This window comes from Heterocephalus glaber, unplaced genomic scaffold, assembly GCF_053883595.1.
Source record: "Heterocephalus glaber isolate CG9 unplaced genomic scaffold, H.glaber_assembly_v1.0 deba00000901, whole genome shotgun sequence".
Lineage (NCBI taxonomy): Eukaryota > Metazoa > Chordata > Mammalia > Rodentia > Bathyergidae > Heterocephalus > Heterocephalus glaber.
The window spans coordinates 2,017,251-2,305,608 of NW_028258171.1; the positions used below are offsets into that span (position 1 = coordinate 2,017,251).

Here is a 288,358-nt window from a genome sequence, read left to right on the forward strand (position 1 = left end):
AGGAAAAAAAAAAAAAGCAACTAGGGGTGCATAAGTTAACCCGCAGTTTAAAGAGAGTTCTAAAGCCTTAGAAGAGAGGCTACAAGAACCACTTCAGGTAGGAATTCAACTCACAGTGTGTGTTGCACCACCAGAGCCTTAACTTCGCTAAAAGCAGCGTTTGTTTGCTCATGCGCAGTTACGCCTCCTTAACCGGCCGCCGGCTCAGCTCCGCGCCAAACGCGCTTACTTGTGCGCCTGCGCCCTGACCAAGCCTCCGCGCTTGCGTTCTTCGAGGCTGGCGGGATCGGAAACCATGGCGTGGGTGCCTAAGGAGTCTGCAGTGGAAGAGTTGATGCCACGGCTCTTGCCGGTAGAGCCCTGCGACTTGACGGAAGGTTTCGATCCCTCGGTACCCCCGAGGACGCCTCAGGAATACCTGAGGCGGGTCCAGTGAGTGATTTGGCCTCTTGTGGGTGGGCTTTTCGTCCACTCTGCCCTTGGGCACTGCGCCTGGTTCCTGGCTGGAGCCCTGTGGGAGATAAAGCCCCGCCTCGGTGTCAGTCCCAGCCTCTCGCGAGGTCGGATCTGCTCTGGATCCACGGCTGACATCCTGACGAGGGCGTGTTTCTTTAGCGCTTGATTGCATACATCAAAACCTTTCGAGATGTGTGCTCTTAGCTGCTTTCCTTGCTTTCAGTCGAAATCATTTTAGCCATTCAATGATTAGTACCTCAATTTGAAATCTGAATTATTTTTCTGATTTTAAAAATGAGCTGAAATGGATCATTTGCGTCTGTACACATGAGTAAAGCATAACTGTAATTAAGTTTCTTGCATTTATTACTTGTAGGATCGAAGCAGCTCGGTGTCCAGATGTTGTGGTAGCTCAAATTGACCCAAAGAAGTTGAAAAGGAAGCAAAGTGTGAATGTTTCTGTGAGTTTTATTAACAATCTGGGAATTTCCCACCCGCGTGCACACAAATTAAAAACAAAGTACCCAACAGCGTCTTCTTGTTGACCCAAATAATATTAATTATGGTGTAGGTAAGATTTGGTTACACCCTACAAAGTTAGATAAACATACTTTTGTACATTTCCTTGTGTTTTTTGCTTTCCGAAGATAGTTGACGTGTACTGCCTTCAGTGGCCATATTTTTAGGCACTTGTCCATCTTTTTTTAGGGATATATATTTAAAGGAGCCTTCTTTGGGGGGGCATTCTTTTTGTCTTGATTATTATTGGACTAGTGTTTAATCTTAATGCAGTTTCCACGTTCTGAATTTTCCTTGGAAACCTAAATGTCTTACACCTTTTTGGCTACTTGCACACTGGACATTTTTATTCATTTATTTATCCAGCACACTTTTTCTTAAGCAACCAGGTTGTACCAGGCACTAAGAATACCACAGAGGATAAGTTAGAAAAGATCCTTTGTAGAGTTTGCTCTCTACAAAGGGGGAAAAACAAGTACTTTAGATAGAGTTGTCAAAGAAGATCCCTCTGAGGAGGTTGTATTTAAGGTCAAAGGAAAGTGGCATTTAAAAAATGTTGCTAATCATTTTTTTATGACTAAGTAATTCCATTATCTGATATTTATAATCAGGAAATTTTAAAATTTTATAATATTTTATAATTTCTCTTCAGACTTTTTTTTCGTATTTCAAGACAGGGTCTCACTCTATAATTCACACTGGCCTTGAACTCACTATGTAGCCCTGGCTGGCCTAGAACTCATAGTGATCCTCCTGCCTCAGCCTCCCAAGTGCTGGGATTACAGGTGTGCACCACCATGCACACCCCAGACATTTTTTGTTTGTTTTTGTTTTTGGTACCAGGGATTGAACTCGGGTCCTTGCACTTGCGCAGCAGGTGGCAAAACCACTGAGCTAAATCCCCGGCCCTACTGTGCTGTTTTAGAAAACAAAGGTAGACCTTTTCAAGTCAAGTGTCTTTAAATTATTTGAGCGTATTTTACCCTACACAAAATTCTTTATGTGGGGCATGCTTCTCTTTTTGTTTCTGTTTTATAATTATAGAAAGATAGAACTAGATTATATCTTCAAGGTTCATGTTATTCAGATTCTTAAAAATTCCAGCGGTAAGACATCTGAGAATCCTCTTACTGAAGTGATTATCTTTTTTTTTTTTTTTTGGTACTGGGGATCAAACTCAAGGGACCTTGTGCTTTCGAGGCAGGTAGCGGAACCACTGACTGAGCTAAATCCCTGGCCCTGAAGTGATTATCATTTCCTACCATTTTTAATTGGGACATAAGTAGTAAAGTAAAATGCCTACTTTTTGCACCTATAAAAATACCTTTTTTCTTAAATAGTTTTCCACTCTTACCAGTTACTCTTCATCTTAGTTTTTCTTTGCAGAGGCATGAGATTCCAATTAGAACACTAAACATCGATCCTAACATTTATGAGTTGATTTCTAGCTTTCAGGATGCCAACCTGCCCCTGAAGGTTATTCCCCAACACTTCAGTGGCAACAGCAACAAGTGGCCCAGTTTTCAGCTGTTCGACAGGTAAATATCACATTTAATCAAATTAAATCCCCTTTCACATTCGTTTCTGTTATAATTTTAAAGTAACAGTTGAATTGTTACCCTATTATCATTGTAATCACTAGATATATTACTGTTTGTCACATATTGTCCAAGTTTTAGTATAGCTAAAATTTTGTGCAGAAGCTCATTTTTTTTTCTTTTATTACTCATCTGAAGATCACTAACTTTTCTTCCTTTAGAATGTGAACAAACATAGAAGTCACTGGAAATCACAGCAGTTGGATAGTAATGTGACTATGGTATGTAAGCTTCTCAATTTGAGTTACACAGTGTATACTTGTTTGAAATAGTTCATATTAACTTTTGGTCCTTAAACATTTACTTTCTTAGTCCGTATTATTTTCATTCACTTTCCACATACCATTATGTAATAGTAACAATTCCATTATATGAGTAGCCCAAAAAGGTATAGAATCAGTAGTACAAGTTATTTTCATGACTGTTTTAATTCATCGTATTGGGATACTTTGGATATGTGTCCTATTTTGGAAATATGTAAGGTGTCAGAATCAAAATGGAGTCGCTCATGTCAGCTCTAACCAATAAAGTAAATAAAACTGGAAAGTTATGATGGATAGGCTGTGTTATGCACAGTTGCCTAATATTTACATCACAAAAGATTCTACCAAACTTAACCCTGCACTAAGGCCATTGCAACCTTATACAAAAGTATTTCTACTAGGACATCTGCCTAGCAACTCTCTGGTCAACCTCAGACTGACTTCATTCTTGTTCTTAATCCTTACTGCCAAGGATTATTGTTTCAAAGTATCTGATGCAATTGTCATTTCTCTCTTCAAAAACTTCCACTTGCTTCACCCTCTTTGAAAATGCCCATATTTTACTATGGTACATGTACACCATTGCAGTGCTCTGTTATTCCCAAATAAATGTCCTTGTTCTGTGCAGAATCTCTTGATTTATTTAGGTTGACAAATAGGTGATTGGCCTCTATAAGCTTTTAAGGATTCTTCTTTACTTTTTATGAAATAAATACAGTTTCAAAATTTAAAAGGCCTTAATAAAGGCTTAATTGGGCTTTCCTGTTGTGATAATGATGCCATGCAGTAAGCTACATGTTTACGAAGTGTCTTCTCTCCTTCACAGTAATAGTGACAGAATAGTGAAGCCTGTCGTGCTAGTACAAAGTGGTATTTCCTACTTTCATCAACTTAGACACAATATTAAGCTTTTCAGAAGCTATATGAGCTCTCTAAATGAAAGTAGGAGTTGGTGAAGAGATAAGATACATTGTTGTAGGAAATTGTTTTTAACCTTTTAGAGAAGAACATATCATTTCTGAGAATCTAATGAAAGTTATATGTCTTCACAAGGGAAAAAAATAATGTATTTTTGTTGTATCCAAATTTCCCCTTATAAGGATGCCAGTCAGATTAGATTAGAGCTCTTCTGGAGTGGTCTCGTTTAATCACCAGATACACTCACAGCCTAAGATGTAAGATGCTCTGGAGGTTAGGGCTTCAACACACAATTTTTTGTTTTGTTTTGTTTTTTACTGTTCAGTATAAAACAAAATACATAGAAATGAGTAATTTTTTTTTCTTTCAGCCAAAATCTGAGGATGAAGAAGGTTGGAAAAAATTCTGTCTAGGAGAAAGGTTATGTGCTGAAGGGGCTGTTGAGCCAACTATAGATGAAAGTCCTGGAATTGATTATGTACAAGTAGGTGATATGTGGAAAAAGAAAGACTATTCTAATTTTGGTACATCATGTAGTTTAAGCAAACTGCCACATGGGCCAAATGCACAACACAATCTGGTTTTGAACACTCATGGGCTAAGAATGGTTTTTACATTTTTAAAGGTTATGTAAGAAACAAAATATGAGCTGGGGATGGTGGCTCATGCCTGTAATCCCAGCACTTGGGAGGCTGAGGCAGGAGGATCACCATGAGTTCTAGGCCAGCCTGGGCTACATAGTGAATTCAAGGCCACCCTGAACTACATAGTGAGATCCTGTCTCAAAAAACTAAAAAAAAAAGAAGAAACAAAATGTGACTGATTTGCAAAGACTAAAATATTTATTGTTTGGCTCTCTAGAAAAAATATTTGCCAACCCCTGACTTCTTTTTTTTTTTTTTTGGTCCCGATCAAACTCAGATCCTTGTGCTAGCAAAGCAGGCAGTGGAACCACAGAGCTAAATGCCCAGCCCAACCCCTGACTTCTTTGATTAGCTGTTTAACTTACAAACTGGCAGCCCAGGCTAGCCTCAAACTTGTGGTGATCCTCCTGCCTCAGCCTCCCAAGTGCTGAGATTACAGGCATATGCCACCATGCCTGGCTCAAAGTATACTTTTTTTGTTGGGGTGGGGGGGTACCGGGGATCAAACTCAGGACCTGGCGCTTTCGAGGCAGGCGGCAGAACCACTGAGCTAAATCTCTAGCCCTCAAAGTATACTTTTTTAAGTCATTAGTTTTAAAACATATTCTAATTGGTGCCCTTAATTTTTGTGTGTGTGTGTGGTACTGGGGATTGAACTCAGGACCTTGACCTTGCCAGGCAGGCACAGCACCTCTAAGCTACATCCCTGGCCTAATTCCTGAAAAGATTAGCTTTCACTGAAGATTTTTTAAATGATGTATATAACATATTAATAGTATCAATATGTCATAATTTTATTGAAAATAATCGATAAATTAATTTTCAAGTAGTATTTTTTATTTCATACTTAGATGTTTTAGTTACTAAAATCATATTTTATTTTTAAATTTATATATCCAAATTTCAAGATATATTTTGTTGAGCCTTGCCAACATAGTAGTTCCAGGAATGTCTCATTATACTGGACTATAAAGGAATTTTCTTTTATCTCTTCTTTATTTCTAAACGGCAGTGTGACAAGGAAATGTACCAGTTTGAAAAAAAAAATGAAGCCTCTCCTTATCATATCGTTTAGTAAATATATGTCATTGTTTCTTTCAGATTGGATTTCCTCCCTTCCTTAGTATTGTTAGCAGAATGAATCAGGTAAAATCCATCAAATATTAAGGATGTATGCATTATTTGTTTGCCATGTGTGTGAGGTATTAGAATACATTTCCTTCCATAGTTACAGTACAGTGCAAGACCATGTACTACTACTTCAGAATTTTTACAGATATTTTTGGTTGGATTTGGGGTCTTCTCAAGTTGCCTGTGAGGGCCTGGAACTTGTGGTCCTTCTACTCTACTGTACCTGGCTGTTCTAAACTTTTTTTTTTTAATAGTAGTAGGCATTGAACCCAAGGCCTTCACACTGAGCTTGATCTCCAGCCTTTTCTATAATTTTTTTATTTTGAGACAAGGTCTTGCCAAGTCACTGAGTTGCTTGGGCTGGGCTCAAAATTTCAGTCTTCCTGTCTTGGTTTCCCTGGGCTGGGATTACAGATGTGTCCCACCACGCATGGCTAATAACCATTTTTTATAAATGAGGACACAAAATTTGAATTTAAGCAACTTTCAGGTAGTTTTTTAGCAAGTAAATAATAGCACTTGGATTTGATAGCAAGTGGATTTGACTCCAGAGCTCATGCTCTTAATGTGGTGGTAAAGTACTTGTTTGTGTCAGTTATAATTCTTGGAATCTGAGGTTTCAATTAAATATTAAGGTCAGAGTGCCATTTCTCGTTCGTAGATGTCCTGCTCATTACCTTAAGATTAAAATCCTGGGTGTGATTTTGCATGCCTGTAATCCCAGCACTCTGGGAGGCTGGGGCAGAAGGATCACAAGTTCAAGCCCAGCCTGGGCAAATTAGTGAGCTCTTGTCTCAACATAAAAAATTTAAATAATGTACTGAGGATGTAGCTCAGTGCCAAGGCCATAGATTCAGTCTTGGGGAGTTTGGGGGGAGGATTGAAACACATAATTTCAAGGACCAAAAGGGAAGAAATACAGAATTTGGTTCCTGTGGCTTTTAGGAGTAGGGACTGTGTTATCCACTTTAAAAAGCAAAAAACTTTGATTCTTGTTCTTATGTAGCATTAAGTACTCATAGAAGATTTTTTTTGAAGGTCATGTTGGAAATCTTATATAGGATGATAGTTTCACTTTATCATTTGTGCTGATATTGTGACAAGTCACGTTAAATTGTCAGTGTGGTTTTTTGTTTTGTTTTTAGTAAGGACCCAAGTGTAGTTGAATAAGCCAGAATATATTTTCGAGATTTTGATAATTTTGTCTGGAAAAGTTTGGGGGTTTTCTTTTGGTTTTGTTTTGCTTTGTTTTGCTTTGTTCAGTGGCTTGCAGGCTAAGCAAGTGTTTGTACCACCAAGCTGTATCCCCAGCCCTGTGTAATTTTAAAACTAGTCTTTCTCTAGTTTTTTCTTAAGATTCGTACTTTCATTTAATTGAATTAGGAAATAAACTAAAGATATTTAGGGCTGAGGATTTAGCTCAGTGGTTCCACCGCCTGCCTCGCAAGTGCAAGGTCCCAAGTTCGATCCCTGATGCCAAAAAAACCCACCAAAAAACTAAAGATATTTATACAAAGATTCTCTTTTTGAGAGCATGTGGTTTTTCAAGTAGTTACAAACTAGTAGTTATCAATTAAATCCTAGGATCCACACCAAAGCTTTAGTTGATACTTCAGATTTTTTTTTTTTTGATACTTGAGATCTTAAGAATATTTATCCTTGGGCCAGGGATTTAGCTCAGTGGTTCCAGCGGCTGCCTCACAAGCGCAAGGTCCCGAGTTTGATCCCCGGTACAAAAAAAAAAGAATATTTATCCTAAAAGCCTCTTCTTCATATGAGCTATCTTGTCAAATTACTAGAATCCTAGTTTCCTTTGGAAGTCTAAAGAATTTGGCCGTTTTAAACATCAGAATGATTCATGGAACTCATATTCAACTTGTCAGTATTTTATTACTAATATTACCTTTCTCCACTCCATCTTTTCTTTTTTTTCCCTAGGCAACAGTAACTAGTGTCTTGGAATATTTGAGTAATTGGTTTGGAGAAAAAGACTTTACTCCAGAATTGGTAGTATTGCATTTTTTATCTTCATAACGCAAAAGAAATTATATATACAGTATTTGAGATGCGACTATATATTGTATTTATGTATGTATTCTTGTTTCAACCTTTTAGTGTAGGTTATGGCCATTTAAATTTTGGTATTTTTATTATTATCACAATGTGCTACTGAGTTTAAGAAAAGGAATCTTTTAGTATAAAATTTTAGACAATCAGTAGAGGCTCGAGCAACTTAGAAGGTCTTTGAATACTTGAATGGTGGCTTTACATAGTAAATACAGTGGTACTTCGGTTTTCAAACTTAATTTGTTTTATGATTTTGGAGAAGATGGTTGCATTTGTGTTTGTGTGGGGGAGATGGCTGTGGTTGTGTTTGTTACCCACTAAGGAGTTTGTGAACGGAAGTAAAATTTTGCTGAACACTTTTGTTTGTGAACCAAATTATTTGCAAACTGAAGCATTTGTGAACCAAGGTATTACTATATATCCCAGAAAATTTGAGTCAGATTTTTAATGGGTAATCTTTTAATGTAGAAAATTCTATTTGTAAAAGAAACCTAGACATGAAGCTGTTTTAAAAAACAGTCACTATTGATTCAGGGTTGCCTGAGGAACTAACTTAGTATGCTGCATAAGTTGCTGTTTAAAATTTGCTCTAATATTCTTTAGGTTTCCCCAAAGTGATAGGTTGCTCAGAATTAAACTAAATTTTAGCTACTGTAGCTTTCCACAATAGCCCATGCTGTTTCCTAGAGATAGTGTGTATTTTATCTTTGCTCTTACTGTTTTTCTATATACTTGGCCCAAGCTTGCTCTGCAGTACCAGTTTCTCTCCCACTCTTCACTTTTTACTTTCTCAAATAAATTTTGCCACTGCTTTAAAACAGTAAAAAAAAAAAAAAAACCTAAATTTTGTACTGCTGGTGGAACTATAATTTGGTATTACTTTCCTGGGTACAATCCGGTGATTATGCCTCAGAAACTTAAAGAACATAAATATCCTTTGACACCATCATTTTTCTTGTAATATATAATAAAATTTTCCTTGTTGCATGAAATTAACAGGGGAATGTTACAGCTATTTAGTAACATCTCCTTGATAATCCTATGGAGTGATGTGGAAGGGGTTTATTATTATATTACAAATAAAAATGGCTACAAAATGATACTATAAGAATGACCCTTGAAAAATTGGTACATATACATAGAAAAACATTAAAACAATTAGTAGAAATTTTATCTGGATGATGAAGGTGCTAGCTTTATATCACTGTGACCAGATACCTGAGAAAAACAACTTAAAAGAGGAAAGATTTATTTTGGCTCACAGTTTTTGAGGTTTCAGTCCATGGTTGTCTGGTTCCATTCCCATGGACCCAAGGTGAGGCAGGTCATCTGTGGGAAGGGTGTGATGGAGCAGAGCTGCTCACCTTATGGTAGCCTTGAAGCAGAGACAAAAGGACTGGGACCAGATTTAGTCCCCAGTGTCATGCCCCATGGTTCACTCCCTCCAACCTGACCCTACCTCCTGTTCCATGACCTCTCAGTAATGCCATCAAGTTGTTATCTCATTGATGGATGAGATGGTGAAGTTAGTACCCTCATGATTCCATCACCTTCTAAAGCCCCAGCCCCTTGGGCCAGGGATGTAGCTCAGTGGCGCCAGGCCTGCCTTGCAAGCTCAGGGTTCTGAGTTCAATCCCCGATACCAGAAAAAACAAATAAAATAAAACCCCATCCTCTGAACACATGAGACTTTTGGGGGATATTTTAGATCTAACCATAACAATGAGACTGCAAGTTTGGTTTTTCCTATGTGCTTTTGGTATTTTTTACATTTTTTTCTACATAGAGTGAATATTGTTTTATAATTTAAAAGAAAAACCCATTTAAAAAGGGAGTGGAGATAAGTTTAGCTTCTATTTATAGAAGTGTCAAAACTATTTTGCTTACAGTATAGTTCCTTCATAATGGACCTGGGTACAAATTACAGAATTACAAAATGACTTGCATATCTGTCCGTAGGGGAAAAGTATCTTGATTTTTATAAGGCTATATATATAAATAAATGGAAACTTCAGTTGTGATAAGAATCTCTGAAATAAAAGGTATGGGGGTTCATGCCTACAATCCCAGCACTTGGGAAACTGAGGCAGGGGGATCTCAGGTTCAGGGCCAACGTGGACAACATAGCAGGACCGTTTCAACAAGAATTTCTGAAATGAACTCTTTGGGAATCCGGGAATATTTTGACCTGTCTAATACCCTATGTATATAGTTTTATAGTGTATAAAAATATAAGAGAGCCGGGTGTTGTGGTGCACACTATAATCCCAGCACTCAGGAGGCTGAGGCAGGAGGATCACTGCAAGTTCCTGTCTCAGAAGGGGGGGGGGTACTACCCAGCTCCATAGATGATCCTTTGTCCATACGCAAACATTTTATAATTAAATGGTCTATAAATTTATGCATAGCAAGTAGCCAGGCACAACATTGGACATTTAGAAAAGTAAGTTTATGGTTCATTTTTCTGTCTCCTAACTACTTTTTAAAATTCTTTTTAGGGAAGATGGTTCTATGCTTTATTGGCTTGCCTTGAGAAGCCCTTACTCCCCGAAGCTCACTCCCTGATTCGGCAGCTTGCAAGAAGGTGCTCTGAAGTGAGGCTCTCAGTGGTGAGTTATAACTTACTGTTGCTGATTGAAAGCACCCACGTGTTCCTATGGTAATAGGAGGATTCCAATAAATAGGGAAATCTGAAATATATCATGAGTTGGGCTTGGGTTAGGCCACAGAATGGAAAAGCCCAAAATAATAACAGTTTAAATAAAATGAAGATGTTTTTCTCAGATAAAGGAAGCAGGATAGTTGGGAGAAGATGTAAACCTAACCCTTGGGCTCTGCCACTTGTGGCTTCCATCCTTACCTTACTCCATTTGTGTTGCTGTGACAAAGTACCTGAGGCTGGCTACCTTATAAAGAAGAGAAGTTTGTTTACTCAGTTTTGGATACCGAATATCCTTGAATCAGGTGGCCTCATCTATTCAGCCTTCTGACTATTGGCAGGAGCACATGTGGTGCATGTGGAAGAGGGGACATGCCCGGCACACATTAAAATAACTCCCTGTCCTGTGAGAATTAGAACCTCAGCTAGACAGCATTAATCATTAATCCTTCTGAACAAGTATCTTTCTTTGAAAGATGATCTTAAAAGCCAGGCATGGTGGTGCATACCTGTAATCCTAGCTACTTGGAAGGCTGAGGCAGGAGGATTGCAAGTTCAAGGCCAGCCTGGACAATTTAGTGAGAGACTGTCTCAAAATTAGAAAAAGAAATTTAAACAGGGCTGGGGTGTAGCTAAAGTGTTTGGCTAGCATGTGCAAGGTCTGGGTTTAATCCTCAGTACCAACAAAAACAAAAAGTGATTTCACGTGTTTCTTAAGAAATCATTAACTCTAAAATGTTCTCCTATTTTCATGTTTTCTGAAAAAGAAACTTATTTCAAAAATATTAGAGAAGAACAAACTATATTTAAAGTTTTGTCTCTTCTTTTCTTTAGGACACCAAAGATGATGAGAGGGTTCCTGCTTTGAATTTATTAATCTGCTTGGTTAGCAGGTATAGTTAAGTAATTATTGACTTCTTGCTTATATGTGAGGTAAAGCATAGTTTTGTTGCATTTGTATTTTATTAACTGCCTGGATGCCTTGTTCTTTTTCAGTTCAGGCATATTTTTATTTAGTGTATATTTGGTTTAATTTTTTTTTGGTATGGGGATCGAACTCAGCACCTTGCGCTTGCAAGGCAGGCATGACACCACTAAGCGAAATCCTTGCCCACTGGTTTAATTTTTTATAGCACTGTTCTAGCTGGAATTTATTTGAAAAATTTTATATATTCTAAATTCTATAAATACTGGTAAAACATAACACCTATTTATGTTAGGTCTCTTCCTGGACTTTTTTGTTGTTGTTGTTGTTTTTGGTACCGGGGATCGAACTCAGGTCCTTGCACTTGCAGGGCAGGCGGCGGCACCACTGAGCTAAATCCCTGGCTCCCTGGACATATTTTTGTTCCATTGATCAGTGCTCTTATTCCAATGCCAGTACCTTTTTGAAGCTATATATTTAATTATCAGGAAGGTAAATAATCCTACATCCATTCTTCCCTCTTCCAAACAAGACACTCTTGCAGAATACATACAAATTCTACATCTCGCTTTTTGATCTGAAATAATTCTGCTGTTTATAATAATTCACATTTGCTGGGTGCTTGTGCCAAGCATTTTTCTTAGCCTATTGTACTAGCAACATTTACTAACAATTCATTTGTACTAGCAACTCATTTACTGGTTCCTCATAATGTATAAGTACATTATCAGTACAAATGAGGAAACTATGGAGAAAGAGATTAAATAGCTTTCTTACTGACACAAATCCAGCAAATCATAGAACTAGGATCCGTACCCCAGCAGCTTTACTCCAGCAAGCAGGTCCAACCTGCAGCCTGTCTTTTCTTTGCCCTGTTTTGTTTTGTTTTGTTTTTGGTACCAGGGATTGAACTCAGGACCTTGCGCTTGCAAGGCAGGCAGCAGTACCACTGAGCTAAGTCCCCTGCCCTTGTTTTGTTTTTGAACAGGATCTCACTGTGTAGTCCAGGCTGGCCTTGAATTCACTATATAGCCCAGGCTGGCCTTAAACTTGAGGCAGTCGTCCTGGCTCGGCCTTCCAAGTGCTGGGATTACAGGTGTGTGCCACCACGGCTGACTCATTTTTAAAAAATAATAAATTTTTACTTGAGGAATTCTACATGTAATTCCTGCAGTGTCCATCAAGGTCACCTTAATGAGATTCTTTGTCTTCAAGATAGCCCTGGGATCCTGGCCCCAGATTTCTTCTAATAATTTACTTTAAGTAGGGTAGATAGATCCGCCTTGTTCTGACACACTAAGGTATCACACTGAGAAATAGTATAGATCTCTGAACTATGCCAGTATCTAGGGTTAAAAGAAAAATTAGGTCTTTCATACTTTTTGCCATCATTTTAAAAAATATTATAATAAAAAGTATTTTTTCAAAAGGAAGGTTTAGGGGCCGGAGATTTAGCTCAGTGGTTCCACTGCCTGCCTTGCAAGCACAAGGTCCCGAGTTTGATCCCCCATACCAAAAATAAAAATAAAAATAAAAAATAAATAAAAAGGCAGGTTTGGCCAAGCATAGTGGCACATGCTTAAAACCCCAGCACTGTGTAAGGCCGACCTAAACTACGTGGGAAGACCCTGTCTCAAAACAAAACCAGAAAAGGGAATATTTGTTATTTATATAAATAAAGCATTCTTTTGTTTTGTTTTTTGAGACAGAGTCTCGCTGTGTAGTTCAGGCTGACCTTGAACTCACTATGTAGCGAGGTTGGCCTCAAACTCTCTGCGTGTGTGTGCTGCTGAGCCTCAAACTCAGGACCTGGAGCCTGCCAGGCAAACACCCTACCACCAAGCCCTCCCTAAGACCTTCTATCTCCATTTAACCAATCCTTAGCAGTCTTTTATAGATTTCTAACTTTCTGGTGTGTTGAGATGATTCAGGGCTTGTCTGTCTGTCCCTCTCTTCCTCCCTCCTTCTCTCCTCTCCTCCCTCTTCTCTTTTCCTGACTCCCTCTCTCTTGTGGAGAGAGGGGTTTGGATTTTTGAGATAGGATCTTGCTATATACTGTATATAGTCCAGGCTGGGCTCAAACTCCCTGTGATCCTCTTGCCCCACCCTCCACAGTGCCAGGATTTACAGGTGTGCACCACTATGACTGGCTCTGAAATCTGTTTTTTATATGGGAGTGCTGGTTCCTTTTTTTAAAGTAGGAAAAGATTCTTAAAGACCATAATTTGGAAACTAAAGAAACTAGTTATTGCCAGGTGTGGTGCTTCATACCTGTAATCTCAGCACTCAGAAGGCTGAGGTAGGAGGACTGCCACAAGTTCAAGGCCAGCTTGACTACATAGCTCAAAGCCAGCCTGAACCAGTGAGATCCTATAGCAAAGGAAGGGAGGGAGGGAGGGAAGGCGGGCGAAACCAAAACTAGTTAAGTTGCTCATCATCTTTAGGTCTTTTGAATTAACAGAGCTAAAAAGCATGTACTGTTCATTTGTGGTGCTAAGGATTGAACTCAGGGTCAGTAGATGCTAGCCGAGGACTCGACCACTGAGCTACACTTCCAGCCCAGGGGTGTACTTTTTAGAAAGAAAAAGAAAATCCTGAGTTCAAATTGGTATTTCAGTTGTAATTTAATGCTACTTGTCTTTAATATTTGGATGTGTAGTACTGGGGATTGAATCCAGGGCATTTTTAAAATTTTGAGACAGGATCACACTGAAGTTTCTAAATTTCCCAGAATGGGCTCAAATTTATGATCCTTGGGCCTCAGCCTCCCACAGTGTTGAGATCACAGGTGTGTGTCACCACATCCAACTGATTTTGTCTTTAATATTATATGTATGTATGGTATAAGTTCCTCCTTATCTTGAAAGGAACACATTCCAAGGGCCTGGGATTTAGCTCAGTGGTGCGGCGCCTGCCTTGCAAGTGGAAGGTCCTGAGTTTGAACCCTGGTACCAAAAAAAAAAGGAATACATTTCAAGACACACAGTGAGTTCCTGAAACCATGCAACCATGCATAATACCAAGCCTGAGAATTTACTGCTTTCTCCATCTTTTTTTTTCTTTCAGTAACAGGGAATCAAACTCTGGTCCTTGTGCTTGCGAGGCAGGTGGTGGCACCACTGAGCTAAATCCCTAGCCCTCTTAATCTTAAGAATGTATGCACTGTGACTGTAACTTTTGTAGTTTAAATTGCCATAGCAAAACTAGCAGATTTCTTTTTGCTTCATTCCATGGATTGAAAACTCATTCTTACTGTGGATCCTAGCAACCTCAAAGCATGATTTTTTTCTTCTCTTCTTAAAAAAGTTGAGAGCTTTTACCTTTTCACTTGAAGGAAGTCCTGTATAGCTTATTTTTGGCATACTCAAACTGCCAGCATCATACCCTTCCACTTTTCAGCCATTATTCAGTGAAGTAAGGGTTACTTGAACAGAAGCACTACAATACAACACCACAGCCAATTGATAACTGAGATAGCTGCTGGGTGGCTAACAGGCAGGTGGTATATACAGCAGGAATGCCCTGGACAAAGGGATCAGTCATATGCTGGGTGGAACAGAGTGGGCTAGCACAAGATTTTATCACACAGCTAAGAAGAACAATTTTCTTTTGAGACAGTCTTGCTGTGCAGTCCAGGCTGGCAGTCCTCCTGCCTCAGCCTCCCTCCCAAGTGCCAGGATTACAGGCATGCGCCACCGTGCCCAGTGCGGAGTACACAATTTAAAACATGAATTGTTCACTTCTGGGATTTTCCATTTAATATTTTTGGTTGATCTTGTGAATTGAAATTGCAAAAAACAAAACTACAAACAGGAGACTACTACATATTTTTCTCCTAGTAAGGTTTGAGAGGTTAAGAATCAGCCAAAAATTCTGATTTCTAAAAACTAATTATTGGCTTCATCCTACAGTATGCATCTAACAGTTTCAGAATAATAACTCAATGTTACTGGTGGTATAGCTATTGAAATGAGTCTACGAATTGCTTGCCGTTCTTTTTGTCTAATACATCTCACCAGTGACATAATCAGAGCAGTGTTGAAGGCTACCTGAAATTAACTCCTTATGTGGTTATGCCACCAGCTTGATAAATAGTAAGATTAGGTAGACTTTGTTTAGGGATTTTTTTTCTTTTTTCTTTTTGTGTGGTACTGAGGATTGAACTTTGGGCCTTCATGCTAAGCTACACCCTTAGTCCTTGTTTTGGTTTTGAGACAGGATCTAAGTTGCCCGGGCACAGCTTGAACTTGTGATCCTCCTGCCTCAGCCTCCCAAAGTGCTGGGATTATAGGCATGTACCACTTCATGCAGCTCTTTTATATTTAATCTTATTTTAATTACAAAAAATATTTACATTGTTTCAAACTTAATATTGTAATTCAAGGGCTAAGATTCAGCTCAGTGGTGCTGCCACCTGCCTCACAAGTGCAAGGTCCAGAGTTCGATCCCTGGTACCAAAAAAAAAATAATTCAAGATACATCTGAGTATTTCAGCATCTGCCTTTTTCCTCATTCTTTTCTGACCTCCTATAGTTAACCGTTTTATTACTGATTCTCATTTATTCTTTCATTCCTTTTTAAAGTACAAGTTGATAGGTGTATTTGCATTCTTACACATGTAGAAGGAAGCTTACTGAACAGTCTGTTCTGTATTTGCTTTTTTCACCTAGTAAATCTTGGAGAGTACAGTGTAGCAGTGTAGGTATTTTTCCCTTGTTTTATAGCTTCATAAGTTCCACTGTGTAGATGTACTGTGGTTTATTAGTTTCCTTATTGATGGACATAATGGATTGTTTGTGCCTTTGTGCTGTTACAGGTAGTGCTGTAATTAACATATTCAGGCAAACATTATGTTTTTTACTAGGTATTTTGACCAGCGTGACCTAGCTGATGAGCCGTCGTGATGCAGCTGATCTCAGAGATGGAAGGTGTTTCTGCTGAAGGCAGCCTGAGTCTGCGGACACACAGTGCAGTTCACATACAGACTCCATTGTTTGCTTCAACACTATGTGAATGACTCAAGTTTTTGTTCAGAATATAGATCCAATTTATTTTAGTGTCTGAAATATCTGTGGAAAAATACCACCTGGTATTTGATGAACAGTCTGAATAGTTTGCAGCAGTCACAAGCATTTGAAATAAATTGAGTCCCATTTATTGATGAAGCAGCCTGCACAGAAGCTGTATGATGAAAATTTATAGCAGTCCCTGGTGCTGTTTGTTTATATTATACACAAAAATTTTGTTGAAAATGTGTTTTGGATACTAAACTTTTATTTGGCTCTTGGACAAAATAAAAGGCAAATTAATGTCCTTAGAATTTTAAAAATCTAGACTTTTTTTCCCCCTTGGAGTACTACAGATTGAGCCCAAGGAACACTTAGTTATGTCCAGTGTTTCAGAATTTTGAGACAAGGTCTCCTAAGTCATCCAGGCTGGCCTCAAAACTGTGATCTTGCCTCAGCCTCTCAAGTGGGTGGGATTACGCATGCACCACACTTGGCAAAATAATTTAGATTAAATGGGAAAGGTCCAGTAACAGTGAAAGTAATCAGGTATTTTCATTTTCAGCAATATTTTCATTTTCTATATTATATAAACCTTTTTTTTTTCTTTTTTCTGTTTTTTGGTACCAGGGATCAAACTTGGGTCCTTGCACTTGTGAGACAGGAGGCAGAACCACTGAGCTAAATCCCAGCCCTGTACAAACCTTTTTTAACAAGTCATTTTCAATAACACCCTCATAGGTCAAGTGTTTTTTTCTGCCCTATCTTTTGTTTCCATCACTAGTTTTTATATCAAGAAGCAATGCCTTCTACTCTTAAGTAACAGAAGACCCAAGAAGCAATGGTTTCAAGCACTGGTGCCTCACGGATATCAGTTTCTGAGATTCCTTTAGCCCTTCCCTCATGGTGCCAAGCTGCTGCAATTTCACATCTCTCTTCAGGACAGGAAAAGGGGAGGAGACAGAGCCTTCCACATCCTCTTCTCATAAAACCAAAATCTCAGAAATCCACATCGGGTTTGTGTTCACCTCCTGCCCCCAAGTGTGTATAACAGTCACCTCAAGGTAGAACAGGGAAGCTGTGAACCTAGTGCGTCTACCCTGAGGGGTCTGGGCTGTTTCACTGTGTGCAGGTTTAAGGAATTTGGCTCAAGATCAGGGCTACTGTCGGTGTTGGGCCAACAACCTCAGTGTCTTTATCAGTACCTGGGAATGCTGCAGGCCCCAGCTTGGGTTCAAGCCTGCTGCTTGCTGGTTCACAAAGCTGAGGAACCACCCTGCTGTGTTTCTCCATCAGGACAGAAGTAAGGTTCCGGGGTCATATGGTCCTTCTGTTTCTTGGGAGCCCCTCTACTGCTTTCCATAGCAGCTGTACCAATTCATATCTGCACTAAGTCCCCACAAGGGTTCTAATTTCTGTACATCCTCAATTGTTTTGACAGTGGCCATCTGGAGTTTTGATTTACATTTTCCTGACTAGGAATGTTGAGTATCTTTTTAGATAGCACTGGTCATTTATTTGTATGCTTTCTTTGGAGAAATTATCTTTTCAGTCTACTTTTTAGCCAGGTGGTTTTCTGCTATTGAGTTGTAAGCATTTCATATATATTGAATATTACTGGTAATTCAATAAATGATTTGCAAATATTTTCTTCCATGTTTTCTTTTCCTTCCATTTTTTTTTTCCCTTTTGCTGCACAGCCTTTCAGTTTGATGTAGACCTATTTGTCTCTGCTTTTGTTGCATGTGGTTAGTGTGATATCCAAATTATTGTCAAGACCAGTGTTACAAAGCTTTCCTGTTTTCTTTTGGAAATTTTTAGATTTTACTTTTTTTTGTTCCTGGTACTAGAGCTTGAATCCAGGACATTTATACTGAGCTATATGTCTCCGGTCCTTTTATCTGAGACAGGGTCTTGCTAGAATGTGAAACTGCCTAGGCTGGATAAAGCATAAATTTGAGTTATTTGGGGCTGGGAATTTAGCTCAGTGGTTCCGTCGCCTGCCTCACAAGTGCAAGGTTCCAAGTTCGATCCCCAGTACCAAAAAAAGATTTTTGAGTCATTTGTAGAAAATGGATGCACCTTGAGACCAGAATATTAAATGAAATAAATCAGACACATGAGCTTAAGTATTACATGATTCCTCTTATATGAAAAACTCAAAGTACAAATAAAGAGAAAATTAAGATAATGTGAAGTAGGAAGAGCTAGAGCTGGAGGGAAGGGGAGGGAATTGAGGGCAAAGGGAAGAAAAAAGAATTAGTGTTTTATGTAGCCATACCTAACCAATATGTAGCACAAACAAGTGCTAATTAACATAAAAAAATAAAAACAAACTACCCAGTTTGGGCCTCCTGCCTTGCCTCTCAGAGTGCTGAGGTGTACAGACCTGCCCCACCATGCCAAGCTCAAGCTGATTTCAGTGTTATAGTCATCCACTTTCGCATCTGTATATTCAGTTTCCTCAACACTTGTTGAAGACATTTTAGCTATTCTTGTTTTTTGCTGTTTTCCTTTGCTTTTCTACTTTTGTACGGTGGAAAGGCCTTCTTCACCACAAGATCAGATAATAAATCATTTTCTTTAGTACTTTAGGATTTTATTTTATTTATTTTTTAAAGACAAAGTCTCACTATATATCCCAGCCTGGCCTGAAACTTCCAATACTCTTATCTCAGCCTCTTAAAGTGCTGAAATTTTAGACGAACACTACCACACCTGCAGTACTCTATGATTTTACTGTTTTGTATGTAATCCTTTAAGTTTGTCTCCCTCCTTAGAAAAAGAATATTCAGTTGTCCTATGCCATTTCGTGGAAAACTTGATTTCCCCCTTATTTCTACTAAGAGGTTTCTTGTGGCTGTGAGTAACAAAATACATAACCCAAAGTGGATTGAACAGAATAGTTACCTTAGTGTTGCTTGCTGACACCACAGCTTGAAGCAGAAGTTTATTTACTAACAGTTTCAGGGATTTCAGACCAGGTCAGCTGGCTCCAAGGCAGAAACATCATGAAGGAAGGATATAGTATAGGAAAGCTGCCCAAGTATGACACCCAGGAAGCAAAAAGAGAAAAGAACCCAAGAGGAAGGAGGTAGGGGGTATGTAATTCCCAAGGTCATGCAAACAACCTTCCCAGGTAACACCAAGAGGGCTTTACTGATCTGGCCAGCTCAAGCCAATCAAGTTGACAATTAAGATTGCCCATAAGGAATATAATATCTAACATTTTTTAAAAGTTCATCGGTAGAGCAGTTCCAAGTCTGGCTATGAAGAAGCACAACTGAGGCGCTTTCTGTCTGCTATTCTCAGTGTGATGGCTTTCATCTTCATGCTCATCAGAAGTCTGGTGCAGATTAGCTCCAGGCATCCATTATCATATACCTTCACTTAGGGAGAAGGGGACAAATCCCTATCTTGTGGGCCAGGGATTTAGCTCAGTGGTTCTGCCACCGCCTCGAAAGTACAAGGTCCTGAGTTTGATCCCCAGTACCAAAAAACAAATCCCTATCTTGTATCTTTTTCTTTTTTCCTCAGGATCAGGATAATCAAACCCAAGGCATGGTACATGCCAGGCAAGTGCTTTACCACTGAGCCACACTCCCAGCTCTTACACTGTCCTACTCCAATTCTGGGAACTGAAGCCAGGCCTCATCCATCCTATGAAAGTGATCTAACACATAGCTATATGCTGAGCACTTTCTAAAACTTTATTTTGAGGTAGGGTCACTTTTCGCTGGGCTGGCCTCAAACTGTGATCCTCCTGCCTCAGCCCTCCAGAATAGGTAGACAGCTGGGATTACAGGCATATAACCTGTCTGGCTATTTTACCTATTTTAAAAGCAACTAAAATTTTCCAAGTTGGAAACTGGATAAAGAAGATGTGGTTTTTTAATAAAATCGAGTACTACTCAGCCATAAAGAACGAGAAACTAGAGACATTTATAGCTAAATGGATGCATATCGAGGCCATACTCTTAAGTGAAATAAATAGGACTCACGTGTAAATACCCAAATAGTTTCTCTAGTGTGAGAAACTGAAAGTGTAAATAAGGATTAAAATGAATAATTGATAATTTGAAATAGGAAGAAAAGGTCCAAAGGGGGAGGGGAAGTGGGAGGGGGAAGGGGAAAGGGAAAGGAAAGAAGGAAAAGGAAAATTTATGAGAAAAGAAAAAAATGGAAACACAGTCTATGTAAATAGGGAAGGGTACACAGGGAATGGGGAAAAAATAAGAACCAAGATACATCATTACAGGTACAAGCACCCAATGATGAATGTAAACATACTGTATACCAAAAATGTACCAATAAAAGAATTTAAGCAAAAAAAAAAATGAAATTTTTGCAAGTTGGACATGGTAATGCATGCCTGCAATCCTAACTACGTGGGAGGCTGAGGCAGGAGGATTACAAGTTTAAGGCCATCCTGGGCAATTTAGCAAGACCCTGTCTCAAAATAAAACACAAAAAGGGCTGGGGACATAATTCAGTGGTAGAGCATTAACCTAGCACCTGGAAGCCCCTACATTCAATCCCTACTACTGAAGGGAAAAAACCCCAAATCCCTGACCCCCTCCCCTTCCTGTCTTTCCTCCTCCCCTTTTCTCCCCCTGGCTTTTTTCAGTGGTACTGGGAACTGAACCCAGGGCCTTCACACTGAACTATACCCCAGTCCTTTTTATTTTTCTTAATTTTGAGAAAAAGTCTTGCTAAGTCACTGAATGTCCAAGCTGGACCCAAACCTGAGCTCCTCCTGCCTCAGGCTCCAAGGCAGCCTAGATTATAGACATGTGCCACCATACCCAGACATGATGTTTATTGCACTTTATTTTTTTTTGTACCAGGGACCAAACTCGGGACCTTGCGCTTTCGAGGCAGGTGGCAGAACCACCAAGCTAAATCCCCGGCCCCATCATGATCTTTTTTAACTGCTACATTTTACATACTTTTATATTTGGTAGGGTTGTTCCTGAATTTTTCAAAATCTGAAAAAAATATGTTCTAAGTCATCTGAGAATTAAGAATACTTTAATAAATTGAAAAAACTTTTTTATAATGCTGCCCCTTTGTAAGAAAGAAAAATGATATACAGAAAGTCCCCAACTTAAGAACATTCAAGGTGCGAACTTTTACAAATACAAACATGCCTCGCCTTACAAACATTCATGAAGTAGCTCATGTGTCTGCAAGACGCTGTCCCAGTTGTGCTGCACGTGTGTGCTGTGCAGTGCAACAGGTACTGACTGGAAGAAGGAGGGTGGGGGAGATGGGGAGCTGAAGGATCATCAGCAACAGGAGATGGAGGGCAGAGGAATCGCACTCACACCTGATGTTGATGACAGGTTTCTTGATGGATTCAATTCTTTTTACCTTCTTAAAAAATGATCAGTGATGTCTGAGTGGTAGCTCTTCTTTTCTCATCATAGGCACCTACCTCTGCCCTGCCTTCCCTCCTCCAGTTAGTAACTCTCTTGTCAGCTCACTCCATGCAATCTCCTACATGCCAGTTGTTGTGCTGGACTATACCACCATTTTAAGGTAACTAGGAAAGTAAAAATAGATTGTTTACAGTATTTGTGTTATGCTTTACACTGTATATATGTGTTAAGTCTGTGAGACTCACTTTGCTGGACTTATAAGCATTCTCCTGGAATGGAACTCATTCATGATAAGTTGGGGATTTACGGTACCTCTAACTCAACATAATTTAATTTTTTCTTATGTGCTAAAATAAATTTTTTGTTTTGTTTATTTTTTTTTTTTTTGGTACTGGGGATCGAACTCAGGTCCTTGTGCTTTCGAGGCAGGCAGCGGAACCACTGAGCTAAATCCCCAGCCCCTTGTTTATTGAGTTTTTAAAACAAGGTCTTGCTATGCAGTTTAGGCTGGCCTCAAAATTGCAGTGCTGTGCTAGGATTACAGGAATGTGGCACCATGCTCAGCTCTTAAAAAAATTCTTAGTTTTTACTTCATGTTTTCAGTAAAATGTTTTGCAAGCCAGGCATGGTGGCACACACCTGTAATCCCAGTGCTTAGGAGGCTGAGGCAGGAGGATTGCTATGAGTCTGAGGTCAGCCTGAACTGCATAGCAAAATCTTGTCTCAAAAAAAAGTTTTAGTTCATTTTTTTAGAAATCGCCATTATTTAATTTCCCATTTTCATCCAGTTTTTTTGGTGTGTCAATCACTCCATTCTCCAGTACTCCCTGTCAAACAAATATATACGCAAGGGTAATCATTAAATTGGAAATACTACAGTTTCAATAGTCAAAGTACAGATACCCTAAAATGCAGAGTTCTCACAAAATCTTAAGAGATACCTGCTTAAGCCAAATAACTAAGATAAAGTAATGGAAAAGGTACTGAGACAGGTACTAGATAAGTACTGACCCCAGCCCACAGAAGGTATGATGTAATGAATATTGGTCTAATTATCTACCCTCTACCTCTGTGAAAGAGTAAAACAGGGCATAAAGATCTTAGAACTTTCACCAGGACTTCCATGCATGGGGAGAACTTGAAAGTCAAGAATAAATAATAAGCCAAGTGTAGTGTAGTGTGCACACCTGCAGTGCCAGCACTCTAAAAGTCTGAAGCTGAAAGATCACAAGTTTGAACCCAGCCTGGTAACCCAGAAACTTAGCAAGACTCTGTCAAAAAATAAAAAAGGGCCAGGGCTGGGGATTTAGCTCAGTGGTTCTGCCCCCTGCCTCACAAGCACAAGGTCCCAAGTTCGATCCCCAGTATCAAAAACTTAATTAATTAATTAAATAAAAAGGGCCAGGGATGTGGCTCACTGCTAAGGCCCTGGGTTCAATCCCCAGTACTTAAAAAAACAAACAAAAAAACAATAAGGAATATGGGCTCAGTGGTAGAGCACTCTCCTAACATGCACAAAGCACTGGGTTCAATCTCCAGCACTGCAAAAAAAAAAAAGAAGAAAGAATGTAAGAATTCCTCTCAACATATCTAATATGTTTTGGCCCTAGAATCACTGAGTTCACATTTAAAATAATCTGTATTTCACTTTTATTACATCTACGGCGCTCTCAACTATGAAAACGTATTAAAATGAAATTAAGTTTTCAAGCAATTTAAGGTCATTTTGTATTTATATCTGTATTCACACATGTACACGAAATGTATATAGCAAATCCTTATACAGTCATAAAAATAAATTACAAGCAACAAAATAAAAAGTTAAACTTAATTTAGTGTACTGTTTGCTTTTTAAAAATAACTAAAATAGATTCACACTTTATCTAACATCAGTCATCCTTAACACAAATGATCCTGACTGGGGCATACTTTTCTTTATGCCACTTCAACAGAACCTAAGTTCCATCTGTGGTTATCACTCTAAGTAAATAAAAATATTTAGAATGCATTTTGGTGTCCAGTTATTTGAAATCAAGTTTCCATTTTGAATAGTTTCATTAAAGTTTATGCCATGGTAGAATGACCTTTTATCTGCTTTAACTTAGTCTGCATTAAATTGATAAAATACACCCTTACTCCTGTACAAACATCCAGCAATGTAGTTACATCATTATTTAAAATGCTTACATGGGAATAATTTGTCTTTACACTGTAGAAGTCTTGCATTTCAGTATGTTTACAGCTTCTGTATCATCACCTGAAATTTGCCTAAAAAAGAAAACATAAAAATCATTTTTTAAATTTTAGGTACAAAGAAAGCCTATATATCAATTTTTTGTTCCATTTAGGAAGCGATTTCAGTCAAGAAACTTGTCAGGTCAAACATCTTTCCACACTCCTTACAATATGAAATAGTCAACTCCATTTTTGTTAGATGATTTCCTGGAATATAAACTTGTGCCTTTGTTTCATTTTGTGATTCCTACTTCTGAGTGTTTCACTAATAATCACTGAAGCTCAAGCAGATGTTATTTTTTCGTTTGTTTGTTTTTTGGATTTTTTGGTGCCAGGGATCGAGCTCAGGACCTTGCGCTTGCAAAGCAGACAGGGGAACCACTGAGCTAAATCCCTGGCCCTAGCAAATATTATTTTTGAGGGGATCTTTGGGAAGGAGTTTAATAATAAAAAACTAGCTGGTTTTATTTAGCATCATATAATAGATATATTCTAAGCAACTGCTCAACAATAAAAGACATTTCAGGGCTGGGGATTTAGCTCAGTGGCACCGCACCTGCCTCGAAAGCACAAGGTCCTGAGTTCGATCCCCGGTACCAAAAAACAAAAACAAAACAAAACAAAACAAGACATTTCAGTGCTGTAGCAAAAGCTGCTATCCTAAAAGCATACTGCAGGGGTGGGGGTTGAAGCTCAGTGATATATCCTTTGCCTAGTATGTGTGAGGCCCTGGGTTTGACCTCCACCACTTCAAAATCCAAAAACAAAAAAATTGCAGAAAATTTCCCCTTAAAAGTTAAGAACTTTCCCTTAAATTGTCTTATAATTTTGGATTTCTTTAGTGGATTTTCTTAAATTACTCTTATTAATTCAAAACTTCCTGACTATGGTATTGTATACTATGTATTATTCACTGCATGTTGACACAAAAATGAAAAGGTTTCAACATTTTTTTAAATTACTTTTTATTGAAAACTGCACTGAATGCTAAATGTCCACCTTTACAATAAACAAATACAGTAATGATAACTCACACTAAAACAAAACATACTTCTGGATAGCCATTATTTTTCTGTTTGGGACAGTTTAAAGTTTTTGTCACAAAAATAGGAATGTACCTATACAAAGGCTCAAAATAGGCCATCTTTTTAAATAAAAAGGCAATGATTCACAAAAGACTATGAATAGAACATGTAACTAGTTGATACAAATCTAATAGGATTTATTAAAATCAGTCACATCTAATAACACATCTGAAGTGTTCTTGTATAAAATATCACAGGCTTCAACATTTTTAATGTCTCCTGTGTTTTAAATAACTTTTAAAAATCCACATGTGAAAAATATTTGTCAGAAATGTGAACTCAACTTACAAGCAGGCATTGAAGACACTTCGGCAGTTACAATACTTTTTATCCCCAAGTTTGATAAACCACCTCTGATTAAGCCACATGTAAAGGCTAGATACTAAAAGGAAAAAAATTATTAAAAATACAGAAAAACCACCAATAAATACAGCATTTTAGTTAAACCATGGTATCAATAAGTCACTGCTGCTTTTTTTTTTGGTTTTGGTTTTGGTCTTGGTTTTTTGAGACAAAGTCTTGCTATGTAAATCAGGCTGGCTTTGAACTCACTAGAAGCCCAGAATTTGTGGCACTCTTCCTGCCTCAGCCTTCTGAGTGCTGGGACTGCGAGTGCTGGGACTACAGGCATGCACCACCACGCCCGGCTAGTCATTGCTGTTTAAAAACCAGAAAGTTACAAAAAGCTTGGAGTGATAATACATACATCCCTTTAGTCCTTCCCCTGTAAGGTAAGGCAGATCACTTGAGCCAAAGAGTTCAAAGACAGCCTGGGCAACATAGCTAGATCTCAAAAAAACAAACAAACAAAAGGAGGGGGGAAGGAGAGGAGTGAGAGAAGAAAGGGTGGGAAGATGATGACTGTGAAGAGCTTTTCTTACTGATGACCAAAGTATACGCACACATAACTGAAGTGAGACCAGTCAGGTGCTCCAATCCAGTGAGTCGATTTAGTTCTGGAGATAGGAAAGGCAGCTTGTGTCTACTGTCCATGCTAACTACAGGATTCTAACTAGACCCTCCCTGTAACAGTGGTTTGGATTTTTTCTGGTTGCTTAAAACTCCTGTGTTTCTTGCCTGTTTTCTGAGCCTTCTTATCAGTTTCGTAGCCTATTAATATTCCATTCAACCACAGTTGGTTTTCACTATCTACCACTAAGAATCTCTACTTGTAGGGCTGGGGATTTAGCTCAGTGGTACCGCGCCTGCCTTGAAAGTGCAAGGTCCTGAGTCTGATCCCCGGTACAAAAAAAAAAAAAAAAAAAAAAAAAACACCTCTACTTGTTTAACACTTATTGCCTGCCACAACACAGAATTACTGTTCAAATATGAACAGCAGCCAGTGTTGGGGTGCAGCGCTACAATCCCCAGACCTTGGGAGGCCAAGACCGGAGTGCAAGCTCAAGGCCAGCCTGTACTACATACACAGTGAGACTCCCGAGACTCCACCTCAAAACAACAAAAAAACCCACAATGAATGTAACCATTATGTACTGCAAACATGTACGAACAATTATTCTTAAAAATAGTCAAATGAGATGTTAACAAAAAAAAGAAACATAAAAATATAATAAGAGCCTAGATACCCCCAAAATATAGAAAATAAGCAATCAATCATGAACCAATGAAATAAAATTATGAAAAGAAAGTTTCATGTCCACTCCTTGCCCCTCTAGGTACAAAGCACCATGTTAACTTTTTTGGGGCTTTTTTTTGGTACTGGGATCGAATTCAGAACCTTGTGCTTGAGAGGCAGGTGGCGGAACCACTGAGCTAAATCCCTAGCTGAACCTTTTTTGGTTTCTTTGAGATCATGTCTTGCTGTATTGCCCAGCCTGGCCTCAGGCTCCTTGGCAAAAGCAAAACCCTTGCCTCAAGCAACCTCCCGAGGAGCTAAGCAGTGCTGTGCTGGCCTCCTGTAGCTTCGTACTTATTTATTTTCAGTACTGGGGATTGAACCAGGGAGCACTGAGCTATACCCACAACTCTACCTTTTTGCTGTTTTTTTTGTTTATGGGGTTGGGGGACCCTAAAATTTTGAGACAGGGATGTCTTAATAAACTGCCCAAGCTGGCCCTGAACTTGTGATCCTCTGCCTCAATCTCCCAAGTAGCTGTGATTACAAGCATCTGCCACCACGCTCAGCATGTTAAGTACTTTAAATACATGTAAATCTCAAGACAATGATATATAACTGTGATAAAACTCATTTTATTAATAAGGAAACTAGTTTCAGAGGAGTTATGTAACTTACTCAGTTTCACAAATCTCTAAATTGTAGCGCTTAGGCTTAAGACCTAATTTATTTACTCCCATGACTATATTTACACTATAACTATATTGCTTTTCTGTGAGATCTTGTCTTTGTTTTGAGACAGCATCTCACCAAGCTGCTCAGGCTAACCTCAAACTAGCAATCCTCCTGCCTCAGCTTCTCAAGTAGCTAGGTTTACAAACAAAAATCACCTTTCCCAGCACTGCCTTTTGGCCAGATAATTGAGATAGGGACAATTTTTTACAGACAAGTAGCAACTCATACTACCTTAAATATTTAAATCACTTCAAAGAAACCCTTATATTAAAACTACTTAAATTATCATTATTTGCAGATGACATGACTCTACATAGAAGACCCCAAAAACTCCACCAAAAGATTTCTAGATTTGATAACCAAATTCAGCAGTGTATCTGGATACAAAGTCAACACACAAAAATCAACAGCATTCCTATACACGAATAACAAACTCACTGAGTCAGAAATCAGGGAAACACCTTTCACAATAGCACACAAAAAAATGTAATACCTAGGAATCAATGTAACAAAGGAAGTAAAAGACCTCTACATTGAAAACTACAGGGCCGGGGATTTAGCTCAGTGGTTTCACCGCCTGCTGCGCAAGCGCAAGGACCCGAGTTCGATCCCTGGTACCAAAAAAAAAAAAAAAAAGGAAAACTACAGCACTCTGAAAAAGGAGATCAAAGACGATATCAGAAAATGGAAAGCTAACCCTTGTTCTTGGATAGGAAAAACCAAATAGTGAAAATGGCCATACTTCCAAAATTCTTATACATATTTAATGCAATCTTGATCAAAATACCAATAGCATATCTCACAGAGTTAGAGAAAACAATCTTAAAATTCATTTGGAACCAGCAGAGACCTAGAATAGCAAAGGCAATTCTGAACAACAAAGACAAGGCAGAGGGCACCATAATCCTTGACCTGAAATTATACTACAAAGCTACTGTGATAGAAACAGCATGGTACTTGAACAGGCCTGGGGATCAATGCAACAGATTAGAAGATGCAGAAAGAACAAGGCCAGACATACTCAGCCACCTTATGTTTGACAAAGGAGCCATATACCTTCCCTGGAAGAGAGACAGCCTCCTTAATAAATGATGCTGGAAAAACTGGCTTTCCACATATTGAAGATTTAACCTAGACCTATATCTTTCACCAGGTACTAATCTAAAATTGAAATGGATCAAAGATCTAAATATTAAAACAGAAACACTAACTCTGCTGGAAGAGAGAATAGGTAAAATACATGAGGACATAGGAATAGGCAAAGACTTTATGCACAATACCCAGACTGTACAGGAAATACTACAAAGGATCAACAACGAGGGCCTCATCTTATTAAAAAGTTTTTGCATGGCAAGAAAAACCAACATAGTGCAGAGACAATCCACAATGTGGGGAAAAACTTTTGCCAGCTATTCCTCAGACAATGGACTAATACCTAGAACATATAAAGAACTCAAAAAAATCAGATCCCCCCCAAAGAGCCAATGCAAAAATGGGTATCTGAAATGAATAGATACTTCTCAGATGAAGTAGAAACTGCAAATAAATATACAAAAAAAACACTGAACATCACTGGTCATTGGAGAGATGCAAATTACAACAATGCTGAGGGGCCGGGGATGTAACTCAGTGGTGTCACACCTGCCCGGCAAGTGCAAAGTCTTGAGTTCAATCTCCAGTACCAAAAAAAAAAAAAAAAAAAAAACCAAACCACTGAGATTCCTTCTCACCCAGAAAGAATGGCTGTTATCAAGAAATCAACTAGTAACAAATGCTGGCAGGGCTGTGGGGAAAAGGAACCCTTCTCCACTGTTGGTGGGAGTGTAGACTGGTGCAACGACTATGGAAATCAGTGTGGAGCTTCCTCAAAAAACTAAAACTAGAGGTTCCATTTGACCCAGCTATTCCCCTTCTTGGTATCTTCCAAAGCTTCCTACCACAGTGATATATGCATACCCATGTTTACAGAGGCAAAGTTTGAAATAGCTAAATCTTCAAAATAGCCCAAATGCCCATTAACTGACAAATGGATAGATGATGGAGTACTACTCTGCTATAAAGAAGGATGAGCTTCAGACATTTATAGCTAAATGGATGCACCTTGAGACCATATTCTTAGGTGAAATAAATTGAATGCACATGTTTAAATACTGCATTGTTTCTCTGGTGTGAGAAACTGAAAGTGGAAATGAGGACTAAAATATATAATAGATGTTGGGAAATGGGAAGAAAATGTTCAAATGGGAAGGAGAATAAGAGAGGGGGGAGGGAGAAAGGAAGGAAGGGACAAGAAAAAAAGTGAAAAGCGAAAAAATGGAAACAAAACTAAAAACAAAAATTATACAAGGGCTGGGGATTTAGCTCAGTGGTTCTGCTGCCTGCCTCACAAGCGCAAGAACCTGAGTTCAATCCCTGGTACCAAAAAAAAAAAATTAAACAAAACCCAGAAACTCAGATATATACTTAAGATGAAACATATATTCTTAGAATCAAATACTTTATTTTAAATGTTTTAGTCTACTAAAAGACATCATAAACTCAGAGATGAATAACTGTGCACAGCAAACATCAGTTTTATACCTTTACTGATATATCTATGCTATATTAAAGGATATAAGAAATCTGCATTCATTGGCATTTAGTAGTAGTTTCTGTTACCGTTTAGTATATATAACTCATCGTGAACATGATGAACACATCCTATTTAATAGAAAATGGCCCTACAAACAAGTACAACTGTAAAACTTTTTTTTTTTTTTAGTACTGGGGATCAAACTTGGGACCTTCCACTTTCGAGGCAGGCAGCGGCACCACTGAGCTAAATCCTGGCCCTTTAAAACTATTTTAAATTCAAGAGTCTGTTGTGATCGGCATTGATCCCTGTAATTCTACTTGTTTCTTAGTAGAAAACCCAGTCTTCTTTTAAGTACCTTAGATGCATGTTCTAAATACTGTTTTCCTGCAGACATCTGAGTAAGCAGACGAAATTTGTTGTCCTGAAGTACATAGATGCCCTATTTCAAAAATACACAAAACATCCAAGTCAGTAATCCTTAAAAATATCTTCTTCCTATAAAACAATTTAAGAGTTTTATAAAGTTATTAACATTCTCCATTTCCCTGGTCTTTTTTTTTGAGACAGGGTCTTGCTCTGTAATTCAGGCTGGCCTCAGCCCCGAGAGTGCTAGGATTACAGGTGTGCACCACCACTCCCAGCTCAGTTTTTCTTTAAGTGAAGGAATTTTGCAATGTTCAAGCTTAAGAGCTGTGAGTTCAGTATTCCACAGCACTATTTCCTAAATATAACTATGCACTGAAGATAAGAACTCAAGAGTTGGGCTAAGGATGTGGCTCAGTGTAGAGCTCCTGCCTAGCATGTGTGAGGCCCTGCGTTTGATCATCAGTACTACATTAAAAAAAAAGGGCTGGGGATTTAGCTCAATAGTTCCACCGCCTGCCTCGCAAGCACAGGGTCCCAAGTTTGATCTCCGGTACAAAAAAAAAAGGCCAGACATTTTGGCACATGTTTGTAATCCCAGCACTCTGGAGGCTAAGGCAGGAGAATCACAAATTTAAGCCCAGCCTAGGCAACTTAGCTTAGTGAGACCCTATCTCAAAAAAACAGGGGCAGAGGTTAGGAGGGATAAGTAGTCATATAGCCCAGTGTGAATGCCCTGGGTTCAATCTATAGTACCACAAAAATTTTTTTAAAAACCAAAAAAACACCTCAGTCTTATACTAATACATATTCACATGAAATTGTTATATATTATTAGAACAAGTCTAAAAAGCAATTCAATTTCAAACAATTCCAGTTAAGGATGGTATTATATGAAAAAATGAATTCTACTGGTAGTACTAGATACATTATTTTCATTTTAAAAACTTACTCAAAATGCCAAATCCACCCAAAAGTAGTCCCTGGGGGTTTATAAAAGAAAATCAATCTGTAGGGCCAGGGATTTAGCTCAGTGGTTTCGCCACCTGCTGCGCAAGTGCAAGGACCCGAGTTCGATCCCCAGCACCAAAAAAAAAAAAGAAAATCAATCTGTTCAAATGCAGTTTTCTAGGTAATCTAATTTTGTAGTAACAAAATCTTAAGGAAAGAAATTACAGCAGTAATAAACAACACAAGAGTTATTCATTTTCCAGGAGTGTGCATGGTGGCACTCCTCGAATCCTAACACTCTAGAACTGAGGCAAAAGAAGTGCAAGTCTGAGCCCAGTCCGGGTAACTTAGCAAAACTGTGTTTCAAAATGAAAAAATAAAAAAGGGCTGGGAATGTAGCTCAGTGCTAAGGTCCTTGCCGTGGTTCAATCTTAAGCACTGCAAAAAAATTTAAATTTAAATTAAAAATAAAAGATTTAAGAGTTAAATGTGGCTTTAAATTAGACTTCAGAAGTCAGGCATGGTGGCACATGCCTATAATCCCAGCACTCATGAGGCTGAGGCAGGAGGATCATCATGAGTTCAAGATCAACCTGGGCTACACAGTGATACCTTATTTCAAAAAAACAAACAAAAAATTAGACTTTAGAAGCTATTCTAAAAGGATAAAAATGTGATATATCTCTGGTTCTGCATATTATCACCACTTAGTAATAAGTAAGGAACTAAATTCTAAAATCAATAGTTCTGACATTTGCTACATGTAAAATTTTTACATAACGTGTAATTGAAGCAAATAACCATAGATATACTGATAAGTATCAATTTGCCTTTATTCACTTTACCCTATTAAAGAAAAAAACCTAATGACATGAATAATGTAAGAGAAACATTCCCAGGTTGATCAGAAATTATTTTAAATTTTAAATAAATTGCTAAACTAGAACATTCATACTAAGATACAGGACTTAAAAATTAGCCTTAATTTATCTAAATACCTGATGATTTGTCCTTAGATTGTCGATTTGTTTCTTGAATACTGTAGTCCAAAAATCTTTACAAATGAACTTCATGATGTCTAACTCATCCTTGAACCTTGCAGTATCTTTTGTAAACCTAAAAAGATCAACTAGAAGTAATACAATATTTTTTTCAAAGAAAGCAAACGAGGCAAATGTTTTTTCTCATTCTCCCCAAGAGGGACAACCCATTAAATAACTTCCAAATGCCACATCAGCATTGGACATTTACTTAGTCATAAAATGATAAGCACCGAGCAAAGCAGATCCCATCTCAATGGATTAACACTGCTTCTCTTATACAATTATTGGACCTACGAGTTTATTTTTATTAGTCTAACAGTTTAGTCAAAATTTCAGGTACACTCAAATGGAGCACTTAAAAAACAGAGCTAAGCAAGATAATAGTATTGTTATATAAAATATACTCAGAATTTAACTATTCAGATATTGATAAAAGAATACTAAAAAACCCCGATCCATAGCTAGGCACAGTAATCATAGCTTCTCAGTTGTCTGAGGCAGGAAGATTACAAACTCAAGGCCATCAGGGCCAATTTAATGTGACCCTGACTCCAGCTCAAACCAAAAATAAAAAGGACTGGGGACATAGGTCAGTGGTAGAAAGTTCGCCTAGCATGCACAAGATCTTGGGTTCAATCCACAGTACTACGAAAAATAAAAATAAAAACCAAGTGGGATGGCATATGCTTGTGATCCCTGCACTCTAGGAGGCTGAGGTAGAGCCTGGGTAATTTAGTGACTTACCCAGGCCCCCTCTCAAAATAAAAAGCCAGGCATGGCACTCCCCTATAATCACTCAGAAGCTGAGGCAGGAGAATCACCAGGAGTTCAAAGCCAGCCTGGGCTACCTAGGCCAGCCTAAACTACATAGCAAGACCCTATCTCAAAAAAAAGAAAAAAAAAAAAAGAGCTGGAGATATAGCTCAGTGCAAAGGCCTTGGGCTCAACACATACAAGGAAGGACACACACAAAATTAAAAATAAATAAAAAACTGATCTATGAACTGGAAGATTACATGTATAAACATGGACTTTAAGGCATTTTTACCCTTGACTTTTTTCTTTTGAGACAAGGTCTCACTATGCCGTTCAGGCTGGCCTCAAACACAGTCATCTTCCTGCTTTGGCCTCCTGAATGCTGGGATTACAGGCATGTGCCATGCAGCATCATGTCCAGCTCCCCCTGACTTTTTTAGACAAAATTCCATTCAGGTTAAAGAACCTACTAGATCAGTGGTGGTGAACCTATGGCACATGTGCCACAGCGGGCCATTTGTATCACTGAAAGCTCTAAAAGATTTGCCATCACTGTACTAGTCCTTAAGTAGAAAATATAAGGGCCAGGGATTTAGCTCAGTGGTGCCCGCCGCCTGCCTTGAAAGCACAAGGTCCCCAGTTCGATCCCTGGTACCAAAAAGCAAACAAACAAACAAACAAAAAGAAAATGTAAGCTAAGCATAATGGCACACACCTGTAAGCCCAGCACTCAGGAGGCTGAGGCAGAAGGACTGCCATGAGTTTGAGGCCAGCCTGGGCTACACAGCAAGTTCAAGGCCAGCCTGAATTACAGAGTTGAGACCCTGTCTCCAAAAAAAGTGGAAAATGTAATGAGATTTTAAATAGTTATTTCAATAGACCAATATTTTCAGGGGAAAAAAAAACCTTAAGTGTATAAAACGTTTCCTTCAAGTGATAAAACATAAAATTTGAATACTGAGTTAAACTAATATCAGACCTAAAATGAAATCTCTCTTTATTTTGGTACTGAGGACAGAACCCAAGGCCTTGTGTGTACTAACCAAGCACTGTAACACTGAGCTACAACCCCAACCCCACAAAAAGAAATTTCAATCTGTAATTAAAGAACAGAGAATTAAAGCTTGGAAATTAAAATAAAAATCTCAAGTTTTATGCAATCTTCTGAAACAGATCATCTTTATTTATAACCTACCTGGAAGAAAATTTTCAAATCCATACTGCTCACCTTTCTATCAATCCTTGTCCCACTCGAAACCCCATGTTTTCCAGCTTAGTAATACATCGCCCATTTTCCTATTTAAAAAAAAAAAAGTTTTGAATACTTCTAGAATGCTAGGATGTTAGTATTAAAAAATGACTGTAAAATTTTTGCTAAAAACATGACAATATACAGTGGATGGAAATTCTGAGAAAAGTAAGGGTTTTCAGGGTCGGGGATTTAGCTCAGTGGTTTCGCCACCTGCTGCGCAAGCGCAAGGACATGAGTCCGATCCCCGGTACCAAAAACAAACAAACAAAACAAAACAAACAAAAAACAGTAAGTTTTCAACTTTAATAAATACAATCATCTAGGCATGGTGGCGCACACCTGTAATCCTAGCACCCAGGAGGTTGAGGCAGAGTTTGAGGTCAACCTGGGCTACACAGTGGGCTACACAGCCTGAACAAAATATAGCAAGACCCTGCCTCAAAAAACAAAAATAAACTCAAAATATATGAAAACTCCCACCAGAGTAAATAATATAAACATGCAAGTAAATGGGAAAACCCAATGAAAAGTAAGATAGTATAGTGTTGCACAAATTCAACAACGTGAAAAAAAATTACCAAAGTATGGATTTACTTATTTATTTTGGGGCCAGGGATTTAGCTCAGTGGTTTCGCCGCGTGCTGCGCAAGCGCAAAGACCCGAGTTCTGTCCCTGGTACCAAAAAAAAAAATTGTACTTATTTATTTTGTATTTTGGTACCGGGGATCGAACTCAGCACCTTGTGCTTGCAAGCCAGGTGCCAGCACCACTGAGCTAAATATCCAGCCCAAAAATACGTATTTACTGCCAGTTTCATTTTTCCTAAAGTGCATTTCTGGACTAGAGGTTTCCACTTGCTTCTTTTGCCAAGAAACACTGAGGTGAAGCAAGTACACTGTAAGTACGCTTGAAGGAGTAGTTCATACGTTTAATGTGTTTTTGTGGTTGCTGTTAAACCTGCTAGTAAAATGTTTCCATTTTGAGGCTCTCTGGATCCAAGTGTGAAGTGAAGGTGCCATGATTTGGTTATGGCTTTAATTTGTCCTCAAGGGCGCCGGTGCTGAGATTAAATTCCCTTTGTGAGGCGTTACAGTGAGGGTTGGGGTGTGGCTCAGTAGTAGAGAGCTTGCCTAGTGTATGGGTTTGACCCCAGTACTGGGGAAAAGGTACTCTCAAAGCCACCCCCAACCACAGTGAGCTACCTTCCCAGCCCTTTACTGTTAATTTTGAGACAGGGTCTTGCTAAATCATTGAGTTGCCCAGGGGGCTTGAACTTTCTATCCTCCTTCCTCAGCCTCTCAGAGTGCTAGGATTTACGGTTTTCATTAACCATTTTTAAACCCATTCTCCACAGACCGGGAAATGTCCAATTATTCAATTTTTAGAGATTTAATTCCTCTTCAAGGATAGTTTGAAAATCATTGATTCTTTATACTAAGCATGGTGGCACACACCTGTAATCCCAGCACTCAGGAGGCTGAGGCAGGAAGATTGCAGTGAGTTTGGGGCCAGCCTGGGCTACACAGTGAATTAAAGGCCAACCTGAACTCCACAGTGAGACCCTGTCTCAAAAAAACAACACAAAACAAAAATACTGATTAACTCCACAACTTATGAAAGTTTACTTCAAAAAAAAAGTTTACTTCATTTACTCAAAGATTATAAATGTTTATTTCTTTTACTCTTTCCATAGTAAAAAATGTAAAAGACACATAACCTATTATCCAGAAATTATTTCAGTCTGAAAAGATTTATAAAAAACCATTTCTGGATGTTTAAAGCATTTTTTATTATGAAAAATTTTAAGCACATTGAAAGTAGAGACATTAATACAATGATCTTCATACACCCAGATTCCAATGTCGATTCTGATTATCAAAATTGCCACATACCTGTTTTGTAAAACCATTTTTGCTATAGGACAGAATAAGAACAGGAAAGTATTTTTTATTTATTTGTTTGTTTGTTGTTGTTTTTTTCCAGTACCAGGGATTGAACTCAGGACTTTGTGCTTAGGAGCCAGGCGCAGCGTCACTGAGCTAAATCCTGGGCCCTGGAAAATTATTTCACTGAGCTAAATCCTGGGCCCTGGAAAATTATTTTTAGTCTGATTTCAAAACTTATGGATAGCACATCTCTTACAATCATCAGTCAGGAGAACTTTTATTCTGAGTTAACCCACTGAAAAAAGACAAGGCTTTAAGGAAAAAGGCTGTCGAGCAGGACTTCCAAATGGGAAAGTAAGTATGGAGAGAATGATAGGACTGAAAAGACTGTGCTGCTAACTGGTCTCTGGGAAGAACAGGAAACAAGGGCAGCTTTGCACAAACGGCAAATACTGATGATGATGACAGTGAAAAATTTACGACATAAAATATCTATGAATTTGCAGCCAGATGTGGTGGCACATGCCTGTAGTCCCAGAAATGAGGGAGGGAGGCTATGGCAGGAGGATCACAAGCTCAAGTCCCAGCTGAGCAGGTTAGCAAAACAGTCTTAAAATGAAAAAGGGCTGTGCATGTAGCTCAGCGGTCCAGAGCCTCTGGGTTTGATCCCCAGTACCACAAAAAGGAAGGAAGGAAGGAAGGAAAGGGAGAGAAAGAATGAATGTGCTTCATTTCCAATAGTATTCTTCTTCATGTGTCTTCCAAATAATATGTTTAAATATATCATACAGCCAGGTGAGGTCGTGCACACCTGTAATCCCAGCATTTAGGAAGCTGAGGCAGAAGAATCCCTGCAAGTCTGAGGCCAGCCTGGGCTACATAGTGAACTCAAGGCCAGCCTGCACTACTAAGCAAGACCCTATCTTTAAAAAAAAAAAAAAAAAGGATCATACCCAGATGTGTGTGGCGGTGCACACCTGTAATCTCCACACTCAGGAGGAAGAGGCAGGAGGATCATGAGTTTGAGGCCAGCATGGCCTAGACAGTGAGTTTGAAGCAAGCTTGAACTTCTGTAGCAAAACTCCATCTCAAAAAAAAAAAATTACCAACCAATAATTACTCATTAACTGCAGCTTCTCCAAAGACTGTGAGGCAGGGGTTTCATCTCATTTATCCTGCATAATGTCTATCCCACAAAGCCTCCATGCCCCTGTACCTGGAATTGAACTCAGGGCCCTAGCACTGAGCTACATTACTAGAGCTTTTTATTTTCAGACATTGGTCTGGCTAAGTTGCCCAAACTTGTGATCCTCTTGCCTTGGCCTCACTGAGCACGCCACCACGCCTGGCTAGAGCACACATAATACAAATTTTCTTTAAGATAAGAATAAGGGCTGGGGATGTAGCTCAATGGTAGAACACTTGCCTAACATGCTCAAGGCCCCGGTTTCAATCCGCAGCACCAATAAATAAGTAAATGAATCAATGAATGAATGAGAATTAGAATTTCTACTTATTAGAATGGGACCCTTGTTTCATTCACTTTCAAATCCTCAGTTCCTAAAGCCAGCTGATATAATAAGCACTAAATGGCTTCTCAATTAATTTAAATTGTTTTATAATTATCGTTAACACCTGCAAAGTTTGCTTTGCCTTCAAACCTTAGTAGGTCCCGTCCTCAAATTGTGGCAAGTGATACTGAGGATTAGGATGGGGAAAAAGGAAGCATAGTCTAAAAGTAGTACAGGTCTGTCCAGTGGACTGGACCGCCAGCAAGATTAAATAGTGTCAAACTCAGATCTACAGTTAACCTTGCTGTAAATCACGGTACGTACGACGCGGAAAGAAATACGTGACCTGCTCGACAAAGGTTAAACACTCATAAAATAAACAAATTCAGTACTAAAAGAGAAGCAAGAGAAAAGGGTGAAAGACTAAGAAAGAAGCCAGACTAGGAGTTCTATAGTCTGGGATACCCAGAAGTGAACCAGTCTCGTCTGGACCTTCGGGGACCTTGGGTGGCGATGGGACAGGGATGAAGGAAAGCACTGAGGGGAAACCAGAGGTGTCACAGCCAAAGGACCCCGAGGCGTGGGCCAGCACTCACCACCTCCCCCTGCTCCGCGGATTTGTACACTCCGGCCACCATCTCGTTATGGAGCAGCAAAAACAACGCCTCGTCCGCCATTTCCGCCTATTCCGCGCTCCGGGTTTCAGCTCTCGTTTGGGCCGGGCCGGTGATTCCGGCCAGCGCCGCAGCTGCGAGGCTGGCACCGCACTCCCCTAGACTGCGGCTCCGTCACCCGTTGCTAGGAGACTGAAAATTGCCCTAGGCCTCCCCCTCCCCCCCCCGCCAAGGCCCAGTACGAGGAGGACACCACACCGGGGGAACCGAGCCGGAGGACCAAAGGAAGGTCTGACAGCCGCGCGGACCTAACCCACACTGCAGAGACCCAATCCGGCCTTTGGGCGGGGGCGAAGAATCACTTCCGGTCCCTCTACACCGGCATTCCGCCACCTCTATGGTCGCGGAGTTCCGCTCCGAGGATTTGGGAGCCCCGCTGCTCCGGGAGGAGGAAGGCCACTTCCAGTAAGGCGCGGACGGTCGGTAAGGCTGAAGGAGTGCCGGCTGCCGTCTCCCTGTCAACTGGCTGTAAGACTTGGAGAATTTGACAAGAAGGCCGCCCGTCGAGCCTGCCCGCGGGCTCCCCCACTTCCCTGCGAGGCTCGCGGGGCGCAAGCGCCTGGCCCCTGTCACCGTCGCTTCCTGGCCTTTCCCTCGGTCCTGCCGTTTTCCCCCAACCGCAGCTCCGTGACCGGCCCGAGAGAGTCCGAAGCCACGGGGAAAATGGTGGAAAAGTCACCGTCGCCGTTGCCAGAAAGGGCGATTTATGGCTTTGTACTTTTCCTAAGTTCTCAGTTTGGCTTCATACTCTATCTTGTGTGGGCTTTCATTCCTGAATCTTGGCTACACTCCTTCGGCTTAAGCTATTGGCCTCAAAAATACTGGGCTATTGCGTTGCCTGTCTATCTCCTTATTACTGTAATCATCGTTTATGTGCTCTTGTTTGGAATTAACATGATGAGCACCTCTCCACTCAGCTCCATACAGATAGTCACGGATAACTATGCTAAAAATCAACAGCAGAAGAAATACCAAGAAGAGTCCATCCCAGCATTAAGGGATATTCCTATTAGTGAAGTAAACCAAATGTTTTTTCTTGCAGACAACTTTACACCAAAAACTGAACTGAACTGTTTGTAAACATACTAACACCAAGCGTTTATGTATTTGACAATAAGTTTGACCATAATTATATTGACTATTGCTCTTATCAATACCCAGTATTGAGGTTTAAAAAAAAAAATGAAAGTTGATCTCTTAAAGTTCAATTAAATACTGTTTTAAAAAAAGGTGCAGTCAATTTTGGAAAATGTTATTCTAGTTTACTTTATTGAGTTGCCATTGTGCAGAAATTAACAGCCATATTGGTCTAGAAACGTTAAACTTAATTGTGATTTCATTTGTTCAGAGATAACGTGTTGAATGTGTAAGGTCTTACCCACGTGGGTTTGATTACAGAAACCAATAAAGTATTCTCTAATGAAAAAAAAATTCTACTGACTTCATAAAATCTTCCATTTTCTGCCATGTGTTCTTCAGTATGTGTTACAAAGAAGCAGGTGGTGCATGCCTGTACTCCCAGTACTCTGGGAGCCTGAGGTAGGAGGATTGCAAGTTTGAGCCCAGCCTGGGCAATTTAGTGATTTAGAGATAACCTGTCTCAAAAGAAATAAAAATTTTAAAAGGGCTGAGGTTGTAGCTAAATGGACAAGCCCTGGGTTCAATCCCCATCACTGCCTCCCCAAAAATAGTTTACAAAGACTGAATAAATCTTCATTTTTAGGCTGTAAATTTTAGATATATTGAGAAATTATCCCAACCTATAATGGATTAAGCCCAGGAAGGCAAAAAATTAGTGCCATTCGGGTCACTAGGAAGTCTTCTGGGAGTAGGGTGAAAAAGAGTGGATAGATTGAAAAAAACCAAGCTATAGTACATAAACAAAAAAGGAAATTAATCAAAGGATTAAATAAATTGAAAAATGCTAAAGAATTTAGAAGTGTGGCCTGGCCTGGTAGGGCACAAATCTGTAATTCCAGCACTATAGGAGGCTGAGTCAGGAAGACTATAAATTCAAGCCTAGCCTAGGCAATTTAGCAATTTAGAGAGATCTTGTCTCTAAAACTTAAAAGTATCAATCACTGTGAGAATTTTTTTTTCTTGGTCTTTTTGAGACAGGATCTTGTTATGTAGTCCAAGCTGGCCTCAAACTCACTTTGTAGCCCAGGCTGGGCTCAAACTCCCAGCAATATTCCTGTCTCAGCCTACCAAGTGGTGGGATTACAGGCACGCACCACCATGCCCTGCTCATTGTGAGAATTTCTAAGAATCTATGACAGGCATGAGAATTAACTCTTACAGAAGGGCAAATATATGTAATCAAAATATACAGTAAATGTTTAATTTCTTTTAAATGTATTACAATTAAAAGATATTGCCATTAATCCTCTAAATATTCCCCTCACTTGGAACACAATTGTCCCATTGTTCTTGGCCCCCTCCCCGCTACTTTTTTTTTTTTTTTTTTTTTGGTACTGGGGATCCGAGGTAGGAGGTGGAAACACTGAGCTAAATCCCCGGCCCCCTCCCTTTTTTTTTTCCTTTTTGAGACAGTCTGGGTTTGTAGTTCAGGCTAGCACTGAACTCACTATGTAGCCCAGGCTGGCACTGAACTCTTGGAGATCCTCCTGCCTCAGCCTCCTGAGTGCTGGGACTACAGGTGTGGGTCACCACATTCAGCTAAGTTTCTTGTCTTGAACAAAGAATTGGACAGAAAAAAACACAAAAGGTAGCAAGGTTTTACATTTACTGAAAGAAGGAAAAAAGCAGGCTCTAAAGAGTGAGTTTGGGCCTAGGAAAAGAATTACACCCTAAGGGCCAGGGATTTAGCTCAGTGGTTCTGGCGCCTGCCTCGAAAGCGCAAGGTCCCGAGTTTGATCCTGGGTACCAAAAAAACAAAAAATTACACCCTACATCAGGAGAGTGGACTATTGTACTGTGAAAGAGAGAACACAGTACACCAGAGCTCCTGGGTAACTGTCCTTTTGTGTCTCCCACTCCTCAGGCTGTCAGCTTGAGGCCAGCCTATCAAAAACCATCTAATTTCTCACTAGAGGAACTGAAGATGGCACTCCCTGATGGGGTCCACAATAGGGCTTTGAGAAGTGTTCTGCACACTAGCCTGGGATTTTGTAATTGGCAGGTCATGCCTTCTTCCCCAGCCAGCATTGCCATGTTCTAATCTCCTGCCTCAATCCCAGCAGGAGGATTCACAGCAGGGGGATTCCGTCCACCAGGAGACTGCAGCAGAAGGATCACAAGTTTGAACCCAAGCTGGACAATTTAACCACTTAGGGAGTCCCTGTCTCTAAATTAAAAAAACAAACATACCAGCCCGGGTAGTGCTCTAGTGCTTTCCTGTAATCCGAGCAATCAGGAGGCTGAGGCAAGAGGATCACTGTGAGTTCAAGGCCAGTCTAGACTACACAGCAAGATCATTTAAAAAAAAATTTTTTAATTTTAAAATTTTGTAAAGAGGGCCGGGGATTTAGCTCAGTGGTTCCGCCGCCTGCCTCACAAGCATAAGGACCAGAGTTCGATCCCCGGTACCAAAAAAACCCAACAACAAAATTTTGTAAAGAGTTGAGGTTATAGCTCAATGGGAAGCCCTGGATTCATTCTCCAAAATCAAAAGAAAAAATGGTAAAAGCTGAAGAACAGGGTCGGGGATTTAGCTCAGTGGTTTTCCTGCCTGCTGCGAAAGCGCAAGGACCCGAGTCCTAAATTCCCCGGTACGGGGGACCCGGGGGGGGGGGGGGACGGGGACGGGGGGGGCTGAAGAACACACACACACCACATATAGGGCTGCTCTCCCAGACTTTATATTAAACCAACAAACTAGACCAAATGAAGAAGGAAAAGCATACATTGCTGCCTTTTTTTCCTAATACAGCCTGGCACAGGGTCTGATCACAGTACTCAAATTCTACCTGCATAACCCACGGGCAGTTACATTACGTCCAGGCTCAATTTTGTCAGGTAGTAACAAGCATTTTACGCAAGCTTTCAGTTTGAAGAATAAGCCGTGTAAAGTGTTTCACACACCAGCCACAACAAAACCCGCTCAAGTATCAGCCGTTATTGACAGAATTTTCCTACGCGCCCTAGCCGCCCTCTGCTCAACCTAATCCACTGCCGTGCGCACCCACCCCTCTGGGCATGCGCATCAACATAATGGCCGCGCCCCTTCCTAAGGAAATCAGAGGGGAGGGCGAAGGAAGGGTGTAGACTCGCTTCTGCCCCATCCTGTGTGATTCTGTGGTTAAAATAATATAAGGCGTTTCACATCATAGGTTTAAAAAGCTAGAAAGCTCCGCGATCTCCTTTGCAGAACTGCAAAGCTGCGCGATCACAGCTCAAAAGAGCAGGGATTCTCCAAGCCCTCCCCGTTCCTGCGCCAGAAGCCGGGCCCAGCCACCCGCAGCTAATTGGGGAGGGAGCTGGCCAACTGGCCAACTTTTCATTGGCCCACAGTCACAAGGCCTCGCCTTTTCACCCTCTTCCGGTAGCCGAGTGGTTGAGGCCGGAAAATAACGTCTACCGTGATTGGGTGAGCCCAGCTGTCAGTCTTTTGCGTCTCGCGGCGCGGTACAGCTCGGTGAGGCCTATAGAGCCGTCTCGGAGCCTGCTGCGGGTGGAAGATGGCGGTCGCAGTGAGAACTTTGCAGGAGCAGTTAGAAAAGGCCAAAGAAAGCCTAAAAAACGTGGATGAGAATATTCGCAAGCTCACCGGGCGAGATCCGAATGACGTGAGGTAAGGACTGGACGGGAACCACGAGCTCTGGAGAAGCAGCCCTCAAGCCGGACTGGCTCGGGGACGCGGAGGGCGGCCGGCCCGCCCGGAGAAGATTGGAGCATCGAGGCCTGCCCCCCGCCCCCCGACCCCAGCAGCGGTGGAAACCCGGGCTGGGCGAGGTTGGGGAAGGCTGCAGGGTGCTGGGCTCTATGAGGAAGGAGCCGAAGCCTGGCCGCGCGTTTCTGACAAGGCCCGGGCTGCCGCTTCCCGCCTCGGCCCTGCGGGCCCGGAACTGCAGCACAAAGCCCCTTCCCGCCCGACCCGAGCTCTCCCTGGCGGGCGCTCGCCTGGGTACTTCCTCCGCGGGGACGGCGGGAGGGACCCTGCGGGACTGGTGAATCAGCAGCGGCACCGGCCTCGAGGGGAGTATGGTGTCTGTGATAACTGGTTCTGGAAAAATAGGAAGTGAGATCTCAGTCCTGTTCAGTTCCAAACACGTGCGAGAGAAACCGTCATTTTAGAATTACTGTTCCTTTTTTCTTTACGAAGAAGTATACCTGTGAAAGTAGAATTTGGTGCCCTTAAATAGGGTTTCTAAGACTTCTAGATGATTTCACGTATGTGATCTCTGTTAATTATAAATCTTTTATAGGCCCATCCAAGCCAGATTGCTGGCCCTTTCTGGTCCTGGTGGAGGTAGAGGACGTGGTAGTTTATTGCTGAGGTAAGATTTTCATAGGAATTAATTCCTGTTAAAACTGTTGGTACTGTTTGTATTAATCTGCTGGTTTAAAGAAGAAACCTGTTGGGTTTGAACGAAATTTATAATAAAGCTAAAAATGTTAGAATAACAAATGTGTATGTTATCTTTGTTTCATGCTGTCATTTATCTGCTAGTTATCAATATAAATATAATTACTTTGAAACTTTGTGTAAAACGAGAGATGGAAAAAAAAATTTTTTTTCTGTTTTTGTACCAGGAATCAAACCCAGGGCCTTGGGCTTACTGGGCAAGCACTGCACCGCTGAGCTACATCCCCAGATTTATGAAGAAAATATATATATGTGGTTTTTTGTTTTGTTTTGTTTGTACCAGGAATCAATATGAAGAATATACTAACTGTAGTGCTTTGTATAAACCTGTTTTTAAAAATACCATAAAAGCTCTTTTGAGGTATAGAGATGAAGCTTGGTAGTAGAGTGCTGGATACACACTAGGCTGAGAGTTAATTCTCTGGTGCCACAAAAATAAATAAAAAAGGAACTAGGCTTTTTTTTTTTTTTTTTTTGTACTGGGGATTGAACTCTGGACTTGTGCTTTTGAGGAAGATGCTGGAACCACTGATCTAAATCCCCGGTCCAGGAACTAGCCTTTTTGAAGTGAATTCCCATATAAGATTACTTCACTTGGAAGATTTTAAAGTCAACTAAGTTCTTTTGCAAAGTGGAAATAACTTTATCTTATTTTAAATGCTTTCTAATGGACATTTTTAATTGCAGGCGTGGATTCTCAGATAGTGGAGGAGGACCCCCAGCCAAACAGAGAGACCTTGAAGGGGCAGTCAGTAGGTATGTTTTGCAGGGAAAGAAGGTTCTTGAAAGCATCCTTGTATTTTCTCTCTCTTTCTGAGACAAGGTCTCACTGTGTAGTTTAGGCTGGCCTTGAACTTACTGCAATCCTCCTGCCTCAGCCTCCTGAATAATAGGATTGCTGGGATTACAGGTGTATGCCACCATGCCTAGCATCTTTGTATTTTCTGAGGTAGTACACAAATACAAACTATTGTTGGGTTGAGGTGGGGTTTTTTGTGGGGAGGGTTTTAAGACAAGATCTCACTCTGCAATTCAGGCTGGCCTTGAACCCACTATGTAGCCCAGGCTGGCCTCAAACTCAAAGTGATCCTCACCTTTCTGTGCTGAGACTACAGGCCTGCACTACCACACCTGACAGATTGAGTTATATTAGAATTTAGTAAGTACCGTTTCCTCTTGGACATCCCTTGATATTTGACTAAACTGAGACCGCCTCTTCCATAACTCACTTATTTTGATAACCAAAATTTTATCAATAGAAGAAAGAATTGTCAATTTGTATCACTTATTCTGTTTTAAAGTACTTTGAAAATTTAACCAGCCTGAGAAATATTTAGACTTATAGGAGTACAAAGTATGGTTTGGGATACTTTATCCTTTTGCTGCCATAGAAAAGAGTAAAATGAACACTGGTGGTACACATCTGTAATCTCAGCATTAATCTCAACATTGAGGCCAGCATGCGCTACATAGTGAGTTCAAGGCCAGCCTGAACTACATAGCAAGACCCTGTCTCAAAAAAACAACAACAAAGTAAAATAAGATGGATACTGATAAAATGAGGCTTCTGGAGGGAGTCTTAGAGAAAGTAGGCATTTGCCTTTGGTATGCACTTAACCTCACATTCTGCATCGGTTATTTAAATTATTTTTTCTGTGACAGGCTGGGCGGAGAGCGTCGGACAAGAAGAGAATCACGCCAAGAAAGTGACCCAGAGGATGATGATGTTAAAAAGGTATAAGGATTAAAAGAACTTAGGAGATATCAGCACCATATTTTAACCTTACTACATTAAAAAACCTGCTATCTATATGCTAGTTAAGTTACTGAAATTTTCTCCTTTCTTGTAGCCAGCGTTGCAGTCTTCAGTTGTAGCTACCTCCAAAGAGCGCACACGTAGAGACCTTATCCAGGATCAAAATATGGATGAAAAGGGAAAGCAAAGGTATCTGTGGACACTTCACCATGGAAAAATCTATCAAACAATGCAGTTTTAAGAAAAATTACAGTATTTATAAATGCCTGTCTATTTTTTAGAAAATGGTAGGTGTAATGAAATGCATTTTATTAAAATTGTTTTTTATTTTTCTCTTTTAGGAACCGGCGAATATTTGGCTTGTTGATGGGTACTCTTCAAAAATTTAAACAAGAATCCACTGTTGCTACTGAAAGGGTATTTATGTAATTTTATTTACGTGTGTATGTATCTGTTTATTTCATGGTACTGGAAATAGACCCCAGGACCTCTGTCATGCTGCATAAGCAGCTTTATCGCTAAGTTATGCTGCCAGGTCCAATTTTAAAGATTTTTAAAGCTCTCCTAAGACTTAATTGCAAAGTTAAAATAAAACAAGGTGAAATTTTACATAGAAACTTTGAGATTGTTACATTTTAACTCTTTTCTGAGTTGTGTATTGAGCGAGCTCCTGTATGTGACATAAAGAACTCTGATCTGTACATCTTGAGAATGTAGTTCTTGATCTAAGCTGTTTAACAACATCACTGTGTACACATGGACAAGTCTATTTCTTTAGGTCTGAGTGTTTCTTTTAAACAGAGAACTTTGATCCTGCAATTAGTTCGGTGATTCTAATTTTTAAGACTTTAGTACACACTCTAAGGAAGTACTTAGCACTCTGGAAATAAAAGTTTGTGTATTCCCTGCTCTTCACAGTGTTAATTTCTCTTTCTAGAAGTTTTTCTTTTGATGAAGCTATAAAATTCCATGTGGAATTCAACCCCAGGTTGTTGCTTCTTGAGAGATAATAATTTGATTATAGCAGACTGATGAAATATTTCAGCACTTAAATGTTAACTCACAATATTAAAAGTATGTTGATGTTTAAAGAATTGATGGTGTGAGGTTTTTTAAAAGGAAAGTATGACTACTAGTTAGGACTTTTGATTTGGAAAAAATAACTGAAAATAACCTGAGACACCACCCTTTTTTAGGTTAACTTTTGTGAAAACTTATTTAAATTTAATGATGGAATGGTTGTTTTATGACTAATGGCCTTGAAGTTTAGATAATTACGTGAAAAAGCCAAGTTCCTTGCCACTATATTCTCTCTTGCATGATGGTCCACCCTCACACTGTAGGGTGTACTAGTTTTCCTACTCTTATTTGGTCTGAACTTGCTCTGCAGAACCTTTTTCCTACCTTTAATAAAACATAACATTAAAAAAGAAAAAAGTATCAGTCCCTATTGAAAGTTTGTGATCAGTCCCAAATGCTAGAAGCTAAATTCTGTTAATAGGTACCCTGAATAGAAAATGAAACGTATTTGCAGATAACTTTACATAGTACAATTGTAATGTTTCACATAATCAGGTTGTACAATAAGTTTTTTCTAGAACTGCAACCAAGTAAAACCTATTACCTATTATAATACATAAGCATTACATTTGTTTACTTATTTTTAGCAAAAGCGGCGCCAGGAAATTGAACAAAAACTTGAAGTTCAGGCAGAAGAAGAGAGAAAGCAGGTTGAAAATGAGAGGAGAGAACTATTTGAAGAGAGGCGCGCTAAACAGACAGAACTGCGGCTTTTGGAGCAGAAGGTTGAGCTTGCACAGCTGGTGAGTATTTTGGACTTCTAAGATTGGTAACTCTTTGTGTTTACAAAAGCACTGACCTTATGTCTTTTTCTTTAGCAAGAAGAGTGGAATGAGCATAATGCCAAGATAATTAAATATATAAGAACTAAGACAAAGCCCCATTTGTTCTATATTCCTGGAAGAATGTGTCCAGCTACCCAAAAACTAATAGAAGAGTCACAGAGAAAAATGAATGGTAAGTACTTAAAGAAGGATTTCTTAATGAGTAACATAATATACTTGTAAGTATCTATTTGTATTTGTGTAAGATTTCTTCACACTTGATAGTAGCCACATAAAAATTCTAGTTAGACAAAGGTAACATTTATATAGTTCACAGAGGGTGCCCCCATGGAGAGATAGACATTGCTATGGTGATTTTATTTTCTTTATTTTTCTTGGGATTAGAAAAATTAATGATACCAGAAACTGATTTCTGCTTTTAAAGCTTTGTTAATTTTTTTCTAGCATTAAGTAACAAAAGATTGACCTTTTTATCAATTAGAAGTGCTCCAATTTTGCCTTTTGCTAATTTCTTAGTCTATAGGTTTCTAGTGGTGCTTTGTTATCTTGTATCACTTTGCACTTACTTGTTACAGTCAGTGTATTATAATCCTCTCTTTACAAAGACATTTAGATGAAACTAATGGCAACTTGTGACCTGGTGCAAAATTGTGACAGTTTTCTTGATTACACATGTACATTTTTATTCTTTAGCTTTATTTGAAGGTAGACGCATCGAATTTGCAGAACAAATAAATAAAATGGAGGCTAGGCCTAGAAGACAATCAATGAAGGAAAGAGAGCATCAGGTGGTGCGTAACGAAGAACAGAAGGCGGAACAAGAAGAGGGTAAGGTGGCTCAGCGAGAGGAAGAGTTGGAGGAGACAGGTAATCAGCACAATGATGTAGAAATAGAGGAAGCAGGAGAGGAAGAGGAAAAGGAAGTAGGTATAGTTCATAGTGATGGAGAGAAAGAACAGGAAGAGGAGGAACAAAAACAGGAAATGGAGGTTAAGATGGAGGAGGAAACTGAGGTAAGAGAGAGTGAGAAGCAGCAAGATAGTCAGGCTGAAGAAATTATGGATGTGCTAGAGATGGTTGAGAATGTCAAAAATGTAATTGCAGAGCAGGAGGTAATGGAAACTAATCAAGTTGAAAGTATGGAGCCTTCAGAAAATGAAACTAGCAAAGAATTGGAGCCAGAGATGGAATTTGAAGTTGAGCCAGATAAAGAATGTAAATCTGTTTCTCCTGGAAAAGAGAATGTTAGTGCTCTCGAAGTAGAAAAGGATTCTGAGGAAAAAGAAGGAAAAGAACCTGAGCCTCAACTTGAGCCTGTGGCTCAGCCTCAGCCCCTGCCTCAACCCCAGCCCCTGCCCCTACCCCAACCCCACCCCCAACCCCAGCCCCAGCCCCAGCCCCAGCCCCAGCCCCAGCTCCAGCCCCAGCTCCAGCTCCAGCTGCAGTCCCAGCCAGTACTCCAGCCCCAGCCTATCTCTCAGCCTGAGACTTTGCCATTAGCTGCTTTACAGCCATCATCTCAGGTTTTTCAGGATCAAGGAAACTTAATACCAGAGCGGAAGGAGTTTCCTCTAGAATCTGTGAAACTCACGGAGGTGCCAGTAGAGCCAGTCTTGACCATACTTGTAGAAAGTAAAAGCAAAACCAAAACTAGGAGCAGAAGTAGAGGTCGTGCTAGAAATAAAACAAGCAAGAGTAGAAGTCGGAGCAGTAGCAGCAGTAGTTCTAGTAGCAGTTCAACTAGTAGCAGCAGTGGAAGCAGTTCCAGTAGTGGCAGTAGTAGTAGTCGAAGCAGTTCCAGCAGTAGCTCTAGTACCAGTGGTAGCAGCAGCAGAGACAGTAGCAGCAGCACTAGTAGTAGTAGTGAGAGTAGAAGTCGGAGTAGAGGCCGGGGACATAATAGAGATAGAAAGCACAGAAGGAGCGTGGATCGGAAGCGAAGGGATACTTCAGGACTAGAAAGAAGTCACAAATCTTCAAAAGGTGGTAGTAGTAGAGATGCAAAAGGATCAAAGGATAAGAATTCTCGGTCCGACAGGAAGAGGTCTATATCAGAGAGTAGTCGATCAGGCAAAAGATCTTCAAGAAGTGAAAGAGACCGAAAATCAGACAGGAAAGACAAAAGGCGTTAATGGAAGAAGCCAGGCTTTCTTAGCCTATTCTTTGCAGCAGAAGATTTCTTGATGAGTAAAAGGATTACCTTTCCTTGTAAGGAGGATGCTGCCTTAAGAAATGCATGTTGTAAAAAATCTTTTTGGAAAATACAGACTGTTTGTTTACCAGACATTCTTGTACTTTTTTGCATAATTTTGTAAGAGTTATTTATCAAAATTATGTGAGGTTCCAAACTATGTAAAAATAATAATAATAAAAAAGATTAACATCCCTTGTCATCTTTTTTAAATATCATACACTCTTCAGTAAGAATCTGTACATTTTAATAGGTAAACCTTTAAGTCTTTTCCCTTCTGCCATAATTCTATATCATACATTGCTTTTGTAGAAATAAGTGTGCATTTTCTTTCGTTATTTTGGGAATGTCCTTATTGACACTTGTGTAATAAACTCTTGATAACGTTTTCAGCTTTTATCACTAGATGCTAAACATGATTAGAATGTTACTGAGGTTTCCTCACTTTTATTTGCCTTAGACAATTATATTTTTGAGTTATCAGAATCAGGTCTTTGTGGCTGTGAGGGAGTAGTTTAGAAATCATTCACTATTTCCTAATTTCCCTTGTTTTAATCTAAGCATTTTCCTGTTTTCTTAAACCGTATCTTTGGTAGATAAAACATGATTTGGTTGTCATTTTTTTCCCAATTATGGGAGCTTCATTCTTTTGTCTTCATGGTTACTTGTGTGATAACAGCATGTATAAACTGTTAAAATAATCACTTCCTAGGGGAAGAAGGTAGAAGTACAATATCTTTTAAACTTTCGGTTTTTGAGTTTGTGGTCTTGTCTTAACCTTTGTGTTGGCTTTAACTGAAACATGCCAATCTGTGGTTTTAAGAATTTTTTGTTTAAGGAAGTATTGTAAAAGTTTACAAAATGAAGGAAGTTCATCTATACTTGAATATGTAAGCAAGATTACACACAAGTGTACCAAATGGTTATTAACTTTGTTGTTTTACCAATTTGTATGAACTTGGAGTGTCTGTTGCCCATTACTATACATGTGTAAATAAATGTGGCTTAGACTTCTGTGACTGCTTAAGACTAGTACTTGTATTAACTTTTTGATGCTTTGTATGAGAGAGCACTTAAATTGTAAATGGCCTTTGTGTTCATAATTAAATGTAGCTTTAGGCTTGATTTTCAGTGTTCAGTATGCCTTCTCTTGACAAGTACATGGATGCAGTGAAAATGTGAACAACCACTTCCAGTTAGTTTTTTGTGTCTATACAACTTACTTGTAGGGGCTGGGGGTATAGCTCAGTAAGTAGTAGAATGCATAACATAACACGTGCAGACCCTGGGCTTGATCACCAACACCACAAGAAAAAGTTGTATACGGCTCCCTTGTGTAACTAGGCAAACATGTTAACAGAATGCTTTGAAAATCCTTTTCTTGGCCAGGCATGGTAGTGCACGTCTAATCCCAGCACTGGGAGGCTGAGGCAGGAGGGTTGCTATGAGTTTGAGCCCAGCCTGGGCTATATAGCAAAACCCTTTCTCATGGAATAATTTTTTTTTTTTTTGGTACCAGGGATTGAACTTGGGTCCTTGCACTTGCACAACAGGCGAGGAAACCACTGAGCTAAATCCCCAGCCCCTCATGGAATAATTATTAAAGGGGTTTAGCTCAGTGGTTCCACCACCTGCCTGGAAAGCGCAAGGTCCTGAGTTCAATCCCTGGTACCAAAAAAAACTGAACAGAAAAACTGCAGAGCCCACTACATCCCCAAACTACAGATAGTAATTTTTGCACAGCTTATAGTACTCTACAGCAAAATGTTTCTTCCCTGTGTGCCATGACAGGGAGCAAGTTTAAGAGAATGACCATAGGATGATGCCTCAGGCCTAAAATCCTGGCACTGGGAGACTAAGGCAAAAGTTTGCATGCCCCATCCCAGCCTGTGCGCCTTAGTAGTAAGACCTTATCTTCAGAAGTGCTGGGGACGTACTCCATGTTAAGGCTCTGGGTCCAATCCCCACTATCAAAGGGGAAATTTAACCTGGTTGAAAAAATCTTGACTATTTTCTGGCACTAAAAGATACTTTGTACAGGAGGGGTGTGGCTCACTGGTAAAGTATTTGCTTAGCATGCTGGAGGCTCTGGGTTCAATCCTCAACAACATGTAAAACTCAAGTTTTCTTTTTGTGGTGGGGATCAATTCCAGGGCCTTGCATGTCTCAAAAAACAATTTACAGAAAATTCAGGAGCCGAAGAGGGATAAGGGCTGTTTACTGAGTTTGGAGCTTTGTTAATCAGTAAGCTATATTTCCTGTCTAGGGTCTTGCATACTCTGGACTCTGGTAACTTCACCTGATTGGTAATCAGGGTTTAGTAAAACCCACCAGAGGAGTGTCTTAACATTTAAAGGAAAGTGCTATTAAAGCCTGGGGAAATGGCTTGGTGGAACAGTTGTCTAGCATGCTGAAGCTATGGGCAGGATCTGTACTACCACCATAGGAAAAAGGCTATAAAAGAATTAGTGACATGGGTCAGTGCTATTAGAATAAATCATGTTTTCAGGCTTCAAAGTATTTAACTGGGAGGATTTTTTAAATTTTATGAAGTTAGATAGTCTTACCCATTTTCTCTTTTTGAGATAATGCTTTTTTTGTTTTGTTTTGTTTTTTGGTGCTGGGGATAGAACTTAGGTCCTTGCACTTGCACAGCAGGTGGCAAAACCACTGAGCTAAATCACCAGCCCCTGTTTTGTTTTTTTGAGACAGGGTAGTCCACGCTGGCGTTGAACTCACAGTGATCCTGGGATTACAGGCATGCACCATCATACCTGGCTGAGATAATGCTATTAAACAGCAGAAACATGTCAGCTATCTACATGTTTGGGGGACCCCACCCCAAAAATCAGGGAGACTGCAGCTTGGTAGAAATAAACCTAAGGTAGCTGAGTATTTTTCCTATACTTTGTCTCACCCAGCAGTCTTTTCAAAGAAAGTATATAGTGATACTGAAATGGCTGCAACCCTACTTCTTGCCACTTGATCCTGTAAGTTTGTGATGGCTGCCACTCCTTGCCTTCACTGTTCCACATTTCTGCTTTATTTTCTTTCTTTTTTTGGTACCAGGGATGGAACTTTGGCGCTTGCGCTTTCGAGGCAGGTGGCAGAACCACTGAGCTAAATCCCCGGCCCATCCTGCTTTATTTTCAAAACATTTACAACTATCTTGGGCAGTTACACTTTTGTTGTCTGCTTCCCAGTAAAATGCAAGCTCCATAGTAGCAAGAACTTTCTCTTTCCTTCATTGCCCTAGAAGGAATAGGAACTTGTGCATAACAGGTGTTATGAATTATTATTCATTCATGATAACACCATGGCTTATGTGATTTACTCTCTAGTTGCCTTCCTAACGACAACTCAAATTTGTCCTCATTTTATTCCAAATTACAGAGACCGTGTCATGACTTCATTTTTGTAAATCTGTTCATATAATCCAAGCACACGCAGTGAAGTATATCTGAAAAGGAATGTGGAGGGATCAAGATCAGGGGCTCTTCTTAAAATGCTAGGCCTTTCTGGAGATTAGAGGTACAGAATACTTCCCTTTATGAATTCCTGTTGGCACCTGGGCATAGTGGCACATACCTGTAATCCTAGCACCCTGGGAGTTTGAGGCCAGAGAATTGCAAGTTTGAGCCCAGCCTGGGCGTTCAGCGACTTAAAAAAATTAAAGGGCAAGGATTTTCCACAACTGAAACAACAAACCCATAGGTTACAGGATAAATAAAAGCACCCTTTGGCACATCATGGTAAAACTTGAAAACCAAATACAAATCTCAAGTGGTGTCTTTTGTTTGATTTTTTGGGGCCGAGCATTGAAACCAGAGCCTTGCACATCATATATGGATGCTCTACTGCTGAGCTACATCCAGAATCCCCCAAATGTTTTGATTTTTTAAAAAAATTATTTGGAGAGCTTGTTGATTTATTTATGATACTTGGCACTGAACCGAGGGCCTTTGCACTGAGCTACATTTCCATTCCTTTTTTATTTAGAGAAAAGGTCTCATTGAGTTGCCCAGCCTGGGCCCAAACTTGTGATCCTCCTGCCTGTCTCTCCAGTATTGGGATCACAGGCCTGAGCCACCACACCTGGCTCTGAATTTCACGTAAATATCTAAATCCATCCTACACCTTTTTGATTACATAATGGTTAATTTTATGTGCCAACTTGGTTGGGCCGTAGAATACCCAGATATTTTGGTCTAACAATATTCTGAGTGACTGTACCCACCTTCCCTAACCCCCACAGCATCTTGCTTGCTAAATTGTCCAGGCTAGACTCAAATTTGCAATCCTGCCTGAGCCTCCCAGTGTGCTGGGATTACAGATAATGTGCCACCATGTCTGGCTGTGAAAATGAGATTAACATTTGAGTCGAGCAGACATTGAATACATTGAGTAAAGCAGATCCCCACCCCCACCCCCTGTACTGGGGATTGAACTCAGGACATACACACTGAGCTATTAGTAGCTAAATCCTATTTTGCCATTTTTATTTTTTCAGTTTGTGACAAGTTCTCGATAAATCCTTAAGTTGCCCATGCTGGGTTTGAACTTGGGATCCTCTTGTCTCAGCTTCCCAGAGTGCTGGGATTATAGCAATGTGCCACTACACCCAGCTCAGATGACCCTCTCCAAAGTGGGTGATTCTCATATAATAGTTGAAGGCCTGCTAGAACCAAAAGGTTGACCCTCTAATGAAGTGAACTCCTATCTCAGTGCTTGCACTGAGACCTTAGATTTGTCTGACGTTCAAACAGGCTAAAACATCAGATCTTTTAACATGCTGCCTTTGGGACTGGAACTGCACCCTGGGTTATGCTGGTTCTTAGGCCTTCCAACTCCAGCTAGAACTACATGTCAGCTCTCCTTGGCCTTCAGCTTGCCACCTGCAAATCTTGGAGCTTCTCAGCATTCCTGACTGCGTAAACTGATTTGATCTCAATCCTATTGGTTTTGTTTTTCTGGAGAAACCTGGCTAATACAGATCAACTTTGTTATCCCTTCACTAGTTAAGCAGCTAAGGAAACAGTGTTGTGTCTATCACTAATCTTTATGAATTCAGGTGGTTTCCCTTAGTATTTTCCTTGTTTTCATAGGTTTGAATGTATTTTAAGCCCTGATCCATATCGCTATTAAAAATAATGAAAATTTAAACATTAGAAAGATAATCAGAATGATTATGAATGGGGGCCAGGTTTGTGAAAAATGCCCCACTGAAAATGTTAAAGATAGTTGCAGCCTGTTAGGCTTCATACTCTAAAGATAACACCCAGGGGTCCAAGTTCCTGTGTGTCAGAAACAAAGCTGTGTGATGATTCCTCCCCACACAGGAACACAAAACTCCCCCCCCCACCCCCGTCTCCTCCCACTTGCAATTAGATGGAGGCATGTACTTATTTCTGGTCAATAGAAGATGAACAGGAGTGAACCACTTCCAGACCTGGTATTTAACAGCAGCAAGTGTAGTTCTCCAGCTTTCTTCTGCTGGGGTGACCTTGCATGCCTTATCTTAACCTGGATAGTTTAGGCAAGAGTTAGAAACCTTAAGCACAGTTCACACAGGATGTAGCGTGAACACAAAGTAAACTTTCATGTTACACTGTTAAAATTTATGGGTTTCTTGCAACCTTAGCCAATGATTCACTATGGTAAGTACACACAGGATAATGCTGTATTAACTCCTGCTTTATTTAACCTTTATAAATATTCATACTCTTCACCATAAGGAGAGTGTTTTTAAAAGACATTCAGCATCATGATGAAACTATTCCATTTAGCAATCAACAACATGGGTGCAAAAAAAGAGTCTACATCAAAAGCCTTTGTTGGAATGCTGTACACTTTCCACAGAACAGAAACTAAACCCCTATACAATTAGTCTCAGTCCTTGCATTTTTTTGCCCACACACCTGAGTATCATCTAAAACATGTCTTCTTTGTGGCAGTGAGACCCTGCACCACTATGCTTGGCTGAGTTCACGAGTCTGTTGTACCCTGTAGCTTCCGTGTCACTTCTCTGGCTCTCCTGTCCCGCTGAGCTGTGTTTGCTGGCAGTGTTAAAACCTTCTGCCGCTGCCATCACAACTGCTGCTGCTGGAACAACCAGAGCCACCTTGATCTCATGGTCTGGAAAAGTGCTGGCCTCCATCACCACAGGGCCTGGAGCTTCTGCCTGCAAAGTTTCCTCCCTTCATGATCTAAAATTGGAAGGTTGATTGTTGTAATTTTGAAAAGCATTGTAGCTTCCATGAACTTGAAAATCAGTTGCATCATTACCAAATCCACCTTAGCCATCCCCACCACCACTATGTCCACCAGCACCATGGCTGCCACCAAAGCCACCTGGCACACTGAAGTTTCCTCCATGACCAAAACTGTCATAGCCACCAAAACCACCTCCACCACCAAGATTTCCAGAAGCACTAGCCATCTCCTGCCTGCACAGGGCTTTCCTCACTGCACAGCTGTGGCCGTTCACAGTGTGGGATTTCTGAATGACAGCCTGATCCACAGAAGCATGGTCATCAAAGGTTACAAAAGCAAAACCTCTCTTCTTTCCACAGCTTTGGTCAGTCATGATTTCAGTCACTTCAGTTTTCCACACAGTTCAAAATAACCTCGTAGGTGATGTTCCTCACTCAGTATCTTCTTTGGTGCCACCAGCAAAGATCTTCACAGTTAGGTGGGCACCTGGTCTTTGAGACTCTAATGTGGAGACAGCTCTCTGTTTCCACAACCCTTCCATCCACCTTGTGTGGGCTCACATTCATGGCTGCATCCACCTCCTCCAAGGTGGCATCAGTGACACAGCCAAAGCCCCTGGCGCGCTTGGTGTTTGGCTCTCTCCTGGCCACACAGCCCATGAGTGTCCCCACTGCTCAAAGTGGCCTCGCAGACTCATCAGTGGTGTCAAAGCTCAGCCCTCCGATGAAGCTTGCACAACCGCTCGGGCTCCTTAGGAGACGCTGACTTGGCCATGATGGCAGTCAGAAGAGAGACTTTGACGCTGCTTCCTGGGTGGTGTCCACCAAGGAGTTGTATATCTTTAACGGTTGGGGGTCTCCGAGGATGGCATCACCGCTCTTCAGGGTCAGCCTTTTCCAAAGCAAAATGTATAATGCAGCGTTAGTATTGCTAGTTGACCAGATGCATCGGAAGCTACAGTTTGTTTGTCTTGTAATAAAAATAGAGAAAGTCTGGCCTATAACATGGCCACTCCCTTTGCAGAAGTCTCACTGTGTGCACAGCTGTGGAGTGTTCCAGCTCATTCCCCACAGCATTGTGGCTTTAGCCCAATCGTCACCCTCCCCTGCCCTTCACGCTCCTCACTACAAATGATGCACTAACCTCCCTGGGGAGCCCACTACCATAAAAGGATCAACTTTTCCCTGCCATCACTGCAGATAAAAAATTGCTGCTCTTTGATATTTTAGAATAGAATATTAAGATTTTGCTTATCAATTGTGAGATTTTTTAAAAATCCCCAAATCATAAAGCGACAGCCAAGAGAACACATTGCATTTCCATTTTTCCTCAGATTTATGGCAGTCCTCCTGCCTTAGCCTCTCCAGTGCTGGGATTACAGACATGCACTACCATGCCCAGATTTCCTTTCCAGTTTTAAGGATTTTTGTGATTACACTGGGCCAATCCAGATAACCCAGGACATTATTTCTTTTAAGTCAGTACTTTTTTTTTTTTTTACTTCCACGGAGATTATGTAATTAAAAATCAAGCATTGGGCGATATTAGTAAAATTTAACTGAACTAGATAAGGCAAAAGTAAGAAAAGCAAAGCAATCGGATCTCTGGATGGCCCTTTACTGTAATTCAGGAGTCAGTAACTCTTCTTTTTGTCTTATATTGTGCAGCTAAGTAACACCTGAGGATGCCAACATTTCCTTTGGGACTGTCCTCAGTCACTTCCATCTCTGAATCACAGTTTTTCCAGTCTTAACATGTGCCATTTTGTTCCTGTCATCTTTTGCATTCTGTACTTGTACTTTCCCAAAAGACAATCAATCCTCCTGGTGTTGCAGTTAGTTTCAAAGGCAAGGTCAGATGCGGCAGCCTCTTGCAGAATCTGAGCGCTGTCCCAAGTGCTGGGAGTCTAGTGTGATAAAGACTGCTGCACCTTCTTCACAGTTCCCGCTTCAGTAGGTCTGAGGAGGGACATTTCTCCTGAGTCCCCAGGAGGTGTGGTTGCTGCTGGTTGGAGCCCACATTTGGAAAACCTCCGCCTTAAATGATCTCTACAGGACTCCAACTCAGGAAGCTGTGAGCTGTTATTCCCTAGGCATATCTACCCCTCCATTGGCCTCCTCTAGCAACCAACAGCAACTGAGTCCCAACAGAAGGGCCCAACACGGTTGTCAGGGAGGCAGAGCACATGGTGGGCCAAGGCTTTGTAGTTTTTTTTAAGGTCAGTAGATTTTACAACTTTAATTCCATCTGCAGTCTTCATTGCCCTTTGCCATTTAACACACGTAACATACAAGTTCTCAGGATCGGGATGTGGAGATCCTTTGTGGCAGCGTACCGCCATGACAGTGTAAACATGATTAGTAAGCTACTTTTATAATCTTTGAAATCTACTATGTATTTTATATACATACAGCACATGTCAGTTCCGTCTAGCCACATTTCAAGCATCTGATGTCACATCACACATGGTTACATAATGGTACAGAATACTAATAATTATGAGCATTTTGTGAAGAGTGCTGCCTAGAATTTGATTTTAATTATTAAAGTGCTCTATATTTGTGTTTTCCACTGGGTTATTTAGATCCAAGTCATTTTAATTTAATTAAAGCTATGTTAGCTAAAGCTTGGAAACAGCCCAAGTGCCCATCAACTGGAAACTGAATAAAGATGTTTTTTGTTTTGTTTTGTTTTGTTTTGTTTTGGTACCGGGGATCAAACTCGGATGCTTCCGCCGCTTGCAAGGCAGGCGGCGGAACCACTGAGCTAAATCCCCGGCCCGTAGTTTTTTTTTATAAAATGGAGTACTATTTGTTAGGTATTTCAGAGGCCCCACAGAGCAAGCCCCCTCCTCTCCTTTCCCTTTACCCCACTCCAGCCACAAGGAACAGGAAACTTCCGCATAGCTAAGGCATGACCCCCCTTTGTTAGTGACTTTCTGCCTAGTTAAGGTCTTTCTGCCCCACTGGTTTCTTAGTCAGATATTCCAGTGAGACAGGGGCTTCCCGAAAGCGGTGACTCCATCCCCCGACCGAAACCTGTTGCTACACACCCCAGCCCCAATCACCCACCCCCACCAGTGGCCTAGTGCTCTCCCTCCTGCAAGATCCCTATGTAAGCCTCCAGCTCAGCCCATACAGTTGCTGGTCTCCATTCTGTGAGTCAGCCCGGCAGGCTGCAGACTGCTGCCCCAATAAAGCTTGCTTGAATGTCCGTGTGTGCCCCCCCTTCTTAGGCAACCTTTCACTACTGAGCCATAAAGAACGAGAAACTAAGGACATTTATAGCTAAATGGATGCATATTGAGGCCATACTCATAAGTGAAATAAATAGGACACACATGTGTAAATACCGAATAGTTTCTCTAGTGTGAGAAACTGAAAGTGTAAATAAGGATTAAAATGATTAAAATGAATAATTGATAATTTGAAATCGGAAAAGGTACAGAGGTATAGGGGTGGTGGGAGGGGAAGGGGAAAGGGAAGAAGGGAAAAGAAAAATTGAGAAAAAAAAAAGGAAAGGAAATCTATGTAAATAGGGAAAGGTGGAGGGGGTGAAGGGGTACACAGGTAATGGGGAAAAAAATAAGAACAAAGATACATCATGTACAGGTACAAGCACCCAATGATAAATGTAAACATTGTATACCTAAAATGTACCAATAAAAGAATTAAAAAAAATAAAGTTATGTCCTTCATCAAACTGGTAAAGACTCATTAGCCACAGGTGGCAAGTGGCCACGAGATTCAACAGCACATACATGGCAGCAACATGTTAGGTCTCAAAAATGTGTTAACCAAATGCTTATCTCAACCGTTATATTTTTTCTTTTATATAAATATAAAATGTTGGGAGCAGTGTTACATAATTCTAGGGACAACTTTGGTCTTGAACATCCAGTAGAAAAATATAACTGTATAAGACAATAGTTATTTGAGTTCAACAAAAGTTTTAAGTTTTTTTTGCCAACATTGTTTAAAAAATAAATAAATAAATAAATTTATTATTTAATTTTTCATCCTTTTACAGCTCCAATTAATAGAAATTATGCTTATTATATATATATATATTTTGGTACTGAGGATCGAACCCGAGTCCTTAAACTTGCGCAGCAGGCGGCAAAACCACTGAGCTAAATCCCCAGCCCTGAAATTATGCTTATTATAGGCAACTAAACCAGTCAAACACACTATAGATCCTCACAATGTATAGGGTCAAGCTATTGTTGGGTGTGCTCACTTTTCCTAAAAACACCTTCATATAAAACAAAAAGGGAGATATGTTGGGAGCAATGCTACATAATTCTAGGGAAAAATCGTTTGAGTAGGCCTAGTTCTCCTGCCTACAGGCCAGCTATGACATTCCAGACATAATTGCATTTTGGCCTCGGGTCACAACTGAGACCTCTGTGATCCCTGGATGCTGTAATGCTCCAGGACAAGACCACACCTGCAGGAGATGCCTGGGAGGAACCAGATCTTCATCTGCATAGTTCCTCATTGTTCTTAGATTTCCACTGCCCTCCAGTCTCTTTACACCTTGTTTATCCCAATGTAAAGTACTGAACTCTGCATTTTCACTTGTTACATCTGTTCCCCCCATACTGAATAAAAAGTGCTGCAAGCTAGGGGGTTTTTGTCTTTGCTGTTCAGAGCAGCACTGATCAGACGCAAAGCTCAGCTTCTTCAGTCTCATTTGTCTACCTTTTCTGTAACTCGCCATGTGCTGCTGTGGCTCACAGGAGACTAGGACTTACTGCAGAGGTTCCGGTAATGTCCCCTTCCCCTGTTCCCTACAATAAAAGCACTCAGAGAGCATCTAATTTGAGCAACATGACCTAGTAAAATTGTCAAGATGAAAAGATTGAAAACATGCACTTAAGTAATTTAATTGACGTTCTGTATAAATTTAATTGTGAACTCATAAGTGGGGACTAGTGTTAATAATAAGCTTTACAGTTTACAAAACATTTCACAGAGGTGCGTGTTTTCTCAAGAAGAACAGGAAACTATAAGAACATACAAACTGATGCACACTGATTTATTTTGCCCATTTCTAGAATGACAGGTCATACTGAGTTGCCCCACTCAGATGAGGACAGCCATTCAAGGGGGTCCAGTGGTAAAACAAACCATTCTTTCATCTTTCCAAGTGTCAGTGACTCTTCTAAAACTTAGCTGTGCTTCTATTTCTTTCTTTCCTCTTCCTCTTCTTTTTCTTCTTCCCCTCTTCCTCTTCCTCCTCTTTTTCCTCCTCTTCTTCTCCTTCTTTTTCTCCTTCTCCTTCTACTGAGGATTGGACCCTGGGCCTCACACATGATAGGCAAGTGCTCTACCACTAAGCTACTTCCTTAGGCCTAGCTGTGCTTGTAAAGAGGAGTATGCCAACACAAGGGAAGGAGTGGAATTAAAGTTTCAGTTTTGGGTGGTGTGGTGGTGCACATCTATAATCTCAGCACTCGGGAAGCTGAGGCAGGAGGATCGCCCTACATTCTAGGCCAGTCTGAGGTACATACTGAGTTCAAGGCCAGCCTAAATTACCCAGTGAGACCCTGTTTTAAAAAAAAATTCAAAAGGGAGATGTGACTACAGAAAAAAGTAAGTTGAATCCCAATGTGGTGCCACTCCCCTATAATCACAGAACTTGGGAGGCTGAGACAGGAGGACGGCAAATTCTAGTCCCACTTTGTATCATTCAGTGCTTACTAGAGAAACAGACTTAACGCAAGATATGTACATATATAAGAACTTACAAGATTGGTTTACCATGGGGATGGGGATTTAGCTCAGTGGTTCCAGCGCCTGCCTGGAAAGCACAAGGTCCTGAGTTCGATTCCCGGTACAAAAAAAAAAAAAAAAAAAAAAGATTGGCTTACCATGGCCAGCGCAGAGTCAGGTGTGGAAGAGTGCAAGAGGCCTGTCTGGATATAATTACTAATACAGTGGGACCTTGTTCTATGAACTTAATTTGTTTTATGATTTGGGAGAAGATGGCTATGTTTGTGTTTGTGTGGAAAATTGGGCGTGGTCATGTTTGTCACCCAATGTGGAGTTTGCCAATGGAAGCAAAGTTTTGACGAGCACTTTTTTGGGGGAGTACCAGGGATCAAACTCAGGACCTTGTGCTTGCAAGGTAGGCCTGGCACCACTGAGCTAAATCCCTGGCCCTTGCTGAACACTTTTGTTTGTCAACCAAATTGTTTGCAAACAGAAGTATTCATGATTTGTGAACCAAGCCAGTACTGTATGTTGGATATATTGGTTTAAGTAATAAGCCTCTTATTTTTTTTATTTATTTCAACTCTTTTTTCTTATTGGTACATTTTAGATGGACATAATGACAATTTCATGATAAGGAATTTGTACTTGTATATGATATATCTTGCTGCTTTCCCCCCATGCAACCCCTTTTCCTTTACTTATTTACAAAAGCTTTGTTTTCTTTTTTCCTTCTGTTTTCTTTTTTTTATTGTCTATTGTTGAAGTGGATTTCACCTCTTTCTTTTTACTTTTTTTTTTATTTTTGAAGACAAGAACATTTACTCCTCTCAGTCTGTGTAATCTTTTTACTATTTAAAATGCAGCTTCTAGAAAATTACAGCCAGGTATGGTGGCACACTCTGGTAATCCTAGCACTCGGGAGGCTGAGGCAGCACTCAGGAGGCTGTAAATGTCCATTTACCGAATTCATGATTATTACTGAAACTCAGGCAGACAAGTGCTGCAAGTCTTTCTGTGGGGCTAGTTTAGAATCAGCAGTAGATCTTTTCACAAAGCTGTACCCTAGAGGTTTTGTGGTAGGAGCTCACTAGATGGACATCGAGTGTTCCTTCTTCCTGTGCACACACACCTTAGCCTTCCGTGCAGCAAGGGTGCAGCTGTGTTTTGGGGTCGGTTCCCTGTCACAGGCTGTGACATCCAGGCCTGACCATAAGTCCATGTGTGATCATACTCTTTTGCTCCTGGGCTGAGCTCAGAGGTCACATGTTCAAGATGGCGAAGTCACAGCATAGAAGGGTTGTGGATCTTTGAGTCACAACGGACTGACTTTATGAGTAAGAAATAAACTGTTGTTGTGAGTCACAGCTTTTGAGGGTTTGTTACCATGCCACACCTTAGCACCCTAAGCAATATAGTTCTACTTAATAATGGCTTTTTAGGACTTGTTTCTGTGTTTTGTCACCCAACAGAAATGAGGAACAACATTTGGTGCAGAATCCTAGATTCATGTCCAGGCCACAAAGACAAAGTTCTGCTTTTCAAAGGGGGAGGTAGGAAAGGCAGTGGAGGAGGAACAAAGTCATGAAGAGTGATAATGAAACAGAATTCATCTGCAATATAATTCATTACTCTCATGACTTTAGTGGAATATCTCTGTACTTAGCCTTACTGAGCTAAGTCACAGAATACACCTCACAGGCATATATCATCACTCAGTGCATCTTTCTCACCCCTACTGGGTATTGGAGCCAGGCCATCTACATGCTAGGCAAGCACTATACCACTGAGCTACATCCACAGTCTCTTATTTTTCATTTTCTTATTTTTTTAATTAAAATAATTTTGGGGGACAAGGTCTTACTATGTAGTCTAGGCTGACCTTGAACTCCCTCTGTAGCTCAGGCTGTCCTTGAATTTACAGCAATCCTCTTGCCTCAGCCTTCTGAGTGCTGGGATTACAGGCATGCGACACCACACTCAGCTTATTTTTTGTTTTCAGACAAGGTCGTGCCAAGTTGACCAGGCTCCTTCAAACTTGCAATTGTCCTCCTGCCTTAGCCTTCCGATTAGCTGGGATTTCAGCCATATACTGCCATGCCTGGCTTTGTACTATTTTAAATAGTGCACATACTTAAAGTTTAAGAGTACTAGTCACAAGGTTTTGGTTTTTTTTTCGGTACCAGGAATCGAACTCAGGTCCTTGCGCTTACACGGCAGGAGGCGAAACCACTGAGCTAAATCTCAGGCTCTAAAAGTAGAAAATTTTTGAACTGTGACTTTTGGGAATGAGATATTTGAGATGGAATACGTACAAGTACTTGGAAAGATAGTTAGAAGTTATAATGGAGCTGGGTGTGGTAGTGCATTCGTGTAATCCCAGCCCTCATGAGGCTGAGGCAGGAGGATTCCCACAAGTTCAAGGCCAGTTTGGGCTACATAGTGAATTCGAGGCCAGCCTGAACTGTATAATGAGACCCTATCTCAAAAAAAAAAAGTTATAATGGAGTTAAATTTAGGCATAGTACCTAATACTTGTACTATGAATTTTGACTTCTGTGGCTATTTACAGAAAAATTAAAATCCCAGCCAATTTTCCCTGATCTCAAGAATGCCTTCAAACTAGTTCTTCCTGCCATCAGTTTAGATATGAAGAGGAAAAAAAAATTTTTTTTGAGAAAAGAGTCCTACTGTGTAGTTCAGACTGGCCTTAAACTCTCTGACAATCCTCCTTCCTCAGCTTCCCAAAGTACTGGGATTGCAGACATGTTCCACCACACTCAGTTTGAGAAATAATTCATTTTAAAGCTGTACATGGTAGCACACACCTGTAATCTCAACACTTTGGAAGACTGAGGCAGGAGGATGGCAAGTTCAAGCCCAGCCTGGGCAACTTTTTAACTGAGAGCCTGTCTCAAAATAAAAAAGGACTAGAGATGTTCCTCAGTGTGCTAGGTTCAATCCCTAGTACCACAAAAAAGGGGCAGTGAGGGGTGAGGATATTGCTCAGTCCTGGGTTTAATCCCTACTGTGTAAAAATTCATTTGAATATGGACTTAACTTAAAAATTACTACAAAAGTAATGACAGCTATTCCCCAGGATCTCATAATATGTTCCAAATCCAAATATCCATTAATTAGTCACATTGTTAATAAGATTAACTGGAATTAATTATAGGTGCTCCTCCTACTAGAGAAGACTGCTTAGTTTAGAAGGAAAACACATGTTGAATGAAAAAATTATCAGGAATAGTAGAGTTGGTGTGATAGTGGTGACCCTGCTGGGTGTGGGGGTGCTGGGCGTGGGGTAGTTCCAGCACTTTGGAGGCTGAGGCAGGAGTATCACTGAGAGTTCAAGGGCAGCTGGGGCTACATAGTGAGTTGAAGGCCAGCCTGAACTGTATAATGAGACCCTGTTGAAAGAAAGAAAGAGAGAGAGAGAGAGAGAGAAAGAAAGAAAGAAAGAAAGAAAGAAAGAAAGAAAAGAAAAGAAAGACAAGTACAAAAGGTAATGAGGTTTTACATTCATCAAAGATAGGAAAAGAATTGTAAGACCGAGGGCCTTATCAAACGCTCCGAGGAGCTGACTATAGTGAAGCACACCCAGGGATCCCAGTGGTGCCTCCAGAATGTAAGGCCAAGGGCCTTACCAAATGCTCCAAGGAGCTGAAGTGGAGCACACCCAGGAATCCTAGCGGTGCCTTCAGAATGTAAGACCAAGGCCTTACCAAACGCTCCAAGGAGCTGGCCACAGCGAAGAACACCCCGGGAAGGAACACACCAGCCAAGTTGGGAAACAGACCTTTATTAGTCTGGCCAGATGGCACTCTCAAAGCAAAATAGCTTAGAGAGGCAACTGGCTCAGAATCTGAGGCTGTTTTTATAGGGGGTTGAGGGGGAAGTTAACATATCAAAGAAAAGGGGACAAAGGTTAGTGGTGGACTGTCACATATTGATGGTTAGCAGACATCTGCAGCTTGTTCTAACAATTGTGGTGCCTGGAATATCAGTTCTGGATAAACAAAGAGTTGAGTAGTTTACTCTGGGACCCTAGGTCGGTTACAGATCCCTATCTAGCATCTCTAGACTAACAAGCATCTCCATCTATTAACTCACATTTTAATCACAATGGGGCTGGAGAAAAAGGGGCAAAGGTTATGCAGTCCCACAGAATCATGCTCTACAGAGCTTGGGCCAAATAAAAGTGGGAAAACAAGCACCTTCTACCGGGTGCAGGGAGCCCACTGCAGTAGAGAACACAGTGGCAGAGAGCTCAATGGCTGTCCTTTCTGTGTCTCCTGCTCCTCAGGCTGACCTCAGGTCTAGGCTATCCTCTCCCAAACTTGCTGAGTCCTCTCCAGGAGAATTGAAGGCGGCGCTCTCTGATTGGGTCCAGGTGCAGGACTGCTTCTGTGTCCTGGGATTTCATAATTGGTGGTCACACCTACCTCCCCAGCCAGCTTTGCTTGCCCTAGTCTCCTGCCTCAATACACTTACTGTTGAAGTTAGAATTTACTTTTACTTTTTTCCTTCCTTCCTCCCTCCTTTCCCTACCTTTCTCTCTTTCTGTTTTTGCAGTCCTGGGGATTGAACCCAAGGTCTCACAGGTGGTAAGCCAGAGTTCTACCAGTGAGCTACATCTTCAGTCCTTTTTATTTTACTTTGAGACAGGCAGGGAGTCACTAAGCTGCCCAGGGTGCCCTCCAACTTGCAGTCCTCCTGACTCAGCCTCCCAAGTAGCTGGGATTTCACACAAGTGGCACCACACTAAATACAGTGACTTAGGAAGAAAACTGTTTCTGAATATATAATAAATAAATTAAATAAAGGGCTGGAGCTGCAGCTCAGTACAGAAGCCTTGGTTGCAATCCCCAGTACTACCACCGCATCCCACATAAGAAAAAAGAAGCTTTTGTGAGGAGGTATCTAGGGGTATGGACACAAAAACAGGCTGGGGGAGGAAAGGGCACATAAATGGGGAAGGGACGATAGCAGGGAATAGGGCATGGCTTGGGGGAAGATGGTTTCAGAATGTATTGATCTGGCCCACATGGATCATTCACAGTCCTGTAGGCTATTGATTATTGGAATCAGCAGAAACAGCAGATATTTCTGGCCACTCATTAATCTATATCCCCGGCAGTATTTGGGAACCCAAAGGTTCTTGCTTTCTGGATATTTACTTAGACATTTTCTGGTGCTAATATCAACCCAACAACAAATATATATGAAAAACTGTATCCTATTCTTTCTGGGCAAATATTTTACAGAAAAGAAAACTTAATCAAAAGGAGTGCTTGAATTTCTCTTTGAAATGAGAGTTGGTCTCCCCAGCTGAGTATAGAATTTCAATGTAGCCATGAGGCATAACCTACTCTTCTTTTTCTTTTTCTTCTGGTTTTGTTTTGTTTTTCTGAGATAGAGTCTTCTTATATATTCCAGGATAACCTTGAACTCACTATGTAGCCAAAGCTGGCCTCAAACTCTCAGCAGTCCTCCTGCCTTGACCTCCTGAGTACCGGAATTATAGACCTGCACCACCACCCCTGATAGCTAACTCTTGAAATCAGTTAATTTACTCATTCATGCCTGCATTGTTTCATTCATTTGGTAAAGCTTTTTTTTTTTTGGCACTGGGGATCGAACTCGGGACCTTGTGCTTGCGAGGCAGGTGGTGGCGCCGCTGAGCTAAATCCCCAGCCTTTAGTAAAACATTTTTGGGTGACATCTTTATTAAGTGATTTAACCTGAGTCTTGAAGACTAAATAGTAGTTACCAAAGCAAAATAATGGAGTCATATGATAAAAACACAAATCATGTCACTCCCTTCCTTAAAACTTTCTATTGCTTTCCACTGTGCTTAGAATAAAACTCATGCTACACACTGCTACAGCCAAAAGTTCCCCCGTGGTTGGATTTCTGACTGTGTATCCTACTTTCTTTTCCATCACTCTTCACCTGTCTTTATGTTTCCTAAATTGATAGTCATCCCTCAATAGTTGCGGGGTCTTGGTTCCCAGACCCCTTTCAGGGTATATTTTATACTTAAGTCCTTATATAAAATGATATAATATTTGCATATGACCTACATGCACACTCCCATGTACTCTAAATCATGTCTATATCACTTATGATACCTAGGACACTAAATGCTGTGTAAATAGTTGCTCTACAGAATTATTTAGGGATTAATGACAAGAAAAAGTACAGACACAATTTTTTCCCCAAATGGTTTTGGTCCATGGTTGGTTGAATGCACGGATGCGAACCCCACAGGTACAGATGGCCAACTGTGCCAAGTTAGTTTCTCTCTTAAGGCCTTATTTCTGACATTCTGGGATGCATCTATATGCTTTGTCTTTTATTTTTATGTTTATTATTTTTAGTTATTATTAATTTATAGTTTGTTATATTTATATTATATTTAGCACTACATTTATATATTTATTATATTATTATGTTTATAGTTTCTATTTTTATTTATTATTATTTATTATTTTTATGTTTATTATTATTACCATTACTAGTATTATTTTGCGGTACAAGGGATTGAACCCAGAGACTTTGCACTGAGCTACATCCCCAGGCCTCATTTTAATTTTTTATATTTTGAGACAGAGTCTTACTAAGTTGCTATGTTGCTAGGTTCAAAGTTGTAGTCCTCCTGCCTCAGCTTCCCAGAGTGCTGGAATTATAGGTGGGTTTTACCATGCCTGGTGTTTCCTTTAGTTTTTATTTAAATCTGTAGGAGCCAGACATGATGGTACACTGCTTTAATCCCAGGACTGGCAGGAGTATAGCAAGTTCAAGTACTGCCTGGACCATTTAGTGAAACCTTGTCTCAAAATATGAAATGAAAAGGGCTAGGGATGCAGTTCGGTGGTTGAATGCCCCTGAGTTTGATCTCTAGTAACACACACACACACACACACACACACACACACACTATCTGTAGTAATGAAGTTTCACACAATGAAGGGTGGCTTCCTACTCCTCCTCATTAATTCCTCCCTTTGCACAGTATGTTTTGTCCCCTACTCCTCATCCTAAGTGTTGAAGACCTCTCTGGAGATGCCTTCCTGATGGCCTTATCTGAGTGGACAGTTTCCCCAGAAGCACTCAGCATTCCCTGAAGTCATCTTGCTCACTTGTTTGCCAGATCTTGTATGTCTGGCCTCTTTAGCATGTGAGGTCCACGGGAGCAGGAACTTTGTCCTGTTTGCTCCATTATCAGTTCCTAGAGGAGCACCTGACACAGGACGGGCGCCCAGTGTGCCCTATTCCAGAGTGGGAGGTTTCCAGGAGGAATGCTTAGCTCACTGCCTCGAAGTTGGTGCTCAGAAAACATCAATTCCTCTCCTAACTACATATTAATGAGACAAAGTAATTTGCTTGCCTAATCCAAAAATATCAAACACATACCATTTTGGATGTAGAAGATATTACATGCTGCTATTCTACAACACATAGTATGGCTCGGGGTGTAGCTCAGTGTAGGTCACTTGCCTAGCACGTTTGAGGCCTCGGGTTCAATCCTCAATATTAAGTAAAAAATAAGAATAAAAGCCAGGCTGGGGTTGTTGCTCAGTGGCACAACACCTGTCTGGCAAGCATGAGGCCTTGAGTTTGACTCCTGGTACCAAAAAAAAAAAAAAAAAAAAAATGCCGAGTATGATGGCACATGCCTATAATCCCAGAACTTGGGAGGCTGGGGCAGGAGGATTGCCATGAGTTTGAGGCCAGCCTGGGCTGCATAGTGAGTTCAAGACCAGTCTGAACTACATAGCAAGACCCTGTCTCCACCAAAAAAAAAAAAAAAGAAAAGGAAAGAAATAAAAACACAGGGGCCAGGGATTTAGCTCAGTGGTTCTGGCACCTGCCTCGCAAGCACAAGGTCCCGAGTTTGATCCCCAGTACCCCCCCAAAAAAGAAAGAAAGAAATAAAAACACATGGAACAATATGTAGAATATTTTCTCTCTTTTTTTTTTTTTTTTTTTTTTTAACCACCGGGTAAAAAATGTAGTTCAGGCTGGCCTTGAACTCACTGTTTAGCCCAGACTGGCCTCAAAGCCTCAGTGATCCTCCTGCATGAGCCTCTGAGTACCTGGCACATTTTCATGTCTTCCACACCAGTTTGACTCTCAATCTCCTGAGACTCTTTTTTTGCATGTGTAATTATGCAAAGTCTCCTGGTCCTCATCTATCACGGCTCACACATGGAGACTATTTACAAGGCCATGTTCTCATACCCCATCCCTAGTAAAGTGACTCCCTCAGTTTAATTAGCTCTGCTGAGCCCAAGCACCCTCTAATTAAACTTTTCTATCATATAAATTGCCAGAGTAACAGGCAGATGGTTGAGGGAAGTATGTTTCCACTTGAGGATCTGAGCTACTAAGAGAGAAGAGAATACTATACAGTATCAGAAATAACATCACCAAGAAGTAGAAGTGAAGCACTCATGATTACAGATGACCCAGCTCCATTCCTACGACTAGGTCGTTAAATGAGGAGTTGTATATAGTACAATATTCAGTAGTTACAATATTCAGAGCAAAGAAATGGCCAAAGGAAACTCCCAGTTGATGACTTCACTTTTATTTGCATAACTCTTACATGCAGTACTGTAATGTATAACAGAGCATAAAACTACAGTGCTATACAGAACGGTCAGCAAAAATTACAGTACTGTACTATAGAAAAAGAACCATAGGGCTTTACTGCCACCCACGTTCTTGCGTAATAAGAGCCAACATGGGTGGCAAATCTGAGCCGTGGTCCTAAGTCCAAATAGTGTTAAACATGTAAGTCAGAAAACTAGGAATGAGTGTACATGTTTATTCTCAAGGAAAAGATTGCTCTGTGATGATTTGTGTGTGTGTGTGTGTGTGTGTGTGTGTGTGTGTGGTGCTGAGAATTGAACCCAGGGCCTCACATGCACATACCACGCAAGCATTGTACCACTGAGGTATATCTCAGGCCTATTGATTTATTTATTTTCTTTTGAGAGAGGGTCTCACTGAGTTGCTCAGGATGGCCTTGAACTTGTGATCCTCCTGTATCAGTAGCTGGGATTACAGGTGTGTGCCACTACCTAGCACTGTGGTTCCCCTCTTCCTCCTCCTCTTTCTTGTTTTCCTGCTCCTTCTTTCTTCTTCATTTCTAAGATACTGCTAAGAGTGGCTTTGATAACTCATTCTCTAGCTTTATGCAGTGGGTGTCTTCCCTCTGATTTGGGTAGAATGCTATATATCTCCCAATCTTCTTGGCTGAGTTGTGTTACCATGGCACCTCCTCAGTGTTTGCTTTAAATCTGAATATTGGTATATTTAATCTACAAAATACATCAGTGATTAGGTACTATCTGGCTAAAATGACATGACCTTTTAATTGTGAAATAGTCTTCTTTGATTTCTTTAAACTGAATGCTCTTATCTTCTTCATGTACAAACTCTTTACTTGGTTCTGTTAGAGGAAGATAATCAATATTATCCTACCACCTTTTCAGATCTCTTGTGCACTTATGCTTAAATAATGCTCTGAATACAAAATACAATCATTGAGTGCACTAAATAATGAGAGTTTGGGAGCATTTCTGTTAGGAGCAAATCTCTCCAGGCTCAAATCATAGGACAGAATTTTTCTCTATTCAAATCTCATTTAGGCCAATCAGTAAATGAATCTAAATTTTAATGGGCTCATGTTGCTCTTAATTTAGAACATGATTAAATTAATTAGTTCTGATTTTAGCTATAAAGTCTTTAATACTGAATATAAAACAAGGATAGTTAAACTACATTAATTACTAAAAGTGCTTTATTTATTGTTAGATTTTATAATGTAAATTGTGGAAATAACCTTGTGCCAATTTGAAGCCTAGGGTCTGATTGATCATTCTTTAAATGTCTGACAATATAGCATGTGAATTTGTGAAGATAGTCAAGAAACTAACCTACTCCCTGTGTATGTGTGTGTGTGTGTCTACAATAATCCAATACCCTTTAGAAAGTCAAGTACTTTCATATTCATGCTCTATTTAGATTCTTTATTTTTTTAATTAAAAAATTTTTATTCATCAAGTTTATTGGTATATTTTAGGTTTACAATATGATGACATTCATCGTTGGGAATTTGTACCTTTACATGATGTATCTTGGATCTTATTTTTTTCTCCATTCCCCTGCCCTCCCTTCAACCCTCCTTCTCTCCCTATTTACAAAGACTTTGTTTCTGTTTTTTCCTTTTCTCATATTTATTTCTTACCCTTCTTTTGAGGACATAGCATCTAAGCTGTGAGAGAGCAGGCTTCCTACTGGTCACTGGTTTTGAAAAACAGGTTAGCAAATGTTCGAACTCAGGACCTTGCCCTTGCAAGGCAGGCACCAGAACCACTGAGCTAAATCCCCGTCACTCTTTTAGGATTTTGAAAGCAGAGGTCCTTCACATCAGCTTTACAAGGTGCTGGGTGTTTGTCTTATTTGTGTCAGGCACTAGAGGTTAGTGTGATGTCATAAAAATTTAAGGTTCTGACCTGAGAACCTGTAGGTCTATGCAATTCCCAGCATAGGACTTTGATCCTTTTTGAGGAACAGCAATATTCAAACAACTTGATTTGCATAACTTTATTGTTATTTAATTGTTCACTGGTTGTCCCAGCCAATTCTTTTTTTTTTTTTTTTTTTGGTATGGGGGATCGAACTTGGGTCCTTGTGCTTGCACAGCAGGCGGCAAAACCACTGAGCTAATCCCCGGCCCTTTATTTTTATTTTAAATGGTATATGCTCACCAAATTTAGAAAAAGAAAGCTATGAAATATGGAAAACAGCAAAGACTACCACTTACAATCATGCTGTGTACTCCTGCTGTTGGGGGTGCCTTTTCAGTCTCTCATTCTCCCTTGACTTACAGAAAAATACATATAATTTAAAATGGTACATGGAACAATACTCTACTTGCTGTTTCTAGAATAGTATTGTTACAGGCTGAGCAGAAATCTTGCCCCTTGATGGTAAAAATGGTGCTTACGAGTACGAGCATCCTAGTTTCTAAAACCGAACTTCTCCATTCACTACATGATTTTGGGTAAGAGACTTAATCGGCTCTATGTGCCTCAGTTTCTTCATATGCAATATGGGGATGATAACATTACCTGCCCCAAAGAGTTGGTATAATGTTATATCAGATCATAGATCTGCATACCTAAGATAATACATGGGGCATAGTAACTAGGTGCTACACACATGAAAAAAAAATTAAATATTAAAGTGGAATATTTCTTCATATAGTTTTTATCATATTTCATAACCATAGTTTTAACATAAATTATTACTGTTTCTGTATATAACTATGTATATACTTTCTCTGAACCTGGAATTTGCATGTAGCAAATACTTTGCGCTTGTTGAGTGATGTATCTGAAGACTGCAACAGAGATTAGCTACCTTTCTGTGAAGGCCTGTTAAGTACTGTCCTGTGAGCTGGATGATTCACACCTGTAATCGCAGCATTCTGGGAGGCTGAGGCAACCCTGTGAGACCCTGTCTTAAAATTTAAAACATTTAAACAGGGCTGGGGACGTAGCTCAGTGCAAAGGCTCTGAGTTCAATTCTTGGTACCACCAAAATAAAAATAAAAAAGAACTACCCTGTGAACACAAGATGCCTTTAAGTGAGACAGTTTTACACAGGATACCTTTATAAGACATTAGTCCAACTACAACTGTTTGTTAATTATTAAACCTTAGTGCACTCTCTGTATACCTGACACTGCAGATTGGGAGCAGTGTGTTTTCTTCTCAAGTTAAGCCTGCAAATTGCTAAAGAAATGTAGTTATCAAGGAATTAAAATACGCCACACCATTTCTCTTGTATTTAGTGACAAGAGTAGAATGTCTGCTGTTTTGGCTGGGATGTCTACAGTCTAAACAATTGATTTCAATCTCATTTGGGCTTTCTAGCTGCTTGTTTTAGCATGGCGGAGATCGGCATTCACAGACTCCTTCTTTTTGTTATTTCTCTGACAGAGTATCTGGAGGGTACAAAACTGCTGGCAGACCTTAAAAAATGTGGTGACCTGGAATGTGAAAGTAAGTTTGCTTTTGTTCTCCTTTTTCTCCTCTTAAATAGAACCTCTGAAATCACCTAAAATGTTATTATGGACATGCGTGATAAAAAGGAAGATTCATATTATTGAGAAATATTTGAATTGTAAAGTATACTCTATAAAAAAGAAATTCTGGAAGCAGAACATCTCGTGGTATTTGATGTAAATATACAAAGATCAGATTGATATAGAAATATATTAGAAGTTATAATGATATTAATCCATACCTCACAAGTTAATTGGCCCTCCTATTATTTTTTTTTTTTACCGGGGATCGAACTTGGGACCTTGCGCTTTCGAGGCAGGCACCGGGACCACTGAGCTAAATCCCTGGCCCTCTTCTACTATTTTTTAAGAATAAATATAATTAATATGTATAAGAAAGATAACAGGCCATATGACAGTCCTTTATCTTGTACTTTTAATTTCTATTTCATAATCAAGACTTCTGATTGTTACTTTTTGGAAATGTTTTTATTTTTATTTATTTATTTATTATTATTATTATTATTTTTTGGTACCAGGGATCGAACTCGGGTCCTTGCGCTTGCGCAGCAGGCTGTGAAACCACTGAGCTAAATCCCCGGCCCTGGAAATGTTTTTATTTCAAAACATGACATATTCTGTAAATTTTACCAAATGTTAATATTTCTGTGTTCCTTTATTATTATAATGAGAAATTAATTTCTATTTTATTATTTAAGAACATAATTATTTTGTTATTAGCATTATGGTATAAAATAATTGCATCTCTTTATACTGGAGTAGCTGTACATAAATTTGGTCTTTCCAATATGTGTATTATTTCTAATTTGTAACATATAACTTTAAAGTGCAAAATATCATCAGTATAGACATAAATAATTTATGAATAACATTTTATGTGTAAATATTTTTCTGAAACTTTTGAGTATGTAATTTACTACATAGAGAAGTTTACTAGAAAGTGTTTTATAAGAATAACCCTTCTTTATGTCTGTACATTTTAACCACATTTTAGTATCCTTTAGGGACTGACAACATGAAAAGAGAACATTTTGAGTTATAGCAATTTATAAAGCTATTGTAACTGTAATTTATGACTTAATCATAATATTTTAAAAACCGTACATGTTAGCATCATTATGGTGCTTAATGGATATGCCTCTCACTTCGTATGTCGAAGGGCTAACTCTAGCCTATGTGGTTAGGGTTCATCCATAGTTCCTGAGGGCCTACTGTGTGCTGGGTCTGAGGAGTGGGTGGATGCTGTATATCTGAGAGCAATAAACTAGAATGTAAGATAGGTTTTTTTACCCTTCAGGGATATTCATTCTACTTAATGGTGACAAGATATCAAATGGAACAATATGTAATGATACAGGATAGTAAGTGTACACAGTAAGACAAAAGTTCAGAGAAGAGGTGGTTAGAGTAGGATGGAATGTTGCAGATGCCTCTGGGAGGACAGGGGGTTCAAGTTAAACATGAGGAAAGATAGAAGGGTTTCTAGGCTGAGAAAAGAGCCAAAATAGAAGCCTGGAATAACGAAGTGATGTTGGGGTAAAAAAAAAATCGGCTGCACCAGTGCTGTGTGACCAACCAGTCTCTAAACCTTAGTGAAAACTTAGTTGTTAGACTGAGATGAGATCAGTTACTTTAACGATCTGTTTTGAGGATTTAATAAACTAAAAATATGCAAATGCTTAACAAATTAGTTTTCCCTTTCCTATAGACTAGAGGATGATAATGACACACTGCAGGGTCAATAATTCTATGAGTTTCACCACAGCCCTGGCTATGTGTAAAGAAATAGAGGGAGATTCTTTTCTTTTTTTCTTTTAAGACAGGGTTTTGCTCTGCATTCACTATGTAGCTCAAGTTGACTTTGAACTCGCAGAGATCCTCCTGCCTCAGCCTCCCGAGTGCTGGGTTTACAGGTGTGCACTACCATGCTCAGCAGTGAGGAGATCCTTTTAAATAGGGAACTGAGGAGTAGGTGACGGACATCCTTGAATCTCAGTATCAAACCAAAAAAGCCTGGGCTTGATTCTGTGTGCAGTGGAAAGCTTTTTGAGACCATAAATGATATTAAGAAATTAGGGCCGGGGATTTAGCTCAGTGGTTCCGGCACCTGCTGTGCAAGGTCCTGAGTTCGATCCCCAGTACCAAAAAAACAACAACAACAAAAAAAATTACCGTTTAAAATATATAAGATGGAACAGAGAAGGGCAAAATGGACACAAGAAATAATATTCTAATTTGAAATGTGTGTGTGTTTTTCCTTGTATGTTTACATAGCATTAATTAGCAGAGTCTTAGCTGTGAGAGATTACACAGGACCTGACTGCCTATACCTGAACTTCACTAAGGGAGAAGAGATATCTGTTTATGTTAAACTTGCAGGAGAAAGAGAAGATTTGTGGGCAGGAAGTGTAAGTATCTAGTCTTCAAAATTGAATGCAGAATAAATGACCAACTACAAGAGGGTGCCTGCTTGCCTTCCTTCCTTCCTCTTTGTTTTGTTTTGTTTGTTTTGTTCTGTCTTGAGATAGAGTTTCCCTATGTAGCCCAGGCTGACCTGAACTCACAGCAATCCTCCTGCCTCAGCCTGCCCAGTGCTGGGATTACAGGCTCACACCACCACACCCTTTCTTCCTCCCTCCCTCCCCTCTTCCCTTCCTCCTCTCTTCCCCTTTTTTTCTCTTTCTTACGGTGGTACTGGGGATCAAACCCCTGGGTACTCTTACACTGAGCTATATCCCCAGCCCTTTTTATTATTTTGAGAGAGGCTTTGCTAAGTGGACGAGGTTGGGCTTGAACTTGCAATCCTCCTGCTTCAGCCTCCCAAAGTGCTGGGATTTCCGATGTGACACTGTACCCAGCTCCGCTTTTCATCTTTAAAAGAACCCTAAGGATTTGAAAACACTGTATAATTTTATGTATGTGTGTGCATGGACAGATTTATTATGCTAGGACTTTACACCTTAAGTGACAAAAAGCATAACCCTGCCATGCTCTGGCAAGACATCAGTCATACCAGCACGCTATACTTTTTGATATGATGAGTGAAAAAATTACAATCTAAACACAAGTTATAAGACTATAAACACAAAAAGTAAAATTTCCATGGGGACTGAATCTTCTATAGTTATAAGCAAGTGATATTTTTCAACAGCAATTGAAAAATGCAAAATACTAAATAGTAAAAGCCCTTAACATATTTAAACAAACAAAAATTATCATATTAATTGGTGGCTCCAAAATTTTTGTTAAAAAACTTCTTGGAAGAAGATCTGGTTGAGGCAGAGGGCTAAAGGAATGCCTTGAAAATATTTTTTACATATCATGCACAGTTTGTGAATTTAAGATTTTCTATTTGTTTGGAGAGAATTTAGGGGTACTAGCGTAGGTTATGGAATGGTTCAACAACTCCCTAGCCATCTCTTGGTGTTGCCGTGGTCAGGTTTGGGAGAGAATAAGATGTTTTAATTAATCATATTAAAAAAACATGTCTGGGGCCAGGGATTTAGCTCAGTGGCGCTCCACCTGCCATGCAAGTGCAAGGTCCTGAGTTCAATTCCCAGTAAGGGGGAAAGGTGAGAATCAAAAAGTATGTCTTTCTGAACAAAGGAAGAGCTGAGAGTTTTTATTGAAGAGATGGTTAGAAAGGTTAGTAGCTGAGGAAAGTTCGATGTATACGTTTTTCATGAAAAACAAAATACTGTACAGTCATACCTTGGTTCTTGTCAGAACAGTAGTTATCAATCAGGCGAGAATCTCACATATTCATCATTGCTGTTTTGTACTTTTGTTCATTTTAAGTGGCAATCATGAGTCATAAAAAGGTTAAGAAAGATACCACTAAAATAAAATACTAATATTACCCCAGTGAACAGTGTAAGTTCTAGAGAATTTACATTGTTTCTTTTTTTCTTTTTTCTTTTTTGGTACCGGGGATCAAACTCGGGACCTTGCACTTGCAAGGCAGGTGTTGGATCCACTGAGCTAAATTCCTGGCCTTATTGTTTCCTTTTTTAAGTTTTATTTTTATCAACCCATGTTTGCAGTACATAATGAATACATTCCTCATGGGGAGTTGGGACATGTACACATCTTAACTCTTTTTAAGAATACCTTTCTTTTCTCTTCCCTCCATCTCCTGGTTCCCTTCCTGTTTGCAAAAGATCTAGCCACTATTTTCCTATTATCTATCTTTTCTTTTGCCCTTTATTTATACTTTGAGTTTTTCATATAAGAGAAACCAAGTGATATTTAAGCGTGTGTGCTGATTTATTTTACTTAACAATATGGTCTCAAGGTGCATCCATTTTCCTATGAGTGACTCAATTTGTCCTGCTTTATGACAGAGCAGTACTCTTTTGTGTATAAATATCACATTTGCTTTCTCCATTCATCTGTGGATGGTCTTATAGGTTACTTCCAAGATTTAGGTACTATGAGTTGTGCTGCTATAAACATGGCTACGCATGGATCATTGTAATATGATATCTTTAACTCTTTTGCGAAGATACCTAAAAGAGGAATTATCGGTGGAATTTCAAAATTTCAAAAGAGGAATATCAAATGGACTTTCTAGTTTTAGTATTTTGATGACTCTCCACACTGATTTCCATAGTGATTGTAGTAGTTTACATTTCCATCAACAGGGTAGAAGCTTCCTTTTCTCCCACAGCATTGCCAGCATTTGTTATTATTTGATTTCTCGATGATAGCCATTCTTTCTGGGGTAAGATGGAATCTCAGTTTTGTTTTAAATTTCATTTCTCTAATGGCTAGAAATGTTGAACATTTTTCATGTATTTATCGATCATTTGTACTTCTTATGAGAAGTGTCTATTCATTTCACTTGCCCATTTTTAGATTAGGTCTTTTTATTTAGGGGAGCCTATTTTTTTGAGTTCTTTATATATTCTAGATATTATTCCTCTGTCTGAGGAATGACTGGCAAATATTTTTTCCCATTCTGTAGGTTGTTTCTTCACTCTGTTTGTTGTTTCTCTTCTTCCTTCCTTCCTTCCTTCCTTTCTTCCTTCCTTTCTTTGTGGAACCTGGGATCGAATTCAGGACCTTGTGGTTTCCAGGCAGGCACTATGCCACTGAGCTAAATCTCTGGCCCTGTTGGTTGTTCCTTTTGCTGTGCAGAAGCTTTTTAGTTTGATATAATCCCATCTGTTGATTCTTGGCATTATATCTTGTGCAATTGGAGCTCTGTTTAGAAAGTCCTTGCCTGTGCCTATATCATTGTTTTACCTATTTTATCTTCCATCAGATTGTTTCTGTTTTAATATTTGGATCTTTGATCTGTTTTGATTTTAATTTAGTATGTGATGAGATATATGGGTCTAGAGTCAATCTTTTGCATGTGGACAGCCAATTTTCCCTGTACCATTTGTTAAAGAGGCTATCTTTCCTCCAATGTATGTTTTTGGCCCCTTTGTAAAAGATCAGATAGCTGAATGTGTCTGGAGTCATTTTTACATTCTGTTTCATTGATCCCCATGTCTGGTTTTGTGCCAATACCATGGTGTTTTTATCATTGCAGTTTTGGAGAATAACTTCATATCTGGCATTGTGATGCCTTCTGCTTTGCTCTTGTTGCCCTTGATTACTTTTGCTATTCTGGCTCTCTTCTGTTTACTATGAATTGTATGATTATTTTCTCTAGTCCCGTGAAGAATATTATTGGTATTTTTATTGGGATCGCATATCTGTATATCAGTTTCGGAAGTATGGCAATTTTGACAGTATTGGTTCTGTGTATACAGGAATGAGATATCTTTCCATCTTCTGCTGTCCTCTTTGACCTCATTTTTCAGGGTATTATAGCTTTCATTGTAGAGGTCTTTCACATTTTTGGTTAGGTTAATTCCTAAGTATTTAAGTTTTCTTGTTGCTATTGTCAATGGTACTATTTTCCTGATTTCTCTCTCAGTGAGTTCATTATTGGTGTACAGGAATGATATTAAGTTTTGTGTGTTGATTTTATATTCTCCTACATTGGTAAACTTGGTTATTAATTCTAGGAGTCTTTTGGTTGAGTTTTTTTGGGCCTTGTAAGTAGAGGATTGTGTCATCTTTAAATAATGATAATATGACTTCTTTCTTTCCTAAAGGTATTTCTTTTATTTCTTTCTCTTGCCTGATCGTTCTGGCTAATGTTTTGTGGAGTATATTAAACAAGAGTGGTGATAGTGGACATCTTTGTGTTGTTCCTGATTTTAGAGAAAAATGTTCAGCATTTCTCCATTTAATATGTTGATGGCCTACATGGCAAAAGGGTTCACCGAGTGAGAAATGATGGTGAGAGATTAAGAAAGACAGAGTTATAATAAGGTATAGGTGGGGCCAGGTGGGGCTTTAACTCCTGATGGAAGGAAAAACCCACCAAGCAAATGGCCACGCATTTATTTATAGTGGTAGAAGTAAGGGAAGTGCAGGGGAAGGTAAAAGGGGCTGGATGATTGGAACTGGGAGAGCGGCTAGGGTTTGCAGGAGATGATGCTTGATGTTTCTCTGGTGAATGGGCAGAAAGAAAAATAGTGCTCCTCTCAGCCAGGCCTTGCTCCACCACGCCCTCTTGTGGCCTGTTCTCCCGAGGGGCCCTGCCTCATCCTCAGGAGGAAATCAGTTAGGCCTGGTCATAGTGATCTACAGTGCAGTGCTCCCAGCAAGGTTTGTCATAAATAGGTTTATCAGATTGAGATAAGCTCCTTCTATACCTATTTTTGTCAGGGTTTTTATGATGAATGGATATTGAATTTTTCAAAGGCTTTTTCTGCATCTATTTAGATGATCATGTGATTTTTGTCCTTGCTTCTGTTTATGTGATATATTACATTTAGTGATTTGCATAGATTGAACCATCCTTGTATCCCTGGGATGAAGCCTACTTGGTCATGATGCATGATCTTTTTGATGATTTGTTGCATTGTTTGCCAGTATCTTGTTAAGGATTTTTGCAACTATGTTTATTAAAGAGATTGGGCCATAGCTCTTTTTTGATTGGATCTTTGTCTGGTTTTGGAATCAGGGTAATGCTAGCTTTCAGGAATGACTTTGGGAGTACTCCTTCTCATTTGATTTCATTAAAGAGTCTGAGAAGCATTGGCTTTAGATTTTCCCAGAAGTTCTTATAAATTTGATAGTGATAGTGATAATGAATCCTTTAGGACCTTGGCTTTCTTTAGTTGGTAGATTTTTAATTACTGCTTTAATTTAATTGCCTGTCATTGGATTATTTAGTTTTTTTATATTCTTGGTTGGTGTTAATAATTTATTTGCATCTAGGAACCAATCCATTTCTTTCAGATTCTTCAGTTTGTTAGAGTACAGGTTCAAAGTAGTTGCAAATACTTTTCTGGATTTTGATGGTGTCCATTGTGATTTAACTTTTGCATGGCATTGATTTGGATCTTGTCTTTCCTTTCCTCTTCCTCTTCCTTTTCCTGCTCCCTTCTTCTTCTTTGTCCTCCTTCTTCTTTTGTAAGATTGGCTAAGAGTTTGTCCATTTTGCTTATTCTTTCCAACAACCAGCTCTTTCATTCATTGATTTCTTTTGTTGTGTTTTAGTCTCAATTTCAAAAATTTCTGTTCTGATCTTTATAATTTCCTTCCTTGTACTAGCTTTGAATTTAAATTAGTCTTGTTTTTCTAGGTGCTTGAGGTGCATCATTAGGTTATTTATTTGGGCTTGTTCTGTTTTTCTGATGTGGGCATTCACAGCTCTAAACTTCCCTCTTAGGACTACTTTCATTGTATCTCATAAGTTCTGGTATACTACACTGGCATTATTGTTGGAGTCCAGGAACTCAAATTTCTTTGTTGATTTTCCTGTGACTAATTGATTATTCAGGAGTATATTGTTTAATTTCCATGTATTTGCACTATTTCTGTGGGGTTTTTTGGTCATTGATTTCTAGTTTCATTGCGTTATGATCTAATAATGTGCCTGGTATAGTTTCAATTCTTTTACATTTATTTAAGCATGCTTTATTGACTATTACATGGTCTATTTTGGAGAAAATCCCACGTGCTTCTGATAGAAATGTGTGTTTTGTTGTTGTTGTGTGGAATATGCTGTAGATATCTACTAAAATCATTTTTGAAGGTTTTTTTCAACTCTAATTTTTTGGTTAATTTTTTTCTAGTTAATCTATTTGTGACAGTGGGGTATTGAGGTCCTTCACTCTAATTGTATTTATATTTATCTGACCTTTTATGTCTAGTAGTGTTTCTTTTTTTTTGGTACTGGGGATTGAACTCGGGACCTTGCACTTGTGAGGCAGGCACCAGAACCACTGAGCTAAATCCCCAGCCCAGTAGTGTTTCTTTTATGAAGTTGGGTTCACTGTTGTTCAGTGAATATATGTTTATAATTATCTCTTCCTTTTGAATTGTTCATTAACCAATATATAGTGAACATTGTGTCTTCTGATCAGGTTTGGCTTGAAGTCCACTTTGTCTCAAAATAGCATAGTTACTCTTGATTGTTTTTGGGTCCTTGTTGCATGGAATATTGTTTGTTTTTTAAAATCTGCTAATTTCTTTTTGGGTTAAATGTCTTTTTTGCATATAGCATGTCATTGAGCTTTATTTTTGATCCATTTTGCCAATGTGTGTCTTTAGATTGGGGAACTGAGACCATTCTCAATGACAGTTATTATTGAAAGCTATTGACTTATTTCTGTCATTGCATTATTTTCCTGTTGCTGATTTCCTTTTTTTTCCCATTTGCAAAAGTGTTTATCCTGCCATATGTATTCATTCTAGGACTGTTTGGCATTGTTGATTTAATTGTCTCTACAATACTCTTGAGAATATTTTGGAGTGCTGGTTTGGTGTCCATGAATTTCTTTTTTTTCCTTTCTTTTTTTTTTTTTTTTTTTGGTACTGGGGATCAAACTCGGGGCTTTGTGCTTCCAAGGCAGGCGCCGGAATCACTGAGCTAAATCCCCAGCCCCCCATGAATTTCTTAAAATGCTTTTTGTCATAGGAACACCTCATTTCTTCATCTTTTTTTTTTCCTCCATCAATTTTGAAACATTGTTTTGCAGTATATATTGGTCTGGGTTGCAAATTGTTTTCTTCTTCTTCTTCTTCTTCTTCTTCTTCTTCTTCTTCTTCTTCTTCTTCTTCTTCTTCTTCTTCTTCTTCCTCTTCTTCTTCTTCCTCTTCCTCCTCCTCCCCCCCCTCCTCCCCCTCCTCCTCCTTCTCCTTCTCCTTCTTCTTCTTTCTTCTTCCTTCTTCTTCTCCTCTGTCTCCTTCTCCTCCTTCTTCACAGGCCTTGAACTCACTATGCAGCCCTCTAACTCATGGCAGTCCTGCATCAGCCTCCCAAGTGCTAAGGTTACAAGCACGCGCCATCACACCCAGCTCAGAATGAGTGGTCTCTTTCCAAGAGCTGCAGTTCTGGAATTTACCAAGTCTTGGTTTTCTCCTTCTAGCTTTATGGCCTGTGGGTTGTGAGGTGCTCCATCTCCCCCTGCACACACCCCCCCCCCCCCATTTCAGAGAGTCCTCTATCCAGTTCACTGCAGGCTGTGGCAATTGAAATGTGTCCTTGCTCATGTTGATAGACAGGGAAAGCAATCAAACCTCTGATCTGTGTTGGATGTAGGCAGCAGTGAGAGGGTTCAAGCACCCACTCTGCTTAATGCCAGCACTTTCAGACCCAACTGCCTCTGAAACCCACACATACTAGGTGTGATTTCTCACCACAGAGGGTAAGGCCTTGTGTTCTTCCTGGGCTGACTTAGGTATCTATGTATAGCCTACCCCTTTTCCACAACTGTCTCCCATAGCTGTCTCTTCCCCAGTCACTGTGGAAGGGTAACACTGGGAACCCTGAAGTGAAGTTGTTTTGTAGTTTTTCTGTGGTTTAGTCTTAAATAATCAACCCCTTTCTGAAAATCCTTTCTGAAATTAAACACTCCATTGCAATATGGTAGGTGCTGCACCAGATTTATTTTCTAATTCTAGCTTGCTGTGTGGAAGGAGTCACTTTTGGAGTAAAACCCCATGCTGTTTATGGTTTACAGTATCTGTGGACTTTTCTTGGCACTAGTGCTGCTGGCCAAATCCATTGTTTCTCCCTGGAACTGGGGTGCTTACCCTGTGTCTATAGAGACAGGTACCCTTCTCCAGGAGCCAGGGTGAGCTTTCCAGACTGTTTTACCCTATTCTCTGCATTGTGCTTCATGTCTCCAGCTTCTCTGTAGTTTCTAATATTCCTGACAGTTCTTGCTCAACTCCCAGAGATTTAATTGTTTTTTTCTTCCCCAAGTTGTTATATTTGAGGTGTCTTGATTTCACATCCCAGGGAGGCTGTATTTTGCTGCTGATTGCTATTCTGTCATTTTGTTCTCTCTAATTACATGAATTCTTATGGGAAAATTCATTTGTTACTCATCAGTTTAGGCACTCAATAGAATTTCTGGAATGAATTAATGATGAAGAACAAGGTGTAACTGTTACAAGTGAGAAACTTTTTTATTTCATATGAACCTAAGAGATTTATAAATGTCTGAGTCATCTCTCTGAAGATATGATATAGGAAATTTATGATTAATGTTTTCAGCTAAAATAGGTTTGTGTCTTCGATTGTATCATTATGCTTTTAATGAGAACTTGGTATGATAGGTGACCAACCTGATAAATACATCTCCTGCATATTATATATACATCAAATTTCTACCTCTTTAATTTTTGTTAGTACACATTTGCTGTATATAATGATTGCATCCATCATGAGGAGTTGGTACATAGTGATAATACATCTTAATATTTTTACTACTTCTCCCCTCCCTCACCCTCCCTTTATCTCTTGGTTCCTTTCTGGTTTACAAAGATTGCTCTCCTTGTTTCTTTTTATCTTTTATTTTGCTCTTTAAATTATTCATATTTTGAGTTTCTCAAATGAGAGAACCCATGTGATATTTAAACTTGTATGTCTGATTTATTTCATTTAACATTATTGTCTCAAGGTGTGTCCATTTTCCTACAGATAAATCAAATTTATCTCTCTTTATGTCAGAATAGTACTCTGTTGTGTATAAATACCAGGTTTTCTTTATCCATTCATCTGTTGATACCCTTTAGGTTGCTTTCAAGATTTAGCTATTATGAGTTGTACTGCTGCTATAAACATAGGTATGCATGTACCACTGTAAAATGATGTCTTCAACTCTTGGAAAATTTCTTCTTTGTATAACCCTTCATATCACTGTTGGAAAGAGCAGATTCTATTAAAAATGATTGAACCTCTGGCTGTCATGGTCAAAATAATTTTCCTGCTCTCCAGTCCAAGATTCCTTACTGCTTAGTGTGTCTTTAAAATGCCAGTCTGTCTTGAATACATTAGAGGCATCCATCACATGTATAGGAAAAATGACACAGTAGGTGTCATAAGAGGCAGAGAAAGCATTCTGTCTTGTCTACTAACTGTGAAAATAATAGTTCCACACAAAAGTGCATACAGCCAGGGTGAAGTTTCACTTTAGTTTGGCAATTTAGGTGTTTAGTCCATGTAGCTGCCTAAAGAACCATACAGTGGACCCACTGGCTATCAGTTTCCAAAAAGTTGTAACAACTGGAAATCTGGGAGAATTACAATCAATGCATAGTGGTGTTGGATCACAGGACCAAAAGAAATACTTTAAAAAATTTTTAGACAGAGTCTTGTTATGTAATTCAGGCTGGCCTTAAACTCACTATTGTAGTCTAAGTTGGCCTTGAACTCCTAGTGATCCTCCTGCCTCAGCCTTCCGAGTGCTAGGATGACAGGCATGCACCACCACACCTGGCTTAAGAAATACATTCTTTAAACTTTAATGGGAATAAGAAATGGGCTGAAAGTGGTTTGTGAAGCCCTCTCTCTTGGAGGACATCCTACATGTGCTTGAGATGGCTTAAAAGAATTTCTATTACTAGGGTAGCCCCAGAAAAGTTGAGTGGAACCAAATCCTCCACAGAGGACCTGTGGGCCTTTACTATTTTGATGAATCCTATGGTGGCTCCTCAACGGTTAAATCTCTTACCTGAGCATGACATTTTGAAAACATGGAGTATGTCTATGTTGGCTGTTGTCACCATTGCTTTGCCTTTTTTTTTTTGCTTTGCCTTTTGATATCCTAGGTGTACTAGTGCAAATCTGCAGTCTGCCTGGGCAAAGGAGGTCATTAGAGAACAGAAGTGGGCTGGGGATGTACCTCAGTTGGAGGAGTGCTTGCCCTCGCCTCAATACCCAACATAGCAAAAAAGAAAAAAAAAAAAGAGAGAGAGACAGAGAGAGAGGCAGAGAGACACAGAGACACACACAGAGAGAGAGAGAGACAGAGAGACAGGAGAAAAGAGACAGAAGAGGAGAGAGAGAGAGAGAAATTAGTATGTGGTGGTAGGATAGTTTTCATTTTGAAGTTTGACACTGTGGCATTTACAGTTTGGTGCATTGTGCCCATGAATTAATCTTATTCTTTTTGAATAGTAAAAGAATATGTTTTCACTCATTTTCTTTTAGCTAGCAATTGATAGACAATGATTTTGTGATTTGACTTAGATGAAAGTGAGTGACAAAGGGCAAAATTAGGCTCAATAGTTATTATTACTTTGATTACTCTTCCCTATAATCTTTGTCCTTCATTTTGATAGAAAGGAAAGGAGTTTGGATTTTTTCCCAGAGATGCAGTCCAGATTGAAGAGGTGTTCATATCTGAAGAAGTTCAAATATCAACTAAAGTGAGTAAACTCATACCTGGCTCTTAATTGAATTAAAATTTCTTTGCTCAAACAGTTTTCAAGAAGTGTCCATTGTTCACTCTTTCATAGAGTGACCAAAAATTAGTTGGTCTGAGAACTTGCTTAGGAATAGTTTGACTATGTAAATAGACCTAGGCAAAACAGAGACAGTTATCTGGATTCAGTATTTTTCTACACTTAATCTTAGCCAAAAGGCCGAGAAGTGATAAGGATTCAGTATTTTTTTTTTTCTGTTTGAGAAAGGCCTCGCTGCATTACCCAGCTAGCCTTGAACTCCCTTAGCCTCCAGAGTAACTGAAGAGCTGGGATTATGAGCATGTGACATCACAGTCAGTTTACCCCAGATTCTTAGGACAAATTCCTGGAAAACAGACACTGAGATAAATTGTCATGTCAAGAAATTTTCTGAGGAGTACTCTTGGGACTAGGACCTGTGAAGGAACAAAAGAAAATGCAACAGAGCAGTTGAAGTGGCATGCAGTTAAAATAAATGTTATCAGTTCCACAAGGAGCCCTGAAGCTGGGATGGTCCTTCAGAGTTATCTGAAGAGAAGCAAGGAGGTTAGACCATCTACCTTGAATTACTGGGGTAGAAGTAATGTTGTCTGGGCTAGTATAACTTTTTTGTTTGTTTTTTGTTTTTTGGTACCAGGGACTGAACTCAGGACCTTGTGCCTGCAAAACAGGCATGGATAGCAACTGAGCTAAATCCCCGGCTCTGGGGTAGTAATAACTTTGATCTAGGCTAGGCTAGTGTTTTCTAGAGCCAGTTACTGTTATTATTATTATTTTTTTTTTTTTTTGAGACAGTGTCTCACTATTTACTTCAGGCTGGTCTTGAACTGACTATAAAGCCCAGGCTGGCCTGGAATTTGTGGCAATCCTCCTGCTTCAGCTTCCTGAATGCTGGAATTACAGGCATGCATCATCACACCTGGCTCAACAGTTACTATTCTAAGCACTTGACTCATTTTTTTACTTATAATACTCCTATAAGGTAGAGACTGTCAACATCTGCATCTTATAGACATGGAGAAAGAGGCATAAAAAAGTCATATAAATCATCCAAAGTCGCAGAGCTAGTAGATAGCACTGTTAAGAGTTAAATTCAAAAGGTTAGGGCGGGGGATTTAGCTCAGTGGTTTCACTGCCTGCTGCGCAAACTCAAGGACCTGAGTTCAATTCCCGGTACCAAAAAAAAAAGGTTTGACTTTAGTGTCTGTTTCTTTTTTTCCACATAGGGTCTTGCTATGTAGTTCAGGTTGGCCTTGAACTCACTATGTAGTCCAGGCTGCCCTCAAATTTGTAGCGATCCTCCTGAGCCCTGGGATTTAAGGTGTGCACTACTGCAGCTGGCTTAGTGTCTGTTCTTAATTACTCACTATATTGTATTGCCAAAAATATAGTATAAAATATATTATGTTACAATATATAAGATATATTATAAATATATTTTCAATGTATAGAATACATTACAAAATTGTAGTTCTGAAGCTTATTCTTTAAAAGTCTCAACTTTATTCTCATTTTATAATGGTAATAGCCAAGGAAGAAAACATATCACTCTTTCTAAATTTCAGGTTTTTAAAAGTGTTTTCTTAAGGTTTTTTTTTAGGATTTTGTTGCTCTGTGAAATGAGCAAAATAGATCCCTACTTCCATTGGCTATATTCAATAGCCGAATAAAGGAAGCCTAAATAATTTAGTGCAACTTTTGTTTTTTGCTTTTTTGGTACTGGGGATCGAACTTGGGAGCTTGCGCTTGCAAGGCAGGTGCTGGAACCACTGAACTAAATCCCCAGCCCTTTAGGGCAACTTTTAACTAAGCCTTCATGTGCTAGCATCTCTGGTATATCCATGCTGTGACCATGTACAAGGGTGAAACTGACTAAACCACTGTCTCAGTCTGTTTTGTGTTGCTTTAACAGAATGCCAGACACTGGGAATCTTAAATAACAAATGTATTTCTTACAGTTCCAAATGCTAGGATGTTCCACATCAAGGTGCTGGCATCTGACAAGAGCTTTCTTGTTGCATCATCCCAGGGTGGAAGGTGGGAGGGGGAGAGAGGGCGAGAGGTCAGAGAAGACTGAGGTTATCTTTTGACAAGGAAGCAACTTTTGCATAATGTACTCACTCCCACGATAACCGCACTGATCCTTTCACTGAGCTTCTGGCCTCCTCACTTCTCCTTAGGCCCCATCTCATAATGCTGTTGCATTGAGGACTGAGTCGCTAATACAGGCTTTTGGGGAATACATTGAAACCACAGCACCTTCCCCTAATCACTGCACAGATGCCTCTGCCCACGGCCTCTTAGGAGATGCAAGATTTTGTGAATACGCATGCTTTATCACCAGAGCTTGTCTGCAGAATATGCTCAGAGCACTGATTCCCTCTGCCTGTCAACTATTTAATAACAAATGAACCATAATATAAAAGGATTTTCATTGAGTTGATATCATTAGCCCCTAGAAGTAAGTTGCGATACAAATATTTGAGAGTAGATCTGACGTGAATTTTTGTTCTGCTGTCAAACTCATTGTGTGTTCTTGGGAAGATCATAGTCTTCCCTTTTAATGGTTCAGGGAGAAACAAGGAGCTTTAGTACACTGATGCCAACGATGATTTTGTTTTTCTTTTAGGAATCTGATTTTCTTTGTCTCCTTGGAGTAAGCTACATGTTTGAAAATGAACATAGTGATTTAAACAATGACAATAGTGAAAATATATATCCATATGAAGAAGATAGAGACCTAACATATAGTATATATGAAAGTGATTTCCAGATAAAACCTGTATTTTATGCAACTCCTCCAAGTACTTGGTTTGAAGACCAGTTTCCAGCATCAGAGGCTCCTGAAGATATCAGAAGTGCCAGTGAATCAAATGGCTGGGAAGAGGCAGAAGCTAGCAGTGTGGAACAGGATCACATTCCAGAGGTGAATTATGTTTCGTCACCCTTACCTGTGCGGGAAGTACAAGGACGATTCGGATTAGGGACAGAACAAGCTCAAGAGAAGGCTATTGAATCAGTTACTGAACCTGTACAAGAAAGCTCATTTCGAAGTAGAAAAATAGCAGTGGAAGATGAGAATGACCTGGAGGAATTAAACAATGGTGAGCCTCAAACAGATCATAAGCGCGAACCTGAGTCAGAATTTGAATCAGTGCCCGAGGAACAGCCCGAACAAGCTCATGACTTAGAGCACATTCTCAAGCCTGAAGCCACTGGCTGGTTTGGTAGTGGATTCATAAGTTATTTAGGTTTTGGTGAGGAGGATACAGGGTTTGAATTATTATCGGAAGAGAGCAATCTACCACTACAAGATTTTCCCTATTCTATATCATCTGATGAAGAAGCCACAGTTCCATGTACAGAAATGTTAACAGAAAAAGAAGACACAATTACTAATGATAGCTCAATTCTCAAGCCAAGTTGGTTTGATTTTGGTTTTGGTATGCTAAGCTTTGCATATGCCAATGAAGATAAAATTATTTCAGGTGATGGAAAAAATGAAGAAGACAGTGGGGTAAATAAACATGAACACCCTCATGCAAGTGAATTTAATTCTGATAAGGAAGAGGAAATAAAAATGATAAAAATTATAGAAACAGAAGACCAAACAGAAAAGGAAAAAGTCTTTGAGAAAACAGATGATTCCGATACCATGCCATATTTGAAAAAGTTCTTGTATAGTTTTGATAGCCCTTGGAGCTTCGAGAATATTCCAAAGGAAACAGAATTGCCAATTCCTGAACAGATACTGGATCAAAATTATGTAGTTGAACGTGAAGAAACAGAAGAATTTTCACTTGAAAATTATCCCACAGATAATGTGAAAGATCTTGTGATGTTGGACAACAGATACAGTCAGTCAGGTTAGTATGAAAGTATTTATAATATAATTTATTTGTCAACATAATTTATTTTTATAGTGCAAATTAAATGAAAAAGTCCATGAATCCCAAAATAGTCAATAGTCAACAGCCATCATCCTCTTATCAATTTCTGGTTTACTTAGGAACTTAGATTGGAAATGCGGTTTTTTTGGTACTGAGGATTGAACTCGGGACCCTGCGCTTGTGAGGAAGGCGCCGGAACCACTGAGCTAAATCCCCTGTCCCGAAAATGTCTTGATGTTCTAAGAAGATCTTGTGGTATTTTACAGTAACTTCTGTTATCAAAGTATTGTATGTAAATGTAAATAGGTTTAAATTTTTAAATAGTGCTAAGAATTTTTTAAAACAAAAGCAATTTCTGTTCCCTTTGTTATCTTTACTCTCACATCTGTCCCAGAGACAATAATTTCTGTTTTTTGTTTTAAAGTAAAATTCTTTTTAGTGTTTTTCTCTAGATTTCTAAATAAAACACTTGCTTTGTTCTTTTTTTATTTATCTATTTTGGACAATGTCTATTGTCTTCCCATTCTTTCTCTTCTGGTAGATGAAATTTTTCACTCATTTATACTCCACTTTTTGGATCTTCCCACAAACAACCATATTTGAATGGTTTTCTTAGGAACTTAAGCTAAGGGAAATGCAGTAATTCAAAATAGCCGTGATCCTTCAATTATATTGTATTATAGGTCTGTAGTTATCCTTTGTTCTGTTTTCCCTGAGGAACAGTATAACTCTCTTCTCTAAGTGTACATGACAATAACAAATTTCGAGCAAAAATAAGGTGAAGAGTTTTGGACACTCTTCCTCAAGTCTCTCAATTCTGGGAGGATAATAGAAGAAAGTATTAGGAAACTTCTAGATATAGTTGCCCAGGTATCTAGCAACTCCTAGGATTAAAAACGTGTGGATTGTATTTTAAGTGAAGATTTTATTACATGACTTCCCATATCTTCATTCTGATGTCTCTTTGATGAACACATTAGAAACTCAGGAAATATTGACCAATAAAGCAGAAATAATTGAACTCTAGAATGACAGAAAACCTTTCTGAAAAGGCCAAAAATGTTGCAAATTCATAAGGAAATGTATTTCCACTAGAATTAGTTGATTCTCCTGAATTTCCAGAACAATATGTTATGCCTCAGTATTCTCCAAAATGTGGGTTCTCTACTTGATCAACATCCTCAATCAGCATGTGGATATTTAGAGTCTAATCTTTTTCAAAGCCAGAAAAGTACATGATTAAAAACACTAGAGCCCTAGACTGTCTAAGACAAATTGAAAAAGAAAATTTCTTGTTCTAAACTTGTTCTATTATATTCTACTCTATTTATTTATTTATTTAGTGGTGCTCGGGATTGAACCTAGGGCCTGGCACGTGCTAGGCAAGCACTCTGCTACTGTGCTACATTCCCAGACCTCAACTTGTTTATTCTAGAGGAGAAAGGAGAGATTACAACCAAACAAATCCAGAAGTACAGAAGATTCAAGGTTGATATAGAAGAAAATATATTTATTTTTTGGTACTAGGGATTGAACTCAGGACCTTGTGCTTGCAAGGCAGGTGCTGGCGCCACTGAGCTAAATCCCTGGCTATAAAAATATTTTAGAACATAGTTTTATGATTTCATGGCATGATGAAAATATTTTCATAAATATTATTTATCATTTTATGGAATGATGTTGGAAGGATTTGTAAACATGAAAAGTATGATGAATAGTCAAATAAGAATAGGATATGCATGCAATTTTTACTAGCCCTCCCATGCCCCGCCTTACTAGGTACCTTCACACTGAACTACATCCCCAGTTCTTTTTTTTATCTTTTATTTTGAAACAGGGTCTTGCTAAGTTGTTAAGTCACTATATTGCCTAGGCTGGGCTTGAACCTGCGATCCTCCTGCCTCAACCTCCCAGAGTGCTTCAGGATTACAATTATGTGCCACCATACCTGGTTTACATCTAATTTTGAAGGATTTATTTAAAAATACTCAGTTTGGGCTGGGGATTTAGCTTAGTGGCACTGCATCTGCCTGGCAAGTGCAAAGTCCTGAGTTTGATCCTCAGTACCAGAAAAGAACCAAGATAAAAATACTCAATTCTTTTACTTTTCAGAAAGAACAGATGTCATATATAAACAAAGCAGGTTATTCCAAAACATTAAAATTAAATGAAAGGCAACCAGAGACCATGGAAACACTGGTTTTGAAAAAAACAATCCTGACAGAGGGGTTTAGATAAAACCCCAGGCCTTATTTGGGGATGATGGCACACACCTGTAATCCCAGAACTATGGAGACTGAGGCAAGAGGAGCCAGGCGAGTTTGCCCAACGTGGGCTACATAGTGAGTTCAAGGCCAGCTTGAACTACATAGCTAGAACGTCTCTCAAAACACTAAAAACAGGGCCAGGGATCTAGCTCAGTGGTGCCGCTGCCTGCCTCGAAAGCATAAGGTCCCAAGTTCGATCCCCGGTACCAAAAAAAAAATCAAAAAGCACAAAAAACCCCACTAAAAACAACAAAAATAAAAACAAAAAATCACTGATCCTAAATCAATGTTTATGAAAGGCTGGGACTTGAGATGACTATATTTATAGAAAAACTAGCAGGCAGATGTAGGAATTTGTCAAACATATAAATTAGAGAGCAGTTATTTATTTTGCAATATTAATTATTTCACAAGCTCCAACTGAGCTTATTTGAATGAGCTTGCAAAGTAGTTAAATATTAAAATTATTTTATTTGACTTAAAATTATGTTAATGATTATAAACACATGTGTATATCTAATGTAGATCTTAAAGCTTAAGTTTAAATCATGTGAAAAAGCCCTTAAAACTATAATTAAATATGAAAATACTATGGGGAATATCCACTTATTTAAACATACATATTTATTTTTAAGGCAGTATTTTGATAACCAATATAGCCACATAAAAATTTGAGCGTAATGATTGAATAAGCCCCATTTCCCTAAGGTCATTAAACATCATAGATCACTGGTTGATTCCTGTACAACCATCTCAGTGTATTCAGACTCCTGACTTGAGCCTGGCGTGGAAGGAATGCACCTGTAGTTCCAGCATTTGGGAGGCTAAGGTGGGGGACCCTTTGAATGTAGGAATTTGAGACCAGCCTGGGAACACATCAAGACCCCCATCTCAAATGAACAAAAAATCCCTGGGATTTCTATCCTCAGTACCCCCAAAACAGTTTCCTACCTTAATTACTCCTTTTTACATCTACAAGTTCTTTGGTGGCTCATGTCTGTAATTCTAGCTCTCTGGGAGGCTGAGATAGGAGGATCGAAAATTCAAGCCCAACCTGGGCAATTTAGCAACTTAGTGAGTCCCTGTCTCAAAAATTAAAAAATGAAAAATGGCTGGGAATGGAATGCAGTGCGAAGGTCCTGGGTTCATTCCCCAGTACCCCAGTAATGAAAAAATAATTTCTGATATGTATTTGCTCACCTGGAACTTTTATCTGTTGGATAATGCTAAATAAGGATAGCATCAAAGTACTGTTTTAAAAATCATTACACAAGGACAAGGGTTGTAGGTTAGTGGCAGAGCACTTGCCTAGCAGGTAGGAGGCCCTGAGTTCCATCTCCTTGCTGGGGGTGGAGGGGATCTTTAACTCAAAGAGCAAATCCAGGCTTTTAACAATTCACTTACTGCTTAATATGGCTTTTTGGGACCACATTGATTCTTTGTTTGTTTTTTCCCCTTGTCTTAAAAAGTAACTGAGAATTAGATTCCAAAATTCATTTGAATATTGTACTTCAGGATAGGATTAATTAGAACTTTTTCTAAGCGTGGTCACACATGCCTGTAATCCTTGCACTTGGGAGTCTGAGGCAGGAGGATCGTCAGGAGTTAGAGGCCAGCCTGGGCTACATAGTGAGAGTTAAAGGAGAGCCTTGAATATATAGTGAGACTTAGCTCAAAAATAAAAAAGCCAAAAACCAAAAACCAAAAAAACTGTATTTGACTAGTCAATTTAATCAAATGATCAGATTAAATGGTGTTTGACAATTGATTTTCCTTTTTTAAATTTATTGCCTGATTTTTAAAATAGGAAAACAATTATTGGTACATTTTAGGGATACATAATGATAACACTCTTCAGAGGGAATTTGCACCTCTACATGGTACATCCTGTCCCTTTTTTCCCCATTTCCCCATCCCCGCAAGCCCCCTTCCCTCCCTATGTACAAAAGCTTTGTTTCCTTATATTTTCACTTTTTTTCTTGTCCCTTCCTTCCTTTCTCCCTCCTCCTCCCTTGTTCCCCTTCCCATTTGAACATTTTCTTCCCATTTCCCAATATCTATTATACATTTAGTCCTTATTTCCACTTTCAGTTTCTCACACCAGAGAAATAATGTGGTATTTAAGCATGTGTGTCTTATTTATTTCACTTAAGAGTATGGTCTCAAGGTCCATCCATTTAGCTATAAATGTCTGAAGCTCATCCTTCTTTATGGCAGAGTAATATTCCACTATATAAAAAACCCACATCTTCTTTATCCATTCATCAGTTGATGGGCATTTGGGTTGTTTCCAAGATTTAGCTGTTAAAAACTGTGCCTCGTGCCGGGGATTTAGCTCAGTGGTTTCACTGTCTGGTGCGCAAGCACAAGGACTCGAGTTCAATCCCCGGTACCCCCCCAAAAAAAACAAAAAACAAAAAACTGTGCCTCTATAAACACGGATGTGCACATATCGCTGTGGTATGATGCTTTTAATTCTTTCAGGAAGATACCGAGAGTGGTATTCAAATGGAGCCTGTAGCTTTAGTTTTTTGAGAAATCTCCATACTGATTTCCACAGTGGTTGCACCAGTCTACACTTCCACCAACAGTGGAAAAGGGCTCCTTTTTCCCCACAGCACCTCCAGCTTTAAAAAAAAATTTTTTTTCTGGTACTGGAGATCAAACTCAGGACCTTGCACTTGCCAGGCAGGTGCGGCACCAGTGAGCTACATCCCTGGCCCCCAGCATTTGTATTGGTTGATTTCTTGATAGCAGCCATTCTTTCTGGAGTGAGATGAAATCTCAGCATTGTTTTAGTTTTCACGAATGACCAGTGATGGTGAACATTTTTTTCATATATTTATTTGCTGTTTCTACTTCTTCACCTGAGAAGAATGTTTTCATTTCAGATGTCCATTATTTTCCTCCCATACTGGGAATTGAACTCAGGACCTTGGCAGGTCCTTGCCTGCTTGCCAGGCAGATACGGTACCAGGGAGCTAAATCCCCTATTCTCAGGCTTGAGGTGGGGAGAATGGAATAAAATAAAAAAAAAAGAAAGAAAAGAAAAGAAAAGAAAAAAAATCCTTGGCCCTCAGATGCATATTTTTGGATTGGGTCTTCAAATTTGGAGGGTCTGATTTTTTTGAGTTCTTTATAATAGTCCTTTGTCTGATGAATAGCTAGTAAACATTTTCTCCCACTCTGTGGGTTGTGTCTTCACTCTGTTGGTGGTTTCTCTCACTGTGCAAAAGCTTTTTTTTTTTTTTTTTTTGCAAAAGCTTTTTAATAAGATGAGGTCCCAGTTGTTGATTCTTTGTAGTATATCTTGTGTGGTCTGGGTTTTGTTCATGAGGTCTTTGCCTACTTTTATGTCCTCAAGTGTTCTACCTATTCTCTCTTCCATCAGATTTAGTGTTCCTGTTTTAATATTTAGATCTTTGATCCATTTTGATTTTAGGTTAGTGCATGGTGAAAGATATGGGTCTAGTTTCAATCTCTGGCATGTGGAAAGCCAGTTTGAAAACTGATTTTCTTAAATTAATGGCTGTTTTGACTTGACATGGACATATTTATATGATGCAACATTACAAATGTGGCAAATTTTGATCTATGTATGTTTTACATTGCAAATTTAAAACTTCGTTTTCAGGAAGGGCATTCCTTTTTACAAGAAAGTTCTCAAGAAATGTGCCTACATACTTTCATTCTAAAGTTGAATTCAGGTATATTGCAATTCATTTAAAGATTTAATTTGTAGCAGAAAGATCAGGAACTTTTTTTCTCGTTATTTTGAGACACTGTCTTACCATGTAGCCTCAGCTGGCCCCAAACTCCTGATGACCCTTCTGCCTCAGCCTCTTGAGTGCTGGGATTACAGGGGTGCACCACTATGCTCAGCCAGGAACATTTTATTTAAATCTGTCTTCAGCTGCAAAATAAGATATATTTTCCCTAAAGAAATAATCAGTTGGATAACATCGATTTTTATTTGATAGTGTAGATTTACCTAATTTCTATTTAAAAAAAAAGTGATAAGATTTAAAAAATTATGAATTATAAAAGTATAATTTCTTGACTTTCCCTTCGGTAATTTCTGACAGTTTCATCTTACAGAAGCAATATGGGGTCATTCAGTTACCAAAGGAAACATCAATCTTATGTGAGGTTTTCCATTTGGCAGAGTCATCCATAGCATAGAAATGATTCAAAATAGAATTGAGTACCGATAGACTGTAGTTTTATGCTCTGTTATACATTGCAGTACTGCATGTAATAGTTATGCAAATAAGAGCAAAGTCATCAAGTTGGGGTTTTCTTTGACTGTTTCCTTTTTCTGAATATGGTAATGTACATACTACATACAACTCCTTTTAACAACCTAGTCACAGGAATGGAGCTGGGTCATTAAGGAGGAATGTCTGTATTGCTTTTCACTTGGCTTCTGGGTACAGTCTTCTGCTATGTTGGGTCTGCAAGACGAAAGCAAATGCCTATCCCTGGTCATGGCAGTATGAATTTCACTAGCAGTTGAATGAGCATATCGTGTAGTTGCTATTTTTATATTCTGTTTATATCAGTATTTTCCCTATACATGGCCAACAGAAGCTTGCACAATGCCATTAGTTTAATCCTGTGAACCTTTTCTCTTTTCTTTTTTCTTTTTTTTGAGACAGGTCGTTCTATGTGGTCCTGGCTGCCCTCAAAGTATCTGTATAGCCTAGACTGACCTTGAATTTGAAATCCTCCTGTCTCAGCCTCCAGAGTACTGAGATTGCAGGCATGTCTTACTGTGCCCAGCTCTGTGCATGTTTACTTGATAATTTCTCAAGTAAATTTATAATTCCTAAAATATCTTAAATAATGGTGTCAAGAATGTATGTTGGAATTGCATTTCTCTGTTTTATACAACATACTCTAGTAAACAAATAAATAAGGTATTAATGTAATATGCTCTAAAATATAAAACATTCTGTAAATACTAATAAAAATTACTTTAAATCATATCTTCCTCCAAAATTTTCACTTGGTTTTTATTTGACTGTGGAATTTTATTTTATTTTTTTGGTACCGGGGATTGAACTCGGGTCCTTCCGCTTGCAGGGCAGGCGGAGGAACCACTGAGCTAAATCCTCTGCCCTGACTGTGGAATTTTAAAAGCTATTAACACAGGCCGGGGATTTAGCTCAGTGGTTTCGGCTGCCTGCTGGCAAGCGCAAGGACCCGAGTTCAATCCCCTGTACGAAAAAAAAAAAAAATCAAAAACAAAAAAAGCTATTAACTCATTTTCTCTTTTAATATACAGTATTCCTTCAGTAAAATGATATATTAATGCCATTAAACATTTAAGTGATAATGGCTTTTGTAGCTAATAGAGGATATTAGCAAATATATATGATCTAATAACCAGAATTTAGAACTTGGAAATTAATTGCTGTAATTTTTATTATTGCCTTTCTTTGTGCAACTGTTTATTCTATGTATTATATAGATTTTGTTTTCAGTATCACATAGTGGGTAGCTACTATAAATAATTTTGGTCCTTTTGATTCCCTCTCTAACAAAATAAGAAAATATTACATCTTCTTGATTTTCTTGAAAGCCAGAGATACATATTTTTGTAATAGTGATTAAATATTGTGCCTTCTTGTATAACAAGTGTGTTTACCTGGAAGAAAATGTCTTTTCTCTTCAATTTTAATTTTTTCTGAGTACATGTTCGTCGTATGTGAGGAGCGCATCCCTTGTGGGGAGTTGGTACATGTGCTAATGTAGCTCGGATAGTTTTTTGTCCCCTTCTCTCCCCTCCCCCTATCTCTTGGTCCCCTTGCCGTCTGCAACAAGTCCAGCTCTCTCCTCCTATTATCTATTCTTTATTTTGCTCTTTATATTTTGGGTTTCTCATGTAAGATAAACCGTGTGATATTTAAGCTTGTGTGTCTAATTCATTTAACTTAATGTTATGGTCTCAAGGTGCACCCATTTTCTTAAAATGATTCAAGTTTATTCTCCTTTAGGGCAGAGTAGTACTCTTTTGTGTATAAATACCACATTTTCTTCATTCATCTGTTGATGGATATATAGGCTGCTTTCAAGATTTAGCTATTGTGAATCATGCAACTATAAAATGTAATTTGATGACTTTAACTCTTTTGGGAAGATACATAGAAGAGGAATAGCTGTGTCAAATGGAATTTTTTTTTTTGAGACAAGGTTTCTGCTATGTAGTTCAGGCTGGCACTATATAGCCCAGGCTGGCCTCGAACTCCTGACAATCATGCTGCCTCAGCCTCCCAAGTGCTGGGATTATAGGCATGTACCACCTCGCCTGGCTCAAATGGAATTTCTAGTTTTAGTGTTTTTTTGATGAATCTCCACACTGATTTCCATGGCTGTGCTAGTTTACATTCCCACCAACAATGTAGAAACTTCCTTTGCCTCCACAGCATTGCCAACATTTGTTCATTGCTCATTTGTACTTCTTCTGAGAAGTATGTATTCATTTCACTTGCCTATGTTTTGATTAGGTCTTTTGTTTTGGAGGTCTATTATTTTTGAGTTCTTTATATATTTTAGATGTTAGTCCTCTGTCTGAGGAATATTGGTAAAAAATTTTTCCCATTCTGTAGGTTGTCTCTTCACTCTGTTGGTTGTTTCCTTTGCTGTGCAGAAGCTTTTCAATTTGATATGATCGCATTTGTTGATTCTTTTTTTTTCCTATTAAGTTTATTGGTACATTTTCGGTATAAAATACAGTTACATTCATCATTGGGATCTTGTACCATTGCATGAGTATCTTTGCTCTTTTTTTTCCCCCTTCCCTTGCCCACCCTTCCCTATTTGCAAAGACTTTGTTTCCATTTTTTTCCTTTTCTCATATTTTTTCTTTTCCCTTTTTTCCCTTCCCCTACCCCTCCCACTTCCCCTGCACCTTTAGACCTTTTCTTCCTGTTACACAATATCAATTATACATATTTTAAAATACAATATCAAGATCTAGGAGACATTACCACAAATTTTACAGAATTTAAAAGGATATAGAAAGCATATTTCAAAAATCTGTTTTGAAATAAATTTGACAACTTCTAAGAAGTACCTTGGAAGGCAAATTAATGAAACTAACTCTGGAGGAAATATAAAATTTGAATAGAATCTATTAAAGAAAGTATATTCCTAGCTTGAAAACCTACCTATATGACAACAGCAGGTTCATATACATTTTAACTGATAAATTATATCAAACAATTAAAGCAGAAAAAAGAAGGAACACTTCTCCCCTCATTTTAGGAACTCAACATTGTGCTAATCCTAAAACTGGATAAAGATAATAGAAGGAAAAAGTATGAACATAGATAGAAATTTGTTTAACCAAACAAACTATTGGAAGTCAGATCTGGCAGGATGTAGAAAGTGGTTTTATTATAGGGATGGCAGTATTGGTTCAGCATTGGAAGGAAGATCCACCCCCAAAAGTCATCATTTGAACAGAGGAAAGGAAAAAGCCATATGATCCTGTCACTAGTTGGAGAAAAAGTATTGGACTAAATTCTACAGCTGTTCATGGTAAAAGCTATCAGGAGACTAGAAGTAGAATAGAACCTTCTCAACAGATTAAAGACGTGCTCCATACTTCCAGCGAGAATGCCTTATATGAATGGAGAAGATACAATGCTTTCTCCTTAAGGTGGGGAACGAGGGCAGATATGCTTACTCTTTATCTGTCCATTAAACTTTGAAACCTAGTCCCCACCAAAATAGTCTGGCAATAAAATGACACAATTAGGATAGGATTGGCAAGGTAGAAGCAAAATCTTTATATGTAGCTGAAATGATCATCTACAGAGAAAATACTAAGAAATCTCTAGGAGCCTCTGGAACTTGTATTTGAATTTAGCAGGATTAGAAAACACAAGGTATATATAAAGATTCAGGTCTGTGTATCCTTGCTATAAATGAAGAATTGGATATTGAAATTTAAAAGTTATGTAGGAGTACAAAGGACCTAGAAAAGTTAAAAAAAATAGTACCTAATTTTAAGACTTCTTCTAAAGCTACAGTAATCAAGGCAGTGTTGGTGTAAGGAAAGACATATAGATCATTTGAATAAAACAGAGAATCTAGAAATAGAACCACACATATATGGTCCACTGAGTTTTGAAAGATTATTTAATATTAGCATTTTATAGAATATAAACTCAATTCAAGAGCCGAGTAAGAGATAGTTTTCAGCAAATGGCACTAGAATACCTGGTATCCGTATATAAAACATTAACCTCAACCCTTTATTTCCATACATGAAAATAACTTGAAGGGATCTGTGAACCTAAATATGAAAGCCTAAAAGTATAAAAATTTAAGAAGAAATTATAAGGGAAAATGTTTATGAATTCAGGATAGACAAGAACTACCTAGTATAAAAAAGACATGATGTATAAAAGAAAAAAATTGATAAATGAGATTCCATCAAAATTCAGAACCTTAAATGACATCATTAAAATGAAAAGTAGTCCTTAAACAGACCATATTTACAATGCATATAACCTATGACCAGAATATATAAAGAATTCTTAGAGCTCATTAATAGACAACCCAATTAAAAAGTAGACATAAGAAGATGATAAATAGCCAGTACAGCACAAGGAAAGGTGAGCAACTCTAGAATCAGAAAAATACTAATCAGTACAATAACAAGATTGAATTATACACTCCCTAGGGAGATGAAGTTAAAAGTTTTAAAAGCCTTGTCATGACTTTTTCTTTTTGTTGGATTCTCCCCCTTTGGGTTTAATTTGTCACACCCAATGGATTCATTCTGCTGGGTGTCCTGGGGTTGTGATCCTCATTGTCTTTTCCTAGGGTATTGTCTAAAATTTTTTGGAGTGCTGGTTTGATATTCATGAAGTTCCTGAGGTGCTTTTTATCATGAAAGTAACTTATTTCTCCATCCATTTTGAAAGATAGTTTTGCAAGGTACATCAATCTGGGTTGGAGGCTGTTTTCCTTTAGGGCTTGAAATACATCACTCCAAGGTCTTCTTGCCTTGAGGGTTTGCATTGAGAAGTCTGCTGTGATTCTGATGGGCTTTCCTTTGTATGTGATTTGTTTCTTTTCTCTCTCTGCTTGTAGAATTTTATTCTTCTGTTGGATTTCTGGAATCCTAACTATTATATGCCTATGTGTAGATTTTTTTTTGATCAAGGCTATTTGGAGTCCTATATGCCTCACTTATCTGTATGTCAAGTTCTTTTCCCCTCCTTGGGAAGTTTTCTGCCATCACTTCCGTGAATACTTTTTTTTATGTCATCTGCACTCTCTCCTCTTTCTTCATTGCCTCCATCAGTCTTATGTTATTCTTCTTTGCATCATCTAGCAGCTGCTGGATTGATTTCTCGTGTTCCTTTACAATTTTAAAGCAATTTTTCTTTCCCTGGTCATTCATTGCAATATTTTCTTCTGTATCTGAAATTCTTTCCTCATGTTGGTTCATTCTGCTGTGCAGACTTTTGATAGAGTTTTTAATCTCCTGGAAATCTGTTTGAATCTGTTTTATGGATTCCATTTGTTTCCTATGTTGGGATTCCATCATGTTCCTCAGATCCTCTATTTTTTAATCTGTGTCCTCTCTAGATTTATTAATCATGTCTTGCACCATGAGCAAAATCTTTTCTGTTATCTGAGTAATTATTTCTGATTTCATTTTTCTCAGATCCTCTTTTGTTGCCAGTTCAGAGAGTCCAGGTGGTTGAGTATCAGGTTATTCCACCTTGTTTCCCTTTGGGGTTGCTGTAGGTGATCTAGAAGTCTGTTTTTGAGGCTTGTTTACGTGTCTTCTCATTTCCATGGCGGGGGGGGGGGGGGAGGGTGCTTCTGGTGCCCACACGCGTCACCTTCTCTGCCCTAGGAGCTTGGGATGCCGGTGGGGGAGCTTCCTTCCTGTTGATTCTTGACGTTATTTCTCTTTCTTTTCTTTTCTTTTTTTTTGGTACTGGGGATCGAAGTCAAGACCTTGCACTGGTGCAGCGCCACTGAGCTATGTCCCCGGCCCCAATTTTTTTCTGTTTTAACATTTAGATCTTTGATCCATGTTGATTCTGGCTTAGTACGTGGTGATATATATGGGTCTAGAGTCAATCTTTTGCATGTGGACAGCCAATTTTCCTAGTACCATTTATTAAAGAGTCTATCTTTCCTCTGGTGCATGTTTTCAGTCCCTTTGTGAAAGATCACATAGCTGAATGTGCCTAGAGTTGTTTCTGTATCCTCTATTCTGTTCCACTGATCTATATATCTGTTTTTGTGCCACTACCATGCTGTTTTACTACTTGATAAGACAACTTTGTAATATAACTTGATATCTGGCATTGTGATATCTCCTGCTTTGCTCCTGTTATCCAGGATTACATTTGCTCTTCTGGGTCTCTTCTGGTTCCACGTGAATTTTAGGGTTGTTTTCTCAGTTCTATGAGGAATGTTATTGGTATTTTTATTGGGATTGTGTTAAATCTATATATCAATTTTAGAAGAATAGCCATTTTGACTCTATTGGGTCTGCCTATTCAGGAACAGGGATATCTTTCCATTTTCTGATATCTTCTTCAATCTCCTTTTTCAGGGTACTGAAGTTTTGTTTGGTACCAGGGATCGAACTCAGGCCCTTGTGCTTTTGAGGCAGGTGACAGAACCACTGAGGTAAATCCCCGGCCTAGGGTACTGTAGTTTTCATTGTAGAGGTCTTTTGCTTCCTTGATTAGGTAAATTTCTAAGTATATAATTTTTCGTGATGTATTGCGCATGGTAGTGTTTTCCTGATTTCTTTCTCAGTGAAGTCATTGTTGGTTTACAATGTGTGTGTGTTGATTTTGCATCCTGCTACATTGCTGAATTTGGTTATTAATGGAGTCTTGTAGTGGAAATTTGGGGCCTTCTGTGTAAAGGATCATGTCCTCTGCAAATAATAATAATTTTACTTCTTTATTTCCTATACATATCCCTTTTATTTCTTTGTCTTGCCTGATTGCTCAAGCTTATGTTCTGAGTACTATGTTGAACAGGAGTGGTGTTAGTGGGCATCCTTGTTTTGTTCCTGATTTTAGAGGAAAAATGTTCAGCACTTCCCCATTTAATATGATGACAGAAGGTTTCTCATAAATTGCTTTTATCAGATTGACATAAATACCGTTTATACCTATTTTCTTCAGGTTTTTTTTAACAATTATGAATGGATATTAGATTTTGTCAAAGACTTTTTCTGCATCTTTTTGCCCTTGCTTCTGTTTCTATGATATATTACATTCAGTGATTTGCAAATGTTGTACTATCCTAGCATCCCTGGGGTGAATCCTGCTTGGTCATGATGTATGATCTTTTTGATGAATTGTTGCATTCTGTTTGCCAGTTTCTTGTTAAGGAGTTTTGCATCTATGTTCATTAAAGAAATTGGCCTGTTGTTCTCTTTTTTTGGTTGGATTCTTGTCTGGTCTAGGAATCAGGATAATGCTAGCTTCCAGGAATGACTTTTCTTTCTTGTAAATTAATTTTATTGGTACATTTTAGGCATACAATATAATGACATTCATCATGGGAAATTTGCACTTTTACATAACATAATCTCTCTTGGTTCTTATTTTTCCCCCAACTTTTCTCTCTTTCTTTTTTTTTTGCTTTTTGTTTTTTGTTTTTTGAGATAGGGTCTCACTTTGTAGTTCAGGCTGGCCTTGAACTCACTGTGTAGCCCATGCTGGCCTTCAACTCATGGTGATCCTCCTGCCTCACCCTCCCGGAGTGCTGGGATTATAGGTATGCACCACTGTGCTTGGCACAGGGATGTCTTTTCATTAAAGTATTTGAGGAGATATGGCTTTAGATCTTTCCTGAAGTTCTTGCACAAATCACTAACCCATTGAGACTAATTGAAAGGGAATCTTTCTTGTTGTTGTTGTTTTTTTTTTTTTTTCTTGTTTTTTGTCTTTTTTTTAATGGAAGGAAATCTTAAGGGGACCCATTTATTTTCTTATTCTTAGTCATTAGGTTATATAGCACAAAACAGTTGTTGATAGTTATATTAACCTTTTTTCTTTTTTCTTTTTTCTTTTTTTGGTACCGGGGATCGAACTTGGGTCCTTGCGCTTGTGCAGCAGGCGACGAAACCAATGAGCTAAATCCCCGGCCCTATATTAACCTTTTTTAATGCAGGTTTTAGAACAAAAAGGCAATATGGAGAATAGAATTGAATACTGTTTTTGAAATTCTTCCTTGGCCAAGAAATAAAGGAAATGCTGTGTAGTAGGCTGAGTAAAGGCTTCGCCAAAATGTCTGTGTCTTATCCTCCAGACCTCGTGGGTGGTTAAAAAAACCTTTTCAGTGAAGATCCTGAGATGGAGAGAGTGTCCTTGTGGGCCCAATATGGTCTCAATGTTGCATACAAAAAGATGGCAGGGAGGTCAGAGAAAGGGATTAGAAGATGCTATGTTGCTGGCTTTGAAAATGGAGGATCTGCCTTGAACCTAGAAATGCAGGAGGCTGCTAGAACATAGAAGCAAGGAAATCTGCTCACTCCTAGAACATCTGGAAGGAAAGTAGTTCTGCCAGTGCCTTGGTTTTAGCACTTTTGACCTCTGGAAGTAGATGAGAATAAATCTACTATTAAAGCTACTAAGTTTGTGGTAATTTATTATACCAGCAGGAGGAAGTGATACAGGTTACAATTCATCTTTAGTGGATTCTTTCGCAAAGTAAGTTTCTTAGTGACCATCAAGGTTTTCTAAAAATGATGTCTTAGATAATAAAAGGTAAGCCTACAGCACAGCAAGTATTTATTTTTTGATTCTTTATTTATTTGGTACCAGGGATCAAACTCGAGATCTTGTGCTTGTGAGGCAGGTGGCAGAACTACTGCGCTAAATCCTCGGGCCCCTACCACAAATATTTTTAAAAACACATTTCTCTATTTATTTGCAAATGTGGTCTCTACACTAGAATTATCCATGAGAATTCATGAAGCAGCATCTTTCAAAACCTCCTCTTCTAAAAATAATGACGAAAAATCAAAATTCCCAGGAGACTCTGAAGAGCCTGCTCAGGTGGAAATAGACAGATCTGTGGAAAACACCATCCCAGACAGTCAGATGGTTTCAACTGATAATGCTTTGTCTCCTCACAATTACATTCCTCAAAAAGGTAAGAAACAAATTCTTCTCTAATTCATCAATTAAGGAAGAAATTAGATTTGGAAGTTATATATCAAATATTAACATATTTTTATTTATAAATCAACAGAAGATGGGTCCAGGTTTCAGATTCTGAAATATTTATTTCAAATTGATATTTGTGATGTCATGACTTCTGTATTTTCACCAATTGTACTTCTTTCAGAATGGGTAAGTTGCTCTTTTAAATCTTTTGCAATAATGTAAAAAAATTGATTTTACTAAGTGTTGGGGTAGTTTTAAAATATGTTTGAATGACTCTTCCCTATATACTTTTCATAATATTTCTTTTTCTGTGAAATTGTCATATAATATTGTACATTAATGTTTTGTTACATGGATTTTTTTTGGTACTGGGGATCGAACTCAGGACCTTGTGCTTGTGAGGCAGGTGTGGCACCACTGAGCTAAATGCCTGGCCCTGTTACATGGATGTTAAGATTTTTAAAATTCTTTTTTAAAAAAATTTGCTGATCTTGAGTAATTTTTTCTTTTTTTTGAAATTAGGGAAAATTATATTAAATGAATTAACTCAGGAGTAATATAAACGAAAGAGTACTAAGCAAATTGTTAGTATTCAAATGATGGCTGTTACCTCAAAGTGGTATAACATGAGAGTACAAAAACAACTAGTATTTCAAAATTTAACCAAGTTGTGACTAAAATTTCAAATTCTGCTCACTTTTCCATTTTTTGGTAATTTCTAAAGCACTTATTCACTTCTTTAACCTATTACATATTAGAATAACATTTTTATTAGTGTATATTAGTAATACAGAATAGTGAGTTTTGTTTTGAGAAATGAATTCATGCATATAACATATTTTGATCATTTTCAATCCCTTTACTCCCCACTGTTTCATTTATTATAAAACTTACTGAGATCTAGTATTACAAAAGGAGCCAGTTGTCATACTTAGCACACAGGAGAACTTTTACAAATGTGGGTTCTTTTCTTTTCTACTGCTACCATAAAAACAATTGAAGAAGTATTTTTATCTTCTCACTTTTTGTTTGTTTGTCCTTGCGCTTGTGGGGCAGGTTGCGGCACCACTGAGCTAAATCCCCGGGTCTCTCACTTTTTTTTGCAATACTAGAGACTAAACTCAGGGCCTTTGCATTGCGCTACATGCTTAGCCCTTATTTTTATTTCCTATTGCAAGACAGGGTCTTGCTAAGTCTCTAGATTGCCCAGACTGGGCTTGATCTTTTGATCTCGCTACCTCAGCTTCTGAGTGCTGGGATTACAGGTGTGCACCACCACACCCAGCAGAGGACACAGTTAAGAAAAGTGATAGTTATAACACAGTGTTGTAATAGCCATAGGATGCTACTGATGGAGGAGGAGCTTCCTGGCAGATGGACTGGAAGTGGTAGGTAGAGAGAGTGGGATTGACTTGTCTAGGAGTTTCCAGAGATCATATTTGAGCTGAGCCTGAAGGAAGAGTAGAGTTAGCCAAAGAGAGAAAGGAGAGAGCGGTTTTGAACGTACAGAAGTGGGAGAGAACATGGCATATTGAGAGAAGTACTTCAGTCACAGTGAGCATAGGAGGAGGCTGAAGATGTATACAGAGATCAAATAAAGAATAGTTTTGTTGCAAGACCTGTCTCAAAATAAAATTTACAAATTGAGACTAGGGATATAGTTCAGTGATAGAATGCTTTCCTAGCATGCAAGAGGGCCTGGGTTTGAACTTCTAGTGCTGGGGGAAAAAACTGGGATAGAGTTATAACATACAAAGCTTTTTTTTTTTTCTGTGATCCTGGGTATTCAACCCAGGGCCTCTGGCTTGCTAGGCAAGTGCCATAGTACTGAGCTACATCCACTGCCTTTTAAAAGTTTTAAATTTTGAGACAAGGTCTTGCTAAGTTGTTAAATTTTGCTAAGTTGTTAAATGTTTGAGGCTCAGACTGGCCTCAAGCTTGCCATCCTGCCTCAGCCTCCTGAAGAGCTGGAATTACAAGGATATGCCACAATGATGGCCTTTGTCGAAATTAGTCAGACATGAGAATATTGACTTTCCAATTTATGTTGTCTTGTGATCTTCGAAAGGCACTTATTTTCTACGGAAAGAGTCTCAGTTTTAGAATTTTAATATCAGAAGTGGAGACTATGTCATAGGTTGCTGGTCAAAACTGGCTTGTGCATCATTTAAGAAAATTGTTAATCAGTTGTCAACATTTAAAAGTAAAACCATTTAAAAATCTAAATTTCTGGATTCTCTTGAAAATGTAGAAGACTGTAATATGAACAGTCTCTCATTCTTATATGGCAACATGAAGCTCAAGGCGAATAGCGCTTAAATGGTAGACATGTACTTTTCAATTCCCTACATTTATTTCAACTGCTTGGCCTCTCTAGGGCTTTAAATCCAAAATCTTTATACTAAATGTTCTGAAGAGTTCCTAACACACCTATAATTCTAGTAATCTGAGTGCATCTATTAAGTACCCACAATATAGACTTGAATGACTTCAGAAAGTTCTCTCCCCGCCCCCTCTTCCTTTGAGACAGGGTCTCGCTGTGTAGTTCAGGTTATCCTCAAACTCTCTGTGATCCTTCTGCCTCAGCGTCTGATTGCTGGGATTATAGGCATGTGCCGTCACTCCCGGCTAGTTTCCTTTTCTTTTTGCCTGAATATTTCAGGTAATTGTTTCAGTGTATTGGTAATTTCAATTTACTGGCAATTTTGTACAGAACATAATTTAGTTGTATTGTTCAAATAATAGCAGTCAACTACATTTTATCTACTTTATTTTACAATTGAGGAACCTGTTCTTACATTTATATACTCTTATGTAGAACGGTTCATTTACAGGTGGAATAAACTGGAAATTAACTAGTTGTTCAACAGGTAGCTCCTGATTTAGTATGTTCTGAAAATAACTCTTACATCACTAATACAGAGAATGACAATGTGGCTCAACAATTTTGTTTGATTTTCTTTCAAAGGACTAGATCTTACGGCCTATGACACTGCCTGTTTAACTAAGCGGGAGTAATTAGTACTTATGGCTTTGCATAGGGCCTTTCACAGGGGAAGTTAGTTTGTAGGTTGTGGACACAAGTTACCTGGTTAGCATGTTTCCAATGTTCTTGAATGCTTCCTTTTAGCTTTACAAACACTGATAGCCTTTGTTGGCTATTTCTTTTAAAGCATTTCCTATATAAGACAGTAAAATCCAATGTCTACTTATGGGAACAATCTAAATATCTTTTGCATGGTAGAAATCACCATGTACTTTATATGAATAGGCTATAAAATAGAACATTCAATTTAGTTTTTTTCTATCAGTTAGCAAGTTTAGGATTTTTCTTTGCAATTATAGATTTTAATGGGATAGTGATATATATATTTGAGAAAATACATGTGGACACGTGTGTGTCTATTTATTTAATAAGGTGTGAGGTCCATGAAATTGGATCACGGGTTGGTAGTCATGACCCCACCTGTAGGACCCCTTCACCACACTAGTGTCAAAACAGGATCGCAGTGGTGTGGAAACAGAAGAGTGCAGGATATGCTGTATGAAGTGCTTAGAGGAACTTCATGTGTGTCTTTGAATGTTTTAACATGAGCATTTTAAGAAATGGAACTGAAAGCTCTGGAGGAAGAGGTGAGCTATGACTATGAAGCGTCACATATGAAGACATTAGGTTTGGAATTTTACGCTGAGTTTGTTAAACTTTACTGTGTTTTTGCTATGGGGCCACTTAGATTTTCATTCTTCTTAAACTTAATGTGTTCTTTTGTTTCTGATCTGGTTTCACTATTTGGAATAATTATTGAAAACTGGAAAGAGGCACAGACTAACTTAGGGAGGGCAAAGGGATTTTTTTTTTCAAGACCTAAAAGGTGACTATGATTCTGGAGTCCGCTGAAAATGTTCAGACTTGTTGAATATTTTTTATTGAGTAATATATTTTATTGAGGCATGCATTGGTTTTAAAGTCTGAAATGCTAAAGATAAAACTTTGATTATGTTTCTGTTCTGACTTTAGAAGCTATTCACATAATCTAATTTCAGTGCACACTTTCTGACACGTATGAAGGTGTGCATTACCTTGAAATGGGGAATTATTAATCTCTGATCCCGTCAGTTCCTGAAACTCCTTAGGGTGATGTGGCAAAGATGAGAGCGAGTAATTTGAGTTCCGAAAAACTAGGCCACGTTTTGCTCTTGAAATCTTCCCTGTGAACTTGGGTATTTTTAATTTTTTTTTAACACCTAAAGATTGTGTTGCTACAAGAGTTTACCTAGGGAAATTTCTCAAGGATTCAGGATTTTGTTCATACATCAAGTTCTGCTGGGTGATTGGTTCAGTGAGAAGCATATTTTCCTTTTTGAGTTGTTTCACTGAACACTTGAGTTAGAAGGTAGAAATTTAACAAGAATGATTATGCCCATAAGGAAGATGTTTAGAGATGGGTTATCTTTTACATCTGTGTCATCTAAAATTATTTCCTACACTATTCAGCGGCCCTAAAACCAAGGCCTTAAATTTAGAGGGCAAGTTGCTACTTCCAGCTCTTCTCTCAGAGGGAAACAGCACTGTCTGGGCCAGGGTCCACAGGGTTGGGGCTGGCGCTCGGGTACCCGGAGCACGAGGCCGATCCGCCGCCTGGGGCCGTGACACGGGGCACCCTCTGCGGGCTGCGGCGCGCGGAGCGGGTGTCCTCGCCTGGGTGAGGACGGACGGAGCCGCGCACAGCAGACAAGCTAGCCTTCCAGTCTGAAGTCCAAAGTCCGGAATCGGTAGGCGGGACGCCCTGGCGCGTGTCCCACGGGGCAGATTCAGACCAGAGGACGGCGGGGTCCCCCAGGGTACGACCCGTCAGGGCTTGTGCGGGGTACAGATGGCAGGCTCCGGGGGGGGGGGCGGAGGGGAGGGCGCTGGGACTGAGCCAAGCCCTGGCAGCCGGGGCCCTGGGGGCGCACCCCAGCGCTGAGCCTGAGAGCGAACGCGGGGCGGGACGCGGGACGCGGGACCCGAGCCCCTGAGCCCCCGAGCCCCCGACTGCTGGGGCTCGCGGCCTGGGAAGGGAGCGTCGGCCCCTTTAAGAGCCAGCGAGTAGGACACGTAGCGCGAGGGGGCGGGGAAGTTTCCTGGGTCCGCACCGCCCCGCCTCCCCGCGGCCGGAACCAAAGCGCGCGCGCGGGGGTGGATAGGGGTGTGTGTGGAGGGAGCGCGTCGCCGGCTCGCGGGACCGGCGCCGACCTGGCCGCCCAGGGATGTGAGGTGTAGCGAGCCAGGGGCTGAGGCTCCCCGGAGGGGCGCGGCCGTGTGCGAGGCCCGCGGTGCCCGTCCCCGCTCCCCCCGCCGCCGGCCCCGCAGTGGTCGGCTCCGCCGCCGGGTGCTGGCTCGGTTCCGGACTGAACGTTGGGCGTCCTCTGCCGCAGGTTGTGGCCCGGCCGGGCTGAGGCTGCGGCGGCGGCGGCGACAGCCGGAGCAGCCTCGCGCCATGGAGGGGCCCGAGGCCGCCCTTCGGCCGTATTTGGGGTCGGTCCTGGCCGAGCTTCGCAGGGTAAGTTCGCGGGCAGAGGACGTGGACCCGGCGTCGCGGGGTCCCGGGGCTGGAGGCTGCCGACCTTGGCCGGGGGCCCCCACCTCCCCGTGCTCTGGCCTGCGAGCGGGGCAGTGGCCAGGTCCGGGTGCTTAATGGTTTTTCGGGTGGTAGAAGGGGACCCGGGATCAGGAAGGTGAAGAAGGTGCTTGTTCTGCAGGACTTTGCAACAGTGTATGTAGTGAATGTTTCCTGTAGTAAATTGCCAGCACAAATTAGCCTTTCCGTTGTGTTGTTTATTTTGAGCTAAAATAAACCTCATTGACACGAGGTTCTTCTGACTGTGAGAAACTTGGGGACCGATCCTCTTGAGATGAGTTGTGTAGTGATGAAACTTCTTGTGAGAGGAGGTCTAAGCTTGGGGGGGGGAGTTAGGATTCTTACGCTACCTTTCTTTTAATAAAGAATGCCCTTTTGAGATGCTTTGCCCTAAGTGATTGTTCCTTGCTTCTGTCTGTGTCTTAAGGTCGTGTTGATGCAGTGAGTGTCTAGAGATAGTAAACTTCCAGGGTTCAAAATTTATTATTTTTTTTCAGATTCACTTTATAATCAGGTTGCAGATTTTTTTCCTAAGTGATGAATTGAGATGTTTGGGGACATTTATGTTGCCGTGTTTTAAAATGTTGCATTACATTTTTAAAAAAGTATTTAAAGATCGAGGCAGTAATGGTTGTTTATGTGAATTAAAAAGTTAGGGGCCGGGCATTTAGCTCAGTGGTTCTGGCGCCTGCTTGCAAGCGCAAGATCCCAAGTTCGATCCCTGGTACCAAAAAAAAAAGTTGTTGCCATTGCTATTCATTCATTTATCCAGTGGTAGGTTATCTAGTACACACACACACAAACGAAAGGGACAGGTTTCCTTCATGTGGAAATTCTAAATAGACTAAGACACAGTTTTGGTCATTAGCACCATGCTCCCTGTTAAGGGTGAGAATACAAAATCAGTCCAAAGTAGAAACTGTTAATAGGCATAGTGAAGCATGCACAGTGAGGGATGGGAGAGACTACAATCTCTAGGGTTGAGCAGATAGCTTAAGCAGAGGAGCTGTGTGCAGGGAACCAGAAGCTGTTTAAGAGTAAAAGTGGACTCAGGGCACGACGTGAAGTTATGCTTCCTGGAGACAAGTATGTTCCAAGTGCTAGTGCAAGTATTGGAGAACCGTTGAAGGCTTTACTATGGTTAGACCCTGTTTGGATAGCTCTTCTAATAGTAGCAGAAGTAGGTTAGATGGTTAGTAGGTTAGATGTCAGGTAAACAAAACTTAACAGGCCTAAAGGGAGAAGAGACAGAGCAGTAGGGCTAGAGAAAGAGGCACTGAAGGACTGAATGGGGAAATATTTAGGCGTTAGGAGCTAAAGTCGGTGTGACTTTATTGGTTAGTTGAGGGGGTGAGGGTGGAATATGAATCTAGAATGCCTGACTCCCAGGCTTCTGGCTGTGGCAAGTTAGTTCGTGGATGAGAACTAATTTCAGGTTTCACATATTTCCCTCTCTTTGTTAAAAGCAATAGTCAATACTTGGTTTTTATAAGACTGCCAGTGGGGAGAGATGTGGATAGAATCTGTCAGGTTGTGCAGGATTTTCTCTTTTCTAATGAATATCTTCTCCTGAGTGATTTTTTTGCTAACTGCCACTGCTTTTACCATACTGGTATAGGTGTTAGCTAGGATAGCAGAACATTGCTATGATTTTTTTTCTTTTTAGTTTTATGGTTATTGATACTCATATATATTTACATAAAATACATCCTTTGATGGTGTTCGGTTGCATATATTCACTATGTTATACAACAGTCACAAGTCCAGCACACTTCATCACCCCTGAAGAGAAAGCCTGTACCTGTTAGCAGGCCCAGCTCTTCCCTCTTCCATCCCTTGAGAACCACTGCTCTGCCTTCTGTCTCTGTGAATGTGTGTTCCAGATGTTTCATTAAATACAGTCATACACTATGTGGCCTTCTGTGTATGTTTTAACTTACGTTTTCAAGGTTCATCTGTACTTAGCATATAACTATTTCTTTCCTCTTTATGGCTGAAAAACACTCTTTCATGTATTTATGCCACTTTTATGTCAGTTGATTGTCAAATGTTAATGGGCTGTTACTATTTTTTAGCTGTTATAAATAATGCTGTTATATGTACAAGTTTTTAATATGCATTTATTTTTTATTCACTTGGTTATTACCTAGGAGTGGAATTGCTGGGTCATATCTGCTGTATGTTTAACTTTTTGAGGAACTGCTAGATTGTTTTCTCTAGGGGTGACAGCATTTTACAACAGTTAATGAGAGTTCCAGTTTTCCACATCCTCTCTAATGCTTGTGGTTTTCTGTTCTTTTTCTGTTGTTGTTATTGTTATTTTTGATTTTTTTGAAACAGGGTTTTGCTCTGTAGTTCAGGCTGGCCTTGACCTCACTGTGTAGTCTCTGCTGACCTGGAACTTGTAGTGATCCTTCGTCTTAGCCTCCCAAGTGCTGGAATTACAGGTGTGCACCACCATGCCTGGTTGTTATTATTTACTTACTGATTTGTTTATTTTTGTGGTACTGGGGATTGAGTCCAGGGGTGCTCTACCACTGAGCTGTAGCTACATCCCCACCCCCATCCCCCCACCCCCTTTTTTTAAATTTTGAGAGCGTCTCACTTGGTGCCCAGCCTGGACTTGAATTTTTTTTTTTTTAGTACCAGGGATCGAACTCAGGACCTTGATCTTGCAAAGCAGACAGTGGCACCATTGAGCTAAATCCCCAGGCCCAGGACTTGAAATTTTAATCCTTATGCTTCAGCCTCCCTCAGTGCTGGGATTACAGGTGTGTGCCACCACAGCTTGTTATTTTTTATACAGCCATCCTGGAGAATGTTCTGTGGTATCTTATGGTATGATATCTTTGATTTGCATTTCCCAAATAACTAATGATGTCGAACATCTTTACATGTGCTTATTTGATATTTGTATATATCTTCTTTGCAGAAATGACTGTTCATTTTGTTTGCTCATTTACAAAAATAGGTTCTTTTAGTCATAAGACTTCTTTATACATTCAGGTACTAGACTCTTACCAGATTCCTGATTTGAAAATATTTTCTCTCTCCAATGATGAATGTCATCATATTGTATACCTAAAATGTACCAATAAAATTCATTTAAAAAAGAAAATATTTTCTCTCATTCTGTTTCCTTTTCACTTTATGCTGTCTTTTGAAGTGCAAAAGTTTTTAATTTTGATTAACTCCAACTTGTTTATTTTTTGTGTGTGTATACTTTTGTTGTCATAGCTAATAAACAGTTGCTTAAAACAAGGTCACTAAGATTTACACTTCTGTTTTCTTGTAAGAGTTTTAGCTTTTACATTGAGATCTTTGATCCTTTAAAATGAATTTTTATATATGGTATAAAGTATGAGTTCAGGCCCATTCTTTGGGATATAGATATTGACTTATCCTACAATGCTATGTCAAGCAGATTCTTTTCACATTTGTCTTGATACTGTTTAATATAATCAGCTGTACATTGAAGGGCTTATACGTGTATTATCATTTCTGGTCTGTAATATCTGTCCTTATGTTATTATCACATTGTCTTAAATTTTTGCCACAATGTATTGATTATTATAGTTTTCTCGTATGTTTCTAAATAAAGAAATATGAATCTGCCAACATTTTTCTTTATGAATATTGTTGTGGATGTTTGGAGTCCCTTGCATTTCTACATAGATTTTATTTATTTATTTATTTATTTTTATTTTTGTTACCGGGGATCGAACTCAGGACCTTGCTCTTGTGAAGCAGACGGTGGCACCATTGAGCTAAATCCCGGGCCCTGTATATAAATTTTATGATCAGCTTGTCCATTTCTGTAAAAAGGATGTTGGAATTTTTTTTTCAGCAAATATTTATATTTGCTAGTGTATTCCAGGGATGTTGGAATTTTGATAGAGTTTGCATTGAAATTTGTAGATCAATTTGGGTAATATTAGTATCTTGACAACATTACATCTTCTAGCCTATGAACGTAGGGTGTCTTTCTATTATTTAGATCTTCCTGAATTATTTTTCAAAAGTGTTTTATATGATTTTTTCAGTATGATTCTTTTGTTAAATGTATTCCTGTTTGTGTGTGTGTGTGTGTGTGTGTGTGTGTGTGTGTGTGTGTGTGTGAGACAGGATCTCTCTGTGTACCTCAGGCCTGGAACTCATTCTGTAGCCTTGGTTGGCCTTGAGCTCAAGATCTTCCTGCCTCAGCCTTCCAAGTTGCTGGAATTATCGTCGCATGCCACCACATCTGGCATATCTTACTCTTTTTGGTGCTCTTAAAAATGAAAATGATCTTTTAATTTCATTTTTAGATTGCTCGTTGCTGTTGTATAAAAATGAGATTGATTTTTCTGTACTGATTTTGTATCCTGCAACATTGCTAAACTTGTTTATTATCTTAGTTTTTTTTTTTGTGGGTTCTTTAGGATTTTCTATATACAAGATTATAGCATCTTCAAACTGTTATAGTTGTACTTCTTCCTTTCCAGTCTAGATATCTTTTATTTCTTTTCTTGCCTAATTGGCCTGACCAGAATTTCTAGTGCAGTGTTGAGTAACTGTGGATGCCTGTTCCTGATGGTAGGGGGAAGTTTTCCTTCTTTTACCTGTAAGTGTGTTAGCTGCAGGCTTTGCACACCTGCTTCTGGGTTGGTTGAACAAGTTCCCTTCAATCCCAGTTTGTTGAATGTTTGATCGTGAAAGGATGCTAGAATTTTTTTGGGGGGTACCGGGGATCGAACTCGGGTCCTTGCACTTGTGAGCAGACATTGGAACCACTGAGCTAAATCCCCGGCCCCACGAAATGCTAGAATTTGTCACTTGGTTCTTCACTATCTGTGTGTCTGTGGAGGTAGTTGTGTGCTTTTTTGTTTTTTTCTTCATTCTATTTTATGGGCCATGACATTGATTTATTTTTGTATGTTAAACCATAACCTTGAATTCTTGAGATTAAATCTTACTTGGTCATGATGTATAACCCTTTTTGCTTGCTGCTGGCTTCACTTTGCTAGGATTTTGTTGAATGTTTTTGCATCTATAGTCATAAGATACATTGGTGTATGTTTTTCTTTTCTTGTGATACATTTTGGGGCTTTCTATCAGGGTAAATGCTGCCTTCATAGAATGAGTTAGAAAGTGTTCCCAAATGATTGATGTTAGTTTTACTTTAAAATTGTGGTAAAATTCAGCTGTGAAGCCATCTGGTTCTGGGCTCTTCTTTTTTGGAAGTTTTTTTTTTTTTTTTTTGATACTGGGGATCGAACTTGGGTCCTTGCACTTGCGCAGCAGGTGGCAAAACCACTGAGCTAAATCCCCAGCCCTGTTGGAAGTTTTTGATTTTTATTTACTTGTTATAACTCTCGTCATATTTTGTTTCTGAGTTAGTTTTGTTAGCTTGTATGTTTATTTATCCATTTTGTTTAGGTTTAATTTGTGGGTATACGATTGTTTATAACATTCTCTTATAATCTTTACAAGTTTGCTAGTAATGTTCCTTTAACTGATTTTAATAACTTGAGTTTTCTTTTTTTTTTCTTGTTACCTAAATGTCTGCCTGTTTTGTTATTATTTTTTTTCTCTTTGATTGGGTTGTTAATCTTTTAAAAAACTAACATTTAGGGCCGAGGATGTAGCTCAGTGGCACCGTGCCTGTTTGGCAAGCTCAAGGTCCTGAGTTCCATTTTTGGTACAAGCAAACAAAAAATTAACATTTGGTTTTATTGATTTTTTTTTCTATCATTTTTTATTCACTAAAATTTTTTCTCTCATATTATTTTCTCCCACCTGCTTACTTTAGGCTTATTTTACCCTTTTTATTTCTTAATTTTTAAAGTTTGAATATTAGGCTACTGGGTTGAGACTTCTAAAGAACAATACAGGCTTGTACAACTATAAACTTCCCTTAGACACTACTGTAACTGTATCCTATAAGTATTGATGTGTTGCATTTTTGTTTTCATTCTTCAATATTTTCTAACTTACTTGTAATTTCTTCTGTGGCCTTTGGTTATTTATGAGATTATTATTTGTTTTCACATATTTGTGAATTTTCCAAATTTCTTTTTGTTAACTGTTTTCTAATTTTTATTCATTAGGGTCAAGGAAGATACTTTGCATAATTTCAGCTGGAAAACTTTTTGAGACACATAGCTTAATACATGGTTCTATTCTGAAGAATATTACATGTATACACTTGAATGTGATTTTTGCTGTTGTTAAGTGGTATATTTTGTTGGTATGTTAGCTCTAGTTAGTGTTGTTCATGTTTGTTATTTTCTTGCTGATCTGCTGTCTAGTTCTTTGAATTATTGATAGTGAGAGCTTCAAATCTCCAACTATTGTTGAATTGTCTGTTTTCCTTTAATTGTATCAGATTTCATTTTGTGGTCTTACTTATATCTTGTGGCTTTGGTAGATAAAATATGTTTACAATTGTTACTACTTCTTTTTTTTTTTTAAACACAGGGTCTTGGTATGTAGTTCAGGCTGCCCTCCTAGGATCCTCTTGCCTCTGCCTCCCAAGGGCTGGGCACACCTTGCTACAGTTGTTACTTCTTGAAGATTGAGGAGACATTTGTTATTAAGATACAGATAGATAATTCAACAAACATAATATGCCTTGTTCTGCAAAGTTTGTGGGCTCAGTTGATATTTTAGAACCTGGCATAATTTTTTTTGTGCTAGGTACCATTTTTGTCCATCTCTCTCTCTCCCTTCCCTAAAATCTGGTCCCAAGAAAGGATGACAAGTTGAAATAGCATTTTACCAGCTTGGAATCAAATACTAGTTTCCTTTTAGAGTTCTCCTTGCACCTTTTTAATCTGAATTATTGACTTTAGGAATGACTGCCTTTTTCTTCACATCAACAGATACCACAGCCATTACCAGGGAGTTTCCCCCTTTCCATAGGACATAGACTGCTTCAGATGGCCCTCTTATACAGGGCCGCTCAAAGACATCCAAGTAGATTCGTTCAGTAAAACAGTGTCGTAAAAGCCAGAGTTGAAATCAGAGATTTGTGAGTTATCATGATGGGGTAATTAAGAAATGAAAATGGCTAAGATTAAAAGGAAAATATGTTTTAAAAAGTGTCTGGAAAATAATTTGTTAATAAATACCGAATTAGTGGATGGATGGATACTTGAACGAGTATTAATAGCTCCTCGTGTTAATTATTCATTTTGCTGATCCTTTTCAATCTGTTCAGACTGAATTCTGAGTTCTTTTTAGACCAATTCAAAATAAGCCTTTTTGATGCCCCCCTTTTTTTTTGGTACCAGGAATTGAACTCAGGACCTTGTGCTTGTGAGGCAGATATGATGCCGCTGAGCTAAAGCCCCGGCCCTTTTTAAAGGGAGATTTAAAATAAAATGATCTAAGAAAATTAATAAGCATGCTAAAATGTTTTCATCATATAGCTTATGAATAATTAATGAACTAGTCCCTTTTTGAAACTCTTTCATGGTTTATAATTGATTATAGAAAAAAAAGTTAATCTTTTAGCTTGACTAATATGTAAAGGAGAAGTTATTTTCGAGTATAATGGCTTTAAGAGGTATACCTTTGCATTATAGTCAGATATTCTCAGGGTCTGAACGCAGACATTGTGTGTCTGTCTGCCTTTCTTTCCTTTTTTTTTTTTTTTTCAGTCCTGGGGATTGAACCCAGGGCCTTTGCACTGAGCAACACCACTCCTCCCCTTTAAAATTTTGAAACTAGGTCTTGGTAAATTGCCCAGGTTGGCCTTCCAATTTGTAATCCTCCTGCTTCAGCCTCCCACGTGCTGAGATTACAGGCATGCACCTCCAAACCTGGGTCAGTAATGCACATCTTTTGTGTTGAATAAGTTAGCTGAAGTAAGATGCTTGGAGAATATTTAAGCTATGAGGAGAACTTCTTTTGTCCCTAGTATTGTATATCAAATTACTCTTTTTCCTAGAGGCAAAAATCAGTATTTTTTATTATCAATTGACTGATGTCACTGAAGTTATGTAGGGAGAGGCAGAGGCAGAGATTGGGGTAAAGGGACAGTTTTTAGAAGTGTAACTATGTTTACTTGGTACAGGTTAATGAACCCCAAATGGCAACTTGGAAGGAGTACATACGGAGATTAGAGTTAAGAAAAAGATTTTGGAGAGGAGAATAACTATTAGAAGGTGGCCTTTTTTCTAGACAGAAAAGGACAAGAAAAGGAAGACTTGTTATAGAGGTTTTGGGTTGGGAAAAAACCTGATTCATACTCAAGTTGTTCTTCAAAGGATATCCCCCCCCCCCCCCCGCATTTCTCTTTTATTTGGGATCCAGTAATGCAGTAATGTCTGGGCGCGATCACCATCAGGTGAGGAGGAACTGTGACCCCATGCAGGGAGAGGCGAAATACAGAAGCAACTGCAAAAGCATCCAGCTGTGTTGTGCTGAAGACCTGTTGGGGAAAGAAGTAATGTGGAAAAGACCACAGTTAGAGGATCACGGCCCTTGAAGAGGAAATAATAGTCATTTTTATTGAATACCTGTCTTGTATGTTCAAATAGTGTTACTCCTATTATAGATAACAGGTGGGATTCATGGAGATAATCACATTCCAAACCCAAACTTCATCAGTTATTTTCAAAAATTTTTAAAAAGCTGAACCAACCCCTCCCCCCAAAATCTAAATGTGGAGCCCAGTATGCTCTTCAGATAAAACCTAAAGTGGTTGAAATCAGAGAGCACCTGAAGCAGGTCACTCAGTGTCTTCTCATCCTGGAAAGCTCGGAGGCATCTCTGGGACTGCAGTGTGACGACCACACAGTCCCTGCATCTCACCACACTGCTGTTCCTCATGGCTTGGCGATGGTGGTTGAAAGTTGCCAGAAAAATATCCTCAGTTGCCTTCTGTTTGGTGTTAGTCTGAGAAGGTTATTAATAGAGTTGATCCTATACACTTGAACCTCTGTTTGTAATCAACACTTTTTGTCAAAACTGCATATTTAGGGATTTAATTTTGCTTGTCTTGAAGGTTGTGGCAGCACTGCCTGAAGAGATGAGACCAGCCTCGAATCCCTATGGTTTATCATGGGAATTGGTGATGGGGCCAGCTGTTGTTGGGGTTTTTGCTGTTTTCTTATTTTTATGGAGAAGTTTTCGATCGGTAAGTAACCAATGTATACTAAGGGAATGTTCATTCTTTCTCTTAGAATATTTTTAAAAATTAAATTAATTCTGTCTTTAGACTGAACAAGTAATAAGAGAAACACATATGTTGTTTAAGGAAACAGGTTGTAGTTTTCAGGGTTGTTCATGTTATTGTGTGGCCACTAGAAGCTGAATAGATTTGGAGGAATTTTTTTTGTGCATTTTAAAGAAATTTTTTTTTTTTTTGGTACCGGGGATCGAACTCAGGTCCTTGTGCTTGCGCGGCAGATGCCAGAACCACTGAGCTAAATCCCCAGCCACTTTAAAGAATTTTTTTTTTTTGGTACCGGGGATCAAACCCGGGTCCTTGCGCTTGCACAGCAGGCGGCGAAACCACTGAGCTAAATCCCCGGCCCTCTTTAAAGAATTTTTTGTAGAAGTATTCTATATCAATACTAAAACCCTACTGTAATCCCCCCTCTTCCTTCGCTTTTTCTCCCCCCCCCCCCGCCTTCTTCTTTGGGAGGCCTGTGTTTGTTTTAACAGACATCTGTGTGTGTATCATCCAGCGTGGAATTAAAAGCATTGTCATTACCTTTAGTGACCCTCTCTCTTTTCATCCCTCTGCCTCCCTGTATTGGGTGTAACCCTGTCCTGGAGCCTGTGTTGATTATTCCTTTTCCTTTAAAAAATTATTTTTGGAGTCATAACATCTCCTCTAAAAGTACAGTTTGTAATTTTACTTGGCATCATGACATATGTCATCTTTTCAGCTTTTTTACTCATTCTGTGTTAAGACTCATCCATATTTGAACTCATTTATTTTTGTGGTGCTTGAGATGGAGCCCATGGGCTTGTACATGCTAGGCAAGAGCTGTGCTGCTGAGCTTTAACCCCGACCCCTCATCCGTATTTTTAAATGAGGTTATAACTTCTTCCATTTTGATAGCTGTAGACTACATTATAAGAATATACTGTAGTTTATTTGCAGATTTTATGGTCTTGGACGTTTGGATCATTTTTAGACATTTTCTGTTACAAACAGTGTTACTGTGTACATTTTAAATTCCTATCTCCTATTGTGTATTTGTAAGTTTCTATTGGGAATATACCCACCTGTGAGATTGCTAGGTTGTAAGACTGAGGGCCTTACCAAACGCTCCGAGGAGCTGACTGCAGCGAAGAGCACCCGGGAAGGAACACGCCGGACAAGTTGGAAAATAAAACAGACCTTTATTAGTCTGGCCAGATGGCACTCCCAAAGCAACTGGCTCAGAGTCCGAGGCTGTTCTTACAGGGGGTTGAGGGGGAAGTTAGCATATAGAATTAAAGAAAAGGCGACAAAGGTTAGTGGTCGACTGTCACGTATTGATGGTCAGCAGACATTTGCAGCTTGTTCTATAGATTGTGGTGTCCGGAACATCTGGGCAATCAAGGAGTTGAGTAGTTTACTTTGGGACTTTAGGTCTGTTACAGATTTTTATCTAGTGTCCCAAAACTAACAAGCATCTTTATCCATTAACTCACATTTAATCACAATGGGGCTGGAGAAAAGGAACAAAGGTTAAGCAGTCCCACAGGTTATAGGACATGTGGAGGTTCTACTTTTAAAAGATACTGTTGGGCGTGGCAGCACACACCTGTAATCCCAGCACTCAGGAGGCTGAAGCAAGAGGATCACCATGAGTTCGAGGCCAGCCTGGGCTACATAGTGAATTCAAGGCTACCCTGAATTACAGAGTGAGACACTGTCTCAAAAAACCAAAGAAATACATAAAAGATACTGTCAAATTCTTTTCCAGCTTATTTGTACTGATTTATGCTATTAGCAGTGTATAAGAGATTCTAGAGATCCATTTGATCTATGTCCTCTCTAATACTTACTCTTTTTTTTTTTTTTTGTCTAATACTTACTCTTGTTAAAATTTTTGATTTTCTTGAATGGGTATAAAATGATATCTTATGGCCTTGATTTGAATTCCTTGGATGAAATCTTTGCAGTAAATTTACTAGTTATATGTATTTCTTGGAAATCTGGTTTTTTGGCATTTTTTTCTATTGAGTAGATTGTTCTTTTCTTATTTGTAGCGATTCTTTAAATATTATTGATGCTATCTTGTTGAGTATGTACATTGTAGTGTGAAATTTCTTCTCATTTTCTTTGTAATTTTTAAAATGACAGACAGAATTCTCAGTTTTAAAGATTTGCTTGTGGGCTGGGGATTTAGCTCAGTGGTATCGCTGCCTGCTGCATAAGCGCAAGGACCTGAGTTTGATCCCCGGTACCAAAAAAAAAAAAGCAAAGTCCTCTTTTGTCTTTTCTATTTGGTTATGTTATCTCAGCCCCAAAGCTGATCCTTTTACAATGGATTTACCCCCCTTCATTATTTGAGAGAAAACTTAAAGAGAAGATTTGGTTTATGGTTTCTTCAGAGTCAGCTCAGATCTGTGGCCTTAGGATAACATTTCTCAGACTTATTTTGGCTATTAGGGGACTGATAAGAGGAGCTTCTTGAGGTAGTTTGTTTTAGGGCCAAAATGTTTAGGAAACTGTGGGTTAAATAAAATTCAGTATGTATCTTTACACTAAACTTCTTTCAGAGTCTTTAATATGGTTATGTGTAATGTGACTCTTCAGTAGGGAATGTAGCATTTTCCTCATTGGAAATAGAACATTTTTGGCTGACTCATATTCCTAGGAAGGCAATGAGAAATCTGTTGTTATTTTTAAGTTGGGAGTAGAAGTTATATAAATTAGATTTATTTGAATGCATTTATTTTAATGTAATTTTTGTTAAAAATGTGTTTCAGGTTAGAAGCTGGTGTTATGTGGGTAAGCTGATTTTTCTATTTTATCTCATTGTATGTAATTTAGAAACTTGTAATTTATTTATAAGATATATGTCATTCTTTCTTCCAGGGAGAGAAAAGCACCTTGCTATAAAGCTTTCTAAACTAATTGAAGAAAAATGTAAACTACTTGAAAAAGTTAGCCTTGCTCAAAAAGAGGTAAGATATTGTTGAAAATAACATTCATATTAGAGTTAGAGAACTTTGTACTCCTCAGTGTAGTTACTTCTATGTAAATTTGTTATTAATGCTTTGTTTGCAGAGTTTTCAAGTTCTTTGCTCAATTTCAGTGCTTAACCCTAACAGTCATTGTGGTAGATGTATGGTGTTTTCACACTGGTTTCAATTTGTGTTACCTGGACAAATGAAGTCAAGCATCTTTCTTTATTTTTATTGCCATTTTGATGTTGTTTTTGTGAAGTTGCCTTTTTAAGTTATTTTCATATTTTTGAAGGTATACTTATCTTTTTTCCTTTTCTTATATAGCATTTTTTCAGTATTTCTAGTTTAAGGATATTTTTGCCTCCCTCAGTGTGGTGATGCAGGCCTGAAATCCCAGCTGCTTTGAAAGCTGAGGCAAGAGGATAAAAAATGCAGAGCTAGTCTGGGCTACATAACAAGAGTCTGTCTCAAAAAAAAAAAAAAAAATGCTGCCAGGGATTTAGCTCAGTGGTTCTGCCCGCCTGCCTCGAAAGCGCAAGGAAAGCACAAGGTCCCAAGTTCGATCCCCCGATACCAAAAAAAAAAATGCTAGCTGGACATGGTGGCTCACGCCTGTAATCCCAGCAATGGGGAAGCTGAGGCAGAAGGGTTGTTGTAAATTCAAGGCTAACCCGGGCTACATAGTGAGTTCAAAGCCAGACTGAACTACATAGCTAGAGCCCAGATTCCACAAAACAAACAAGGCAAGACAAGACAAAATGTCTGGGATGTAGTTTAGTGGTCTGCCTAGCATGGATGAGGCCTTAGGTTCAATTCCCAGTCCGTGGACTTTAGTATTCTTCTGTTTATGTCTTTTTAAAATCCCGTTTGTGTCTTTTTAAAATCTCTTATTTTGTACATTGTGTTGCAGTTTTTCTTAGATCTATTCTTTTTTTTATTCATTGAGTTTATTGGTACATTTTAGGTATACAATCTGCTGACATTCATCATTGGGAATTTGTACCTTTATATGATATATCTTGGTTCTTATTTTTTCCCCATTCCCCTGCCCTCTCTTCAACCCCTCTGCCCTCCCTCCATTTACAAAGATTTTGTTTTTCCCTTTTCTCATATTTATTCCTTTCCCTTCTTTCCTTTCCCCTACCCCTCCCACTTTCCCATCCCCTTTCCCTTTGGACCTTTTCTTCCTATTTCACATTATCTGTTATACATTTTGATCCTTATTTACACTTTCAGTTTCTCACACCAGAAAAACTTTGGTATTTACATGTGTGTCCTATTTATTTCACTTGAGTATTACCTCAATGTGCATCCATTTAGCTATAAATGTCTCTAGTTTCTCATTCTTTATGATTGAGTAGTATTCCATTTTATATAAAAAAAACCCACATTTTCTTTATCCAGTCTCCAGTGGATGGGCAGTTGGGCTGTTTCCAAGTCTTAGCTACTACAGTCTGTGCCGCTATGAACATGGGTGCACATACATTGCTGTGGTATGATTCTTTTAATTCTTTTGGGAAGATACCCAGCAGCAGACTAGTTGGGTCGAATGGGACCTCTAATCCTAGTTCTTTGAGATATCGCCATACTGATTTCCACAGATCTCTCTTTTTTTTTTTTTTAAAAAAAGCTTTATTGGGATATAATTACATACCATACAATTCACCCATTTGAAGAATGTAAATGAGTGATTGTTAGTATATCCACATAGTTGTACATCCATGAAAGCAATCAACTTTTGAAAATTTTGTCATCCTCCAAAGAAACCGTAGACCCTTAGTTAATGGTCTTCACCCAGTTTGTCCCACTTCCAACCCCTTGAGAATTTATTTACATCCTATTTCTATAGATTTGGCTTTTCTAGACACCTCACATGAATGGAATCATAGAATATGTATTCTTTGTGATTGATTTTTTTCTCTTAATGTGATGCTAAACAATAATTCAACAATTTCACCCTTAGACATACCCCAAAGAGATACTGTTTTACCCATGTTGTTACATAATTAGAATTAATTTCTTTTTCTAATAAATAATACTGCTTTTTGTTTGTTTGTTTTGAGACAAGTTCTTGCTTTGTAGTTCAGAGGAGTAGCATATAGACATTTTGGGAGATGTTACTGTTGCCAAGCACAGGGCTCTATCCTAAAGCCTCAGCTACTTGGCTAACCCTACTCCACAGGTCCCGAACTCTTTTTTTTTTTTTTTTTTTGGTACCGGGGATCGAACTTGGGTACTTGGGCTTGTGCAGCAGGTGGCGTCTTTTTTTTTGTTTTATCTTCTCAGCTTCTGGTCCTGAAACATTTGTCAGCCTTTACTTCTGGGGGGAAGAAGAAATGTCAAATGCTGGGTTTGCCTCTCTGGAGATTCCCTCCTTTCTGATAAATTCTCAATGTTTTAATGGCTCTCTGAGGCCTGAAGATAGATCATGTTTTTTGGTATTTTTATTCAGTTCTTCTTGTTCCTAGCAGGAAAGTTTATTTAAAACAACCAAGCCTTTTTATACACTTTTTGTTTGAAGTCTTCAGGTGCCTTCGCCACTGTGTAGTTTTCATGCATAATGATGGGTTTTTTTTTTGGTACCGGAGATCGAACTCGGGTCCTTGCACTTGCACAGCAGGTGGCAAAACCACTGAGCTAAATCCTTGGCCCTATGATGGTTTTATTGATGGTTGTTCTCGATCTTTTAAAGACTTTATATTTCCTGCTTACTTTATTTGTTATATAATATGAATTAAAAATGAAATTTTCTGGCCAGGGACACAAACTTGTAATCTTCGCACACTGAGAGCCTGAGTCAGGAGGATTACAAGTTTGAGTCCAGTTTAGGCAATTTAACAACTTAGCAAGACCCTGTCTCGAAATAAAAAAATTTTAAAAAGGGGAGGGCTGTAGATGTAGGTAAGTGTGAATGTCCTGAGTTCGATCCCCAGAATTGCTTCCCGAAATGAAAAATTCTGATGGCCAGTTATTATAAATTTCTCTTATTGAATAGACATAGAGAAGAAGTTTACTTATACAAAAAATAGCCCCCCCCCCTTTTTGTGGTACTGGGATTGAACTCAGGGCCTTCACATTGAGCTACATCCCAAGACCTTTTTTATTTTTTATTTTGAGACAGGCTCTTGCTAAATTGCCCAGGCTGGGCTCAGATTTCTCATCCTTCTGGTTCATTTTCCCAGAGTACTGGGATTATAGCCATCTGCCACCATACCTGGCTTCAAAGATATACTTTTAAAATAAATATTTGGATAATCTTTAGTACAACCTTTCTCTTAGACTTTTTACTTCCTTTTAAGTAAAAAAATGCTCATATGAGTTATATTCCTGTTTTCTAAGATGACTTTGGACAGCTTTCTTAGTATTAGGGTGTTGTCAAAGCTAGTGAATTGTGATGTGTTGGCTAGCCTGTCTTTGTAATAGTGATCAGATTTGATGAATGTAAAGCTAAGTAAACCCAAGCGAATTTAACATACTCATGGAGATAGATTCTGTCTGCTCTTTAGATGACAACCTAGATAAAATTTGGAATAAAACTTGTAACTTTTACTTATGTGCTGCCTTGTTTCAGTATGAAGGCTTAGAGTCTTCTTTAAAGGATGCCAGCTTTGAGAAGGAGTCAACAGAAGCACAAAGTCTGGAGGTAAAACATTATGGTATAACTTAAAAGTCTGGGGAGAGGTTCTGATTAAGTGACATAAACTTTAAAAAGAATGTATCTTTCAAAACTATTTCAAAAATATGTGCAAGAGCATCTCTGGATGTTAAAACTTAAGGAAAAAGTTAAGCAGAGGAAACAGAATGTTAGTACATAGGATAAGATATTTTAAAAATTTGACCTCTTGTTACTAATTAGTCTTCAGTGAGACATAATCAGTTTACTGCAATCTAGAGATGTCTATAGAGTTCTTTCATTCTTCATTCCTAAGAAATGAATTAAGGTGCCTACTCCCTTTTTGACTCAATTTGCTTTAGAAAGGGGAAATAGGACTAAATGTTCACAAATTTAGGGATGATTGGAAATAATAAGTTGTATAAATTGTGACAATGTTTGCCTTTACTTCACCCACAGGATAGTAGGAGCTAAGTAGAATTAGACCAGAGTTTTATATTATAAGTAGTGGTGTCCTGGTAAATGTTTAACAAGTGCTGTCTAAAAAGCATTTGCCGAATTCTATGGTATAAATACTTCCACTATGGTCAATTTCATGCTACCAACATGCTGTCCCTGAATGAGAAATTTGGAAGAGATATACTCAATTGACTTTCCTACACTAGGTGTGATTAGCTAATTATAAAGAAGTATGGTAATTTGTATGTAGCTCAAGTTAGATTAGTTAAGACTGTTTAGAGATGGAATTGTTGTAAAAAGAAGACTATTAGCAAAGGATGCCTGTGCCTGGCATGGTGGCACACACCTATAATCCCAGCACTTGGAGGTGAGGCAGCAGGATTGCCTCAAGTTTGAGGCCAGCCTGGGCTACATAGTGAGACCTTGTCTAAAAAAACAAAAAACAAACAAACAAAAAAGGAAGATGCCTGCATTTGCTAAACTAGAAGACAGTAGTAGACCTGGTACCTTTGGTGTATTTGTTTATTCCAGATTGGGAATTCTCAGTCACCCTTGTCTGTAAGCAGAAAGTCTGTGTCATGATTCAGAATTTCCTTGTAGATTCCAAAGGACTCTAAATAATATAAATTGGATTCCAAATACATTTCTTAATCTCTTCTTTCTTCAATTGTTACCTGTAAGTGACCTCAAGAACTTACTAAAATTGTTATATTTTATTGTTGAACTGTCATTCTAAATTTTGTCCCAGTAGAATTTATTAGTTTGGTAAATTAAAAAAAACTTTAGAAGGCATTTGGCATACTGACAGAAAAGAGCAAAAACAGGGTATCAGAGATTTATTTACTCAGGCTTGGTGGTGTTATGCATAAAGTACATCAATTTGCTATCAAAGTAATGAATTTATATAATCTAGCAACAAAATTAGTTTTTAGCTGAACTGAACGTTTTGAAAAATCTCTAATTTTAAAGTCTTCTTTTTAGGAATAGAAATATAATTGAATAAAAACTATAAGATGATACAACTTTTAGAAAGTTTGATGTTTGAATCTGTACATAAAAACCAAGCCATCCAGGAGACCGAGGGCAAGGGGAGGTGGCCAGGGAAGGGGAAATAAGTAGAATAAAGATGTACCATGTACAGGAACCGGATCACGACAATCATTGTAAACACTGTGTGTGATGAACATGAGATAAGATGATAAGATCAACTTGGGAATGAAAATGGGGAAAGGGGATTTAGAGGAGAAAGGAGAAAGTGAGGAGGGAAGGTAACTAAAAAAAGAATCAAGCTATATTATGTACATGTACCCTTTCCCCAAGATGATTGTAAACTGCATGTAGTCAGACATGTACTAATTTTTAAAAACCCAAAAAACCAACAGAGTAATTTAGATTCAAGTCAGAGAATTCCTGTAATGATATAGTCAGAATTGAGGAAATTTTTGTAAACACACTTTTTAATTACTATACTATTTTTTGGTTTATTATTTTTTTAACAAGTTTGATGAAGGATCACAAATACCCGAGGTATGTTCATTATAGTATTTAAAATCCATTTGGAGTAATCCAATAACTAATCACTTTAAATTAAAAAGATTCTAGGAAATATGTCATAATCCAATGGGGACTATTACCATGAAGCAATCTTAATTGGTTTTTAAATTTATTTTTTATGTTTTTATATTCATTTAGATTTATTTCTCCTATTTTCCTTAACATGCTTTTTAACATGCTTTAGAACAGAGGCTGGCAAACGGCTTAGTGGATTTTCTGCCATATTTTGTGAATAAAACTATTGGAACATAGTCATGTTCATTCATTTAGGTATGTCTTGGTTGTTCATAACAATGATACAGTCAAATATGACAGAGACAATATGGCCCTGAAGTCCAAAATATTTACTTTCTGATTCCTTAAAGAAGTTTGCTGACCACTGCTAGCATTGCTATTATTTTAATATTATAAAAATGAGCAAATATATAAACTTTACATAAGTACCTATATTTGATTATAGTCATCTGATTTACCCTAACCAAAAATTCCCATATCTGTCATAAGTTTGCTTTCTGTTTTAGGAAACCTATGAAATGCTGGATAGGAACAGATTGAAGCTTGAAGATGAAATACTCTTTCTAGAAAAAGAGCTAAATGATGAGAAATCTAAACATTCTGAACAAGATGAATTGGTAAGGCTTTTGTATTTGAGAAGAATAGAAGGGAAAGAAAGTTGAGTTTTAAAAATTAATATGATGTTGGTTGAAATATTGCGTGCACTGTAAAAGCAATGAAAAGACTACATACAAGGTTATAAAGTAGAAAGCAAAATTTTCCTGATCCACTCTCCACTTGCTAGATGTTACCCTAAGCTTCATGCATGTTCATTTTTATTTTTTATTTTTTTTCCTGAGACAGGGTCTCCATGTGTAGTTCAGGCTGGCCTTGAACTCACAGTGGTTCTCCTGCCTCAGTGCCTTATGTACTGGGATCATAGGCATGTGGCACCATGCCCAGCTCTCATGCACATTGTTAAAGACATTTTCTATATGTGCTGTAGAAGTAACTCAAAGAATTTAGATTAAATCATCACACACATTGTAAATTATATATAGCGAGCATTTATTGTAAAATCTGGTTTAAGGAAAATCTTGATGTGTATGAGATTATTTAATAAGATGTGATATTGGTGGACTTAACTTGAACTTGTGTGAGTGCTATGAAATGTCAAAGTTGAGCTGAGGTATTTATATAACTTTGATATGAAAGCCTTTTCAGCACATGATAAATTAACTGAGAAGTTGATTGGAGCCCTCACTTATGAAACGAGAGTGTTAGGGCCGGGGATTTACCTCAGTGGTTTTGCTGCCTGCTGCGCAAGCACAAAGACCTGAGTTCGATCCCTGGTACCAAAAAAAAAAAAAAGAGTGTTAGCTGAGCAGTATACTATATTTATTTATATAATGGTTTAGTGAATTCTTATTTATTGATTGATACTGTCTTTCCAGATGGCCGATGTTTCAGAAAAGATACAGGCCCTAGAAGATGAGTCAAAATCCCTCAAATCCCAAGTAGCTGAAGTAAGTTGAATTAGTCGAATGGGTCTGTTGCTTTTGAAAATCATTTAATTTTATTATTTTTATTATTACAAAATAAGATACTATATTAGGATTTGAGACATAGATCTTAGATATTTATTTTTTTTTACGTGAAGTACTTCAGGAAAGTTTATTTTTCACTGGATAAATATTTATTGTTATTGTTAATACTGAGCAATATTAGAGGTGTGTGCCACTTACCATCAATAGACAAACCCCTTGGAGTTTTAACTTTTAATCACAGAGACAGAAAGTAAATAGTTAACAAAATGTGTTGCATGGTAGAAGGTTATAAGAGGTTAAATCATTTGTCCAAGACCACTTGGCACATTGGTGACAGAGTAAGGAGTAGGTCAGCCTTTTTCTTTTATAACATGCTGCCTTTGCTGTCAGTATTGGCAAATATTTGCCTTTGTTTAAATTCCATGTTCTAGGGTGAATGTTAAGATGAGCATTTGTTAGATTAATTGTTATAAACTGTAGCTATTTTTTTTTTTACTTAGGCCAAAACAACTTTCAAAATATTTCAAATCAATGAAGAAAGACTTAAAGGAGCAAAAAAAGATGCTTTGAATGAAAATTTCCAACTTCAGGAAAGTCAAAAACAGGTTTGTACCCTGTAGAGACTCTTCAGGTTGTGAATGTATAATTACAGGTATTCCGGTCACACTCATGACTGATCTCTGCTAGGAACAAGAGTAAGCTTTTTTTTTAACAGCATATGGAGGATGTTTATTAGTGGTTTAACAAATCAGGGTTAGGAGTTAGACTACGAAGAGTCAGGAAGTTCTTAAATGTATTGTTTCAAGCCAATAAAATCTCACATCAGTTCTCATCACAGTAACTAGCCCATTCAAGAAAACTACTGTAGTCCTTAAGGACCAGTGCAGTGTTATAGAAGTTAGCTACCCCTTTTAGAATATACAGCCTTTTTTTTTTTTTTTTTTGCCTCCCTGTAGCAAAAAGCAGACTAGCAATTTAAAACCTCACCCTGCTACATCCTATTCAAAGATTAGGTTACAGTTGAAAACAGATTTTCTTTTCTTTTTTTCTTCAGTTTTAGTTTTTTATTACTGCATGTTTGCAGTACATAATGATTACATTGCTAGTGGGGAGGTGGTCCATGTGCATAACATATCTTAATTTTTTTTTCATCCCCTTCCTTTTCCTTCCCTCCCCCTTCCCTCAAGTGAGTAGGGTTTTCATTGAGAGCACATTAGCAGGACAATTCCCCTGGCATACTTTGATTTCTATTTGTATAGGATATAAATGTGTATACCTCTGATACCTTCTTCCTCTAGGAATGTAAGTAACCCAGGGCATTTAGCATTTTGGTGATCACAGCAAGTAGTATTTAGCACCAGCTTGCCAACCAAACTGAAGGAAGTACAGAGAATACAAATGAGGGTTATTGAAGTTACCAATCTGGAGCCTAAAGGCAGAAGAAATTCTGTTGGCAGGTCAGATGAAGATTTAGCTTTTATTCTCTTCCTCCCTGGCATATGTAGACACTCCCTTTCATCTACATGCATTTCTTCCCTTCTGTTTTCCCAATAAAATCACAATTTTTCGGTGGAAAAGTTGTGCCTTGATTATATTATGATTCTCTTGGTAGTACTCAGTCTGAGCCATGTGATTTCCTCTAATTACATCTTTTAGCCAACATTTTATCTTTTCTTTAGTTAGTAATTATTACCTGTAATATGTAGAGGTAATTCATCTGTGCATTCTCTTTTAGAGATATAAATGTTGTATTCATGCATTCAGATGCTGTGATTAATCTGTTAAATCATTGTTTTTGTTTAAAGCAGTTCTTCTTGGGGCTATCCATCCTCTTGGTCCAATAAGAATTTGCTCTGTAGGTTAGGCCTCTCTTGTCCTGAGATTTTTACTTCACTCCCATCCTGAGGATTTCATTGTCTTTCTCTTGGGCTGGAGCTTTTATTTCTTGTATTTAAGATTTTCTCTTTTTTGGTTCCTTTGGTTAGCTTTATGAAGAGATATAAGAGGTAATTCTTTTTAGAACTTACATGCTTGAAAATATCTTGTTTTTCTCTCATACTTACTGATATTTTGTTTGGATATCAGCTGGGTCAGATACTATCAGGTTGGAATTTTTTTCCCCACACATTTTGACATTACTGTCTTCACTTTTCATTATTACTTTTGAGAAGACAAATGCTTTGGACATTATAGAACTTTTTTGTTATTCTTTTCTTCCCTTGAATCTTTTAGTATCTTTTCATTCTTTCCATTTCCTTGAAATTACACAACGATGTGCCTTGGAGTGTGTCTTTTTTATACATTGGGTTGGGCACTTTCAGTCTGGAAAGTCCTCTTGACTTGGCTCTGGGAAATGAACTTGACTGATTCCATACTTTGGGGGAGATAGTTTACATAATTGCTTGAAAATGTCATTTTTAATCTCTTTGGAACTTTTCATTTTTTTCTTTGATAGTTTTCGTTTATAAGAATTTTTTGCTTTGATTATGCCTTATTGATTTATTTTTTGTTTCATGGATGCATTGTCTTATCTTGGTGAAGATATTTAGGGTGTTTTTGAAGTGTTTTTTTAAAAAATTTTTTTTTAGTTCCTGAGTTAACTTGTTTCCTTTGAGTTCCTTTACTTTCTGTTTTGGCCTATGTCTTTGTTAAACAACAACATTTATTAAACACTTACGATGTTACATGTAATATCCTAAGTTCTTTAATACATTAATTTTGACAGCAGGCAGTTTGATAATATTCTCATTTATATTTTACACATTAGGTGAGTAAAGCACAGAAAGATTTTATAAACAGCCTAGTGACCCCCAGTTGGTAAGCAGTAGACCTGGGATGTAAATCCAGCCACTTCTTTTCCAGCATCCCTCCTCTCCATCCCCGTACCCCACTGCCTCCCAAGATGGTGGGTCCCTCCTACACTTTTTTTTAATGTTTATTCTTATGTTTGTAGTACATAATGATTACATTCACTGTAGGGAATTGGTACATGTACATAACACATTTCAGTCCCCCCATTCCCTTGGGGTATGTCTTATCTAAAAGGTTTTCTTTTCAGGTACTTGGTTCATGGCTTATGCTTATTTAATCCTAAAGTTTTCCAAATCTAGTTGGCTACTCATGTGTGTCATTTATGAGCTTTTCTGTAGGGTAATCTCACTGGGGTGTTTCTAATAAGAGGATCACTAGTTGTTGGTGTCTGAAGACCATTTTTACTGAGATGAATTTTCCTCAGTTCCCATTAGGGAGATGGAACAATTTCTTGTAGCTCAGTGAGGTAAGAAGTGCTGGTATTACTATTCAGTAAGTCAGCTCTTACTTAATACCTTTATATTTTCCTGCAGATGTTCGAGAGTCTCAGGTTCCATGTTTTTAAAGAGTAGCTTTTTTTGTTGTTGTTGTTACTGGGGATCAAACTCGGGTCCTTGTGCTTGTGAGGCAGGCAGTGGAACCACTGAGGTAAATCCCCAGCCTACTAGCTATGTTTTTGACAGTATGTGTAAGTATGTTTGTGTGAAAGAGAGAATGAGAAATAATAAGAATGTGTTTATATGTATGTGCTGAAAGAACATAAGCTTTTTAACTGCTTTTTATTTATTATTTATTATTTACTTATTTTTTGGTATTGGGGATTGAATTCAGGACCTTGCACTTGCAAGGCAGGCGCACCACCACTGAGCTAAATCCCCAGCTCCTTAACTGCTTTTTACACTTTTTGGCCAGTGACCCTTTTTTTCATTTTTGCTCTTCCCCTAGTACTTGTACCTTTAAATCATGAGACTTTCTAGGTTGTGTCATCTGTCTCTTTCCACTTTCTACTTACATACTTATCTTTTGCCTTATCTCCTATCCCTATTCCTTGTGGAGTCTGTGTCTTTTTAGTCTCTTTTCTGTCACCTTACTAGATTATAGAAGAGAGTGGTGGTGAAACCTGGGTTAAATTCCCCATGCTATAATCGAAACTTTTGATTTGCCTTTTTTCTAGTTTGAAAAAAATTTCACCTAGGTTGCCTTGACTCTTTACAGCTGTTTTCTTTTTTTTTTTTTTTTTTTGAGGCAGGGTTTCACTTTGTAGTTCAAGCTGGCCTTGAGTTCATTATTTAGCCCAGGCTGGCCTTGAACTTGTGACCATCCCCCTGCCTCAGCCTCCTGAGTGCTGGGATTATTGGTGTGCACCATCATGCCTGGCTACAGTTGCTTTCATCCAATTCCTTTTTAATCACAGAGTTCTGAAAACTTCTGAATTCACAGATTCTCTGTTCTCATTCACTCCTTCTGTAATCTTTGAACACTATATGCTTTGTCCTCAGTCTCTTTAATGCCTCATTAGAGACCACCTAATCACCAAATCTGAGTTTTATCTTCAGTCCTCATTTATCTGTATGTTAGTATCATCTGTTTCTGTTATATCTGTATAGAAAAGAATTAGATGTTTTTTGGTGTGGTATAAAATATGCTAATAAAGCTACAGTTTTGCAGAGAAATCCAGTAGTTACTATTTGGTAGAATACATTAAAATAAATTTGGACTGCTCTTTCATATTTATGTTCCATTTCTTTTGGGACTTGTCTGTTTAGGCTTTTTGAGGCCTATTTTTCTTACCAACTTCTTTTAGCATTTTTGGTTATTTTAGCATATTTTGGTTATTCAGCAGGGTCTCACTATGTAGTTCAGGCTAACCTTGAACTCACTATGTAGCCCAACCTGGCATCAGACTCAGGGTGACTTTCTTGCCTCAGCCTCCTGAGTGCTGGATTTACAGGTGTGTACACCATCCCTGGCTCTCTTGGTGACTTCTGAGAACCCTTTGCATGCTAAGGTTATTAACCATTTGCAGCATATAAGAATTTTTTAAAATTATGTTTCTTTAATTTTTTTGTTTTATTTGTATTTGAATTGTTTTGAAGTTTTATATAATCATCTACCTCTTGTAATGATGTTTCTGTGTCATGTTCAGAAAGTCTTTTTTTGAGTAAAATTTTATACAATGGAATATTATTTATGCAGAATCCAACCTGTTCTAGATTAATGATATTCCTAAGGGCTAGTTATCTTCAGTGTAAAACAGTACAGTGATGTAAAAAAACTTAATGCAAGTCAGATATGGTGTGCTTTATGGGATGTAAGGAATGGTAAGAAAAATCAAATTACTAGCTGTGGTGGCACACGCCTGTAATCCCACCTACCCAGGAGGCTGAAGCAGCAGGATTGCAAGTTTGGGGTCAGCCTCAACAATTTAGTGAGAGTCAAAATGAAATTAAGCAGGTCAGTGGTAGCACAATTGCCTAGCCTGGATGAAACCCTGGGCTCAGTCCCAGTGCCGATACACACACACACACACACACACACACACACACACACACACGAGAGGGAGAGAGAGAGAGAGAGAGAGAGAGAGCGTGTGCGCGAGAGAGAGAGGGAGAGGGAGGGACCATCCAAATGTAACAGATTCATATGTGTGTTGTGATATATTTTGTAAATCAGTTGAAGAATGTTTAAATGCCTGTTCTTTTACACTACTTTTATTCTGGGGTGTTTTTTTTTTTTTATATTTGGTACTGGGGATCGAACTCTGGTCTTTCCGCTTGCCAGGCAGGCGGTGGAACCACTGAGCTAAATCCCCAGCCCCTTACACTACTTTTATTTTGAAAGTTCTTTGAACACAGTAGCCAGATTTTTCTTTCCAAATAGCAGGAGTGCTTCTTAACCACTTACCAGTCCAATTATTTAAATACAGGATAACCAAAAGTTTTTTCATTAATTTTTATAAGATAATGTAATGGAAAATACAAAAAGGACAACTTTATCAAATTTATTCAGTACAAGAATCAACTGGTTGAAATGACACCTGCCCAAGTTATGCACCAGACAGTATGTAAACAAACATGTTGTCCTGGTGTCACTCTGGGTAAACTGCTAAGTGGTTAATATATTAGCAGTGTACCCAAATACATAAATAAGTGCTTCTATATGTAAGTATGATAAGAGGAGTTGCATTTCATGGTTACTGTTTCAATTTCAGCTTTTACAAGAAGTTGAAGTGTGGAAAGAACAAGTGAGTGAACTTAATAAGCAAAAAGTAACATTTGAAGACTCCAAAGTATGTGCAGAACAAGTTCTGAATGAAAAAGAAAATCACATCAAGGTTAGTAGCTGTACTAGTTTTCATGACTGACTTGGCTAAAATGCTAACTCTGAAATTTGAAAACTTGTTTTTGTCACCTTTTATTTTCATTAAGCATTTGGCTAGACTTTCAAATGCTTCTTGAAGATTTATAGATTTATTGCATATATATTAGCATTGTATATTTTATATATCCATTTTATCTCTTTAGTACCTTATTTTAGGTACTTATGGGAAAAGAATAATGATTTTTACCTTTTCCTCTTTAGGCTGCCATCTTTCTGCTGGGAAAATGTTGGAAAGAGTTTGAGAAATTGGACAGATAGTTAAAGTCATATTTATTAACTGAATATAATACCTAAATTAGCTGGAATTCTATACTTTTATAGAGATGGAGACCTTTTAAAAATAAATTTAAATGGAACTTAACTCGAATCATAGGAATAAAATAATTGATATTACTCTCAGGGTTTGTTTGCCTTTTTCCTCCCTCCTGTCCTCCCTATCCCAGTCCCTTTTTCCTGCATATCACTGCCCCCAGAACCCCCACAACCTGTCTGCCCCATATTGGGGGATAGTATTAAACACAGCCTTCACTCTGAGCTATATCCCCAGAACTTTCTGTTTTCTTATCTTGAGACAGGGTCTTGCTAAGTTGCCCAAGCTGAGCTCAGACTTGCAATTCCTTTGCCTCCCGGAGTGCTGGGATTACAGGTGTGAGTTACTATACCATTTCTTTTATTGTTTAGATTTTTTTTCCAGTACCAAGAATTGAATTCAGGACTTTTTGTTTGCCAGGCAGGTGCAGTGCCACTGAGCTATGTCTCTGGCCCTACCCCATTTCTTTTAAATGTTAAACTTTCACAGTACAGTTACTCAAGTTTGAGTATCGATAACAAGATGAAAAACCTTCAGTAATCTATACAGAAAAATGGGTGTTACTATGCATTTATGCTAGTTTTGTTGCTATGAAAATGTTGTCAAGATACCAGTTTTAGGCATTTTATTCATAATTTGGTATGAAGTTGGTCCTCTATATCCACAGCTCCCAAAATTGTGACTTCAATCAACCATAGATCAAAGTACTCACCTCCAAATTGCATCTGTATTGAACACGTACAGAGTTTTTCCTTGTCATTATTCCCTGAACAATAGAGTATAACAACTGTTTACTAGAGTTGACATCGTATTAGGTATTATAAGTCATCCAGAGATGATTTGAAGTATACAGGACAATATGCATGTTATATGCAAATACAATGCCATTTCATATGAAGGACTTGAGTGTCCATGGGTCTTGGTATCCATGGTGGGAGAGGGTGTAGCCTGGAACCAATTCTGTATGGATACTGAGGGATGAGTGTACTGTTTCTTTCCTCTAAACTTATTCTACTTAAAGGTTTGGGATTCTTCCTAAACAGAAGAATGAGATGTGATCCCCAAGAACTGCTCAAAGTTGTAGTCTATGTTATTTGTGCCAGAAACCCTGAAGAGAGGGAAGAAGTTGAAAGTTGAAAATTTTAGAACAGGGTAGTCATTTGATTATCTATAATGTTAGAAAATTGTCCTTTATTCAAGAAGATTTAAAACACTGTTGTAGAACTTTAATACTCTCTTTTTAAATTCTCTTTCATAATGTCTTTCTTTATCAGCTGATTCCTTAGCTAGTTGTTTACTTGAATGAATCAAGTAAAAATCTGTGATCATATTGTCTCGCTTGCAGATTTTACATCACATAAAATTCACACCCATGTTAATGTCTGTTTTATTCGTGGCAGTGATAAATGCCATATAAGACAGTAGTTTACCACTTTGTAGTCATTTAGCGTATCTAGCAGGAATGGGCCATTATTGTATTTGGTTTAGAGATAATTTTGGTTTTTAGCTCGCAGAATTTAATAGTCAACACATTTTACAGTTAGGACTGCTTGTCTTAGTAACAGATAGAAAATAAGTACTTCTGTGCTGTTGTTTACATGGGTTAACTTTTAACTACTATTGCACATTCATAAGTTATAAAGCCATTAGCTTACAGCATTCCCTTCTCTCTTAATTTTTCCTTCTGCTGAATGTCAAGTCTCTGACTGAACACTTGGTAAAGATGAAAGATTGGGCTGCTGTGCTTGGAGAAGACCTAACTGATGATGGTAACTTGGAATTGGAAGTGAAGAGCGAATCGTCGAGTGGTGCTCAATTAGGTATTAAGTCATGACTCACCCTCTTTTCCTAAAATGGTGACTAGCTCTTCTATTTCCTTTTTGTTCCCCCTGTGCACCATGTTCTTTATCTGCTTGTACTCTGGCATATTCTTTCTGCCTGTCTCTGTCTGAAACGCCATCTGTCTCGCTCTCTGTCCATCCCATACAGTTCACTTTTAGCTGGAGCATTGCCCTTTCAGGAAATCTTTCTTCAGCTCCTTAGACTCACAGCCTCCTTCCTCTCTGTTCTCTTCCAGAATTACATGTGTCTCCATTGCAACAGTTTCCAAAATTGCATCATGATTGTTTCAAAGCTTGTTTTTTCTTGTACTTCAAGTTAATCATATGGATGGGTGACTACTTTAAAACATGAATGTTATATAGATCAGTAATTCATGATACTTTTTTTTGCTTTAGTGAAATAATCGTAGTACTTTAATCATAGCTGTCTCAAATTGTCATTGCCATTGTTGGTTGCATTTTGAAATTGGGAGAAGTTAAGTCCACTATAGCCACTCACTGGATACTCAAACCTATTCCTTTGACTTGTCAAAAAATTTTTTATTTTGATATAATTTTATGATTTTTAAAATTACTGTTAGTACATATTTGTAGTACATAATGATTACATTCATCATGGGGAGTTGGTACATGTACATAACACCTCTTAATTTGTTTTATGTACTCTTCTCCTTTCTTCCTTCCATCTTTGAAATAATTTTGGACTCCTAAGAAGTTGAAAAAATATCAGATATCTTATGTCCTTCTCCCAGGTTGCCCCTTAATCAACATTGTTATTAAGGAGGAACAGGTGTGATTTAAAAATTCTTTCATGGGCCAGGGGTTTAGCTTGGTGGCACTGCACCTGTCTCACAAGCACAAGGTCCTGAGTTCAATCTCCGGTACCAAAAAAAAAATTTTTCTTTCATGGTAGTATTCATATATTGGAAGAAAGTTATAATCCTGAAGTAAATATATATAGTAGTCTTCAGGAGATACTATCAAGCTGTCTAGTAGATGTGTGCAACAACATTTGGTACTGATCCCTGTATATATTGTCTTTTTCCATACCTACACACTTAAATGATAATATTTAATGTATAAATTATAGTAAGAGAGTTACAACAATGATTAATTATAACAATACACTGTAAGGAAAATTTTGTAAATGCCATTTCCCTTGCTCATAATGCTACATCAGGTCATCTGATAACTGAGATGGCTGTTGAGTGACTGATGGGCAGACAGCGTATACTGCATGGATATGATGCACAGATGGGTGATTTACGTCTTAGGCGGAAGGGAATGATGGGTCAGCTTGGAATAGTGCATAATTTAAAATTGTTTATAGAAGTTTCCATTTATATAACTATGGAAATCACAGAAAGTGCAACTGCAAATATAGGAGGATTATTATAAAGTTCTGTGTGTACTTTTTAAACTTATATCAAAAGGAAATTCTTGTTCTAAGAGAACTTAGTCTTGTTAATGTTATTTTATTTGAGTTATAATTCAACTGAATTTGGATGCTGTAAAAATCCAAGAATAGTTGAGATGGTGTTCTATATTTAGATGAATGCTCAATCCGTATTATAACCCTATTCTTAGACTTAATGTAGAAGAACCTTTTTAAATGATGTGATACTTCTGGTGCTTTTATTGTTTAGCTTCCTGGGAACAAAGAACATTCCACCTTATAGCTAATTCTGGAATTGTAGGGCTCTAGTTGAGTGAACTAATACAATTATTTGGATGTCTGTTATAGTATTGTGCTGCTTTTCCAACTAATTTAATTTTTATTGTTCACCATAGATAACGAGCCAAAAGGAGCTTTGAAGAAACTGATTTATGCTGCTAAGGTTTGTATTATTATATAAATGTAAAAAATATGGATGAAGAAATAGCACATGCATTAAACCTATATATCAGGCCGGGGATTTAGCTCAGTGGTTTCGCTGCCTGCTGCACAAGCACAAGGACCTGAGTTTGATCCCCAGTACCAAAAAAAAAAAAAAGTACCAAAAAAACCACCAAAAACAAAAAAAACCTATATATCGTTGATAGCTAATTATTTCATTTTATTTTACTTTTTGGTTTTTTTGAGACAGGGTCTTTCCACGTAGTTCAGGCTGACCTTGAATTCACTATGTAGCTCAGGTTGGCCTTAACTTGTGGCAGTCTTTCTGCGTCAGCCTCCCAAGTGCTGGGATTGTAGGTGTGCACCATGATACTTATCTAATAACTATTTTAAAAGTTCGTTTTAATGTCCTCATGTAAGTATATTTAAGAAATGATCAGATATTTCTTCAATTACTTTTTACTTTTCTATATTAACTTTAGAAACTCATAATTTTTAGAATCAATTAAAACCTTCCAAGTTTACTCATTTCTTCAGATAATGAATGTTTTTAAAATGTTTACTACACTGTATTTTATGTCATACTTTCCTTAGTACATTCTTTTTCTTCTGACCTTAGTATTTTCTTATCCCCATTGCACTATATCCTATTTTGAGAAGTAAATACTGGGTTTATTTTCTTCTGGCTTATTCCTTCTTTCTTCTGTCCTGATCTTTGTTGATTTATGGGAAGTCTTGGTAATGTTGTGTGCAGACTGTCAAAACTTGTGTTGAAATAAATAGAATGAAAATAGTAACTTTTTAAGTACCTAGTAAAAAACATTCACTGATGTTCTCTATTCCTGGTCTCAGAATTAATTATTGGTGACTTTACTAGCTTTCTAAGATGGAGGCAGCACTGTTGGTTTCTAGGTGATAATTTCATTAGTGATAAAATAGCTTCTAAAGGGTTGGGGTGGCATATTAAGATTTTTTGTTGTTATTTGTTTAACTGATTAATGTTGCTTTTTTTCTTACTTTGTTCTTTAAAGTTAAATGCTTCTTTAAAATCCTTAGAAGGAGAAAGAAACCAAATTTATTCTCAGTTATCTGAAGTAGATAAAACAAAGGAAGACCTTACAGGTAAGTAATCTACATAGTTTTAAGATATTTCTAAATAAATACATCTCCTTATAGAGAATGAATTTATTGAATCAATTTTCAGAAGATCCAGTTTCATTGGTGAGTATTTGTGGAGAATTAGTCCTGAGTTTTGTTGTTGGCAAAACTTTCACAGTTTCTTTCGTATTTATGAGAAATTAGTGGAATACCATTAAATACCATTAAATGTAAAACCATTGATTACAGTGTTATACTTGGTATAGTTTTAGATGTTAAGAAATAGCAAATTGAAACTTTAAAATTTTTGTTGTTACAAAACCAATCTTCAGTAGTAGTACTAATTGCTATATATGGCTTCCTTCTTTAATATAAATACATCGTTTATTAGCACATAGAGGAGGGATGTTAGATCTGTAGAAGTACATTTTACTTTTCATTGGAAACATTTGTTTGCTAATAAGTGTTTATTTTTTTTAAAAAGATAAATAAGTTCTTGTGTGTTTGTATGTGTTTTTTTGGATCGAATGCAGGGCCTTAGCTCAGAGATTTATCTCCAGCCCTTTTTTCCATTAAGTTTATTTTGGTACATTTTAGGTATAAAATAGAGTTACAGTCAACATTGGGATCTTGTAACATTACATGAGTATCTTGGTTCTTATTTTTTCCTCTTCCCTTGCCCTCCCTTCACCCCCTCCATCCTTCCCTATTTGAAAGACTTTGTTTCCATTTTTTTCTTTTCTCATATTTTTTCTTTTCCCTTCTTTCCTTTCCCCTACCCCTCCCACTTCCCCTACTCCTTTAGACCTTTTCTTCCTATTACACAGTATCAATTATACATTGTTTTAATTACAATATCAAAATTTAGAGGACATTACCACAGATTTTACAGAATTTAAAAGGATATAGAAAGCATATTACAAAAATTTTTTGAAATAAATTTGAAAACTTCTAAGAACCTTGGAAGACAAATTAATGAAACTGACTTTGGAGGAAATATAAAATTTGAGTAGCACTTATTAAAGAAAGTATATTCCTAGCTTGAAAACCTACCTATATGACAACAGCAGGTTCATATACATTTTAAAAAATTTTTCTTTTCCCATTAAGTTTATTGGTACATTTTCGGTATAAAATACAGTTACATTCATCATTGGGATCTTGTACCTTTACATGAGTATCTTGGTTCTTATTTTTTTTCCCTTCCATTGCCCTCCCTTCCCTATTTGCAAAGACCTTGTTTCCATTTTTTTTTCCTCTTCTCATATTTTTTCCTTTCCCTTTTTTCCCTTCCCCTACCCCTCCCAATTCCCCTGCTCTTTTAGACCTTTTCTTCCTGTTACACAATATCAGTTATACATTTTTTAAAATTACAATGTTAAGATCTAGGAGACATTACCACAGATTTTACAGAATTTAAAAGGATGTAGAAAGGATATTACAAAAATCTGTTTTTGAAATAAATTTGACAACTTCTACGAAGTACCTTGGAAGACAAATTAATGAAACTAACTCTGGAGGAAATATAAAATTTGAATAGCACCTATTAAACAAAGTCTATTCCTAGCTTGAAAACCTACCTATATGACAACAGCAGGCTCATAAACATTTTAACTGATAAATTATATCAAACAATTAAAGCAGAACAAAGAAGGAACACTTCTCTCCTCATTTTAGGAACTCAACATTGTGCTAATCCTAAAACTGGATAAAGATAATAGAAGGAAAAAGTATGAACATAGATAGAAATTTGTTTAACCAAACAAACTATTGGAAGTCAGATCTGGCTGGATGTAGAAAGTGGTTTTGTTATAGGGATGGCAGTATTGGTTCAGCATTGGAAGGAAGATCCATCCCCAAAAGTCATCGTTTTAACAGAGGAAAGGAAAAAGCCATATGATCCTGTCACTAGTTGGAGAAAAAGTATTGGACTAAATTCTACAGCTGTTTATGGTAAAAGCTATCAGGAGACTAGAAGTAGAACAGAAACTTCTCAACAGATTAAAGACATGTGCTCCATACTTCCAGCGAGAATGCCTTATATAAATGGAGAAGATGGAATGTTTTCTCCTTAAGGTGGGGAACAAGGGCAGATATGCTTACTCTTTATCTGTCCATTAAACTTTGAAACCTAGTCCCCACCAAAATAGTCTGGCAATAAAATGACACAGCTAGGATAGGATCGGCACGGCAGAAGCAAAATCTTTATATGTAGCTGAAATGATCATCTACAGAGAAAATACTAAGAAATCTCTAGGAGCCCCTAGAACTTGTACTTGAATTTTAGCAGGATTAGAAAACACAAGGTATATATAAAAATTCAGGTCTGTGTATACTTGCTATAAATGAAGAATTGGATATTGAAATTTAAAAGTTATGTAGGAGTACAAAGGACCTAGAAAAGTTAAAAACAAAAACAGAAACAGTGTTGGAAGACATTTAGTACCTAATTTTAAGACTTCTTCCAAAGCTACAGTAATCAAGGCAGTGTTGGTGTAAGGAAAGACATACAGATCATTTGAATAAAACAGAGAATCTAGAAATAGAACCACACATATATGGTCCACTGAGGTTTGAAAGATTATTTAACATTAGCTTTTTATAAAATATAAACTCAATTCAAGAGCTGAGGAAGAGATAGTGTTTTCAGCAAATGGCACTAGAACACCTGGTATCCGTATATAAAAAATTAACCTCAACCCTTTTTTTCATACATGAAAATAACTTGAAGGGATCTAAGGTTCATATACATTTTAACTGATGAATTATATCAAATGTTTAAAGCAGAAAAAAGAAGGAACACTTCTCTCATTTTAGGAAATCAACATTGCGCTAATACTAAAACTGGATAAAGATAATAGAAAAAAGTATGAACATGGATAAAAATTTGTTTAACAAAACAAACTATTAGAAGTCATATCTGGCAGTATGTAGAAAGCGGTTTTATTATAGGGATGGCAGTGTTGATTCAGCATTGGAAGATCCACCCCCAAAAGTCAACATTTTAACAGAGGAAAGGAAAAAGCCATATGATCCTGTCATTAGTTGCAGTAAAAGTATTAGGACTAAACTCTACAGCTGTTCATGGTAAAAGCTATTAAGAGACTACAAGTAGAACAGAACCGTCTCAACATATAAGACATGTACTCCATGCTTCCAGCAAGAATGCCTTTTATGAATAGAAAAGATACAATGCTTTCTCCCTAAGGTGGAGAACAAGGGCAGATATGGCTACTCTTCATCTGTCCATTAAACTTTGAAACATAGGCCCAAATCAAAATATTCTGGCAATAAAAAGAAACAAATAGCATAGGATTGGCAAGGTAGAAGTAAAATCTTTATATGTAGATGAAATGATCATCTATAGAGAAGGTACTAAGAAATCTCTAGGAGCCCCTAGAACTTGTATCTGAATTTAGCAGGATTAGAAAACACAAAGTACATACAAAAATTCAGGTCTATGTATACTTGCTATAAATGAAGAATTGGATATTGAAGTTTGAAAGTTATGTAGGAGTACAAAGGACCTAGAAAAGTAAAACGAAAAAAACAAAGAAAAAAACTGTTGGAAGACATTTATTTCCTAATTTTAAGACTTCCTCTAAAGCTACAGTAATCAAGGCAGTGTTGGTGTAAGGAAAGACATATAGATCATTGGAATAAAATAGAGAATCTAGAAATAGAACCACACATATATGGTTCAGTGAGTTTTGAAAGGTTATTTAACATTAACATTTTATAGAACATAAACTCAACTCAAGAGCTGAGGAAAAGATAGTGTTTTCAGCAGATGGTACTAGAATACCTGTTATCCCTATATAAAAAATTAACCTCAACCCTTTATTTCCAAACATAAAAATAACTTGAAAGGGTCTAGGAACCTAAATATGAAAGATTAAAACTGTAAAACTTTAAGAAGAAATTATAAGGGAAAATGTTCATGAATTTAGGGTAGGGAAGAATTTCCTAGGATATAAAAAACATGATGTATAAAAGAAAAAAATTGATATATGAGATTCCATCAAAATTTAGAACTTTAAATGACCTTAAAATAAGTCCTTAAACAGACCATATTTATAATGCATATAACCTATGACCATAATATCCAAAGAATACTTACAGCTCATTAACAGACAACCCAATTAAAAGCTAGACACAGAAAGATGATAAATAGCCATAATAGCACAAGGAAAGGTGTGCAACACTAGAATCAGAAAAATACTAAGTACCATAACAAGATCGTATTATACACTCATTAGGGAGATGAAGTTAAAAGTTTTAAAAGAACAAATGTTAGCTTAGGTATGAACCAGTTAGAATTTTCTCATACTGCTAATGTGAATGTAAAATGATAAAACCATTTTGGAAAACAATATAGAAATTTCCTGTATTACTGTTAAGAACCAACAGTTCTGTTCTTAAGTTTTTACTTAAGAGGAATCAAAACACATGTTCACAATAGATTTGTACATACAAGTTGACTGTCCCTTATTTGAAATTCTTGGGACCAGAAGTGTTTCAGATTTTGGTTTGAAATTCATTTGATCTGCAAAGAGGATAGCCACTCCTGCGTTTTTTTCAGGGTCTTGTCACGTGGAGTGTTGTTTTCCACCCTTTAACTTTCAGTCTGTGAGTTTCTTTTTGAATTAAGTGTGTCTGTTGTATGCAGCATAGTGTTGGATCTTGCTTCTTGACCCATTCTGCCAGTTTATTTCTTTTGATTGGTGAATTGAGACCATTAACATTGATGGTTATAACTCATATATATTGACTTATCATTGTCATGACTTTTTCTTTTTGTTGGATTCTCCCCCTTTGTGTTTATTTTCTTGTCTCACCTGATGGATTCATTCTGCTGGGCTTCCTGGGGCTGTGATCCTAGTTGTCTTTTCCTAGGATATTGTCTTAAATTTTTTGGAGTGCTGATTTAGTATTCACGAAGTTCCTAAGGTGCTCTTTGTCATGATAGTATCTTATTTCTCCATCAATTTTGAAAGATAATTTTGTAGGGTACATCAATCTGGGTTGGAGGCTGTTTTCCTTTAGGGTTTCAAATACATCACTCCAAGCTCTTCTTCCCTTGAGGCTTTGCATTGAGAAGTCTCCTGTGATTCTGATGGCCTTTCCTACATACGTGATTTGTTTCTTTTCTCTAACTGCTTGTAGAATTTTGTTCTTCTGTTGGGTTTCTGGAATCTTAACAATTACATGTCTATGTGTAGATTTTTTTTGATTAAGGCTAGTTGGAGTCCTATATGCCTCACTTATCTGTATGTCAAGTTCTTTTCCCCTGCTTGCGAAGTTTTCTGCCATCACTTCTGTGAACAGTTTTTTTATGTTGTCTGCACGCTCTCCTCTTTCTTCATTAACTCCGATCAGTCTTATGTTATTCTTCTTTGCATCGTCTAACAGCTGCTGGATTGATTTCTTGTGGTCCCTTACAATTTTAAAGCAGTTTTTCTTTTCCTGGTCACTAATTGCAATCTTATCTTCTATATCTGAAATTCTGTCCTCACATTGGCTCATTCTGCTGTGTAAGCTTTCAATGGAGTTTTTAATCTCCTGGAAATCTGTTTGTATCTGTTTTATGGATTCCATTTGTTTCCTATGTTGGGATTCCATCATGTTCCTCAGTTCCTCTATTTTTTTATCTGTGTCCTCTCTAGATTTATTAATCATGTCTTGCACTATGGGGCACAATCTCTGCTGTTATGTGAGAAATTATTTCTGATTTCATTTTTTCCAGATCCTCTTTTGTTGCCAGTTCAGGGAATCTAGGTGGTTGAGTATCAGATTGTTCCATCTCGTTTCCCTTTGAGGTTGCTGCAGGTGATCTGAAAGTCTGGTTTTGAGACTTGTTTACATTTCTTCTCATTTTGAGGTGGAGGCATTGCTGGCGTCCATGTGACTCACCTCCTCTGTGCTGAGGGGGTGTGGTATGGTGTCCTGGAAGCCTCCTACTGGACCTTGGTGCGGCTCACCTCCTCTGTGCTAGCAGGGATGGTACAGTGGCCTGGAAGCTTCCTCCTGGGCCTGGGAGTGGCTCACTTCCTCTGTGCTGGCGGGGTGGTACGGTGCCCCAGAAGCTTCCTCTTGGGTGCTGGGAGCGGCTCACCTTGTCTGCGCTGAGGAGGTGGTACAGCGGTCTGGAAGCCTCCTCCTGTGCACTGGGAGCGGCTCACCTCCTCTGCCTTTAGGGAGGTGGTACGGCAGCCCGGAAGCCTCCTCATGGGTGCTAGGAGCAGCTCACCTCCCCTGCCCCCTTTTTGTTTTGGGACAAGGTTTTGCTAAGTTGGGCTTGAATTTGTGATCATCTTGCCTCAGCTTCCCAGTGTGCTGGGATTACAGGTGCCTGCCACTATGGCCAGCTTACAATTTTTTTTAAAGTTGGTATAAATAACATCTCATTTTGTACAAAAAGAAATATATTTTACATATATGTTTACATCCAAAAAGACTGGAAGGACATATTCAACTGTCTTTGGGGTTATGGGCAGATTTTTATTTTCTTTTTACTGATCATTACTTTCAAACACTTCTGTAAGATGTGGACTATATTTATAGTAAAACACAGTTTTAAAGGTTGAACTACCACATGTGGAGATACTAAAAAGATGATGATTGCACTTCTCACATGTGTCAGTTGAGTTATCATTGGACTTCAAAAAACATTAATTTTGTTTAAAAAAAATTGCATAAAATATAGTACTAAAGCCACGGGAATGTCACAAACGGAAATTCCATGAACCCTACTTTCAAGGAAGCTATATTTTAGTATATATTAACATATTTCTACCATTCAGACATGGAGATTGAGTAATATTTTTTTTTTTTTTCTGACAAGCATCTTTATCTATTTACTCACATTCAATCACAGTTGGGGCTAGGGGAGTTTTATGATTACAGAGTTATGCAGTCCCACATTCCCCACTGAGTTTACAACTTAAGTAATCTTATGTATAAATGTAGGCATCCATTGTATACAACAGCATGACAGTAGTAAGCATATACACACAACTATAATGATGAGAAAAAGTTGTTTTAACCATTGTAGGTTGGGCAACCATTTAGTTAGCCATTGGAACAAGTCCCAGCCATCTTCATTATGTACCCTTTGAGCCAGGTCTTCCAATTGTTTTACCTTTTCTTTGATTTTTGGACTATTGTCAGTAAGATTGAAACAACACTTATTTCTTATTTTCTCACAACCTTCGTGGTGGAAGAGCAACAAATAGTCTCTCGTTGCCCTGTTATCTAAGATTGCCTGTCTCTGTTCTTGTAACTCTTGGTTAATTAATGCCAAGGCTGATGAGGTAGCATTTAACCCTTTGACCACCTTGCATGCTAATTTCCGTACTGCCTTTTCAGCATGGACTCTTATAGAAGGCAAGGCAACAAAGATGCTATCATAGTTATTACTTCAGCATCTGTCAACAGACCTACATCATCATCACGTCCTGGTGCAGTATAGGGTGACCAACATTTAGTTCTGTTTGGCATAATCAAATCAGTTCTATCTGGTAGAACCACAGCTAGACGACTCAAGCAGCAACGGGTCTTGGTTAAATTGGCTGGGATATAATTGAAAGTTATTCCTTCACAGGTATAAAACCATCCTATTGGCAGGGAGATATGGCAATCGTTATACACAATTTTTTGTTTTATATGGCAGTGCATCCCTTCCAACCGTTTTATCCTCAGACATTTGGTTGTACAATTTTCATACATAGCACATTGGGTATTATTTGACATAATTACCCTGGGTGTATATAATTTGACAGCATTTTTAGGTTTATGACATGAGGCATGTCCCCAATACATGATGGAAATTTACATCAACATTTAGACAGAATTCAGACAAATTAAGCGAGTTTGCCAATTGAATCCATACATTTTTTTGTGTGATCTAGACCTCTTGGGGGCAATACTGACAGTGTCCCAGAGAATATTATCATGAAGGCGAAACATCTGCAACCCGCTCCAATCTTAGCTTTTGGTCACCTGGTTGGCTGATAACCTTCCGTTTGTCCTTTTTGACGTCCGCGGGGGGTCCTGCTTTCAGATGGTTGTGATGTATCCAGGCAGAATGTCCAGCCACCTTCCCCGTCAAGGGAGTTGACAGGACAACAGGAACCAGTTCCTTCCAATGAGGTTCCAGGGTCTTGGAATCAAACCTGTGAATAAAAACCAAATCTCCCCGCTTATAGGGTAAAGGTTGTAAAGGTTTTTCATTGGGACTAGTCATTTCCTTTCGTAATGTCTCATGTAGCTCTGACTGAAGCTGATGAACTGCTTTTAAGGATTTAAGCAGTCGAAGGTGGGAAAACTTTTCCTTTAATTCTACATCTACTAATGGGATGATTGGGGGAGATCGCCCATAAACAATCTGGAAGGGGGACAGATTGAGGGGAGGCTTGGGAGTGCACCTCGTTCGGAGGAGGCCAAAAGGGAGAAGCTCTAAACAACCTAGTTCAGTCTCCAAGCATAATTTAGTCAGAATCTCCTTTAAAGTTTGATTTGTTCTTTCTACCTGTCCTGAACTTTGAGGCCTATAGGCACAGTGTAGATTCCACTTTATTCCAAGGATATTACTAATTAATTTAGATATCTTGGCCGTGAAGGCTGGACCATTGTCGGACCCCAGAGCTAAGGGCAAACCAAAACAGGGAACTATTTCTGTCAGGAGCTTTTTAACTGTTAATTCAGCTGTCTCCCTCTTAGTGGGGTATGCTTCTACCCATCCTGAAAAGGTATCCACAAAAACTAGCAGGTATTTGTACCCATACATGCCAGGCTTCATTTCAGTAAAGTCCAATTCCCAATGTTCTCCTGGAGTTAATCCTCTGTGTCGGACCCTGGGGGGCCCGGTTACCCGATTTGCATTTACCTTGAGGCAGGTGGGGCATCGTCTCACCATGTCCTGGGCCTTTTGGGCTAATCCCTCGCTGACAAAATGAGGTCACAGGGCAGCCATCATCCTTTTCTCGCGTAGTTCTCTCAGCAACGTGTCTGCTACAGTGGCTGGGAGCACCACCTTTCCATCCTTAGTCGCCCACCATCCATGTTTTCCTCGAGTCCAGCGTCTCCTGTTCATTTCCGCTACTTCTTTATCTGTGTATTCAGGTTTTTCTGGGAGTACCGGCGTGGGAAGCAGAACCATTTGCTTCCCCAGTGATTTTTGGGCGGCTTGTTTTGCTGTCTGGTCAGCAGCATCATTACCAATCGTCTTGGGGCTAAGCCCCTTTCTGGTGTCCGCGGCAGTGGATGATGGCAACCTCTCGGGGCATCCAGATGGCTTGTAGCAATGCCAATATCTCAGTCTTATTTTTGATTTCCTTTCCTTCGGAGGTCAACAGCCCTCTATTTTGATAAATTTCCCTGTGTACATGGGCGGTGGCTAAAGCATAACGGCTATCAGTGAATATATTTATCCTTTTTCCTTTTCCCAATTCCAGAGCCTTGGTCAAAGCAATCAGCTCAGCCCTCTGTGCTGATGTCCCTTGAGGTAGCCCCTGCTCCCATTCCACCTGTTGGTCCTGGTTGACCACCGCCGCTCCAGCATACCGTACACCATCTCGAACGAAACTGCACCCATCAGTATAGAACGTTATCTCTGCTCCAGGGAGGACCTGGTCCGTCAAGTCCGGAAGTCCTCCCCTCAAGTTTTCAAGAGTCTCGAGGCAATCATGGATGGGCATTTGTTCGTCAGATTCTGGGAGTAGAGTAGCCGGATTGAGGCCAGTGGTGGTGGCAAACTATGTGTGGCTGTTCTAATAGGAGTCCTTGATATTGTAACAGTCTGGCATTAGACACTGAATAATATACTCTTGAAAGATCAATGGGTCACAAGAGAAATAGGGAGAAATTAAAAAATTTATAGACTCAAATGACGAAGGTAGTATGACACATCAGAATCTGTGGAACACGATAAAAGTTCAAAGATGAAAGTTTGTAGCTATAAGTGCCACATTAGCAAAACAGAATGATCCCAAATAACCTAATGATGCATCTCAAGGGCCCAGAAAAACAGGAACAATCCAAACCCCAAACTAGTAGAAGGAAAGAAATTATAAAAATCAGAGTGGAAATCAATGAAATTGAGACTGAACAAGTAGTATAAAAGATCAGTGGATTAAAAAGTAATGAACTCAAAGAATGCTTTGAAAGGATAAATAAGATTGGCAGAACCTTAGTCAAATTTACTAAGAGAAAGAGAACACCCACATCAATATAATTAGAAATGAAAGAGGCAAAATTACAGAATACCACAGAAATCCAGAGGACTATTAGATATTATTTTGAAACATATTCCAATATTGGAAAATTTGGAAGAAATGGATAAATTCCTTGACACATATGACTTACCAAAATTGAACCAAGAAGATGCAAAATCTCTGAACAGATCAGTAACAAGCAATGAAATGCAGTAATAAAAACTCCCATTAAGAAAAGCCCAGGACCCAGTGGATTCACTTCTGAATTTTACCATAACTTTAGAGAAAAACTAACATCAGTATTCTACAAACTTTTCCATGTAATTGAAAGGGTAGGAGTAGTTCCAAACTCATTCTATGAAGCCAGCATTACCCTGATACCAAAGCTAGATAAGGATTTAACAAAAAAAGAAAACTACAAGCCAGTATCCTTGCAGATATCCTCAATAAGATACCTGCACACAGAATTCAACAAATTATTAAAAACATCATACAAGTTGACTTTAACCTAGGGATGCAAGGATGGTTCAACATATGTAAATCAGGGGCTGGGGATTTAGCTCAGTGTTTTTGCCACCTGCTGCGCAAGCACAAGGACCCGAGTTCGATCCCCGGTACCAAAAAAAAAAAAGTAAATCAGTAAGTGTAATACATTACATAAATAGATGCTTTTTTGTTTGTTTGTTTGTTTTGAGACAGAGTCTCACTATGTAGTTCACTATGTAGTGGCCTTGAACTTACTACATAGCCCTGGCTAGACTTGAACCCATGAGGATCCTCCTGCCTCAGCCTCCCAAGTGCTGGGAATACAGATGTGGGCCACCACACCTGGGTCATAGGTAGAATAAAGGAAAATAAATCACTTGATCATCTCAATAGATGTAGAAAAAGCTTTTAATGCTATATACATGTATCATTTTCCCAAATCAAAAATGACTGGTATATAGCAAGGATATACTAGTTAAAAAATTAGAACAAAGCTCCTTAACCTTACAGATTTTCCATTGTGTTTGGTTTAGATTATTATTAATTTATTATTTTTAGTAATTTTTATCTTTCTGAAATGTTACTGTACAACTCAGAATATTTATTTGAGTTTTCAAAATTTTTCTTTAGAGCATATTAAAAATCTCCAGACTGAACAAGCATCATTGCAGTCAGAAAATACACAATTTGAAAGTGAAAATCAGAGGCTTCGGCAGAAACTTGAAGTAATGACTGAACTGTATCAAGAAAACGAGAGGAAACTCCACAGGTAAGAAAAATTATATTGTTTTATAATTATTATTTTCAGACTGGGTCTCCCTGTGTAGTTCAGGCTGGCCTTGAACTTGCTATGTAGGCCAGGCTGGCCTTGATTTTACAGTGATCCTCCTGCCTCATCTTCATAGATTCTATATGTGCAAGTTTGCCTACTTGATGAAATTTATTTATAACCTTTAAATCATTTCTTGGAGTTTTTGTGGCCATTTATGGACATGTTAAGACCTAAAAAAGTTTAAATTGCCCAGCTGAGGCTGAGTGAGGCACCCCTCTGCCTTTCTTGCTTCAACTTTTTTTTTTTTTTTTCTGGTCCCGGGGATCAAACTTGGGACCTTGCTCTTGTGAGGCAGGCACCGGAACCACTGAGCTAAAACCCCGGTCCTTGCTTCAACTTTTAATCTGTAGATAGGGATTGTTTTTGTAGTGTTTATTGGCACATCTTTTACATTTTTATGCTTTTAAAAAAATGTTTAAAATGCTCCCCAAGCATGTTCAAGTGCTGTCCAGAACTCTGAAGAACAAGAAGACTGTGATGTTATTTTATGGGGAAAATACATGCCATATAAACTTGGTTTAGGCATGAGTTATAGAACTCTTGACTGTGAGGTCAGTGTTCGTAAATCCATAATGTGCATTTAAATAAATGCATACATGAAGCAAGAGTGTATATTGATTGGTTGATAAAGTTGTGACCAGAGGCTAATAGGACCCTAATCTTATGTTACCCTTAGGAACCATAATCCAATATTTGTTAATTCAGGGCTTGTGGTGACTGTAGAACGTAATGAGCATAAATTATAACAACCTACTGTATATACTTGTAAGCTGGTAGAAAATGTTAATGCTCCGTTGAGATGAGGGTGTTGGGTGGTTGGTTAGGCTCATTCACTGCTGAGATCTGTGCCTCAGTGCTTTGGACTAAATTTAAATGAAAACTTACCATTCATTGTGGGCCTTTGGGCCATTTTGGACTTCTCAGGCTATGGAAGAGAAATAAATGTGACTAAATGGAAGAGTTGAAGAATAGCCTCAGGGTTTCAGTCAGTAACCCTAAGAACAGGCCTTTCTTTTTAGAATGCAAGATTCAGTGGTACCTCTGTTCACGAACTTAATTCTTTCCGTGATTCTGGTTGCAGACTGAATTAGATGAGAACCAAATCAGATTTAGTGGCTAGGTTCAATATTGACCTCATAGGGAAATTTGGTTCGGGTCATGTCTGATTCAGTTTGTGACCAGAATCATGGAAAGAATTAAGTTTGTGAACTGAAGTATCACAATATTGGAAATACATTTTCGACATAAAGAGATTATTTGAGATGACAAAAATTCTTCTAAGTGTATTTTTTTGGAATAAAAGTATATATGGTTGATATAAGATTTTAATTAGATATATTTAAATTTCAAAGAAAGATGGTATTTCCTGTAGATTTTCAAAGCAAGAATGAGAGGCTGAGTGTTCTCATACCTGTGTGTGTTATTTGCATTGTGATTTCATTCATTCATTTGAAATGTTTTGAATTCCCCAAATATTATATATTCTTAAACTATTTCTACTCAAATTCAGTGAATTATGCTAGTGGTTATTCTTCAGAGTAAAATATAGAGACTTGACAGAACCGTTCAAGTGTTAGATTTAAATTTTTGCCTTCGTACAGTGTACTGTAGTTTCAGTTGTTTTCTGTATTCTGACTTAATGGTTTTCATGACATATATTACATTACTAGCACTTTTCCAAATTTAATAGTGCAGAGAAGTAAAAATGTAGAACCTAAGAACTTAGTGTGTTGCTTTAAATATGTGAAGTTGTGATTGTTCTTTAGTTGTCTTTTTGGGTTTCCTTTCGCAGTGTAATTTCTCCCTTTAATAGGCCTTCTCAAAGTCGAGGGGAGTGTAAATAAGAGCTCAGTGTAATGGGAGGGGTGTCTAAGAATCGCTGGCATCTTCAGTAGCTACAGTCTGCAGAGGCACACCTCTCTTCCTTACCTGTGCCCTTTATACTCTCCGGCTTTTCCTAAGGCAAAGACTTATTTTCTTGGAAGACTTACCTAAGGATTACCCTAGAGAATACTTTCTAAGCAATAGGCATGTAGTGTATAAAATATGAAACATTTACTTGTGCCCTGTGGTATTTCTCTAGTAGTTTGTAATGTTCCTTTACAAAGTTCATAAAGGAGAGGAGACATCTATTTAGCACTCCATTTGTGTTTTCCTGTGTTGTTCAGTATTTCTTGAGAGCACAGCATTAATGATACTACGTGAAGCAGAGTGGATAGCATAGAGGACTTGTGAGCTCTCTACCTTGGTCCAGTCACAGTCACACACCACAAAATGATATGTTGGTCAACTATGAACTGTGTACATGAAGATGGTCTCATAAGATTATGTTACTGAGTGACATCATAACTGTCTTAGTTTATGTAAGTACACTGTGATGTTTATATAATGGGCTAAATTGCCCAATGACGCATTTCTCAAGAGATCCCTGTTGCTAAGTAATGCACCTTGTATTAAGTTTTTCTGTTCTTCATTTTCATTTTTATAAAAGAGGAAAAATAATAGTACCTTTCTTATAGAGGTATGGTAGTAATTAAATATGATAATGCTGTAAAGGCCTATACCAGTGATGGCAAACCTTTTAGAGCTTTCAGTGATCAAACAGCCTGCTACGGCATGGCATAGGATCACCAGCACTGGAATGCCTCGATACTCTGATATACTAATGGCACATACTAATGGCTCAATAAATTACTTGTTTTTAATATTGAAAGAACTAAGAATAGCTGGGCGTGGTGGCACATTCCTGTATTCGCAGCACTTGAGAGGGTGAGGCAGGAGGATTGCCATAAGTTGGAGGCCAGCCTGGGCTACACAGTGAGTTAAAGGCTAGCCTGTGCTACATAGTGAGACTGTCTCAAGAAACCAAAAAAAAGAACTAAGAATAGTAAGTAGGACTAGTACTGTTTATAATGTTATTCACTTTGTGTTCATTCTCTTGTTGTTATTATTATTATTGAAACGGTATGGAAGCCTAATTCCTATTTTTAATCACCATTTAAAAAATATTGAAACAGTTTATTAGGTGGTAACTTTTTGTGTAACAAATGTAATGCTTTTTATATAAGAAGGTTTGATAAATGATACGTAGTCATAATATTTGTTGTTAGCATTTACCTTTGATAACTTTGTTTTTTGATAAATTAATATAGAAAATTCTTGAAACCATGATTTCAGCAGTACTTTATTGGATGTAATACAATGTTGAGTTTATAGTATTCCACACCAGAAATATTTCTTCTCTTTTTCTTGCATGTAATATTTGTAGTGGTATTTTAAAAATTGTTTTAGGGGAAACACCAGTGTTGATAGTTAAAAAGATGTAGTTGATTATTTTGTGACATGTATTAAAAGAAATAAAACACTTTTTTTTAAAAGGAAATTAACAGTAGAGGAAAATTACCGGTTAGAAAAAGATGAGAAACTTTCTAAATTGGATGAAAGGATCAGCCATGCCGCTGAAGAGCTGGAGACCTACAGGTATTAAATACTCTTTTTTGGGGGGATTAGTAAGGTATCTAAAAATTCAATAATAGAAAAAAAAGATAACCAAAAACAAATGACATTTTTTTTTTCATTGCTTTCATTCAGATTTGTTGCTCTTATACAATTATGCAGAAAATATAAAAAGGAAAATGTTTTCTTTTAAGGGTATGTGATTTTTAAACCTCAAATTTGAATATGGACAATTCTATTTTATGTTAATATCAAGAAATTTATAAACATTAATTTTAAGATCTTTTACTTTTTGGTTCAAATGAGAAGAATGTGTACAATATTAATGAGTTGCACAGTGTGCTATAAAAAGAAAAGTAAGCCACAATTAACATCCCGACAATATGTATAAGACTACCTTAGTTGAATCTTCACTAAATCCAAGGAAATAAAAAAGAAGTAGGATATAATAGTGTCCAGAATACATACTTGTGATACTTTGGTTTACCTTAGGAAGAGTAAACTTGGGTTTAAACCAAAAGAAGGAATTATTTTGTTAGTCTTATAAAGGTAATAAGTAGGGCCGGCAATTTAGCTCAGTGGTGCCACCGCCTGCCTTGCAAGCGCAAGGTCCTGAGTTCGATCCCCGGTATCAAAAAAAAGGTAATAAGTAATATTTTAGCTTGCAAAAGTTGTTAATTTCCTAGAATTCCTTTGAAATTATAGGCATCTGAGTAAATCTTCCAGGATCATGCTTCTTTAAAAAAAATAAAATGGTATATGATACGGTATAAACCTTTGTGCAACTTTGCTTCAGATGAAACCAAGTGGTATCTTAAGGTTAAAATTAGATCAGGAAAAAACCAAAAAAACAAAAAAATTATATCAGGAAAAAATATTCTTTAGAATTTTTTAAAGGTGATTTTTTTGTTTTGTTTTGTTTTTTTGTACTGGGGATCAAATTTGGGTCCCTGCGCTTGCACAGCAGGTGGTGAAACCACTGAGCTAAAATCCTGGCTTAGTGCATAGATAATGGGGAAAAAAGTAAGAACCAAGATACATCATGTACAGGTACAAACACCCAATGATAAATGTAAATGTATTTATACCTAAAATGTATCAATTAATATATAAATAAAAAATAAATAAATAAAATCCCAGCTTAAAGGTGATTTCTTAACGTGGGTTCTGGAGTTATTTTGTACACAAATAGAGCATTTAGGGTGCTTTAATATTTTTTGGTAGAGTGTTCATTATATTTTAATACTGTGGTAGAATAATTATTTGTTCCTTTTAGAACACGAGCCAAAGATCTTGAAGAAGAATTGGAGAGAACCATTCAGTCTTATCAGGGGCAGGTATGTGTGTGTGTGTGTGTGTGTGTGTGTGTGTGTGTGTGTGTGTAAGTTAATTTAAAACAATCTGATTTGCTTTTATTGATGCAGGGATACAATTATTTGACCAGCTGTATACTTCTCTTTATGTGTGACATGTGGCTGTGGACCATTTCTAGGGAGCCAAGGATTCTGAGATTTAAAACAAAATCATATTTAAAGTTCCCTTCTTTCTTGGGAATGTGGATTACATGGGATAAATAAACGTGTATCAGCACTGCGGTCTCATAGCTAGCCAGGCTGGTTATCAGTTAGTGAGAAACTCCTTTTGAGTTGATTACTGCAAAAAATAGGACCTTACTAGACAAAAATCTTGTTTGTACATGTTTTTGTTTTAAAAGTATAATAGAGTAAATTTGCTTTAAAATGTTTACTGTCTCAGCTGGATACAAGGTCAACACACAAAAATCAATAGCTTTGCTCTACACGAACAACAGACTCACTGAGAGAGAAATAGGGCAAACAATTCCTTTCACAATAGCATCCAAAAAACTGGAATACCTAGGAATCAGCCTAACGAAAGAAATCAAAAACCTCTTCTCTGAAAACTATAGCATTATGAAAAGAGAGATTGAAGAGGATATCAGAAAATGGAAAGACATCCCTTGCTCCTGGGTAGAATCAACATAGTGAAAATGGCCATATTTCCAAAACTGCTATATAGATTCAATGCAATCCCAGTTGAAATCCTAGGAGCATACTTCTCAGACCTTGAGAAAACAATCCAAAAGTTCATTTGGAGCCAGAAGAGACCCAGAATAGCAAAAGCAATTCTAGGCAACAGAGACATGGCAGAGGGTATTACAATCCCCAACTTGAAACTATACTGCAAAGCTACTGTGATAAAAACAGCATGGTACTGTCAAAGAAACAGACCTGAGGACCAGTGGAACAGATTAGAAGATGCAGAAACAATTCCAGACACACTCATCCACCTCATCTTTGACAGTGGAGCCAAACACCCTCACTGGAGGAAAGATAGCCTCTTTAATAAATCGTGCTGGAGAAATTGGGTTTCAGTTTTCCAACTCTTAAAACTAGACCTATATCTCTTACCATGCACTAAACTAAAATTGAAATGGATTAAAGATCTAAATATTAAAACAGAAATGATGAACCAGCTGGAACAGAGGTTAGGTAGAACTCTTGAAAACATTGGTGTAGGAAAAGATTTTATGAACAAAACCTCAGTTGTCCGGGAACTAGCACAAACAATCAACAAGTGGGATCTCTTCTTATTAAAAAGCTTCTGCACAGCAAGAGAAACCACCAGCAGTGTGAAGAGACAATCCACAATGTGGGAAAAAAATCTTCACCTGCTCTTCCTCAGACAAAGGTCTACTCTCTAGAATCTGTAAAAAACTTTAAAAAAATCAGAGCTTCCACATTTAAAGACCCAATCCAAAAATGAGCATCTGAAATCAACAGACGTTTCTCAGACAAGTAGAAATAGCAAAGAAACACATGAAAAAATGTTCAATATGACTGGTCATTTGAGAGATGCAAATGAAAGCAAAGCTGAGATTCCACCTTACCCCAGAAAGAATGACTGCTATCATGAAATCAACCAATAACAAGTGCTGGCAGGGCTGTGGGGAAAGAGGAACCCTGCTCCACTGCTGGTGGGAGTGTAGACTGGTGCAGCCACTGTGGAAATCAGTATGGAGATAACTCAAAGAACTAGGACTGGAAGTCCCAGTTTACCCAGCTATTCCCCTGCTGGTTTCTTCCCCAGAGAATTAAAAGAATCATACCACAGTGATATATGTGTGCCCATGTTCATAGCACAGTTTGTAATAGCTAAAACTTGGAAACAGCCCAGATGCCCATCAACTGGAGACTGGATAAAGAAAATGTGGTTTTTTTTATAAAATAGAGTACTACTCAGCCTTAAAAAACGAGAAATTAGAGACATTTATAGCTAAATAGATGCACATTGAGGCGATACTCTTTTTAAGTGAAATAAACAGGACACACATGTGTAAATACTGAATAGTTTCTTTAGTGTGAGAAACAAAGTGTAAATAAGGACTAAAAGGTATAATAGATAATGTGAAATAGGAAGAAAAGGGGCAAAAGAGAAGGGGAAGTGGGAGGGGTAGGGGAAAAAAAAGGGAATGAAATTAATATGAGAAAATGAAAAACTGGAAACAAAGTCTTTGTAAATAGGGAGGGATAGAGTGGTTGAAGGGAAGGCAGGGGAATGGGGAAAAAATAAGAACCAAGAGAGTTTATGTAAACGTGCAAATTTCCAATGATGAATGACATATTGTATACCTAAAATGTACCAATTAAAAAAAAAATGCTAGCAAGGCTGCAGGGAAAGAAAAATGTTTACTGTCTCTACAAAGATAAATTCTAGTGTTAAATATAATTGTTTTTTTACTTAAGAAAAATAATTGTAAATATTTTTATAACTTTGTTTTTTAGATTATTTCCCACGAGAAAAAAGCACATGATAATTGGGTAAGTTTTTAAATTCTCTTATGGTTCTTTTGTCAAATTCCTTTCAGAAGATATACTGCTCATTTAAATTAGGTGAAAATAAAGATAGTATTTTTTTTCAGAGATAGGGTCTTATTGTGTAGTTCAGGCTGGCCTTGAACTCACTATGTAGCCCAGGCTAACATGGAACTCATGGTGACCCTCCTGCCTCAGCCCCAGTCCCCCAGGGCTGGGATTATAGGCATGTGCCACCATTCTTGGCTTTAAAGATTGTATTTTTTAAAAAATCACTTAATTTCATTAGTGATGAATATGTATTAATAGTTCAGAATATATACAAAGAAATAATTATCAGAATAACTTTAATTTCTACTGTTTGGATGAATTTAGATATAAGAGTACATTTAGAAGTAATTTTGGTTCTACATTGTTAACAGTTAAAAGAATGTTTTATTGTACTAAAATTTACTAGTGTAACGTACTTTTTTGTTAGTATAAAATTGATTGTATCATTACACATGGAATAATTTTTGATAGTGCTAAAACAATTTAACCTGTGCTTTTTGTAAATGTTTACATAATTTATTCTTTGCCCAATTAAAGTCATTTCTAAAGTCAGTTCTGGGGCCAAGGATTTAGCTCAGTGGTGCCATGCCTGCCTCGAAAGCTCAAGGTCCTAAGTTAGATCCCTGGTACTAGAAAAAAAAATAAAAAGGAACAAGAAAAAAAATTATAAAGTCAGTTCTAAAATGTAGTTCACAACTTTAAGTGAAAGCAAATTTGATAGTTCCTTTTACTTGTAAAGGGATGATGGTTCTAGACTAAGTTAATTGCCTGCTTTTGTATGCTATGAGGTATGATCAAATTTATGGTTAAGAGGGCTGGGGATTTACCTCAGTGGTTCTGCCACCTGCCTTGCAAGCACAAGGTCTCGAGTTCGATCTCTGGTACCCCAAAAAAAGAAAAAAAAATACATATACACACACACACACACACACACATACACACACACACATGGTTAATATTAAATTAAAAATAATTTATTATAGTAAACCCACATTGCCATTAATACTCCTCAGAAGACTTCTCCTTACTTTGAGCACACTTATCCCATCATCCTTATCACTTTGTGAAGAAGTTCTGGAAATTCTTTCTTGGGAGGTGTCTTTAGTTGTGTTGTCCCGACTGTCTTAATGTCATGAATTAAGTCAAAATGCTTACCTTTCATGGTCATTTTGACTTGTATGCAGCATATTGTTGGATTTTTGTTCTTGATCCATTCTGCCAATCTGTTTCTTTTGACTGGTGAATTGAGACCATTAACATTGATGGTTATAACTGATATGTGTTGAATTATCCTTGTCATGTTATTTTCCTGTTGTTGGCTCCTACTTTCCCCCACTATTTTTAATTTCTTGCCTTTCCTGATGGATTCATTCTGTTGGGGTTCATGGCGTTGTAATTCTCATTATCTCTTTCCAGAATGTCCTTCAGAACATTTTGGAGTGCTGGTTTGGCATTCATGAATTTCCTCAGGTGTTCTTTATCAGAGAAGTATCTTATTTCTCCATCAATTTGGAAAGATAGTTTTGTAGGGTACATCAGTCTAGGTTGGAGGTTGTTTTCTTTTAGGGCTTGAAGTACTTCACTATAAGCTCTCCTTGACTTGAGGGTTTGTGTTGAGAAATTTGCTGATTCTGGTGGGGTTTCCTTTATAGATGATTTGTTTCTTTTCTCTAACAGCTTTTAATAATCTGTTCTTGTGTTGGATTTCTGGAATCTTGACTTATTATATGCGTAGGTATAGTTTTTTCTTTTTTTTTTTTAGTTTTTTCTTTTTGATCATGGATAATTGGAATTCTATATTCCTCACTTATCTGTATGTCAAATTCTTTTTCCCTGTTTGGGAAGTTTTCTGCCATTATTTCAGTGAACAGTTTTTTTAAAGTCATTTGCGCTATCTCCTACTTTTTCATTGACTGCGATCAATCTTATGTTATTCTTCTTTGCATCATCCTGCATTTGTTGGATTGATTTCTTGTGGGCCCTTGCTATTTTTAAGAAATCTTTCTTTTCATATTTGCTAACTGCAATCCTGTCTTCTATTTCTGATATTCTGTCCTCATATTGGCTCATGCTACTGTGTATACTTTGAATGGAATTTTGAATTCTTAGATATTGCTTGAATGTGTTTCATAGATTCCATTTCTTTTCTATGCAGAGTGTTCATGTTTTCCATCATTTTTCTAAGCTCTATTTTAAAAAATCTGTATCTGCTCTAGAATTACTAATTATGTCTTTCATTATAGCCACCATCTCTGTAGTTATCAGAAATTATTTATGATTTGATTTTTTCTAAACCTCTTTCATCTGCTTTATTACTTCACTGTTACCACTTCAGGGAGTCCAGATGGATAACTTTTGGATTGTTCCACCTTATTGCCCCCTGGATTTGCCTTTGGTGAGCTGGAAGTCTAGGTTAGCATCTTGTTTAAGTGTCTTCTCATTTCTACTTTTTTGGTTTTTGTTTAATTTCTGGGTTGATGCTTGTAGATTGCTCATGGTGATTGTCTTTATTGCTAGTATTTAGAACCCTTAGGAGATAACTACTTTTCAGAGATGTCTTCCAGGTATGGCTGGCTTTTGGGTTTTGAGTCTGTTGCAAGATCCTACTTCTTAGGGCTGGGGATGTGGCTCAGTGGCCTGCCTGGCAAGCACAAGATCCTAAGTTTGATCCCCAGTAGCCCCCCCCCCCCAAACTCCTACTTCTTCAAATTATTGGGGATGAGAAGTTGCCGCCTAATTGGCCTACCCCCTGGTTTTTTGCCACTGGTCTATAGTATTTTTTATGACCCTTAGGAAGTCTCAGTCTTGGTATACCAGGAAGAACAACTGATTAGAACAAATATGTCACCTTGGCTAATAGTACAATCAGCAATAATAGTAGCATCATACACAGCCTAGAAAATGACAAACTGTGGTAACTATTAATTTGCCACCTTTAAATGTATGAATTAGATTTGTGGTTATATAACAAAATCTAAAATGAACCCATAAAATGCAGTAAAAAAGCCCTCAATATAGCAAATATACCCTCAAGGAAGAAAATTTAAAAGGAGTTAGGAGAGAAAAATAGAGAAATAGAAAAATAGTAAAAGATTAGAAGCAAGGGTAGAGGGCAAAGGAAGATCATGCAAACTTTGGGAAACTGGTGAAGAAAGGAGAGAAAAAGAGAAGGAAGAAATAACAGAACAAACAACAAAAATAGAAACTGTGTTCACACTCATATAAAAATAACAATTAAGAAAAAACAAAATAGGAACAAAATCTTTGTAAATAGGGAGGAATGGAGGGGTTGAAGGGAGGGCTGGGCAAGGGTAAAAAATAAGAACCAAGAGAGACTATGTAAAGGTGCAAATTTCCAATGATGAATGTCATTATACTGTATACCAATGATTAGAATGAATGATCGATAATGCAAAATAGGAAGAAAAGGTCCAAAGGGGTAGGGGTAGTGGGAGGGGCAGGGGAAAGGAAAGAAGGGAAAGGAAAAATGCTGAGAAATGGAAAAAATGGAAATAAAGTCTTTGTAAATAGGGAAGGGTGGAGGGCGTGAAGGGAGGGCTAGGAATGGGGAAAACATAAGAACCAAGATGCATTATGTAAAGGTACAATTCCCAATGAGAAATGTAATTTCTTGTATACCTACAATGTACCAATAAAAGAATTTAATAAAAAAAAACAAAAACAGAAACGAAAAGAGAAAAATGAAAAAAAAAAATGTCCACTTCAAGGCGTGGCTCTGCTGTCACTGGTAGGCAATGTGGGCAGCATACAGATCTGAGTTGATTAATCCCAGCAAGCCAGCCTTGGACAATCCCAGCTCCTCACTGGCTCAGACTGAGCTCCCTGACCTCCTGCATATGGGAACTCCGACATGGCACTGGAAGCCACTAGATGGAACTAGCCCACAGCTGTTCTGAGTTCTGAGCTCAGTTGGCCCCTCTCCAAGGTGGCTGCTGGCCGATTTCCGGGGAGACATCAAAACACCAGCAACTCACCAACCACTGCAGTCTGCTGTGTCCACTGCTCTGCTCCACTGGTGTGTTTCCCTGTGGAGGTCTTGAGTTGCCAGTAGTCATGGTTTGTCTGCAGGTTTGAGCTGCCCTTTCCCCACAGTGGGTCTGGGCTAAGGTAGGAGGTGCTGGCTGTTACCTCTGTTGTTGGTGACATTCTCTTTGCTCTCACTGGGCTTCAGTTCTGCTTCAGATCCTTCCTGGGTCCTAGGGACCCACCTCCTTCTTCTCTTCCTCACATTGCTTTATTCCAGTGCCTGGACAAATTACTTTCACTTTGTATTTTTGTAAAGTAAATAAACCTTTGAGTGTGGAAAAAGAAAAAAGAAAAAAGAAGTAAGGGGAAGTAGTTTGAGAGAGATTACTGGGAACTTGTCTGTACTGTAATGAAGTTTTGAAAAATTGTATTTAAACATTCACTGTAGTTTTTGATCACACTTCATAAGCCCAGTGAAATGCATTAGTTTGGCCAGGCAAATGTTCTACATGTTGCTGCGTATTATCTCCAGAGTCTATAGAATGACTGGGAAACATAAGGTACAGTTCACTATGAAAGTTTGGCTTTTGCCAACTATTTGGGAATATTGCATGTTCTTGGTATTTATTATAAACATAAAAGTTTTTGTTTTTGTTTTTTTTGAAATAGGTTTTCTTGCTGGCCTTGAATTCATTATGTAGCCCAGGCTGGTCTTGAACTTGTGGCAGTACTGCCTCAGCCCCCTCCTCTCCCCTAGTGCTGGAATTCCAACCATGTGCCACCGTGCCTATCTGTGCTCTGATTTTAATCTTTTATTAAGTAAAAATATCATTAAACAAATATAAAATACTTAGAGGAATTCCATCTGTATTAAATCTGTGTACTTAACAGATGTACAACATTGATTATATTCAGCCATGTAAAAAAAAATGACCTGTACAGGCATGATGTGAAGTTATTTTAGACCTTTATGGTTTCATAGAGTCACAGAGATTTTTCTCCATTTGTGCCTACATTGTTCCGTAGTGAGGGCTGCCACGCATAGTGACTCTGAGTTGTCCTTGCCATTGCCCTAAGCTTGTGTGCTCTTACTGTGTTATCTGGGTATTGCCAAATAATGCTAATCCATGATTTCACATCTAGACAGTAAATTTCATTGGACACATGATTAACTCTAGTCTCAGGCTCATATCTTTTGCTTACATGAAATTCATTCCAGTTTATATATTTTTCTAATTTTAGCTGGGTGTGGTGTGCATTCCTGTAATCTCAGCATGCAGGAGGCTGAGGCAGGAGGATTGCCATGAGTTCAAGGCCAGCCTGAGCTACATAGCAGTTCAAGGACAGCCTTGAACTGCTACATAGCAAAACCCTGTCTCAAAAAATTTTTTTCCTAAATTCAAGGTGTTTTACATTGAGCTTATGAAATGGACACTTAGGTGATTGTGCTGTTTTTATGCCATCACTATGATATTATCACTGTGATATTTATGCTATTCTTTCATTTTCAGTTTGTATAAAATTTTTTAAAAGGTGTTATTTTCTTTAAGTTGGCAGCTCGAACTGCTGAAAGAAACTTGAATGAGTTAAGGAAAGAAAATGCTTACAACAGACAAAAGTAAGTGGCTTACAAGGAACACTTTAAAACTTAAAATTAGTCACTACTTTTATTAATTGAATAAGACTTTTTAAGGATAAATAAGAAAACTTGGAGTGTACTAGCATATCTGGTTGCAAAATAGCTTTATAGGTATGACTGGTTTTTGTTTGAAATACTTGTCTTGGAAAGGTCACTGAAATAGAACTTGAAGGAAACTATTCACTAGTTCTTCTGTAAAAAGTATAATTAAAAAAATTTTTTTTAGGGGCTGGGGATTTAGCTCAGTGGCACTGTGCCTGCCTTTTAAGTGCAAGGTCCTGAGTTCAATCCTCAGTACCAAAAAAAATTTTATTTTTAAACCAGTGTAGGTACGGGAAGGCAAAAAGGGAAGAAAATAAAAAGCAGGAATCTTTCTGATATAGTAATGCTTAGAGTATCAGCACTTTTGAGGGGGCTAAGAAGATAGTTTTATTATCTTGCATCCCCAGGTTTTGGTGTATTAGATGGCATTGTTGTACAGTAATAAAATAAAAGGGAGATTGAAAGTGTGTGGTAGAGGGGAAGACTAAATGCTTTTCTATAAGGATAGTAACAGTCGAGAGTTTTATATTTTTTTCCAGACTGTATGACATTATTGAATATTATTGAATAACTATTGAATATTAACATTATTGAATATTAGTTTTAGTCCTCTTGTCTCTTTTTGGTCAGAAATTTAAAGTAAAATGATTAAATGTTTTATTTCAGGTTTGATGGTCAAGAACTAGAATAAGATACATTTGAAAGTTCACATTTTAAGACAAAAAGTTTACAAGTGAAATAGGATGAGTTAATGGGATTTCCAATTATACATTATGATTGGAATCATACGGGTCACATTATAATGGAAAGTATATCTCCTCAGGAATGCTGTGTTTTAATCCTGGTGCTTTCCTTTGTAACATCATTTGAACTCCTAGCTTTAGTTTTCTTAGTCATAAAATGGTGGATTTGAACTGGCTATTCATTTCAAAAATTTGGATTCTGTGAGATAGTACTTACTCTGCACTGTAGTCTAGTTTTGAAGAAGGGATGAAACACTCCCAAATCTCAACAAAACATCATTATCCAAAAGCAACAAGGAACTGCTTGCCCCAAAATAAGTAATGGGAGGAGATATAGCAAGGTGACTTGGTCAGACCTATTTCTGTATGTCAGTACTGAGGGTAGAGTAGCTTTAGTTGGCAGTGGCATTTTTCTTGAAATGTGGGTGCTTCTCTTGGATAAGTAACTTAGCGATGTTTGTTTTTTATTTGCAGATTAACTGAAACAGAGTTTAAATTTGAACTTTTAGAAAAAGATCCTTATGCACTTGATGTTCCAAATACAGCATTTGGCAGAGGTAGTCTTTTCTTTTAACCCCTAATTTAAAATACTTATTATATTTATATATTGTAATAAAGTTTATATCAGTGTAAACTAACACCATTATTTATAATTAATTTAGGTTTTAGAGCTGGGATTCTATACTAAGCTCTCAAAAATTCCAAGTGTCTGGGATTTGTTTCCCTAGCAATAAAAAAAAATATTGAAATCTTCTTTTCTTAGTGGGATTCTGTAAGAGAATATGTTTCTAGTACTGTGATCTTCTTGAAAAGCCAGGCAGTTGGCACTTAGTAAGGTACTCATTATTTGTGGGGAGAATAAATGAATAAGAAGTACTTAAATGGAATGGTATTGTGACTGTTTACATATTTAACTACACTTTTTAATTTGCTTGGATTATAAAAATGGAAATTAAAATGGTTTTTAATTATTTGTTTAATTTAAAAAGTGGGGAAAACTTAATACTCTGATAGTAATCCTGTGGGAGGACCAATTCTTTGTAAGATATGTTTAATATTTCTGTCCTTTCATTTTGAGGTGGCATCTTTAATGATCTCAAACTATTCCATATAGTTTAAATGTTTAAGAATAGTTTTGGTTAAATTTTTTTTTTTAATTAAATTCTTTTTTTGGTACATTGTAGGTATACAACACAATTACATTTCTCATTGGGAATTGTAGTTTTGGTTAAATTTGAACCAACCTCTTGCAGCAGTGAAAATAAATCTATGCTTATATGAATAGAATTTCATTTTAATAACCTTTGGGAAGTTATAAAAATTACTTGACAGTCAACTTGCCTTAAAATGAAAGTCTACTTCTACATTTAAAAAGTATCAGATTATTATGAATTTCAAGTAGTAACAGTTTGGAATGGGGAGTAGTATACAGAAGAAATTTTTGTCTAAATCCAGTGCAGAACCTCAGGGAGGGTGAATAATGCTTTGATCTTTTGTTCTAACTTGTTTGAGTATTGTAACAGCTGCCCTTTGTAAGATTTATCATGTTTAAAAGTATTTCTTCAGTGGTATTTTAAGTCTGGTTTTTGTTGTTGTTGCTTTTTTACCTTTAAAGTATAACCATTATTTTGGAGGACCAGGGATTTAGCTCAGTGGTTCTGGTGCCCGCCTTGCAAGCGCAAGGTCCCTAGTTCGATCCCCGGTACCAAAAAAAAAAAAAAGAAGCACACAAATAACCAAATAAGTATTTTTGGAGTGGTTAAGTTTGTAAAATATTAGCATTCTTGTTTATATGGATTGTAGAGAAAATAATTTTTCTGATAAATTAGTGTATTTCAACTGGTTTTTTTACTGGTAAGGAATCAAATATAATTTCTGATGCTTCAGAGTATTTTATGCATTTTTCTACTTTTCAAAATCTGAGCTTTAAAAAAAAATGTGAGCTTTACTCAAACATTTCATGTCCCAAACACAGTGTATCTGCTCCTGATTTAAGTGATCACTGCCATACTGCAACCCTCATCTGCTGAATATCTGGAACTATACTGCCATTAACAACAAAGCAAAGCATATTTCATGCTCCCAAATGTCCCCATTACTCCGAAACATCACCTACATCCTTTGTTTAACCTCTGTGGTTATTTAGGTTGTACACTTTTTTTTTGGTACGGGGGATCGAACTCCAGTCCTTGTGCTTTCGAGGCAGGCGCTGGAACCACTGAGCTAAATCCTTGGCCCTCCTCTGTGGTTATTTAATTGTATTAATTACCAGTAGGGGAATGTTTTTATTAAATGTCTGCTTGGTAGACTTCAAAAACACCAGAGTCCCTATTTAATTCAGTCCTACATTAGCAAACCCAAAGGCGTAGTGTTTAGCACTTGGATTAAACTAAAGTTGGCAATAGGATGTCCTGATGTAATTGTTGAAATGGGATTCTATCTTTGTAGTGTAGCTAACTGAAACTATGAATTTAAATATGCTGTTTTAATTATTCCAGAGCATTCCCCATATGGTCCGTCACCATTGGGTCGGCCTTCATCTGAGACGAGAGCTTTTCTCTCTCCTCCAACCTTGTTGGAGGGTCCACTCAGACTCTCACCTTTGCTTCCAGGGGGAGGAGGAAGAGGTATATTGTTTAAACATTTTTATTACTCTAAATTTCTTCCTTCCTTTATATTTTTCATCTCAACTTACCTTTAAAATAATTTGTAAAATAAACAATTGGAAAATACAGGCATTCCTTGCACTTATTGTGGGTTACTTGTTTTTAGAAAAGGATTTCTACAACATCTAATTTTAATATATTTTTCTCTTGGGAAGAGTGTTATATAAGTTGAGCATTCCAACTCTGAAAATCTGAAATCTAAAGTGCTCTGAAATCCAGAACTTTTTGGGCACAGCACTAAAAAAGTTGTGCATTTCATTTTTCAGATAGAGTCTAAGTCACTGCCAGGGAAAGGGTCATATGAGAAACTTACTGAACTTAGACTTGTTCTTTTTTTTTTTTTTTTTGATACCGGGGATTGAACTCAGGTCCTTGCGCTTGCGCAGCAGGCGATGAAACCACTGAGCTAAATCCCCGGCCCTGCATTTCATTTTTCATATTTTCAGATTTGAGATGCTCAGCCACTAAAGTCTCTGCAAATATTTCAAAATCCAGAAAATTCCAAAATCAAAAACACTTCTGATCTTAACCATTTTTTATAAAGGTTATTCAACCTGTACTAGATAACATTTTGATAATGGATTTCATGTTTATCTTATTTTTAAAAAGTTATATAGTATAAAACTTTTAAAAGAATACGTAGAATAACAGTTTAGCCTAGTATCAAATTTTGTTTTGATAAAACATTATTAGAATGTAGACTTTTTAAAAAATGTAAAACTCTATTACTATTATCTTTTTATTGTTTAAAAATTAGGAAGTGAAAGGATCTCTTTTGTTTTTAGAATGGAGTTCAGAGGTACCCTTTTAGGCAGAGTTTATGGGAATCTCTTAAGGAGAACTAAATCATTCATAACTTTGAGAACCCAGGTTATCCCCCCCACCCAAGGCCCTTACATGTTTTTGAGAATTTCTGTAGGTACCTCAAGCCCAAGCATAACTCTTTTTTTGAGACAAGGTCTCACTGAGTAGTTCAGGCTGGCCTTGAACTCTTCTATGTAGCCCAGGCTGGTCTCGAACTCACAGAGATCCTCTTGCCTCAGCCTCCTGAGTGCTGGGATCAAGGCATGTGCCTTCACGCTCCAAGCACAATTCTTGATCTTTCTACATTTGCCTCCTCATTGTCTCACTCTGGTGTCACAGAGGCTCTTGTGCCTTTGAAAACTTGTTTTGAGGTTTCCTCTTTCATTTTTTGACCTAAGTTTTTTCACTTTGTCAAATTGCTTTGAAGATTTTCCTGGATTTGTGGCCAAATTAAAAAATGAAAGGTCTGTCCCCAAATCAAAAGTCTTAGGTTTTTAGTCTCAAGTCTGTGTTTTATGATAGCTGGTGGTGTTCTTCACAAGTGAAGGGTCCCCATCCTTTTTGTCAGTGATTTTAACAGATTGAATTTGAGCTCAGAACATGAAGTACAGAGTCTGTATAAAAACTTCAAATAAAACCCAATATATCAAAACTCATGTACTCAAATTAATTCGGTACAGGGAATTGAATCCAGAACCTTCACGCTGAGGTACATCTCCAGCTTTTTAAACATTTTTATTCTGAGATAGGATCTTCCTAAGTTGCCCATGCTGGGCCCAAACTTGGCAATTCTCCTGCCTTGGCCTCTCAGAGTGCTGGCATTATAGGTGTGTGCCATCACATCCAGCTGATACTATTCAATTACATAGTTTCTGAGGGAATCTATGCACTTCCTCAATGAAGCTGTCATTCCTAATTTTTTTTTTGGAACTCTTCCTTCGGAGGTGCCTTAAAAGGATATGAGAAAAATCATTTTCCTACTTTATGGTCATGAGATATTCTCCCTTTCTCCATTTCCTATTTATATCTTCCATCTTCAGTTTCTTCCACTTAGAGCTGATCCTTCCAACCTCCCAGTTGTCTGCAGATTGGGCCCACAGCCTCGCCTCGCCTCGCTGCAAAGAGCCTGTGCTGGTATCTGTTGGGAACTGGAAGCCCTGCAGTCTGTGCTGTAGACTGGGTGATAGGTGGAGCCCTGGGGTGCACTGGGCACTTGAAGAAAGGAACTGGTTTTGAAATTCCTCTGTCTGCTATGTAAGCTTAGGTCTCAGCGCTGTCACTCCCCACCCCAATTTTTAACTTTGACTTAGGGTAAGAAATGTGTTCTACATCCAGCCATATTATGGGCCAACATACCATAATCCTTTTTCATTTTTATTTTTATTAGGACATGTTTGCAGTACATAACAGTTACATTCCTCATGGCGATATACAGTAATTGAAACATTACATGAAATAGAACTTATCATTGCAGTTTTGATGATTTGTGACATTTTCAGTCTTACTCTGTTTCATTGAAAAAGAATGCTGATTAAGACTAAGTTTCACATACCACACATGTGTAGCAGGTAGCAGTCTGAAAAAGCTATAAGGTAGAATATAATTGGCTAAACTGCATATGTGAACCCCTGGGAGTTCAGTTACGTAAGTAAAGGATTGCTTGTAGTCAATTGATTATTTGAAATAAGAGTAAAAATTACCTTTGATTTCTCCTCTCCTATTTAAATTACTTTCTTCTCCTATTTAATTGCTTTCTGGATACAAGGTGTTTAGATTATTTGCAAAGGTGTTTTACTATTTGTTTAAAAAGCTACAGAAGTTGTTGGTAAGTTACCAGCCGGCCTTGTAAGAATTGCTTCGAACTGAGTTTCTGTAACCTGCCAAAGAAGGATGAAGATTGTTCTTTTTCTTGCCTTTTATTATCTTTTTAAACTTGAAAGTTTTCATGAGATGTATGTTTGAATAAGATTGAGTATAAAGAAAACTATTTTAGAGTAAATTGCATATAGCTTTTAGTCTTCGTAAAAAATCTTTAACCCTGAGTAATTTTCTCTGGTTAGTCAGTTGCCCTGTAGTTTTGGTCCCCTTGTTGTGAGCAGTCCGGTGAAACTTTTCAGTGTTTCTAAAGCTCTTTGCATCAATCTAGAAACAAAAGCATCCTGATTGATTCTTGAACATTTTCTGCTTTCTTCTAATTAGAAGGATAAATAAGCTAAGGGAAGGATTTGGGGATTTTAATAGATATACATCTGTAAGGAAAAAAAATGGCACTGTATTTGACCTTCTGACATCAAAGCCAAAGTGACCTGAGCCTACAAACAAGTAGCTGGAAATTTTTAAAAATGATTACAATATATTAAAAAACAGTGCTTCTGCTGATTTTTACAAGTTACCAAGAAGAGGTTGAATTAATTTTGGTCTCTCCTTTTAAGGAAGGTATTAAAATAGGACAAACATTTTAGTTAGATTTTTATTTAAAAAAACTTTTAAAAAAGTTGTTCATTGAAAAGAATAATAGACTTTAATTTTCTGAAAAATAGAATTTTCAGATACCTAATTGGTCCCTCAATGACAGACAAGTGAAGTATTAATATTTTTGCGTGGAATGCTTAAAATAGTTTTTATACTTACTTTTTCATTTTAATTGAATGTGAGATTTTGATTAAGGTACTGTTCTTCCTTTGACCATAGGAGGGTAACTTTTTTTATTCCCCTCAGTTCAACAGATCAAACTCAGGGCCTTAACATATTAGGGAAACACTGTACCACTGAGGTGCATCCTAGGCCTAAGATGGGAGCTTTAAAATGATTCCACCCTTTATAAATATTAGGCCAGTTTTTCTTATCCAAATAAATGTTACATTTAAAGTGTTTATTTCAACAGTGCTGTTGGTTTAGAAATTTGTTTAAGACTTGCCTTCAGGGTTTATGAGTTCTCTTTTTGAATGTGAATATGACATTTAGAAATTACTTAAAAGCCATTTAGAGCTAGGTTTATCTGGTGGATACAAATGTTTTAATTAAGTTGGTTAAAATAATTTTGGGGCAGAACTAGAGAGTTATGTTACAACATTGAGAAACAATTTTTGACATGTCTTTTAAGATGATTTGAGTAAATTGCGTTTCCAAATGAGTTCTAAAAAGTGCTTAGAGTAGTGGCAGAGTTATTAAACTAGTATGTAGCCCCTTAGATGACTGAGAAGAATCATGCTCATTTTGACTATTGACATATTAGTTTAAGCAACAAAAACTTAATTTTTAATTATCTTATATCTAATATAGATATCTTTACTTTAAATTTATTTCTATACCTTTATTTTTCAGATTTAATACTTATGATTTAACCATTGATTTTAACTGTAAAATGATGGTGATGATAGCATTTAAAAATGAATTTTGTAGGCAAGTGTTTGTTTATGCATGTGGCAAAATTATTTTTCCCATATCCTAGAAATGGCTTTGTTAGGATAGAGATGTAGTCTAGAGACTACAAACTTAGAGAAACTTTGTTAGAATCTGTATTTGCTTTTTAAGGATTTTATTTGTTGTTAAGTCATATGCTTTTTAAGATTAAACAAATTTGAATGTCGTTTTTTTCCCCTTTAATTAGGCTCAAGAGGCTTAGAGAATCCTCTGGACCATCAGATTAGCAATGAGAGAGGAAACTCAAGCTACGATAGGTTAACCGATCCTCATAGAGCACCTTCTGACACTGGATCTCTGTCACCTCTGTGGGAACAGGACCGTAGGGTGATGATTCCTCCACCAGGTACGTAAAGAGAGTAGTTAGTATTTATATTTGAAAGGCAGCTATTATGTGGAACATTGAAATAGAAGAGGCCTTTATGAGTTTGCTTAAGAAAAATCATGATACATTTTAGAAAACAATAACAAATTTTTAAACAGAATAATAGGAGATAACTGTTCACCTAACAGAAAGCTGTTTATCCCTCCAAATGGAATGTCTATATTGTTTTTGTTGCTTATAAAAGTAATATATACTTATTTTAGATAATCTGAATGATGCAGAGCTATGTAATTAGTCAAATGAAAATTTCCTCTAATCACAAAATGTCCTCAGAATTTAGTTATATATATATTTTAGTCCATATATATATATATACACATACACATATACATCCATCCATCCATAAACACAGGTATTCAAATTCTTTTGTCACTTCTGTGCAATTATATCATTCTCTCTCTTTCGTCTTTAGTCGTAACCATGTACATAATATAAAAAAAAAACATGAGCAGACATAAACATACATGTAGACAAATATTCTGTAGCTTGAATATGGTGGTTTGATAAATCTACAAGTGATAAAATGGCATAGAACTATACACATGTATTGAACTGTAGTCAGTTTCCTCTTGGTTATATTACACTGTAGTTGTGAAACATTAAAATATTGGTGGAAACTGGGTAAAGGATATGCTCTGTACTGTTTTTGTGGTTTTCTGTGAATCTTTTGAAAATTAAAACCCAAAGCCTTCATTGGATATAATACACATATGGGAAAGCATAAGTATTCTTAAGCATATAACTTGATGATTTTTTTCAGTTTGAGCAGCTATATAATTACTTCTCAGACCAGCGTTCATTTTCTTTGTCTTACAAATTTGTCTAGAACTCTTATTTACAATATTTTATTGCTCACATATCACCTAATAATCATTTAAAATTTTAACAAAAATATATCTGGAGGTAACTGGTCCATTATAAAGTTATTATAAATACAAAAGCGCAACAAAAATTTACCAATGTGGCTTGACACAGTGCTTTAGTCCATAAGAAAAACACAAAGATATTTTCATATTTAAATTTATAATATAGATTAAAGCGACCTGGTGAGAACGTAGGTTAACTTGCTCATACACTTGCTTTGCTAGGGCAAACTTCCTAAGAGTGATACGTGCTGGCTTACTGTTTTTGCTTTGTAAATGAAATTGAAGTCCTGTCCTTTATTAAGGAGGTAATTCACTTGTAGATAACTATTTCTAACTACAGCTCAGATTGGAAGCTGTAATTTGAAAATTGCTGTCCTAGATTTAAATCAAAAGACAGTGGTCAAAAGATTTAAAATATTAACTAGATACTTTTAGATCTAAATATACTTTAGAGATCTATGTGCTGTAGTTTGTCTCATTTTCTTTCCTTTTTTTTGGTTTTTTCAGACAGGGTCTCACTTTGTAGCTCAGGCTGGCCCTGAACTCACTGTGTAGCCTAGGCCAGTCCTGAACGCCCAGCAATCCTCCTGCCTCTGCCTCCCAAGTCCTGAGATTATAGGCGTGCACCACCACGCCCAGCAGTTTGTCTCATTTTCATAAGAAATTTCACTGAAACATTTTATGTCAAGACACTGTTTTAGAGAATAAAAGAATACAGATTCTAAAAATTAAATGTAAGTGAATTATGTGGTAATACAATGGAGTGAGTATAATGCCGAAATAGATCTTTTTGTGCAGTAGCTCTGTCCAATAGAACCCTCTGTAACGATGGAAGGTTCTGAGTCTGCACTGTCCAGTTCCATGCTCCTAGGCACTTTCACTAGTCAGCACTTAAAAAGTGCTTAGTGCAACTTGAGAAATAGAATATTTTAATTAATGTAAGTTAAGATTTAAAAAGCTACATGTAGCTGAGCCGACAGGGAAGGGGCGCATCTCTAGGTAGGCCCAAGGAGGGACCTTACTCGACCAGACATCCCGTATTAGGCGAGCTAATTCATACTCAGGGCTACAGGTTTGTTTTCCTGGCCCTTATTTCGCTGAGAAGACTGGTCACTTACCTAGGTGGACAACAGTTTAGGGCTCCAAAACTCCCTCTCCTTTGCGGAAGTTGCATTTGGCACTTTCGAATAGGGTCCCCCAGAGGGGTGAGAATAGTCTCCGCTGCCTGCGCCCCAGGTGGAGCCTGTTGCCGACCGGAGCTGCGGCTTGAGTTCTTTCTGTAGGCTTGATTCAGGAACTTTGAGTCATCTTGGTAATACCAGATTGGATGCCTAAAGCTTCGAAAACAAAGAGAGCAGAACTTTCAGGAAAACTGACTGTATCGACAACATGGCAAATGCGAAGTCAATGTTCCGGGAGGTTCTTCCAAAACAAGGGTAATTGTCTGTGGAAGATGTAACCACAGTGGTGCTGTGTAAACCCAAACTTTTACCCTTAAAATCTCTGACTCTGGAAAAACTGGAGAAAATGCAGCAAGCAGCACAAGATACCCTTCGGCAACAGGAAATGGCAGTAAAGAAAAACTGGAAAAAGCCTACTGACTAATAAACTTAGCGCTTCAGAGCACCCTACCTTACCTACAGCTAAAGTATAGCTGTATACTATAAGTATAGCTGTTACTAGCTAAAGTATAATTTGTACCTGTATGCTGAAAATAGTATTTATTAATAAAACTGGTAATACTCATATAAATAATTTAAAAATACCAAAGATTGATAAAACTTGTTAAACACTGCTTTAAATTAAGTAGAGTTAACTTTGAACCAAATATTTTGGGATTTTCATGGTTTCTAAATTACAATTTAAATTACCATTCTCCACTCCTAGTACAAGGTTGACATAGGCACAAATAACTAAATCCAACTTTTATGTAGAGCATTTTTACATGTTTATTACAAATATGAATCTGAACATACTGTTCAAGCTTTTACATTACCTAAATAAAACATTTTTTAACCAAAAAAATAAAAAAATAGAAAGCCACATGTAACAAGTGGCTAGTGGCTGCTGTATTGACTAGCATAGCACACTTGTGCTGTGTATGAGTATGAAGCCTTTTTAAGGGACTTTGAGATTCTTTGTTGTATGTTATTTCCCAGTATAAGAGAGGATTAATGCAAAGACACTGTTTTAGTCTTGTTAATATGGTAAAGTAATATTGTTTTAAAGACAACTTTTATTGAAGATCTTAACATACAAATACAGAAAAAATACAAATATAGTCAGTTTAATGAATTATCACAAGGTAAACATTCTTTGCAACCACTGCCCAGGTTGAGAAATAGTACATAACCAGTCCTGTAGAAATCATTCCTTGTCAATTAACTACCTCTTCCAAATATTATCTTGTCCAAAGGTAACCATTCTTTTCTCTTGTAGCAACAGAAGTTGGTTTGGTCAGTTTTTAAACATATCAGTGGAATTGCATAGTATATATTTGTTTTGTTTGGCTTCTTTGATTTGAAAAATTATATTTTGTAAATTCTCCACATTCTTGGATGTATGTATAATTTATTTTCTTGGATATATATTTTGTGAGTGCATATTTACCAGTTTATTTTTAGTTTAAGATTACTATAAATAAAACATTCTTATTTTTTGTTGGCATGAATTTACTTGCAGGTATATTTATCTAGGATAGGAATTGTTGGGTTGCAGGATATGAATATTGGTTAAATTTTGGCATATTTTACTAAACAGTATTCTTAAGAGTTGGTATCAGCTTTTATTCTTACCGACAGTGGCTTCTTAATTTCAGTTACTCTGGTCAGTATGTAGTAACAGCATTATGATTAAAATTTGCATTTCCCTGGTTATTAGAAGGTTGCATTCCTTTTTCATAAGTTTATTGGCCATCTAGATACTCTCTTACCATGTACTTAAAACAAATTTTTTGTGTGTGTGGCTCGGGATCAAACCCAGAGCCTTGCATATGCTAGGCACGTGCTCCACCACTGAGCTGTACCCCCTAGCACTGTTGTGCACCTTTTGAATTTCATGTCTGTCTTTGACTTTGCGCATTTGACTTTTCTGGTGTTTTATATTTTCTGTAAATGAGCTTTTTCGTAGTTTATATTATGACAAATTTCTTGGACAACTCTAGTTTGCCCTTTTATCTTCTTAATGGTCTTTTGTTGAATAGATTGTTGGTATTAACACAATTCAGTTTACCAGTCATTTCTCTTATGGGTATTTTCTTGTTCAAGAAATTTTTCCTTACCTTTAAGGCATGAAGATAATAGCCTATGTCTTATACTAAATCGTTATACTTTTCATATTAGATCTATAATCTACCTGGAATAAATTTTGTGTATCTAGTATCCGTTTGACACAGAATGAAGTTTAATTCCTTATGAATGAATGTCCAATTGATCTAACACCATTAATTGACAAACACTTTTTTACCCCAGTGTTCTTCAGTGTTATTTTTGTTATAAATTAAGTGTACATATGTGTATTTGAACTTGAGATCCTCCTGCATCAGCCTCTCATAGTTCTGGAATTAAAAACATGCATCATCACCACCACACCTGCTACACATTTGAATTTCTTTCTGAGACAGGGTCTTGCTGTGCAGTTTAGCCTGGCCTAGAACTCACTATGTAGCCTGTGGAACTCATGGTGATTCTCCTGTCTGAGCTTCCCTAGGGCTGGGATTATAGGTGTGGGCCACCACACCTCTCTTTAGTCCATATACAATTAAAAAAGTTCTATCAAGTTTCCTTATCAAAATTATGTTCCTAAATTCTTTGCATGTGTATGTATTTTATTTTATATATTATATTTAATATTTAAAATACATCAGTATATAAAAAAATCACAAGGTATTTATCCAGCCTCTGTTGATGAGTATTTAGGATGTTTCCAGTGTTTCACTTTGTTAACAAAGCTGCAGTGAACAGTTTTTATATAATTGTTCTATACTCTTTGCAAGAAGTGGAACTTCTGGGTAATATGTTATCTATGTTTTCATTTTTGACAGATTTTACCCTATTGTCCTTGAGTAGTTATGAATGAAGTATGTGAGTGGGGCTCTTTCTCCAGTGTAATTCTTGGTTTGTGACACTGTTTTAGAATGCCCTGTATACTTATTCCCATTCCTCATCCTCATTGATTTGTTTTCTCTGATCCTTTTTCTCCTTCCTCCCTTCCTCTCCCTCTCTTCTTATTAATTGAGCCTGGGGAGGGCTGAGCTATATCCTTAGCACTTTTTCTTGAAACAAGGTCTTAATAAGTTGCTCAGGCTTTCCTCAAACCCACAGTTCTCCACCTCAGCCCCTCGAATAGCTAGGATTCCATTTTGTCTCATAAAGGGAGAGAGAGAGAGAGAGAGAGATGAACTATTCATGTCTTTGTTTTGTTTCAGTCTTTTATCATATGCCTTCCATGTAGCTTTATTGTATATGTGTGTTTGTATGTGTGTGACCAGTACACCATTGTTTATCCTTACTTTGTGTTTAGAGCCATCTTTGATAACCATTGCTCATTCCTTGAATCAGGACAAGATAGGATGCCTTTTATATTATTTGTTTTCCCCTTTATTAAGTCTTTACATTTATATACTTATATCACCATTTAATTATAAGGGCACAGACTGTTGAGACCAACGTTGTATTGCTAGTACCTAACACATACGGGGCCCAGGTATATTTAAGGAGTGGGTGGATTTCCTTTGCCAGTGTAGAGCAGCATGGGTTTATGATTATAAAATAGTAAACATAAAAAAATTTTGTTTGAAAATTATGTTGTAGGATGTAGCAAAATATTGCTATAGTATCTTGAGATCTGATAAAAAAAAGGTGAGATGTGTTCAGGTTCTCATTTCATGTCCTTGTCCAGCTCTACCATTTAATTAATTCCTTGTCTGAAGTAGAAGGGAAGAACCCAGTTTAGATCTCAGTGGTTGGTATTGGCCTTTGCTTTCGCAGAGCTAATTCTGACCAGTTGAGACAGCCAAGGTTCTGAAAAGGGGTGTAAATGAGCCTTCAAGACTGTCCTGTTCTTTCCTCAGTCACATCCTCTGACCCTTGAGAGCTCATTAAGTATAATTCTCTCTATTGATTCTGGCTGATGTAGGTGGTTTCCTTGGCTCTGTTTGGGAGAAATGTTTCAATGATGTCCCAAATGATTGAGTCAGATGAAGAATGACATATCCACTAATGGTTGTATGGAGTTCACATTCTGAACCACTGTGTAGGACCCTCAAGGAGAGCAGTTTGGAGCTGTTTGTTCATAACTATAGTAGAACTGGAGACAGTCACACAGTTCACCCTCTTTGGCCATCTCCGTATCTTTGGAACTGGACTTACACTTACCTAACCTTCTACTGTCTCAAAGATGAGATAGACTGTATTCGTTCAAAAATGGTGAGTTCTATAAAACTCAGGAATTACCATTTTGTCATTATAAATGACCCTTAGGGACAAAGAAGGGTGACTGTAGATACACATGAGTCAGTCTGTGCCCAGATTTGTGTCTGCCCAGATGTCCTTAATCTCAGCAGTGTTCTCCTGTTCATCTGTTAAGTCAGAGATCTTTCTCTTTTTTTTTTTCCGATACTGGGGATCGAACTTAGGACCTTGCACTTGTGAGGCAGGTGTGCTGCCACTGAACTTAATCCCCAGCCCTGATCTTTCTCTTTTCTTTGGGATGGGTGCTAAGTTCCAAAATATTGAACTTACTGCAGCTTTTACCAATAGTTCTTAATAGTGCACTTAAAAAGTAATGTACTTTTTGGTTTGGTTACAACCTGTTGTGCTAAATTTCTTGCTTTGTTTACAGAATTTGTTTTTTTCTTTTCTTTTCTTTCTAGGTTAGTAGCTCTCTTCATCTTTTTTGATGTTTTGATGTATCCACTTTGATCTTTTATTACAATTGAAAGTTAAATGAATTTACATGCATGTATTTTTAACTAAATTGTTTTCATATATTCTAACAAGTTGCCCTGTTTTAACATTTCATACTTAGATTTAACTCACATTTTATACCCAGTAATTGAAACTTTCAAAATCCAAAGTAGCAAATCCTACTTGTGTTTAATTCAAAACACAGTTATAACCTATAGTAAAATAGGCAATTTTTCTAAAATTGCTATTGTCTGCCACTAATATAGGTTAGAGTTTTTTAGAAGCAGGAGAAATACCTTGAACTTAAGTAAACTAGATTTATATTTATATTAATGAAGATATTTCAAAAATATGTTTTCTAGGCCAACCATATCCTGACCCAGCTCTTCCACTACAAAAGCAAGATAGATACTATTCTAATTCTGGTAGACTATCTGGACCTGCAGAACTCAGAAGTTATAATATGCTTTCTTTGGATAAAGTGGGTAAGAGATTGTGTGTGTGTGTGTGTGTGTGTGTGTGTGTACGCATGTGTGTGTTTAAATGTGACATACTAAAGAACTAGAAGCTGAATGAAGAGCTAATATAATTGCAATCTCTGGTTGCTTTTAAAGCCAGATTTCTTTCCTGAAACTTCTTGGCTTATGTTTCTTGTTATACAGTACGTAGACGTGGCATTTAAACATACGTTGGTGCTTGGTTTGAGCACCATGGTAATGGGTTTACTATGTACCTATGATGGAAAACCTCACTTGGTTCCATGGCTTTTTAAATTTTTAAATTTTTCTAGCCCGCTTCTATATAAGCTGTTTAGTAAGGGAAATTAGGCAAGCAAATGTAAATGGATATCTGAAAGACCACCAAGAAAATAATTTAGTTACATGTTCTACTGATGGTTTAATGAGTTACTTTGTTTAAACATTTTATCCTTAGATTTATTTAGCTAACATTTACTGAGCACTCTACTCTTTGTCACTCTTACTGAAACTACCTCATAGTCATTCACTAAAGTTTGGAAATGAAGTATTATTTAATGTAGCAATCAAAAGTTCATAACATAAGAAAAAAATAATTTTTAAAAAGCAGAAAATTAAAATAAATTTATTGTTGAGGTTTCCTTAAGAAAGTCTATATTTAGGGGTGGCATTCTCCACTTGAAATATGTTGATTTTCAGGGTTTCTGTGTCTCTGTGTGTGTGTGCTGGTGCTGGAACTCAGGGCCTGGTTCATGCTAGGCAAGTGCTCTAACCACTGAACTATATCCCCAGCCCTAGCAAGTAATTTTTAAGTGCCTTTTAGGTTGCACCCTGTGTGACACGGCATGAAGTATAAATATGGGACGATAACAGTATCTTTCTGTTATATGTACATCAGCTTATATACTTATATATGAATGTGTTGGTTTATATCAGTACATGAAGGTGAATGTGAGAGAGATACAGTTAAAATATTGAGTGCTCAGCAAACATTTATTGAATAAAAATGAATTACCTCATTTAATGTTTATGGTAACCCTGTGAAATCAGTGCTTTTATTGTCCTCACTTTATAAGCAGAGGCTCCAAAAGATGCTCAAGATCTCAAGAAGTATCAGAGGCAAGATTTGAGCATGGGTCTGTTTAACTCTAGACCTGTGGCTTTAATCACTGTACTTTACTGAAAAGAAAGAGTAGTAGAATCAGCCATCGATACATTTATCATAGTCATATGTCACTTAATGACAGGTATGTTGTAAGAAATGTGTTGTTGATGTTTTAGTCTAGGAGGGCTCCCTCCTGTGTATTAGCTCCCATGTGCTGCAACACAGGCCCTGATAAAATAAAGACTCCCTTTGGTGTTCCTGTAAACCTGCTTGTGATTTATTTCTCCGGTAGTTGGATACCAAAAGTCCTATAAATCTACTTAGGATTTTTACCCTGAGTGGTGTGGACAGAGTGAATGAACAGAGCTGTTAACACTGAAGAGCTCTAAAGACCAGCAGCCAACTGAGACCAGTGTTAGAGACATAGCACCCAGCAGAATTGACTTAAGAGTGTCCAGCATGAGCTGGTGTTGGACAGTAACAACTGGCTGTGGCAATGACCAACAGCTGATTGTGTCAGCTGTTGGCATCCAGCATTACCTGGCATCATCTGGTGATGTTAGGACTGCTGGCAGAGCTACACTTTGCTGATTCACAATTTCCATCTGAATCGAGCAAAGGAACCCAAGGCTGACTAGCAACACTTAGAGTTGCCTTTTCTGTGAAGTCCTTGGTTATTCTATTGCCTCCTGCACCCTTGAGTCTTTATGTGTCCCACAGCACCACACATCTAATGTTAGCCCGTTGGAAATTTTTTAATGGATGTTTTTGTTAGAAGACTGACTAGTGCAAAACTGAAACGGGATGTGTGCACTTCTGACTTTTTTTTTTTTACATTAAATACCAACTCTTTTTCAAGACTTAAAAAAAACGAAATGTGTTGTTAGGCGATTTCATTGTTCTGTGAACTTCAGAGCATTAATTAATGCAAACTAAGATGCTATAACAGTGGTGGCGAATCTCTGGGACACATGCTGCAGTGAGCATGCAGAGCCCTCTCTGTCAGCACTTGAGCCAAGTCTCTCCAGCCAAGGTGTGACAAATTACCAGCACGCACACCACAGCAAAGATCACATTGAAGTGCAAAAGCATGCCAAATGCAGACTTTCACCTTGTAATAAAAAGCTGTTTGTATCATTGAAAGTTCTGTTATTGTGTTTTTCTTTTAAGACAAAAGATGTTAATGTATGAGTTTTTTTTAAACTAAAACTTTAGGATTCAGGTTACTTATAGTGTTGGCTCTTCGTGATAAATCAGTGGGTTTTGGGTTACAGTTTGGGGACTCAGTCTCTAAAAGGTTCACCATCCCTGAACTACAGTGTCACTAGGCAGTATACTCTTAGGGGACCCCTGTCATATATGTGGTCTGTCGCTGAACTGAACAGCATTATGTGGTACATGTCTGAATCTAGTGGATGCTCACCATAAAACAAGCATTATGGTATTTGTTGTTGTGTCAGTGATGAATAGGTAACCAGCATTCTTTATACTTCAAGGTCTAATAAAGTCGTATGGGAAGTTACCCTATATAGTTGACAGTAGTTGTGAATAGAAAATGTTGTGGGAACATGTGGAGCACTGACCCACAGAAGTGGTGGTGTGGTAAGTGTGAGATAGTCAAGAAAAGCTTCTTTAAAGAAGTGGCATGTACACTGAGAATTAAAGAAGAATTAGCTGGACTGGAAAGATGATGGCAGTGTTCTAGAACAGTGATGGCAGTTCTTTTAGAAAATGAATGCCAAACTGTGACCCAGAACCCACTTATTTATTACAAAGAGCCAACACTGCAATTAAACCCAAATGCTAAGGTTTTACTTTAGAAAAAACAACTCATACATTAACATTTGTCTTAAAAGAAAAACAAGTGACACCTGTGCCATTAGGTTTACCGCCACTGTTCTAGGATAAGAGTAGCATATTTAAAGGTTTAGAGTTAAGAATGCATAGTAAATTATGACTGTACCATGGAGTGTGCCAGGAAATATTTAAGCAAGTGGCCTCTGAGGTAAGCATCATTTAGATTTTTTTGGTACTGGGGATCGAACTCAGGACCTTGTGCTTGTGAGGCAGGCACACCACCACTGAGCTAAATCTCCAGCCCTGCATGGTTTAGATTTTGTAAGGCTTTGCAAACCATTCAGAAATTTAGGAATTTATCCTTATTCTCAGGATAATGGGAGTGCGTTGAAAGGGTTTTAAGCAGCACAATATAAGATCTGCATTTTATAGAGAAGTTTCTGTAGTTGCATTATGGAGTGTAGGGATCAGTAAGATTGGAGGCAGGGTAACTTTGTAGGAGACAATGACAGGAATCGAGATGAGTGAAGTAGTGATTTAGCGGAGGGACTAGATCAATGTGAATAGACGTGGAAGAAATAGAGTTAGGATTTAGGACTGAAGCCATGTGGGAGGTACAGTAGAAGGAGCCTTGGCCGACAGCCAGTTCCTGGCTGTGGTACTTGACTGAATAGAGGGAGGTGCCATTTTTGTTCTGAGACACGGAGCAAGTTTGAGAAGAAAAATTGTAAGTTATATTTTGAATAAAATTAGCAGCACTTATGATACAACTTCATGACTATTCAAAGAGGTGGGTCAAACTTAGAAGTGGTCGGAAAAATATCTGGATCTGAATTACAGATATAGAAATCAGTATCTAGTTAAATATATCTAATTAAAGCTATAGGAGTAGATAGGGTTTCTCAAGGAAAGAATAAGAAGTACTCTTAAAGTGGCCCTTCAGAAATACCACCACTGAAATAGAGATGGTCAGAGGTAGTGGACTTCACCAAAGATGCTGAAAAGCAGCAGCTAGAAAGGAAGGCTAGAGAGAAATGGTCTTGTTATAAAACTAGAAGGCTGAAAGCATTTCAAGAGGGAGGGTGTGGTTGACAGTAGTGGAAGATAGAATACCTCCCCTTTTGTCATGGGGAATGTGTACCAAGACCCCCGAGTAAACCCTCTATATACTATAATTTTTCCTATGTCCCCTGTAGCATTATCACGTAGCACAGAGTTAATCTGTCCTTCCATGTCTTGTGCCCTAGTGTCCCCTTTGCATCAGTACCCTTGCACATTGGGACCATTATTAAGTAAAATAATGGTTACTTGATGAACACAAGCACTGTGATATCATGACAGTCGATAGTCTAGCTGATAACTGAGATACATGGCTACTAAGTGGCTAACGCACAGTAGAATGAATACACTGGACAAAGGAATGACTCATGTCTCAGGCAGGGCAGAGTGGAATGGTGTGACATTTCATCATGCTACTCAAAAAGGTCCAAGACTTCAGAATTGTTTTTTGGAATTTTTCATTTCATATTTTTATATCATAATTGACAGCAGGTAACTAAAACCTCAGAAAGTGAGACCATACATAAGGGGTGGCTACTGTAATGTAAAATAAAGATTAATAGTGTCTTTTAATTTAGCACACAAAGAGACTTTCTTTGTGGTAAAAATTTCAGTGGAACACAGTAGATATTGCAAATAGATTAAGTAACATGAGATTTAAAATTGGAAGAATTGTGAATAATATATATTCAATAGCTGTGGATTGTGAAGGAGAGATTAGCTAGAAAGGAATCCTCTTATCTCTCTCAGTTGTAAATAGGAAAGACTTGGATGGAGAAGAGAGAAGAGAGCCAGTAGAGAGGGCAAGATCCCTGAGGAAGCTCCCGGAGAGGGTTTCTGAGCACAGGATCTGGTTGTCAGTTGTCTGGAAAGATCCCAATAGTAGGGGAAGGAGTCAGAGGAATATAGTTGAGAAATGTTTATGTTTGATCATAAGTTTAAGGGAATATGTGACAAGGACAGTAGGTTTGAGGAGAATTGGAGGTTTGGATTGCTGAGAAGAAACTGGCTCAGAAGACTTGGAAGGCCAGGCTGTGTGCAGCTGAAGTCGGGCGGAGGCACTGGAGTGACTCGTGCCAGGCTGCATGAGCCTTTTTTGCTCCCTGTGAGTGCTAGGTGGCTTAGATATGGATAGGGAAAGTAGAAGTAGAGATCTTGATTAATCTAAGCTTATTATGTGGAGAAGCACAAGTGAAAGTTGCTCAAGCAGGCAAAGATATTAGTAGGTGGTTGAAGTGACAGACTTTGGAATTTAGGAAAAGATGGGAAGAAAGGAGGAAACTGAGTTAGACTGGAGGACTGGAAGCCTCAGTGATATCCAAGGACAGATGTAGCAAGAGTGACTAAAAGAGAAAGCCAAGAGAGACTAGGTAGTGGGTGTGGTCAGAGAGAAATTGCGTTTATGCTATCAGAGCCAGAGCTGTTCTTCATGATAAAGTCCAGGAACATTTATTTAGAAACAGAGGCCAAATTCAAATGGCTAATCTGTATTATTTGGTGGATGAATAAGAAAGGAAAGAAGAAAAAGGAGAAAGAAGAAAGTTAAGGGAAGGAGAAAGGAAGAAAGGAGGAGATGCTACCTCCCAGATATTCCCTCAAGATGCGGCAGCAGGGTTGCCTAGGAACCAGCTGGAGAAATCATCACCACACACTGATGCAAACTTTTTTTTTTTTTTTTTGGTACCGGTGATCGAACTTGGGACCTTGCACTTGAGAGGCAGGCGGCAGAACCACTGAGCTAAATCCCCGGCCATGCAGAATTTATAATCCTCGAGATTTCTGTGGACCTCAAGCTGTTCTTGTGGCCCTAATATAAAATTCTGGCTTTAAGCTAGTGTCTGCTGAAAAGGGGGGTGGGAAAATATCAATGTCCTCTATGATCGGGAAATATTCTAAGAATAAATGATAAGTCATATATTTTTCCTGGTTTAACTTTTATGTCTAGATGGGCCAATGTCTTCAGAAACGGAATCCCGTAGAAATGATACAAAAGATGATCTTGGTGTAAGTATAGAATATAGAATTTCATCCATGTATTAAGGAGCCTTCTCATCACTTGGTTTCATATAATAGAAATGTAGCTAATAACCTATTTTGTGATATAAATCTTTTCTTTTGATAAAATATAGTTCCTACTTAGCATTAAAGCTGTTTTTTTTTTTTATCCCCCTGGATATTTAAACCATAGAGATAAGGTACAACTTTCAGGCTAGCGGTTTAAATTAGTTTATTAGTAGAACAGATGTTGGATTTTTAATTTGTATTTGAGGAAAAAAAGTTTTTTTGTTTTGTTTTTACAGTGCTAAGGATTGAACCCAGGGCCTCACATGTGCGAGGCAAGCACTCTCCCACTGAGCTGCGTCCCATTTATTTGTTTACTATATTTGCTTCATTTTTACTGCATTTACAGTACTGGTTTTATCATTTAAAATACAAATATAAGCATCTTGCCATTTCTTTCTTTCCCCAGTATGTGCTTGCTAAGAGAATGTGTATTTTGCTGGGTGTGGTGGCACACACCTGTGATCCTAGCTCTCTAGGAGACTGAGGCAGAAGGATTGAAAGTTCAAGTAGAGCACATATAACTAGTGACTTAGCAAGACCCTGTCTCAGAATTTTTTTAAAAGTTTGTATTTTGATATTCTTGAACTATATTTGTATCTTAGCTTTAGCCAGAATATTGTTTTGTTGGTTAAAGTTGTTTTCTGTTGCGTTAATAAACCCAGTTGATAATGTTAGTGTGGAAGACTGGATCCTGCTGTAACTGAGACTGTCACAGACTGCTTTCTGCCTAGTCCTGTGTGTGCTTTCATCTATGCCTAAGATGTTTAGGGAAATTATTGTGAGTTTTGTGGTTGTTTTAGTGATTGCCATATGTCGATTTGTTACAGAATTCAAATGTGCCTGATTCTTCTCTCCCTGCTGAAAGCAAAGCAACTGGCCCTGGGTTTGTTCCTCCACCTCTTCCTCCAGTTGGAGGTCAGCCGTTTCTAATGTATCCAAGGAGCCAGGTCCTGAGGAGAGGACCTCCTTTTCCTCCACCTCCTCCAGGAAACATGTATGGAGCACCTCGAGATTATTTTCCACCAAGGGATTTCTCTGGCCCACCGCCTCCATTCCCAAGTAGGCCTTATTCTTTAAAAACATAATTTGTGTTTTACACAGTAAATCAAAGATGCTAATTTTACTGTCTATTCATATGGTAATACTGTAGAAGAATGATTTTTCTGACATTCTGTCAATATACCATTACTTTTCCAAATTGAGAAGGCAATCAACCATCAGCAGACTGTAGTGAGACTATAGTAGACTGTTGATTTATCTTAATAATGTGGAACTATTTCTGTATTGTAGTAGTCTGGAGAAATCATTGACTTTTTTGCAGTAGTCTTACGTTAAGACTAAAATTATTTGCATCTTTCTCTCTTTTTTTCCAGTCCTGGGGATTGAACCCAGGGTCTTATACTAGCTCTATCACTGAGCTACATTCCCCACCCATTTTTATTTTGAGTCAGGGTCTCATTATTGTCCAGGCTGGCCCCAAATTTGTGATCTCTCTGCTTCAGCCTCCTGAGTAGCTAGGGTTATAGACATGTGGCACCATGGTCTGGCTTGTAGCTCATTGAATAGAAACTTGTTATTGTTGACAATTAGTTAATTATAATTTATATTTTTGGATTGAAATTACTGGCTATTGCTTCTCGGCCTTTTGGCTAAGATCAAGTGTAAAATTACTGGCTAACTAGGCCTGGTGGTGCATGCTTATAATCTGAGCACTTGGGAGGCTGGGGCAAGAGGATTGCAACGAGTTGATGGCCAGCAGAGGCTACATAATGAGTTCAAGGCCAGCCTGAACTATATAGCGAGACCTTGTCTCAAAACAAAAAATTACTGGCTAATGTATTTTTAGTCTTTCAAAAGTGGTTGCCATGTAGTCCTACATATTTAAAATCTAAGATGTATTTATCATGTTGGAATTATTTAAATTCTTTCATAGTCTTGGAAAAAAGGAATAACTTATTGCTTTTATAGCCATACTTTACCACTTAGAACTAAAGGTTTTTGCAGAATAAATATCTGATTATCAAATAATAGACAAAAGTCCATTCTTTGTCTTATGTTCTCTCAGTTTTCCTCTATTTTTAAAATTTGGGGAATTTCAAGATGATCTTGGTATCACTGGAAATGTTTCAGTATAATATGAAGTCAGAATCACTGATCCGAGTGTTAAATGGTGGAAATGATATTACATGAAAATGTTTTTTAAGGTGAGGTTTGTATATTACAAAATAATTCCACTTTTTTAAAGTGTTAGGACAAAAATTGTGTTTAAAATTATATTCCCATTAATCAAATATAGTTGAAGAAAGTACATTTTCCCAATGTAACACTTTTATCGTTTAGATAAGTAATTATTCTGGTGTCAGGTTTTGAATATAAGAATAGGTATTGGGGGCCAGGGATTTAGCTCAGTGGTGCTGCCGCCTGCCTCGTAGGTGCAAGGTCCTGAGTTCAATCCCCAGTACCAAAAAAAAAAGATATTGGAATTTATAAGCTAATGATTTTAATAGGACTGCAATACAGGTTCTTAAAGTTTAAAAATGTCTTTTACCAATCTTTTTGAACAGTGAGAAATGTCTATCCACGGGGTTTTCCTCATTATCTTCCCCCAAGAGCTGGATTTTTCCCCCCACCCCCACATTCTGAAAGTAGAAGTGAGTTCCCTTCAGGGTCGATTCCGCCTTCAAATGAGCCTGCTGCTGAACATCCAGAGCCACAACAAGAAACCTGACAATATTTTTGATCTCTCTTCAAAAGTAATTTTATCTCTCATTTTCAGTTTAAGTAACTGCTGTTACTTAAGTGATTATACTTTTGCTCAAATTGAAGCTTAATGGAATTACAATTCTCAGGATAGTATTTTGTAAATAAAGATGATTTAAATATGAATTTTATGAGTAAATTATTTCCATTTTATTTTATTCTAAGTAGTATAACTATTTTAATTTGATTATCTGGTCCACTATTACATAAACAATAATGGGAGTTTTATATATGTAATCTTTCAGTTGGGAATATTTAAAATTGCAAACAAAGGCTACCTTTATGCCAAGAAATGTATTTGCTATGGTTGTACACAAATATGAAAGTAACTTTATGCCTAAATAAATAAATTTTAATTGATTTAAAGTCTTTTTTTGCATTGACAATAAAACCAGCTAGTTTTCCATAAATATGGCTTCATAAATTAGTTTCTTTGTACCAATAACTTTGAAGTTCAAAACTAAAGCTTTTTGTGGTGTTGATTTGATTATCTTACCAAAAATTTGTCCTCTTTCTTTCTTTCTTTTTTTTTTTTTTGTCCTCTTTCTTGAGAATAGACAAGAGTAACCCAAAGCAACAAATTAATATACTTTAAAAAGTCAGAATTGATTATATTTTAAAGAAAACCAGGATAGTGCCTACTGGTAAATTTCAGAATTTTTATTATAGTTCTTTCACTGATTTTCTTATACAGTTTTATTTCATTTTCCCTCTTAATCTATAAGATGTTTACTGTCTTCTGTGGGAAATGTTGAGATTTTGCTGTTGGAAAGCTGCCAGGTTCGGGCCAGCAAACCCTGTTGGAGAGACGAGTAAAGACGCAAGAGACAAGAGAGTATCTTTTGTCTCAAGGGGCCAGGGGACTTCACCCAAATGGAGTGAAGCCCTGAACTGACTCAGATCCCCAGATTTATTGATGAACAACAAAGGCATAGAGTTCTGCTGAGCACAGATGTTTGTTTTAGGTAGCAAGGCAGGCAAGCAAGGCTTGGTGACAGTTTGGCTGAATAATTAGCTTTTATCTGATTGTCCCCTTAGGAACTTCCTTGTTTTCCCTATAAGGCCCATCCCTGTGTGAGTTGGCAAAACCGTCTTCAAGACGTTTTGGCTCCTCAGAATTAGGAGGTGCCCCCCACCTAACCCAAGCAGACATTGACCCATTGGGTGTTGCAAGGAACTCCGCAGATAGCTATACAGAGACAATTATGTCATCATTTTGAGCTTCCAACTCAGTATCTTTATAGAGTGTTTCAGGTTGGTATTCTATTCTTAATCTTGCTAATCTATTACAAAGGAAAGACAGTGAAACATAACTAAAAAATATTACAGTACTTATGTTAACCAGTTGGTTGTTTTAGTTGTTTGCTTGGACTTTTTTTTCTTCAGTGCCGAAAGACAAGATGAAATATTCTTGAACAAAGCAGTGATTGGAGAACATAATGCCAGCATTTCCCAAATGTTACTTGGAACATAGGTCCTTTAAGGTATTTCCACTCTCCTATTACCATGCCGACCTTGGAGAAAAAGCTTAAAAAGAAAAGCTGTATGTGAAATGCTTGGATAAAATATTAAGTGGCATGAAGAATCAAAAACATCATTACCTCGATGTTTGCTGTGGTCTGATTGTTTATGTCCCTCCAAAATTCATGTATTGAAATCCAGACTCCCAGTGTGGTAGTATTAAGAGATAGATCCCTTTGGGAGGGATTGGGTCATGAGGCTGGAGCCCTTGTGAGTGGGATTTGGACCTTTATAAAAGAGGCCCAAGGGAGCTTGTTGACCCCTTTTGCTACCTCTAAGGTATCTCTACTTGCCCTCATCAGAGACTGAACCTGTCAGAGCCTTAATCTTGGACTTTCCAGCCTCCAGAACCCCAGGAAACAAGTTTCTGTGGTTTATAAGCTATCCCATTTATAACATCTTGGTGTAGCAGCCTAAATGGACTAAGACTAGCTATATTTAGAAGCCAGATTTGGGATTTTTTTGTTGTTGTTCATTGTAGGATAGGGGAGGCTTGTCATGGTTTCAGATAGAAAGGAAGGACAGAAGAGAATCAAATAATAAAAATTGGAAACAAAGAAAGCAAGAGACGAGGAAAGCATGGGATAATGACAGAGGAAGGCAGAAAGGCTTGATGTAGGTTTATTAGCTTAAAATACTTTGGGCTTATAGAGTAAATGAACAATATTTAGCTTTCAGATATATATATATTTAATTCTTTTATTGGTACATTTTAGGTATACAGTAAGTACGTTTACATTTATCATTGGATGCTTGTACCTGTACATGATCTATCTTGGTTCTTATTTTTCCCCATTCCCTGTCCGCCCTTCAACCCCTCCACCCTTCCCCTCCCCCTCCCAGCACCCCTACACCTTTTCAGATATATTTTTCATTAAAGTAATATAACCAAATGAAAACAAATAGTATTTTTAGGGGGGAGGTTGAGACAGTGTCTCACTGTGTAGCTCAGGATGGCCTTGAACTCGCAGTGATCCTCCTTCCTCAGCCCTCCCAAATCCTGAGATTACAGACTTGTGCTACCACACCCGGTTTAATTCTCTTTCCTTATTAATAACTTGACTTTTTCCTGAAGAAAGTCTTTAAAGATTGTATTACTTTATCTTTGGTGATCTGAAAATCAGTGTGAGATTTTTTTCATTCATTGGTATGTTAGTTTAGGTCCTCTCAGACAAGCATCTTCCAAGATGGAATTGGACATTGAAGAACGTGATGGGGGAAGAACATGTGAAGGATTGAGGGGGAGTGGTTGCCAGATTAGGTGAAGAGGACCTTCTGACTGTGCCTCAGGTTTGACAGCTGTGAAGGGAGAGAGGGAAGGAAGGAAGAAGACTGGGTAGGAACAGATTCAGGCCAGGGAAGGAAGGCCAGGGTAGGGGCAGTCTCTGGGCAAGACTGCTGGTAGAGGAGTCCCTCGTTGAGTGGCAGTGACTTCCCAGCACAGCAGGCTGTGCTCTGTCCTTTGCCTAAGCAGCTGCTGGGAAGTTCACTTTGGTGGCTGCTGAAGGCCCAGCCCTATCATAGACTGCCAGCCACCCGCAGTCCCCAGCTCCGCAAGAAGTACAAGGGTGTGCTGGCGGCCACATCCTGTGAGGCTCTGAAATTCTAAAGACTTACACTTGAAAATTCAGGGAAATCCATTTTGATTTTACTTTCTCATCTTTTTCTTTCTGTTCTATAAATTTTTCTCAACTGTATATTCCAATAGTCTTGAAAACTTAATTTTCAGCAATCATATTTAACCCCTTTGAATATTTTATTATACTTTGGGGTTTTTTTCATAGATTCTGTCCTTTTTGTATGATTTACATATCTTCTTGATTTTTTTCTATATAAATTAGCACTTTCTAAAAGCCCTCTTCTAAGTTATCTCTTTTCTCTGGGTTTAATCATTTTGTTTGCCTGTCCAGGACTTTCTGTTCTCACATGCCTGGTAAGCTTTAAATTGTCCATGGCAAAGAAAGATGGTTAGATGGCACTAGTTTTTACCTTTTTAAGTATAGGAAAGGACCATTTCCTCTTTGGTCTCTTTCTCAGGTGATCTTTTTTTTGTGGATTCTTGTGTGGGTGTGTCCCGGGGAGAGGGGACAGTGACTGACAGGCTTTCCCTTAGGATGGCTGATAGGGTGTGGGCTTTCAAATGCTGGACTGCTGGGGCCTTGTCTGGGACACTGCCTCACACTAGAAGCCCTTGATTATTTCAGTTTACTTTTTTTAGGGAAGATCTATTCAGTGTTTTAGCTGGAGGCAAATCCTCGCTCACTGTCTTGTGGTTTGGACTGTGGATGGGAATGGTGGTACCAGCTATTAGTCTATATACAGACCTTCAAGTAATCTTCCTATTTTCGTGTCCATCTTCATTTCTCTGTATAGTAAAGAGTACATGGCCTCAGGTTCTGTTAAGTAGGCCTGCCTGCTCCTGTCCATGGTGACATACTCTAGGCAGTGGCTGTCTCTCTGTTTTTCATTCATCCATCTTCAGAAAACCTCGGAACTTTGCATTTATTGATGAGCTCCTATGTTCTTTTTACTGCCATGGAGTTTATTTTTCTCTTGTGTTTATTTCAGGGGAAGTGACCAGAATGTAGTGTAGAGATGAAGAATGGAAATTATGAAGGAGGTTAAGGGAGGTGGAAGACAGAATAAAAAGCTAATGGGAGCCTTATAAGAGTTCCAGAGGGAGACTGGAAAAGAGCAGTGTACAAAGAAAGAGTGGTTAAGAATTTCCCAGAAGTGACAAAAGTCATAATTCCTTAGAGTGCAGAAGCATTCTGAGTCCAAAGCATATTAAAAGCGTATCTTTGTGGGCCGGGGATTTAGCTCAGTGCTTCCAGCGCCGGCCTTGCAAGCACAAGGTCCCAAGTTCGATCCTCAGTACCAAAAAAAAAAAGTGTATCTGCCTAGACATACCTCTAGGAATCTACAGAATGGTAGGAAAATAGAATTTTAAAAGCAACCAGTGCAGAAGGCATATTACCAATAAACAGCAAACTGATGACAGCCTTCTCATCGGTGTTGATAAAGGTCTAAAATAATGTATGTATATATGTTAATACATGGTAAGTGCTCAGTGAGTGGTAAAATATTTATATTAGAATGAACGTGATTATGGTTTTTCCAAATAAATATGTTTTTTCAAAAGACAACAACTTTAGTGAATCTTTGGCTTGGAGGAGACTGGGAAGTCTATTAATATCCTTTAGGGGCCAGGGATTTAGCCCAGTGGTTCCGTCGCCTGCCTTGCAAGCGCAAGGACCTGAGTTCAATCCCCGGTACCAAAAAAAAAAAAATATCCTGTAGAGTATTTGGTATGGTTTGGATCTGAGGTATCCTCCAAAAGCTCACGTGTTGAGTGCTGAGTCCCCACTGTAGCAGGACTCAGAAATTGGGGTTTTGGAAGGTGAATGGATCAGGAGGACCCTTAATACACTTATGGGTTCATAATTTGATGGCATTATTGAGGATGATGGACATGTAGGAGATGAGCCTAGCTGAAGAAGATGGGACATAGGGTGTGCCCCTGGGGACTGCATCGGTTCCTGGCCCTTTCATTTGTGGCTCTTTTCTTCTCTTTACTTTGTGGCTGTTAGGAGGTGAACATCTCTGCTCCATCACACACTCTGCCATGGCATTCACCTCGTCACAGGTATAGAACCAATGGAGCCAGCTGATCATGGACTGAGACTCCTGAAACCATGAGCCAAAATAAACCTTTCCTCCTTTAAATTGTTTTTCTTAATTTTTCTGTCACAGCAGAACAGCTAACTAACACAGTATATATCTTAATTAACTAGGGCCCATGGGTACTCATGCTGAGGAAATCTGTCTAATATCCAGACAGGCAGTTGAAAGAAGCTGTCCTCCCTATCAGGGTATGTGTTCACACGGAAATTGGGTTTGACAGGGTCTGAGAAAAGATCTGTCTTTGTTGGGACAATGGATTACTAACCTCTGGGATTACTTCCCAACTCCAGTTCTCTGAATGTTAGTAAGAGTGGTAGAAACTAATGTTTGCATGTAATACTTTATACTTTTCAAAACAATCCTGTGAAGGAGTTAGGGCAGGTATTTTTATTTTCATTTTCCTTAACAGCCTGAGGAAGCAGGTCTTTTTAAATTTGGTTTTGAGATCAAAACTGGCTAAAGAGGATGTACTTAAATGTTCAGTCTGAGCTGACTCTATTTTTCAATTTTGAGTTGTAAAGATTCTGGTTGTAACAGAAGGGATCAAGGATCAAACTTTGTTTGGTATGCGGTAATGACGTAAAATCAGAAAATAAATATTCTTCCTACTCTGGGCTCATTCTATATTTGCTCCCAACTAAAACTTACCTTCTGTTTTTTGAATTGCTTTTCATGTATAGAAGAAGGCTAACCCTTCAGTTTTAAACAGTGTATCAGCTAAATCTGACAGGTTGCAACTGTTGACTGTAATTGTAATTCTGTATTTTTGTACTTAAAATGGTGTCATCATTAGTTTATACTTCATTGTTTGCCCGAACACATCTTTTGCCATTTTACATTCAGCCAGAAATTAGAAGTCTTTAGAAACTAAAAGGAAAGCATCATCATTATCATCATCATTATTTTAATTTTTGATTAGTACAAATTTGCAATACAGAATGATTACATTCCTGTGGGGAGTTGGTACATAACACATCTTTTTTCATCCTCTTCCCTGCCCCTTTTCATCTCTTGATTCTGATTCCTTTCCCTTTTGCAAAAGATCTGTCACCCTATTTCCTATGAACTATCTTTTATGTTGCTCAGTTTATTTATATAAAAGGAGAACATTATTAAGATTGTGAATCTAGTTAAGAGTTGGAAAGTTGGAAGAAACAACTTGAACAGTTAATATTTTGTTACTACACTGAACTAAATTCTGTGACTAAGGTCATATTCTTTCATAAGCTCCTGGAATTATGAGTCTTGCTTTGGGGAAAAGAAATCAATAATTAGAGGTAGGTTTTTTTTTTTAGAGGTAGGCTTTTTAAAGTGGCACATTGTTTGCCTTTTTTTTTTTGGTACCGGGGATCCAACTTGGGTCCTTGTGCTTGTGGGGCAGGCAGCAGAATCACTGAGCTAAATCCCTGACCCTGCCAAATTGATAATTATATGACTTTTTGGTTGTAACCTAAAGCAAAAACAGATAAATAGTAAATATTAATTAAATGGATTTAAATGTCTTCATATATAAGAAGAATTAGAGAAGTGGACTTCTAAGCAATTTTTAATATTGAAATTAAATATGAATAACATTTTATGCTGTGAATTAATTTAGTATTTTAAAAATATTTCTAATATAAAGAAAATTTGAGGGCTAGGGGCAGGGTATAGCTTAGTGCTACTGTGTTTGCCTTGTGTGTTCATGAGACCTGGGTTCAGTCCCAGCACCACCACCACCCAAAACAAAAAACAAAAAAATACACAGAACAAACAAAAACCAAAAAGAGGGAAAATCAGAAACCTCTAGCATTAACTTTAATAAGTAACTTTCATGAAAACAGATGATTGGCTAATTTTAGATCTTAATTATTCCATGAAATGAGAATGTACTGTTTCAATCTAGTGATGAACCTAATACTTTGGGAGAGAATTTGCTTTTTTAATTTCATAAAGAAGGTTTTAAACAAAAATGTTTTCTAGTCTAATGTTTTAAATTCTGTTGTATGTAATTAGAAGCAATAATAAGAATTGGTTTAGATAAAAATTGAATATCATTACAGATGTATACAAAAGATAGAACTTCTGTTTCATACATTTCTCCTGTGGGCCTTGACAAAATTCCCAAACAGGGTGGTGCAAATTAAAATGAAAAGGGTCAGTGTGACCATCATCTGTAACTCATTCCACCAGAAACAGCACTGGAATGCCTTCTCCATCTGCTAATAATTTAGTGCCTTACCAAGAAACAGTTGTTTTTTAAGAGGGTGGAATTTAACATTGATCAATATACAAAACTCTTGATAAAGTAAGATAAGCCCACCCATACTATCCATGGACATATATTCAAATAAACTTCTGGGTTTTTTTTCTTTGTGTAGTGTTTCTTCTCTTTAAAGAGACAGTAAGTCTTATTTTGCTGCTGTATTGCTGTAATTTCAAATCCTTTAGCCTATTTTCTCATTTCCTTCTGTTGTCCTTGCCCAATTTCCCCCTTAATAATATTTTCCAAATGTAGTGCTATTAATGCAAAAACCAAATGTCAATATTCTGTTCATCTGACAAATGTGTATTGAGTCTCTGCTGTGTGCTAGGCAATGTTTTAAGTGTGCAGGAGACAGTTGTGAACAAGACAGTCTGCTCCCATGGATGCCCATGTTCTAAATTAATAGTGGGCAGATAGACTAACAAAGAAAATGCAAACAAAGCAGTTGCAGATTGTGTGCACTGAAGAGAATTAGAGCAGGTAATGGTGGTCAAGGAATGGTTTGAGGAGGTAAATTTTGAACTGCACTGTGAATAATAAAATAAGAATTTGGAGGGAAAACTAGCGTTCACAGAGAGGAAACAAATGCAGATATAACCCTGGACAAGAGTAAATGAGCTTTCATTTTTGAGGAAAAGAAAAGTGTCCAGCATGGTGGCGTGCAGTGAGCACAGGAGAGTGGGTGGGAGCTGGCGGCCTGGCCCAGCCTTGAAGGGTTTCAGTTTAAGCACACTGGGAAGCCAGTGGAGAATTTTCATATCACCTTGCGGTATATAAAAATGAAAATCACTCATTTGGATATTGAGAATGAACTGAAGGGGAGAAAGAATAGAAGCAAAGAAATAAGACTAAGGAAGTGGAACTGAAATCATGGTGGCAAGAAGCAGTGGATAAGAGAATTGGGTGGCTTTGAGATGGACGAAGTTACAGCTTGGGACTGGCTCATGGATTACACGCAGAAGGTAAGAGAACGAGGGGTCAAAGGTGATGGGTATTGGTTCGGTGAATCATGATGCCATTTGTAGAAAGCCGAGGAACTGAGGGAGAAAGAAATTTTGGAGAGAATGAAGTTGAGAATTCTGTACTGCAGTGTTGAGTTGGAGATGTCTATTTAGACATCTAAGGCGAGATACCAGAAGTTCCATGAATGTGGAGCTTGTGGAGGGGGTTTTGGCTTGGGAAACACTTGGCTTATCCACATACTGGTAACTGGGAGTGGAGGAAATTACCTGAGGAGTGAACATAGACAAGTTGTGAAAATGTAACATGGAGCTTACATCAAGTATGTATAGAAATCAAAAGATTTAGTTTAGAAACTTTCATGATACATACATCTTGGAGAGTAAAAATAGTGCCCATGACTGAAAACTAAGCCCTTTTCTCTTTTAAAACTATTTTTTGGAGGGACAAGGTCTTACTATGTAGTTCAGACTGGCCTTCTTGAACTCTCTGTGTAGCTCAGGCTGGCCCTTAAACTTGAATCAATCCTCCTGCCTCAGCCTCCTGAGTGTTGGGATTACAGGTGTGTGTCACCACGCCCAGGTTTTATTCATTTTTTGGCATTGTTCCAGTACATCTGTTGCTTAGTAGGCTGTGCTCTAGATGTGTGTTATAAACAGGCAGCATATTTTGGCCACCTGCAAAGATAATCCCTCTCTTGGATTTCTTTGAAAGACTGTGATTTAGGAAGTCTTACATGGAATTACATTCATCATCCATCAAACATCGTGATTTGCTGGGAATGAGATTGTTCTTAAACTATCAGATTATTCCTAGAATACATTGAGCTAGTATAAACCATTTAAAACAGCATTGAGAGGATTTAAAATATTTGAATACTTGAAAGTAAGCCGTAAAATATTTTAAAATTCTGTCTTGAATGCCTCCATAACTAGAGCCCTTCCAGTGGCAATATTAATATTTCTCATAATGCCAAATGACTTGTACATTCTAAAATATTCAGTAACCTAGAGGTAAAGATATTAAAGGTGATCTCATGTATGTTTCAATTCCAAAGCTAGTATTCCCTCCTAAAGCTAATATGGACTTTCATACTTCACGTGGAGTCTAATATAACATGTTATTTAATCATTGAATTTGCAATGCATTATGCCTTAGCTTTCAAAAAGTTTTCATACTTACTGTAGTGGCTTGCAAACAACTCAGTGATTAGTCGTTAATATTCTTCTGCTACATACAGAACTGGTAATGTACCTGGGCTGGAACGGCCTGTATTTCTGATGGATAAAGACCTTTAGATAAGCAGCAAACATAACTTTTTGCCATTGTTCACCTTTTAAAATCCCAGTAATTTCCTACTGTCGTCAAATATCATTTAACATCTAATCACAATGTTATCAAGTATCCATTCACAGTTTTTCAATTGTTTTAAATGTTTTTTAAAGTCGGTATGTAAAGTCCAAATATTGTGTTCGTCTGATAGGGTTTTAACATTTCTTTTTGGGGTTTTTTTGGGTTTTTTTGGTACCAGGGATCAAACTCAGGACCTTGTGCTTGCTAGGCAGGTGAGCCGCCACTGAGCTAAAATCCCCAGCCCTAAAGTTTCTTACTATGTAGGTTTTACTCCCTTTTTTTTTGGTACTGGGGATCAAACTCAGGATCTTGAGCTTGTAAGGCAGACATGGCGCCACTGAGCTCCCTATTTTTAAAATGAAGAAACCAGGTCAATGACAAATTATCCTATAGTTTCTCACAGTCATTCAATGACTAGATCTCCATGGCAGCATTTAACATTGCCTCTTGTGCCTTTGTTGTTGTAAATTAACGATTAAATCTAGAAGCCTGTGCTGTTACTTTTCTCTTGTTCCTGAGACAAAATACCTGACCCCAAAGTTAAAGGGGGAAAGGTTTATTTAGCTCACAGTTTTTAGAGGTTTCAGTCCATAACAAGCTGGCTCCAAAGCAAGGCAGCTTGGCAGAGGGACATCACAGAGAACAGTTCATGGTGGACAGAGGGTAATAAAGCAACAAGGGACCTTAACAGCCTCTTCCTGTCTCTTTTATCTTATTCAGTCTACTTAGAGTGAATAGCACTCACACCCTTAATCCTAGTGTCCTCAGGCCTAGCATTGCACCATGAATCAATCACACACTCTAGATTCAGCCATTCTTTAAAAAGCCCCACCTAAGACCGGATGTGAATTTTGCTTGTTTTCTTTAGTAATTCTTTGATTATTAATTTCACAGTTTTACTATTTCATTTTAGGAAAAGCTTCTCTTTAAAAGTCAACTTATATTTTTTGAGTCTTTAAGAATGCTTCTAAATTCCTTAACATTCAGGCTGTGGGAAGATTTATATTTTGGCCTAGTATTCTAAGAAAGGTTGAATTAATAGTTGATGTTAAACTTGTCTTCAAGTCTTTTTAAAATTGTTTTTCAAATTTCTAAATATTTGTATTAACTTTGCATTTTGAAATAGTTTGTCCTTAGAGTTTATCCTTATTTAGTATCTAAATCTATGCAAAGAATATTAGTCTTATCTAGTATTTTAATAAAATTATAGTATACTTACTAGTATATTTTCAAAAGAAAAATTAATTTTATTTTGCAGAAAGAAGTCAAGTAACTACCTCTATCTGGTAAAATGCCAGAGTAGTCTGTTGATTTTATTGATTTAGAAGTTAGCTAGCTAATGTATTAATAAAATTGTGAATCCGCTAGCCTTTGAAAAATGCCCTCCATTTGTTGGTTCATGAATATAGCTAAAGTAGTATTTATAAAGGACCAAAATTATGTACATCCTAACTTGAACATTTCCAACAATGTATCACTTCAGGTGAATATAGTTCTTTGTTTCCAGAAATAATACAAGTACAAGGTAGTACCTATTGTAACTTTACAGTTAACTTGGCTGACAGTAGGTGAGATTACCACATAATGACTATTATGTAATTTTTCATATTAAAAATTAGGATTAAAAATAAAATTATACACATTATACAGTATGTTCATATTTCCACCATATTTTCATGTACATACATACTTTGTATGTTAGATATAAATTCATATACCTATATGACCATTGGGTTGCTTTGTGATTCAGTAGAAATACACAGAAGTTGATGTACTTCAAGAAATACAGCAGGAATGCTGGCATATGAATATGGATGGAACTTTTGTAGCTATACATTCACAGAAAATCTATACATTAACTAGAAAAAGGTATCTGTCCCACAGGGGTGTAGATGTAGTGTTTTAAAAGTGGCAGCACAAAGGTGGTATAATGTAGGATTCCCATCATCTGTGTTTAAATTCAGCTCAAACATTTACTAGCTTTATGACTTCGGACAAGATTCTTAACCTTCTCGTCTCTCAGTTTATGAAATGAGGATGACATTTATGCCAGGATTACTGAGAAATAAATGAGAATATATTTGCTCGTGAAGTGCATAAAACAGTGCTTGATACACTAAGTATGTAACACATGTTGCAGTATTTTGAGCTAATTTTCCAATGTTTTCTCAGAACTATTTCTGATTAAAGCCCATTCTTTTGTTTTGGTATTTTTTTTTGGTACCAGGGATCAAACTTGGGTCCTTGCGCTTGCGCAGCAGGCAGCAAAACCGCTGAGCTAAACCCCGGACCCTAAAGCCCATTTTTTAAATCACAAACATTTATTTTTAACCATCTTATGTGGAAATGTTTCTAAAGAATATTAATTCCTCCATTAACTTATTATTACTCATTATTACACAATGCATTATTTCCATATTATTCATGATCATTACAAATATTTAGCATTACCCTATATTTCAAGCTTAGTACAGATGTTGAAGTCTGCTTCACATCTCTCTACAAATGGCCTAAGGCTTGTTAAGTCCTCTCTTCCAGGTATATAAGCTTCTGAGCCTTCACCATTATCTGCCCTTCTGATCTACTGTTAACCAAGAAACCAGATGAATAGGTCATTAGAATTAGGATGAAAAGAAGGCAGAGTGAGCTGAAACAAGTGGCAATGGCTCTTCTGGTCGTGATACCTTTCAGTATTAGTGAGAGGTGAATCTGACTATAGCAATTTTTTATACTTACTTTTGAAGTTCAAATAGCTGAGATAGTTTTATATAATGTATATATTTAGTATTGCTCTAATGGCAATAGTGCTTTAAATTATGACAGTCAAATTCAGTGACATTTTCTCTTTCATGGGTGTGATTGGCAGAAATTGTGCATATTGAAGGTGGGCGATGTAATGTTTTGGTATTTGTGAATGTTGTGAAATGATTACAATGATCAAGCTACTTAATATATGTCACTACACATGGTTAACTTTTTCTATGGTGACAGCACTTGAGATCTCTCAGGAGATTTAAAGGATACGTTATTCACTATTGTCATGATCGTCACTATACATCTTTGTGTTAGATCTCCAAAACTTAAATAAAAGCTTGTATCCTTTAACAAATATCTCCCTTTTAGCCCCCACAATAATGTATTTTAAAAAGTCAATTTAGAATTTCCTACAAACTAGTCTCAGCAGATTTTTGAGCTTCTTTCGTTTCTGTGATGCACTCATCCATGAATGAATGGAAGGCCATACTCTTTCTTACCTTCTTGCCTTGGTCACATTTTAGATTCACCCAAGATTCAATACTCTGCTCTTCTTTGGTTGCTACTATTGTTTGTGTCCTCTCCAAAATTCACAGGTAAAAAACTTACACCCTAATACAACAGGAGCTTAAGGAAGTGTTTAGGTTCTGAGGACTGCTCTCATGGCTGGACTGATGGTACTGTATAAAAAGGCCTTGTAGGAATGTTTGCTTTTCGTTTCTTCTGCTGCTTTTGTTCTCTGTACAACATGTGGCATTTAAGGCAACCTCCTGGAATGGGAGGCTGGGCTCTCACTGGACACCAAACTGGCCAGCACTTTGATCTTGGACTTGCAAGCCAAATGTTGCAAGTAACAATTTGTGTTCCGAATGTGTCTTTTCCTTGTCAGCACATGATATATCTTGCCCTAGGTTTTTTTTTTTCCCCCCAATCTTTCAGAACAAATTATTTGTCCTGAAAACTTACAATGCATCTTCTATATTCTTTTCACAACCAGCAACCAAAACTAGAAGACTGGACCAAAGCGATGGCCTTCAAATGCTACAGGGAGCCTGGGTTTGTCACTCCTGATGCTGTCCACTTGGAGGAATGAGGAGCTGGGTCTGATAATGTCTTAGGTAGAGAGAAAACTGAGAAACTCACTACTCCTTGGCCAGATGAGTGTCCATCATGGACAAGGGGGTCTAGGAAGCTGTGAGCAAAGCAGGTGCCAAGTGTGCAAAGAGGAGACAGGACCCCCAAGTGTGTGATGACCCCAGATGTAGCTGCTGGTGTTGAGGGAGGAGGGAGCTGGGGTCAAAGACAGTTCCCCACAGGCCTCCAACTGCCTTCATGTATCAGGTATTGGTGTCTCTTGGTGACTAATATATGCTCCCAGTGGTCTCTCAGCTAGTGTCAGGGTTACGTGTGGGACATTACAAACTATAGCATCATTTCTTTGAAATACTTGTAATGAAAACAGTCCATTTCAATTTGAAATTCACATTAGAGTTAAGTCCTTGACTTACAAACATTCATGTTACAAACTTTCACAGGTGTACTGTGTAAGACTCACTTTGTCAGAAAGGAGCGAATCCAACTTAAAAATATTCTCCCAGATAGGAACTCATTTATAAGTCAGGGACTTACTGGTCAAGAAATCTCAACACTATACTAAAGAAAGAAAAAGAAGAGCTGTTAAATTTCCTAATTTCAGCTGTGCATGTAGTTCCAACTACTCAGGAGGCCAAGAGGAAGCAAGCATAAGTCAAAGCCAGTCTGGGCAACACAAGAACCAAATCCCCGACTTCATCTGAAAAAAAATTTAAAGAATACAGAATTCCAAAGCCAGCCTAAGCAATGTAGGGAGATCCCACCTCAATTTTTGTTCTAAATTTCACTAGTAAATATTTTGAATGGTTGTAGAAAATACAATTATTACCTATTTGTTGGGTATTACTCATTGTGACAGTATTAAAATTTAGAGTGGTTATCAAAACATTTGACAAAATTTGAAGTTCTATACAAATTCAACTGCCTCAAATCTTTTGCATTTTATTTTTTCAATTGTGTAACATGACTCATGGTTTCAACCCCTTGTAGTTTATGTATGTACAATATTTTCTGTGTCAGGACATGAGGTTTGGAAGCACTACTTTAGACATTATAGTTTGGGCTTTGGAAGTTACTGACATGTGCTTACATGCCACTCAATTAGCATTGTGTTTTGTTACCGGCTTCATGGAGACCCACTCTGATAGATGTTCTGAACACAAGCAAGCTAGTTTTGGCCTGGTATCTGTGTTCAACTGCGAGCACAGTGTTCCTCTGAAGCCTCACCTCCCCAGCTCCCCAGCTTTTTTATTCTGGGTGCTGAGGGAAACTGGAAGATAATTTTATGGAAATGTATTTTTTTTTTTTTGGTACCGGGGATCAAACTTGGGTCCTTGCGCTTGCGCAGCAGGCGTTGAAACCACTGAGTTAAATCCCCGGCTGGAAGATAATCTTAGATATATAAATTTCCTATAATTTAGTAAACTATGTTCAAACTAATACCTTTGTTCAAGGATGATCTTGTATGTCTGAGTGGTTGGGGTAGTGAAGACTCAGTCTGATAACCAAGTCCAGAGATAAGGAAACAAACTGTGGAAGGGTTTGTGCTCAGGCAGAGTTAGGACTAGAGATGGTGAACCTCAGAGTTGAGTACTTTCCTACATCAGCCCTCATACGTGTGCTGCTCATATTAACCGACCTTCCTTTTTCAAACATTTTGGGTACATTTTAAATACCGAGATGTGGATTCATTAAAAGGCGTCAGATGTGTTTAAGAAAAAGGAACTGGTATGTGCTAAGGACAATTCTTTCTGAACACCAGACTATCCAGTGAAAACTCGGCAGTGATTAAAGGGAAGGTAAAAGAAGGAAAACATGTTCTTTCCCATGAGAGCTGTGTATTTTAACAACCAAGAATAGAAATCACATCATCAAACCAAAACAATAAAAGGACTTATGAAGTATTTAATATGAGCAAATCTAAGTATTTTTGCATATAGTATTTTAAAAAAAGTGCCTATAGTCTATAAATGTTTACTGTATCAATAATGTATTCTAAATGCATAATACACTAGGATTTTGTGCTAACCAGTCATGTCTTGCTTTTAAGCTTGTCTTTTGTCAAAGTGAATTAAAAAAATTAAAACCTTTTAAATTATTCAACCTAACTTTTTATGATATAGTCCCAAGCTTAAGCTTTGCTGCACCAGAATACAACAGCAGCTAACATGATTATACACAATGTAAGGATTATTGCAGTTTACTTAACTCTTTTTAAAAGTTTTCATGCTTCACATACAATAAAATATATTACAATGATCACTTTTTAATGCTTTATTCATTGATTAAAAGAATATACATTTAACATAAACCATACAACATCAGTCATCAGGTCAAACATTCAGCTGGTTTCCTTACAGTTTCTGTCAGGAGTTATTTTATCTGATTACATATACAAGATAAAATCTCACCACATCTGGCATTTACACACACTGTGCCAGTGGATTCACACTACTGATGTACGTATAAAATCCGCATGGTATGTGCTCACTGGAGACAAAACAGTGCACACCTGTCAGAAGGTCATTTAATATAAGATGGTAAAACCATTTGTAAAACATATAAACTTTTTCCATAAATAGAATCATATCTGGACATCTGTTGCATAAATTGTGTTTCCAAAGCTTACAATAGAGCAGCCAGGTCTCAGCACTGCTGGGCACCCACGTTGGCTACTTACTTTATTATTGCAGACTGTCCTTTAACATTAAATGCACAACATTCGTACCACTTAAAACTGGGGTCAGGTGGAAGTCTCACAGAGACCACGTCTGTACCGCGGTTGCCCTGAAACAGTTAAATTGGCTTTTAAAGCCTCTCAGATATAACAAGGTTTTAAAACATACTTCATGGAATGTTCTTCATGTAGAATAGCAGCTCATACCTATGATAGAACAAGCTTTCAGTTTTTCCTTTCTTTCCTTTACATTCACTATTCACAGTGAAACAGGTGCATGTTTTTTTTCTTTTTTTTGTTTTTTCAGAGTTGAGGTTGCTGACTGAGCCACAGCACAGCTGTGTACCACAGGTCGAAATTCGACCTTTAATATTACAATCTAGCAGTATCTGGCTGGCCAGAATGGGCCGGCCCCTGCCAGCATGTGGGCACTTCATTTAAGTCTATTCTTTGGCAGCTGACACGCGTGCTGACAGAGAAAAATCCAGTGACTCGTTGCAAGGGATTTCACGACTAATGTTTATAAGCATGTGTGTTTATAACTCTACTTTGATTTTGTTCTGGAGGTTTTACCCTGGAATAGCTTCTTTCTTCCTCCACTATTTGAAATCTGGGCTCGAAAGCTAACTTAATGTATAATGTAATTGATGAATAAAATGTCAGATATAGTTAAAAAAATCCAACAATTCTGAGTATTCATGTTTATGTAAATGCATTTAAAAAAACGGATTAAGCAATGTTCTATCCTAGTACTATATGAAATTCACCATGGTAATTGGTGATATCAACTATTATATTGGTAATGCAAGTTAATTGGCTTTCCGTTAAAGATTACCATTTGGGACCATAGTATCTTTCCCTCTTCCATTTCAAATCAAAGTTAATGAAATGCTGCTGGAATACATAGATGCAGTGCATTGCATACAAATCCACCAGGCTATGGATATATATATATATACATACGTATAAAAATATTTTGGCTCCTGAGCTCTGAACTCTGATACACAAAGAATAAAAATATCAAAAAGACAGAGTAACTCAGTGAAAAACAAAGTTAGCCAGCAACCTCAGACAATCTTCCATTGTATGTCCTTAAGGTTTAGTAAGGAGTCCATTAACCGTGAAAGCCCTATACAGTGTCACTTTAAACTTCTAAACCAATACCCGACTACGTTCTTTGATCAAGAAGTAGAATATACATATATAATTCTATAAAGCTAATACTGATTAAACACAGCACAAGGGGATTAATACACACTACTGAAAAAAAATAATGGGACCCTACTTGCATATGTAACCACAGGAATTATACATTTAAAAAAAGCTAAATGTCTTCACTGAAGGTTTGCATCTCTCTGTAAAAATGACGATTTGGCTCAGTGAAGACACTGAGTGACTCGATGTCCATGACCGCGTGCCAAGGCTGGCCCAGGCCAAGGGACACCTGCTCAATAAGGTTATGCACTGGGTCCACGTCCTGGTCCGCCAGTTCTCCTTGGTCAAAATCAATGCTTTCTTCAGTGACTTCAAGCACTTTCAGGTCAGAGCCACGAAGACGAGCAATGGCAATGAGGTTGTGTGCCCATACCGTGTAACCTAAAAAGTAAGCAGAAGACAACAGTTAGAGCCTTCCATTGTATTACGTACCTTTGATAAGATAGTCTTTTCATCATTCAATGCTTCTTAAGATTCAAATTTTTATCATGTTGGTCTTTCCTTTTTAAACATATACTGAAATTAGAAAAAGAACCTGGACTATTTAGCACCCCACCTCCCCTGCCAAGAAAGGCTACGTGTCGGATACTGTCTTCGAGAGCACCATTGTGCATGGTGAACTATCAGGTGACATAGTCCTGATATTCATTCAGTAAAACAGAAGATATTTAAAGTATATATAAATAAATGTTAATAGTTTTCGATAGTGATGTAGCATAAGGAACAAATCTTTATTTCATATTTATGTATATATTAACAATACACAGTAAATCAGTATTTTTCAATTGGATTCACAATCCAAAGTTATGAAGCAACACTTTAAACTTTGAAGATAAACTGTCAGTCGTCAGTAGCAAATATGTAAAGTATAAAAGTCATGGGAATGCTATGTACCAACTTCAGAATAACGGTTAACTTCTGGGACAGAATAAAGAGGAATGGATGGTAGGGGGGCTTCACCTGTACCGAACATGTTATTGAACAAGACTGGGTCTTGTTATGTAGTTCAGGCTGGCTTTGAACTTGCCATGTAGCCCAGGCTGCCCTTGAACTCTGTTATCCTCTTGCCTCAGTCTCCCAAGTGCTAAGATTACAGGCATGTGCCATGCCTGGCAACATGCTATTTCTGAGAAGAAAAAAAAAATTTAAAAGACTGATTTAACACCTATAATTATATTTTACGTAAAAATAAAGCTTTAGAAGGAAAACAAAAAAAAAAGAGCCAGGTGTGGTGGCATGTGTCTGTAATTCCATCACTCCGGAGGCTGAAGCAGGAGAATCGGGGAGTTCAAGGCCAGCCTGAGCTACATAGTGACATCCTGTCTAAAAAAAAAAATGATTTAAATTAACTTTTAAAGAAAGTGTCATTTTTGACTTAACACTTTAAGCATTTTTTTATACTTTCCACATTGATCTATTCTTTGATACCACCTCTGATGTCTGGCCAAATTATAAAGCAAAACATGACAAGCAATACACACTCATTCCACACATACGAAGGCTAAGAAGTTTCCAAATACTGAAATTGAGCTAATAAAGACAGTGTTAGACATTCTTACAGGCTATTTTTTGTCTTTAAATATCAGAAAGGAAGTACAATGTTCTTGCAATTTGTCAGAATAGCAACTTTATTAAAATAAGAATAGTTCACATTAAAATGAATGACCCCACTAAGAAATAAACATAATCCGTGGAATCATTTAAAAAAAATCATACAAGTACATCAATATCTACCTAAAAGATGAGGCAGTGAACACAAAAAAATATTTCCTTTCCTTCTGTGTTAATGTTTTTCAGAGGAAATATACTTACTGTAGGTATACACATATGTTTTCTTAGCTGAATTAATTTCAAATGGTTTCTGCGGATGTGTAAAATACATGACAGAAAAAAGGTTAAGAGGGAAGTTGGAGCAGAATGCTTCGGGCTGAGGTATGACTTTGAATTTCTAAGAGATGTATTTTACAAATTTAAAAAGCGTAAGAGTGTATATATCAATTTGTCGTAAGATATGTTAACATTATGAAGTCAGTGCCATCTTTTTATGGGCATCAACTATTTTATGTGTAATGCTAACAGAAAATTAGAGTGAACAAAATTACGTACCATGAATTGCTAGAAGAGAGAGCTTTGTGCACTTCCATGCTAATAAAACCAATGGGTCTTCGTTTCTGTTGTCACTAAGATCTGGAAAGCCAGACGTGTCAATCACATCATTCATCAATATAAAATGAGTGAGGAACTTGTCATATTGCCTGGATATGAGATCCACAATAGCCCCTGAAACACAAGTGATGTAGCTGTCAAAGTGGATCCTCTCCAGCGGTATACTGGGCTTCAGGATCTTTAACATGTCTTCACTTTTGATATCAAACGCCATTATGTAGACGCGGAGAGTGGCGCTCTTCCGTGAGAGGGCTTTCCAATGCTCATCGTTCGGCATGTTGTCCAGAGACTTGTGCATCACAGAAACATTGTGGACCAGGAGAGACAGTCGCTGCAAAGGCACATGGGTGCTATCTGTTAAGACTCTCGCCATCTCAGCTGTAAAGTCACAGAAGTCCAGAGCAAGCGAGCGCAGATTCACAAATCGCTCCAGCTCGACTGCAGTGATAAGAGTGCTGCTGCCCGGAATGTTGTTGTCCAGTAGACTCAGGTGCTCCATGGCGTTGGCAATGGAGTTGGAGAGAGATGACAGTGATGTTGGGGTTACTATTTCCAGCATAAATCCACAGGACAGCCATTTCAGTTGCCTACTATTACTCAGTATTTCTTCAAACAGCTGTTGAATTCTGTTAAGGAAAACACAACCACAATGATCTCACTAACATCTAGCCCTAAGTTTTTAACAATGCTTTCTGAAACAGGTGATAAATTGCATGTAATGTTGAGATATTTTCCCTCATTACTTAATTTCTATTCAACCTATAATAAATACCATTAAAATATGATAAGATATATTAAGCATATAGAAATATTAAACATAAAAATATGTTCCTTATCTAAGGAAAACAGTATTTTATACCAGTATGGTAGAAAAGACTGATGACATACAACTCATGTTACAGCACAGGCAAGTAAAGACTAATAATTTTAGGTAGCAATAATTATTCAGCAAGCTATTCTGATTTGTCTTAAAAGATTTAAGACATGGAATGGCATATACTGATTACTGTATTTCATCATTATTATGACATGTGTGTTCTTTTAGAAAACAAAAATTATTATTCTGCTTATTTTGTAATTTTATGGAAAAAGCTAGAATTATTATTAAAATAAACCCTATCTACTACCTATATAACTTACTGTTTAATTTTTTTGCCATCAGGGTCCACCTTGGTGAGGTATGTATTTGACAAACTTCCTTGCTGTTGTAGAACACTTATGTCTCCAAAAAGGCTAAATTTCTGGAGGTTCCTACAAAAAAGATTATTTAAAATGATTTTCTAAATGAATAATACATGAAAATATAAATAAAGGAAAAATATGCCAAAGTGTTTAACTCCTTGGAATCCAGTTAAGTACTTTCAGATTGCTGTATGCATACAGTACAAAGCAACACAGTATGGGAGAAACAGCATAAACTTTTAAAGAATAAGGATTTGAGTATCAAGACTGGTTCAGATCTCATATTTTAATGACTTACAGAAGTCTCTTAATGTGCTTAAGACTCAGTTCTTCGTCAATATGAAATAAACCTGCCTTATAGGAATTAGGGATAAGTAACAAAATGACACAGATGTTAATTATAAAATTTTCTCAAACTAGGTAATGTGTTAAATGGTCAAAGGTGGGGACTGCCCAGAAGTTGCTTTCCCAATAAGGAATACTCTTTTTTTTTTTGTATTAAATTCTTTTATTGGTACATTGTAGGTATACAACACAATTACATTTCTCATTGGGAATTGTACCTTTATATAATGCATCTTGGTTCTTATTTTTTCCCCATTCCTAGCCCTCCCTTCACGCCCTCCACCCTTCCCTAGTTACAAAGACTTTATTTCCATTTTTTCCATTTCTCATCATTTTTTCCTTTCCCTTCTTTCCTTTCCCCTGTGCCTCCCACTACCCCTACCCCTTTGGACCTTTTCTTCCTATTTTACATTATCAATTATTCATTCTAATCATTGGTACATTTTAGGTATACAATATAATGACATTCATCATTGGAAATGTGCACCTTTACATAGTCTCTCTTGGTTCTTGTTTTTCACCCTTGCCCAGCCCTCCCTTCAACCCCTCCAGCCCTCCCTATTTACAAAAATTTTGTTCCTATTTTTCCATTTTCTCATATTAATCCCATTCCCTTCTATCCTTTCCCTTAGCCCTCCCACTTCCTTCCCCTTTGCCCCTTTTCTTCCTATTTCACATGACCTATTATACATTTAGTCCTTCCCCTCTTTGACTAAGATTCTAAAGAGAATCTTCCCCAGTTTTATGATAAAAAAGTTAATGATTAATGGAGATAAAAATAATTATGTAAATATCTTTCAGTTTTTACATGACTTCATATTTTCTGGGTTTTTTTTGGTGCCGGGGATCGAACTTGGGTCCTTGTGCTTGTGCAGCAGGCGGCAAAACCACTGAGCTAAATCCCCGGCCCATAACTTCATATTTTCTAACAGTAAAATTCTAAGTAAAGTACACAAACACTTTTATAACTAGATAAAAATGCAAACTTCTAAATGGCAATGATGACCAACTAGATTCCATCCCCAATAAACAAAAAATGAACACCAGCTAGATATTCCATTTATAACATAAAAGAATAACTTTAATATGAAATGTTTAATACACAAAAGTGAGAAAATATTTAAATAAATGAAAAATGCCATTTTTAATATATTATCCCAAATTAATAACTTAATTTCACCGAAAAGCTTGATTCTAAAATTTAGCTTGAGGAATAGTCGCAAATTCACTTATGCATTCAATCAGATCATCCTCGAAGACCTCCCTGTGCCAGGTGCTATGGTACATGTTAGGGTTGCAGCAGTGGCCCAGTGCTGTGAGGGACAAGAATATGGTACCACACGACATGGGAGTAATGGGACACTGCACTAACTCAGAGAAGGCTTCCCTAGATAAGCTAAATGCTTCTTACAGGTGAGGGAGGTGGTGAGGGGAGGGGGAGCAGAGTGTTACAGGGAAATGACAAAAGCCACATACAGAGAGCTGAAAGGACTCCAGGGTGACTGCATACAAGTGAACAAGAAATGAAACGAGGCTGCAGATGTAGTTAGAGTCCTTGGTCAAAGAAAAAGTTTTAGTTTTTGCCTCGCCATGAGTTGCCTCCATAACTATATTAAGTTTTTGTCTGGAAAATAATAGTGCAGCATTAGAACAGCCTGCAAGAAGTATTGCTATTTTTGGCAATTATTGGCAAAATAGTGATTGCATCTCCAATGTGGTTATGAGCAGTTAAAAGTAAGGTTTAAGAAAACATTTTCCTAATTTACTTATCTTACAGATATTATATGGGATTACAGATTTTAAAACAAAAAAGTTTTTTCTAATTCTACTTTCCTGTTTAATTGTGACTAAAGTCTCCTTGCAATGTCATTGTCCTAGGCACTTGAATTTTATTGGCAAACACCACTGAATTTCTTCAGCAGCTCAGCAATCTAAAATTCCGTATCATCCAGACCATGACTCTGTATGTGCCTTGTTTGTATCCAAATAATCTGGACAGTTAATCCCCAAATGAACTTCACAATTCTTAGTATTACAAAATTGCGTTAAAAATTTATCCATTCAATTTATTTCTTAAACTAAACTTATCCCTCCTCAATAGTTTTTACTAGCTAGAATCTATTTGCTGATTTATGCTCACTGTTAAATTCACAGTAGGTTAACTTTTCTTGAAATAATCAGTAGTAATGTTGAAAATATTAAATATTATATTTGCTTGGTACAAAGTAAGCATTTGCAATTATTTTCTTTTTCATATATACTGGCCTGAACAAAGCACCTTACTGACCATCAAAATAAACATTATAATCAGCAAGAGTCATGTTACTTTTTAAAGCAGCAGTCCCCAACTTTTTGGCACCAGAGACTGGTTTTTCCAAGGGTGGGGATGGGGAGCACGTGTGGGGTTGGAGGGAATGATGATGGTTTTGGGATTAGATTCTCATGAAAAGTGAGCAACCTAGATCGCTCGTACACAACCCACGTAGGGTTTCTTGCTCCTGCGAGAATCTCCTGCTGCTGCTGATCTGACAGGAGGCAGGGCTCAAGTAGTCATGCAGTGAAGGGGAGCAGCAGTACATGCACCCACCTCCTGTGTGTGACCAGACAGGTCTGGGGCCTGGGGCCTGTTTAAAAGGGATGCCCAAGAGAAGTAAAGGTAGTGTTGAAAGTGCGCTGAATGGGAAGTCGGGAGTTCAAAAATGCAGTAATTCTCTGAACTGCAGTTTTTTTATTTTTAAAGTAAGGAAATATCTAGGTTATTTTAATATAGAAAAAAAAACCTGTCATTTTTGGCTCAAATTATCATCCATTTTTGGGGAGCTAGGTCTTGAAATTCAGCTGCAGCACATGCAGACAGTGGTATCTTATGGTATATTTCTCAGAGTTTCTAAGGCTTTTAGCATTAGTACTATTAGTGAGAAACATTTTAAATTCTAAGATACCCAAATTAACTGTTCTTAGAAGGATGAGCTTCACCCTGCCAGTTTTTAAAGTGTTATCATTTATATAAATTTAAACTAAATTATACCCAGATTCCAATTTATAAGAAAGTTGGAGTTAGGGCTTAGAAGGCAGATAAGTACTAAGGACAATATATACTGCATCCTGACAGTGTTTATTCTCTGATGAACTCTATCATGTACTTATAATTTTTATTTCAAAGTGTTAGAATAAGACATTATAAAATAATGTTAAGAAATGACAAAATGAGGACTGAAAACCTAGCTCAGTGGTAGAGCACTTGGCTAGCATTTTGTTGAGGATTTCTGCATCTCTATTTCTCAGGGGCACTGGCCTGTAGTTTTGTTTTCTTCTTATAGTGTCCTTCTCTGGCTTTTCTTTTTTTTTTAAATGACAGTAACGCTGGTCTTGTAAAATGAATCTGAGAGTGTTCCTTCCTCTTAAATTTTTTTAGAAGAGTTTAAGAAGGATTGGCATTAGTTCTTTAAATGGTTGGTAGAATTTAGCAGTGAAGCCAGCTGGTCCTGTGCTTTTCTTTTGAGGTTTTTGATTACTGAGTGAATCTTTTTACTCATATTGATCTATGACGTTTTTTATTTTTTCATGACTCAGTTTTGGTAGGTTGTATGTTTGGTAAATTGTAGGAATTTATTCATTTCCCTTAGATTATCTAGTTCATTTTTACCAATGACTGTCTCTAATGAGTTTTAAACTTTATTTTTTCCTAAATTTTTCAGATTTTCTATTATTACAAACACATTATTGGAGAATTTAGGGAAAAATTTTAAAGTAGCTTTACATAGCTTTTACTGTTGTAAAAACCATTCACTTTAAAATCATTTAAAAAAATTGAGCTGGGTGTGGAGGCACATGGCTGCAATCATAGCTCCTGAGGATGCTGAGGCAGGATTCCAAGTTTGAGGCCAGCTTGAACAGTTTAGCAAGGTCCCGTCTCAAAATATAATAAAAAAGGCTGGGGCTGAAGCTCAGTGATAGAACACTTGCCTAACACGGGTAAGCCTCCCAATTCGGTGCCTAGTACTGAAAAAAGTTAAACTGAATCACAGTAAAATTTAACAGGCGAATAGTTCATTCTTGTTATAACAGGCCCACCAACACATGTACAAACTTTCCTTACAGATGTACTGACAGACTTAGGGAATCATCCAATTCAATCTTATCTTTTTATAGACAAGAAAAAGTGATTTGTGTAAGACTCTAGCACTAGTTAAGGCACAGCCAACTAGAGAATCCAGGTTTTGACACTCACTTTGTTCATACTGTTTCTAATGACTAAAATACCTTGAATACAGTGGTCTTACTGAAAGTGACAGGAAAAAGTATAAGTGGCCTATTTTAGATCAGTATATGATGTACAGTTGTAGAAAAAAAATTTAGGTACTTACTTTTCCACTCCAAATGAAAATTTATTCAGTGATATGGAAAATAATAGTTAACTTTAAAATTCAGAAAAACAAAATATATAACTGCAATTTAAGGGCAGCTTTCAAATATATTATGTTAAAATCACAGTGGCAAGCCAAGGAAAATTCAGGTGGCCTCCGCATTGTTCATTATTGTTTCAGATGGTAATGAAGGGACTAAAAAGAACACGTAGGCAAAAACACTAGAATAGAACTTACTGAACTGTGGCAATAAATAGATGTCTCCTTTTGCAGCTAGGGGATGGTACAAAAAACAATACTAACACCAACTGTGTCACATAACCTTTTAATAAAAAGTTAATCTGTGACCTGAGTTTTATTTATTCATTCAATTACTTACTGTTGAATAGCAAGTGAAACTAAAGTAAAAAGTGTTCTTTCCTGCAGAATGTCCACAACATACACTTGCTCAACAGGCATGTAACAAAAACATGCCAAGAAAACATTACAATTGGTGAGAAATATTTTCTTTCCTATTAATTCGGCTTGGTTCCTATGGTAATATTAATAGGATAGAACTTGTTTACGAGCCCCTTAGTAAATCCCAGGAAGTACTGTAAAATAGCACAAAGTCATAAACGGTGCTTATTAAAAACCTTTCTAAAGCATGCAAAAGGCCATACCAAAGAGAATGAATTTCTTCAACTTAATTGTGTTCTTCTCTAGCCATATTTTAAAAACTCATAGGACCCAGACAGAGCTAAATCACATCATCAAGCACTTACCACTTAGCAGCCCAGCCTATGGACTACTCCCCTCCTACTCTGCTTATTCAATTACTAAAGGAGGTATAGTGTGTCAATGACGTGAATCAGTTATCCTGGTTAAGGTCTAACTATCCATGAGCTTATAAACTTCTTTGAGTGGAAAAATGGGTTTCAAAAAACCAGATGATACCAAGATTTTATTGATAACTGTTAGGAGCATTAGTGGTGCGGATGCGTGCACACACACACGTCTATAATTTTTCGAGCTACATACTTTATCACTTTTTTTTTTTTTGGTACTGGGGATCGAACTTGGGTCCTTGCGCTTGCAGGGCAGGCAGCGAAACCACTGAGCTAAATCCCCGGCCCTAGAGCTACATACTTTAGTTTGGAGGGGAAAGAGAAATTGATATCCGTCTGGAAAGATATAAGGCAAATGTGGCAAAATCTCTAAGTTGCTGAATCTAGGTGTTGGCTATAATGGGAGTTGGTGTGTTTAGTTTTGTGTGTAATTTCACAAGAAAAATCAGAAAATAAGGCAATCATTTTTCTGCGTAACCTTGGCAAGTTCACTCAAGTGCTCCGTGCTTCAGTTCCACCATCTGTGAAGTAGGATTAACAAAGGTGTCTCCTGGCAGGGATGCTGAACACTGCTATTCTGCTGAACAGGGCAGGTGGGGTTTTAAGGGATGTCAAGAACACATCTAAACAGCCTCTGCAGCATGGTGGTATGCATGGTGGTGATGCCTGTGGCAGATGCCTGGGTTCTGATAGGTCTCTGGGATCAAAGACTTGTCTTTCTTCTTTGCTTTGATCCAAAATCATCCTTTTAAGGTTTCTAAGAGTGGGATTCTTTCTGAAGTTATTAGCAACATGTGAATAAGCAGCCAGGGGAGAAGGTAGTCCAACTCTGGCCCCTATTTCCCCCTTTCCTTGTCCACATGCGAGTGACATAACAGAAGAGTAACATGATGAGGTTCTGGCAGAAACAGATTCAGCCGGCCTTGTGTTACAGGAGATGTGGCCAGCAATTTGGGTCCCGGGGAGGAAAGAACACTTGTCTGAAGTACCACCTGCTTCCTTTCTACTCAGTCCCGTCACTTGAATCCCTAACTCATAGGAAGGTCAGACCTTGGCAAATTCCAGAGTAGTGTTTTCCTATACAGAAAAGGAAAGTTCTAAGTGATGATAGTTAGGGAGACTAGGAAGTTTCTCGAGAAATTCAATAGTGTAGCCCAAACTTATATAAGGCTTGTATGAACAGGGAGGTGGTTTACACTCCTTGGTAGTAAAAACAGTTAAATACAAAAAGAAAATAATCTGAACAACAACCATAAAACTTAATTTTAGATACTTACGGAATAGCAATTGAAAGGGCATGAAATGTTAGCAGAGGAACTATCTAATTTTTTAATGCTTATACTCCATATTTCTAGAAAGCCTCTAGCTAAAAGATAAATACAGAATCAGACTACTCCTCTCTTCTGAAGCTCTCACTCTGGCCCAGGCTACCATCACCTCACTTATGTGGATAACCACAACAGGCCACCCCCCACCCCGGGTTCACTGCTTCTACCCTAGTCTCAACAGGGAACCTGGAGCAATCTTTTTGAAATACCAGGTCACACCTCTCCTCAGCTTAAATTCCACTGATTGCTGCTTATCTCAGAGCAAAAGTCAAAGACTTTACCATAGCCTAATTAAGGGCCTACAGATTTTGTATCACCTTCCCCTTATGTAGCTGGGTTCTACATCTTAGTGCTTTCCATACTGCTCCTTAAATATGCCAGCCAGACTCCCAGTCCCACTGCAGAGCCACTCCACTTCCTACTACTTTCTGTCTAAATCACTTCCCCCAGACACAGGGCTTGGCCCTCCGTTCCTTGTCCCTTCAGTAACATTTCGGCACTGAGCCCTTTCCTTAGGGCTGTACTTTGAACAGCAACACTCCTTCCTGTCTCTACCAGTCCCATCTCCCTTCACCTTGTTATTTATCTTCATAGCACAAATTACCAACTGACTACTATATATTTCACTTGTTTGTCATCTTTTAGTACCAGAATAAGTTCTACTGCTGGGGATTTAGCTCAGTGGTGTTGCCTCCTGCCTCACAAGCGCAAGGTCCTGAATTCGATCCTCAGTACCAAAAAAAAAAAAAAGAATAAGTTCTATTAAAAAGAGCCTTTAAAAACAATTTGTATGGTTTATTGATATTTAGTACTTAAACTGAATTGTACTTCTTAATTCATCTGAGGCTGGTTGATTTCAAAGGTACTTTAAAAATGTTTATGTGGGGTAGTGATTCAGAGTTCCAAGTATTCACAACAGCTTAAAAATTGGATTTCTTTCTGTGCTGACTTTTTCTCCCTTTTGATAGAGAGCTTTTTCATCACTGCTGCTGCTCCAGTTCTTAAAATAGGACCTAGCACTCAGTACAATTTGTGGGAGAGTATGTTTCTCTTAGCTCATAAGAAAAACCAAAGTCAATTTAGCTACACCTCACATATCACAAATGTCAGGTGCAGGCCAGTTTGCAGCTATATTATACATTAGGTATTCCTCTAAAATAACCTATTTGCCCCTCCAAAATAAAAATTCTTTCCTTACAACCAGTGATTTGTTTTCTTTCCCCCTCTCCTTCCTTCCTGAGATACTGTCTTTCTTTTTGAGAGATAGTGTCTTGCTCTGCTGCCCACACTGATCCTGAACTCAATGGATCCTCTTGTCTTAGCCTTCCAAGTAGCTGGGGACTACAAGCACACACTCCACACTTGGCCTGTACTTATCTTTTCCACCATAGTTACAGAAAAACATATGACTTAAATTTGCATACTACAATTCCACTGTAAAGCAGTATCTTTTTTTCTTTTTAGCACAAGAATTTCCCCATCACAAATCATGGTAGTCTTAGAAACATCTACAGATGAGTTAATAGGTCAATTCTTTGAAAACAGTATTAACCTATGTCCCCAAGAAATACAATATTTCTTAATCGCTAACTGCAGATGGCTATTTAACACAACTGAGACCCAAAGCTTCTAAGATCTTAGAAATGATGACCTTGCTCTTCCTTCTGTAGTTCAGAATTGGGGCACTTCATCTGTGGTAGTAACTTTGGTATAATTGTGTTCATTCTAGAGGATCAAAAATTATTTCTTTGATGTAATAAGAAAAACTAATGGAAAAATGAAAAATGTAGCCACTTTAGATTTAAAACAGCTAGGTCTAATTAGCTATGGAAATAAGACCAAAGAACTTGGTTCATTAAAAAGATAATCATACGTTGAAAACCTTTACTGATGCCAAAAGAGATTATAAAATATAATTTTTCTTTTCCTAAACTGATAAAAGCTAAAATAATCTACATAGTTGCATGAACTTCTCCAGTCAATTCTATCCTTAGTTCATGTTCGATACTGTTTTTACATCAACATAACACGCTTTAACACATCCCTGACACCTTGAACCTCCTGTGGTTCAGACATCTAATCATTTCTTCATCATACACATTGCTGAATCATTCTTGTAGTCCTCAAGATTCATGGTTTTTTTGACCCCCCCCCCCCCCATCTGGGGTTAAACTCAGGACCTTGCACTTGGAAGGCAGGTGTGGCGCCACTGAGCTAAATCGCTGGCCCAGATATCTAATCATTTCCTATCAGTGTTTTTACTAATCAAATTAATAAAAAGCCTCCTGATGAGATAGCCATGTATGTACCACTGGTGGTTCAAGCCCCGTGGCAGCAAATCATACAAATTATGGCCCCTTTGTGAATGTGTTAATAACATTTCCCTTTCTCAAAAATGCCAATGAACAACTACAGCCAAATGAAATAAACAAAAACAAACACTTGGGCCTGGGATTTAGCTCAGTGGTTTGGGTGCCTGCCGCGCGCAAGGTCCCGAGTTCCACCCCCCCCAATAAACAAACAAACAAACAAACCAAACACCTTAGAGAAATATTACCCAGTAGAACTTTCTGCCACGGGTCGAAATGTTTTATTCTATGCTGTACAACACAGTAGTCATGAGCCATGTGTAACTATTGAGCACTTGAAATGTTATGTTAAACATAACATAACTGGGACATGTTAAATCTTCACTTTTATTTAACTGAAAATCTAAATAGCTGTATGTGCCTAGTGGCTATCATTCTGGACAGCTCAACATTAGAGTGCAGAAATAAGCCATTAGTCATCTATAATAGTGTTCCTTATTAGCTAAAGTTATTTCCCAGAATTTACAAGCTCCAGCTTATAATTACCATCATCCCCAAATCCCAAGTTATATGTAAGAGATATAGTTCAACACGATGAACACAATTAACATTTACCATTGCCATTTAATACTATTAAAAGAAAAATTTAACAATTACAGGAAAGTGAATCTCAAAGAGAAATGAAAACTATGTGCTTCTTCCTTTATCTCACTATCCACATGCAATCAGCATCTACTTTTCAAATCCATCCACTTCTCTCCATCTAATGTCTCCATTACAGCCCCAGGTATTCTCATCTTTTGCCTAGATTATTATAATAGCTCCCCAACTAGTCTACAGCTTCCTCTCTTGCTCCCTCTTATTCATTACACACCCACCGGTGTGATTAGATGTAAATTAGATCACATTACTTCAAATGTAAATTAGATCACATTACTCCTATCCTTAAATTTTTCTCAATGACTTCTATTCTTAGAATATAATCCAAACATTGCACAAGCCCACAGAACCCTCCACCTCTTAGAACTTACCATGACACCACTCTCACACTCATTTGTCATGGCCCTGACACTTCTTCAGAACAAACACGTTTCTGGTTTAACTGCGTTGGTGCTTGTTATTTCTTGCACTTGGTTTTCTTTTCTTTTTTTTTTTTTGGTACTGGGAATCAAACTCAGGACCTTGTGCTTGCCAGGCAGGCATGGGACCACTGAGCTACATCCTCAGCCTTGTTTCTCATATTTGGAATGCTATTTGCTGAGCTCTTCAGATGGGTCACTTTTATCATTCATGGTATAACTCAAATGTCTTCTCAAAGGAGGTCTTCCTGCACTGCTTGCTCTATGTAATGCTGTCACCTTGTCACTGTTATGGTCCTCATTCATTACCATTTTTATGACTGAAATGGCCTTTCTTTCCTTTGTTTTTGCCTTTCCCCTCTAGAACACAGATCCATGAGAAGGAACTTGTCTTTACTGTTTGACATATAGTAGGCTCTCAATATTTGGAAGAAAAAAACGCTAGATTTTCTGTAACTATCATCTCAGATCCTATACAAATTGGTCAAGTTGAGTGATCTCTTTGCAAGGTTGCCTTAGGAATAATACTATATTAAAATGAAAATAATTACGTCAACACCTTCATTTAACAAAAAATATTTTCCTTTTCCTTTTTAGCTTTACATATTATCCTCCATCTATCCGTTTCTCAATAAGCCACCCTGAGGCTATCCCTAGAGAACCAATTTCATATGTCAGTTTAAGGTGAGGAGTCTGTTGGGAATGCACAGTCATACCTCTCTTCTCTTTTGGCATCTACAACTTGGGCAGTGTAGACTAGTAAGAATCCCAATGTGCTTATTACAGAAATAGACTTTAAGTAAATAATAATAAACCAAGCTGCCAAAGTGAAATGCTGTTACGAGTGTATAGTATTTATTACCTCTGATGGGAAACATATTTCAAGAAAAATAAGGCTTCAAGTAGTTGGAGATAAAAATCATCAAGGCATTCCCTAACATCTTATCTAGCAGTGGTGGCAAACCTATGGCATGTGTGTTATTTGTTTTTCTTTTTAAGACAAAAGATGTTACTGTATGAGTTGTTTCTTCTAAGCTAAAACTTCAGTATATGTTGGCACTTTGTCATAAGTGGCTTTGGGGTTGCAGTTTGGGCATGCGTCTCTAAAAGGTTTCCCATCACTGTTACATAGTAATAAGAAATGTCCAGAGAATTTTTAACTTATTTTAAGATGTATTTTTAAGTGGCCTTAAATATTATGTCTTGGTAGATTGATACTGAGGAAACAAAACAAATTAATACTCTGCTTCACCATATGCCAAATCAACAAGACCAAATGTGAGGATAACAGACCCTTTAGCTTAAGAGGGTGCTACAGTGTGGGTCTGGAATGTCCTCTCCAAAGATCCATGCATACATACAGGTTTGGTCCACAGCCTGTGACACTGTGGGGAGTTAGAGGGAACTTCACGATGGGGCCTAGTGGGAATATTTAGGTCACTGGGGGAGTGCTCTCCACAGGGATGGTGGGACTCTGGTTTCCTTCTCTTCCACTCTCCTTCACATTCTGGATGAGACAAGCAGTTTTTGCTCTTCTGCATGCTCCCCACCATAATTTACTGCCTCACCACGGACAAAAAGCAATGCGGCCCAACCAAAGACCAAAGACTGAAACCTCCAAAACTGTGAGCCAAAATAAAACCTTTCTTCTCTTTACAAGCTAATTATTTCAGGTATTTGTTAGAATAATGGAAAGCTAACACAGAAGGTACAGAAGCAGACTCAATCATGAAAATGGTCAATCCACATACATGTGGTGAGTGTTATAATCCAGAATTTTAAGAAGAAAATCAACCTCATATACAATTTCTCTGGCACGTTACAGTATTAACAAGTATTAACTGCAATTTTGTATTTCATTCAAGAAAAGCTTATGTAAAGTATTTATACAGTCCATAACTAATGATGGCTAAAACAAAGTAATGATGACAATATGCCCGTGGCTACTGTGAAAGACCCTCCCCCACCCCCCAAACTGGGGACTGAATCCAGGACCTTCACACTGGGCTTAGGATCTCACTGAGCTACCAGACTGACCTTGAACTTGGAGTCCTTCTACCTCAGCCTCCTGTGTAGCAGGGATTACAGGTATGTACCCAGCTAGTAAGTATTTATTACTTATTAGCTAGGACTGTGCCCAGCTAATAAGTATTTTTAGTGAGTCTACTGTGTATTATAAATCTTACTGATAATGAACACTCATTTTTCCTAAGCAGTCTGAAATGTATTTCTTTTCTTTTGGATTTTTGAAACAGGGTCTCACTATGTAGTTTAGACTGGCCTTAAATTCATCACGTAGCACAGGCTGGCCTAGAACTTGCAGTGATCCTCCACCACCTCACCTGGCTGAAATGTAGTATTTCAATAGTCAGTATTCAACTTGTCAACTAGATTAAAAGCTATAAATGCATTTCTGAGTTTGTTGTTTTGAATGTGGTATGATTTTGGTGTAGAACCAAAAAAAAAAAATTCAGCCTATTTAATCTATAATACAACGGAGTACATAATTATTTTTATTCTTTATTATTTATCAAGAATACATATAACCTATCCCCCTGTAGAGAAAGGATTTCCAAAACCTGAAGGGCTGTATTTTACTTTCTCAGAGGCTGTTGTAGACCTCTCTGAATATGTGTCATTCCTAACACCTAAGATATCAGTATGGTACTCATCACCATCTGACAGCACATATGCATATGAAACCCAGGAATAAAGTACAACAAAATGGCAATTATCCTCAGTACCTTTGAAAATGACTCTCAATTCAAGGCTAGCGTTTTAGTTCCTTTCCTGAGAAACATAAAAATAACTGGAACAAAACTAAGGGTCTAAATCGTATGAATTATATAAAAGGAACTCAGCACAAAGCTCAGAAACAGAATGTTTATGATATGCTGTGATTCATACTACCCTCTTACTTATAGAGGAGCTGAACTCAAAGCAAACCCACTGAAAAGTAAAAAAGAACAATGTCAAATGTTCATTCTCATTAGTTATTAAGTTTGATGGTTTGAAAAACAAAAAAATCTACTAAATGAAGTTATACATTATGTTTCAGGTCTTCAACTAAGCCTGCAATTTGTAGTTTGTGATTACAGAAAGAAATATTAGGCTTTACCAGAGTTACTGAATAAACAATTTGGTTAAAACATTTTTAAATTTGCTAAAACTTAAAGGAAACTAGTCTTATGTATATTTTTACCACTTGTATTAACACTTCAAATATTATCAGAGTATCTCAAGACATTTTAAAAAATAAAAGTGAGGTTCTTTTTTCAAACACATAACTAATTTTTAAAAAAACCACTGGAAATATTGTTAGTACAAATAATACATGCAGTTATACTACACTTTAATTTCAGACACATGTAATATATATGCTGCCAAACCAGCACAACATGCAGTTGCATCTCTATAGCAGATGAGAAGAAAATCTCCAAATCAAGGATGACAATATTGTATTTGTATAGAAGTATAACTGACTCAAAGCCAGATAAAAGTGGTCTTACAGACAGGCAGCCTGGAATGCTTATAAAAGTGGTAGGGCTGTGGAAATGGAGGAGAGATTTAAACAACAAAGGGAAGATGTGATATACCACTATTATGCATACATGATGTTATCCATCCATCCACCCAAATGGTTATTAAAACACCTAAAAGGACCTGGCACTGAAGAGATTTGTTCTTACTTGGACCAGAGACATGCATTTTTTTGTACAGTTGCACAGAAGGGCTGATTTCAGAACAGAAAAATCTAACTGGTACTCAATGACTTCATGCCCAATTTTGGTCTCACCAGTAAATGCTCTCATTGACTCAGTCTTTCCTACTTCTGGGTCCACTAGCCATACACTGCACAGTAAGAAAATGTCTCCAACATGATTAGAATCGATTTCTAACCTAAAGGAAGTGGACTGGCTTGGTGTGAAAAGCTGGGGAAATAGGCCACTGAAACAATGGAGTCACGCTACGAATACAACTTGGCACTATAATGCTTACCTTGAATTGATTCAGACAAAGAATTATGGAGCTATAGACATCACTTGACCTTATTAAACATCAGTTTCCTTTCTATAAAATGGGATAATAACCACTGCTCAGACTGATTCACAGGGTTACTTAGAGGCTCACATGAGAAATGAATGTGAATATGTACTGCTAAGCCATTATACTATGTAAGGTTTTTTTTGCTTTTCAACTTTCTTCCAACTTATGAGCTTCATTACAATGTTAGAATATCCAAATACAGAAAATATGTTAATAGGATTTTGAGAGGATGACAGAGAAAGAAAATGTCGACTAGGATACTGAATCAGAACGTGGAAAGTTAGTTCCATAGATAAAGTTCAGATGCAAAACCAGGCCCAGGACATGTTTATCCCTGCAGCCAGCTCTCTAACCCCCATCCCCAAGCTGTCCTGTATTACTTTCAGGTGAATCACTGGGGAGAAGTTCGGTCTGGAGGTGCCTGGGGAGGGACTTCCAACCCCGAAAATCAACCTCTTCCCCCAGTACCTTTAACAAACACTCCTCCTACTCTTTGGGGCCGGCCCAGGCTATCAAAACTACTCTGGGTAAGAGAATGGCTGTTAAAGATTTCTTTTAGCTAGACTCCTATAACTATGGAACACCAGTAGTATGCCTGTTCCTTCCTCCACCACGAATTATCTACTTCTAATGGTCAGATTTAGCGTCAGAAAACCCAGGTAAAGATTCTCTCACAGGCCTCATCCTCCAAGCCTCAACTCTCTCGTCCGGGGGAGAGGATGAATGGGACAGTGCCAGGAGCGGTGTTTCACAAACACCGTGCCCATCGCTGTTCTAAAGCACGCCGACGAGTCCCACTGTGCCCTTTTGCCTTAAGGGAAGTCGCCCGGTTATAACCGACACCGGCCGGGCGCGTCCCACGGAATCTATTCCGGGCGAGCGGACGCAGGGAGTCCGGGCGGGGCCCACGGCAACCTACCTGTTGTTCCGGATGCTGACCAGCACGCACAGGACCAGCTCCAAGTAGGTGCGCAGCACTTCCAGCCAGCGGGAGGAGAGCTGCAGGGCCTCGACCTCTTCCCCTCCGGTCCCCGCGTCCGGGCCACCTCCGTCGCCCGGGCCGCCGCCTCCGCTCAGGTAATTTTCGGCGGCGAACTCAACACGCAACTCTCGCACGAACCAGCCGCACTTGCGCATGAGGAACTCGAGCCGGGGCTGCTCCGCGGGCGAGACTCGGAGGCAGATGCGGAGCTGGGGCCACAGAGCCGGGTAGAACAGGCACTCGCGCCAGTGCGAGCAGGAGGCCGAGGCCCGAAGCCGGTCGGTCGCGGGCAGGAAGGAGAAGATATGCACGATCAGCTCGCTGGGCAGCGACGCGGCGCCCGCCGCCTGCCCGCACAGAGCCATCCGGCCCCGCCGCCGGCCGCCGGCCCCCGGCCGCCCCCGCAGTCCCCGGAGCAGCCTCCGCAGCCGTCGCAGCTGCCGCCGCCACCGCACCACCCGGGCGGCCCCGGCTCGGGTTCGAACTCCCGGCGGTCGGGGCTGCGGCACTGACAAGAACAACAACATCAATGACAAGGAAGAAGGGGGCGGAACCGTCTTGGGTCTCGGCGGAACCAAGTGGAGCGCAAGTTGCGCAGAGGGGGAAAGGCCTCTGCGGGGGTGGCTTGCAGCCAGCCAGCCGCTCGCCTTTCAAGCTTTACTCACACGCTTCCAGAGCCCACCCAGTTAGTAACTCCAAACTCCTAGGCTGTACCGCGTAGGGGCCCGGAAGCCGCCGGGTTTATAGAAAGGAAACGGCAGCCCTCCCCGCGCCTGGAGGCGGAGGCGGGGCAGTGGTAGGCGCTGAGATTGACGTCACCGGTAGTGGGTGGGGCCCAGCGCGGACGAGCGGGACTTCCGGAATAGGGGAGCGCCAGGTTGCCGGGAGGAAAGGAAGACGCGGCACGTGACCCCTGACGCACGCAGTCGGGCGGCGTGCCGCGGGGGTGGGGAGGTAGCCCCACTGGACGGCCCTCTGTGCTTTAAGTTGGGAGACTTGGGCACTTGGTCTGTGGAAGTGTTGAGGTCTGAGCGTAGTGTGAGAGGTCTTGACGCTTCTCTTCACACATGTCTCAGTGGCTGGGCTGAGGACTATGAGTCACAGTGCCGGCATGCAGGCTCTTTCTCAGTGGTCCCATCTGCCCACAGGGTCAGGGATTTCTGAGATTGCGCCCTACGGGAAGCAGCCGGCAGAGTCGCGGGCTAACCTGACAGGCGCGTGCGCGTGCGCGGACCGGCGCGGGGCGGGGCAGTCGTCGGCCTCCTAGCGTCTGCGGGCCCCCGCAGTGGAAAGCAGTGACGGCGCCACCTCTTGGGTGGAGAGGGGAGGGTGGATGGTAGAGGAGTCTGAGAGGTCCCAGGCATTAAGGGAGGGTCCGGGGTCTGCCTAGGGAGATTCCAAGGCATACCTTGGCAAAAGCTGAGGGTGCTAGAGGCTTTCTTTAGTTGGGCCCGGCTAACGGGGGAGGAATCTTGGAAACATTGTCCCTTAACTTCCACCCAACCTGCCAACTGGTTAACTGGTAGAGGGCTGTTAAGTTAGAAAGGACTAAGTGATTTTATGTTATAATTGAGGATTGTTTTAGGGAGGCTACTGCTTCAAAACCTTCACTAGAATTTTGGAGCTGTGTTGTTCTCTTGTGAACATGGAGAAAGTGACTGTGAGTGTTCTCTGCCCTGTAAGGGCAGAGCTCTTCGTTCACGATTCTTGCACTTTGGTACCTGGCGCCTACTACTAGGTTGCTACAATGTTTTGTTACTCTTGAGTTCTCTTCCACTTCGTAACTGTTTAAACAGAACCAAACAAAACAGTGTATAATACAGTGGGTCACTTCTCTGAACCCTGGGCTGTAGGAGTTTTGTGTAAATATTTCTTAATACTTAATCAGCAGTTAGTGGTAATAGCAGTGAGTCAGGAAGTTGAGACTTGAAGTTTAATTTCTTAAACTCATTAAAGTGTTTTGAGATGTGCTACAGACATCTAGATATTCTTGACACTTCAGTGTGCATCTGTATAAAACCGTATCCCTGTGGAACAAAAAATAACGTCACACCTAACAAAATAATATTTTGAATATTATCTCACATTCCATATTCAAATTTATAGTACTTTCGAAGATGTCTTTTATAGCTTCTTTTCCTAGTCCAGAATCCAATTAAGGACCACATTTGTACTTGAGTATTAATTTTAAAATTAATCTTTTAAAGCTGGGTATGGTGGTACATGCCTGTAATCCCAGCATTCGGGAGGCTGAGGCAGGCCAGCCTGAATGATATTTTAAGATCCTGTCTCAAACCATCTTCCTGAAAAGGGCTAACCTCGAACTCAGCGATCCTCCTTCCTCCCGAATGCTGGGATTGTAGATGTGTCAAACCACGCCTGGTTTAATTTTTAAATTTTTAACAGACATTATTTTCGCAATTTACTTTTTACATTCTGATTTTCCAAAAGGACCAGGGTTAAAAAACAAAAAAAGAAAAAACACAAAAGAACCAGGCTAATTGTCCTGTAGAATACCACATTTTTTTTTTTGGTACTGGAGATTGAACTTTCACTTGCAAGGCAGGCGGCAGAACTACTGAGCTAAATCCCCAGCCCCTAAGATACCACATTTTTCTGACCGCCTTTCTGTTAGTGTTCAGCTTATGCCGCTAGTCCTTGTATATTTTATAAACGTGGAAATTAATGTTCACAGATAAAGTTAAAAGATTTTAAGATTTTTATGGTAGATAATGTTAATAACTTACCTTGAATTACAGTATCTTTTGGGGAGGGGGGTACCCGGGATAGAACTCAGGACTTTGAGCTTTCGAGGCAGGCAGCGGAACCTCTGAGCTAAATCCCCAGCCCTACAGTATCTTTTTTGAGTAAACATCAGTTGTTTTAAAAAATTTTGTTTTCTTTCTTAATGTAATCTGTGAAATGTTATTTTTCTTCCCTACGAATGTCCAACTCTCCCATCAACCATTCACTTAATGGCTTTGACAGTAATTCGTAATTCTTGCCCAAATAATTTTATCAGGGGTTCTAAAGTGATAATTTCTTGTTCTTCCATTCTGTCTACATTTATTAGTTTGCATTCTCCTGTAGAGCAGAAACTTTCTTTCATCAGCTAGGAACATTTATTTACCCTGAAATACAGCTCGTGTTGGAAAGGCAGAAAAAAATGCTTAGTTCTTTTTTTTTTTTCTTTTTTTTTTCTTAGTTCTTTTATTACCTGTTTTAATTAATGGCTTCAGAGAGTAACATGAATTATTACAGCTTTTCCTCTTCTGAATATTAATACGTATTTGTGAATGGAATGAGTGGGAGAGCAAGGCTAGATCTTGATATCTTTTTGTCTTTTTTGGTTTTGATATGATCAAAATGAGGTTTGCTTAACCTCATTGATCTTTACTCTCTTTTTTAATCTATACAAGCAGAATTTTGGCAGGGATCTCTACAGCTCTGTTCTCTGGCTTTTAAAAAAACTGCAACTATTTTATTGAGATATATTTACATATCACAGAATTCAGCCATTTGAAGTATAAACTGAATCATCTCCAGCAATTTCTTTTTCTGTCTTGTTCCTTTTTCTTTTTCTTTTTGTCTCTCTCCCTGTTCTTCTTCCCTTTCCCCACCCCTCTCCTTCCCTCTCCCCCTCTCTCTTTGTGTGCAGTATTGGGTATTGAATCAAGAGTGCCCAACAACTCACATACATACCCAGCTCTTTTTATTTTTTTGAGACAGGAGCTTGCTATCTTGTCCAGGCTGGCCTTGAACTTGCAGTCCTGCTGCCCTGGATTCCAGAGAAGCTGGGATTAGAGGCCTGTACCTTGACATCTGGCCATTTTTAGTAATTTTATTACTTTTAAAACATTTTCATCTTTTGATAAGTAATATTCCTTATGCCCCTCTACAGCTAAATTTTTTTTGCCCCACTCCTGCACTCCTGCAACTACTAACATACTTTCTGTCTCTATTCTTTTGCCTTTTCTGGATATTTCAAAATAATGAAATCATACAGTATATGATTTCTTCTTGCAGTCTGCTTTCATTTAGCATGTTTCTGAATTTCATCCACAACATAGCATTTGACAATTAACAAGCTACCTTCTTCTTGGACATCATTAATAATTAGCCTTTAATTTTTTGGAATAGTTTGTAAAGAAAATAAAATATACTAATCTTCCTTAAAATGAAATTCCGGTTTTTAATGTTGTATTTGAATTTTTATTTTCTTATTAAATGAAAGATGATAGAAATACTGTTAAAATGAGTGAAGACATTAATATGTTATTTCCCAGTTACACTAATAAAAAAGCAAATTCCAATGGTGACAACGAAATTTGTCTTTTTTATCAAACAAAGATATTTAATATTAGTTAACTAAATGATTACTGATTATATTTAGCATGGTGGGTGAATTGAATTACTTTTGACATTTACATCTCCTGCTAAAGTAACAAAGTTGACTTGCAAAGGACAGAATGAAATTACATTATATGAAATTATAAAGTCTGAGCTATGATTCAGAGTGTAGGAGGAAGTACTGGCTTTATGAAGCTCATAAGTACCTAGTACTACTAAGCTCTAGGTTCCAAAAGTGGCTTGTCACATAGCAACCACCAGGCTTATTTGGATTTGAAACCCAGGTAACAAGTGGTGAATAGGAACATCAACGTAAATATGTTTTGTGTTTTGCTATGCCTGACTGTTGATAGTCAATAGTTCTGTTTTTCTTGGTATATTTATGGTGTTTTTACTATAGAGCTATATTCTTGTTAATGCATTTAAAATTCTTGTTAGTGTCTTTTTTTCTGGAGGAGAAGTTAGCATTCAATATTCTCATTCGTATTTTTAAAACATGCTAAGTTTAGTGCCTTTCTCAGTTAGGTAATTAGGATATTAAATATATCTTTTCCATAGCTTCCTCCCCATTATTTCTTAAGTTTGGCAACTTGTTTTGGGCTAAATATAACTTTTATTAAACTGAATCACTTGCAATTTTATAACAAAAAAATTGACAGATTTTATTTTAGCTGCATCCTGAAATGATGCTTAGGGCTACTGATAGACATGAGAATTGCCTAAATTCAAACGTTTCTTAAAAAAGTGGTTTTTTTCCTGAGGAAGTCCTAGGTTTCAGCTGCAGCTGGCAGGTAGAGGTGACATAACTCCCTTCCAATTATCTCTTAACATGGATCCATAAGTTTACCTCAAGGCACAGGGGCCTCCTGGGAGAACAGATATCTCTCTATCCTTCTTGGATGGATTGGAGTGGTTCCTAGTAGTATTATTGACAGCTAAGGTAAGTAAAAATATTCTAGGCCGTGAGATAGGGCTAAGCCCTCCAGAGAATCAGTGCAAAAGATGAAAACACATTACAACTGTGGCCAGTGATGCATCTGTTAGAGGCCAGGCCTCAAGACAAAGATAAAATGGCCAGGCCTGCATACTTCCCCAAAGTACAAGATAAGGGGGAACACCAGGCCTAATGAAGTCTAGCTAGACATCAGTCACCTTGGTGGGTGACTAAGACCCCTGGACCCATCATTTCCTAGAAAAAGTCTTTGTTCTTTCCATGTGTACTTGTTCTGTGACTTGTTTCGCGTTTGAATCACTGTTAGCTAAGAGACTTTACTTGCAACCTTACTGGTTGTTCATAGCTTTAACCCGCATTGTACGCATGTGGTTGTGCTTTATAAAACTTCCCCTGAAAATTGGAGTCCTTGACTACCCATTTGGGACCCTTCTTGCCTCTCAGGAGCTATCCTTTCAGTAAACATTTTTTACTCTTAACCTCCATTGTCCCTAGAATTCATTCTTTGATTTTAGAGAACAAAAACTCGGCATATCAGACATCTAACAGGTTGGGAATGGTAATAGTTCTCGTATCATTTAGAGATCCTGTTTCATCTCCTATATCATCCCTTTATCAGTGGGATTGTATTAAAGGAAAAAGAAAGGATTGAAGGGAACTTGTCTTTAGGGAGGGGAAGTCTGCATTGGTAAACTGCAAGACAAAGGACCGGGTCATTGTTGTTTTGATCTAGGCATAGCAAGTGGCTGTTGTATACGTCAGAACTGACCCTAGCCAACTGCTCACAACTTGATTGTGGAAGTTTGTAAATTGCAAGGGCTATATTGATAGCCCAAAGGAGTCAGACAGGAGGAATGGGAGAACTGGGCCCTGTGTGATATGATAGGGAGCAAGGAACACTGTAGTTTACCAGAGGATGATGCTTTTCTTAAGTGAGAAAATGAGCTTGTTTCCACGTTTCCTAATTCTTTAAGAGAAACAAATATCCTGATTAAAAAAAAAAAGGTAAACTTGCTTTTGGACAATTCGTTCACTTTGAAAATATTCTGTGGGCACTATAAAACCAGATTCAGTCTTCAGGACACAAGATTACAAATTCCTTATTAGAAGGGCTGGGGATTTAGCTCAGTGGCACCGTGCCTGCCTCGCAAGTGCAATGTCCTGAGTTCGATCCCCAGTACCCCCCAAAAAGAAAAGAAAAACAAATTTCTTATTAGAGTTCTCAAGCCTGTGTGCAAGGCCCACTTTTTGTTTCTCTACATAGGCCTGCTAGCTTATCTTGGCATTTTAAGTTCATTATCAATGGTATTTTTCATCCATTCCTTTCAGAGTTTAAGGAAAAAAAATTTAAAAGGTTTTACTACTTTATAGCATTACTGATTTTTTTTTTTGCCTTTTATTCAGGAGGATAGGTATCTATAGGGGTCTTTTTGTTGTAAAAACCCAGTGCAGTTGATTCATGCAATAAGATTCCTTGACTTCTAGTTAGAATTCAGTAATTGGCTAATTTTAATGATCTTGGGTGGAGTTATACAATTTACATTATAGACAGTATCCCACAATGGGGCCAGAAGACTAATACCAGAGGGACTCAGTTTCCACATACTTTTCATTGGGATCCTTGGTTGCTTACTTTAACTACTATAAGCAGTGAAGTAATATTCTTTTTTCCAGATAGAATTGGGAGTTTTAAGGACATCCATATGCATGCATCAAATCATATGAGAACCTCTTAGAATCTCTTAGGATAACATAGTCTCTCTTTCTTGACCAGGGTTATGACTTATGTCTAGATGTTCCCTCAAAGCCTCATGCACTCATAGGTGGGGCTTTTCAGGTTTTCTCTTTGGGTGGGTGGAGAAGAAGCTGACTCTTAGGCGCCTAGTCTCCCAAATGGCACAAAGGAAGGTTTATTTCTGGGTCAGTAAAACCATAGTATAAAGTTAACTTTGCTGGTGTTTTTTTTTTTTTTCCCTTCCTTTTTTCCTTTTAAGAGAAGAATTTTAATTAATAAGGCTATAACTATAATTAGTTGCTATAACAAGTGAGTCTGAAAATTTCAATGACTTAAGAAAACAATTTTTTAAATACTCGTTTAAAAGTCCAATAAGGGTATTCTCAGCAAGCAGTTTTCCCTTCAAGTGATGATATAGTGATCCAAATTTTTTTCTGTCTTCTGGTTCTGTCATCCTTCAACTGCTTTGTGATTCTCTGTCTTCTGATAGGAGAAGGGGAAGAGAATGGAGAAAGGCATCTAATTGCTTTGGTGAGGAGATGACACGTCACTGCTACTTACATTCCATTGGCTAAAACTAGACACATGGTCCTGCCTAGATATAAGAGGGTCTAAGAAGTGAAGGTTTTGACTAAGCAGTTACTTTTTAGGAACAACTCTGCAGTACAGAAGGGTTGAATTTTGGTTGACAGTTGGTCACCTTTGGCACAAAGGAGAGTTCTCCTTTTATTATTATTTTTGGTAACCAATCAATACTGGACTCCATGTATTCCCATGGGTGGAGATAGAAGAAGGTAGAATATTTGATTGGTGCAGGTTTTTTTGTATTCAGATATTTAATCAGTTCTGTTCTTAGCCTTCCTTTTCACTCTTTTCCTCATTTCCCTTAGGGATAGTTCTTCAAGTGTCTCCTAACCTAGAATCTCTCTAGGGCAGTGGTGGCAAAGCTGTGGCACGCATGTTGTTTTTCTTTTAAGGCAAAAGATGTTAATGTATGAGTTGTTTTTCTAAAGTAAAACCTCAGTATACAGGTTTAATTGAAGTGTTGGTCCTTAGTGATAAATAAGTGGGTTTTGGGTTGCAGTTTGGGCACTCGTCTCTGAAAGATTCACCATCACCGTTCTAGGGTTGAGTGGACAGGTCAGTTTTTATCTCAGTCACAGCCTCCTCCTGTGGTTATGTACTGCTTATGTTGTAAATATGTTCCTGCCTACTTTTTGTCTTTAAGAAATTTTTGAAATCTTTTGATGGCCAATGATAATCCCTCTCCCCCCCTTTTTTTAACAAGTGTTTTTCTTTTTTTTTCATTTTTTATTAGTACATGACTACATTTTGTTGTGGAGAGGTTGTACATGTGTATAACACATCTTAATCCCCTTGCCTTCCCATCCCTGTCTGTTCACTCCAAATCTTGGTCCCCTTCTCATTTGCAAAAGCTCTTTTTCCATTTTTTCTTCAATTCCTTTTTTCATCCCTTTCCCCTTCCCTCCCTCAGCCCTCCCTCCATCCCTTGTTCCTTCTTATTTGAAAAAGATCTCCCTACTTCCTGTTATCTATCTTTTATTTTGCTCTTGGGTTTCTCCTAAAAAAAACTATGTGATATTTAAACTTGTGTGTCTGTTTTATTTAACTTAATATTACAATCTCCAAGTGCATCCATTTACCTATGAATGCTTCAAATTTATCTTTATGGCAGAATCATGCTCAATTGTGTATAAATACCACATTTTCTTTATCCATTTATCTGTTGATGGGCATCTAGGCTGTTTCCAGGATTTAGCTATTCTAAATTGTGCTTCTATAAACATGGGTATGGATGTATCATTGTAATATGACACTTTAAGTCTTTTGGGAAGATATATAAAAGAGGATTAGCTGGGTCAAATGGAATTTCTATTTTAATTTTTGAGGAATTTCCATAGTGGTTGTACTAGTTTACCTGTCCACTAACAATGTAGAAGTGTTCTTTTTCCCTGCAATCTCACCATCATTTGTTATTATTTGCTTCCTTGATGATAGCCATTCTTTCTGGAGTAAGATAGTATCTCAGTGTTGTTTTAATTTGCATTTCTCTAATGGCCAGCAATGTTGAACATTTTTAAATGTATTTATTGGCCATCTGTATTTCTTCTGCGAAGTGTTTATTCATTTCATTTCTCCATTTTCTGATTGGGTCTTTTATTTGGGGGAGAGTCTAATTTCTTTTTAGTTCTTTATATATATTGTAGATATTAGTTTTCTGAGGGATAGCTCACAAAAGTTTTTCCCCATTCTGTAGGTTGTTTCTTCACTCTGTTGGTTGTTTCCTTTGCTGTGTAAAAGGCTTTTAATTTAATATGATTCAATTTATTGATTCACAGTATTTTTTTGTGCCACTGGGGATCTGTTCAGATAATCATCTCTTTCTTAGCTGAGTTCTTTTCATTGTTGTATAGATTAAGTATCTATACATTGTTTTTTATTTTAAGCCTTGGGGGTTAGGTGGAGTGAATATAAAATATCTTTTATTAGTACCTCTAAAACAATTTTAATTTTTAAAAATACATGCTGTTTGAACAAGGTGAATTTTCTCTCTGTAGGTAGAGCACTTCTCTGGGTTCTGGAGGAAATGTAAAAAGGTTTAACATAATCCTTGAAACTCAAGACTTCACATTCTGCAACTTTAATGGCACTACTGTCTTATCTTATTCTTTCATGGACTTCTTTAATTAAAGACTTTGGATGATTTTTCCTTAGGTTATGTTTTCCTGTGTAAACTCTTCCTTGCTTTCCATACTCTGTCAGTATTTGCCCCTTACTGTCTTATCAACCAGTAGAGTTCTTTCTTGCCTCTGTACATGTGTGATCTCTATACTTCAGAGTTACCATCCTTTTCAGATCTGAGTACTATTTAAAAATAAATACTGGGGCTGGGGATTTAGCTCAGTGGTTCCACCACCTGCCTTGTAAGCACAAGGTCCCAAGTTCGAAACCTGGTACCAAAAAAAAATATATTGAATTCATATTTCATTTTTTTCAAGTGGACTATCTTGACTACTGCAGATTTCTGTGATCTTTTTCCTCTGATCACCAACAAAGCTTATTTACCTCTATTATTTATTGTTGTTTCACATTTGTTGGTGTTCCTTCCCACAGAGGGTAGATTTCCTGAAGGAAAAGCCTATGCTATATACCTGCTTGAATTCCCTACAGTGACTGGAACAGTGAAGAGTTTATGCTGAGTACATACTGATTTCCTTTTGCCTGAAGCAAGCCCTGAGTTACTTAGTGCTACTGAAAGTATTATTTGGAGACTGATGCTGGTCAGTGAACTATTTTTGCTGGAATATTAGCAAAGAAACAGAGTAAGTTTTAGAAACTTTTATAACAATTCAACAGAATAATTGTGTAATATGTAACTTTAAAAATGTGACTATTTTGCATGTGTTTGAAAGGTTTCTGGTAATAATTTTAATTTCTTTTACAAAAGTGGCAGCCCAAGATGAATTAGAAAAACTTTAAAATTTCATCTTACTACAGATGGAGAAGCACTCATTGACACTCAAGGGATATTAGAATTTAGCAATTAAGTGATCAATGTATTTTGGACTAGTAGAGGAAGTTTTCATAATAAAGAGAGCTGTACTTGAAAGAGGTATAGGATTTGGGTGGCTGTAGAGTACTGGGTCATTTGGGGCTGGAAGGACAAGCTTTGGACCACAAATGGAGAAGTATGTTAGTATGTTCTATAGTGACCAGGACAAAAATGTCCAGGCAGAGTCACAAACCAAGTCAACGGAGAACTAACCTGGTATCAGATAACGTGAGCATTTCCTACTTACTTTGTTACCACTTGAGCTATGGCATGATAAAGACTTTTCATTTCCCATGTTTATGCATGGTTTTCTTCAAGATTAGTAGTAGTGCATATATTTAAAAATTTTCATGTTTGAATTTGAAGCATTTTAAAAAATGTAGTCCTTAAAAATTAGATATTGGTTTTAATACATGATTGGTATTAATACATCATTGCTAAATTTATTCTAGATTTACTGTGAAACTAAATTAAGAGAAAATATAAATTAAGAATAATTGACAAAATTGTTTAAATTAAAAAATCTGTTTTTATCTTGTCCTGTTTTCAATATCAATACCTTTCCTCATCATTGTTGAATTTTAGATTTTAGTCATGAATTCAGAGACCTGAGACTTTTGAAAAGTGATATGAGGGCTGGGGATTTAGCTCAGTGGTTCCACCGCCTGGTTGCAAGTGCAAGGGCCAGAGTTCGATCCCCAGTACCAAAAAATAAAAGTGATATGAATATTGTTCCTACAGAATTAGCATTTAACGTGTAGTATAAAATGTGAATTGCACTAGCCATTGTCTTATTATGGTAAAATAGAAATAACATAAAAAGTTACCATTTTAACTATGTAAGTGTACAGTTCAATGGCATTCAGTGTAGTCACATTGCCATCTTCTGCAGACTTTCTCATCTGTACTCATTAAATAATAACTACCCCCTTTCCCTCTCCTCTGAACTAATTATTTTAAATTTATCTATTTCTGTATTTTCTTGTCCTATTTGTTACTTTTATAAAAGACTATTCTTTCATTATTTTTTATATTATGGAACTGGCCCAGATGCTGAGCAGTGTTGTATTACATTAATAAAGAAGGTTGCACAATTTTCCATGATATTAGTTGGTTTTCTTGGTGATTGAGTCTTGTTGCATCATATTCTTTATCTTTCATCCAAACTCCAATTAAATGTGCAATAGTACAAAAGCTGTATTTTTGTTTCAGAGCTTACAAGGAAATATCTGTACCAGCCTCATGATTTTAAATAAAGATTGAACTGAAATATTGCTTTCATTTTTGTCTGACAATTTGAGTACATAAATGAACTTATTTTCAAAATTATTAAATATGAAAGTGGATGGTAGCTTGGTCATTTTTTTAAGCTTGATGAGATTTTTATAGCTAGATATATTTGGAAGTGTCCTGATAGTATTTTTTCCTCTCTAGCTTCTTTTTTATGTCATGTTCATTTGCATCTCTTTCTTCCCCTGACCTGACATTCACTTATTTCACGTGTTTTTCTCTATTAGCCTTTTGCTTAGACATCTCACCTTTTTCATTTTCAATTATCTCTCTATGGGGGAAAAGAAAAAAGTCCTCCTGTTTGTATTTCTTGACTTTGAATCAAATTATGAACCTAGAACTGTGACATGGAATTTTTTCACATATGGTCTGTTGATACCTCAAACAAAACACATTTATTGTTGGACTCATCATTTTTCCATCCACTGTAAGTCAGCTCTTTATTTATTTATTGGTGCTGGGAGTTGAACCCAGGCCATGGCACTCTACCACTGAGCTACATACTTAGATCCCCCTCACTTTTTGAAAATGGCTTATATTTGTCATTACCAAAGTTTCACACATTGTACATTATCATCTGTCCCTTTGCAACGATCCACTCATTGGTTAGGGCAAAACTGATAAGCACAACTAGTAGATAAAAGACTCAAGAAAAGTTTATTTCTTGCAGCAAATAAGGAGAGCACTGGGTGTAATTTTCAATGCAGTACTTCTCCTTGAACAAAGAGAGCACAGGGAAACTCATGCATGTTCATATTGAAAAGACATCATTACAGGTAGAAGCAACTGAGCATGCTCACTTGGAGAGCATGCTTCTTATTTGATCAACAGTGAATTTTCCGAGTGGTGAATTTAGCGTTATAATTAGACCATAATAATCAAAGTTTATTCTATGTCACCTAGAAGAGAGGCTGGGAAACCTTAGCTGATTTAAGTAGGTTGCCTATAGTTTTCTCTGAAGGGCCTTATTAGAAACAACAATAACAAGGAATTTGAAGAATTTTAACAGTTACTCACAAGGATAGTAGCTTTTCTTCCTTCAAGGATAGGTAATTACCCCTAAAAGTACCTACCTAGTAGCTAACATTTTTTCTTATTTTCTGTAGTGTATCTAATGTAGGGCCCAGCTTTTCGTTGCTGAGGCAAAGTACTAGAGAGAAACAGCTTTAAAGAGAGAAAGTTAATTTTGGCTCATATTTTAGAGATTTCAGTCCAAGGTTGGCTTGACTCCATTATTTCTGGGCCAGTGGTGAGGCAGTACATCATGGGAGAAGGGAATGGTGGAGAAAAGCTGCTTACCTCATGGCAGCCAGGAAATAAGAAAAGGGAAGAGCCAGAGAGAAAGGAGTCAGGAATTAGATAGCATCATCAAGATCATGACCCCATGGCCCACACCCTTGAACTATGTCTCACCTTCTAGGTTTCCATTGTCTCCACTAATGCCATCAAATTATGAATCCATCAGTGGAGTGGATGTTGATCCTGATATATCAACTTCATTAAATTAAAAGTGCCTAGCAGATTAATAAAGCATGCTCCTGGGTGTGTCTGGGTGGGTCATAGACGTGTAGTCTTGAGTAGTATATATGGTCCTTTCCCTATTTCTTTTTGGCACTGTTCCCCTGCTCTCTTCCTGGCTACCATGAACTAAGTAGCTTTGTTCCACCATACTCTTCTGCTGTGATGTTTCTGCCTTGGAGCCAGCTCAGTATAGACTGAAACTGACTTACATTAATTCTTTCCTCCTTTAAGTTATAGGTGTTAGATATTGTGTCTCAGTAACAGGAAAGTTGACTAATACAGAAAATTGGTACCAGAAGTAGGGTTGTTGCTGTGACTGTACCTGACCATGTGGTGTAGAAGCACTTGGAACTGGTTTATGGGAAGGTTTGGAGATGCAGCCCAGAGAAGCTTTAGAATGGAGTAATCAGAGCCTGATGGTTGATTTTGGTCGGAGTTCAGAAGACCAGAATGCTAATGGGAATGCAGGTAGTAAAAGTCAGGCTCAAGAAGTTTCAGTTGGGAATAAGGACTACATTGGCAATTTGGACTAGAAGCCATCTGTGTTCCACTCTGACAGAAGAATTGTCTACATTTTGCCCATGTCCTGAGATGTTGGCAAGACTGAAAGGGCAGTGGACAAATTAATCTGGTGGAGGCAATTTGAAGACAGCCCAACATTCAGGCTGTGGTACTACTAGCCGTGTTTAGTCAGATTTATAACGGGAATAGAGGGCAGAGGGAAGAGCAGAAAAATTTGAAAAAAATTTAAGACTTTGACCCAGAAGGAACCATGAATAAAGTTGGGGCCAAAGGAAGTATGAGTGCTAATAAGATTAGCACCATAAAAAGAAAGCAAGCACTTTGTACAGGGACAAGAAGAAAGATGACTTAACAATATTTCAAAAATCAGCGATGGACCAGGGATTTAGCTCAGTGGTTCTGCTGCCTGCCTCGCAGGTTCAGGGTCCCGAGTTCAATCCCTGCTACCAAAAAAAAGAAAAAAAAATCAGCAAGATACTCATCACAGCCTCAAGCGTGTAAAAGTATAAACCTTTTATTTTGAGAAGAGTGTGTCTGGGATACCTTCTTCTTTTTCTTTTTTTTTTAAATTTTATTTTATTGGTACATTTTAGGTATACAATATAATGACATTCATCATTGGAAATTTGCATCTTTACATACTCTCTCTTGGTTCTTATTTTTCCCCCTTCCCCTGCCCTCCCTTCAACCCCTCCATCCCTCCCTATTTACAAAGACTTTGTTTCCAGTTTTTCATTTTCTCATATTAATTCCATTCCCTTCTATCCTTTCTCCTACCCCTCCCACTTCCCCTTCCCCTTTGCCCCTTTTCTTCCTGTTTCACATTATCTACTATACCTTTTAGTCCTTATTTACACTTTCAGTTTCTCACACTGGAGAAACTACTCGGCATTTACACATGTGTGTCCTATTTATTTCACTTAAGAGTATGGCCTCAACGTGCATCCACTTAGCTATAAATGTCTCTAGTTTCTCATTCTTTATGGCTGAGTAGTACTCTGGGATACCTTCTTGAGAAGGGCCTCCTAGGAAATTGGTTTCCCAGGATTCATTTCACTCTCCTCAGCCATCTAGTCACCCAGAGGCTGCTGCAGCTATGGTTCATGGGGGCCAGCTAGCTGTATTAGGTTATGTGGAGTTATGAACTTGCTATTGTCTTTATTTGGAGATTAAGTATGATTTAGAGGATGTGTTTGGGTGTGAAGTTAACAAGGGGTGGATTTGGACCAATCCTGGTATGTCAGCTCCTTTGGATTAAGCAACACCTAGTAGATTATAAAGCATGCTCCTGGGTGTGTTTGGGTGGGTCATGGAGGTGTAGTCCTGAGTAAGGTACATGGTTCCTCCCTTATTCCCCTCTGGCACTATTCATCTGCTCTGCTTCCCAGCTGTCATGAACTAAGCAGCTTTGCCCCATCACACTCTTTCACTAGGATTTTTTTTTTTTTTTTGGTGGGGGTGTGTGTGTGGGGTGTGGGCGGGTCTGAATTGGGTCCTTGAGCTTGTGAGGCAGGTGGCGGAACCACTGAGCTAAATCTGTGGCCCCAACTAGGATGTTTCTTCTGTCTTAGAGCCAGCTGACCATGGACTGAAACTGATTCAAGTCAAACTTCTCTTCATTTAAGTTGGGGGTATTTGAATATTGTGTCTCAGTGATGGCAAAGCTTACTAATACAAATGGATTAATCCATTAATGAATTTAGAGCTTTCATGATCCAATCACCTTCCAAAAGCCCAAATTCTGAACACCTGAGCCATTTGGGAGACATTTTAGATTCAAATCATAACTGGTCTGATTGTTTGATGCCTAGGCTACTGCAATATTCTGCAGTCAATAGAATTTTTTCTCAAGTACTGAGAACTCTTTCTTCATAATTCTCACATGAATGTTATAAATATTTTTTTTAGATTATAGTTCATTGAATCTCTCCTGACCATTGCCCTTTTTGTCTTTATACCCCTATGAAACCTTGCATCATAGTTGGTACTCAACAAAGGTTTTTGAGAATATTGTATTCTGAGAAGAATGTCTTTTCTTTCTAATGTATTTTGTACAGCATTTCCAGGTCCTTCTGTTCATTAAACATACATTTATTGAGTGCTTATTATGTGCCAAGGACTCTCTTATGCATTAAGGATATACTCAGGGATAAAACAAAAACTTATGACCTCTGGCTTATAGTCTAGGGTATTTCAGAAACCAGTAAGACCCTACTCATCACAGGCTCATAGTGTAGTGGAAGAATCATAAATTAGCATATATATAGCATGTTAGGTGGGGGAAAACTGCAAAGTATGAAAATTGGATGAAGGAGTGGGATAAGAGATATCAAGGGCAAGAGACTGACATTTGGATAAGGTGTTCAGGAAGGCTTTCTGTACAGGCGGTGTTTGAGTAAAAACTTGAAGGATGTGAGGCAAAAAGCGAGTATCTCGGGGAAGAGAGTTTCAGATAAAGGAAAAAGCCAGTGTAAAGGATGCTAGAAACAAGTGTGACTGACATGCCTGAATACCGGGGAGCAGCAGAGTGAGTGAGCAGGAAGATCACTAGGAAGCACAGGTAAGTGTTAAAGGGTGAGGAATGGAGAGGGAGGCTACTGATTGAATAGGATCTCATACGTCACAACTAGGCTGTATTCTGCACGAGATGGTTAGCCATCAGAGGCTTTGAACATACAAGTGACATGTTCTGATTGACACATTAATAGAATCACTCTGGTAACTACATTGAAAGGACAGAGGAGGCTGGCAGATCAGTTAGGAACTCTGACACAAATCCAAGGGAGACGATGATGGCTCAGACTTCAGTGAGAGCAGTGGGAGTAGTGAGAGAACTTGGCTTGGGATATATTTGGAGTAGAACTGACAGAAATTTTTGATAGATTGCTGGTGAGTTGTGAGGGGAAAAAGCAGATTGAAGGGTTATTTAAGATCTTTGGCCTGAGCAGCTGAAAAAGCAGAGTTGCCACTAACTGACATGAGGGTGGTAGCGCTGAGAGGAGCAGGTACAGCAGAGGCTTTGAGGAATCCATCTTTGAATATGCTAAGGTTTTTGATGCCTGCTTATTATCCAAATATAGCGAGGCTGCTTAGGTGCATGTGAGTCTACTAGACTGAAGTTTAGAAAGATCAATATACAGATAATATTTAAAACTGAGACCAAATGATTCTATAGAAAAGAATAAACCTTTGGAAATTCTTTACTACTTCATATTTCTGCTTAGTATATCCCTCCAAAAGCTCTAGGTTTTCCATTGCTGTTCATTGTGTAATTTCATACATACCTCTTACTTCCATCACACTGGAATATTTATGTTGCACGAGCTGTCCTTTTGCATTACTTCCTTCCTATGGTAAATTTTTATTCCTTTTACTTAGAATGTTATCTCTCTTGCTTTCTAACCAAATTAAATCTACTCTTGTCCAAGCAGCTTTGTCTTATTACCACAAAGATCTATTTTTTCCAACACTAGTTGTTCAATTTCATTTTGCAAATTCTGCTTCTTTATTCCACTCTTCCTAATCTTAATCTGTGTTTTAAAATTCACTATATTTTTATATGTGTCCTTTTTTCCTAATATTAAGCTAAATGAGGTTTATGGCAAGGACTAAGATTTTTAGTACTTTGTCTTCTGCAGCGATCAGAACTCCAGTTCTACTTCTCAGAGTCAATCTACAGAGAAATAGTCTATCCAAACACTAGAAAGCTGGAGGAAGTGAGCCTGTTCAGGAACGTCTAGGCATTGATTCTGCTTTTTCACTTTAGGTAAAGTTATGGGCTTATTGATACTGGATGTGGCTTGAGGATGTGCAGGAACTCAGGTGTTTGTAATTTCTTCACATTAAAATCACACCTTGTTAATGATGTCCTTTTCAAAATGATGATATAAGTCCTGAGCACGAGAGAGAAGTGGGCTAGAATAATTGAGGTTGGCAAATATGGCAAAACCCTGCCTCGCCCTCTCCCAGGCACTGCCTGATTCTGGGGGCTGCTGGAAGCTCTGCTGAGACAACGCTGCTCTGTTCCTGCTCCGTGGGGCGTTTTCACTGCCGAGAGTTTGGATGCTTGGTTAGGTAAGTAAAAAATTAAGAGTAAATGTATTGTGTGTGCGTTTTCCCCTGTAGTTTACAGCTGATGGCCAACATAACAGTCTCAGTTCTGATGCTTTACATGTATTAACTCTTGTAATCCACATATCAACCATATGAATTAGCCATTTTCAGGAAAGAGAATTGTGGAACAAATGACTTTCTTAACTAGATCTATTAATACCAACTAGAGGAATGACTGTTGATCTAGAGCAGGTGTGTCCAATCCACAGGCCACATATGACCCCGGCCAGCTGCTAATGCTGCCCCATGCAAACTTCTATCCTTATTGGGTGGTTTTAGTGGTATATTTCATGAATTATTCTGTGCTGTTCAAGCAGCCTTCATCGGCGACAACTGAACCAAATGCTTTGTAGGGAAGAGCTCAATGCAGTGCTAGCCCTGTCTCCCACGCCCCGCCACATGTAGTAGTAGAATCAAAACCTGCATGTATCAGACCTTACATGCACCCATGTGACTTGGTGAGTAAAATGCAATGATTAACAGTGTTATTTTAACCTGCCCACATGTGTGTGTGCCTATGAAGGTGTTCCTATTTTACAAGCAGCCCAAGCCAATTCCTCTTTATTTAATGTGGCCCAGGCAGCCAAAATGTGGGACACTCATGATCTAAGGCATATATATAATATAATATAATATAATATATTATATTATATAATTATCATGATAAATATTGTATTTTTGATTGATATATTAATATAAATATATAATATATAATTATAATATATATTATTTGGGTTTTTTTGAGACAGGGTCTCGCTTTGTAGTTCAGGCTGGCCCTGAACTCACTATGTAGCCCAGGCTAGCCTTGAACTCTTGGCGATCCTCCTGTCTCAGCCTCCTAAATTCTGGGATTACAGGCGTGCTCAGCCATCCCTGACTAGGGCTTGTATTTTTAACTATCATACTATACTAGTCTATCTGAAATGCCACAAGCCAATTTTAACTATTTTTGTCTTCTGGTGGATCTTTCTATTATTCAAAATATGTTTGTGGGCCAGGGATTTAGCTTAGTGGCACCGCGCCTGCCTCACAAGTGCAAGGTCCTGAGTTTGATCCCCGGTACCAGGAAAACAAAACAAAATAAAATAAAATATGTGTGTACTACTATTTCATGATTTATTAATGAAGAATAACCATTGACCTACCTACTCTTGTGCTATACTACTTCCTTCTTTAAATTTCACATAGTTATATATAATTGTTGTTGTTCCCCCTATTGACTTTTTTCACATCTAATATGCCTGAACCTCTGTTCTGGCTTGTGTCTAGATGTCTACCCAAAGCCTCATGCAGTTATAGGTGGGGCTTTTTCAGCTGTAATTGAATCTAGAGTATGTGATTGATTCATGGTGCAATGCTAGGATTAAGGGTGCTAGGATTAAGGGTGTGTGGTTACTAAATCAGTCCACTGATTGGTTTGGCACCACACTAATCCTGGTAGCCTGGATACAATAAAAGAGACAGAAAGAGGCTTGTCTTTTCTCTTGCTTGCTTTGCTAACTTCTGCCTGCCATGAGCTGTTTTTCCTCTTCAGTGCCCCTCTGCCAGGCCACCCTGCCTTGGAGCCAGCTGATTATGGACTAAAACCTCTACAAACTGTGAACTAAATAAACCTTTTCCCTTTTAACTTTAGATATTGGGTATTTTGTCTCAGCAATGAGAAAAGTAACTAAGACAACCTTTATTTCATATTCCATTCTTGGTAGATGTGGTGTTACATGCCTGTAATCCCAGCACTCCAGAAGCTGAGGCAGGAAAATTGCTTCGAGTTCAAGGCCAGCCTGAACTACATAGTGAGACCCTGTCTCAAACAAAACAAAACAGAACAAAGCAAAATGTGTGGAGACCACTGGTTTTCAGGATAAAAAATTTCATATTCCATTAACTTTTATCAGTATCTCTTATTTCCTTTTTTATAATGTGAGGGTATTATCATTGCTACCCTTTACTTCAACTTCTACCTTCCTTCTGTCTTCTAATGTTTGTCAAATATTTATTCACTTTATCAGAGTTTATAATATTTATATATTATTTAAGGAAGGTATTATAATATTATGGTTAAGAATGTTGACATCAGAGCCAGGCTGTGTTCAAATCCGAGCTCTGCTATATCCTAGCTATGTGACTGGGCAAGTTTTATTTAATTAAATATTTGACATTTTATTTAATTTCACTGTGCCTCATTTTCCTCAGTTATAAAATGGCTATGATAGTGGTACTTAAGTCACACAACTCTTTTCAGGGTTAAGGGATAAATAAAGCATTTAAAACAGGGTCTGGTATATGTTAAGTACTATATGAATGGTTGGTATTAGTGTTACCATAATTATTCTGTAATGATAATTAACTCATGCTTTCAATTGATTTGAAAAGTTAAAAACCAACATATAACATTTAACTAGTTACTATGACTATGCAATGCAAAATCAAGTAATACACTATGATTATGTTTCTTTATTTCTGGGTTCAAAGCCAAGACCCTAACATAAGTGTGGAGGACCAAGGCCAAATGCTGGTGATGTCATACCTGCTGGTGGGAGTACAAATGGTATAATCCCTTTGGAAGACAGTTTAGCAGTGTCTTATAACATATACTGATCATGTGACCCAACAATTGTACTACTGTATAATTACCAAATTGATTTGAAAATGGGTGTTCATACCTGTGTTTTATTCATAAGTACCAGTTTCATTCATAATCATAAAAAATTGAAGGCAACCAAGAAGTCCTTCAGTAGATGAATACATAAATAAACAGTGGTACATTACTACTATTATTCTGTAATAAGCAGGAATGAGCTATTAACATGACAAAATGGATATATCTTACATGCATTTTGCTAAGTTAGAGAAGCTGGATTGAAAAGGCCACATAATGAATGATTCCTCCCAAATGGCAGAGCAAAACTATAGGAACAGAAAGTCAATTAGTGAATGCCAGGGATTTGAAGCGGGGTGGGTGGGGGGATTATTTAAACAACATTAACATAGGGGACTTTTTAGAGTAATGGAACTAAATTTATAGTAGTAGACTTACTGTTTTTTATTTAGTTTTTTACAGACAGTGATAAATGTTTTTATTTGTTCTTTTTTTGTTTCTTCATTACATTACTTTTCTTCAAACGTTAATACTCAAAACGAGTATTAACAATTGTGTTAGGAGTCTTCAGGAGATTTTGGCAGAAAATAGATTTCTTTCTGATAATCTTTAGCTGGATGTTGGAGAGTTATCTTTAGCTAGTGGCTAATACCATAGTTTGTGATATTCTAATTTTTCCCCATCTATTCCCATTCTGATCACTACTTAAATAGACACCCTTTATTTTCCTCTTGCTTATCATTTTGTCAATTGCCAGAGTATTATTTGTTCACTCTTGAGAATAGATTACACAAGATTCTGAGTAAGTAGTTTAAGTGCCAACTCTTATAGCTAATAGACCTTAAAGCATTGTAGCTAAACAAAGGGGGAAAACCCCACTATTATTTGTTCACCCTTGAGAACAGATTACACAAGATTCTGATGTACTTGTCCATGTGCCAGCTCTTTCTTGTAGCTAGTGTACCTTAAAGCTTTGTTAGCTAAACAAAGGAAAAAGTATCTTGAATGTTTCCTTTTGTGTAGTATGGGAAATGTTTTAAAAGTTATTTTGTGGAGTGGAATGTGAGTGATTGGGTATATTGAGATCTCTCTGGGAATAATTTTGGGATAAGTAAACTTTTTCTTTTTTTTTGTTTTTTGTGGTACTGGGGATTGAACCCAGGGCCTCTTCACTGAACTACATCTCCATACCTTTTTAATTTTTTATTTCAAGACAGGGTTTTGCTAAATTTCCCAGGCTGGGATTGAATTTGTGATCCTCCTGCCTCAGCCTTCCAGGGTATTGGAATTATATCCACCATCCCCTGTAACTAATTTCCTTTGTCACTGTAACTTCTGTTTTAAAAAAACACAAAAACTCAAAGATACAATCTCACTGAATAGCAAATGGCTGTTGGCTCTGGGTGGGCAGCACCTTCAAAAACTATTGCATACATCAAAAGAACAGGAGGATTTCTGTTGCACATTAAGAATTCACATAAATGTTTCCATTTAGTGGAATACATAGGACACACATGTGTAAATACTGAATTGTCTCTCTGGTGTGAGAAACTGAAAGTGTAAATGAGGACCAAAATGTATAATAGATAATGTGAAATAGGAAGCAAAGGTTCAAAGGGGGAGGGGAAGTAGAGGGGGTGGGGAAAGGAAAGAAGGGAAAGAAAAAAATGTTTTAAAAAAGGCTATTATAGGCCGGGGATTTAGCTCAGTGGTTTCGCTGCCTGCTGCGCAAGTGCAAGGACCTGAGATCGATCCCCAGTACCAAAAAGAAACCCCCCCAAAAAACCACAAAAGGCTATTATATAGAGCTACTAAAATAATAAAAAAATTAAAATTCAAAGTAGGCTAATACAGCAATTTGAGAACTTTTCCTGTTCCCTCTGGGTTAGGACTGAGGTCCCAGTGCTGAGAAGAAAGTATGTTAATACGTGGCAATTCTAAAGAGGGCTGCTGCTCCATCTGTGTAAAACCTCCTGTGCTACAGTCCTTTCCGGAGACACAGGTATGTATAAGCAGCTCCTTGCATTGGTCACTGTGCCCTGCCTTGTAACTGCCAGCTTGTCTACAGTTAGTGACTATTCAATTTAGTGCTCGCTCACAGGCCAGGCCAGTGACCCATGAGAAGTTACTCTGAAGGTACTGCCCACCTAGAGGCAATAGTCATTGGCTGGTCAGTGCGACTGTATCTTGGAGTTTTGTTTTTAGACAAAGTTACAGTGAGAGAGGCAGTTGGTTACAGGAGCAAAAATCAGAAAAATATAGCTAAAACAGCAGTCATGTCAGTGTTGAAGCATTCAAATAGAGACCCACTGACTTCTGCTACATCTGCCTGCATCCAAATTTTAAAAAATATCTTTCACCTGATCAGATTCTTTTTCAGTTTCATCATTATTAAGCTTGTTTTCAGGGGTAATGAAGGTTTAGTCTAGTGAGCATAATGTTCATAGTTTGTCAGTTTATGGAAGATACTTTTTTCGGCTTCCATTTTCCATACATATCGACCTGAAATCCTTATCTGAGCTGCCATAGTTGTTAAACCAGTGATTCTGCTTGAAGTTTCCGCTGAGGTTCTTGTCCAGTTGAACTATAAGGACTGACAGCTTCTCCTGTTGTCATCATGGCTCTTTTAGGCATGGGGAGTGTGATTAGATTTTATTCTATTTTTTATTAGTACATGTGTGCAGTACATAATGATTGCATTCATCGTGAGGAGTTGGTACGTGCACATGACACAAGTGTGATTAGATTTTATATGTCAGGAAAGGAAGGCTTTGTAAGGTCATTTATTTTACAGGGTAATAATCTCTTTTTAAGCGATATTCTCAATTCTATTCCAAAAAGTGCCACTGCCATATGAAAATTTTGCTTCTAAACAGAAAACATGTAATAGTTGAGACTTAATTTAGAGGTTATGCTGTTGGCTTTTGGTGGTTTGGAACAAGAGATTCATGTTGTCATATGGAAGAAATCTAAGAAAGAGAGAAGAGAAGGGAAGAGAGGAGGGGTGGGACCAGAGGGGAGGGGAGCGGAGGAGAGGGGAGGGATTGAGAGAGTGATTCCAGATTTATGTTTTCCACAAGGAACCCAAAAGAGCAATCCAATCTCTATAATTAGCTATAGGCCTCATTGAGTTTCTGCAGTTTTTTTGAGAAAGAATTGTATTGAAATTCTCATGGTGCTGCCATCTCTGCCTATTAAGTAGCCAGTTAAGATAACTTTCCCTCCAAGTTTGGGTTGTATGAGTTAGACACAGAACATGCAGGGAACCCCAGTCCAACCATCTGACGGCTTGAAATGAGGTGTTTTTTTAAATTATAAAACAATTTTTGTTTTTATTTGTAACGGCTTTTCTACCAGATATTATTCAGCAACCTCTCTGAGAATCATACTATATTTACATAGCAGATCTTGGCCCTTCTCCTTCGAACTGACTTATATCTTAGGAACCTTTTTTAACAGTTGTAACTCTTGGATGAAGGACTTCAGTCAACTTTTATCTTTGGTGCTAAGCACAGGGCCTGGCAGGTAAGAATTTGTTGAACGAGTGAGCGAATGACTGAATGACCCCGGTAGCTAGACAGCTTGAGTTGCTCTCCCAACACTCTTTAAATGAGAGCTTTTATCAGAGTTTCCAACAGCCTACACAGGGCAGCTGTAGTGGTATACTACTCTTAAAAGAAAGAGAGCAATCACTTAAAAAATTTAATTCTACATATATTTATTATATTAGGCAAATTCTAGTTGTCAAGAGAGACACAAAGATAAGCACAACATTAGTCCTATAATATAGTGGAGGCAACAGAGATGCTTGTAAGTAACTTTATACAAGGATGGGGAAATTTTGCAAAGACTTCATGGATGGGGTGGTTTTTGAGCAGGTCTTCAAAGGCTGGAGGAATGTGTCCCTCTAGGCGGTAGTGCAGGAGAAGAAAGAGCTTTCTTCTGGAGGGAAGAGCCACACAAGCAGAAGCAGGGGAACAAGGAAGAAGGAGGCACAATTTGGGAAAGGCAGAACAGTACAGCTGTGTCTTTGTGGAGTGACTGGAAAGGTAACATGGAAACAATTGTTTAAAGGGTTTCAAATGCCTACCAGCATTTTGAGTTTTAGTTTGAGTAAAACTGAAAGCCATCAAATATTTTTAAGCAAGGCAATGATATATGAGGGAGGGAACTGTATAATGAAATAGTTCTTACTTGGCGTTATGGATGAATCCTATGTGAAGTGTGTAGGAAATAACCAAGCTAGATTTTCATTCAAATTGAATGCCTCAGAATTTATGGGGTGGAACATGGGTGTGTGGATTAAGCTCCACAGGTACTTCTGATGCACAGTAGTAATTAAGAACACCTGGGGTAGAATGGTCATTAGAGAAGCTGTCTGAAAAAACTAGATTTGCTTAGTGCTCAATGATCTAACTTTTATGAATTTCAGTTTCAATTTCCACATGTTTATGAATTTTTTTGAGTTTCTTTTGTTATGGATCTCCAATTTCATCACACTATGGTCTGATAATATACAGGGGATAACTTCAATTCCTTTACACTTACTTAAACATGTTCTATGTGTGAGTATGTGGTCTATTTTGGAGAATGACCCATGTGCAGCTGAGAAGAATGTATATTTTGATTTTGTGGGGTGGAAGACTCTGTAAACATCTGTTAAGTTCATTTGTTCAAGAGTTCGATTGAGTTCTAGTATTTCATTACTTATTTTTAGTCTAGTTGATCTATCTATTTGTGACAGTGGGGTGTTGAGGTCCCCCACTACAATTGTATTAATGCATATGTGGCTTTTCATGTCTGTTAGTATTTGTTTTATATAGTTGGGTGCACTAGTGTTTGGTGCATAGATATTTATGATTGTCATCTCTTGCTCTTGGATTGTTCCCTTTACAAGGATGTAGTGTCCTTCTTCATCTCTCTTAATTAATGTTGGTTTGAAATCTACTTGATCTGCCAAGAGGATAGCTACTCCTGCTTTTTTTCGGGTTCCTGTTGCATGCAGTATTGTTTTCCACCCTTTAACTTTCAGTCTATGAGTTTCCTTTTGAATGAAGTGTGTTTCTTGTATGCAGCATATTGTTGGATTTTGCTTCTTGACCCATTCTGCCAGTCTATTTCTTTTGATTGGTGAATTGAGACCATTAACGTTGATGGTTATAACTGAAACGTATTGACTTGTCATTGCCATGACTTTTTCTTTTTGTTGGGTTCTCCCCCTTGACATTTAATTTCTTGTCATGCCAGATGGGTTCATTGTGCTTTGCTTCCTGGGGTTGTGATCCTCAATGTCTGTTCCTAGGCTATTGTGTAAAATTCTTTGGAGTGCTGGTTTGGTAGTCACAAAGTTCCTAAGGTGCTCTTTGTCATGAAAGTATCTTATTTCTCCATCCATTTTGAAAGATAGTTTTGCAGGGTACATCAATCTGGGTTGCAGGCTGTTTTCTTTTAGGGCTTGGACTATGTCACTCCAAGTTCTTCTTGCCTTGATGGTTTGTGTTGAGAAGTGTGCTGTGATTCTGATGGGCTTTCCTTTGTATGTGATTTGTTTCTTTTCTCTGACTGCTTGGAGAACTTTGTTCTTCTGTTGTGTTTCTGGAATCTTAACAATTATATGCCTATGTGTAGATTTTTTTTGATCAAGGCTATTTGGAGTCCTATATGCCTCACTTATCTGTATGTCAAGCTCTTTTCCCCTGCTTGGGAAGTTTTCTGCCATTATTTCTGCGAAGAGATTTTTTATGTCATCTGCACTCTCTCCTGTTTCTTCATTGAGCCCAATCAGTCTTATGTTATTCTTTTTTGCATCATCTAGCAGCTGCTGGATTGATTTCTCATGTTCCCTTATAATTTTGAAGCAATTTTTCTTTTCCTGGTCACTAATTGCAATCTTCTCTTCTATATCTGAAATTCTGTCCTCACATTGGCTCATTCTGCAGTGTAGACTTTCAATGGAGTTTTTCATGTCCTGGAAATCTATTTGCATCTGTTTTATGGATTCCATTTGTTTCTTATGTTGGGATTCCATCATGCTCCTCAGCTCCTCTCTAGATTTATTAATCATGTCTTGCACTAAGGGCACAATTTCTCCTGTTATCTGAGAAATTATTTCTGATTTCATTTTTTCCAGATCCCCTTTTGTTGCCAGTTCAGTGGGTCCAGGTGGTTGAGTATCAGAGTGTTCCATCTCATTTCCCTTTGGGGTTGCTGTAGGTGATCTGCAAGTCAGGTTTTGAGACTTATTTATGTATTTTCTCATTTTGACTGGGGCAGGGGCCTGTTAATGCCTGCACAGATTACCTCCTCTGATCTGGGAGAGGTGAGACAGGGGCCGGGAGCAGCGGTAGGGATGGTGACCCAAAAGCCCTTTCCTGTGGGCTGGGAGCAGCCGGAGGGATGGTGGCCGGGAAACCCCTTCGTCTGGGCCAGGAGCAGCAGGACAGAAGGTGGCCCAAAAGCCCTTTCCTCTGGGCTGGGAGCAGCAGGAGGGATGGTGACCGGGAAGCCCCTTCCTCTGGACCAGGAGCAGTGGGACGACGGCTCAGAAGCCCCTACCTCTGGGCCGGGAACAGTGGGACTCAGTACCTTGGTCCGGTGGTCTGGTGTCCTCTGTGCCTTGGTAATGTGGAATTAGGTGGCTGCCTGTCGGCAGTGGGTTGATTCGGCGTGTTCCACCGGACTGGGGACCTCGGTAGGGTGTGGGCAGACCTGCCTGTCTGCAGCGGGGTGATTCGGCATCTTCCTCGTGACTCACGAATTTCAGTTTCAATATTTGAAAAGAATCAGGAAGAAATTCCTGCAATATCTATCTTTTAAAGTTATTGTGAAGATCACATACGATAATATAAAGTGTTGTGTTTTGTGAGATGTGGTAGATATACAGATACAGAGAGTAATTATCATATTTGAGTTTTAGCTGTAAATAGTTAATTTAAGTAATGTGTTTATTGTAAGAACAGAACCAGGAGCAGGAAAACAACCACATGGGGCTTACGAACACCTCACTTGAAATACGTACTTGTATCTTTGGTGTGAAACATCATGGTCATGTTTTCCTTTTTCAGTTTTTGAAATTCTGTCTATTGTGAGTCATGAGTACATCTCCAGGTGTTAGAGACAGAGTGCTGAACAACAACACAACAATTTCTGCTGTTACTAAACGTTGTTCTAATGAAAGTAGATAGAAAGTAAATGTGTAATAGGTGGTACGTGCTACAGAGGAAAATAAAGCAAGATAAGGGGCTGGAAGGTAGTTGTTTCTGTAACATAGCCAGGGAAACCCTCTCTAGTGAGATGCCATTTGAGCAAAAATCAGAAGGAATAAAGAAAATAAACTGTACAGGAGTTGAGTCTAGAAAGTTAATAAGTGGAGGGCCGGGGATTTAGCTCAGTGGTGCCTTGAAAGCGCAAGGTCCCAAGTTCGATCCCCGGTACCAAAAAAAAAAAAAAAAAGAAAAGGAAAGTTAATAAGTGGGGATAGATTATTTAGGGGCCTTAAGGTGATGGTAAAGGCATTTTTTTTTTCTTTCTTGAGGATAATAGAAAGACATTACAGAGTTCTGAGCAGAGAAGTAAAAAAAATATGACTTACATTGTAGAAGAATGCTATTAGATTTCCAAATAGAGACATCGAGTAGGTAGTTAAATTTTTAAGTATTCAGTTTAGGGGAGAATCTCGTGTTGTGTATAAAAATATTGACATATAATTTGTATTATTGGCTTCTTTCTCTCCACATATATATATATATGTGTGTATATACAGTGCGTATGATATTTAAATCCATTTCAAAGAATCTTAACTCTCTTGCTTAAGATCTCATCCATGATAGGTTGAATTGTTCCAAGTCTTTATATTTAAATATTTATTCACCTGGAATTTTGGAACATGTTTTGATACAGTGACTTGACCTTATTTTTTGCATATGGTTAACAAATATCATTTATCAAATTAACCATTCTTTTCTTCCATATGGATAATTGTCCTCATTTATTAAACTACTTATTCTTTCCCAATGAACTTTTTATGTATGAAATTCTCCTTTATACTGGTATCCTCTATTCTGCACTCTCTTCTAATGATTTGTTTCTATCACCCAGTACCAATATCATATTGATTTGATTGTAGGGGCTTTACTGTAAGCATCTGATTAGACTTGTCCATCTTTACTCTTACATGCTTTTTGGGACTATTCTTAGGCATTTTTCCCTTCTATACAAGTTTAAAGATATTGTATCCTGCTACATTGCTGAATTTATTAGTTCTAAGAGTTTTCTGATGGTGTGTTTTGGATTTTCTATGTAAAGGATCACATCATCTACAAATAAGAATAATTTATAGTTTCCTGTACATATCCCTTTTATTTCTTTTTCTATCCTGATTTCTCTGGTTAAAGTTTTGAGTACTATATTGAACTGGGGAAGGGACGCCTTTGTCTTGTTCCTGATTTTAGAGGAAATATTTTCATTTTTTCTCCATTTAGTATGATGTTGGCCATGGGTTTGTCATAAATGGCTCTTATTAGATTGAGATAAGGTACTTTTTCATCAGTTTTTTAAAAATCATGAATGGCTGTTGGATTTTGTTAAAGGCTTTTTTCTGCATCTAGTGGGATGAACATGTAATTTTTGTCCTTTCTTCTGTTTATGTGATGTATTACATTTACTGATTTACATATGTTGAACCATTCTTGCATCCCTGGAATGAAGCTGACTTGATCATCATGTATGATCTTTTTAATGATTTGCTGCATTCTTTTTGCAAGTATCTTGCTGAGGATTTTTGAACCTATTTTCATGAAGAAGATTGGCCTATTCTTTTCTTTTTCTTAATTCCTGGTCTGGTTTTTGTGTTAGGATAATGCTAACTCCCAGGGATGAGTTTGGCAGTGGTCCTTCTCTTTCGATTTTATGGAAGAGTTTGAGAAGTATTGGCACTATATCTTCCCTGAAATTCTGGTAAAATTCTGTGGCCAATCCTTCAGGTCTTGACCTTTTCTTCATTGGTAAGGTTTTTATTACTACCTCTAGTTAATTGGTTGTCATTGATCTATTCAGGGTTTTTATAGTTTTTTGGTTCAATTTTGATGATTCATATAGTCTAGGAATTTATTTCTTCTAGGTTCGCTAATGTTTTGAAAAATAAGTTACTAAAATAGTTTCTTCTAATCCACTAGATCTTGGTGGTGTCTATTGTGATTTCACCTTTTTCATTTTTTAAAAAATTAATTTTATTGGTACATTTTAGGTATACAATATAATGACATTCATCATTGGAGATTTGCACTTTTACATAATCTCTCTTGGTTCTTATTTTTCACCAGTCCCCTGCCCTCCCTTCAACCCCTCCACCCCTCCCTATTTATAAAGACTTTGTTTCCATTTTTTCATTTTCTCATATTGATTCCATTCCCTTCTTTCTTTCCCTGACCCCTCCCACTTCCCCTTCCACTTTGCCCCTTTTCTTCCTATTTCACATTATCTATTATACCTTTTAGTCCTTATTTATACTTTCAGTTTCTCACACTAGAGAAACTATTTGATATTTACACGTATGTGTCCTATTTATTTCACTTAAGAGTATCACCTCAATGTGCATCCACTTAGCTATAAATGGCTCTAGTTTTTCATTTTTTATGGCTGAGTAGTACCCCATTTTATTAAAAAAACCCCACATTTTCTTTATCCAGTCTACAGTTGATGGGCATTTGGGCTGTTTCCAAGTTTTAGCTATTACAAATTGTGCTGCTATGAACATGGGCGCACATATATCACTGTGGTATGATTCTTTTAATTCTTTTGGGAAGATAACCAGCAGGGGAATAGCTGGGTCAAATGGCACTTCCAGTCCTAGTTCTTTGAGGTATCCCCATACTGATTTCCACAGTGCTTGCACCAGTCTACACTCCCACCAGCAGTGGAGCAGGGTTCCTCTTTCCCCACAGTCCCACCAGCATTTGTTATTGGTTGATTTCATGATAACAGTCATTCTTTCTGGAGTGAGGTGGAATCTCAGCTTTGTTTTCATTTGCATCTCTCAAATGACCAGTGATGTTGAACATTTTTTCATGTGTTTATTTGCTATTTCTACTTCTTTGTCTGAGAAATATCTGTTCATTTTAGATGCCCATTTTTGGATTTGCTCTTTAAATTTGGGAGGTCTCATTTTTTAAAGTTCTTTATAGATTCTAGATATTAGACCTTTGTCTGGGGAACAGCAGGTGAAGATTTTTTCCCACATTGTGGATTGTCTCCTCACACTGCTGGTGGTTTCTCTTGCAGTGCAGAAGTTTTTAATAAGAAGAGATCCCACTTGTTGATTGTTTGTGGTAGTTCATGGGCAACTGAGGTTTTGTTTATAAAATCTTTTCGTACACCAGTATCTTCAAGACTTCTACCTAACCTCTGTTCCAGCTGGTTCAGCATTTCTGTTTTAGTATTTAGATCTTTAATCCATTTTAATTTTAGTTTAGTGCATGATGAGAGATAATAGGTCTAGTTTTAATCTTTGGGAAGTTGAAACCCAGTTTTTCCAGCACCCTTTATTAAAGAGGTTATCTTTCCTCCAGTGAGGGTGTTTGGCTCCATTGTCAAAGATGAAGTGGATGAGTGTGTCTGGAGTTATTTCTGCATCTTCTAATCTGTTCCACTGGTGCCCAGGTCTGTTTCTTTGCCAGTACCATGCTGTTTTTATCACAGTAGCTTTGTAGTCTAGTTTCAAGTTGGGGGTTGTAATACCCCATGCCATGTTTCTGTTACCTAGAATTGCTTTTGCTATTCTGGGTCTCTTCTTGTTCCGAATGAATTTTTGGGTTGTTTTCTCATGATCCGTGAAGTATGCTCCTGGGATTTCAATTGGGGTCTCATTGAATCTATATAGCAGTTTTGAAAGTATGGCCATTTTTACTATGTTGATCCTTCCTACCCAGGAGCAAGGGATGTCTTTCCACTTTCTGATATCCTCTTCAGTCTCTCTTTTCAGAGTGTTATAGTTTTCAGAGAAGAGGACTTTGATTTCTTTTGTTAGGTTGATTCCTAGGTATTTCAGTTTCTTAGATGCTATTGTGAAAGGAATTGATTGCCCCATTTCTCTCTCAGTGAGTCTGTCATTTGTGTAAAGGAAAGCTATTGATTTTTGTGTGTTGACCTTGTATCCAGCTACTTTATTGAATTTGGCTATTTTTTTTTTTTTGCTTTTTTATTTTTATTTTTATTTATTTTTTAAAATTAAATTCTTTTATTGGTACACTGTAGGTATACAACACAATTACGTTTCTCATTGGGAATTGTACCTTTACATAATGCATCTTAATTCTTACTTTTTCCCCATTCCTAGGTCTCCCTTCATGCCCTCCACCCCTTCCTATTTACAAAGACTTTATTTCCATTTTTTCCATTTCTCATCATTTTTCCTTTCCCTTCTTTCCTTTCCCCTGCCCCTCCCACTACCCCTACCCCTTTGGACCTTTTCTTCCTATTTTGCATTATCGATTATTCATTCTAATCAATGGTACATTCTAGGTATACAATATAATGACATTCATCATTGGAAATTTGCACCTTTACATAATCTCTCTTGGTTCTTATTTTTCACCCTTGCCCAGCCCTCGCTTCAACCCCTCCAGTCCTCTCTATTTACAAAGATTTTGTTCCTATTTTTCCATTTTCTCATATTAATCCCATTCCCTTCTATCCTTTCCCCTATCCCTCCCACTTCCTTCCCCTTTGCCCCTTTTCTTCCTACTTCACATTTCCTATTATACATTTAGTCCTTATTTACACTTTCTGTTTCTCACACCAGAGAAACTATTCGGTATTTATACATGTGTGTCCTATTTATTTCACTTAAGAGTATCGCCTCAATGTGCATCCATTTAGCTATAAATGTATCTAATTTCTCATTTTTTGTGGCTGAGTAGTACTCCATTTTATAAAAAACCCACATTTTCTTTATCCAGTCTCCAGTTGATGGGCATTTGGGCTGTTTCCAAGTTTTAGCTATAACAAACTGTGCTGCTATGAACATGGGTGCACATATATCACTGTGGTATGATTCTTTTAATTCTTTTGGGAAGATAACCAGCAGGGGAATAGCTGGGTCAAATGGGACTTCCAGTCCTAGTTCTTTGAGGTATCTCCATACTGATTTCCACAGTGCTTGCACCAGTCTACACTCCCACCAGCAGTGGAGCAGGGTTCCTCTTTCCCCACAGCCCCGCCAGCATTTGTTATTGGTTGATTTCATGATAGTAGCCATTCTTTCTGGAGTGAAGTGCAATCTCAACTTTGTTTTCATTTGCATCTCTCGAATGACCAGTGATATTGAACATTTTTTCATGTGTTTATTTGCTATTTCTACCTCTTTGTCTGAGAAATGTCTGTTCATTTCAGATGCCCATTTTTGGATTGGGTCTTTAAATTTGGGAGGTCTGATCTTTTAAGTTCTTATAGATTCAAGATAGTAGACCTTTGTCTGAGGAAGAGTCGTGAAGATTTTTTCCCACATTGTGGATTGTCTCTTCACACTGCTGGTGGTTTCTTTTGTTGTGCAGAAGCCTTTTAATAAGAAGAGATCCCATTTGTTGATTGTTTGTGCTAGTTCACGGGCAACTGAGGTTTTGTTCATAAAATCTTTTCCTACACCCATATCTTCAAGGGTTCTACCTAACCTCTGTTCCAACTGGTTCAGAGTTTCTATTTTAATATTTAGATCTTTCATCCATTTTGATTTTAGTTTAGTGCAGGGTGAGAGATATAGGTCTAGTTTTAATCTCTGGCAAGTTGAAGCCCAATTTTTCCAGTGCCATTGATTAAAGAGGCTATCTTTCCTCCAGTGAGGGTGTTTGGCTCCTTTATCAAAGATGAGATGGCTGAATGTGTCTGGCATTGTTTCTGCATCTTCTAATCTGTTCCACTGGTCCTCAGGTCTGTTACTTTGCCAGTGCCATGCTGTTTTCATCACAGTAGCTTTGTAGTATATTTGCAGGTTGGGGATTGTGATACCCCCTGCCATGTCTCTGTTACCTAGAATTGCTTTTGCTATTCTGGGTCTCTTCTTCTTCCAAATGAATTTTTGGATTGTTTTCTCAAGGTCCATGAAGTATACTGCTGGGATCTCAATTGGAATTGCATTAAATCTATATAGCAGTTTTGGAAGTATGCCCATTTTCACTATATTAATCCTTCCTACCCAGGAACAGGGGATGTCTGTCCATTTTCTGATATCATCTTCAATCTCACTTTTCAGAGTGCCATAATTTTCAGAGAAGAGGTTTTTGATTTCTTTTGTTAGGATGATTCCTAGGTATTTCAGTTTTTTGGATGCTATTGTGAAAGGAATTATTTGCCCTATTTCTCTCTCAGTGAGTCTGTCATTTGTGTAGAGGAAAGCTATTGATTTTTGTGTGTTGACCTTGTAACCAGCTACTTGACTGAATTTGGTTATTAAGTCTAGAAGACTTTTGGTGGAGTTCTTGGGGTCTTCTATGTAGAGTATCATGTCATCTGCAAATAATGACAATTTGACTTCTTCATTACCTATCTTTATTCCTGTTATTTGTGTCTCTTGTCTAATTGCCATGGCTAATGTTTCCAGAACTATATTGAACAAGAGTGGTGATAGTGGACATCCTTGTCTTCTTCCTGATTCGAGTGTGAAGGATTTCAGTTTTTGACCATTTAGTATGATATTGGTTGTTGGTTTTTCATAGATGGCTTCTATCAGTTTGAGGTAGAGACCATCTATTCCAATTTTTTGTAGGGTTTTTATCATAAATGCATGTTGGATTTTGTCAAATGCTTTTTCTGTGTCTATGGAGATAATCATATGGTTTTTGTCCTCAGCTGTATTGATATAGTGTATTACATTGATTGATTTTCATATATTGAACCATCCCTGCATCCCTGGGATGAATGCCACTTGGTCAGGGTGTATGATCTTCTTGATGATCTTCTGCATTCTGTTTGCCATTATCTTATTAAGGATTTTTGCATGTGTGTTCATTAGTGAGATTGGCCTATAGTTCTCTTTTTCAGTTGGGTCTTTCTCTGCTTTGGGGATCAAGGTGATGCTTGCTTCCAGGAATGAATTTGGGAGTATTGCTTCCCTGTCAATTTCACTGAAGAGTTTAAACAGTAGTGGCAGCAGTTCCTCTCTAAATGTCTTGTAGAATTCAGCAGTGAAGCCATCAGGGCCCGGGCTTTTCTTAGTTGATAAGTTTTTAATTACATTTTCAATTTCACTGGTTGATATTGGGTTGTTCAGAATTTTTAGGTCTTCTTCATTCAAGTTTGGTAATTCATATGTATCTAGGAATCTGTCCATTTCTTCTGTGTTGTCCATCTTAGTAGCGTATAGGTTCTGGAATTAGGTATTGATGATCCTCTGTATTTCTGCTGGGTCTGTTGTAATTTCACCCTTTTCATTCCTAATTGCATGTGTTTGGGCCTTTTCTTTCCTTTTTCTGACAAGGTTGGGTAAAGGTTTATCAATTTTGTTGATTCTTAGGAAGAACCAACTCTTGGCTTCATTGATTTTTTGTATCATTCTCTTAGTCTCCATTGCATTGATTTCTCTTCTGATCTTTATAATTTCCTCCCTTGTATGAGCTCTGGGGTTGTTCTGCTCTTCTTTTTCTAGAAGCTTGAGGTTCAGCATCAGGTTGTTTAATTGGGCTCATTCTGTTTTCCTAATATGTGTATACACTGCTATGAATTTCCCTCATAAGACAGCTTTCATTGTGTCCCATAGATTCTGATATGTTGTATTGTCATTTTCATTTAATTGAAGGAACTGTCTGATTTCTTCTTTAATTTCCTCTGTGACCCATTGGTTATTCAGAAGTGTGTTGTTCAATTTCCACATGTTTATGAAATTTTTTGAGTTTCTTTTGCTATGGATCTCCAATTTCATCGCACTATGGTCTGATAATGTGCAGGGGATAACTTCAATTCCTTTCCACTTACTTAAACATGTTCTATATGTGAATATGTGGTCTATTTTTGAGAATGACCCATGTGCAGCCGAGAGGAATGTGCATTCTGATTTTGTGGGGTGGAAGACTCTGTAAACATCTGTTAAGTTCCTTTGTTCAAGAGTTTGATTGAGTTCTAGTATTTCGTTGCTTATTTTTTGTCTAGTTCATTTATCTATTTTTGACAGTGGGGTATTGAGGTCCCCCACTACAATTGTATTAGTGCTTATTTGGTTTTTCATGTCTATTAGTATTTGTTTTATATAGTTGGGCACACTAGTGTTTGGTGCATAGATATTTGATTGTCATCTCTTCCTCTTGGATTGTTCCCTTTACAAGGATGTAGTATCCTTCTTTGCCTCCCTTAATCAGTGTTGCTTTGAAGTCCACTTGATCTGCAAAGTGGATAGCTACTCCTGCTTTTTTTCAGGTTCCTGTCACATGGAGTGTTGTTTTCCACCATTTAACTTTCAGTCTGTGCGTTTCTTTTTGAATTACTTGTGTTTCTTGTATGCAGCATATTGTTGGATCTTGCTTCTTGACCCATTCTGCCAGTCTATTTCTTTTGATTGGTGAATTGAAACCATTAACATTGATGGTTATAATTTATACATGTTGACTTATTATTGTCATGACTTTTTGTTTTTGTTGGATTCTCCCCTTTGCCTTTCATTTTTTGATGGGACCAATGGATTCATTCTGGTAGGCTTCGTGGGTTTGTGATCCTCATTGTCTTTTCCTAGGATATTGTCTAAAATTTTTTGGAATGTTGGTTTGGTATTCATGAGTTCCTAAGGTGCCCTTTGACATGATAGTATCTTATTTCTCCATCAATTTTTTAAAAAATTATTATTTTTTATTTTTTTGGTACCAGGGATCGAACTTAGGTCCTTGCACTTGCACAGCAGGCAGCAAAACCACTGTCCTAAATCCCCGGCCCTTCTCCATCAATTTTGAAAGATAGTTTTCAGGGTACATGATTCTGGGTTGGTGGCTGTTTTCCTTTGGGGCTTGAAATACATCACTCCCAGCTCTTCTTGCCTTGAGGGTTTGCATTGAGAAGTCTGCTGTGATTCTGATGGGCTTTCCTATGTATATAATTTGTTTCTTTTCTCTAACTGCTTGTAGAATTTTTTTCTTCTGTTGGGTTTCTTCAATCTTAACTATTATATGCCTATGTGTAAATTTTTTTTTGATCACGGCTAGTTGGAGCCCTATATGCCTCACTTATTTGTATGTCAAGTTCTTTTGCCCTGCTTGCGAAGTTTTCTGCCATCACTTCTGTGAACAGTTTATGTTATCTGCCCTCTCTCCTGTTTTTTCATTGACTCTGAGTAGTCTTATGTTACTCTTCTTTGCATTGTCTAGCAGCTGCTGGATTGATTTCTTGTTATCCCTTACTATTTTAAAGTAATTTTTCTTTTCCTGGTCACTAATTGCAATCATATCTTCTATATCTGAGATTCTGTCCTCACATTGGCTCATTCTGCTGTGTAAACTTTCAATGAAATTTTTAATCTCCTTGGGAAATCTGTTTGTATCTGTTTTATTGATTCCGTTTGTTTCCTAGTTTGGGATTCCATCATGTTCCTCAGCTCCTCTATTTTTTTTATCTGTGTTCTGTCTAGATTTATTAATTATGTCTTGCATTATGGGCACAATCTCTGCTGTTATCTGAGAAATTATTTTTGATTTCATTTTTTTCCAGATCCTCTTTCCTTGCCAGTTCAGGGAGTCCAGGTGGTTGAGTATGAGATTGTTCCATCTCATTTCCTTTGGTTTTGCTTTAGGTGCTCTGAAGTCTGGTTTTGAGACTCATTTACGTGTCTTCTCATTTCAAGTGGGGGGGAAGGGGTGTCTCTGCTCCTGGTTCCCATGTGGCTCACCTCCTTGGTGCTGGGGGCAGTGGTACAGTAAAGGCTTCTCCTTGGCTGTGGTGGAGTCTCTGCTCCTTGGCACTGTGGGCGATGGTGCAGTGGTCTGGAAGGCTCCTGTTCTGGGCTGTGGGTGGATGTGCTCTTAGGCCCTGGGGATGGTGGTGAGGAGGCTGGGAAGCCTCTTCCTTGATGCTGGGGTCAGCTCTGCTCTTTCTTGCTATGGGCAGTGGTACAGTGGCCCAGAAGGTTTCTCCTCTATGTAGGAGGCGGCTGTGCTCCTCAGTGCTTCAGGTGGTGGCAAGGTGGTCCAGAAGGCTCCTCTTCAGTGCTGAAGGAGGCTCTTCTCTTCAGTGCTGTGGGCAGAGGTTCAGCGGCCTGGAAGGCTCCTCCCTTTTTCATTTTTAATTGCATTCATAGGGTTTATCTTTCCTTCTTTTGTAAGGTGGATAGGATTTTTTTCAATTTTGTTCATCTGTTTGAAGACCCAATTCTTTGATTCATTGATTTTTTTGTAAATTAAAAAAATTTTTTTTCTTTTGGTACCCGGGATTGAACTCAGGTTCTTGCACTTCCAAGGCAGGCAGCGGAACCACTGAGCTAAAACTCCAGCCCTGTAAATTTTTAAATTTAAATTTCATCAATTTATGCTTTGATCTTCATAATTTCTTGCTTTCTACAACTTTTTGGTTTGGATTGTTCTTGTTTTTCTACTACCTCAAACAAAGTACCAGGATACAAAATTACCACACAAAAATCAGTAGCATTCTAGCACACCAATGATGAATTTCCTGAGAATGAATTCAAAACAATCCCACTTATGGTGGCTTCAGAAAAAGTTAAATAGCTAAGAATTAACCTAGCATAGGAAGTGAAAGACTTCTATAATGATTATTACAGCACTCTGAAAAAAGACATTGAAGAGGATATTAGAAAATAGAAAGATATCCCCTGTTCCTGGATAGCAGAAACCAATATTGTCAAAATGGCCATATTACCAAAAATGGTACATAGATTAAATGCAAATATAAGGAAAATACCTACAACATTCTTCACAGAACTTAAAAAAAATCCTAAAATTTATATGGAAGTAGAAGAGACTCAGAAGAACCAAAGCAACCCTGAGCAACAAGAGCAAAGCAGGAGGCAACACAATTGCAGATTTGAAGTTATATTTCAAACATAGAAGTAAAAACAGCATGGGGCAGGCACAAAACAGACATGCACATCAGTGGAACAGAACTGAGGATGCAGAACTAACCCCAGGCACAGTAAGTGATCAGATCTTTGACAAAAGTGTCAAAAGCACACCCTGGAGAAAAGATAGCCTTTTAATAACTGGTGCCTATGAAACTGGTTATCCAAATGCAGAAGAATGAATGTAGACCCATATCTCTCATCCAGTACTAAAATGAAATCCATCTGGATCAAAAACCTCAATATCAAACCAGAAAACAATGAATCTGCTGGAAACTTGAATAAATAAAATTCTTGAATATAGGAACATAGGCAAAGACTTTCTGAACAGGATCCCAGTTGCACAAGAAATAACACCAAACAAACATCAACAAATGTGATTATATCAAATTTAAAAAGCTTCTGTAGAGCAAAGTAAACAACCAACAAAGTGAAGAGACAACATAGAGAAAAAAATTTTGCCAACCACTCTTCAAAGGACCAATATCTAGAATATACAAAGAACTAAAAAAAAAAAAAAAATAGACTCCTTTCAATTGAAATGAACAGATGTTTCTCAAAAGAAGTATCAATGCTCAATACATAACATGAAAAATTGTTCAGCATCTTTGGCCATTAAAGAAATGCAAATCAAAACATCACTAAAATTCCATCTGACTTCAGAAGAAAATGGTTATCATCAAGAAATCAAAAAACAATAAATACTGTCAAGGTTGTGGAGAAAAAGGAGCCCTTCTACATTGTTGGTGAGAATGTAAACTAGTAAAACCATTATAGAAATCGCTGTAGATTCCTCAAAAGACTAAAAATAGAAATTCTGTCTGATCCAGGTAAACCTCTTCACATGCTTACTCATGTTTATAGCAGCACAATTCATAATAGCTGAATCTTGGAAATGGCTTATAAGCACATCAGCAAATGAATGGATGAAGAAAATGTGGCTTATATACACAATGGAGTACTACTTACCCACGAAGAAGAATGAATTCAAGTTGTTTGTAGGAAAATTGATTCACCCTGAGATAATAATGCTAAGTGAAGTAAATTAGACACAGAAGGTTAAATAGCACATAATTTCACTTATATGAGAAACACAAAATATAAATAATTTAAAGTGCAAAGTAAAAGATAGATGATAAGAGACAGGAAGGTAGACTTTGTGGAGATGGGAAGGGAATCTGGGAATGAGAGGAGATGAAAGTCAGGGAGGGGAAGGGAAAGTAAAGATGATTAAGTGAGATATGTATATGTAGCAGTTTCCCAAGATAAATGTAATTATTATGTATGATAAACATATACTAATAAAAAGAAACCAAAAAAGAAAATATTTTAAAAAATTTTAGAATAATTTTATTAAACAGAATACCACACTCAATTGATATTAGTTTTGAGAGGATTTAGAGTTTATGTCTTTGCAGTGTTTAGTTTTTAGTTTGGGTCCTTCAGTTAGATTTTGTAGTTTTCTTCATACAGGTTTTGTGTTTTCCTTAAGTTTATTACTATGGTTGTTATAATTTTTGTTGTATAATTTTTGTAGTGGAACAATTTTCACTTTTTCATCTTCTAGATACTGGTTGCAAGTGTAAAGAAAAATTTTTGATTTTTCTAAATATAAATTTAGTGGAGTCACTGTCCCATATTCTTTTACTGAATAAGATTTTTTTTTTGGTACCGGGGATCGAACTCAGGACCTTGGGTTTGCAAGGCAGGCGCTGGAACCACTGAGCTAAATCCCTGGCCCTTGAATAAGATTTTTAATATATAAGCATATCACCAGCAACTTCTTTTTAAATATTTAAATGAATTACTTCATTTTCTTGGTCAAACTGTTATATCTTGAAAACAATAGATTCCACAGAAACTTATTAAATTCCAGAAAAATTTATTGAGAACCTTCTGCATGTCCTCTGTGTCAGCACTTTATCTGGTGCAAAGGATTCAATAACAAACAACAAACCAACAAACAAACGCGCACAGTTCCTGATTTATGGAGCTTATCTTGATGAATAGTGGCAAAAGCAGGCTCTTATTTGATTTATAACTTCATTGAAATGGTTTAGTGTTTCATTGTTCAGTAAGATATTTGTTGTATGCTTTGGTGAATAGACTATTGTGTTTGTATAGTTTCCTTGTAGGCCTGTATTTCTTAGCTTTTACTAGAAATAGTGGCTGAATTTTACTTAACATGTTAAAAAAGAATGGCTATCACCAAGATAGCCATTTTCAGTAGGTAATAATAATATGATCAGCTGAGTTTGCCTTTATTGCTTTTTATGGATCATTACTTTTAATTGTTTTCTAATCAAGTATTACTCATTTAGTATGAATGCAAGTCATCTTACAAGATACTATGTACTTAGCATATTACAGATTTATCATCTTGAATAAAATATCTGATATGAAAAATGCTGCAACTAAAGTTTCAGACTTTAGAATTTTGGATCAAGGATTCTCAACCAGTAAAATGTTCTAGAATCCAAAACAAAAACAAAAACAAAAAACAACCAAAAAACCCTCCAAAAATCTGAAATACTTCTGTTCTCAAGCATTTCAGGTAAGTAGTCACCCTGTAGTTACTGGCTTTAGTTAATAAGTATATTGTATTGTGTTTTCCAAAAATGAACATAATAGTACAGTAACTCCTATCTCATCTGGTTTTCTTACTATATGACTTTGAATCTGTGGTATTAAGTGGTACGGTCATTTTTCCCTCCCTTTGTCTTTGGGTGGGAGAATGACTATGGCAGAAGTAATACTATGTGATTTCCAAGACTAAGTCAGACAAGGTGATGTAGCTCTTGTTTTAGGGTGCTTTGCTCATGGAACCCCAACACCATGATATAAGGAGGTCCAAGCAGCTTGTGGAAAGGCTGTGTGTAAGAGTTACAGCTGACAGTCCCACCTGCAGGCCCCGCTGACAGCCAACACAGATCAACAGAAATGTCAGTGAGTGAACTTTTAGGTGACTTCATCTCTCAGCTGCTTGGTCACCTTTAGCTTTCAAGTCTTCCCACCAAGTCCCAGGCACTGTGGAACAAAGACAAGCCATCCTGTTGGCCTCTTTTCTGAATGCCTGACTCACAGAATCTGCAAGCATAGTGAAAGCAGTCATAGTTGCTTTATAACACTAAATTTGGGATGGCTTCCAAATGGAAATAAGAAACTGTAATGAGAAAATATTTGTAGGCAAAGTAATACTTTTACCCTCATTTTTACATTAACTGTATTATGTAATCAACTATAACAATACTACCAACTTTGTGTGACTCAAAGAATATCTGAAGAGATGTAAACAGAATTAGGATATATTATGTACAGGTACCAACTCCCCATGATGAATGTAATCATTCTGTACTGCAAACATGTACTAATAAAAATAAAAAATTTACATAAAAAATAAAAAGAGTACCTGATTTAGGTGGTAGAACAAACCTAAAATATGTATTTTGAGAAGTTCAGTCATTTCTCCAAACAAGAAATTTATTTTCTTTAAAATGCAGTGAATATTATTGACTTGATTATGGTGTGGATAAAATTTTAAAATTTTTATTTAAAAATAAAATTTTACTTATAAAATGTTATACTATGTTAATGTAAAACAAATAGTAGTGAACAATTTCAAGGATAATTTGAGATTTTTAATGTAAAAATATCAATTACAGTTTTTAAAAAATAAAACCTTAATATTAAACAGAATGGGGAGTTCTTCTACCCTTCTTCCATATTTAATCAGCTCTAGAAATTGGTGATTACTTTAATAAGGAACAGATTGTATGCCCCATTTATCTCCATATGTTCTTTTGATACTTCTTTCAGGGACTTCATATCTGCTCTGTTTTTATAGACACTTAGGATCCTAGCTATTTGGTATGCAAAAGATTGTTGTCTTTAAAAGCTAGATTCTGCCCTTGCCTCCAGAAATTCTCAGCTGTATGAAGGTACTCTTTCCAAGTATATCATACAAGTAATATGAACTCAGAAAATATGGACATCAAAAACTTCTCTAATTTCTAAACACTGGGGAGAACAGTTCTTGTGATCAACTCTCTTTTGAAATGAGTATAAAATATCAAATTGTTCTCTCAATGAAGTTTCTTCATCTAGACAATAAAATTTTCTATTAGTAAAAATTGAGTATGCCTTTATGTTTTAAAATTCCATTTCTTTCTAATTTTAAAATCAAGATAGCCATCTTGCTAGGCATGGTAGTATACTCCTGTAAACCCAACACGCAGGGAGGCTGCATTTTTATTTCTTTGATAGACTGTATTTCTTTGAATAGGCACCCAGTATTTTTGGCCCGTCATGATCTTCTAGTATTTTGCTACTTGCTGCATTACAAATTAGAATCGATTTCCCTTCCCTTGAATTTGAATTCATGTTGGGTGTCTCAGTGAGTTGAATGCTGAAGAAGTTCTATTGTAGATCTTCCAAGGCTCGTAGGATGTTGTGAGGAAGCTCATACCACATGAAGAGGACAGTGCAGGTGTTGTGGCCTACTACACCAGTTAAGGCTGCAGCTAAGAGCCAGGATCAACCACAAAACACACGGCAGTCTTCAGCCTTAGAGCTGCCCCAGCTGATACTGGAGGATACAGTACTGAGGCATCTTCACCAGGTCCTTTCCAAACTGCAGATTCTTAACCAAAAGAATTATTATTAATCCACTAAATTTTGGGAGAGTTCATTATGCAGACATGGAAACTAAAATAGATTTTGATATCTGGAAGTGAGACATTGTGTAACAGAAATCTGAAAACATGGCAGTGATGATGATGGACTGGACAGGACTGGAAAGGGGGCAAGAGGTGAGAGGATCTTGATGAGACTGTGGGAGGCTGATGGCCCTCGAGGCTCAAAGAGAAGTTAATAGAAACGGGAAATATCATTCAGAACTAGAGAAGAGCCGGTACTTGTTTGGTGAAAACAGAAGGTTTTGTGACATTTCCATGATAATGTAGAAAGTAGAAATGCTTATAATGAATTGCACGTTAAGAATATTTCCAGGGAGAAAGCTAAAGGTGTTGTCTGGCTTCTTGGTGCTTATACTGAAATAGGCTAGGAGAGATATAAACTAAAGAAAGAATTGTTAAATATAAAGGAGCCAGAACTTGTTGAGTTTGAAAATAAAACTTTTCTTTTCCAGTTTCTCCATATGGTAGACAGTTGTAAAATTAAGAAAAGGATTATGGAAGGGTATAAAATCTAGGGTATTGTCAGGAAAACATTGTTTACTAGGAAGCTAACAGAGTGGTTGTAAGTCTCTTGTTTAAGTCCTCAGGAAACTTAATGTCATGCTTTACCAGGACAATAGTCCCTTTTTAGATCTAAGGGGATGCCGTATCTTATACAGTAGGTCCTTTTCATTAAGCAGAAGTTCCTCTAGGAATTTTAGAGCATTGTTCCTCAGCACCCTTACAGGCTGCTCAAGGACTTACCTTGAAAAATGTTGTAGGTGTGGCTTTTGTCTAATAGTGTGGGCTCTCCCTGTTCATCCTTCTTTCCCCTAAGTCCTTGGTAACCACAAAATCTTTTTACTGTCTCCATAGTTTTACAGTTTTTAGAATAGTTGAAATTATACAGTGTATGATCTTTTCAGGTTGGCTTTCAATTAGTAAGATGCATTTAACTTTCCTCCGTGTCTTTTCACGACTTGATAGTTCATTTCTGTTTAGCACCAAATAATAACCTGTTGTCTGAATTTACAAAAGCTTAAGCATTACCCATTCCCCTCTTGAAGGATGTTTTGGTTATTTTCAAGTTTTGGCAATTATGAATAAAGCTGTTATAAATATCTATCTGTGGGCTTTTGTGTAGATATGTTTTCTTCTCATTTGAGTAGATATTAAGGAGAGTGATTGTTGGATTGTATGATAAGAGTTTGTTTAGTTTTACAAGAAACTGCCAGAGTGTCTTTAATATTTTGGATTTTCATTGCTGTTTTAATTTGCAGTTCTCAAATGATATATGATGTGAAACATCTTTTCATATGCTTACTTGGCATTTGTGAATCTTCCTTTGTGAAATGTCTATTCAGATCATTTGCCTACTTTTGAATTGAGAAGTGGTGTTCATTTTCTTATTGTTGAGTTTTAAGAATGTGTTGTATATTTTAGGTAACAGTGCTTTATCAGATGTATCTTTTGCAAATATTTTCTCCTAGTCTGTGGCACTTCTTCTCATTCTCTTGATCCATACAGTTTTATTGTTCTTGTTGAGATGGAATTTTATTGTGTTGCCCAGGCTGGTCTTGAACTTGTGGGCTCAAGTGATCTGCCTGCTTTAGCCTCCCGAGTAGCTGGGACTACAGGTGTTTGCCACCAGGCCTGGTTTATATAGTTTTTAAAAAGACTGGTTCAGGGATTTAGCTCAGTGGCAATGTGCCTACCTCACAAGTGCAAGGTCCTGAGTTCAATCCCTAGTACCACAAAAAAAACCCCCAAAACAGAAAACAAAACAAAGCAAAAACAAAATTATATCACCTTGGATAGAAAGGCACATAGACATTACAAAATGAAAAGAGGCCTTTGAACCTTAAACTGCTACATACAGGAAGCATGCTAAGCACATGACTACTTTTTGTGAAGAAAGAATTGGAGGATGCAACAACCAACATCCCAGAGTGGAAACTCATGAACCATAGTGAATTATTCCTAAACAATACAACTGAGCCCTAATTAAGGAAGCAAAACTATGTGCCCAGGTAGATTTCAAAGTTTTAGGGGACCAACAACTTCTGTGATTCTACTTTTACCTTTTTTTTTTTTTTTGGTACCAGGGATTGAACTCATGTCCTTGTGCTTGCAAGGCAGGCAGCGAAACCACTGAGCTAAATCCCCAGCCCGTTTTACCTTTTTTGAATAGGAATGTTTATAGCAGTTTCCTTGTATTTAGCATATATATATTTATATATATATATATATTTATATATATATATATTTGGTTTGTTTATAGAGATAGATAATTTATTTGAGGTTATAACTAATCAGATTAAGAGAAACTGTACATAATGGGCTGCACTCGAGGAACTGTCCTTGTCATCATCAGTTGACAATTCTTTTCTCAATTCAGATAGAAGTCATGAATTGATTTCATGCAAAGTGCAGTTCTGCTGGTGGCTCTGGGCTTTGAGTGCCAAGGGTCTTTATCTTTTAGTCCTGTAACTCTTGGCCTTGGTATCACCGATCCACATCAGTTAGTACTGGATGCTTTGGGAGTAACACTGCTGGTTGCTGGTTTCTGCTGCTGCAGCTGCTGCTGGTTGACACCAGTTACTGCTGGAGGTCATTGGTCAGCTCTGCCAGTTGCTGCTTTCTGTTAATGATCTTCATTGGCTGCTGGCCTCTGGAGCTCATCAAGGATAACACCCCCAAAGGTTTATAGCTATGGCTGCTCTGACTGCACCATACAGAATAAGAATGTCAAGTAGATTTACAGTACCTTCTGTTATGGTTTGCATCTAGATATCTGCCCAAATCCTCATGTTACTCATAGATGGGGCTTTTCTGAGCTGGTTGGATCTAGGGTATGTGATACTGGGATTAAGGGGATTAAGGGTGTGTGTTACTAAATTAGTTCACTAATTGGAATTAGCATAGTTCTAGGTGTGGATAGTGAGAAGGCCTACCCTGGGTGTGGGTGGCACCATCCAAGAGTTTTGTAGTATGGATGGGATAGAAAGGAAAGGGAAGCTTGCTTTGCTGCTGCTTCTTTTGCTTCTGTTGTTGCTGCTGCTTGCTGTTTCACTGCTTCTTGCCTGCTCTTCCATGACCTTTTACTCCTCTGTGATGCCCCTCTGCCATTCTACCCTGCCTTGAGCCAGGTGACTATGGACTGAAACCTCTACAAACTGTGAGCTAAAAGAAACCTTTCCTCCTTTAATTTTGGGTGTTGGGTATTTTGTCTTAGCAATAAGAAAAGTAGCTAAGACACCTTCTAAGCCCATATTTCTCAAGAAATAAAACACAAGTAGATTTACAAGCCCATGGAAGTGAAGCTTTATATGAACATGTTCTGTGCTGCAGCACAGGGATATCAGTGCACAAGTGGGAGCCCTCCTGGATCAAACTGAGAAATATGAGAGAAATGTTACTGTGATTGGTCCAAATTTGAGCCTACCAATTGGACTGAATTAGAGCATGCCAAATTTGTCCAAATTCAAGCCTTCTGTATGAGCCTTCTAATTGGTCCAAATTCAATTTTACTACATAGTTCAAATTCAGGCCCACCGTGGTAAGGGTAGATACCTCTCGGAGTGGGTATGGACCATTTAGGATAGCCATAGCTGTTATGGCAGACAGTTTAGTGGAACATCCAGAGATGTGACTTTTTTTTTTTTTTTGGTACCGGGGATTGAACTCGGGACCTTGTGCTTGCGACGCAGGCCGCAGAACCACTGAGCTAAATCCCCGGCCCCCGAGATGTGACTATTTGACAGCTGTTGTGTCACTGTGAGAATGCCAGAGCTAAAATTGGGAAATCTTTAAGAGGGTTAGCTGTGTTATTCACAGCTTACTAGGGTTTGATGATGTTGGGGATGTTAACAATGGTCCTGGATCCCTCCCCAATCTTTGCCACATTAGAGATGGTTTCCTGGTTGCTTCTTCAGAAAGGAGCCTCAAGAGCAGGGGAGGGGCCTCCCTGTTGACAGCCAAACCACACCTCCTGTCAGAGCATCCCAGAGAGTAGGGGTGATGGGAGGACACTTAGGCAACCTATTCTAGTCCTTCCTTGGGACCCTGGGGGAGGGAAGGGAAGCAAGGGAAGGGGCAACAACTGTTGGCCAAATCATGGCACCCTCTGGCTGTCGCAAAAAGTGGGAGAGTCAGGCACTTCTCATGTGTCTCCTACCTAAGAAGTTCATCCATGCATAGACCTCAAGCCTCAGTCTGATGTTGTGGGTCTTGAGGGAAGGAATTAGCATAGTTTGCATGTGGTAGTTGTGTGAAGAGGTATGAGATGTGGTCAGGGGTCACCGTCAAAAGTGTTATCTTTCATATGATTTTATTCCCCAGCCTTTGAACCATGCCAGCTGATGCTGAGGGCAGTGGGGATAAACTGTCCCTCCCGAGACCTTGTCCAAGTAACAGACTTCTGAGAAAAAATTGTTTTGGGGCACAGTTGTGCAAGCCTATAATCCAGCATTCTGGGGGACTACAGCAGGAGGATCACAAGTTCAAGCCCAGCCTGGGCAAATTAGTGACTTAGTGAGACCCTATCTCAATATGAAAAATTCAAAAAGGGCTGAGGCTGTAGCTTAGTGCAAAGGATCTGGGTTCAATAATGAGTACTGTGAACAAATTGCTGTTTTATGCCACTATGTATTGGAATGAATTTTTTTATGTAGCTATAGGTACAGAAATAATTAGGTTTATAGTTTTATAGTCTGTTTTAAATTACATGTTGATAATAAAGTTATACTGGCTTCATGAAATGAATTAGGAAATATTTCCACCTTTCTATTTGGTATGGAATGATTTAAATAACATTGCAATTATTTTTCTGCTAAAACTAGGGAAAAATTGAGATTTAAAGGATTTTGGCTGTATTATTGCTTTATTATTTAAAATAATTAGTCACCTTTCCAGTTTCTTCTTTGGTAATTAGTCACTTTTAGTTTTGTAGTTTTGTTCTTGTTTTAATTTTGAGTTATTTGTATTCATCTGGAAATCATATATTTTTCTTTAATCTTTTTTTTTTTTTTTTGGTACTGGGGATCGAACTCATGACCTTGCACTTGTGAGGCAGGCACGGTGCCACTGAGCTACATCCCTGGCCCATCTTTAATCTTAGTATTGCTATTTTCTTCAAGGTAAATAGAGGTTTGTTTATCATTTGGTCTTTAAAAATCAAAACAAAACACTTCTTGGAATTGTCAATTCTACTCTTCCTTCCCCCTAGAATCACTGATTATATCTCTTACTTTCATTTATTTATTCTTCAAATTTTCATTTGGCTATCTTAGTGCTTAAAAAAAACCCCTTAAGGTAAACATAATATTCCTGCTGTTTTAGTCATTTTTTTCTTAATGAAAAGATTTAGAAGCATAATTTTTTAAATCTAAGTGTGACAGTTACTGTAGTCTGTAAATTTTTATATAAGGTGTTCATCTTTTCATGAATTTCTAAAGATTTTATTTTTCTCTGTAATCAAGAATTAATTTTCAAGTGATTAAGATGTTTCAAGCTATCTAAAATTACTTTTAAACTATTAAATTATGATCAGTAACTATGATTAGTATTTGTTATCGTTAGCTTTGTAGAAATTTCTGCAAAACTACAAGCAAATGTAATTTTGTTTTCATTGAGGGAAGGAAGATTTTATACATAGGTAGAAAATAATCTTTGTTTGGCTTTGCATACAAATGTTCATAGAAGATTTATTAAAAATAGCCCAAACTGGAAACAATCAAATGCATATCAACAGGAGAATGTATAAATAAATTTCATATAATAGGATGTGCTTCAGCAACAAAAAAGAATGAACTGCTGGCATACACAGAATATAACTGAACCCCCAAAACATTAATGCTAGACAGGAGAAGCAGTGCAAGAAGTACATGCAGCCACATTAGAAAACAATTTTTGAAGTGAACCTTTGCTAGATGAACGTAAGGGGAGTCTTTGTGGAGACCTGCCTGAAATAGTGGATTGGAAAAAGCAAGAAGAAATATTTATAAATAAATAAATACACACAAAAAGATAAATTGTGACAAAGGTATTTAATTAAAGATTAACGATTAGTTTTCCATACTTTTTCCATGAAAATTTCTGGAAATTTGCATCATCAAAATAATAGCATAAACCAAGTAAAAGAACAAAAGAACTGAGGAAATGGGATTCAACATTAAAGAGAGACAAAGGAATTTGCTGAGTATTGGGGAAGAACTGCAGGTCTGGAAATAAACCAAACTGGACTGAAATAGGTCAGGAGACTCAAGGCGAGATTTCTTTAGAAGATGAAATCAATACAATGCCTAATAGATTTGAGTGCATTGAGAATAGAGTTACATAAACTCTGGAGAATTTGGGGCATAAACTGATGTTAAATAAATAAAAAATGAAGAAACAATTCTCAGGTTGGGGATTTAGCTCAGTGGTTTTGCTGCCTGCTGCGCAACCGCAAGGACCCGAGTTTGATCCCTGGTACCAAAAAAAAAAAAAAAAAAGCAATTCTCCATTCTAGGGAAAATAGTTATAGTAAACTACACAATTCAACTTTCAATAATGTTTACAAAATCAATGTATATTGATCTATCATAACATGATAAAATAATATTGGGGGAACCCGTGTGTGTGTGTGTGTGTGTGTGTGTGTGTGTATGTGTGTGTATGATGAGAATCTTAGTTATATATGAAAGATAACTAAATTCTAATCTTCTGTAATAACATCAGTAGATAATAATGCCTACAACTGAAAGTAAGAATATAAAACTACAGTATATAGATGTTATTTAGAGACTGAAAGCAAATACCAAAAACCATCAAGGAGAGTTAAAAGCAGTTCAGAGAGTAAGAAATTTGAAATATATAGGGGACTAATACTTTTCAGAATAAGGCTTGTAAAAGTTTTAAATGATGCACATGTATAACTCTGTTAAAAAAGACAAACCTAAATTAAAAATACAAGGGAATTATAAGAGAGGATAGAGACTTACCAATTCAAGAGATATAATATTAGGTGTTCTGGAAAGTATAAAAAAATAAAAAGCTTAGGGAGCAGGGAGAAAATGTAAAAACTCAGAGGAAAGACCAGGGCTGAAGATGTATCTCTAGGATGTAAGAGGTCCTGGGTTTGAGCTCCAGCACTGCAAATGAAACAAACATGATATCTTCCAGCAGTTTAAACCTTTCTGGAAAAAAAAAAAAAAGAGCCAGGGATGTAGCTCAGTGACACTGAACCTGCCTGGCAAGCACAGGGTGTTAAGTTTGATCCCCGATACCAGGAAGAAAAAGTTTCTGGATTTATATCTAAGTCTTTGATCCATGTTGATTTGGTTTTAGTGCAAGGTGAGAGATAGGGATCTAGTTTCAGTCTTCTGCGTATGGATATACGGTTTTCCCAGCATCATTTATTAAAGAAGTTTTTTTTCTCCAGCTTCTGTTTTTGATCCTTTTGTTAAAAATCAGGTGGCACTAGGTGGAGAGGTTTATTTCTGTGCCTCCTGCTGTATTCCATTGGTCTACTTGACTCTTTTTGTGCTAGTACCCTGTTGTTTTGTTACTATTTCCTTGTAGTATAACTTGAAATCTGATGTTGTGATGACTCCAGCGTTTCTCTTTTTGTTTCAGATTGTTTTGACTATTCTGGATCTTTTCTGACTCCATGTGGTGTTCTTTTTTTTTTTTTTGGTACCAGGGATTGAACTTGGGTCCCTGCGCTTGTGCAGCAGGTGGCAAAACCACTGAGCTAAATCCCCATTACTCCATGTGAATTGTAGATTATTTTTTCTATTTCTGTGAGGAATGTTATTGATATTTTAATAGGGATTGCATTGAATCTGTAGAATGCTTTTAGTAATATGGCCATTTTTGCAATATAAATTCTTTCAATCCATGAACAAGGAAGTTCTTTCCATTTTCTAATGTTTTCTTCAATTTCTTTCTTCAGTATTCTGTAATTTTCATTGTAGAGATATTTTACCTCCTGGTTAGCTTGACTCTTAGGTGTTTAATTTTTTTGAAGCTATTGTGAATTGAATTGTTATCAGGATTTGTTTAGCTGTGGGTTTATTATTGATGTTAAGGAATGCTGCTGATTTGTATCAGGCCACTTTGCTGAATTTGTTTATGCAATCTAAAATTCTTTTGGTGAGGTCTTTTGGGTCTTCTACATAAAAGATCATATCATCTGCAAATACAAGATTATTTGGATTCTCTCTTTTCTATTTGTATTTCTTTTTTTTTTTCTCTTATCTGATTGCTCTGGCCATAGTGTCAAGCACTATCTTGAACAGGAGTGTTGACAGTGGACACCCTTTCTAGTTCCTGATTTTAGAGAAAATGCTTTCAGATTTTTCTTGTTCAGTATGATGCTGGCTGTGGGTTTGCCATTTATGATTTTTTTTCAGTTTGAGGCAGGATCCTTCTGTACTTATTTTTATTAGTGTTTCTATAATGAAGGAATGTTGGATTTTAACAGTGTTGTTATCTTTCCTCCAGTATATGTTTTTGGCCGTTTTGTTAAAGATCAAATAGTTGAATGTGCTTGGGGTTGTTTCTACATCTTCTAGTCTGTTCCATTGGTTTTCATATCTGTTTTTGTGCTAGTACCATGCTGTTTTTATCACTAACTTTGTAATATAACTTCAAATCTGAGATTGTGATGTCTCTGTTTTGTTCTTGTTACCCAGGATTGTTTTTGCTATTTGGTCTCTTCAGATTCCATATGAATTTTAAGATTGTTTTCCCTAGTTCTGTGAAGAATGCTGTTGGTATTTTGATTGACTCTGTATACATTTATGGCAGTATGGCCATTTTGACTATATTGGTTCTGCCTATCCAGGATCAGGGGATATCTTTCCATTTTCTGATGTCCTCTTTAATTTTCTCTTTCGGAGTGCTGTAGTTCCTCATTGCAGAAGTCTTTCACTTCCTTAGGGAGGTTAATTCCTGAGTATTTAATTTTTCTTGGTGCTATTATGAGTAATATTTTTTGTCCTAGTTTCTTTCTCAGTAGGTTCGTTATTAGTGTACAGAAATACTACTGATTTTTGTGTATTGATTTTGTATCCTGATACATTATTGAATTTGGTTTTTAATTCCAAGAGTCATCTGGTGAATTTTTTTGGGTCTTTATGTACAGGAAAATATCACCTGAATATAATGATAATTTGACTTCTTCCTTTCCTATACATGTCCCTTTATTTTTTTTTCTTGCCTAGTTACTCTCGGTCATGTTTCAACTACTATGTTAAACAAGAGTGCCGATAGTGGACAACCTTGTCTTGTTCCTGATTTTAAAGTGAAAGCTTTTAGTTTTTTCCTATTTAATATAATGTTTGCAGTATGTTTCTCATGAATGATTTTCATCAGATTGAGATACGGTCCTTCTATACCTATTTTCTTCAGTGTTTTTATGATGAAAGATGTTGGATTTTGTCAGAGACTTTCTCTGGATTTGTTGAGATGATCGGGTGATTTCTGTCCTTGTTCTGTTTAAAGTGATATATTACATGTATTGATTTGGATATGTCGAATTATCCTTGCATCCTTGGGATTAAAGCTTCCTTGGTCATGATGTATGATCTTTTTGATGATTTGTTATGTTCTGTATCTTGTTAAGGATTTTTTGCAACTGTATTCATTAAGGATATTGATACATAGATCTCTTTTTTTTTTTTTTGGCACCGGGGATCGAACTCGGGACCTTGTGCTTGCACAGCAGGCGGCGAAACCACTGAGCTAAATCCCCGGCCCTCATAGTTCTCTTTTTTGGTTGGATTTATTTTTCGTTTTTGGAATCAAACTATAATGGTAGCTTTCAGAAATGACTTTGGGAGTATGCCTTCCCTTTCAATTTCATTAAAGAGCTTGAGGTATATTGAGGCTATATCTTCCCGGAAGTTTTTGTAGAATTCAGGAGTGAATTTCATCTGGACCTGGACTTTTCTTAGTTGGTAGGTTTTTTAAATTATTGCTTCAATTTCATTGCTCATTATTGGATTATTTAGAATTTAAAAATCTTGGTTCAGTTTTTGGTAATTCATATGTAAGGGAATGTATCCATTTCTTCTGAATTCTCCAAGTTATTGGTGCACAGGTTTGCAATGTAGTTGTTAATATTCTTTTGATTTTGGTAGTATCTGGTAATTTCATTTCTAATTGCAATGATTTGGGTCTTTTCTGTCCTTTTTTTGGTTCAGTTGGCTAAGAATTGGTCTATTTTGTTTATTCTTTTTTTTTTTTTTTTTGGTACCGGGGATTGAACTCGGGCCCTTGCGCTTGCAAAGCAGGCGGTGAAACCACTGAGCTAAATCCCGGACCTATTTTGTTTATTCTTTCAAAGATGCAACTCTGATTCATTGATTCTTCATATTTTTTTGTTATAAATGTCATTGATTTCTGTTCTGATCTTTATAATTTCCTTCTTTGTGATATAGAGGGAATAGATGTAACTCCCAAATCTAGTAGATATCCAAAATGCGAGTTCGTGCTCTCTAAAATCGAGGAATGAATTCTAGGCACAATGGCGATTAAGAGTAGGAAAATGTATTGAGAGAAAGATAGCTTCTGTCTAAGAGAGACAGAAGGGGGACCAGAAAGTGGGTTGCCTGCCCACCCCACTTTTCAAAGATGTTTTATACAGCAAAGCCATGTGGTGAGGTGAGTGCAAAGTGGGGCAAAAGTATAAGACCCAATGGAAATTTATAAGGTGGGCATGAGGTGGGACAAAACCATGACCAACCAATAAGATTACAAGTACAGTCACCCAGGTAATACTGATTAAATGGGGGTCAAATGGGAAAACAAGTCACATACAAGGAATTTCCCATTTAGAATATCAATCACTGCTATCTATCTCTAGGGAAAGTATTGCCTCTTCTTTTTATAATGCTAACCGGTGAAGGTGCCTTGATTGTTCTCCATGTTGACTCCTTCCTGTGTTGGCTCCTGGAGGGCTGGCACCTTGAGGAGTTGGGGCTTGAGGGCTGGCCCCTTGAGGGGGGCCCTGTCTAACTTCCTACAAGATATCTAATTAACTTAACTATTTACAATACTTGTACTAGCTTAGGGTTTGGATTTTTCTTGTTTTTCTTATAATATAGTTTAATTATGATTTTTATATTGATTTCTTTTTTCTTGTCTGGTTGACCAATCTCTTTGTGAGAGTGGAGTATTGAAGCCTCTCATTATGCTTATGTTGGGGTCTATCTGTCCTTTTATGTCAAGTAATATTTGTTTCATAAAATTGTGTGCATCAGTGTTCATTGCATTTAGATTTATAATTGTTATCTTTTCTTGGTGAATTGTACCCTTTACCAATATATAGTGGTCTTCTTTGTCTCTTTGGATGAATTTTAGTTTGAAAGGGATGTTGTCAGATATAAGGATGGCTACTCCTGCTTGCTTTTGGGCTTCAGCTACTTGGATTATCATTTTCCATCCTTTTATTTCCAGTCTGTATATGTCTTTGCAGAGGAGGGTATGTTTCATGGAAGCATTACCTATATCTTGTTTTTTGATCGAATCTGACAGTCTGTGTCTTTTAATTAGAGAGTTAAGATCATTTAGATTGAGTGTTATTATTTAAAGATATATTCTAATTCCTGTCATTTTGTTGTTTTTCTAGTGTTTGATTCATTTTTGTTTCTCATTCATTTATATAATCTGCCAATGAGATTTGTTCTTTCCCTTGGTCTAGTGGTGGTTGTTGTCTTCTTGGTCTTTGTTTAGGATTCCTTTAAGTATTTTCTGTAGTACTGACTTAATGGTCATGATTTTTTTCTAGTCTATACTTATATTGGAAAGTCCTTATTTGTCATTCAATTTTGAAGGCCAGCCTCTCAGAATATAGTATTCTGAGTGGGCAGTTATTTTCTTATAGGTCTTGAAACACATCATTTCAAGTTCTCCTGGCCTATTGAAATATCTGCTGTTATTCTGATGAATTTGACCTTGTAAGTGATGTGATACTTCTTTCGAATAGCTTTCAGTATTCTTTCTTTGTTCTGAATTCCTGGAATTTAACTATGATGTGTTGTGGAAAGGATCTTTTCTGGTCATGTTTATTTAGGGTTCTGAAAGCCTTTTTTCTCTGGAAATCTGTCTGGGTTACTTTCTTTTTGCTGGGACAACATACTTGCGACCCATAAGTTGACGGAGGAGAGGTTTATTTTGGCTTACAGTTTGCAGTTTTCAGTTCATACTCAGTTGGCTCCAAGGCAGGCATGGCAGAGAAGAATTGCTCATGGCAGGACAGGCAGGAAGTAGAGAGAGGTCAAGGGAGGAGAGAGGGAGATATTGAGATAGCCAACCTGACTCCATTTGTGTTAAGTCGAATAATTCCAGGTGGTCACCTTCCCCTTCCCCCTCAGGAGTCCCCTCAGTTAATGCATGACAGACCCCCACATCCTATGTGAATCTGTAACTATGTTATCTTTACTACCTTGCGAACAGAAGACCCGCACCTGTGTGATATTTTGTTTTAATTAAACTGTGTGAAACTGCCCCTGACCCCCACTGACTTAGCAAAGTTCTGCTCCTGTGAAATTCTGCTTGTGCTCCCCATCTCCCTGAGCCCTCCACAAATAGAAGAGCCCTTAAAAGGACCCTGCAAACTGCTTTTCCTTTGTCCAGTCTTTTTGGTGCAAGCCACTCTGGAATGCCGGCTATGATAATAAAGGATTCCATTTAATTCAGAGTGTGGTGCATCCCTACAGTTCCACCTTGCCTGGCCCTATACCACTATACCCTTTTAGGCCACACCCCCAGTAACCTATGTCCTTTAACCAGGTCTTACCTCCCAACATCACATTTAGCTACAAACTAATCCACTGATGAGTATCATGCCCTCATGATTCAATCACATTCCCAAAGGCCCACCTATGCGTGCATGAGGCTTTGGAGGGCCATACAGATATAAAACATAACATCCTACTCTTGGCCCCCAAAAGACTAATTTGGATTTTTTTTTTGTACCGGGAATCAAACTCAGGACCTTGCACTTGCCAGGCAGGCATGGCGCTGCTGAGTTACAGCCCTAATTTGCATTTCTTTATGCAAAGTGCATTTAGTCCATCTCTAAAAGTTGCTAAGGTCCCTACAGTTCCAGCACTGCTGGGAAGTCCAAATCCAAAGTCTCCTCTGAGATTGAAGGTAAACTCTTAGCTAAGAGCCCTTATAAAAATCAAAAGAAAGTTAAACACGGCCAACGTGAAAAGGCATAGGGTAAACATTCTCATTCTAGAAGGGAGAAATAGGGGTCCCAAAAGAATGGGACCAAAGCAAGACCAAAGTGGGACTGAACAGGGGAGACATTAAATCCTGTATTCCGTGTCCAGCACCTTAGCCAAACTGTGGTGCAATGTGGGATCCAAATGATTTGGACAATCCTGCCTCTACAGCACTGCTGGTGGTTGTAGCCATCGTGGTTCCTCTCTTGGGCCAACTTTGGTCACTCCTTGTGGCTTTCCTCAGATATTCCATGTTCCTGGCTTTTCCATTATCCTAGGGTCACCATTGCACTTCTAGATTTACTCCCACAGCTTCACACACTGCCATCTCGGGAGAATGCTGGCTGGCTTCCCAGGCCTTCTTGGGAAATCTGGGTGGAATCTTCCCTGACTTTACAACTCCTGCATTCTGTGTGCATGTAAAATCAGCATCATGTGGATAATGCCAAGGTCTGATGCCAGTAGCCAAGCCCTTTTGCATCTTGCTGGTGATTGCAGAGGCCTCTGAGTTCCTAGATAGCTATGCACAGAGAACTGAATCCTGGGGAATCAATTCTCATTCTGTAGGCTGTCGTCCTTGTGGAGGACAGTGCCCCTAGGCTCTCTTCTGAAAGCAGTCTTTCACTTTTCCAATTTTGAGTCTGCAAAGGGTGAGGTCTCTTGGATTCTCCCTGTCGCCTTAAGGCATTCTTTGTTTTGTTCAGATCTAAAGCACTTAGCTTCTTTTTATTTTTGTTTATTTATTTATTTATTTTGGTATGGGGAATTGAACTCCGGACCTTGCGCTTGCGCGGCAGGCGCCAGAACCATTGAGCTAAATCCCCGGCCCCTATGTATGTTTTTAATACCCAAGTATCTTTTAAAAAATTAGTACATGTTTGTAATACATAAAGAATACATTCAACACCCATCTTTTGTTGTTTGTTTAAATGCAGTTGTTTTTATTTGTACATGTTTGCAATACATAATGATTACATTTATCATGGGGGACTTTGTACATATACATAACACTACTTAATTCTTTTTTACAGGGCCAGAGCTCTGAATTTCCAGACTGTGCTTTTGGAGGCATGGCTGGCTAGTATGTGTGCACTGCTGTATTTACTCTGAATGCCTCCAAGCAGGTCAGAAGGAGGTGAGCAGGCAGGGTCCGTGTTTGTATTAGTGGACACAGGTGCCCAACCTTTTGTGGTCTCTGCAGCGATGCCCCCAGACTCAGTTCCTCTCTCGTTGCAAACCCCACATGGCTGAACTCATTGCCTGCAGTTTTATTCAAACTGCAACTGTTTCTCTCTGCCCTCCCCACCAAGATTCTCCCAGCCCAGAGTTTGATCTTCCATGAGTTAGGGGCCAGGATATTTCTCTCAATCTTGTGATTTTAGTTTTACTGTGTTATAGTCATTTTTTTGCCTGGGCCCATACTAACTTAGGGCAGCTGTCTACTTCCTCCCTGTAGCCTGGTGGCAGTTGCCAGTTTTCAGTCTTAGTAGTTAATGACTGCATCAGTTTTCCTGTTGATGGGACAATATTAACTTGCAACTTAAAGGAGCAGTTTATTTGGCTCATGGCTCCAGAGGTCTTAGTTCTTGGTTGGCTGATTCTAAAGCATAAACATGGCCGAGGATGTGGAGGAAGAAAGGTGCTCAATTTGTGGCATTTGGAAACCAGAGAGCCAGGGAAGAGCCAAAGCAAGAAGAAAGGGCTGGGGACAAGAGTAGAGTCTTCCAAGTTATGCCCCTAGTGAAGTACTTCCTTCAACCAGACCTCACCTCCTAATAGTGCATTCATTTATAAACTCATCAATTGGTTAATACATTGATGAGGTTAGTGGCCCATGATCTAATCACATTCTAAGAGTCTCAACCCAGTCAAGTTGACAATCAAGATTAATTGGTTGGGCTGAGGATTTAGCTCAGTGGCACTGTACCTGCCTTGCAGGCTCAAGGTCCTGAGTTTGATCCCTGATATGGAAAGAAAAAAAAAGACTAATTGGCATAGACTGACTACTAGAAAATGTTTACTACAAATTCTGAAGAACTATTCTTTTTTTCCTCTCCAGCTTGAAATTTGAAAGCTTTCAAACCAAAGTATTTGAAAGACTATTACCTAGATTCAGTAATTTTTTTCACATTATTACTTTAGAAATGACCCATTTGAGGGGAAGATTAGTAGAAGGGGAAGCTACATTGTTTTACATGCCAGAAAGCAAGGAAATGCTCATATGTCAAAAGGCCAGAGAGTGTATGCTTGCAGGAGATTTATTGGTGTTTTCCAGAATACTTGAAGGGAGAGAGCAAAGCAGGACTGGTAGAGGAACAAGTTGAATTGTGATGTAGTCCATCTTCTACATGGGGAGCTCTGGACCTAGAACGACCCTTGGGAGTTGTCCTGAATTGGGAGATGGAGGTTAGGCTCTTATGTCCTTCAGGCACTAGTCATTTGATGCGGGCTTCTGCTAGAGAAGGGGAACGACAGCCTTAGGTGAGAAATTTCCTAAGCAATTCCTGGGGTGATACAAGTTGTGAGTTCCCACATGCAATATTTTTTGCCAATGAAGAAGAATGCCTTGGTATTGAAGTAAGCCGTGGAGAGTATATCAAACAATCTCTACCATTATCTACTTGCTTCATGTAATTCATTCACTCCACCTATGAACTGCTCCTCTACAATTCTTTGTATTAGTCTGTTTTCTATTATGTAGTGAAATGCCTGAAGCTGGGTAACATAAAGAGGTTCATTTTGGTTCACAGTCCTAGAGGTCCAAAGTTAAGGGGGCTGCATCTAATGATGACCTTCTTGTCAGAATTCTGAGGTAGTGCAGGGCATCAAATGGCAAGAGACAGCACATATATGACACTGTCTGGTCTCTTCTCCTCTTGTGAAATCATGAGGATTCAACCACTGCGGCTGTGCCTTAATGACTTTATGTAAACACCAGAGTCAGATTAATACCTCACATTGGTGACTGAATGTCAACACATAATGGTGGAGGACACTCAAACTATATCCAAACCACGGCACTTTCTTTTTCTGGAAATACAAGAGGAAAGTCAATAGGACTTATTCTAGTCTCTCTCACCATATCTGATTTTGGGGCCACAAATAATACTCCTGCTACTAATTGTAGGTTACATTTACTAGTCCAGAAAGCTTGCCCGGTGGGTCATTGAAGGCCTTGTTGCCATGTTTTCCTCATGCTATGACATCAAATTTGTCCATTTGCTGTCCAAATTGAGCAAAGGAGTATGATGAGATACCTTTTGTGTGTACCCTTCATGTGTTGTCATCTGGATGATAAAAATATTTTTTTACATTTACTGTGTCCTGCCTCTTCCCGATGATCAAGGTGATCCCTTGAGTGGTGATGCCTTTTATTACCCACTGATCTCTTGGCCTAAGGTGCTTGCAGTGTCCAGTGGCAATCGTAACTCGAAGTTTAACAGAGTGTTTCCTTTGGTGGAACCAAGACCATGAGGTTGATACAATCTAGCATTGCAGGGACAAGATATACAATTGGTAAACAAATCTCTGAGAATAACACCAAGGGGGCCTACTCCTGCTTCTCCCCTTTATTTCCTGGCTACATGTATTTTACCCATTGCATATATAGTTACTATTTAATGATTATTGATTTAGGCTATAATTGCATCATGGAGAAGGGTGTTCTCTCCAAAGGGGTTTCTCAACCATGCCTTCAGGATGGTCTTTCATTGTGCATCAGGTTGAATCTTCTGGTATTCCACTATGTGATTTAATATCAAGAGTGCCTTGATCTGAGATAATGTTATGTGGGATATGGTTAAAGTGAACTAGAAATGTGAGCTTTCAGATAGTGGTGGTGGCTAAGACTCTGTGTGCAAGAAAGGCAGATCCATATATTAATCTGTGTTGATTCTTGTTAAATAATCATTGCCTCTTCCAGAGTGGAAAGGATCCAATTTAGTCTAATTACCGCTAATTGTTGGTTGATCTCTTTAAAGGAATATGCCATACTCGGGGCGCAGCTTTGGACTTTTCCTGGTCAGATGGATAATCTGCAGTAGTAGTAGCTGGTTAATCCTTGGGGAGAGGGAGTTGTATTGTTGGGCCCCATGTATAGTTTCTGTCTCTGTCACTGTGGCTACTTTGTCCATTTGGCCAGGAACAGAAGCTGGATGATGTCCATGGGTTAATACTCTATCCTTTGATGCTTGGTACATTTTCTGTGGAAAATAGTCTCTGGTGAGTGTTAACATGTGATGCAAAGCTCCTCCTACTTAATGTTGACTCTCCTAAGCCCATTCTCATGCTCCTTTCCCTGCAAATCCAGTTAAGGGGCTTGGGAATCTTTGAGATGAAAAGTTGAGGCCTTGAGCTAGCAGAGTTGTTGTAGTCAGGGTCTTGGAAGGGAATAGATTTAATACAGGACACATCATTTATAGGATTATTTTATAATATTCACCCAAAAAGTCAAATGCAGAGGAGTGCAAGAGATCTGTCCACACACCAGAGATCTGAAGGATGCAGCCGAGGGCCTGGATCCCGCAGCAATGTCCCACACAAGTCCAGCTGAATGCCTAGAGTCTGAGGCAGTGTCCTCCATGAGTCCAGCCAGTGGCCTAGAGCCCAAGGCAATGTCTCATGCAAGTCCATAGCCAGGATCTGCACTGGGAAGGCCCAGAGGCCAGTGGAGAAGCTAGAAAGCCTGAGCTGGCGGGGTGAAGGATCTGTGCCACCAGGCTGAGGGATCTGCCCTGAAGCCAGGAAGTGATGTTCAAGATGAAGGTCAGAGCTCCCCTGATAAGAACAGCATCCGTTCCCAGCAACAGCAAGGCCCTGAGCTCCTCCTCTGATGCCAAATTCACATCAGGAAAACCAACCACAACAAGCTTCTCCTAGAAAATAAACAGCCCACCATCTTCCCCTCCAGTTCTCTTTTTATGCCATTGGCAACAATCCTCAGGTGGGTCTTCCATACCCAAACCACACTGATTCAGTTCAGCTGGGTGTTCCAAGTTGACCATTAGTTAATCCACCACAGTTGTAATGTGAGGGTACATAAGCAATGATTCAGAATGGAATTTCAGGTTAGGCTTGTGACATTTTGAAGATATTAAAATTTTCAGTCCAATTCTTTAGAAGAATCCAGAGATTCGTTTTAATTGAGACAAAAGA

General features: G+C 38.0%; 5 protein-coding genes and 3 pseudogenes across 23 annotated transcripts; 5 read left to right on the forward strand and 3 right to left on the reverse strand.

Moving 5' to 3' along the window:
- Nucleotides 1-242: 242 nt before the first annotated feature.
- Gemin2 (gem nuclear organelle associated protein 2) lies at nt 243-17,832 on the forward strand. Of its 3 annotated transcripts, XM_004862749.4 has the most exons (10): nt 243-432; nt 833-917; nt 2,424-2,513; nt 2,735-2,794; nt 4,125-4,238; nt 5,500-5,544; nt 7,468-7,536; nt 10,095-10,205; nt 11,090-11,148; nt 16,045-17,832. In XM_004862749.4, the coding sequence occupies exons 1-10, from the start codon at nt 296-298 to the stop codon at nt 16,082-16,084; spliced, it is 810 nt and encodes a 269-aa protein (XP_004862806.1). In that variant the 5' UTR covers nt 243-295; the 3' UTR covers nt 16,085-17,832. The 3 variants fall into 3 exon arrangements, with proteins under 3 accessions (XP_004862806.1, XP_021098504.1, XP_021098503.1); XM_021242845.2 differs by lacking the exon at nt 11,090-11,148; XM_021242844.2 differs by lacking the exon at nt 5,500-5,544.
- Nucleotides 17,833-21,200: 3,368 nt separating this feature from the next.
- Nucleotides 21,201-38,320, reverse strand: Trappc6b (trafficking protein particle complex subunit 6B). Of its 5 annotated transcripts, none has more exons than XM_021242847.2 (7): nt 38,132-38,320; nt 34,115-34,182; nt 32,086-32,203; nt 30,129-30,212; nt 25,176-25,269; nt 23,755-23,835; nt 21,201-21,731 (listed from the first exon to the last, which is right to left on the reverse strand). In XM_021242847.2, exons 1-6 carry the CDS (start codon nt 38,210-38,212, stop codon nt 23,804-23,806), a joined length of 477 nt encoding a protein of 158 aa, XP_021098506.1. In that variant the 5' UTR covers nt 38,213-38,320; the 3' UTR covers nt 21,201-21,731; nt 23,755-23,803. The 5 variants fall into 5 exon arrangements, with proteins under 5 accessions (XP_021098506.1, XP_021098508.1, XP_021098507.1 ...); XM_021242849.2 differs by having other exon boundaries at nt 21,201-22,394; XM_021242848.2 differs by having other exon boundaries at nt 21,201-23,108.
- Nucleotides 38,321-38,872: 552 nt separating this feature from the next.
- LOC101716005 (phosphatidylinositol N-acetylglucosaminyltransferase subunit P pseudogene) lies at nt 38,873-39,640 on the forward strand (annotated as a pseudogene).
- Nucleotides 39,641-42,764: 3,124 nt separating this feature from the next.
- Pnn (pinin, desmosome associated protein) lies at nt 42,765-50,694 on the forward strand. The gene is made up of 9 exons (XM_087208021.1): nt 42,765-42,962; nt 43,597-43,668; nt 44,445-44,513; nt 45,420-45,492; nt 45,608-45,702; nt 45,855-45,930; nt 47,181-47,336; nt 47,412-47,550; nt 48,072-50,694. The coding sequence occupies exons 1-9, from the start codon at nt 42,850-42,852 to the stop codon at nt 49,508-49,510; spliced, it is 2,232 nt and encodes a 743-aa protein (XP_087064147.1). The 5' UTR covers nt 42,765-42,849; the 3' UTR covers nt 49,511-50,694.
- Nucleotides 50,695-55,504: 4,810 nt separating this feature from the next.
- Nucleotides 55,505-56,671, reverse strand: LOC101717503 (heterogeneous nuclear ribonucleoprotein A1 pseudogene; annotated as a pseudogene).
- Nucleotides 56,672-73,244: 16,573 nt separating this feature from the next.
- Mia2 (MIA SH3 domain ER export factor 2) lies at nt 73,245-190,848 on the forward strand. 13 transcript variants are annotated; one of them, XM_087208022.1, is made up of 30 exons: nt 73,245-73,585; nt 75,883-76,016; nt 86,251-86,337; nt 89,003-90,239; nt 105,488-105,688; nt 105,788-105,888; nt 120,316-120,447; nt 123,243-123,264; nt 123,352-123,440; nt 127,015-127,086; nt 129,016-129,042; nt 129,591-129,701; nt 130,518-130,589; nt 131,111-131,215; nt 136,633-136,755; nt 138,812-138,932; nt 140,745-140,791; nt 141,822-141,912; nt 153,219-153,357; nt 156,799-156,900; nt 158,153-158,213; nt 160,680-160,715; nt 166,298-166,365; nt 167,646-167,728; nt 169,670-169,798; nt 174,252-174,410; nt 181,584-181,706; nt 187,604-187,662; nt 188,550-188,781; nt 190,287-190,848. In XM_087208022.1, the coding sequence occupies exons 1-30, from the start codon at nt 73,471-73,473 to the stop codon at nt 190,448-190,450; spliced, it is 4,242 nt and encodes a 1,413-aa protein (XP_087064148.1). In that variant the 5' UTR covers nt 73,245-73,470; the 3' UTR covers nt 190,451-190,848. The 13 variants fall into 13 exon arrangements, with proteins under 13 accessions (XP_087064148.1, XP_087064152.1, XP_087064149.1 ...); XM_087208024.1 differs by having other exon boundaries at nt 73,255-73,585; nt 105,569-105,688; XM_087208026.1 differs by lacking the exon at nt 169,670-169,798.
- Nucleotides 176,538-177,047, forward strand: LOC147828807 (BBSome-interacting protein 1 pseudogene; annotated as a pseudogene).
- Nucleotides 190,849-206,350: 15,502 nt separating the features above from the next.
- Fbxo33 (F-box protein 33) lies at nt 206,351-229,070 on the reverse strand. Its single transcript, XM_004862754.4, has 4 exons — nt 226,553-229,070; nt 211,290-211,400; nt 210,090-210,775; nt 206,351-208,364 (listed from the first exon to the last, which is right to left on the reverse strand). The coding sequence occupies exons 1-4, from the start codon at nt 227,140-227,142 to the stop codon at nt 208,093-208,095; spliced, it is 1,659 nt and encodes a 552-aa protein (XP_004862811.1). The 5' UTR covers nt 227,143-229,070; the 3' UTR covers nt 206,351-208,092.
- Between the last annotated feature and the right edge of the window lie 59,288 nt (nt 229,071-288,358).

Excerpts from the sequence above, each read along its gene's own strand:
- Gemin2 (XM_004862749.4), top strand. The coding sequence starts at position 296 with ATGGCGTGGGTGCCTAAGGAGTCTGCAGTGGAAGAGTTGATGCCACGG. Across the intron at positions 5,545-7,467 it reads TTGTTAGCAGAATGAATCAG|GCAACAGTAACTAGTGTCTT; the intron begins GTAAAATCCATC and ends TTTTTTCCCTAG. Across the intron at positions 11,149-16,044 it reads TTAATCTGCTTGGTTAGCAG|GTATTTTGACCAGCGTGACC; the intron begins GTATAGTTAAGT and ends GTTTTTTACTAG.
- Trappc6b (XM_021242847.2), bottom strand. The coding sequence starts at position 38,212 with ATGGCGGACGAGGCGTTGTTTTTGCTGCTCCATAACGAGATGGTGGCC. Across the intron at positions 32,204-34,114 it reads GGACAAGGATTGATAGAAAG|GTTTACAAAAGATACTGCAA; the intron begins GTGAGCAGTATG and ends TGATCTTTTTAG. Across the intron at positions 30,213-32,085 it reads ATCTAAGGACAAATCATCAG|GGCATCTATGTACTTCAGGA; the intron begins GTATTTAGATAA and ends TTTTTGAAATAG.
- Pnn (XM_087208021.1), top strand. The coding sequence starts at position 42,850 with ATGGCGGTCGCAGTGAGAACTTTGCAGGAGCAGTTAGAAAAGGCCAAA. Across the intron at positions 44,514-45,419 it reads CTTGAAGGGGCAGTCAGTAG|GCTGGGCGGAGAGCGTCGGA; the intron begins GTATGTTTTGCA and ends TTTCTGTGACAG. Across the intron at positions 45,493-45,607 it reads AGGATGATGATGTTAAAAAG|CCAGCGTTGCAGTCTTCAGT; the intron begins GTATAAGGATTA and ends CCTTTCTTGTAG.
- Mia2 (XM_087208022.1), top strand. The coding sequence starts at position 73,471 with ATGGCGGAGATCGGCATTCACAGACTCCTTCTTTTTGTTATTTCTCTG. Across the intron at positions 140,792-141,821 it reads AACTGATTTATGCTGCTAAG|TTAAATGCTTCTTTAAAATC; the intron begins GTTTGTATTATT and ends TGTTCTTTAAAG. Across the intron at positions 181,707-187,603 it reads GCTTTCTTTGGATAAAGTGG|ATGGGCCAATGTCTTCAGAA; the intron begins GTAAGAGATTGT and ends TTTTATGTCTAG.
- Fbxo33 (XM_004862754.4), bottom strand. The coding sequence starts at position 227,142 with ATGTTGTTGTTCTTGTCAGTGCCGCAGCCCCGACCGCCGGGAGTTCGA. Across the intron at positions 211,401-226,552 it reads GTCAGCATCCGGAACAACAG|GAACCTCCAGAAATTTAGCC; the intron begins GTAGGTTGCCGT and ends TCTTTTTTGTAG. Across the intron at positions 208,365-210,089 it reads CTCTCTTCTAGCAATTCATG|GTTACACGGTATGGGCACAC; the intron begins GTACGTAATTTT and ends CTTACTTTTTAG.